Source organism: Pongo abelii, chromosome 15 (genome assembly GCF_028885655.2).
Source record: "Pongo abelii isolate AG06213 chromosome 15, NHGRI_mPonAbe1-v2.0_pri, whole genome shotgun sequence".
Classification (NCBI taxonomy): Eukaryota; Metazoa; Chordata; class Mammalia; order Primates; family Hominidae; genus Pongo; species Pongo abelii.
This window is the reverse complement of record NC_072000.2, coordinates 58,599,293-58,867,144: the sequence shown is the minus strand read 5'-3', so window position 1 is coordinate 58,867,144 and position 267,852 is coordinate 58,599,293. Positions and strand designations below refer to the sequence as shown.

The following is a 267,852-nucleotide window of genomic DNA, read 5'->3' as shown; positions in this document are numbered from 1 at the left end:
ACACACCCCATTTTGTAGTGCCTTGCAAATCTTGTGTAGCTGTGAGCTATGATTTATTTCATGTAAGTGTATTGTGGTGCGTGGGTCCTAGTGGTTACTTTTCATATCATTATTTTTACCAAGTGTTTTCTCTCTTAAATTCAATCAAAAGCTGTATGACTTCTATCCCCTCTACCACTGTTTCCATTCAAGGAAGGAAATGCTGGCTAGATTTAGAGAGTGCCCATTTCATTTCCTTGGAGGGCCACCATTTGCTTGGTTTCATATGTGCTTTTCCTTGGTTGGTTCTTTTTAAATTTTTTTTAAAAATTTTTATTTTTTTAGCAATCTTCCTGCCTCACCCTCCCAAGTAGCTGGGACTGCAGTCACGCACCACCAAGCCTGGCTAATTTTTAAAATTTTTTGTAGAGACAAAGTCTCTCACTATGTTGCCCAGGCTGGTCTCCAACTCCTGGGCATAAGTAGTCCTTTTGCCTTGGATTCCCAAAGCATTGGGATTACAGGTGTGAACCACCATGCCTGGCTTAAAATTTTTTGTTAAAAACAAAGGCATAAACACACACACTAGCCCAGGCCTACATAGGGTTGGGATCATCCATATCACTGTCTTCCATCACCACATCTTGTTCTGCTGGAAGGTCTTCACGGGCAATAAAAAGCATGGAGCTGTTATCTCCTATGACAATAATACTGGAATGGACCCTGATGGACCAGCCTGAGGCTGTTTTACAGTTAACTTTTTTTTTAAGTATAAGTACACTCTAAAATAATGATGAAAAGGATAGTATTGTGTGTGTGTGTGCATATATATATGTATATATATATATAAGCTAGCAACGTAGTCATTTATTGTCAAGAATTCTGTACTGTACATGCTATACTTTTATACAACTGGGAACATAAGCTTTTTTTTTTTTTTAATGGGATCATACAATTTTGTACCCTGCTTTTTCCACTTAACATCATATTATAAACATTTTCCCATGTCATTAAATTATTCTACATCATCACTTTCATTGCTTATAATTCATAGTATGGATGCATTCTAATTTATTTAACCAATCCTCTGTTACGTGGCAATTAGGTTAATTCCAATTTTTTTTTTGCCATTATAGTCATTGCTGTAATGAACATCCTTGAGGTTCCTCTTTGCAGCAACATTTTTTGAAGCGCATTTTTAAGTCTTTGATTGATATTGCTACATTCCTTCTGAAAGGCTGTACATATTTCTAACCAGCTGTGTATGGATTCCTCTTATTGAAATTTAAAATATATTTGTCAGTTCGATATGTGAAGAATGGGCATCTCGATGTTAATTTTAATATGTTGGATCATGGGAGGTTAAACATTCTCCTTGGGGGTAATTGCTAGAAGGGATATTTTGTGCTCTCCTGCTTCCAGATGGGGGAGGTTAAGTGTTGTTAGTGATCACTTAGGAAGATGAAATTGAAGCATGCTGCCAGGAAGCCGAGGGCAGTTCAAGTACTGGCTATTAGTCTTCAGAGCCCAAAGCCAATCTTCCTGAGCGTCAGTTTTCAATCTCCTTGAGTGGGCCTCCTAATCTGGAGGTATCTGGCTTGTGCAGGCCTGCAGCAGCCCAGACCTGGGAGGAGTATGCGGCGGGACCCAGGAGGCTTGGGGTGGCATCAGGAAGCAGGATAGGCCTGGCTACCTCGTACATTGATTTTCTACACCTCCAGGCTTTCCCCTTTGCTTTCCCCTCCGTCGTGAAGATAATCAGGTATCAGCAGCTTTCACTGGGTTCTGTGGCTTCTGCTACCTTCCATGAAAGTGCAGCTAGAGCAGTTGGTGTGGGTGGGAGATTTTGAGTGTGAGGTGTGTGGCAAATCCGTTGAGTGGATGGTTTAGGACTGTCAGTGCTGCCAGGCTCTCGTTTCTAGGTGGGGAGAGAGGTCAGAGCTGGGACCTTCCAGTGAGAGGTCCAGGGATGGATCTGATCCCAGGAGGACAATATCACAAAGTGTTTTGCCAGTTTCAATAACTGGATTTATGAGGAGAAAACGGCATGAGGACGGTCTGGGAAGTGGTGACGTCGGAAGTCAGGGAGGCAGCTGGCAGTGTGTGCTCCTCCCTGGACGGCCCCTTCGTCATCTAAATTGGCAGGTGCTCCCCAAAGAGCGGTCAGGCTGTGAGAGAAACCGCTTCATTCCCTGGAATGTGGGAAAGAGAGTGGAGGTTTAATGTGTAATTTGCAGTCCTTAGAATCAATTATGGGCATGAATAAGCCCAGAGAGGCTATAGGCAGGAGAATTAAACATGAATGCTCATCGAGACTGAGGCGCTGGAGACTGAGAAGAAGTTCAATTGTCAACATCTTTCACTTTGGGTATTGACTCTGAAGTCACTTGGCCAAAGCCACCTGAAGTCAGTTGATGAAAAGGGCCCTGGAAGGTAACGTAATGCCACAAAGATTTCTCACAATGGAAAAATCAGGTTTGGCACCGGTGAGCTCTGAATTCTTCTGAGGTGGTAAACCTGGGCTCTTCACAGCTCTTTGAGAGCTGGAGGCTAAGAAAATCCGAGAATGGGGTTTACGTCAGCCGTCCTTGCTGTGAAGGAACTCTGGGTCTTTTGGTGTTGAGTGCACAGTGGAGTCAGAGGAGAGGATGTGGTGGGGGCAGTGGCACACACAATTGGCTGCCATGGAGAGGAGAACTGCCTTTGGAAGCATCTGGAGGCATTTGGTTGAATTTAGTGGTGTGCCTGCATTTATTATTAATCATGGTGACTCTGCTTTGTGTTTTTCACAGTGCATTCTTGTAGATCTGACTTGATTTTCATAATATAAAATATTTTCCACGAGTTTATTGAATTTTAATTTTTGCCAGTGTTTGCCAGTGTTTGAACAACTGCTCAGCCTCATGGCAGGGGTGGTTTTATAAGCTTGTGGAGGAAGCTAAGTGTGTTTACAAGCTGTGGTAGCACATTTGAGGGGTCAGGCATGGACTCCCCCAGTCCTGACGGGGGCGCTGTGGGGAAATGATGGGCTGAATGTGGCCCAGTGAAAGTCCCACGTGAGACCACAGTAGACGCCATTGTGGAAGCTTAGCTCCCACTCCACCTTGGGGTGTCAAGGCCTTGTTTTCTGTTCCAGGATCTGTGTGTAATTAGAGCAGGAGGCCCTTTTACCTGAGAACTGTTGTCTTTGCTGTGTGATCTTTGGCAGGTTATTTAAGCTCTCCAGTCCTTAGTTCTCATTTGTGAGATGAGATAATAATAGCATCGATCTCAGGGAATTGTGTGAAGGTTAATTGAGTTAATACATTTTTAAAAAGAGAGAACACTCAATGGGTATTAACTATTATGATGACAAGAGTAGTAATGACCACGCATATTGGACTTCATAGGTGGAGGAAGCCCAGGCTGGTTGGACAGCTTCCCTGTCTCCCAGCAAGGTTTTAACAAATCTAACAAATCCCCATTCTCCACCTGGGTGGCCTTGCCAGGGATGTGGTGACAAGCATAAAGGGGAGGAGCTATGGTTCTTCAGGAAGGTGCTGATGGAAGGATAACCAGTACTGTGCTTTTATGAAATAGCAAGCCATAATGGGGAACTTGACCTAGAGAATTTGATTAACCTCTTCAACTACATCAAAGTCAGCAGTGAAGCAACTTCTCTCGTGGGATGCTAAGAACTGAAAGAGTGTGCTGTCCTCTAACTCTTGGCCCTGGCACTTACCAGCTATATAACCAGGGCCAGTTACTTAATCTCTCTGCGCCTTAGTTTCCTTGTCTGTCAATGGGAATGATACTATTTTGTAGGGTTGTTGTGGTTACTAAATCAGGTGATATCTGTAGAATGCCTAGCAAGTTGTTAAATTCTTGGAGCCAGGTGAAGGCTCAGTAAAAGCCAATCATTATGCTCATTATTATGTTTATTACAAATGCTCTTATTACGAGCTACCTTACAGCTTATGATTTACAACTGAGGAAGCAGGTTATTTCATGGCAGGACTTGTCCTATGATAGTTCTCTTCCTCGCCATGAAAGATGTCAACAGTACTCATCGGGATTCCCCCACCTTGGCTGGACCTATCTTCTGGCCTTGATGGTTGCCCATGTGAAGATTGGAAGAAGGTGATGCCCTCCTGGTTGCACAAGGGCTGGGTCTAAGTCATCCTGTCTCTGTGTGTATCTACAGCCCTAGGAATGGGGAATAGCTCCTGGCTCCTATTGCATGATCAGGGATTTTGAGGATATTTGAGGTGTCCAGACTCAAACCTTCCTTGTCATTACCTCCTTAATAGCTTTTTCCCTCTACCTAACAATTCTTCTTTCTCAGCTTCTCTTGAACATGTCCCTCTTTTCCACTGCCTCAGTTGCCTCTCACTCCCTGCCTGCAGCCTCCTCTGGCTTTGCCCTCTTCTGCACCCTCCCTGGAATTGTTTTTGCCTCTCCAGCCCCGGCTCCCCATTCCTCGGATATGGGGATGGATAAGCTAGGAATGCATTCAGCTGTAAATGATAAGAAAGCTGACGCAGAGTGGCTGCAACATAAGGATTTATTTCATTCACATAGCACTAATTCTGAAGGTAGGTGGTTGCCTGCTTTGATTCAGTGTTTCTCTCCTCATGCTTGCAGCTCTAGGCATCACATCTGCACTCAAGGCAGGATGAAGGAAGGGAAGGAGGAAGAATAATTTGCATTTGTTCTTATTCTTTTTTTTTTAATCAGAAAAGCCAAAGTTTTTCCAGTTGTCCCCACCATACTTCCATTTATATCTCATTAGCCGGAGCTGTGTTAAGATTCTCTCTAGCTGCAAAGGAGATGGGGAAGGCTAGCATTTCATTTTTCTAGCCTCCAAAATGGAGAAAAAGAGAAAAGGAGCTCGGGGGTGTGGGGTTATGCAGCCAATGCTGTCTGCTATAGAAAACTTCTCCCCAGTCTCAGCGCATGTGGTGGCGTTGACCCCCACTCCAGGCATGTCACTGATGACCAATCAGAGCATGGCATCACTCTGGCCACAGGGATTGTTTCATGAAAGGGCATGTGACTAAGCTAGGAAAATTAGAGATGATGAGACTCAATTTCAGGACTTCAGTTGAAACTACTGGGAAAGAGAAAATCTTTCATTTGGATTTAAGTATGGCATAAACTGCTGAGATCCTCAGGCTACCCCTTAAAGAAAGCTGACCTGAGATGGTCCCGACCCAGAGGAAAGGAGGGTTGACACACAGGGAGCAGTGCTGATGACATGGATGGAATACCTGGATCCAATTGTACCTGATGCCCCCATGAACTTTCATGTATGTGAGCCAGTAAATTTTCCTTTTTACTTAAGCCAGTTGGTGTTTGGTGTCTATCACTTCAAGTAAAAGAATCTTGGATAATACATGCCCTTGGAGGCTCTGCTTGAGGCACCAATACCATTTGGTTTTGTTTATGTGTTTACATATCAAGATCTCTCACCAGATGCATGCTCTGTTGACAGTGGTCATCTTTGTGTCCCAAGGCTCCCCACACTGGATGTGACACATAGCAGGTTTGCAGTAAAGGCTTAATTAATGAATGAGCCATGTTTCTCCTCTGCTCTCCATGCCTGCCTTGTAAATCCAGGCTCTGTCATATAGCACTCAAGGACTTCTGTCATCCGGCCTCCATAATGTCTTCCCATTACTCCCCTTGATGAAAACCACTGCTGCTGGATTTACCATTTTTCTTTTCTTTCTTTCTTTCTTTTTTTTTTTTTTTAACAGTGGCCCTTCTCCATCTGTACATCTCTTCATGCTGGCCTCTCCACCTGGAACATGGCTTGCTCCATCTTCATCTTTCAAAACTCTGTATACTCAAGACACAACTAAAATGTTGCTTCTTCCAAGGAGCCTTCTTTGATCATCTTGAGTCCTAACCCCTGCAGCTCTCACTGATATTCATGAGACACCTGTCTCGTCGCCCTGTGGCAGTTGGTGTGTCTCTTATCTCCCCAATTAAACCATTAGCTTTGTGCCTCTTCCAGCACCTAGCATGGTGCCGTTCATGTTGTGGGGCTCAGGAGACATAGATCACTGGAAAAAACCTGGTTTGGGATGAATTTCTGTCTCAGACCCTAGAGAGGGATTTTCTTTTCCTGACCACATTTTGTTAAAGCTATTTTTCCTATTAAATTTTTTTCCCCCACAAATTTGTTGAGGTATCATTGATGTAAACTGCATGTATTTAAGGTGTGCAATTGGAAGAATTTTGAAATATGTACATACCTGCAAAACTGTCCCCACAATCGAGATAGTAAACATGTTCTTCACCCCTGAGCAGTACCCACACCCCTTTGTAATCTCTACCTCCCTTTTCCCCCCAAACAGACTCCAAAACAGATCTGCTTCCTGTCACAACAGTTGAATGTGCATTTTCTAAAATCCTCTGTTAATGGAATCATATGGTTTGTATTTTTTTGTCCTACTTCTTTCACTCCGTAGAATTACTCTGAGATTGGTCTGCTGTGTGTATATCAACAGTTTGTTCTGTTTCACTGCTGAATAGTGTTCTCTTGCATGAATATACCACTGTGTATCAGTTCATCTGTGGACATTTGTGTTGTTTGGGTCGAGTTTGGGGATTTTACAAATAAAGTTGCTATGAACATTTGTGTATAAGTCATTATATGAACATACGCTTTCATTTATCCCGACAAATATCTAGGAGTGGAATGGCTGGATCAAAGGGTAGGAATATATTGAATTTTTAAACTCTTTTATGTGGCTGTACCATTTTACATTCCCACTGATTCTAGTTGTACATACTCCCTGGCCATATTTTCATTTCTTCTCCATGTATCAAAGTTAGTGCTTTTCAAACTTTAAAAAATTTGGGTTTGTTTTTGTTTTTGAGACAGGGTCTTGCTCTGTCATCCAGGCTGGAGTGCAGTGGCATGATCTCAGCTCACTGCAGCCTCCATCTTCCAAGCTCAAGTGATTTTTCCCACCTCAGTCTCCCAAGTAGCTGGGACTACAGGTGCATGCACCATCATGCCTGGCTAATTTTTGTATTTGTAGTAGAGATGGGGTTTTCTCATGTTTCCCAGGCTGGTCTTGAACTCCTGGCCTCAAGGGATTTGTCTGTCTTGGCCTCCCAATGTCCTGGGATTACAGGCACGAGCCACCTTGCCTGGCCTGTTTCGCTTTTTTGTTTGTTTGTTTTAGAAGCAGAAACCTTAAAAATAAAAAATAAAGGCCATACCTAGACCCCTCGTGAGTAAAGTGCATAAGGAGATAGATGCTTTGGCTGAAGGGTTGTAGGAGGCGTGTGGCGCCTGAGACCCTGGGCCACCTCTTCCAGCTCTGGGGCCCCAGGAACACATACTTGTAGAACACCCACTCTAGGTGACAAGCGTGAGTCAGATTGACTCTCACTTAAGTTCTGGGCTGCAGCACCTGCCAGCCATGCTGAGGACCTCGCCGGGGCCTCCAAACTGATGAGCCTTGGAGGCGGCCCGGACACAGCAGCATGGGCTATGGGGTGATATTTCTCGCTGGATGGAATAGGTTTTTCAGGATATAAATACTACCTTTCCACCACCATGGCATGTCAGTCAAACTTCCTCCATCTCCAAGACAAATATCAGAAACTGCGTGACTCCAGATACCAGGAACAAAGAAACAAATTGGGAACATTGTGCGCAAAAAAAAAGATTTTAATAAAGATTCAGCCAGCTCCGTGCGTAGATCCTGCCATGCTGCTTATTGTGATCTTGACAGTGATGCCGGGCGAGAATGAACAGACTGTGAGGCTGTTCATATTCCTGGCACTGACGAGCCCACTGCAGCCTAAATGATGGCTGACTATAGACAGGGACCCTTTACAGGGGCTGCTCCGGGGGACCTCTGGCCTCAGCCTCTTGGCCTCTGTGGGCTCTGGGACCCTGAAGCTGAGGTTTCTCACCAGCCTGCAGGGAGCCTGAGAAAAGCAGATTCCTGGGACCGCGACCTTCATTTGCACTCCTGGTCCGGGACCCTGAAGAGCTGCGTTTTTACCATGCTCTCTGTGTTTCTTTCTCCTCCTCATTCTGCTTTTTATTGTAGAAAACTTTAAACATACACAGAAGTAGACAGGATAGTATAATGAACCCTATGCATCCACAGCCCGGCTTCAACAGTTACCCATAGATGGCCAATCTTGTTGCATCTTTACTCCTACTCACTGTCCCCAGTATTATTTTGAATCAAATCCCAGACATTAAATTATTTCATCCATAGACAGGTCCCCCTGTCTAAAACATAAGGGGATCTTTTTAAAGACATAACCACAATATTATTATCCCACCTAAAAATGAGCACTAATTTCTTTCTGGTGCATAGTTGAGCGTGAGGACCATGGTCCTAAGCTGTCTCAGCCAATGGGGAGGTCACTTCCTCCTGTAGTGGGAGCCGCGCCTGCGTGCCTGACACGTGTTGCAAGAGGGTGTGCATTTTGAAAGGAAGCCGGCAGGAGCTCTACTTCTGGAAATCCATGCTCATAAGAGAAAAACAGCACCAACTGGGCTGACCACCTGTGTTGAAAAGGGTGGCCTTGGGTCCTAGGCAGGACCATTATCTAGAATCTTGCTGTCCACACCTTCTATTTATTTTTAAAGCCAACTTTGCATTTTAACCTAAGGGGTGCAGGGAAGCCACTGTCGAGTTCCCTATGGAGTAGTTCCTGGGGGCTTACCAGTATGATGTCACTCTGGGCAGACTTTGAATATCCAGTCAGACCCCCTGGGTTTGATGTGTGGCTCTGCAGTTTATGCACTGTGCATTAGGAAGCTAACACTTGCTGTAATCGGCTGGCAGGGGAGTATTTTGAGATAATGACAGTAGATGACATGCTGATAAACAGGCTGGATGCTGGGAGTGTTTGGTGACATAGGTCACCCATCTTCCCCTGTGTGCCCACTGCCTACCCAGGGGCCCATCCAGATGGTTTTTCAGGCCCTACTTTCATCCCAAGAGCTGGATTCATGGTTTTTTGCAGGTGCAAACAGGAACCAGCTGGGCTTCCCGGCACTCAGAGCCCCCAAGGCTGGTGGGCAGAGCAGGCCCTGCTGGAGCTGTTGCTCCAGCTGCCCGCCTTGGAGAATCCTCTGCAGTGTGCAGCGAGGCGATTCTGGGCTGATTGTCTTCCAGCCCTTGCTCCTGAAGGCACCATTTCCCACACATCCCAGGCCCCTCAGAATTGAGATGGCTGTGTCCTTGGCTGACCAGGTGTCCCTTGATTCCGGGGAGGAGCAGGGACATAGGAAAAGGAGCTTTGCTGGTGGAGGAGACTGCGCAGGGAACAGTGGGATGCCAAGCTCTCCTATTGCTGTCCATCCTCAGGGCTGAAGGCTGCTCAGTAGGAAGCAGCCAGGAAGGTGGGCTCATCGGGGCTGCACCCAGTGCAGTGGGGCCAAAGTCTTAAGGGCTCCCCCATAACGGGACCTCTTCCTCTAGCGGAGGCCAGAGTGTGTGCAGATTGCTGGACAGTGGACAAAGGATGGGTTGTATCTTTGAAGGCCTAGGAGTCAAAGCTACTCTGCCTCCTTTAGCTGCTGGGGGTTGGGGGGCTGAGGAGTGTTCCACAAGGGCCCAGTCTGTCCCGGAGCTGCTGCCTGCTGGCTGGATGGACACAGCTTGGCTCACTCATGCCCAGAGAGAGAGAAAGAAAGAGTTAAGCTGCTGACCCTAAAGGCAAAGGAGAGCTGGCCGTGCAGCTGTGTGTGGGAGCCGGACTAAGCAGCCAAGACAGGGCAGACAGTGTAAGAAAGCTGTTGATGAGAGCTGCTGCTGAGTAAAATCATATTTTACCCTGAGCATTCTTTCTGCTCATCCACCCACTCCTTTTGGACCTCAACATGACATTCGGCATAGTCATGAACCTGACAGGGGAAGACAGCCTTAGCTTTGGAGTTAGGAGGTCCTGGGTTCTACTCCTTGCAATGGGGGGCAGTTGGTACAACCATAATAGGGGGAAGTTTGATGGCAGCTTTTAAAATCACAAACACACCTGTGTATCCTTTGACCTAGCAATTTTGCCTGTGCAAAAGGGCAGGTGTACAAGGAGGTTCATTGCAGTATATTTGTAACCACAGAAGACTGGCAACATCTCAATGCCCATCTGTAATGGGCAAGTTTAATAACCTGTGGTTATTTCATACAATACCTCTTAAAAAGAATGAGGCATTTCCATGCATTCATTGCTACAAAAAGATTGTCAGTGATATTAGAGTGCAGTTCTACTTCTGGAAATCCATGCTCATAAGAGAAAAACAGCACTAACTTGGGCTGACCACTTGTGTTGCAATAGGGGGCTTGGGTCCTAAGTAGGGCCATTATCTAGAATCTTGTCATCCAGGCCTTTTTATGTATGTATGTATGTATGTATGTATGTATGTATGTATGTATGTATTTTGCGACGGAGTCTCCCTCTGTTGCCTAGGCTGGAGTGCAGTGTTGTAATATTGGCTCACTGCAATATCCACCTCCCAGGTTCAAGTGATTCTCCTGCCTCAGCCTCCCAAGTAGCTGAGATTACAAGCACCAGCCACCACGCCCAGCTGATTTTTGTATTCTCAGTAGAGATGTAGTTTCACCATGTTGGCCAGGCTGATCTTGAACTCCTGACCTCAAGTGATCCACCCCTCCTCGGCCTCCTAAAGTGCTGGGATTATAGGCATGAGCCACTGCCCAGGCCATATTTATTTTTAAAATCAACTTTGCATTTTAACCTAAGGGGCGCAGGGAAGGTGCGAGGCTGGGAACAGTGTATGGTATGCAGCCTGTGTGCTTTAAAAAAAACTCCCTTTATACCCGTGAGATATCGTTGAACAAGTTCACAAGAAACTAAAAACGAAGGTTGCAAACAGGGTGGCAACTTGGCAGAACAGTGGTTGGAGGGAGATGTTTTCATTATAGAATCCTTCAGAAAATTTGAGTTTTGTGTCATTTGTATGTATTTAAAATAAACTAAATTTAAATAAAATCTCTGGTATCAAATGGGCTGTGCGACTTTGGACAAGTCACCTAGTTGCTGGAGCCTCATCTGTAAAACCAGATAAGATGAAGGCACAGTGTTGTTGTAAAGGTGACAGCTAGTGGATACTAAGTGCCTTGCGCAGGACGTGGACTTAGCGGGGATTCAGCAGTCGGAGCTCCATGATCGCGACTTACTAACGTCATGATACCAGGGCGGGAGAACAATCCCAGGCTAGAAGACACAGTGATTTGAGAGACTATGAGCACCTCGAGGGCCAGGATGGCATCCTTCTCATCCTGGTTCCTTCCACCGCATGCGGCCCGGGGCATAGGGACTTCTGCTGATTTGAATAGGGCTGTTCTGGTGCCGCCTCCCCAGAGCAAGCGCTGAGTGGGAAGACACTGACCACCAGAGGGCGCCAGCTGCGCATGGCTTCCCCTCTCCCTTCCGGAACCTCCTGGGCTGCCAAAATGTGTCAGATTCGCCGGGGAAAATGTTTAAGGTGACCCTTTCCCTCCTTGCTAAGGCCACTAAATACATTGCTTAATTGGTTCCTCTTAGGGCTAGAGGGATTTGTAGTCACCAAAAGTGCTGCAGAACCGGCATAACCACCCTGGGGATGGGTGTGTGGTGTGCATGAGCCTGTGTGGGGCACATGTATGTACATATCAGGGTGTGTGGTGTAGCTAGAGGACATCTTCTCTCAGCAGCCCCTGTGTTGCTCATGGCTCCCGAGTCTTGGATCCAGCCTTCATTCTGGGTGCTACAGCAAGGGCTGTGGGTCCCAAGGGGAATGGAGAACAGTCTGTCTACAGGATGCCTGATTTTGTGGGTGCTTCCAGGCTGGGGAGAGTACTGGGAATGGCCTGAGTGAAGACTTTGTAGCTAATAACTCCTGTCATCGGCTGACGAGGTAGGGAATGGACAGTGCTTGAGGCTTGTAATCACCATGACAATACTCACTGCTAACACTCAAGAGCACAGCCTATGTATCAGGCTCTGTTCCAGGTGATGTGCATACATCAACTCTTAACCCTCCACAACGCGCCACTGGGTAGTACCCCTATTGCATAGATGGGGAAATGGAGGCACAGAGAGGCAAAGTAATGCACCCAAGGACACATCGCTGAGCTGGTAAGTGGCAGAGCTGGGAACTGAGTGGAGGAAATGCAGACTTGGGCTTCAGAGCCCCAGGGATTTGAAGCCGGAGCATTCAGGCTTGCAGCACATTTTCAAGGTACCCAGATGGGAGAGCTGCCTGTTTTAAACGTGAAGGAAGATAGATTTCAAAATGAGCCCTTGCTTCCAGTTTTGAGGTTCTTCCCCAGCTTCCTGGGCAAGGAATGCTCCGTTCAGTATAGATATTAAAAACGAAGGCTGCAGGAGTGGCAAAGCAGGATGTGGGGAGGGTCTTTTCTGCTGAGGAGCCAGGGCCCAACACCTTTCCATACAGGTGCAGTGAGACTGCGGAGGCAGGGTCAGGAGAGGGGAGTCCTCAGCCCATTCGGCTACGCTGGCCGCAGGGAGGGTGGGGCAGAAGCTGCTTCTCTGGCACTCCTGGCACATCGGGGGCGGGAGGCCGCTGCAGGCACTTCTGCTACTCTATCACCTATTTCTTTTTATTTTTTTGAGTCAGTCCCTCAGACAGTCCGGTTTGTTAGCTTCCTGCGGGCTCTCCACTGAACCCAGCCTTTGAATGGGAGACTGAGTCAGAGCAGCCTCAAACATCCCCTGAAGGCGAGAGCCGCTGTGCATGAAAGCACCTTTCAGAGCATTACATTTCCCTGCTTCTGAGTCTTTGAACCAGGAGTGATCTACAGGTTGCAGCCCAGCTGGAGGTGGATGATGAAAGAAATTGGCCTGCTTAGAGTCGGATGGGAGCTAACAGAGAAGGAGAGTTTGATGAAGGCGCGGCTGGGCCTGGCCCTGGGACCCTGGTGATCCTGCAGCACACTGGGAGCAGAACAGGAGGTCACCCAGCCACCCAGGACATGACCTCGTCTGATGACACCACTTTAAGCTCCTCCAGACTTTGAGGTCCTGAAGAGAAGCAGCAAACCCAGGTAAAGTGACCAGAGTTTGTCTTTGTAACAGGCTCACATTCCTCAAAAGTGGGGAGGGACATTGGCCGGATAGGGACCCCAAGACCTTAGCCGTCTTGAACATTCGTTTGTGCTCTGCTGGGAGGCAGCATGCGGTGACGGGGTGGGAGATATGAATGCTGTGGTCCAACCCTGTCTGTGAGTCCTTCATGGCGGGGTAAGATTGTGCTTCCTGGCTCCACTGAAGTTAGATGTGGGCATGTGACTGGCTTTGGCTGATGAAGTGTGAGCGGAAGTGACACATTTCACTTCTAGTGGAAGGCATGTCCTTTTTTTCCTCTGCTGTGGCAAATATCAGTACTACAGTAGGTGGCAGCTGTGCCAGAGGTTGGATTCCAGAGGAACCCGTATAGAGCAGATGTCCCTGATGACCTGTGATGGACATGCAGGCCAGTCTTTGTGGTTTTAAGGCATTGAAGTTTTGGGGAGTATCCGTTAATGGAGTGTAACCTAATCTGCATTAACAGATACCCCAAAACTATACTGGCAGATACCTGGATAATCAGGCTGATGAATTCTGGTTAATAGATCACTTAGCTGATAATGCTATGCAACTGTATGGTAGATGCACCTGTGCACAGCAGAGACATCTGACAGCGATAACTTAAGCATTTTCTGAGAATCACCCTCTATGGCAGACGCACCTGAATGTGTGTTCAGAGTTCCAGCGTGGCCAACCTGGAGACTCATTCCTTATCTGTGAGGCATATCTGAGCCCCTATCCTGCCCTGTCCCATAAAATATGGGTCATACAGAGTATTGAAGCCCTTTGTTTTGGGTTAAATGAAGATTGCCAGGTGATGGTTGCTAGGGGGAGGGTGTTAAGTGAGAACGCTGTATAAACTGCATGCTGTTATAAGTGGTGGTTCTCCTCTCCAGCCCCCACCACTGGGCTGCTCTGTAAGTTCCCCTCAATAAGCCCCACGTCTTGTTTGCTGGCTCTGGGTCTCTTCTTCAGCCTCTCGAGCCTGGTGCCATCCCGATTGGAGGTGATAGGTGTCTGGCATGACAGTATCCCAGGGAACAATTCATCAACCTAATTAAAGTACACATAGCTTACAAAATTGAGTCTTTGAGGTAGGCATTGCAAGCACCATTGAAGCCAAAGGGGAAGAAATCTGAGAGGTCACTGGGAGTGTGCTGAAACCCCACTGCTAATGCTGCCTGGCTTAGAGGATTCCCATAGGTAGGGCACCCAAGGAACAGGATGGGTCAGGTGCTTGCTCTTAGTTCTGTAATGAGTCCGTGGAAGCAGCTGCCTTTTACCCTCATCTACCAAGGCTGCAGATGCACTTAACCTCATAGACCAGTAAGCTAGGAGAAGCAGTTTCCCTTGATGTGCAGTTTTCCCACTTGGCTGCCCATTAGAATCACCTGGGAGCTTAATAACCTCATGCCCAGGCCATGCCCTAGAACAACTAAGTCAGAGACTCTCAGGATGGACCCCAGGCATCAGTAGTTGGTAAAGCTCCCCAGGTGACTCCCATATGGAGTCAGATTGAGAACCACAGCCATGTCGGCTCTTCTCTTTCAATTAGGGGCTATATTTAAACAAATATCTCAAGATGGTCATTTTGCAGAATTCTGCTGCCTACCAGTAACCTCGTGTCTCAGGCTGTAACAGATGTTGGAAAGGGAAGGACTGGAGGTTCATCACAGTCTCCTTACTGTGTGTGCTCATATGGGGTCTCCAGAGCCGAAGACAACCAGCCATTGTCATCTCCTAGCAATATTTAGAGTAGACACACCTGGATTTGAGTCTTATCGTGGAGCCTCATTCCATAACAATTCTGTGATCTTGGACAAGTTGCTTAACATCTCTGAGCCTCAGTTTTTCCATCTGCAAAGTGGGAGATAATCTAATAACAAATGTATCAGCTTAGCAAAACAGTGTTTTGTCTGGATGAGGAGGTGGGTTATGTAACATAACAAATTTCATGCCCTTACCCCTAGCCCAATTCTTCCCCGGCACCTCAGCTGGCCAAGCAAGACGCTTTGGGAGGCATCCTGGACTCATTAGTTTCTCCCCCACAGCCCATGTCCGATCCATCATCAAGCACAATGAGGCTACATCTTTTTTTTTCTCTCATTGATATCTGGCTTTATTATTTTTAAAATGTTTGATTTCCATGGGTTTTTGGGGAACAGGTGGTGTTTGGTTACATGAGTAAGTTCTTTAGTGGTGATTTGTGGGATTTTGGTGCACACATCATCCGAGCAGTATACACTGAATTTAATTTGTAGTCTTTTATCCCTCACCTCCCACCCACCCTTTCTCCTGAGTCCCCAAAGTCCATTGTGTGTTTTTTTTTATTATTATTATTAATATTATTATTATTATACTTTAGGCTCTATGGTACATGTGCGCAACGTGCAGGTAAGTTACATATGTATACATGTGCCATGCTGGTGCGCTGCACCCACCAACTCGTCATATAGCATTAGGTATATCTCCCAATGCTATCCCTCCCCCCTCCCCCCACCCCACAACAGTCCCCGAAGTGTGATGTTCCCCTTCCTGTGTCCATGTGTTCTCATTGTTCAATTCCCACCTATGAGTGACAATATGCGGTGTTTGGTTTTTTGTTCTTGCGATAGTTTACTGAGAATGATGATTTCCAATTTCATCCATGTCCCTACAAAGGACATGAACTCATCATTTTTTATGGCTGCATAGTATTCCATGGTGTATATGTGCCACATTTTCTTAATCCAGTCTATCATTGTTGGACATTTGGGTTGGTTCCAAGTCTTTGCTATTGTGAATAATGCCGCAATAAACATACGTGTGCATGTGTCTTTATAGCAGCATGATTTATAGTCCTTTGGGTATATACCCAGTAATGGGATGGCTGGGTCAAATGGAATTTCTAGTTCTAGATCCCTGAGGAATCGCCACACTGACTTCCACAAGGGTTGAACTAGTTTACAGTCCCACCAACAGTGTAAAAGTGTTCCTATTTCTCCACATCCTCTCCAGCACGTGTTGTTTCCTGACTTTTTAATGATTGCCATTCTAACTGGTGTGAGATGGTATCTCATTGTGGTTTTGATTTGCATTTCTCTGATGGCCAGTGATGGTGAGCATTTTTTCATGTGTTTTTTGGCTGCATAAATGTCTTCTTTTGAGAAGTGTCTGTTCATGTCCTTTGCCCACTTTTTGATGGGGTTGTTTTTTTCTTGTAAATTCCATTGTGCTTTTTAACTTTTAAGTTTAGGGGTACATGTGCAGGTTTATTACATAGGTAAATGTGTGTCATGGGGGTTTGTTGAACAGATTATTTCATTATCAAGTTATTAAGCCTAGTACCCATTAGTTATTTTTCCTGATCCTCTCCCTCCTCCTACCCTCCACCCTCTGACAGGCCCCAGTGTGTGTTGTTCCCCTCTATGTGTCCATGTGTTCTCATCATTTAGCTCCCACTTATAAGTGAGAACACGTGGTATTTGGTTTTCTGCTCATGTGTTAGTTTGCTAAGGTTAATGGCCTCCAGCCCCATGTTCCTGCAAAAGACATGATCTTGTTCTTTTTTATGGCTGCATAGTATTCCATGGTGTATATGTATTATTTTTTTCTTTTTTCAGTCTATCATTAATGGGCATTTAGGTTGATTCCATGTCTTTACTATTGTGAACAGTGTTGCAATGAACTTTCACGTGAATGTGTCTTTATGATAGAACAATTTATATTCCTTTGGGGATATACCCAGTAATGGGATTGCTGGGTTGAATGGTATTTCTGTCTTTAGGTCTTTGAGGAATTGCCACACTGTGTTCCACAATGGCTGAACTAATTTACACTCCCATTAACAGTGTGTAAGCACTCCTTTTTCTCCACAACCTCACCAGCATTTGTTTTTTTGACTTTTTAATAATAACCATTCTGACTGGTGTGAGATGGTATCTCACTGTGGTTTTGATCAGCATTTCTGTAATGATCAGTGATGTTGAGCTTTTTTTCATAAGTTTGTTGGTCACATAGTATGTCTTCTTTTGAGAAGTGTCTGTTCATGTCCTTTGCACACTTTTTAATGGTTTTTTTTCCTGTAAATTTGTTTTAAGTTCCTTACAGATGCTGGATATTAGACCTTTGTCAGATGCAGAATTTGCTGAAATTTTCTCCCATTCTGTAGGTTGTCTGTTTACTCTGATAGTTTCTTTTGCCATGCAGAAGTTCTTTAATTAGATCCCACTTGGCAATTTTTGCTTTTGTTGCAGTTACTTTTGGCATCTTCACCATGAAATCTTTGACTGTGCCTATGTCCTGAATGGCATTGCCTATGTTGTCTTCCAGGGTTTTTATAGTTTTGGATTTTACATTTAAGTCTTTAATCCATCCAGAGTTAATTTTGTATGTGGTATAAGGAAGGGGTCCAGTTTCAATCTGCATATGGCTAGCCAGTTATCTTAGCACCATTTATTGAATAGGGAATCCTTTCTCCATTGCTTGTTTTGTCACGTTTGTCAAAGATCAGATAGTTGTAGGTGTGTGGTCTTATTTCTGGGTTCTCTGTTCTGTTCCATTGGTCTATGTGTCTGTTCTTGTACCAGTACCATGCTGTTTTGGTTACTGTATCCCTGTAGTATAGTTTGAAGTTGGGTAATGTGATGTCTTCAGCTTTGTTCTTTTGCTTAGGATTGTCTTGGCTATTTTGGTTCCATACGTTTTAAAATAGTTTTCTATAGTTCTGTGAAGAATGTCAATGGTAGTTTAATGGGAATAACATTAAATCTATAAATCGCTTTGGGCAGTATGGCCATTTTACCAATATTGTTTCTTCCTACCTATGACTATGGAATGCTTTTGTTTGTGTCATCTCTGATTTCTTTGAGCGGTGGTTTATAGTTCTCCTTGTAGAGATCTTTCACCTCCCTAGTTATCTGTATTCCTAGGTGTTCTTTTTCTGGCAGTTGTGAATGGGAGTTCATCTGTGACTTGGCTCTCATCTTGACTGTTGTTGGTGTATAGGAATGCTAGTGGTTTTTGCACATTGACTTTTGTATCCCAAGACTTTGCTAAAGTTGCTTATCAGCTTAAGAAGCTTTTGGGCTGAGACAATGAGGTTTTGTAGATACAGGATCATATCATCTACAAACAGGGATAGTTTGATTTCCTCTCTTCCTATTTAAATGCCCTTTGTTTCTCTTGCCTGACTGTCCTGGCCAGAACCTCCAATACTATGTTGAATAGGAGAGGCTACATCTTATGAATCTCACAGATCTGTCCAGTTCTCTCTGTCCCTGCTGCCATACCCTTGAGCTTGTGAACTGTCTGGATCATCTGTCCCCTGGGGCATCCTCACTCCTCCACTTGGGCTCTCCTCTAATCCATTTCCCAAAATGCAGTCAGAGTGACCTTTCCAAAATATAAATCTCCCGGTTAGACATTAACCCAAAATTTAAAATTAATAATTAAAATAGTGGGAGTGTTAGTACATGAATAGACAAACGTACTGATGAAAAGAAAAATAGGAAGTGCAGAGAGAGATCTAAATACATAGAAGAAGTTGCTATGTTATAGGGGTGGCATATCAGATCAGTGGAGGAAAAATATATTAATAAATAGTGTAGACATAACTGGGTACCCACCTTTGCATAGAAATACAATTGGTTCCAAACCTCACATTTTATACTAAAAGTGGTTCAAATATATATAAATATAAAATGAATCCATGAAAGTACTAGTGGAAAATATAGCTATCTCAAAGTGGAAAGGGCCTTTTAAAATATGATTTGAAATCCAGAAGCCAGAAAAGATGAAGAAATTCAACCACATAAAAATAAAAAGTTCTTTATGACAAAAGACCAACTGGGAAAAATATTTGTAACTTATATCACAGACCAAAGGTCAATTTCTAGAATATACAAAGAGCGGCTACAAAAATAAGAAAAGGACCCACAACCCAATGATAAAATGGGCAAATATATGAACACTCAGTTCAAAGGAAAATATAAAAGACTATTAAGCATATAAAAATGCTCAAACTCAATCTCACTCGAGAAATAAATAAAAAGGGTGCTGATAGCATTTTTTTTCACATATTAGATAGAATATACAGAAGTTTGGTTTATGAATTGCTGAGAGTATAGGAAATAAAGCACTCTCATCCATTGCTGCTGCAAGTATAAATCTATGGAAGATGACTTGGCAATAACTAGCAGGATGACCAATGATACTTGTGATGGTTAGTTACATGCGTCAACTTGGCTAGGCTATAATACCGTTATTTAATCACACACTAATTGGTGTTGCTGTAAAGGTATTTTGTAGATCTGATTAACATCCACAACCATTTGACATTAAGGAGATTACCCTTGATAACCTAGGTGGGCCTCATCCAATCAGTTAAAGGCCTTAAGACCAAGAACTGACGTTTCTGAAAGAAGTTCTATCTCAAGGCTGAAATATCAACTCCTGGCTGAGTTTCCAGCCTGTTGTACAAATTTCAAACTCGCCAGCCCTCACAATTGAGTCTTTCCTTAAAATGAGTATATCTCCCCCTCCCTCCTCCCTCTCCCTTCCACACATCCCTGAGACTGGTTCTGTTTCTGCAGAGAACCCTGCCTGCTATAATCTCCTTTGATCCAGCAATCCCGCTTTCTCACAGTGGGAACCCTTGCATGACACACACATAATTTATTCATCAGAGCCTTGTCTGTAATAGGGTAAAGGAAACCTGAGTGTCCATCAGTAAAGAGCTGGTTAAAGGAGTTCTGTTCATCCACAGCATGGAACACTGTGTCGCTGTCAACTAATATAGAATGGTCTCCAAAACTGATTTAGTGAAAAAGGAAAAATGCCACACCATGATGAACAGTGTGTGTGGTATGCTTTTGTGTGTGTACAAAGGGGGAACAAAATATAGACCCATGTTTGCACATGGAGAGAATATCTCTTGGTGAGTACACAAGAAGCCTACACTGGGGGCCTCCAGTGAGGGGAACTGAGTGACTGGGACATGGGACAGAAGGGAGACTGTTCACTTATGCCTTTCTCTTCCACAAGACCACAAAAACCCTTCCAGCTGATGATGCCACTTGCCGGCAGCACAGTTACTGTCCTTCAAGGAGAGCCTACACTTTTTGCCATGGCCCTTTAGGACCGGCCCTGCCTCCATCCCCAGTCCCCACTCCTACCCACGCCACACCTCCAACTCTACATTCGCTGCATTCAGAATTCCAGCTGGTATTTACTTATTTCAGTTCTTCCAATTTACATGTTCTCTCTTGCCTCTAAATCTGGACTGTCCCTGAGGCCCTCTCCAGGAATTCCTGCTTTTAGTCCTTCTGGTGTTGCTTCCTTTCTTCCAAAGGACCCGGGTGGCTTGGGTGGTGTCTACCTTCCGGGCAGTGAGCCATGGGTGAGGAGGCTTCCCCAGGGAACCCGAGGACCAGGGCAGAGCTCTGCCCCCTGTGGGGGGTGTCTGCCTCCTGTCTGGGGAGCAGCGTAGCAGGCTTTATTCTCCCTCCCTCCCTCTTCTAGGCATGCTTACTCCTGGGCTCATATCATTCAGGCTAAGAGACTGAAAGGGCCCCAGGGGCCTGCGGAGGCATCTCATGCTTTCTCAAGTGGCCATAGGGAAGACGCCTCACTGTAACCCTGGACTTCACCTCCCATTTGTAGAAGGAAATTGGTGCTTGTGTCCTGCAAGGTATCTTCCATTTCCAGACATCCAGTTGGTTAGCACCCTGTCCTCATCAAGCCCTGTGTACAAGGAAGACAGCCTGTCCCCTTAAATCTTTGTTGTTTGGAGGATGGGTTGGATATAAACACTTAAGATGCACATCTGGCCAGGTGTGGTGGCTCACTCCTGTAATCCCAGCTACTCAGGAGGCTAAGCCAGGAGGATTGCTTGAGGCTGGGAGTTCAAGACCAGCCTGGGAACACAGACCTTCATCTCTTTTTTTCTCTTAAAAAGGCACACACTGGGTAAACTCAGTGAACTTCAGGTGAATGAGGGCTTGGATTCTGTGTCTTACAAGAGCAAAATGGGGTTGGCTAAAAGATGAAGTAGTCCAGACCCCAGAGCACAGGAACAAGAGAAAGTATGTAGAATGTGCTCGCTGCCCCGGAATTGGATTGGCACAACTGACAATGGATGGAGGGGAATGATTCATCATATATGCATTTTCTCTCATCCACAACTTGCTGTCTTTATACTCTTCCATCTTGGATGAGTAACAATCATAGGATATCAATGTTTAGCCTCTTCTCAGTGAAGAGATCTGGGATAAATATAACAGAAAGCAAATTATTGAGGTCCAGTTGGACAGATTTGATTTGGGTTTGTAGGTTCTCCTGACCTCATTTAGCTGAGGCTGTTTTATGGGGCTTGGTGTGGTGACTTACACCTGTAATCCCAGCACTTTGAAAAGCTGAGGTGGGGGGCTCTCTTGAGCTCAAGAGTTGGAGACCAACCTGGGCAACATGGCAAAACCTCGTCTCTACAAAAAATAAAAAAACTTACCCAGGTGTAATGGTGCGTGCTTGCAGTCCAAGCTACTCAGGAGGCTGAGGCGGAAGGATCACCTGAGCCTGGGGAGATTGAGGCTACTGTGAGCTGTGATTGTGCCACTGCACTCCAGCCTGGGTGACAGAGACCCTGTCAAAAACTTTTTCTGACATGGACAACCAGAAATATGTCCCAACACTGGAGAAAGCCAAGGGACACCCAGGCCTGGCTGTGGTTCCCACAGGAAGATTTAACTGGAGCCTTTTGGCAGTCCCGAGTAACAACAGCTCTGGTAGGACCATTTCACTCACCAAAGCTCCAATTTTGTTTCTCCTGGATTAGACTTAAAAAACAAAACCTCAAAAAACTGTGCAACACACTATTTAAAAACATGCACTCCAAGTCAAACGTAAACACAAAGGGATATTTTATAAAGCACATGCTTTATAAGGTTGCCAGACTGTTTCTCTATTGGTTTCAAAAATTGAAGTAGAAACCACTTAAGAGTGAAAAATATTCCATGGAGGAAACTCTTGGACATTGAATTCCCAGGTTTACGTCATAGAGAAGTCAGTGTCTGTGGACAAGAGCCCCATGGGCAAGGCAGGTTGTGGGAAGCCAGTGGCCTGGGTTGAAGTTTGGGAGGACACTGTGCACTGTGAATAATCATTTGCTCCAATGGGGCTCCAGGCTCCTCAATGATGACTGAGTTATAATGCTTAAGTTTTGCCAAAGTGTCCTGATTTCCCAATCATGTCTCCCAAATGTATAGACAGAAACACACACACACACACACACACACACACACGTGTCATTTTTTGTTCTTAATCTCTAGAGGCCAGAAACTGATAGTGAGAAGTCTAAAGGCCACAGTCTAAGGGTTGCTCTGGAAACAGTGCTCTGACGATTGACCCATTTCCAAAGACTTCCAGTTCAGGCTCTAACCTCCCACCACCAGTCCCGTTACCTCCTGGACCTTCCTCTTCCTTCCCCATGTCCCCTTTCCCAACTATTTTGCTTTCAGCTTTTAGAAATGATGAGTGAACAAATCAGTCACCATTCTTGGGCCAACTTTGAGGCACCCCTCTGAACTGATGCGTCCCTCTCTATTGTACTGAGGGCATTCTTGGCCTGGTTAGGGGTATGTTGGTATCAGGATTTCCATCATCTCATCCTGAGAGCAATCTCCCACACTGAATTTTGCAGGTTGACCTCAGAACTTAGGGAGCCAGAATAGACATACTTTATAGCAGTTGGATGGAATACTTTTGTCTGTTAAATAAGATATTGGGGGAGGGAGGTTGTGAGTTTATTTTTATTGTATTTTACAAAAGAATTGGACTATGTAAATCGGAAAAAACCAACCAGTATCACAACTGGAATTCACAGATGGTTTGAGACTCACTGGATAAGCTAGGAGGACCTAGAGCTACTGCTAAGGGTCCAGAGGCTGAAGGGCCCAGGGAAGGGGTGGCTTTCAAGTGTTAACAGGTATGGATGGAAAATAGCAAACATGGAAGTGCTTACAGAAGCCTGTGGAATGACATCTGTGAGACTGGTGCTGGGGTGCACTATGGGGGAAAATGGCAAAGTGTGGGCTGCCACAATGGTGCTCCTGGGTGGGCCAGAGCCACCCTAAAGGCTCCATGTTTTCCTAGAGAAGGATTAAGTGCTGGTTGTGGATGACATTTTCACTGATGAAGGTGCTGTCCCCCAACCTTCCCTACAACTACTGGGGACAGTAGGTCTTGGGCTGATTGTGAGTCAGGACCAGTGATAGATGTAGTGACTGTCCAAGGGAACAAGAAACTTCCATGAGAGTTTGAATTCCTGACTTGTGTTGCCTCTTCAGCTCCTGTCTGCATTAGCACATGGAGTATGCGTGGATAAGACCCACTTCTGGACTCCTGGCTCAAACCCCCTGCAGCCTCTTCCAAACCCTTGTGCTATATACACGTGTATTCCCCTCTAACAAGTGACATTAAATCTCATTTTGGAAGGGGGCTGTTGAGGGGCGTCCTAGCTGCTTTACTCTATGGGTAATGTTTTCTCCAGGAACGAACATTCTACAACAAAGATCACTGGCAAAGAGCTACAGCTTTGCTGATAAAAATCGCTAAGCAACTCCTCTTCAGACATCATGCTGAGCTCTTCATGGTCCCTCTCCTTTAAGCTCACAACTTAACATTTACCCTCATTGCACGCATTTCAAAGCGAGGCTCAAATTTTCTCTTGCACACTCCTCTCTCCTTCCTTTATAATACTGCAGTCATACTAGATATAGCTCATCTGGGTTACAAGGATTCAACTTTATGAGGAATTACATTTTACATCTCAGCCTGTGAGAAATTTTGCTTCCAGGGACCAATTTCGATTTTACATGTCAGTTGAGCAGCTGAGCCTAATGAAAAGGGAGTCACTGCATGGTCACTGTCATAATGTCAAGCTGTGGCTGCCTCTCAGAACTCTGGGGTTGCTAGGCTATGGTGGCAGGAACCTCTCTATCATATGTTTTCTTTTGTTTTCACCTTTTATTAGAGGTTTAATTATATAAACTTTGAATATCATAAGCCAAAAAACAAACCCAAGGCTCAGAGACATCAAGTAACTTGTCTAAGATCACACAGCTAGAGAATGCTTGAGCCAGAATTCAAAACCAGGTGCATCTCTCCACTCATATGCTTAACTGACACACTATTTAGAATATATATCACACAGGAATTAGAAATATTAGAATGAGATTCAAGCCATGGATAGGTAAGCTCCAAAGAGACTGCTGTTTCTTGATGCCATGATTAAGGCATGAAATATTTCAAAGACAATGAGGGGAACAAGCTATAAACAACAATGTCTGCAAAGTTAGAGTTTGTATTTAGAAATATGCCCCTAAGTCTGGTGACACATTTATTGGCTATTTTGGGCACAGATCAAACTGCATAAATTTCTAAAACCCTCCATATTTTTGTTAAAAAGCAGCTCATAGCTGAAGATGTGGCAGGTGCGGAATGGCCAGGTGGGAATAGTTAACAGAGATCCCATTCTGGTTTTTCCTTGAGGGGGTATTTGACTCAGTTCTTCTTTTCTTCTCCTTGTCTTTTTTTTTTTTTTTTTTTTTTTTGGAGACAGAATTTCCCTGTTGCCCAGGCTGGAGTACAGTGGTGCGCTCTTGGCTCACTGCAACCTCTGCCTTCTGGGTTCAAGTGATTCTCCTGCCTCAGCCTCCCAAGTAGCTGGGATTACAGGCATGCACCACCATGTCTGGCTAATTTTTTTATTTTTTTATTTTTTTATTTTTAGTAGAGACAGGGTTTCACCATGTTGGCCAAGCTGGTCTCGAACTCTAGACCTCAAGTGACCAACCTGCTTTGGCCTCCCAAAATGTTGGGATTACAGGTATAAGCCACCGCACCAGGCCTCAGTTCTTATTTTCTATTCAATCATGTATGTTGAAAAAAAGAAAAAGACACACCAGTGTTACAAAACCTTGTATTAATCATTTCCCTTCACTTTCAATATAACGTTGATATGAAATATAGCCATGATTCTTAGTTACATGGGAGGAAATGAATAATAAATACATTGTAGCAAGTTTAAACCACAAGGGTGTTTCACTGGTAACAACATTTGAAAACTGTACACTTGAAAAGAACAGCATCTCAAACATTAGTATATCTGTATATCAGTAAAGCTTTTACATGTAACAAACATGCTCTTTCCATATATGACAAATTTAAAAAATATGCATTGCTTGGCAACATGAACTAGGCAAAAATATTTCTTTGTTCACTAACTTTATACAGGAAAACAGGACGAAAGGCATGCATGTACAATACAGATGCCTGCACAGGGCATGCAACAAAAGAAAGCTTTTTAAAAGTCAGCTTACATTAGGCATAAATACATGAGGATTATATATTAATAAGGGAGGAAGTTTTCTGTTCGACATTATTAACATTCCTGTTTTCTTCCTATTCCTCCCAGAGGAATACACATTCACCTTTAAGTAAAGATAAAGGAATTACAAAAAAATAAAACTCACTTTGCAAACATCTCTGATGACTTGTAAAAAAAAAAAAAAAATCAACATTAGTGTTATCACAGCTCCATGTGCAAATTATCCTTCTGCAGGTTCTTCCTGTAACAGGCACGCCCGAGCGCCTTGGTCAGGCTGCTTTCCCAGGCCCAAGCTGGAGCTGACTGCTACAGACATCTCCAGGGGACCAATGAGACCAGGCCTGCTTTTCCTCCGCTTGCCCACCTTCTGGTTGCATGCTTTTGCATTCAGCCCAGCTCAGCCCCCCAGCCCAGGCTCCTGGGGAATACACATCTACAACCTTGCACCGGCAGTAGCTACAAGAGGTGCAGAAGAACAAAAGACCCGGAGAAGGCTCCCATCCCGTAAAAGGCAGCCAAGGACACCTCAAAAGAAACCCTTGTTTCCCTCAGTGTCTCTTCAAACGAATGGGAGACGGGGGCCCAGCTGTAGCTCCAATCCTGAGTACCAAAAAGGAACCCTCAATACACAGGATTTGAGAGCTTGGTGCAAAGAGCCGCCCGGACAGGCAGACCCAGCCACGTCTATTTTGCTTGCTGGCTCTCGTTTAAAAAATGAAAACTCAAAAGCATGTGAAAAAACAACATATCAGCAGCAATGTTTCATGTCTTGTACACAGTTCATGTGTTTCTTCCTACTGTTTCTGGTAAGAAGCCACTATGAATAAAAAGCACCAATAAAACATCATACATGATAACAATATTGTAGAACACCACTGTCCCTAGGACAATGTAGAGATGCCAAGTACACACTGCTTAAATCAGAACAAGGGGGAGAAACGTAGTGAAATAGATTTTACTCTGAGATTTTAAAATTGTTACTATTTTCTTCATATAAAACAGTTGCATTTGGTGGGGGTCAATGGGCAAATACAAAAAAAGGCACTGCTGCTTTTATTACTAAATATCTGACTTCACAGCCTTATGCATGCAACTGTTTGATTCTTTTATAAATAAAATTCTTTTGCTTTAGGATTTTTAAATTGAGCTGTATACCTGTAGTCAACACAGGACTCAAAACAAGGTGGGGACAGGGTCTTAAAATTTATCAAACACTCAACTTAAAAAAAAAAATTAAAACAGTAATAGCAAAACACAACTAAGTAGATAAATCTATACACTGTCAATGAAAAATAAGCTTTTCTTCTTTAAAAAAAGAATTATGTTGTTATTAATAACAGACTTTATCATGGTTACCAGCCATAGCAAGTTAATAAGTAACATATCCAAAATAATATCTCTAATAATCAGATAACCATTGTTTCTATATTCAGTGAAGGAATAAATAGAAATTCAGATTTGCAAATACTTTAAGGTCTTCTTCCTTTTAAAGGATTCATGCGAATGTGATTGTGTTCACAATCTGTTTTCTGAATAACATGAGTCTTTATGGATATATGTGTTTTTGCAGCAGATCCGAATGCTTTCCTTTCTCAGCAAGATGTGTAATACCATGGTTTTTTCTCCTCTTTATTCACTTTCTCAGTATCCTACAAACCCACATTCGCAAACCCTCTGGTCTTACATTTGGCCTTCAACCTTTGACCTATTCTTCCTGCCTTACATGTGATCATCCATCCCAACACATTCCCCAAGTAACACTAAGCTTGTTTAGAAAAGGGATGTGGGGGATGAATGTTAATGGCACTTGGTTAAAAATAATCAACTAAAAAATGCCATCTCTTTCTGCACATGGATTTGCATCTTTAGAACCTAGTCACCCAAGGAGAGGTCTGAACCTTTTTTTTTTTTTATTTTATGAATGAAATTGTGGATTCAAGCCTTCTCTGCTCACGAAAGGCTTTCTATGGTTACGTTGTTCTCACCTTCTTAGACTCAAAAGGACTACAAAAACCTGGTGGCGGCATCCAAGGCTGGGTTGGGTGTATGTTTTTGATCTTGAAAGTAAAAGAAAATTGTTCAGATTTCATTAAGGCCTTTTAGGTCTGTATGTAGTTCATTAGCTTTAAAAAAAAAAAAAAAAAGGGCAGTGATTTCCATAGTCTGATCTTCTAAATTTCAACTCTGACTTCACACACACACAAAAGGCACCCGACTCATCCATGTAACAAACAGGCCTTGTACCATCTCCCTGATCTTGACTCTGGCTGAGCATTCATACCTTCATTTACACAACCTGATTTTCCACACAACTCCTCTTTGATTTCCTCTAATACCCTCCACTGCGTCAAATTCTGAAATGTAGCCTTTCTTGCCCTTCATAAACAGAGCTATTACTTTGTGGTAGGTACCACAGTTTCTCAATCTCCCACCAAGTAACGAGTGTCTTTTTCCTCCCCTCTGCGTGGGAGCGGAGGAAATCAACCAACACAGCAAATCCCTAATTCACACTGTGCGGATAGCGCTGTCATTTCCATCGTGAAATCAACCTTTCCTACATCTTTCATCGCCCACTGGAGATGGCGGGGCTGTGCCATGTGGGCCAAACATCTCCCTGCATGCACTCTCTGGACTTGCTGACTGACCCTCTGTACACTGTTGCTGGGCCTTTCTCCCCTCCTCTCCCTCAGCAGTGACGGGAGAAGTAGATGCAGCCTCCAGGCTCGAGTTCCTACAAGCAACCCTAACGTAAAGGTTTTGAGCTCATTTTCTGGGTATCAAACCTCTCACAAGGGGAAAAAGTCCTCGCCTTTTCTCCTCCAGTGGAACTTGTACCCACCTGTGTGTGTGTGGAGCAAGGCTGGGAGTGACAGGATAATGCCCCATGGGTGGGGCGGAAAGGGAGGGAGGCCTCTCCGTGACAAGCAAATCCAGCACAGAAAGAGGCTGCAGGATTCTTTGAGAATCTCTGGGTGCCCTGCGAGCAAACCCATAACTGATCACATGATGTCCTCATCCTTGTGCGCTCACCCAATGCTGTGCTCATTCCGGCCACGTCCATGTCCTTCAAGTCCGCCCACACGCTCCTCCCGCCTAACGGTGAAAGACGGACAGCTCAGGCCTATGTGACTGCATCCATCTTCCCAAGAAGCAGAGCTCAGCAGCCGTTTTAAAAAGACAACTCTGCTGCTCTTATAAAAATAGAGGGAAAAAATGAATCCATAACAACAACAGATCCTTTACAAAAACCATAGTATGAAGAGAGGTTCTATCCAAGCTCTTTACACATTATGTACCCTTTAAAGTTATTATGTAAACAATACACAAATCAAAGTTTAGCTGAAGTTTTGTTGCAGGGAATTTCTTCCTTTCCCCCGTTGCCATGGGCCCTCTCCTATGGCTGTTTCCAGCAGGGGCCTCAGGGACATCCAATCAGGATTGGATTGGATATAAAAGGCAAGCCACTATCTTGCTTTGGGTGCACGTGCCTGCGATATCCTTCTGTGGCCTGCCTGTGAAGCCAGGCCTTCCGAGAAGCCTCCCCAGGGCCAGGGCTTCTGCCGTCCTCTTGTGTGTCTCCATCTCTTTCATGGCAGTACTCTTTCCCCTGCCCCTTTCCATCCAGAGAGCTACCTGCATTCCCTCCACCCCCCTCCCAGTCTCATAATTCCCTAGAGACCCCTCCCCACCCCACACACCAAACCATCCCATGACAGAAACAAATGACAAAATAACCAACCCCAGGTCTACTGATATGTTTACGAGGATGAGCTACGCTCTCACAAAATCAAAACGGGAGAGGGACCAGAGGAAAAAAAGGCTGCAAAGTATCTTGGAGGATTCTGTGCAACCCTGAAGATGGCTGACACTGGACCCGCAGCAGTCGATTTCACGGCCAGCGCGGTCACTCTCATCTTCGGCTTCTAGATGGTGGAGGTCCGGTCAACCCCATCTGGGAGAGAAAGCAGCAAACAATGGGCACAGGTGAGCAAAACAATCCTGTTCGTGCCCACCTATGCCAACGCCATGCATGGTGGGCCTCCCAGCCTCTGAGGGCAGAGAAGGGCTCCTATGTTCATGTGTTCACACATTTATATACCTACCCACACGATATCTGGGGAATAGCTATTTTTGCCAGGAGCCATATTGAACCTGAGAACCAAGATGAAAATATCTAATCTTCACCTCCCAAGTACTTATATTTGAGGGTAGACACAGACATGTAGACAGACAATAATGCTATATGTGATCATTGCTATAATGGAGTATGTACTAAGAGAGCAGGAACATGGAGGAAGGAATGATGGTTGGCCTGAGAAGTCAAGGACAGTTTCAGAGAGACACAAAGTGACTTTTGTAGCTGGTGCTGGCAGGAAGAGGAGGAGGAGGGTGGGGATGGCGTGTGGTGCACACATAGGCGGGATGATAGGTCATCTGGTGGTGGAGCTGACGGTGCGTTGGAGGTTTAGGATGAAGGATGGGGAATGGAGTAGAGGAGATGGGTTGGAAGAACCAGGCAGGGGATGCAACAGACACGCAGGTGGACCTGTCTAGCTCACATCCCTTTCTTTGGCAGCCTCTCCTTCTTACCCCACGTCCCTGATGAGACACTGGGGACAAGGTGGCTGTGACCCTGTCCACAGCTGAGCAGACCAGAGGGATGGACACATCTGATGCAAACAAATCCAGATTCTCTGTCTCGAGAATCTGATCAAAGGCAGAGATGTCTGAGGTAGGTATTGTGAGCACTTAGAACTGAACAGTCTTGTGGAGGTGGGAGAGTGTTGAGGCCACCCAGAATCTGCCACATCTACATTTTGGAGAAGTGGATAACCCAGGCTACAGAGAAGGCAGGGGATATGCCCATCAGAGGTGTGAGGCCTGCCCGGCCCCTTTTTGGCTGTCTGCTTACACATGGGTTCTAGAACGGTCCCCAGGAGCAGACCATAGGGTCTTGCATACCATGAACCAGAGCTTAGAGGTAGGTAGTTGGGGAATTATAAGCAGTAGATTAATGAGATTTAATTTTAGAATGGTTTCTCTGGCAGCTGCATCAGATAACCTGAGGAAGGATAAGGCTGGTGGCAGGTGGACCAGTTAAGAGGCCCCTATAACAGTCTGTGCCAGAACTGACAAGGGTTTTTTCCAGTGAGCAGAGAGAGGCATGGATTAGCCATCACAGGTGGTAGGAATAACTGCGTTCAGTGACCACTAAATGTGGGTGAGACAGGGCTGTGGGGCGCCTCCCTGGCTTTGCTGATGTCCCAGTCCAGGCCCCAATATTACAGAACTGGTCCACCAGACGCAGCATCTCTATTTGCTTGGCAGAACTCGGGTGTGAGAAGGGAGTGGCAGTGTGTTCCAGGGAAAGCTGGAGGACCCAAGTGACAGAGAGGCATGCTGAGGCCACCACAGGGGGTTCCTGGCTTCCTTGTGGGTGGAGCCAGGCTGGCAACTCTGCCAGTGGGGCCTTGGAGGAGAAGCACTTCTTCAGTTGAAACTTTTGAGATAACTGTAGGTTCACATGCTGTTGTAAGAAATAGTCCAAACAGACCCAGTGCACTTGTATGTAAGTTCTGTATGATTTTAGGGGAGATTTTAAAGAAAGGAAGCAATGGTCCCTGAGTGTGTCAGTGGTGTCAGATCACCAATCCTAGAGGCCAACAGATGTGAGCCTCTCTTCCTCCATCCCTGAGTCGCAAGCATAGGAACCTCTTTTACTGTGCTTTCCTCTCCCTGCCCATTCCTCTTCCCATAAAAGGACTTAATTCATTAGCATACTGTCTCCAGCAAGGCCATCTTTCCTGGCACCTGGAAGGGGTTGGCCAGCAGAGAAGCTCTGTCATATTGGGAGGGCACACTGCCACTGTGCCCAACTAGGCCACCCTGAACTTAATTTGCATTCTCTGCTCAGGAAACTGCTTACGAGGCTTCCCACCAGAGGGGATTATTGGGAAAAAACACAGCAATAAAAAGGCTTAGGAGATTAACAAGATGAAAACATTAGCAAAAAACCCATCGGTTCAGAGAGGTTTTCTGTAAAAATAGAACAGACTGAAAAAAATGAAGTCTTTTCAATGAAAACCTTCCCTTAATAAAGAGCATTTGGTATTCTTGCTGCTAATGATGATAATGTTAGTACTTAGCAGTTTGATATGAGCCTCCAAAATGCCAGTTGTCTGAGATGTATCAAGCCCTGGGGGAAAAGGTCAGTTCTCCTTTTTCTTCGGTCAAAAGCAGTGAAAGACTGAGTCAGTCCCCCACCCAGCTGGCCACTGTTGAGCAGGGGAGCACAGGGGCTTCCCTCCCCGTGTCAGAGCTCTGGCAGGTGTCAGCTCAGGGGACTCACTCACCAGCTGCCATCCTAACTCTGGCCCCAGGGAGACTGTCATTACTACTTTTAATTGAGATATTTGCATATCATAAATTTCACCCTTTGAAAGTATACAATTCAGTGGTTTTTAGTATATTTGCAAAGCTGTGCAACCCTCACCACTATCTAATTCCAGAATATTTTCATCCTCCTCCCTTCAGCCCCTGGCAACCACTCATCTACTTTCTGTCCCAGTAGATTAGTCTGTCCTGGACATTTCACATAAATGGAATCATACGCTCTGTGGTCCTTTGTGCCTGGCTTGTTTCACTCAGCATAATGTCAAGATTCATCCACTGCATCGCATAGGTTGGTACTTCTTTGCTTTTTAAAGGCTGAATGCTCTTTCACTGTTTGGATACACCACATTTTGTTGAGCCATATTCATCCTTTGGTGGACATTTGAGTTGTCTCCCATTTCTCATTAGGGGGCTGCTGACCCAGTCTCCTCTATGAGGTAAAGATAAGCTGGCAGCACCTCCTGCCAGAGGTACCAGGGATGGCCCAGTGATGTTCCTGAGATCTGAATGGCCAAGGCAGAGAGCAGTGGCTCACAAATGAGGCTCTTTATAGAGCTCTGGGGGAAGTCACAGAAGGGGCTGTGTCTTCCCACCATCTGTTTGGTGAAGCTCTGTGATGCCCTTGGAAGGCCTTCAGCTCGCCCTGATGCTAAGGTCAGGTGGGTGTGGTCCCGGCGCACCACTCTGTTCCATGCAGAGCATTGATCTATTTCATATTTGGTTTCAGGATAAGATTGTGTTTGCAGAGACTAAAAATCTAACAACCTTAGGTCTGGAGGACAAGGCTCTCTGAAGCGGCAGAGGATGGCAGTCTTTTCCGCACCACTGCCAGGTGGTGCACGTCTTGGCTCTAGGTGTGCAGACAGACCTTCTTGGGGTGGGTAAGTGTGTCTAGACTGGATAGGGCTATTGCTTCTCGGCCTTTTGGCTAAGAGCAAGTGTAGACTGGATAGGGCTATTGGAAAGGCTCATGGGAGGCCTCTCTGTGTCTCTGTGGCACAGAGCCTCCCAGGAAGCTGGCAGGAAATGGCAGACATCTCTTCTCTCCTCTGCCTGCCAAGCATCGTAAATATCCAGGCACAGAGAAAGGTGCCCGCTTAGTACCAGGAGGGAGCTGAAGGCCTCCCAGGGCTGCTGTGACCAAGCATGGCTTCCAGCCAAACACACGGGGGAGCACAGATGCTTCTGTGAGCTGCTTGTGGGGCCACAGCCCTGCACAGCACAGCCCCCATTCCGGGCTTGGGCAGTGGATGTGCAAGCGCCTCTAACTCAACCTGTCCCTGTCACACAGGAAAGGACACCTCAGCCTGCTTTGGGCTCCAGGTGTCAAGAAAGTTGTTTGCAACCGGGAGATACACAAACAAGCTGGGTTTTCTGTTTTTCAAAAATTCTATTTCTGAGGCAAGCTGGGCTATGCTTGGACCAGGCTGGGGGATCTAGTGCAGAGAAGGGAAGCATCCAGTGTTGTGCGGGATATTCCCAATAAAAGCCATGTCTCATGTTCCTGACTCCTCCAGGCCTGGCACTTGTATGGGACAACTGCTGTGGTGTGATTCCCATGTGCGCTGGGAGGTGGAGCTTCTGGGGACAGAAGGACAGCTTTGATCTCCAGGTCCCTGACTCACCTCCCAGAAAAGGAGGAGGAACAGGGCACTGGCCAGGTGGCATGGTGCTGCTGGAAAATGGTCCAATAGTACCCTAAGGCCACTCTTTCTCCCTGTCCCCTGCCTACCCCTCCTTGTCCTCCCCCCATTCTCCTGAGCTCCTGCCACGGTATAGACAGCAGATGGCCAGTCCTCCCAGGCACATGGTAACAGGGACATGGGGACATGCAGGAAGAACACACTCACCTCCCAGGGCGTGTTCGGTCATACTGAGGCACAACGACTCCAGCCTGTTGTTGATGTCAGGTTCGGTCACGGGAAGCTGGAATTCTGCAGGGGATAAAGGGTTATGTTGGTGACAAGGAGGAGATAAGCAGGGTGCCACCTGGTTCCACCTGCAGGAGAAAGGTTTGGTGTACCTCCCTGGGAGGACTTGGGGACTGTCAGCGCTGGCATGGAAGGGGCTCCACTCAGGCTCAACCAACCTCTAAGGTCTGTTAAACACAGTCCACCATGAACTTGGGAACCTGGAACAAAACGGAGACTAAAAATAGCTGGTCATGTCACAGTCTGTGCCTCCTCTGCTCAGAACCCTCCAGCGGCCTCCCATCAAAGTAACAGCCAAACTCCTGCCCTGGCCCGCAAGGCCCCGCACGATCCAAGCCCTTGTTATTTCTGTGCCCTCATGCAGCTCTCTCCTTCCTCTGCTCCGCCCCAGGCCCCCTCCTACCTCAGGGCCTTTGCACCGCTGTTCCCTAGAGTGGTTTCCATGGCTCTCCCTGCCTTCACATTTCTGGCTCTATCGTCTCCTTAGAAAGGACTTTGTTCCTCGTATGAGCCATGCCCCCACACTATCCCTTTCTCCTGCTTTATTTTTCTTCATAGCCTTCGCCCACAGCTGTCATATTTGATATTTGTATTCACTTTCTACTGTCCCCCTCCCCTGACCCCGCTGAGCGCTCACCTCATTGGAGCAGAACTTGGCTCTGCCCCCTCTGCCTAGAGCAGGGCCTGGCATGCATCTAGAGTGGGAGAGGAAAGCCAGGGCCCAGCACACACCTCTTAGTGTGAGACCACGAGGGGGGCTTTAGGTGTGTGGGCTCCTTAATCTGCCCAGCAAGCCCAAGTGGGGTTCAGAGAGGCGAAGTCACACATCAAAGTTAGCCAACTAACACAAAGCTGGGACAAGACCCTCTCTGACTTCAGAGCCGGGGCTCTGCCACCTGCCACAGCAACTGCAGGTGACTGTCAACACACTCAGCCTCAAGGGCCTCTAGAACCAAGGGCTGAGACACCTACTCTGCAGGCAGTAGGGGCTGGACTCCCACTGCCCGACAGTGCTGTGCACATTCTCACCACAATCTCCCCTCTACCACCTGGAACCCCTCTATCTCCCCAGATTCCAGTGTCGCCTCTCGTGAGCAGGAGGCAGCCTCTGGGAGCCACCTCCTCTCACCTGCTGGAGCCCTCACTGTCAGCACCTCCGCAGGCCTCATCCGGTGGCGACTTTAAATGTCCTCAACTACCTGGAAGTGCCTTGTGGACAGTGATGATGCTTCCCTATCTCTCTGAATCTCCCACAGCATCCAGCCCTGGCCTTCTGCCTCATACGTGTCTACTGAGCAAAGAAAAAGAGAAAGAAGTACAAGAAGTAGAAGGAAACTCTGACAGCTAAGAGTTGTGTAATCCTTTTTTTTTTTTTTTTTTTTTTTTGTAAAGTTTTGTGACACTGGTTTGAAAAGAATTGCAAAATCCTAAGGGGAGAGGCAGAAAAAAAGTCCCAGAGGGGGTGTCCACAGTGGAGTGTGTTCCAGGTGACCGAGAAGTCTCCGTGTTGCCACCACCTTCCTCTGTGAGCCTGGGAACCTGTTCCATGCTGAGGGCCTTAGCTCTTCTACTTGTCAAGTGGGCAAAGCATCCCAGGGTCCCCCTGCAGGCCATTTGCCTGCTCCTTCATGTCTCCACCAAGGGAGCACACGGGGCCAGAGAGAGAAGAAAGAGAAGTGAAACGAAGTTGGTGGCTTGGCGGGATAGGAAGCTGAAACCAATGGTTAAACCAAAGTTTTGTTTTCCTTGATTTGCTATACATTAAGATAATCTCTGCAATGTGTGTTTCCCATTGTCAGCTAATTCAGAGGCAGATGTTGCTTCCGTTATTTAAAAATCTCAGAAGGCCGGCAAAAAGGAACGCTATGGAAAGCACCAGAGAGCTGACCATGTTCTTCCTGACCGATGTTCCGGCATCGATGGGTTTGGAAGACAACCGTGCCAATTCGTGAGCAGACGGAGGCCGACTGAGCTTCCGGGGAAGTGGGGTGCCACAGAGAGTGGCAGGAGTCTCCACCACCCCCACCCACTAGTTGCTGTTAGAGGAGGGTCGGGGCAATTAGACAATTCCGGGGGGAAGAGATTTTAGTATTTTCATCCATTCATGTGAAAATCATATGCATGCAAAAATTAGCAGTCTTCAGGGTGTGAAATCTATAAAATAGAAACACAATTTTATATATAGCGAGTTAGCAAATATGAAAAAAAACAAACCTCAGCAATTATAGCCATCCATATGCTCATTGTAAGATTTAGTTTACTCTCCAGCGCTCCCCTTTAAACAAACACTGTGGAGAGCTTTGGATAAATAAAGATGCTCGACATTTGGAGAGAAGTGTTTCAGCTGCAGGATTTCTTGCCAACACGCAGCAAAGTGCCATTTTCCAAGCCTGGGACTGCGCGTTCCAAAAAGGGGGCTGAGAAACGCAGGGCTCTCCGCTCCAGAATCCCCAAACCTTCGTGGCTGCTCTTTTAGGTGGGAAGTGGGGGTGTTCGTTTCTTCTCCCCAGCTCTTTGCTTCCATGCGCTGGGGAGCCGTGACCCCCACCCACTCTGAGTGGCTCTGAAAAATTCTAAGTCTTGGGAGAAGCCCATATGTTCACACCGCAGAGTTTCCTAATAGTGTGACTTTTTAATTGTGTATTTGATAAAAACAGATCCATGCATCTCGCCACACGTATAAGACAGAAAGACCAGTTGGGTGGAAAACAGCTTCCATCTCAGGCTAGGAACCCTCAGCTGTATGGGGCTGGGTGCCCCAGAGGGGCATTCGGGCAGTTCTTGCCCCATAGACCAACGTAGACCACCAGGCCAACCCTTGCTGTGGCTCCTGCTTACCCTGAGGGCCCGTCTCATTTATCCCACGCCCCTGTCCCTAATGGCCACAGACCAGGCAGATGGAGATGTGAGTCCTCAGGAAGGCAAAAGGAAAGACCCCTCTTTAACTGAGCCTCCTCTGCTCTTTCCCAAAGGAGGCATGTTTCTTCAGCTCGGAGGGCATCTCTGAGGACCAGTATTCCAGTATTCAGTAAGGATCCCTAGTTTTGGAATCCCCAAGGTCTAGGCCGACTTGAGACATTAATTGTATCTTTTCAGAAGTCCCACATGTATGGAGTAGTCCTGTGCTCAGGCCCAGGGTCAAGAAGATTCCGGAAGAGAATGCTACCCATCCCTAATGAGGTGCTGCTGCAGCATCCACCTGAGGAGCCCACAGGGCTTGTCCTCAGCAGTAACCGTCCATCCCTGCTGGGTCTCACATGTGTGGCTCCCACAGTGCAATTCTGCAGTGCTCTTTCTCCAAGGCACTGAGGGTAAGGAGCCAATTTCTTTAGGACTTTAGAATAAGAAACAGGCTGGGGCATTCCAGGAAAAATCTATAGAATCCCATTTTGCCAGTGACAGCTGAGGCAACTCTGTTGGATAACTAGAAAGGTGTGGAGTCTGGTTCACTGAGGAGCAGGGTTGCTAGGAGGAGAAAAAGCAGGGAAGACAAAAAGGGACAGAGCAGTGGGACCTGGTCCGCTGTGATGAGATGAGTAAAGAAGAAAGGAAGACAAGAGAACTAAGAAGAAAGGGGGAGGATGGTAACAAAAGGGAAAGAAATGGCACAGGCAGGGAAACAGAGGGGTGGGGCAGCAGGCAAGCTGAGGATGGCAGAGACAGCTGTGGAGGGTGGCAGGAGTAATGAATAGCATCCCTGAGTTGAGCATGGGAATGCACCTTTTCTCTGGTGGCCTCCTAACATTCCTAAGCCTGCAGAAGGTCACTGCCTGTGGAGGTCCTCTGGGACCAATGCTTTCACAAAAAGTGATGGGTACAACATGGTATAAGATGATATTGTACCATCTTGCCCCAGGTTGATGCTCAGAGGCAGGAGGCTGTGGGCCCAGCTGGGTTCTTGGCTATGACAGAATTGATTTATTTATCAATCTCCCTACCCGTTGTCTGCCAGTCCTGAACAGGGATGTCTGCCTTGATTTATTAGAAGACATGGAGGAAATATTTATCCAGTACTGTACTTGGGTCCCTGTTCTGGTTTCTGCCTCTGCATGGCAGCTCCTTCCACTCCCTACTGGACCCAGTGCACCAATAACTCTCTCTCTATTCTTTCTAAAGGCAGTTCTCCGCAAGGAAATGAAAAATAACAGCCTGGAGCACTGTGCTCCCAGATATATGCAGCATGCTTATGGCAGAAGAATCCCAACTGTGAGCTGGTACTTAGAGGAGGTTTGCTGTGGTGAACAGGTAAGTCACACCATGAAATGCTGCCATGCGAGGCACCACTGGACCCAGCTCACACCCAGCTGGTTCACTACCAAGGGTAGTTTGCATGTGGCTTTGGGCAAGGGAAGAATGAGATTTCCAGAAGGCTGTGCAGCCACCCTTCTGAAGGTTTTCCTTTGAAGCCTGCTATGGGGTTCCCTGCCGTTTTCTGTTAGGCCCTCCAGGGGGTAAAGAACCTCCATGATCTCCTACTGTTGAGCCAGGGCCACTCCAAGATCCTCTCTGACTGGATCCCAAGGACAACTAAGCCTGGGTCAGTAGAAATTAGTTGCTTCCAAAATAAAGGATCCCTCTCCAAGCAATTTCCAAACCAGTTATCTAGTTGAGAAAACACCCTGCCTCCATGAGGAACGTGACCATTCACACAGGCACCACACTTGTTTTCTGGTGAGCGTATTACACCTCGTAGTGTTTCTTACTCATCACCGGCAATAGCCACCTGAAGGGTCTCCTGGCTGGTCCTAGGAAACAGCTAAAACTTGTCCATGTGAAGGTGGAGGTTGCAGTGAGCTGAGATCACGCCACTGTACTACAACCTGGGTGACAGAGTGATACTCCGTTTTGGAAAAAAATATATATATATAAAGCTTGTCCATGTGGGAATAACATGAAACACCACTCCTGAGGGGCCTCCAAGTGCCCGTGAATTGTGTAGAACCAGGAACGAGGGATGTGTCCTGTAAACCCGAGCAAGGTGACTGATGAATTGATCCGCAACTTGGTGGGTTCTAGCCCTCTGTCTTCTCCGTATGAGACGTTTAAAGTCTCCCATCAGTAGTTATTTTAGGTTTACAGAATCAAAGCATCCTTCAAATGCATTGTAGTCTTCAAGATTTGCCCAGTTTACAGTGGATTCTCTGAAGACATCTAACAGCCAGGAGGAAAACACTGTGTTGTATGATAACAGTTTTCCGAATATTTACTTTTGGGTTAGTTACACATCTCGATTTCATTTTGTGTTCACTATTACTCCTGTTCATGTACAGATGAAAGCCGCTTTCTGACTTCCTGATTTTTGCTGTCCTGACATGATATTTGTAGTCTAGTTTTAACGCCTGGCCACAAGCCCCAGGAAGTCTCCATAGCGAACCAGATTGCACTGCTTCGTGTGGAAAGGCCCATCTGCAGAAGAGGCTCTGAATCCAGGATGAGCAGAAGAGGCTCTGAATCCAGGATGAGGACACTGACTCTAGGATGAGCCTTCGTCTGGACCTGCTTGGAGGTCAGAGGTGTTGTCCCTGGGTAGGAGGCTGCCTCCTTGGGAGGAAGGAAAAGTCACTACAGTGACCTGTGGCCTTGACAATGATTGGCAAGGGCTGAGGAACCGCAACCCTGTGCCCTTAAGCAGGGGCCTTCTGCAGCCTCTTTCCCCTTCAGTGAGGGATCCTGGGTCCTGGCCAGGCCCTGCCCTATCGTACCCTTTATGCGTGTCCTGGAAGAGCCACCCAGCATGGTGCTGAGCGTGCTGGGCAGGACTTAGGAGTGGCTCCTGTCCAGCGCTCAATGGTTTATTTGCAATCAGGAAATTTAGAGCGGGCTTTTTCCTGTGCTTTGGCTGTTATTAAAAATGCTGTGTGAGGATCTTTAAGGCCTTGCTGGAAGTGGGTTTGTAATACTTGAGAGATTAAAAAAAAACACTCAAAGGGTTCCAGAGTTTTAAGTTCAGTATGCGAAGCATATATTTAGAGACTTGCAGGTAACTACAAACTGCTAAAAGGGGTTGTGCCTGTGGGCTAGGAAGGGGAGGGGAGAGAGACAGTCACTTTTGCTCACAGCACTTCTGTATTATTTGATTCTTTAACCACAGGAACAAGAGGCTTCGCATGAAGAGTGAAAATGATATTAGGTTCATAGTTGCCCTGAGCACAAGCCAGTCACTTGGCATTGCTGTGAGATAGTGGAGGGGAAACAAAGGTATAGATGGAAGATTCTATCAACAAACCCGAAGCGCTCCGGGACAACCCAGCTCTTAGAAAGGGGACTGTCTGGACCTAGTCTTCCCAGTTAAGATGGAGAAAGCTCAGGGAAGATTCAGTATGAACAAAGACGAAGGCTGAGAACTTGCAAAAGAGTGGCAGGAAGGGAAAAAATCAAGAAGGCCTTGAGAAGGTATAAAGAATTGAAGACAGTGGTCACTCTGCTGGTAAGACTCAGGCCAGGGTGAAAGACTCATTCAAGGTGACAGATCTCCCTGTGCGCAGGATCTCTTCAAATCTTGTCCGGATTCTCTTTTATTGGGAATGGATTATACATAATTCTGCGTGAAAACAGAGGATGGGATGAAAGGACCCCGGGATAAAGCCTTCACAACCCCCAAATTTTATCATCTTTCTTCCCAGGAAGAAAAATAGCTACACATATAGAAATATGTGTAGTTATATTTTTATATTTTGGTGCAGAGATATAGAGAAAAGGAGCTTTAAAACAGAAGTGCGCAAATAAGTTTTGGAAGTCAAGAAGCAATGTGAGCAGGCCTCTGCACTGGGTAGCTGTTGCTCCCCTCCCTGACATGCCGTTCCCAGCGGTGTGTCCTCTCCTTCAGCGTCCTCCTCCTCCCTGGCCTCCCAATTCCAGCCTACCCCACCCTCCATCCTGCACCCTCCTGCCTGACTTCTACTCGGAATCCCCCATGTGGAGGAATCCCCCCAGGGAGAGTGGCCAGAGTCCAAGCTCCTCAGCTTTGGATTCAAAGTCCCCCACCATGGGCCACAACATTTACAGCTCCCTGGGTCCACTTTCTGCTACCTCAGCCAGACCCTTTGGCCCAGCCACAGCTTTCGGGCCATGCTGTGGTATTCTGGACCTTTGCGGTCTTGCTCCTGGGTTCCTTCTGCCTGTAACTCTGCCTTCCCTCTCTCCACCCTCTGCTGTGCCCTGAAGCTCAGCTCCAACTCCAAGAAGCTTCCTTGCCTATTCCAGGCCACAGTGACACTTCTCTTCCTTAAACCCCTACAGATAGGACTTACTGGACAGAGCGTTTCTACTGTCCAGGGCATTTTCCTACAGGTACAACACATCTCTGGTTTGCCTGCCTTGGGGCAGTGGGGGTAGAGGGGGGGGTCCATCTAGATAGGTGCAGCGTAATTGCCTGTGTGGCTTGTTATTACTCTTGGCGTCTACAAAGTCTACAAGATCACTGCCTGCATAGAGAAAGGGTTCAGGTATTCATTAGCTGTGCATAATTCCAACCACTCTGTTTTAGGAAGCATAGTGAAAGCTGAAATTGATTTGAAGTGTGCTAAGTTGCTCTTTAACCAAGTAAAGGAAAGATGGCTGGTACAACAGTCATCACTTTGCAAGAAAAGCCCAAACCAGGAGGAAGGTCTCAGCATCAACAGTTTTCTCTTTCTGTCTCACTCTCACTTTCTCTTTCCACACACACACACACTACACATGGAGCCCTCCCACCTCCCCACCACCAAAGCCTTCTTGTGCTATCTCTGGTTTAATCAATCTAGAAATAAGACTAGTATCAAAAATATCCCCATCAGATTGCAACCAACTCTGGGGCTCCACATGCTGGCTCTCAGCCAAGCCGCCGCTATTCATGCTGGCAAGGCACAGTTTAAAAAAGGAAAGGCTTCTATAAGCTCCAAAGAATGCACGGTGACAGTCGAGGCTAAGCACTTTCCGGCTGGGTTTGCTAGGGCATCTATTTTGGCTTCCCCTCTGTGTCAAGGGGACATGAAGCGCTGGGCCCTACCTGGCTGCTGGAACATCAGCATGTTCTGTGGGGAAGTGTGCACGGGCAGCGAGCGGGTCCTCTGGACTGAGCTGTGGGTGCGGCTTGGCATGCTATTGCTGCCTCCGGGGTTGGCAAACCACAGGTTCTGGTGAGAAAAGCAAAAGGGGAACTTGTTAGTTCAGCCCCACTGGGGTGGAGAGCAGAGCCGCCAGCAAGAATTTGGGAGGCAAAGATCCCAGGAGAACTCTAACTTCTAGAAAAGGGGCTTGCAGGCCAGCGCTAGCATCTGCATATTTATAGAGAGAGGGTTTAGATTCCATTCACCGTAATTTCTCTTCACCTCCTCAGTGCTGGCCTTGCTGTAAGCCTCAGCTTCATCTGGACACCTCTCTCCCTATCTGCAAAACTCTTTTTATCCCATTTGTTGCTTTTGCTTTTTCCCTGCCACTTTTCTAGGAAATGGGGGAGTTCTATAAATGTATGCAATGAAGAGCACAAACTATTTCAGGGCTCTGATTTTTTTTTGTTTTTAGATTCTTACAATGTACTCCAAAGCGAGGGGGAGAGAAAAGAACCTCTCAGCTGGCAATGAGCTGGCACAACTCAGCTTGTGTGTCCCAGCAGTGACGTCTTCTTGAACTGATCTGGGGGCTGGGGACAATGGTCAGAAGATGGGGCTTTCTGGTACCCTGAGGAGTGAATCCTGCCCATCTTGTCTGAAGCCCTTCTCCTGTTTTTAAGCTGATCTGTCATCCCTTAATTTCTCCTGAGACCCCAGAACCTCAGACCTACTTGTGTCCCTCCGATCCTAATCCCCACCCACAGAGCTTCGAGAAGCTCTGGGCACACAGGCAGAAGGCACTGGGCAGGGGTGGGGCCTAGGGCTAGAGGAGTATGAGCGATAGGCCAGAGAAGTCAGCTCAAAATTGCACAGCAAGAACCTCTGGGCAGGCTGAGAATGTGTTAACGCTCCCCCTGGCACACTCTCTCAGACTTTGTCCTGTGGATGCTCCACCAGAGCTGGGACTGAGATAAGGGAGCTTTTTGCCACGGATAAAAAGGGAAAGAAACTTCTCTAAATGCCAGGCTCTCCTGGAACCCAGATTTGGGTGGTAGAAGGTCAAGCATGGGGCAAAGAAGAAATAGGTCTTGCATTTCTTTCTAAAGGTCCTCTTGTGCAGGGTCCCCAAGGTTAAAGTGGTCCTCTGGGCATCCTAAGCATTGTCTCCTAGAGAACAACGCAAACAATGCCGTTACCTCTGAGGAATGGTGGCAACTGCCCCCAGCATAGTCCCCCTTGGCCTCTTTCCCCACCCTGGGGTCACCTGGGGGGACATCTGCAGCCTCAGGCCTTGAGCTTGGCCATCCTCCTCCTTCCTTGGGGCAGAACAAACCTGTCTTCCTTGTTTCATGATGGTGGGGGCAGCTGTGGTGTTGCGCTGGTTGGAGCTGACAAATCCACTGGTGCCCAAGAGGCCCAGGCGGGCGGAAGGGACGTTCCGAGAGGGGATCTGGTACTGGCGCGGGTTCCGTCTGCCCATGCCGCCGCCCACAGAGCCAGCCGTTGGGAGGGAGTTGGACTGCCCAAAGCCTCGACTGCGAGAGCCAAGAGAGAAGAAAGAGAATATCAGTCATTATTCAGCCCTTTTGAAGCCACAGGCTTCCCAAGGGATGTCGCCTTGGAGGTCTCCTCACATTTTTTTTTTTTTCTTTTTTTTTTTGGAGACAGGGTCTCACTCTGTCACCCAGGCTGGAGTGCAGCAGTGAGATCTTGGCTCACTGCAGTCTTGACCTCCTGGGCTCAGGTGATCCTCCTATCTCAGTCTCTGGAGTAGCTGGGACTACAGGCATGTGCCACCATGCCCAGCTAACTTAAACTTTTTTTTTTTTTTTTTTTTTTGTAGAGATGGAGTCTCACTATGTTGCCCAGGCTGGTCCCAACTTTTCAGGCTCAAGCGATCTTCCTAACTCAGCCTCTTGAGTAGTTGGGACTACAGATTTTTATATTTTTGGTGGAGACAGGGTCTACCATGTTGCCCAGGCTGGTCTGGAACTCCTGAGCTCAAGTGATCCTCCTGCCTCGGCCTCTCAAAGTGCTGGGATTATAGGCGTGAGCCACTGCACCCCACCTCTGCTCACATTTTGACAGTTATGAGGCCTACAGGGAGCTGTGTGCCAGCAAATAACTATAATTAAAACAGTAGCTAACATCTGAGAAGCTATATCACATGCAACTTCCTGGGACTCCGACATTATTTTTCGATCCTTGCAACAACCCTATGAAGTAGGTGCTCTCTCCTTTCTAGCTGGAGAAGTAAAACAGTACATAATCCTTGTGCACAGGTCACACAGCCAGCAGGGGGCAGCGCTGGCACAGCAGGTTCACCAGCACTCTACTGCCTTGCGCCTCCCCATCGCATCTTCTCCAACCCATGTTGCTGCAGATGAGGACACAGGTCTTGAACACTCACATGCTTTCGAGAGGCCACATAACAAGAAAACAGCAGAGTCAGGGTCAGAACTGGTCTGACTCCTGTCCCAGTGCTCCCTTCTTTAATCCTATGTTTGTTTCTGCTCAGCCTGTCTGTGTGGCGGACTTGGAGAACCTGTGAGGCCCACCAGGATGTAAGCTCCATGTCCGTCCTCATCCATTCTGCATGTCCGGTGCCTGAATCAGTTTCTGCACAGTGAATTCAGTTGAATGAATGAGCCAATGAGTCTCTGCCATCATGATGCATCCTCAAATGGGAGAGCTGATGCCACCTGTGGGGCGAGGGACATAAGGTAGGAGATGATGTTTGCAAGTGTTCTGGACCTAGGACACAGACTGCCTTCACTTCACAGGCCCTCCCTGCAGAGTCGGCTGCATAAGGGCCAGGGCAGGTCCATGCTTCTCCTGGGTCCGCGCAGGGAGGCTGCCAGAGGCCCTAGCATCACATGCAGATGCCGGTGCTCCTGTTGGGTTGGGTGACCTCAGCACTGAAGAATGCATCCTCTCCGACACGCCTCAGGTCCGGGAGGTTACACAGCAGCCGGCAGGGTTTCAGGAACCAGCACATTCTTTCCAAGAAGAGTCAGCTTTAGTCATTCACTGATGTTGAAGTCGAAATGCTTTACCTCCAGTGGCCACAAGATGGAAGAGATCTGCTTTTCCAGCGACACAGGGGAGGTTAGTACCAAGCCTGTGGGGAGACTCCGGGAAGCAGGGCTGACGTAGTTTAACCAGTTGAGGGTGATAGGGGCCTGCAGAACAGTCATTTCCTGAGAAATAGAGCTGTGCCTGTATGTAGCGGGAGGGGCATCTGAGCCAGCAGTGCAGATCTCAGAAAATGTTTCTCTTCTCCCCAGAATTCCTAAATTTCCTAGGGGGAGAAGTGGCAGGAAGGAGAATTCTGGGCTTGTACCTTTCTACTTCCAGGCTTTGGTGGCCAAGGAAAGAGTTCTAGATTCTGGTCAGGAGCTCATCTAAATGTGGTGAGGAGGGCACTCACAGGTTCTTGGTATCTTTATCTTGGCCTTTCTTCATTTTTTTCTCCCATTTTCCCTTTTAAAAATTTCGTTTTTATTTTTATGAAGGCTTAAGATTTTTTGGTTTGAAAGAAGAACTCAGGGCCAGGAGAGGTAGAATAAATTTCACATGACGAGAAACCTCCTTTGGAGGAAGGACAATTTGACTACGTGAGGTAGAGACAAGGGCCGAGTGTTTTTTTTGTTTGTTTGTTTGTTTTTAATGACGAAAACTAGTCCTTTGAGTTCTGAAGTCGGAATTTTGGCCACCTGGTAGATGATTCAGTATTCTGCTATGATTTTTCCTTATTTAGTATGGACAGCGTTTTCTCACTTTCCTTTTTGGTTGGATTTTTAAAAAGTTATTTCATATGCAAAATACAGAGTCAATGAGTGATGCTAAAATGATTTGTGCTTCCAGGAAGGCAAGACTGAATTCTTAAGCAACATAATGTGGGAAGAGGACTCTGTTATGGGATACTTAGTCACTGGAGAAAGGAGGGATCCAGCGACTTTTAGGACTCAGCTGTATAGGGGAGGGGAGTAAAGCGTGAGAGTAGGACGTGATGAGAGGAGAGTTCGGCTAGGCCATCTTTCTCCTGATGGGACCCTTCGAGGGTTATTACAAAGCCAGCTTTGCAGAGGGTTGCCACTGCTGGCAACCAGAGTGAACGCTTGGGTTACTTAAGATTGCTGGGCTTAATGAAATCATCAATGCTTTCTGGGGAGAGAACAAAGTGACAAAAGCAAGTTTTCCTTTCTCATTCTCTTGCCTTACCTTTCTAAATCTGATTTCATTACACTGAAATGTTGAAATGCTTGAAAAGTCTTTGATAAAGTAACATTAATAAGAACCAATTAATTTGGGATTTGTGATAATTCAAGCAGGGGCTGGGTTGCAGTTACCTTTGTATTATTGGAGAAACAGGTCTTCAAAGCAAATTAATAGCACAAAAAGATCCCAGAGGAAATACTTATGAGTATAAAACATTTTCCAGCATTTTAGTAACATCCAATTGAACATCCACAAGCGATTCATTCTTATCTAATCAATAAAAGAGGTCCGTTAGGACTCCAACCTGGCAAACCCTGGGTTAGCCCAATCCAAGTGTTACTAATACCCTGGAGAGGTCAAGGTTCATGCCCCCTGCTCCACCTCCAGAAGGCTCTCGGATGTGGACCAATGACAACACAGGGCTGACAGAGGCCAGGGTGGGACTTTTGGAGGAGCAGCAAAGAGCTTAAAAGCCCCATCTTCATCTCCAACCTCCGAATGCCTTGTTCCTCTTGGAACTTGTCTCCCAAGGGCCTGGTGTTGCAAGAGGAGTCTGGAACCTTTTCTCTTCACCTGGGAAAAGTATTGCTGCTCTTAGAGAAAAGCCACTTGGGATGGGAGTAGGCCCCAGGGCAGGAGGCCAAGGAAGCAGACCTTGCCTTTCATCTGGGCCATCGGGAATCCTCAGGGCAAAGAGGTAATCTAGTCCAACCCACGAGGGTTGGCAACGCCGGAGGGCTTGGGGCTAGGGAACTGGTCCTGAAGAGTGTCGCTTTACCTGAACCATCTTTTCTGCTCATCAGCCTGAGACCATGAGAGTTGCCTGGCTTCCATAGGGTTAGAAGGATGGAGCTGGAGCTGGTGCCAGCCTGCCTGGTTCAAATCCCTGATGCTGCTGCCTACGAACTTGTCTGTAAACTGGGGTTAACAACAGCAGCTCTACCTCACATGGTTGTCATGAGGATTAAATGTGTTAATATTCTTAAAGTGCTTGGATGCCACTTGGCATATGTAAGTGCTAAATAAATGTTTGTTTAATAAATAAGTGTTATATATGCTGGAATGTGATCACACTTCAATTTTAAAATTAATCTTTCATGAAGTCTTTTCACAAACTTCAACTGGCCTTATCTCCCTTAAATACAAAATAGTGATGTTTTAAGGCACACTTATGCAAATAAATGCCCAAAATTTTAACACCACGGGCAGAGAGCTTCTATACTTGCACCGAGAAATGAAATGAATTCAGAACCTTTCAGGTGCAAGTGAAGAAATTATCTGCTCATGTTTTAAAAGTGTAAAATAGAATGTTAATTTTTCAGGATGTTTACATTCTCATTCCCTTATGTCCCAACAATTCCCTATCATTGTTTAAGGCTTAACCCTTCCTCTACCCTTAATTTCTCCCACAAATTGTCACTGCAGTTCACCTTTAATATGTAATTGGATTCCTCAATTTAAAACTATATTAAGGTAATGGGTTCTAAAGTACAACCAGGCTTATTTTTAACTGCGTGCAAGAAGCTGAAGTACTATGAAAAAATCAAGAATTGTACTGCTCCACTATGAGACTGCAGACCAAAATAGACTAGCACTGGGCTCATCACCCTGCCACCAACTATAATTAGCTTGTCTACAGCACGAAGGGGGAAAAAAATCACACTACCACTTAAGGTGCTGATAGAACAACCCATTTTTATCCTTTCAGATCCCCCTTTTGTGGGTAAGCCATCCTGTGTTTTGCCTGCATTTGTTAAATCATACCCACTCTCCCCTCTGATACCCATCCGGACTATTACCATCATTTTGACAATGCAAACTGTGTTACAAAAGCTCACATTCAGCTCTTCGCCTGGGAATGCTCACTCTCACAGCCTTTTCCCAGCCCCACCTGTTTAAGCAATGCAATTTGGAACACGCCACAGGGCATCTTCGTGAACAAGGAATGGTGCCCTGCCATATTCCCGCCCCAGGAACCAAGGCAGGCAACAAGGCGCCAGGGGAACCACTATGCATTACAAAGAATGAAATCCCAACATACTTTCTTTGCTGTCGATATCCTGATATGTCTAGAAGGGTTTTCCGAGGGAAAGACCGAAAGAGCTTCTGCACCTGCTGTTTCCATGACAACAATCTTTTTTTCTGTGTCTCTGTAAATGCCTGCAAAAACAAACAGGACTTTTAAATGGGTGACGCAGCCTGGCATTAGAGGGAGAAACATGCAATTAATAGGGGAAAACATTGGAGTCTCTGCAGTTGCCTTTTCTTCACCTGTTTCTAACCTGGTCCAAACGTAGTCAGTTTAATTTGGGAGCTGCCCTATTTTGAAAATTTAAGTCATCTGACATTGGAGGTGCTTGATAAGGTACATGCATCAAACTGCTGACAACCCTTATTTTTGGTTACATTTCTGGCACATCCATACCCACATTCCCCCTCCCTCCTGACTCCACTCCGGACTCTATTTATTAACCAAGAATGAATTGCAAAATTGATTGCTAAATACTCTGGCTTTTGCAGGCCCCCTGCATTTTCATAATCAATGAAAATTCTCAACCACTCCAAAAATCAATCTTCTTGATGGTGTGTGGTCACCCTAGAGTGGTCTGCAGGGTGTCAGAGAATGGACTATATTCTCTGTGTTTCAGGGCTCTGCTGAGAAATCTCCAGTTAATGGGTCTCTTGCCTTACAAAAATTCCAGTGTGCCAGTCCTGACTTAAACCTTCTCTAAAGTTTAGGAAAATATGTAGGTCTGATGCCTTCAGAACTCTTTTCTAGTAAAACTGGTGTGTGTGTTTTGCCTACTGCCTTGTAACAAACTCTTATCTACGTTATATTGCCTTTTGCGTTTAGCCTTTGTGCTTGCCATAGACTAGGAAAGGACTTTACGTGGGTGAGGAGTCTCCAAGGCAGGAACTCTCAGATTCATGATATATTAGAATCACCCAAGGAGACAGTCAAAATTCAGATACCTGAGCTCCCTTCCACATGCCCAGAGCCTGATTTAGTAGATCTGAAGGGGATGTCTAGAGAGTTTGTGTTTGTAGCAAGTGCCCTGGTAATTCTGCTGCAGGTAGAGCATGAAAATGGGGTCTTCTAGATGGTGAGGATCCCACGTCACATATGAATCCCCTGCCAAGTGACTAGAACTGTAACTTAGAACACGTGCTGTGGGAAATCCATGTGATCTGATTGATTCACAGTAACAAGGATGGAGAGAAGATTCCGAAGTAGTTTTGTCAATAGGGCATGAATTCCTTTAAGTAGTCATAAAATATTACTCAGTAACAGACTAAACGACTGGTTCCCATAAAGGAAACAGATTCCTTAAATGGAGAAAAAAAAAATGACAGCTTAATTGTCTCCCAATGATGCTTAATCTTTAAGGACCTAAATACCAGGAGAGCTCTGTGGACAAAAGCAGGAGGATGTTAATCATGTGGCAGAAACGTCATTGAGGACTTACAAACCCCTTCTTCCCGGGTGACCTTAGCCAGATGCCATTAAGAATATGCATCAAGGCGGGCTAGGGGGCGAGGGCGTGGCTCTCCTCCACAGTCCCTCTCATTGGTTGGTGATGCTCCCTGCATGTGCAGCTACACACGAGTACCTCGGAAACTGGGCAAAAGGCAAGCGTTTCTGCTGGACTAACAGTGAGAGGGGATCATTTCTGCTTTTGACTGGCTTATTCAGCCACATGTTTTGTGAGGACACATGTGGGCATGCTGGTCAGGGTGACCTGGGGAGGAGAGTTGTGGGTCAGAGGAAGGCTCAGGATGCAGATGGGCAGGGCTCGAATCCCTGCACGCCCCCTCTACCCAAGACTCAGTGCCTCCTAGAAACTGAGGATAATAATATCTCCCTCAAAAGGATGTTGTGAGAATGAAACAACACATGAACAACACTTAGAATACCTGGAATGTGCCTCACTCTTAATAATGGTTCAACAGATGCCACTCACAGGTGTCACACTGGGGTTTTGTTTTGGACTGCACAGACCGCCGTTTGTTGGTGGTATACGGCTGTTCATCGCGTTAGCTATTCAACGTGACCTTGAGCTCCAACAATAGCACACAGCAAATGACTTCAAGGTCTCTAAACTATAATACTGAGCTGGTCTGGTGCCAGCCTGAAGGACAACTGGCCTGAGTTTCCAAGTGACGAAGGAGTAAAGGGCTCATTTCATGGATGTGCTTCCTAAGACATCATTACAGACATGACATCTTCCCTGATGGCAAACAGCATCCAGGAAGGTGGGAATGTTGGCGCCTTCCCAGGGAGGTCAGCGCATTCCCTGAGAACCTCAGTGGGCGGCGGGCTCCTTTCCTTCAGGGCTGCAGATGGGAGCCAGCCCATTAGCAGTGCTGAGCCAGCCCATTAGCAGTGCTGAGTGAGAGTGGGGGCCAGTTCTCAGCTGGGGGTGTGGTGCTCGGTTGTGGCTGGCTCCAGGAGTTTCTGAACACTGGCTCCTGGCCTACAGGGGAGTGCTCAGTTATGGGGGATCTGCACTGGCTATGATGCCCAAAATCTCACTGCAGCCCCCTCCACTGGCAGCCCCAGGTTGGGCTGGGGAGCAGCTTCCCGAGGGGCCTGGAGGGGAAGGGCAGGCTTCATGCCCAGCAACTGCCCAGGCACCCCTAGTCACCACTCCAGAGTTCTGGCCCTCTCAGGCCTAGACCAATGCATCTGTCTGGAGGAAGATGGCTATGGTGTCCCAGCGTATGTGGCTGGATGAAAAGGCTCATAAAGAGGCAAGAGCTCATCTTCCCAGAGCCACCTCAAGACACAGTGAAGTGCCCAGAGGCCTGGGATTATAATTCAGGAGTCAAAGTGACTGGTCTCAGAAGTAAAATTCAGAACTTTCCTTTCATGACTCTGGGGACTCGGTCCCTCCATCCCGGGAAGGAAGGGAGGTGTCCTGGCCCACTCAATACCTTCCCTGCTCCCAGCCAGCTAAGGAACAGCGTGTCCGGGCTATGAAAGGGCGTCCTGTCTCTCTGCGCCCGGGTGAACCTTCTTCCAGGATGGAGGCTGTGCGCCTCCACGGGGCCTCACAGGCAGGGCGTGTTCTACCCACACAGAATAACCGGAGGCTGTGGAAAATTATTCAGACGCTTTTCCTCTCTCTCAAAGTAAAATCATAAAAAGCCCTGAACAACATTTTCCCTTCCAAAGCAGCACGCAGGCCCCTCCATCCTGACGTGAATTTAGCAAGCAGACACCTCACCAGCTCCTTCCTGCCCGGGGCCCCCAGCCACGAGAGGCCCCTCTGGGCAATCAGAGGAGATCACTTGGGGCTGCACGGAGGTAAAGGGGAAAAAACAAAACCAGAGCCAGGGTACCCAGGGAGGACACGCAGGATGGCAGGAAAGCAAGAAGCATCAGGCCAAAGTTTCAGGGCTGCCGAGGGACAATTAGGAAGCCTGTGGATTGTTTGGCATAGGCAGCTGGAGGACTCATTATTTCTGTCTCATGGGCTCAGCTGTCTTGAGGCAAGGTGGACAGTACCTTGTCCTCCAATATCAATGCTGAGAGCGGGCGTGGGAGAGGAAGCAGAGTTCCGGTTTGCTTTTATCACAGGCTGAAATCCTCCCCATTCCGTCTGCCCCAAGCCACCCACAAACGTCCTACTTCCCAACAAAACACGGAGCCCTGCAGACATCACTCTCTTTTGCCTCCTTACGAACTGAGTCTGTACCACCACGACTCTCGCTTGCCTTTCAGGTCTCAGCGTGGAGAGGGTTCCTCCACGGAAATGCCCTGTTCTGGCTCCAGGTTTGGTGCCTGCTGCTGCTCCTCCTCTGTGCTCCAGGGCACTCAGGGATGACCTTATCAGAGGCTTTCTCATCACGGCTCTGATGGCCTGTTTCTTTCTGTCTCACCCCTTCTCACTACTGTAACCTGCCTAATTCAGGACAGGGCCTAGGTGCTCAGTAAGTATGTATGGAATGAACGAGTTGTAACATTCTTCACTGTGTTCTTGCCTTCTCTTCCTTTGTCGCTTTTTCCTGGCCAAAACAAGTCCAGTGTCAGGATTGGAAATAGAATAGGATTAATCAAGGCTTGTGGGGAGAAGGCCTTGTCCCTGAAACAAAGTCACAAATAAGCCTTCAGTACAGGCTTTTGACTGTGCCTGGGTGGTCTAGGGAAGCCATTAAAGAGGGAAAAAAACTTTTTTTTTTTTTTTCAGTGAAAAGTCTAGTACTTTGGTATAGTTAAACATTTCAGAGGATGGCATGTCTGAGCCCCCAACCTAGGCGGATGGTCACTGTAGTCACCCTGACAGCTTTGGCCAGAGCCGCTTGGGCACATAAGAATCCATACGGCCAAGAGGAGAAACTGCAAAAATGAGGGTTTGGGGAAGTGGGGAAGGGGGAGCTGGGATGGAATCCCAGAGGGGGACTGTACCCTTGTATGTGAAGTGTGGGTAGTGGGTGAGGGCCCTGAGAACCGAGTGAGACCTTCAATAGCACAGGGCCCATGTGGCAGCTGGGAGGCTGAGAACATGAGAGGGAAGTGGAGAAGGGGCCTGGCCGCTGTGCTGGGCGTCTCCCTTCACCGGAGCCTACTGGACTCCTGGAGTACTGGCTGCCCATGCAGCAAGGGTGAGGAGGCCTGGGGCCTTTACTACTTTTTTTTTTCCCCGAGACAAGTCTCACTCTGTTGCTCTTGCTGGAGTGCAGTGATAGGGTCATAGCTCACTGTAGCCTTGGCCACCTGGGCTCAAGCCATCCAGCCCCCAACCTTGGCCTCCCGAGTAGCTGGGATTACAGGTGTGCGCCACCACACCTGGCTTTTTTTTTTTTTTTTGTAGTGACAGGGTCTTGATATGTTTCCCAGGCTGGTCTCAAGCTCCTGGCCTCGAGTGATCCTCCCACCTCGGCCTCCCAAAGTGTGGGGATTACAGGTGTGACCCACCGCCCCGGCCCCCTTACTATCTTATTCTCACATCAAAATCCTACAAAAAGACTTCGCCACCCTAGGTTTATCTGGTCCCAAGTTTTCTCTAGTCTAGGCCTTACCGCTGTAGCTCTTTGTGGGGAGGGAGGGGTGCCCGAGGAGCCACCGGAGTTTTAGGTCTGAGGTGCAACCCCCTCTCCCTACATGTCCCTGAGGGACAGCCACCAGTGCTGACGGCTGCCTAGCCGGGCCATGCCAAAGGGTCTGTCTCACTCTGTATATGAAGACTGTATCTGAGAGTCCGGTAGGCACACCTGCAGCCTGCCTCAGGCCTCCTCCAAAAGGATATATGGCAAGTACGATTCCTACAACAATCGCAAGCCCAAACACACACACACATATACACATTCATTATTTCTTTATGGGCTCTCTTTCTCCCTTCCTCTTTCCAGTTCCCTGAGCTAAAAGGCAAGAGTTCAACACAAGATTTTTAAAAGACCTGACAACACCCCGGGATAAGCAGCAGGGCTCATGTGTTATCCTCTGAGGCCTGGCCACCCGGGGCTGCTTCCCCAGCCAGAAGTCGTCGCAGGCGTTCGCTGCACATCAGAGCACTCGGTCTGGGCAAATCTTTGGACACCAAAGTAATGTTCAAGCTGTGTTTGGGTTTGAGGCTGTCATAGCCTAGTTCTGCCCAACCTATTATTAATAACTGTCCACGACTCAAAAACAAGTTGTTAGAGACTAAAACGATCACATCACAGAAACTCTGAGAACCATTTCTAAGCAACAACAAAAAAATGGTTTTGTAAAACCTGTCACTACTCACCTCATGAATTAGACACTTGTCTATGAGCTGTAAATAGGAACTTATATTTTCCTCATCAGGTCTGGAGACCAAGAGCTGTGTGCACACTGTAATTAAAAAGAAAAGATGAATTAGAAAAATGCACCCCTTTCTAATCTCTGGGACCTGACTCTCATTTCCCTGCAGGTCCAACACTCTGAGAGGTATGTGTGTCTGCGGCTTTATGTAAGGCTCACAAAAACGGCCAAGAGGCTCCTCATTCCACAGAAGTCAAAGGCTGGGTCACCATGGGAGCCCTTGTCTCGAGAAGCCCCTTGGGTTAATTCCAGTCATGCCATTCTATGTGAAGCCTTCTGCAATAAGACACTTCGTGAGAGGAAGAACACAGCAGTGAATAGTGGCGTTCTGAGCTCGGTCTTTGAAAGTGGCTCTGTGTGAGGGGCTTCAAAAGTATCCAAGACCCTGACACTGTCAGAAAGCAGCCTCCGTGATTTTATGAATGAGCGCACACCCCTCGCCAGGTGCAGAGGCAGTGGCGTTTGTGTTTGGAGGAACGAGCTGGCACCTCCTGGAGACGGGGAGGTGTGTGGGTGTGCACATGTGCAGGAGGCCTGCTACTCACTCCTCAGAGGGTTGCTTTCTCAGAGTGATATGCACATTTATGCACACACACAGGCGCAGGCTCACCTACACACTCAAGTCAGTGCTAAATAGGAGGGAACAGAGTTAGTCTGTGGGTAGAGTATACACACGCACTGGGTTTCTCACGGCCGTATTTACTGTGGCCCATTCTGGTCTCACTGTAGAGGTGACGATTCCCCGACTTTCTTAGTTGTGTTTACAGGGCCACGGTGGAGATGGGCAGACAAAAGGAGTCAGCCAGAGAGTAAAAATGTCTGACACTGAAGGAGACCAAGCTTGAAACCTGGCATCATACTTGATTCCTCCCCGTCCCTAACCCTGCATGGCTGATCGGTCACACAATCCCATTTATTTCTTGCCTTTGCACACAGACTTTCAGTATAACATTGTTTGTCATAACAAAACCTTGTAAACTACCTCACTGCCTATTAATTGGGACTTTGTTAAATACATTACGGTTTAGGCATACAGTGGAATAGTATGCCACCTTTAAAAAACTTTGAGATGGTGCTGGTTATATTGATAGAAATATTGTTAAGTATATATACTTTTTAAATTTTATTATTTTGTTTTTGGGAGACAGGGTCTCGCTATGTTGCTGAGGCTGGTCTTGAACTCCTGGGCTCAAGTGATTCACTTCAGCCTCCCAAAGTGCCAGGATTACAGGCATGAGCCACCGTGTCCAGCTATAGTATTTTTTTAAAACCCACCAGCCTGTAGAAAAGAATGTAAATAAGGCCTGCATGTGTATAAAAGTGAATATTCGGCTGGGCACAGTGGCTCATGCCTGTAATCTCAGTACTTTGGGAGGCCAAGGCGGGCAGATCATGAGGTCAGGAGGTCGAGACCATCCTAACTAACACGGTGAAACCCCATCTCTACTAAAAAATACAAAAAATTAGCCGGGCATGGTGGCGGGCGCCTGTAGTCCCAGCTACTCGGGAGGCTGAGGCAGGAGAATGGCGTGAGCCTGGGAGGCAGAGCTTGCAGTGAGCCTAGATTGCGCCACTGCACTCTAGCCTGGGTGACAGGGCGAGACTCCATCTCAAAAAAAAAAAAAGTGAATATTCATGTGCTTGTGTATGATGATGAAGTTTCTGAAAGGATATCCCAAAACTTAATAGTGACTATCCCTGGGAATGAGGATGGCAGGGTTTGGGGTTGGGGGAGGGTGGTTTTCCACTTTCCACCATGTTGTTAATTTGAATTGTGTATGCTGAGTGTTAACTGGGGTTACACCTTCCTTTAACGTAGGTAAAATATAAAGAAGCACGGCCATAGCACTGTGGGTCTCTCGGGAAGTAGGGCAATGTACCGTGTGTTCAGTAGCTGCTCCACTTGGGCTTGGCAGAGCTGTGTCTTCACCCATGGGGAAATCTGTTCTAATCCAACACAGCTAAGGGGTGGGTGGGGGAGAGCGAGGGCCCACCCTGGCCATCAAGCTCCAAGGGAAGCTGTGAGTCATCTCCTCCACCAGATTACTATGAATTTAAGTCTTTTTTTAGGACATGCCTTAAGATGGGTGGTGGAAGGGTGGGGGTTGTTCTTACTGCAAACTTGGTTTTTTAAAATGGTCTGAAATATTGGACAATAACAGAAAAAAAATTGTTTTCCCCTTCCAAAGGAAAAGTGCTGGCATTACCACATGTTAAAAAATAATCAAGATGTCTTGTAAGACACCCAATCAAGCATAAATTATTCTAATGGTGGACATTTTCAAGGATATGGAAATAAGGGTCTGCCCCAGAAAAGGCAGAGGGTAGCCCAGGTGGAAAGGGGCGCTCTTACCCAAAGGACCACGCTGTGGATTCTACCCTCCCCGACAGGCGTGCACCCAGCATGTATGCTTGGATGGTCTGTGGGAAGGCCTAACTTTAGATACTGGTGTCATCCCTCAATTTTTGCACCACCTACTTATGAGGCATCTACTGTAAGCACTGTGCTACAAGCAGCGTACTGAGTAGCTATTAAAAGTGGTCTGTGCTGCAGACTAATGAAGATACAGTCAAGCAAACAGGCAATTACAATCTAGTGTGAACTGGGCTAAGACAAGGAAAGTAAAGGGGGACGTGGGGCAGGTAAGAGGGGGTACCTCACCCAGCCCAGTGGATCAGCAGGCTTCCTGGAGCACGTGAGGACTTGGCTAAGACCTGGAGGAGGAGGCATGACTCAGGTGAAGGGAATGGGGTGAGGAAAAGAGTGTTATAGGCAAGGCTGTCCCATGTGGATGTGCAGGCTGTGCACTGCACAAGTGCATGCCAAGGTGAGTGCTAGCAGTGCTATGTCCACCCAGACAAAGCACCATCTTGTAATTCACATGAACGCTTTGTATAAACTAGTACGGGCCTAGGTTCTAGGCAGAGGGGAGGTATGCACAAAGGCTCAGAAGCCAGGAAAATACGCAAACTTTTGAGAACTCAAAGATACAAAGTCTGGAGTGTAGAATGGAGGCGGTAACGGCTGTGGAGGTAACAAGGAGGCGCCAGATGACATGTGACTCTTTAGGTTTGGATTTTGTCACCTAACAGCAGAGAGAACCACCACATGAAACTTAACCTTGTTCTATCTTGAGCTGATAAGGCACAGTGGTAACCATGTGCATGATGGAGAGACTGCAGGGTTCAAATTCCAGCCCTGCCATCAGCTGTGTAAGCTCAGGTGGGCTAATTAGCCTGTGTGCCTCAGCTTCCTCCTCCGTAAAATGGGATAACTTGGGGATTAAGTAAGCTCTATAGGTAAAGCATGGAGAACTGTGTCTGCTACAGAGAAAAAGCTAAATAAACGCAAGCTATTCGTACTAGAGCATTTCACACGGCAGGCCAGCCGTGAAGAGAGAATATAAACGCGGACACGGGAGAATGAGAACAAAACAGTTCCATGCCGGGAATTCTCCAAACCATGGCCACATCTGAGAACACTTTCAGTGGTGAGGAGATTGGCCACTGCCAAGGCTGGCATTTTTCTGCACAGGGAGATCTTTGGGCTCTGGCTAAAGGCATCTGTGCCCCTTCAGTTTGTCACTCATTTGCTGCCACTTTTGCTTTGGGGAGAGGGTGAGATGCTGAGTGAATGGTTTGTTCCCGGAATCATCTTTTTCAGAGTCCTTCCCACCTTCCTCCTGCAAGGGTCCACTGGCCCAATGAGCACTGTAATAAAAGGGCTGGCATCCCCTGGTCTGAGGGATTTGGGAGAGAAAGGAGCCGGGATTAAGGAGTAGGTCTCCTGGGGTCACAGTGATTACAGTTCAAACCCAAAAGGCTTAACCTCTCTGAGCTGCACTATCCCTATCTGTAAGATGGAGCTAATGATGTCTACTTGGACAGGGAATTTATCCAGCCCCCAGGGGAAGCCCCCAGGAGCCTGTCGCTCTGGTTAGTGGTATCCGAGAAGAAAAAAGAAATGGGCGAGTCGGGCTCTACCTTTCCCCATGACACGTGTGAACTGCCCGGGGAGGTCCCCCTCCGGCAGGGGGGCGACGGCCAGCTCCCCATCGCAGCTGCTCAGCTGGTGCGGCTGGAGCCCCCCGCTGGCCCCGGCCGAGGGGGTGGCCGTGGCGCCAGTGGCTGCGGCCCCATCTTTGCAGTCGGGGATCTGGCTCTCGGGGCCCATCAGTGAGGGCTGACGCGGGGCCTGGGGCTCCCGGCGGCGAGCCTCGGGGGTGGTGCTCGGGGAGCTGTAGGCCTTGATGGGAGTCAGGATCATCTGGTGCAGTTCCTGGAGCGGGATGCGCAGGCTGCCCCCCTCGATGATGTCCTGGACGGTGAGAGCAGGAAGACCTCCGTTAGGCTCAGGAATAAGGGTCGTCCACCCCCCGTACCTGCCCTCCCCTGCTCTGAGCTCTTACAGGATTTGTGGCTGCTGGTACCCTCATCAAGACGTTTTTGGGAACAGGGACCACTTTTGTTTCATCATTCTAATATTGGTCCAGGTAGAAAACTTGGAAAATACAGACAGGTATAGTGAGGAAAATACACAACACTGGAAAATCCCACTATCTAGAGATGACCACTAAAACAATTTGGCACTATTTTCTTTTCTGCCTTCCTCGGTGCATTTCTGTAAAATGCGGTTATACATATTACAGTCACACGCTTTAGAAGCTGTACAACAAAGTTGGGTGACATGATGGCTTTGTGTCCTGTGTATGTTCTGGATGAAATAGCCCATTCACACCATCACTCAGTCCATGGCACACGCAGAACAGGGTAGCGATTAAGAGCAGAGACTCTGGGTCAGAGGCTGGGGTTTGGATTCTTGCACTCCCATGTGAACCTGGGCAAATGGCTTAACCACTTTGTGTCTCAGTTTCCCTGTGTACAAAATGAGCCTATCGTAGCTGCCTCATTGCCTTTAGGGTTCCCCAAGGAGTTGACATCCAGCCACGAGATAACTATATCATGCCAGGGGCTGTGGTACGGGCCGGGGCTGCTGTGAGGGGAAGCTCCTGGAGAGGGTGACATGGGGCAGGGACCCAAATGAGCGTGGACATGAGGATCCTGGGGAGAAATGCTCCAGGTGGAGGGCACAGCAAGGGCAAAGGCTCTGAGGGGGGAGTCTGAGGAACAGCAAGGAGGCCTGCGATGGAGCAGGTGGGCAATGGTGTCCTGTCAGACACCTAGGCCTGAGCCTGGAGGCCTTGGGCCGGGGCAGGGATGCTGGAATCTAGTCCAAGATGGGAAACCAGGGAAGGTTTCGAGCAAGGCAGTGACAAGTTTTACAAGGATCATTCTGGAAAGGAATATGTATAGAACTGTAATATATATGTCTTTATGTGTTGTATAATAAAATTGAATCATTCTGCACATATAATTTGATATACTGGGCACTACTTATTAAAAAAAGAAATAAAAGTTGACTCTGATAGATATTTCTCTCTATGCCAGATGCTCATAGAGGCCCAAACACTTGTGGCTGGGAGTGTGGCTGGGGCTTGGGAGCCTGGGGCCCTCCCTGGCATGGTGGCTGGGGTGGGCCCTCTGCAACAAAGCTGTTCTCCCTGTGTTTGTGCACATCAAGGTCTTCCTAGGACCTGGAAAGGGCATTGACAATCAGGGTCCCAATTACTTACAAAGTATTTAATTTTTTTTTTTTTTTTTTTTTTTAGAGGCAGAGTCTTACTCTGTTGCCCAGGCCAGAGTGCAGTGGCATGATCTCGGCCCACTGCAGCCTCCGCCTCCTAGGTTCAAGCGATTCTCCTGCCTCAGCCTCCCGAATAGCTGGGATTATGGGCATGTGCCACCACGCCCAACTAATTTTTGTATTTTTAGCAGAGATGGGGTTTCACCATGTTGGCCAGGCTGGTCTTGAACTTCTGACCCCAGGTGGTCCGTCTGCCTCAGCCTCCCAAAGTGCTGACATTACAGGCGTGGGCCACTGCACTCGGCCCAAAGTATTTAATTTTCTGAGAGCTCAGAATAGCAAGGACATTTTAAAAAGCCTGATGCATGAGAATCCAATCCATTCCTGGGGTCCTCTCTTACACTTGCTTGATGGTGTCAGGGAATGCAAACATATGAAATGTGATCATTTCTGCACCCAAACATTTCCAATCAATCGATCAGAAAAAGGAAAGCTGAGGACGGCAGGCTTGGACGTGCCCGTTTCAACTGTGGGCAGCGAAGAACACCAACAGCCACACCCTGTTGTTGGCAGGAACCTGCTTTTTTTTGGCGGGGAGGGGTGAGAAGTGGAGCCTGGATTATGCCTTAGCCTAGTTGGCACGAAGGGTTTATGAAGGAAGTGAAATTTTAATTAGCCACCAGAATTGTCTCTCAAACCTGGCCAGGGCCTTGTTCAGCCTATTTTAGGGGAGAAAGTCCCTTTTTCTCTTAGGAGAGTTTCACGTCTGCCACCTTCCTTCTACATATGACAGATGTCTCTGCAGGAGTAACGCGTGCTCCTGATCACTCCTTCCCTGCTGCCCACCGTAGACTCGGCCCTTTCTCAGCATCTAGACACTATCATGTGATTGGCTTCCTTGACTTGACCTGGTGATGTGACCAGGGCAGGCACAGGGAGGTGAGCTAGCTGACCCGTGCCAGGATAGCACCTACCACCTTTTCTGATCAGACTCTGTGCTAACTAGGGGACCCCTGGATCCTACCTTGAGGTCCTGCCAACGGCCCAACCAGCCCCTGGGTTGTGGGGGACACTGACCTCCTCCTTGTCCGGCCCCTGACTAAGGAGGGGAAGGGAAAAGAGAGGGATGAAGCTTCCCTATGAAGAGGTGCTAGGAAAGCCACGCTGGGGTGATCACATGTATCCCTGCCATGCCATCCCATGCAGCTGCTGTCAATGGGATGAGCAAATGCATGCTTGGGACACTCTGTCAACTGCACCAAACCCCTGCCTGCTCTTGTCACATGGCAAGAAGGTTTCTCCAGCTAGTGGTGAGAGGAGATGTTGGTTATGTGAAGAGCCTTCAAACAGGAAACATATGCATGCCCCATTCAAATCTTATCTGATGCTTCTATTGGAGGCAACCACACCAAAAAAAACAAAAAACAAAAAACAAAAAACAAAACACACACACACACACAAATAAAGAAACCAAATACATAAGGAATAATGTTGGACACTTTCTATAAAATATAACTTCCCAGGAATCATGTAGAATTTTTTTCCCCTCATAGACATCAAGCCATTGTCTCAGAAAGATAACACTTGGCTTACAACCAGTTAGCTCATCCTGTGCTCAAGCTGGCATCAGTAGCATGGCACTGTGACCATCAGGTCATGTTCCTGACACTTAAAAATGAATTCCTGAACTCAAAACAGAGTGCCCAAATTGAGAAGGAAACAGGGAAATGGCCAGAATGGAAATCAATCTAGCACCTTTGACTGTAAGAATTAATTGTCCATGTTGACAAAAAAAATTGGGAATCCACCCAAGTCTTTACTGATCCTTCATACCGAAAATATAATCCCACAAGATAAACACAAAGAGACACAGTGAAGCTGTTCATTAACTAACGTGCTGTTACAAAGCTGAGAAGCTCCTTTGAGAGCAGACAGTGGGAAGTCTGGTCCACCATTGACCACAGCCATCACTCAGGAGACAAGCAGGAAGGAAATTACTTCCTGACTTATACCAGCCCTGATGTGGCTAACTTGGGTCTTGGAGGAAGGCTGGTTCAGTGCCTTTCCTGGGAATATGACAACGAGCTGCAAACCATCTGGAAAAGAGAGTCTTGAGCAGCCGAAGTGTCCCCAGCACTCATGTGATGTCTCTAGCTCCATCCTTCCCTTTGTGTAAGAATTGGGATTCTCACATAATAGACAGGACTCCTGTATCTAGCGCATCTATTCTTTCCTCCTCTCATGCACCCATCAGCTGCTGAGCCCTGTCATCAACCAGGCACTGTTACACACTGGGGATATGAAAACAAATTAAGTCATAATCTTTGCTCTAAGGTGCTTGCAGTTTCTGGGACCCACATGGTATGATGGGCATCAGGGCAGTGAGCTGTGGGAACATATAAGAGGGACCCCTGACCACCACTGCGTGTTTCAGGAAAGGATAAACAGCAGGAAAGGAACAAAGGATGACAGGACGCTGTACGTGGCCGAGCAGGGCTCAGGGTGGCCAGAGATGAAGCTGAAGAGCTTTTCCAAGTCCTTAGCAACCAACCTGCTAAGGAGTTTGGACTCACTCGAGTTTCTTTTTCTTAAAATCAGGATACCAGCAGCTCTCCTGATTACCTTAGGAAGTTTGCTGTAAGGGCCAAATCCACCGATAAGGGTGAAACATTTTTAAAAAGCATACAATGCACCTTACTGGTATAAGGCATTATTACTCGAGAATTATTTAGCATTTAATATTAAGTTTATCTGCTGTTTCTCTGCAGCACTTGATGGAATCGGGGGTCTCAGATCTGAACCCAAGAGGATAAGATCTGGATGTGTTTGAAGGAAAGGCACAGGCTTACAGAGAAGCATTTTCTCCTCCTGTAAGCAGCAATAAATGGAAATGAGGTGAATGCGTGAGTGTGTGTGTATATTTCCTTCCTCCATGCCAAGGACCCAGGCTCAGAACATGGCTTAGTTTCACAGTTTGAGAGTGAACTGAAAAGGCAGGATGGTGAATAAAAGCACATGGAAACATTTTCATTACTCAAGATAAATGTTGACAATTCTGCTCCAGTGACCATTCTAATTTTCCTTTTCCACCACATATCTTGAGAAGTCTGCAATTCTGTACCCCATGGCCCCTCACCCATTCACACCAACTGGTTCACAGGCTTCTGCTTCTGTTTCCTCCCATTGCCCTAAAAGTCCTATCATCATGGCACAGTGACCTGCTGAGGGCCAATTTCAGAGGACAGTGTTCCATCTCCATTGTACGTGACACTTCCATGGCACCTGGCGGGATTCCTTCCTTCAAACCCTCCCGACCCTCTGGGCGAGCATAGCCTGTATTATTGTTCAGCCCCTCCATATCTTACGGTGCTCCTCAGGGCCTGTTCACGCTCTTGACACTTGACACACACTTCCGGGGAGTACCTATTATCAGTTACACTCAGATGATGCACAACTGGTCCTTTCAAACCTTGTGGAGCTCCTGGACTCTAGACCTGCTCTTCTGGCCACTGACTTGCCATTTCCACTTGGGTGTCTCACAGGCACCTCAGACTCAACCCTTCCCATGGACCTACATTTCCCGCCCCCACTTCTCCTATCTTTTCTGTCCCCAAATACTATGACACCAAACCCAAGCCTCGTCACAATCACTAGACTCCCTCTAAATGATCTCTATCCTCCTCCTCCATCCTCACTGCCTCTATTTTGGTTCAAGGTCCCATCAAGACTTGCTATAGTTTCCTAATGAGTTTCCCGGCCAGCATCCGGCTCTTCTGAAGGCTTCCCACCTCATCACTGCACAGCGGTCTATTTCACCTCAGGAAGCTTCCCCCACCTGCTATGGTGATGACATCGATCAGACTGGGTTGTGAGATCATATGGTGCCATATCTAACTGTCCCAATGCACATCCCCAGCTCCCCATGGCAGGAACCATATGTGACTCACGGTTAATCTCCAATGGATGGGGCAAATTGAGTCCCAGGCAGCTGCTTGATAAGGGTTCAGTAACTGAACAAAAGAGCTCTGCACACAGAACTCAAGACAGCCACCGCCGATTATGAACTAACTATGGGCGGGGCCCCAGCTATCTCCTTAGAAATCTATGTGAGGTAAGAATATGGGAGGCAGGCAAGGGCAGATGACTTTTTTTCCAACAGCATCATCAGCCCAGTGGTGTCTGTGAATGCCTGAGAAATGGCTGATTTGAGTCTGCCACTGGTGCCGTCAGTGGTAACAGGTTACAAACAACTCACTCCCTTGCAAAGCAGGAGAGGTAGGGGTTCCAGAGAAGAGAGAGGAGGGCCAGGGGATGCGTCCTCAGTGGATGCCTGAGAGAGATTGCCTCCCGCCCCATCTCATCAGCTCATGCAGGGACGATACACGGGATGTCCAAACATTCGGGTATTCTGATGCAAGCTCAACCCAGTCATCTGACACACATAAGCTCTCTTCTCTCTCAAAGAAGTCAGACTCGACAAACTCACAATTTCTTTCCACTTGACCACTGGCTGCCATCACACTTTGCTCTGCATGTGGCATCTTTTTAGCTTTCCCATTCCAGTGAACAGGGGAGTCACTATTATTCTAGGTGCAAAATCTGGGACACGGAAAACATCACTGACTTATCAAAGGCTAGATGGAAAGTCAATGGCATGTCAGGGTCACCCTTGCTACCTGGCTGCCAGAGTGTTCCCCATGCTGACTTCTGCCAGGCTGCAGGGAATAAAGCTAACGGTAATTTGTCTCCCAGGTGGGTGCGCTGCCTCAGTGATGGAGGATATGAATGAATTCTCAAGGCTGCTCCAGAAAGAAGGGAAGAAATCACTCTTTTACCATAACACTTAGCAATCAAATCCTTATGCAAAATGTTTTCCGTACTTTCTAACAAAGAAAGAGTAAATTGGCCTTTTGAATGTTCCCCCAAAGAGAGTGGTTTCTCAATTTAAAAATGGCAATAGTCACTTAGAAAAGCTGCTTTCTAAAGTAGTATAAAATGAAAAACAACAACAAATAAACCTCAGGTTCAATTGGATAGCTCACTTGTAATTTGTAATTCACTTTAAGTAAGAAGAGGTCTTTAATCACGGATGTGCACGTGAGAAGCCTCTATCTGGCCAGAGGTTTAAAAAGAAACGTTTCTTACAAAGTTATATACGTATATTCTATAAATATATATAACATATATGCATTAAAAATAACTTTATATAGTCTATATGTGTAGGGAAAAGAAAGAGAGATCAGACTGTTGCTGTGTCTACGTAGAAAGGAAAGACATAAGAGACTCCATTTTGAAAAAGACCTGTACTTTAAACAATTGCTTTGCTGAGATGTTGTTAATTTGTAGCTTTGCTCCAGCCACTTTTCCCCAGCCACTTTGACCCAACCTGGAGCTCACAAAAACGTGTGTTGTATAAAATCAAGGTTTAAGGGATCTAGGGCTGTGCAGGATGTGCCTTGTTAACAAAATGTTTACAAGCAGTATACTTGGTAAAAGTCATTGCCATTCTCTAGTCTCAACAAACCAGGGGCACAATGCACTGCAGAAAGCCGCACGGACCTCTGCCCTTGAAAGCGGGGTATTGTCCAAGGTTTCTCCCCAGGTGATAGACTGAAATATGGCCTCGTGGGATGAGAAAGACCTGACCGTCCCCCAGCCCAACACCCATAAAGGGTCTGTGCTGAGGTGGATTAGTAGAAGAGGAAAGCCTCTTGCAGTTGAGATAGAGGAAGGCCACTGTCTCCTGCCTGCTCCTGGGAACTGAATGTCTCAGTATAAAACCCGATTGTACATTTGTTCAATTCTGAGATAGGAGAAAAACTGCCCTTTGATGGGAGGCGAGACATGTTTGCAGCAATGCTGCCTTGTTATTCTTTACTCCACTGAGATGTTTGGGTGGAGAGAAACATAAATCTGGCTTACGTGTATGTCCAGTCATAGTACCTTCCCTTGAACTTAATTATGACGTAGATTCTATTGCTCACATGTTTTTCTCCTTATTATCACCCTGCCCTCCTACTACATTCCTTTTTGCTGAAATAACGAAGATAATAACCAATAAAAACTGAGGGAACTCAGAGACCGGTGCTGGTGCAGGTCCTTGGTATGCTGAGTGCCAATCCCCTGGGCCCACTGTTGTTTCTCTATACTTTGTGTCTTATTTCTTTTCTTAGTCTCTCGTCCCACCTGAGTAGAAATACCCAGAGGTGTGGAGGGGGCAGGCCACCCCTTCATCTATGAAATTATACACACACACATCTTTGTGCACCTGCTGAAAAATTACCACTCCATTAAATGTTTATGTGCTCACAAAACTTGCTTTAGCGCTACCTCCCTCAATACTCTGTTCCCTTCCAAAATCCAAAAGCTCCCTGGGATTACTAGAAGAGGTTACCTCTAAAGCTCTGCAGGCTGCAAATACTCACAGAACTTCCCACCCACCACTCTTGCCTCCCAGTACCCATGAATAAGAATCCCAACCCTGAGGCAGAAGCAATGCTGGTTCACACTTGTGTGAGGCATGAGGCCTGCCCTCCTTTGGATCTTAGACGAAATCATGTCGTCATTAAGTCCTAAAAATGACATTGTTACCAGGGCAGCATCCAGACACAAAGGTAAGAAGAAGACCTGTCTAGGCAGCAAATAAAATGGGACAGTAGGCAGATGATCACCGCTTTTAACGTTGGAATAAACTTTTTTCAGCATTTAGCATTTTTGAGATGGTTCCTATCAGAGTCACAGGGACCCATTCTGTTAAGTTAAAGCCTGAAATTATTCTCTTGAGAGCCAACCATGTCTGCCTGCCAAATGCTTTTGAACCCCTCTATCTGCAGTGTACCTGTTGGTATTTACCACTCTGGGGGCAGCTTTTCTCAAAACAGACCCTCCCCTGGGAGGACAGTGAGACCAAAGCACACTGCATATTCCCTGCCCTGTTTTGCCAAGATTTCAGCCTCTGATTGTGAACTGGACACCTCACTGATCTCTACAAATGTATACGAGGCAGAGACACAAACGTATATAAAAAGGGTACATTTGACAGCACTTCATCAGGGCTCTAGGACGGCCAGGCAAGGCAGCCTGGGCCCAGGGAATAAGTACACTGAGGCATCAGCTTCCAAAGAAGCATGTACAACCAGGAAGTTTCACTTCAAAATCATTCCGTTTTCTCTGACTTTGGTAAGGAAACCGCATGGTATGCCCTAGAAGGTCTGTCGATGACACTTCCAGTGGAGAATTTTCCTTGGTCCATTTTCCCATAACGAAAGTGGAAATGTTCCCTCATCCGATAACTTACCCTTTCCAAAGACTTCAGGAGATTTTGTCTTTCTTTGAGCTTCTGAATACTGATGACAATTTTGTGTCTTGCACCTTTGGTAACATTCTGTAATTAAATAACAAGTTACATTTAAATGTATATTTAAAAACATATTTTTAAGAATCAGCTTACAGATTCTTGGAGGCTTTTACTGTCTTCTTTGTTTCTATATGTTCACGGGCTGATCAATATCCACTTATCTCTTGCATTAGTACCCATCGTCATAAACCTCTTCTTACTAAATATTATTATTATTTTTTGAGACAGGGTCTCACTCTAGTTGCTCAGGCTAGAGTACAGTGGCGCCATCTTGGCTCACTGCAGCCTTGACCTCCTGGGCTCAGGTGATTCTCTCACCTCAGTCTCCCAAGTAGCTGGGACTACAGGCCACCAAACCTGGCTAATTTTTGTATTTTTAGTAGAGACGGGGTTTTGCCATGTTGCCCAGGCTGGTCTCAAACTCCTGGGCTCAAGCAATCTTCCCACCTCAGCCTCCCAAAGTGCTGGAATTCTAGGCGTGAGCCACCGCGCCCAGCCATCTTCTTAATTCTAACTCCATCTGGCTACACATTTGCCCGTGTCTTTTGACTGTGCTTTTTATCTGTATTCGTATCTTTCTGTATCTTAGAGAGAGATGTGGAACAGCCAATTATTCTACCCAGCATGAAATTTCTTCATAGTCTTAGAAGATAATTTTTAAGTCATGCACTCTTCCTTTTCTCCAGGCTTTATAATTTCAGCCCCCCTCAGTTTCCCTGAAGGTCCCAACCCCATATAGATATTCATGGCTCTCTCAAACCCTCCCTGTGTTTTTACCCATCTTGAAAAGATGAGCAGCCCAGTACAGTCCACATGGAGTGTCATAAAACATGGGGAATTTCTGTTAGTTTGCAGCTTGTCTTCTGTTTCTCTAAGGAAAACTAGAATAGAAAATTACTTAAATTCATAATTCAGTCATCTCTTCAGGTAAATGATTAGGATTCACAGTAAGACTTGTGGATTTTATCTTCTTAACTGGGTAGTAATGGTGAGCCTAAGGATTTCGTTAAATAGTTGTTGATAAAAGATACTGCAAATTTCCTGATAGACAGCCCTTTCTCAAATAAGGTCTCTAACTCAAACGTCTTGCAACTATTCCATAGAATTCTTCTTAAAGAAGGAAAAGATAGGAATATCAATAACATCTTTACTAGAAAAATTAAGACTCAAATGACAAGTGAACCTAGTTTCTAAGATGAAACACTGGGGGTATATTTCTGTTTACCCTTAACTTTGGGTTCTAGTGAATTAAATCACTCTGAAAAGTTTGTGCTGGCCTCTGGCTTTGCCCTCAATTATTTCTTGTTTTTTTCCCCTCAAGTTGAACAACTGATGACTTAGATTTTTTTCCTCAACTCTGACCCAAACACAAAAATGCTCTTAGAAAAGTTCTCATCAACCCCTGGGATTTCAAGGAGGAATCAAGATCCAAAAAGAGGTGGGAGAAATGTTAGGAAGTTGAAATGAGTGCCTTTCATTCTCTGAGAATGTGCAGTGACTTTGGGCTTTGTGTTGTGTCTCCATATTGGGAGTCCGCCAGGCCTGCAGGGTTAAATGAGGGTACCGAATAAGCACTGGGGAACCGGTGATCTGCGGGGAGGTATGCGTCCAGACCAGCCATGCCCAAATGGTACAATCTCCTCTTCCTGCAAAGGAAATATTCTTAGCCTATTCAGACCATCGATTCTTTTAAATAATTGCTGAAAGGAAACTGAGGCCAATGTGAAACATGCAAATAGCATTTTAAACAAGAGAAACAAAGACATTGGTCAGATCCATTTACCCGAGCACAGCGTGGTAGGAAACATGCTTAGTTTCAGGGGTTCTGTTGACTGGCCTTGGGGAAAGATGCCTTAGAAGGAAGGGGAACCTTTGTCTTGTTATGGCATGCAGAAGGGAAATGAAATCTGAGACCTATGGAAATCTCATTCTCAATGATTGTCTCATGTTAGAAGAAAAAAATATTTTGTATAATTTACTCCAATCTCAACAAAGACTGGCCTGAACATGACTTTTTAAAAATGTTGGGGCGGGTCTGAGGCATGACCTGGTGCTTCTACTCAGCAGTCCAGTTAGAAGCAGGCTGATTTGTAACTGGACTAGACAACAGACAATGGATCTGTCACTTCCCAAACAAGCCAAGCCCTGCTCGGGCAGAGGGAGGGAGAGAGCAAGAAAAGCAAAGGCAGGGATGTAGATTCTTTGTGGCATGGTCAAATGTTACTTCTCCTAGGAAATTCCACCGATTCCTCCCTGGCACCTGGAACTTTCAAGTGTGCCAAGATTATGCCTTTTCACACCACTTGATCTCACCCTCACGACCCTGCAGTTATCTGCTTGTCTTCCATCTCCTATCGGACCCTGAAGGCAAGAATCCACCCAGTTTTACTCACCATGGAATGCTGGCCAGCACCCCACAGTTTCCAGCACAGGGCAAGCTATTGTGTGGGCATAGGTATGGGTCCAAACAAGGTTGTCCAGGCCTTGAACTTCAGGTCCTGCCTGGGGCACCCTCTCAGGGAACAGTCACCTCAAGTACATACCTGTGCCTCCAGCTGGCACTCGGTGAGGGCCATCATCTCCTCATAGGTCATCTGGGAGAAAAGCGCGGCATATTTGTGCAGGCGGAGGCTTTTTAGCCAGGCTGGAACATCTGTGGTGCAAGATGCGCAAGAGATGGGGAGAGAAATGAGAGGGAATGAGAAGAGATGACAAGAGATGTAGGAACAGAAAGGAAAAGAGGGTGATGGTCAAAGGAAAAAAAGAAAAAAAAATCTTTATGTTACTATGTATTTAATTTTAGCTGAGATGCAGAAGTCTCAGGCTAGCCCTGACATTCTTACTGGCGGGCTCCTTTATTGTACTTAGACCAGGAGTACTAACTTGGGGTCCATGAGCTTCAGGGAATTCAGAAATCCCCTAAAATTATATCCCAATTTGTGAGTAGATGGGGAGTTTTCTGGGCAGAGGGCCATCCATAGCTTCTATAAGATTCCCAAAGGGGTTCATGATCAAAAAGATGGCAGGGAACAACTGCATAGCTGGACCACTTCATCGAGCTGGAAAGAGCTGTCTTCGAATGTTAGAGCTACATGAGCAGAGTATGACCTCAAGATAATTTTTGTACATTCAATGCAGATTTTCACACACTGTTTCAGCCACTCCCACAGTGATAGGAAAATGGTGGAGTCACCCATTCCTAGGCTGATCTTTCCCCATGAAAAATGCCTCTCTATATATACCTGAATGGGAAAAAGGGCATCCTGATTCCCAAAACTGTTTCTGTCGTGGGGGTGTGTCCGCTGACCATTTCTCCAAGCTATGGAATGTATCCGGATGCATCTTTGACTTTTTACTTGATTGTCAACCAAAAATATATCAGGACTTGAAAGGCCCAAAGATTGGCTAGGCCGTAGGATAATGGAAGTTCTAAAGTGCATCTGAAATAACCCCCAAGTCTGAGATTCTAAAGTTAAGAAAAGTAAATGGTAACTGCATTGAAAATCCACAGGAGAACTATTACCTTGTTAAATAAAACCAAAACAAAGTATTTGCCCATATTCTTTTAGTCAGAGTTTGTGAGCTGATAGGATCTTTGGAAAGTTTCCAGAATCATCTTCCCTCATCCCTAGATCATTCTAAAGATGGTGAAATGAAGTCATTAATCCTAGATCACAGAGCAAGTGTGTGGTAAAATGGCAACCAGAACCCAGATCTCCTGATTCCTAGCTCATTCCTACAATGTACCAATTCTTATAAAATAAGGACCAAACAGCCTATCAGTGGCTGAAAAACAGTGGCTGTAAACTACTTTGAAATGCTAAAGCATTGGGTAAATGTTATTCCTGTTTTTTGTGAAGTATTATCTATTACCAATCATGTTGATTACAGGATTCTATCAATTGCTAAATGCTTTATTCTGAGGCACTGACCACACACATTCCAAAACAAGCGAGAACCTTCCAACTTTTCAATGTTTAGAGTAGATAAATGTTGAGATTGATGAAAGAGGCCTGGACTATTCTGAAATCAGGCCCTGCTTCCTGAGTGAACCAACTCTAGGTTTAGGGAATGTGGGTATGGGATAATCTCCTGAACTCAAAAGACTTAGGTGGGGATGATGGGCCTGGTGAGATTACTTGTTGATTTGCAGTAATGCAAAGGCCAATGAAGGGGAATTTCTGGAGAACTGAAATTGGACAGTCAATGGCATCTTAAGAACAGACTCAGTTATCTCAGGCTAGAAATCACTCCATTCTGTGCTTGAAAGCCCTTCACTCTACTATGACAAGCAAGAGTCCCTCTGTGACCATTATTAACAACAAACAGACAAGGCTTCCCCAACACATCATACTAACCCCTTACATCATCCTCACTCAAATTGCAGTTGGGTCAAGAGTCCAGGACATGGCAGCTCAGGAGTCTGGGACCTTCCATCCTGCAACATCCTGAAGCTATTTTACCAGACTTCATTTTCCACCATGCTTTTATTTCTGCTGAAATAATGCTAATGCTTCTGCAGAGTGAACGGCACTGATTTTAACTACAGCTTTGGCTTTCAGGCCAACGGCATGTTACCACTCTGTCACCAGGTTTCACATTTGCTATTTACATCTTGAAAGTCCCAAGCCACTGCTCAGAAAACTCAATGATCATGATTCAGAGAAGCCTGGGTAACCCAGTGGTGCTCTTGGGCACAATTCATCACAAAAGAGAAGGTAGCAGTCTCTTGGACCAAATTTTCACTGGGTGCCCTACAGCTGAACCATGCAAAATCCACTGATGATGAACAGAATCCTGAGCTATTGAATCGTGTTATAAACATAGTGCTTTATAAGCCAAGGTGATAACGTGGTGTTTTAAGAGTCAGAAAGTGTGGGGTGGAGTGCAAATCCCAGCTCAATCAGTGCTAGATCCTTTTCTATAAAACTATTTTGACAAGTTAGAATTGCCCTGGTTAGAGGAGTGGAAGAGCCGGCCTCACTCATTTAGTCAAAACACTGGGAGTAGTTTTCCTAAAAAAAGGCTCCTATCCAACTTCAAAACATGATGAATTAGGCCTTCCTGAAGAGTTACTTCTAGATGCATTCCTGGGCAATGTAAGCTCCTTTTGGCCCTGTGTTTCTTGAGGCAGGTACACACGGACACTGGTTTTAGAGCAAGCATTGTCCTATCTCAGTGCCATGTGCTCGAAGAGCACTCCCTCCTGTAAGGAGAACGGAAAAACAAAGAAGAGGAAATCCCAGTTCTTAAGAACATAGCCTACTAACCTTTCACCCTCTGGATTGTGGTGAAGTACCTTCCCTTGCCAAGAATTAGAACAAAACTGTTAAAAAAAAAAAAAAAAAAAAAAAAAAAACAGAGAAGCAAGAGCCTTGACCATTTCATTCTCCCGAAGTCAGGAATTCTAATGACTTGGATGCTGGATTCTGTAAGCTGTTGGCCAGGGATAGACTCAAACTAAAAGCTCAGGTCCTTTCCCGTGGTCCAAATGCCACATTGTTGGATGCAATGCTAAGAACCACCTACTGTAACTTCCCATCTACCTTTTACATTCTGTGAAGCTGTGGGCTGTGGCTAAGGTTGGAAAATGCAGGCAAACAGGGAGAAGCAGAACTGTTTCCTGCAGAAGCTGATATGTGATTGAAGGCATGCACGCCTCTGGTTGGCACACACCTGTTTGGCTTCCCTGGATGCTCCTGATGGACATGCCACTGGGGGTCTCAAACTAGAAAGTCACTCTCTTATGCAGTGTGAGAAAGATAAAGATGCTTTTGCTATATGCTGGGCTGACTTCTTTGCCAAGTGTGGGAATCCTGATATTTGCTCATTCAACATTTATTGCATGCCTATTATGGGAGCCAAGCTCTGTGAAGACATGACCCTTCCATTAAGGAACTTTTAATCTAGAGAGAATGGCTGACTTATACAAAAATTATAACAGCAATAGGACAAGCGCTGAGTATACATAGGGTTCTAGGGGAGCACAGAACGATGAGCCTTGTGGTTTGCCATGGGGAGTGAGGGGCAGCTTCAAAGTACAATAACTTGTTGTCTCCACTGGGATGGCCACAGTGAGGAAGCCATTTCAGGAAGCAGGAAGGAAACACAGAGTCAAGAGGGCATTCAGGGTAGAGCAGACACATGGGTGGATGGGGGGAATGGCTAGAGACAAGGCGGGTCAAATAGGCAGGGGGTCAAATGGCTGAGATATGCAATGCTGAACAAAGAGAGTAGACTTCTTCTTGTGGGTGGCAAGAAACTGCTGAAACCTGAGTAGCAGAACACAATCAGATCAGTGTGCTAGAAAGGCAACGGCTATCAATGTAAAGGCTGGCCTGGCGGATGGTGACAGTGGAGGGCAGGACATGAACTTAGGAAGATCCCGATGATGGCTTGGGATGCGTGACAGAGGAGAAAGGATGGAAATTGACAGTACTTGAAGATCAGGGAAGAGCAGGGAGTGACAGAGACAAAGTAGCTGGAGATGACTCCTTTGATTCAGGTTTGGTGAGACAGAGAAAACAGGTGAGCAGCAGGTTTGGGGTGAGAAGAGAGAGAGGGTAAACTCCATTTGAGATCAGCTGGCTGTCAATGTGTTTCGGTCATACAAGGGGAGAAGTCAACCAGTCAAGGTCTTGGAAGAAAAGTCTGAGCTGGAGAACAAGGTTCCTTGTCAGTAGTTCATGGTGGTTGCTTTAGCCACAGAAGTCGGTGAATCTCTCTGGCAAAGAGCATGGGGTGAGAGCCATGCTAGAGCTCTGGGAGTAGCAGACTTTCAGGGGGAAGTGCAAGGAGAGAATGCCAACAGGTAGGAGGTTTCTGGGACAAAGCACCACCATGCATGTGCACATCAGTGGATCTCATCCCACAGTCTTCATCCTTCAGAAAGCTCCTTCTAGACCTTGCTGCAAGTCCACACCGATTTATCTTCTCATGGTCATTCTTGATAATAGTGCTACACCCATCTTGTATATGTCCTATATTTGCCTGCTGGTCTTTACCAGTGTGATCCAGTTTTAAATCATGCTGATTTCTATTTCCTTTTTAGAATTTAGATAAATCAGCCACAGGGAGGCTGTGTGGTGTGTACAACAGTTCACACAGAAACGGGGCTCCAGTTAGAACTGGGAGTGCTTGTCTCTAATGCGTGCTGCAGAAATGGCCACAAATTTGAGTCAGATCAACAGACCATGCAGCACCTGACCCACAAACAAGGAAACCCCAGAAGACAGAAAGATGGGATCGATATTGCTGAAGAGCCCAATATCGAAAGCAGCACGAAGGGCAGGGAAAGGCATCTCTGGCAGACAGAAACATGAACAACCTTGTTCCCACGCAAGGGCTCACGTAGGGGTGGTCCTGGTATCTGCAGATGGAAGATCAACTCCCATTCACCACGGCAAGCCAGGCTGCTCTCAAAAGCTCTCTCCCTCTAAGATATGACTGCACCCTTGGTCTCTGAGGGGGAGAAGAGGAAAGGCAACTGAGGGGTAAGAAGGTACCCACTCTTCACTACTGAAGTGGGAAGGAAAATGTTCCTTTCAAAAATGAAGAGAAGTTTAGCAGCACCATCAAGGTTACAGAAGCTTGTCTTTGTTTCTGGCCAGAGCAGAACAAGCAGCCCAACTCTGTTCCAGCCTCTGTGCAAAAGACAGCAGGATTGGTCTTGGGCCTCATTGGAGCTGGATCCTCCTCAGTGTGCTCCTTGATGCTGGCAAGTGTCCATGGAGGCCTCTGAGGAGGCTCCAGGCTTGTGGGAAGCATATATGGGTCCCGGAACGTGAGAGGTGGCCTATTTTGGAGTAAAACACCACTTTGACATGTTAGATACAAAGAGGGCCTAACCTTCTCCCCGCAGTTTCCGTTAGAGATGACAGGCGAAAGTGCTGTTTTAAAGCAGCCTGCTTTGTGTCATTAAACAGTGGCTGTGTCCATATCAAAGGCTGCCTCTGTGTGCCTGCACAGTCCTTAAAGCTTCAGAGGAAAATATATGCTTGGTAAGGAGTGAAGGTTAAAAGTCTCATGACTTTTCAAATTTGCGGGAATCCGGAGGACTTGCTTTTCAAAGACATCAGGGCTCTCAGCCTATCTGAGAAGAGTTAGCACAACTCCTGGCCCAGGAGCACTCATCCCTGTGGGTCATGTCTTGGCATTTGGAAATTAAAAACAAAAATACAGCACATTTATTCAATACTGGCCTTCCTTTAAGTGAATTCAAGCAGGCAGCTAGAAAGTCAACATCAAGAAAATAATGACCAGTTTCAATGACAGCCATGCTGAAACATGTCCCAGCCACTCATGGAGCTGTGCCACTCCCACTCCATCTCAGACCTCTGTGACCCTCGGAACTGCTGTATCTGCAACCTTTCTTACAAAGGTTTCTGACAGGTTCCTTTTTCTTAAAGAGGATCTCACCTCTCCGTAATTTTTCCATTCTCATTCCGGAGAATCAGAGGTTCAAAGGTCTACATTTCAAAAACAACTGAAAACCCCAAACCAGCTATTTCAGAGTATTTCAGACAACATATTTCCTTTACTATAGAGAGAAAAAGTTTATCTAAGTTTCATCTAATGAAAATCTTCTTAGACAAGGCAAACAACATATTCTCACAGTCAATGCCCCCCACTCTTAATTGCTGTATTTCCATCAAGGTTCCCGGAGCCAATTGTTTCTTTTTCTACTTTTATCATGTCTATATACAAATAATACATCAGTTTCAATGGCTTCTATATTTGTGTGCTAACATAATGCCAAACATCATAAGCATACCCAGTTGGTGTTGATTCGTAACAGTGAGGCTGAAGCTCACAGCAAGAGAAACAGAGTGCCAATCTCTACCCCTCTTCACACAGGCAAGTACAACAAGAAAGTCATATAGCTCCTTGCTTCCTAGGAGCCCAAATCTATGGCTTTTTCTACCCAGCTATCTGGAATGAAGTCCCTCAGATGAACTTGGCTTCAGGTGAGTGTAATATCATGCTAAAACTGCAGGCGAGGAGAGGAAGTCGGGGCTGTTAGTGAGGCTGGGCCAGCCAACAGCATGGTGCACAAAGGGGGTTGCACACCTCCACTGGAATGTTCTACAGTTCCCACGCTCACCAGGCCCCATGCTGCCCCCCCATTCTATTTCTCCTCCTCTATGTCCTTTGCCTTAGATGACACCGTGGCTTATCCAGATGTCCCAGGCAGACACCTGGGCATCATCCTAAATTTCTCCTGCTCCATCCCTGTCTATTCAATTGGTTACCAAGCCCTCTCAGCTCTATCTCGTGAAGAACCCTGAATACTCCTTTGTCTCTGTTCTCACTGCTGCTTGCGTCGGTCCCACTTCCTTTTCCCCCTCAATTACTGAAACGTCCTCTACCTCTCTGCTGGCCTTCAAATCTGGAATCCTCTGTCCCTTCCGCACTTTGATGTATATTCCACTCTGCTTTGAAGGTCATATTTCTAATATGTAGACCTAAGCAGGTCATTCTGCTGCAGAAGTTCCTTCAATAGCTTTGGGATAAAAGAGAATGTCCTTTGCAAGGCCCAGGGTCTGGTTTTTCCCTCTCCAGACCTCTTTTTCCCATGTGCCCTTAACACTCAAACCATGGGATCCACTTGGTCAAGCACCCTTGTCACTGTGATTTCGTGAATGCTGTTCCCTCTGCATAGAATGCCCTTCCTTCACTTACTATTTGGCTGACCTGTAGTCATGCTCTGAGACTCAGCTCTAGGCCTCTCCTCCTCTAGGAGCTTTCTTTGACTTACCTCCACTTTGAATGAGGGTCGTTCATGGTGCCCGCCCTGACCCAGGGCAAGTCTTTAAGACAGCATATTTTCATAGCAGGGCACTTGCATTAAGTGCCTGTTTTTTGCTCATCTGACAGTGATTCGCTTCAGGCAGGAACAGTAGCTCTCACCCCTGTCTGCCCAGAAACTAGTTAGTCCAAAGTTTCTCTCAGCAGGTGCTCAAAAAAGTCAATTGACTTGAATGAGGACAAAAGTAACCTGTGAATCAGTCATTTCCCCTGCTCTTTCCTCCCATGTAATGCAGCCACATCATTCATCATAGCTGTGGCATTTTGTTAAGTCTTAGCGTGTTGGGTTTATGTACCATCTTTGAGAACATGGTGCTAATTTAAGTGGGAAATGTGCGTCTTCTGCCAACTGACTTCTATATTTTCTCTCCAGGAAATTAAGAGAATGTCTTTTCTCTCTTTTTCTTGGCCACCTGGAAGTCTTGTATGAGACAAGAGGCAACAGAGCACATTCCACTCATGAGTTGTCCAGGGAAAGAATGGTATTACTGTTGAGTACCAACTCACAATTGAGAATCTTTCCCGAGATGAGTCACAGTGAAGTTTTTGAAATGAACAAAGACAACTGGATGTAGAAACCAAACCAGCCTCCTTAGTCCAAACATGTATAACCAGTAGCCTCCACAGGGAAGGGTAAAGGGAAGAAAGTTCCTATTTCAGTTGTTTCCCACTTCTCTTGGGTTAGTTTCAAGCTAAATGGTGGATCTCATTTTTTCTTTAGCTTGAGATATTAGCGTGAGATCTTTACCTCAAGAGACACTTAATCTGTACTTCGAAGTCTACTTAAACCATAAGGATGGACATTTACTAAAGATGGAAAACCAAAGCACTGTGGGCAGATGTCATTAATCCTTTGAGAGTAGGAGCTGGTCTGCTTGGGAGAGAACTTAGTGACAGTCCCTGGCAGGGAGTGCTAACACCAAGACAAGAAGGGGGCTTGATCCATGCATGGGAAAAACACAAAGAGCAAGAATGCTGGACCATGAGATTTATTCCATACCCTTGACCCAAGAGGTACACTCCTAAGGGAGGATGTGTAGCCAGACCTGGCCAGTCTAGCTAGATGAAAGGAAGGAATGGATGATTACCACAGTGTTTCAGAGAGATATTCACAGCTGTTGGTCATAAAGAGGAATTCACACTAAATAAATTTCAACTATAGTAACTTTTTATTCTTTTCCCAAGGTGCAAGATGAGAGCAAGACACATTCCATCTGGAATTTGAGAACTCTCCCAAATTCTACTAAGCTTTCTTATTGTTCTTCTAAACTGGATGTTTAATGATTAGAATAATAGCATTAGATGATGGCACCCCAATGTGGACCAGCAAGTACTTTAAAACAGCTGACACACCTGCCAAAGGGCCTGGGTCATGGAAAAGAAAGATTGCAGAGCCAAGAGGAAGAGTCAGCTCTTTTTCAAAGCACTTCACTTCGTTTTATATCTCATTTCTTCATTTTTATTTTTTATTTTTTTATTTGAGATGGAGTCTCACTCACTCTGTTGCCCAGGCTGGAGTGCAGTGGCATGATCTTGGCTCACTGCAACCTCTATCTCCCGGGTTCAAGTGATTCTCCAGCTTCAGCCTCCAGAGTAGCTGAGATTACAGGTGCACGCCATCACACCTGACTAATTTTTGTATTTTTAGTAGAGACGGGGTTCTGCCATGTTGGCCAGGCTGGTCTTGAATTCCTGACCTCAAGCGATCTGCCTGCCTCAGCCTTCCAAAGTGTTGGGATTACAGGTGTGAGCCACCGCACCCAGCCATATCTCATTTCTTTAAAAGTGTGAATTATTTTGAAAATTAAACCAGCACCTGCTCTTAGACACGGAGATCAAATGACAAACCCTTGGGTTATGAGCAGGGCTGCTCCTTGGGTGCACTCATAGGAAGTCATTTTGAATAATATCTGGTTGCGGAAGAGTCCTCAGCAGTGGCATCTTGCAGCAAGGCTGGGGAGGGACATTTGTATTGAACAAATACTGGCCCGTGACACTTCAGAATGCTAGTGTATTTGGGTGTGGACATTTTTTCTGTCTGACCTGTCAGCTAAACTGCAAACATACTTTTCCCACAAATATAATCCTTCATCATCTATAATGTTTCTTCCTTCAAACTTTTTTTTTTTTTTTTTTTTTTTTGCCATTTAACTTGCTATTGACTTTATACTTGGAATTCCAATCCAGGGAAGTTCTTGGAAGAAGGGAAGTTCGATAGGTCAGAGAAGGTGGAAATACAGCAGGCCATCAAATAGCCTGTTTTCTGGCTGCACCCCTTGGACCTATAAAGAAAATCCTGGATATGAGATCTTGTCTGTGTCATTTTTTCTGACTGAATAGGCTCTGAGGAGATAGTTCTCACCAATTCTAACGAGAGGAATCGAATAGGCTTAGATATGGTATATTCCTTAACCTTTGCAATATTTTGGCTTTTGTCCTAAAATGGGGATAAGGCATTTATTCAACTTTTCTCTCATTTCTCTTTAAAAACCTGTTATCTTTATTTCTCACCTCAAAATGGCAGCACTCAATGAGCATACCTTGACCTACTTTGGGAGAATGTCGAAAGTGTGCATAAGGGCCTGAAAAAAAAAAAAAAAAGGAAAAAAGAAAAAAAGGAAGGAAAGAAAACAAAGTAAAAGGAAGAAGAATAAGTGTCCAAAAACCAGACAGTGGAATCAGCATTCGTCTTTGGGCGAGATCTTTCTCCTGGTGAATGGCCCTTCTATAGGATCCTCCTTGCCCTTCAAACACAAAGGCCAATGCTTCCTCCCCACAGTTACCAACTAGAACCGCAACACAGGCTTTCTTGGAAACCTGTCCAGACACTGAACTTCACCTGGAAAGAAGCTAGCTAAAAGTAACGGCTGTCTCAGCCTCCCTTGGTCTTTCAGCTATTTTGATGCCGATTGACAAATGCCAAGCCAGTCTACCTACAGCAGGGTTGAGCCTCACCTGCTACGCATCACCTGGGGCTCAGCTGCTTGAACACATAACCATGTAGCATAAACTCAGAAGTGGGTTTTGCTAGTGCTCCAAAATTGTGATACAGTCCCCTGAAAACTCTGAAGTAGAAAGAGGACACACATCTCCTTTGTACCCAAGTGACACATGGCTTTTGCTGCCTGTTATATACCTTTAAAGACCCATTTGTATCAGCATTAAGACACATCCCCTCACTCTGGGCACTCAGCACTGGAACCATCAATGAAATGGGGGTGGGATGGAGAGGGCAGAGGCCTAAGCAGGAGGAAGATTCAAGGAATGTGCCAGGGGAGCAGCTTCTTGTCAGTCTCATTCCCAGAGTTGACAAGCTTCATTTTTTCAGTCTGGTGCTCCCTTATAACCAGTGGTTGGGCAGTCATGGGCATGCTTTCTGTGCCAGGCTTCCATGAAGGGAGGGGAATCAGTACAGAGCTTCCTATGTCAACACTGATCATTTACAAGGGGAAGATCGGAAACAGCAAACCTCAGGACTATTAATGCCAGCAAACAGGGTGTTCTCAGAGCCTCCCCTCAGCATGCTAGTCCCCCAAGCATGAGTGGTTACTGTTTCACCATCTAAAATTGTTATTAGTGTGTCTCTGATGCGCATCTTTGCCTAAGGGCTTCCCAGCCCTTGTACAAGTGGAGTCTAAAAATATAGCATGCACGTATCCTCTTTGTACCTATCATAAGTAATTTGGAAATCTATCTCCTGAGGAATATCTTTAGAAGAGGGTAGATTCACAAGGCAACGGAGGAATTTATTTATGCTGTACAAAAGGCCTTTATCACCTGTATGCAAATCTGTTATCAGGATTAAAACACTGTTAGAGATTCTCAGTGGTATTTTCATGTCCCTTAAATAGATGTAGAGGAAAGGGTTTAAAGGTTTCTTTGGATATCAAAGAGAAGAGGAGAGAGAAAGGAAACACTACTGCAATTCTGCATTAACATAGACTTAAAAAGGAAAAAAAAAAATCCCATGGTTTGTTTTTCTGAATTACTGACAGGTCCCGGGCCACAGCAATGAGGTAGAAGATTGAAGCAGCTCAGTAGCTTTACAAACAGAAGATCCTATCACCATTAGCTGTGACTCATTTAATGGTCTGCAAGTCACTGCAATGCAAAAAAAAAAAAAAAAAGAGAGAGAGAGAGTGTGTTGACCTCTCTTACTCTGGTTCCTATTTCCCAGATTTTGGCAAGAAGCACTGGAAGGGGAATCTGAGCCCTTTCTGCCATGGTCAACCTGGAGTTTTGGAAGGGACAGATCAAATGCGTAAGCCTGGGGAAGGGGTTGGCTCCTTCTCTCTTGCTGACTACCTCGCTTTTTTTACCCTCTGGTCTCCAATAAAGGGAGGGGCTCTGTCCCCAGTGGTTTCTCGTTTAGTCACTCACCTTTCATCCCACTACCTTCTTCTTGGAATGTGTTACGAGCAGTGGTCTGATCTTCTAAGTGTTCACTCCCACCACTTCCTGAAGAGGCTACACTGCTTTGTGGAGACAGGGGGGCATGATCGGATGGGAGGCACTGGGGTCCTCTAGCTCGTAAGTCCTCATGAGACATCCATCCATGTCCTAGAGGCTGGTTTGGCACATTCATGGGTGGGGTAAGGGACACAGATCGTTTCAAAGGGCTGTGGTGTGCCTGGCCTGAGAGAACTGGAAAAAAAAATAAAATGAAATAGGTTATTCGCCCCCCTTTATCCTGGGACACCGAAGAACCCACAATACCTCTTAACCCTGAGAGATACCACTAACTGTCTTCCAACTCCATCCATGGTCACAGCAGGTTGAATACAGGCCTGGCATGGTCGTTTTCTTCAGGTGGTTTAAAAGGATGCAGTCTGTCCCTCTCAGTGGGTTAGGTTTCTCCAAGGAGGCCAAACCTATAGTGCCCACACATTGGTCCTTAGCCTTTGTGGGTCTGGATCTGATTTTGGTTCTAACTCTAGAAACCAGGATTCATAGGAGTGGGTCCATAAATCAGGCAAGGCTTGATAGCCATATCTGCCAAAAGCAAAAAGAACATGTACTGGACAAGTGTGTTGCTGCTGTTGTTTTTTAAACAGAAATTCTGACATTACCCATGTTGTTCAGGAGGACATCTTGAAGGGCAGCCAGGCTGGCCATTGTTTGGGATCTTTGCAGGGCTGAACCAGAAGAAGGTGGACTAATCTTTCCAACCAGGATTCAGGGAACTATGGCCTCTGAAGGGCGGTATGGCTCAGCAAGGGCCCCAGTACTAACATGACCTCAGGGTATGGGGCACTGCAGCTAGCTGTGGGTGAAAGGGCTGCTTCTTCTAGGGCCGATTCTTTCCCTTAGCCTCACAGGTTAATGCTAAACTTTGTACTGCAAACACTTCCAGGTAACAAGGCTTTCATTCAGGAAGCTGGGAATGAATGGTTTTTACCAGCATGTTCAGCCCTTCTGCACAGTGGGCAACATCTGCGCAGCCCCCATCTTTAATTTCTTTTCCAGAAAACTAGGAAAAAGCAACATAACTCATATAACTAGCCAAATTAAATTGAAGCCATTCAAGGGAGGGATTTAACAAAAACCAACACTGAGGGAGCCGATGTTACCCTTGGTTGGTTTTTCTGGGTGTGTAAAGTGACAACTTTACAAAACAAGTCTATTCATAACATTCTCTCAGTACCAGTTCCTGACAGGTCCAGTTTATTTTGACTGCTGCTGTACTAACATGGAATTGAGCCACATGCATTTTTAAACATTTTTCAGGGAAGCCATTAAATTCCATCTCAGGCTCTATCCCCATCAATGAGGCATTTGCTCTCCCAAATTTAGATGAGCACTTCTTTGTGGGTGTTAATCTGTGTTTTTCAGTAAGCAGACCAGGCATCTCAATGGTGAGAGGTCCTGCTTTTGGTTAAACTGCATTTCTGGTAGGGCAGTCCCAACATAAAGGCCTGGGCAGATTACTGTGTTCCCTACTTCAAAAGATAAAGACCAGAGTCAAAAGGCTGGATGTTTCCAGAAAGTGTGTTTGGGGCAGTAGTGGGCTGGGTAAGCTGCTGCCGGGCAGCTGGCAGTCACCAAGCCTGACAGCCACTGAGCTCAGGCCTCTGTGGTCAGTGTTTCCATTTGGCCTTGTGTGGCCAGAAGGGCAGCCTTGTATGTGAAGCGGGGACAATCGGAAGGGCTAGAAACTTCTTTATGAATGAAAAGGGAGGACACAAGAGAGCTACCGAGTTTGGTATTTGTAACCTGAGAAATTTCCAATTTTGGTAGATTCTATCAAAGGCAAGGAAATATCATCTAAATTAAAAATATGCAAAGGGAACATTGTTTAAAAAATATCGACCCTAACAGGCTTAAATGGCTTGCATTGCTGCTAAATAGACTAGGGAAGAAACTATTTAAAAAGGCTCCCTGGAAAATGCATTGCTACCAGGTTGGACCAGAATTAGCAAGAGGAAAAGGGGGGGAAAAGCAGAGAAAGAAAAAAAATAAAACGAAGCAGCAGCAAAAATGAAAAGAGAAGCCAATAGGAAGAAAAGCCAGACATCCAGAAAATCCATTTCATGCCTGTCTAAGTATTTATATAAAATTGGGCAGACTGTTTAGGGCTGCCCTGAGTGCTGGGACATTCCAGCTTAGACATCTTTGCTTTCTGGTACTTCTGCAACCATTTCAGAATATCTGGTGGATGCTTTGACTGGTCCCTGCCAGGTGTACCCCAAGTGGAAGTGGGGGTTCCTCCACGTAGCCAGGATTAGAGTCAGTCTGAAACCACACAAACAGGGCTTGCCAAAGAGGGACACACAGCTCAGAGACAGTGGAACCCTTAGTACCTGGGCTGGTTAGAGGCCATAACTGAATAGGTAACTAATCGCTAACCACAGGAGGTTACTGCTAGGATAGTCCTCATCTTCATATGGATGCTGAGAACAATACAATATGTACACTGTAGTTGAATTCCATTATTTCATGGAGCCCATTTGCTTCTTTCCATCTAATACGTTTTTAATCCATGCTATCTCCTCCACTGAGGGGCATCCTTGGGGAAGCTGTCAGTTATCCAAGGACTTCACTGGCTATTGAGATTGGAGCTAAATGTTTACCTAACTTAATGGACTTACAGGGATTTGTACATAGAAACCCACACCCATTTCTTCACACTTTTCTGAGCTTAACTGAAGTTATAAGGGATATGATATGAACTTGGCCTCTGCCTCTAAGGAAACATCAATTATACCTGAGGTGCCAGGGTCTTTTCCCGATGACTTTCTATAAAGGGCTCATACCCTCTATATCATAACAAACACTTCTTGGTTCCCACAGCTGCCACCAAATTCAGGAATATCTCCGTAGGGGCCAACGTGCTGTGGCAACCAAGCACAATGCCTCACACCAAGCTTCTGATTTGCAGACAGGGCCATGGGTTTAGAGCCAGGCTGAATGCCACACCTCAATCAAAAGTCGTGCTAGGTAAATGCCTCTGTTCTCCAAAAAGAACCGAGGCCTGGAGGCAGTACAGGCTTGTCTTCTTGTAGGAAGGAGACTAAAACAGGTGACAGGTGCCTTGGCAACAGTGCCACTTTGGGGTGAAGACAGATCTTCAGGTTTAGGCAATGGTGACCACAAAGTTGATTTTGGTGTTACCTCTTGCGCTGGAGCACTTTGTTTGGCATAAAGTGGCAGAGGAAATACTGTCATGGGCAGAAAGAGGCTACAAGAAAATAGGCCATGCAGTTGTGGAATTGATGAGGTGGCCAGTGGCAGAGTAGCAGTGGTTGTTTCAACCCCAGCCCCTACCCTTTTTTAACTAAGAGACCTCATTTGAAGTGATGACAAACAGAGGGTGATATGGACATTCGGGCAGAATTTTTTTTTTTTTTTTTTTCCTATGAGTAGACGGGAGGAGTGGTAAATACAGACTTCTGAGAAGCTTAGCAGTGTGGTGCTAGCTGCCCCAGCATGTCTCTAGCCAGAGGCTTCTAGATGTTCTTGCTTGTGGACTGCTGTGCAGTAGACAATGGCCAACGATTCATTCAGACCTCAGCTACCCAGAAGTCCTATTCAAATGCTGCCCAATTAAGTATACCTTTAAAAAAAAATCTCAACCTAGATTAGAAATTGGCAAGTCCAGCAGAACTGAGGTCCTCAATTTATACTGCATTTGCGACTTTCATAATAGTGCGGGTAGAGGGACAGCATATTTCAGGATGGATTCATTATATTGAAAAGCATACTGAAAATTACTCAGGGGAACAAAATTGTGCCTTTTTCCTCTTAAAACATGGAAACCAACATTTAATAATTGTATATAGTATGGATCCAAAATTGCTTGTATTTTTAAAAACCTCTATAAAAAATTTTAGGTCTGTATATACACATATATATGCCAGTATGCATGCATGCATATATCATTAGGACACTAATTTTTGGAACTTTTTCAATTCAAATGAATCAAAAGTAAATAATAACTATTAAGTAAGTCTAGTGGAAATATGGAAACAGCAGTTAAAAGTAATCTTGCTAAAGCAGTCGGGCAGTGTGATGGGAGTTCAGAGGTTCTTCTAATCTTGTTTTAAACTTAGTCATACTATCAGGACCAGTCAACTTTTCTGACCTCATCTAACCTTATGATTTTTTCATCTCCTAGCATCTTTAATGAGACCTCTTTCGGCACCTTTTAAGGGGAAAATATGATACCTGGCTCTGCATTCTGTTCACTTAAGTATTTTCTTTAAACCCTGGGATTCAGATTTCTTTCCCATTTCCTTTGACCAACTTTGACTCCATCTCGATTTTATTTATTGAAATAAGAGTCAGGAAAAGATGTTTCAGAATATTTAGTACTCTTTAAGGAAAATTAATAACTACATTTTTCTGCCTTCTAATATGAGAAATAAGGGGGTTTATGGATGGAAGAAAGTCTGGGATACTGGCCCACCTATCTCCTTGGTTCATTGTTAGGTTAAATACATACCTCACTGTCAAAGAGAAAAGTGATCCACATAAGCAAATAGTCCAGGTAACTGAAGCTTGGGTCTTACACCAAAACTTTATCCCAACAAACTTTAACAAAGATTTGTCAAAGATACATTGCGTATTTCTCTGCTCTCTTTAAATTTACACGCTGAATGCAGTTTATGCTTTAAAAATTATTTAAAGCATGCTTTAAAAATGTTATGAACATATATTCCTAACATTTTAGAACTGGAAGCCTTCTGAAAGAATATAATTCATTAATGCCTAATCTGGGAGCTGTGGGTCCCTGGGTAGTAGAAAGACCCCAAAATCCCTACGTACACCAAGCCTTGTTAGTGGATGAAATACTATGTCATGGATGACTTTTCTACATATAGACAGGATATTGGAATTAATACAACATAAATTAATATAATGTAAATTAAATCTATGCTGAGTACATAGACCTTTTGTCTTTTTAAAAAAAAATCAGCAGATTTGAAATACAATTGTGGTTTTAATGGGGACCCCGATTTTTAAATATTAGCTATTAACTTACACCGTTCATATGTACTCTTGGTCTAGCACACTCATTTGACAGAGATGATTTGTTGCTTTATGCCGTCTTTGTTGAGCGAGCCTTCAATGGGCAGTCTGGGTCGCCTCAGGAACTTGTGTGCTGTATACCTTCAATTGTTCAACTATCTCCTCAAATTCAAGCCAACCATTATTTCTTTTTGCTGTCACTATGTGTTTTGAACTATTTCCAGGCTTAGCATTTTGTTTTAGAGTCTAGAAGCTGAAGCTGCTGAAACTGTCAGAAATTTGACTTCCTTTTGAATAAGGGTATTAAATATTCCTACACTCCTAATATCATTCTCTATACTAAACCAAATTCCCTGGGTTCTCAACCCAAGGTTGGGTTCTGTGCTCTCATCGTGCCCTGTGAGTCCAGCCACATAGAGATGATTTGCAACTTTAATCTTTTTTCCTTCTAAGCTAGTCTCTCTTCATTTTTAATTCAAGAAGCTGCCTTTCTCATAGAAAAACATACGCTTTGTTAAATTTTCAAGTTTCAAGATGCTCACATGATATAATTCAATCCAAATAGCTAGCACAACTAAACCTTATAAAAATAAGTCATAGCAATTTAGGGGTTTTAAAAGGTAGAATGACGATGCCAAGTGTTTGCACATTATTTTAAAATATCTTGCAATATTCTTCTTGAATTAAGAGGTCCTGGCCAATTCCCTGTGACTCAGGTGATGTATGCTGTGTGTCCACATACTTAGGACAAAGCAGGGCAGAATTTTACTTCTATGTTGCTAATTTTACTCATCTGTTACTTTAACAATATTTTCTAGGCTCATTCCCAAAAGAAATTCAGAAGTATCAGTAGAACCTTTGCTGAAAACAAAAATTTGAGGCTTCACAGCATATAATTCTTAAGTTTTGCTGCAGGAGATAGTTTGATACTTATCAAGTCTAAAGAAGAAAAAGCTCAGCCCACTGCTAGCTACAAAAAGGTGATTGTTTCAAAGGAAATGGGAAGGGGTGGGTGTTTCTGTTCATTTTGTTAGGTTTCGGCCTGCTTCTCAGGGATATTCCAGTTTCCATCCCACAAATTTTTTCGATAACACCAGTTTCAGAGCATCTAAGAACCACTAAAGGCTTTCAATTTTCAAAGAATGTTCTGCTAACACCACTTGTATAAATAATTCCAGGCATTTGCTTAAAAAAAGCCAACATTTTAAGCAAGGCTCAATGGTGAAATGCCATTACACCCTGGATTCCTCTTCTTTAGTTGGTTTTGTGGTGTCACAACCAGTAATCTGAGGCCCTGTGGTGGGAATCTTTGGAGAAAAAAAGATTAATAGTACTTCAAGAATACATTTTGAAACATACAAAACCAGCGTATTTGATCTGTGACATCATGCAAACAAAAAAAATAAATAACACCAGATTTGTGTAAGTGGGGTAGAAGGGAGAGGAAGAGAGGGGAATATTAATCACTAAGGTTAAAAATAACATGCTCTGTCATCACTGCTTCAGGGAATAGATTAAAAGCCAATCTGAAAGGTTAAAAGCCTCAACTCTGCATGCTTGCTCTCTGCTTCTTGACCAAAGGCTTGAAAAACCAGTGCTTAGAACATCTGGACACCAGAAGACGATTCCCCTAAACAGACTTTGGACTCCACCTCATTCCAGGGGAAGAAGAGAGAACATGCTACAAAGCAAAGATGTGGTTGGTGAACGGGATGTTCCTGACAAGCCCAAGGAGGAAGCCACACACTTTCGGTGAAAAGAAAGTGTATACTTGCCTATGCAAATCAGAGCAAAAGGAGACTCTAGAAGAAAAAGCTGCAAAGAACATCACAACAGCGATGACAAATACACACAGCTAACTTCCTCTTTCCCCCATGACGTCTCGTTTTTATTCAGCACTGAAACGAACGCATTCTGATGCAGGGAAAATCACCTGGGGAGGCTTTCCTAGTACCGTGAGTCCTTGTCACTGGTGTCAGCTCTTACTACTCTACAGATGGCTCAGTTTTTGGGCAGAGCAAAGATGTGTGTTTCTGCCTTCACATTATCACTTAAACATTTGAGCTTTTAAGAAATAAATTAGAATGTTTCTGGCAGACTTTTATTATTGCATTAATCTTTGGTATATTTCATCTGTCCTCTTTTGTCAGCTTCTATAATGGCAAAACTGGGTGTCATCCAGTAGAAAATCTATTTTAGATAACGGCTGTTTGACTTTACATTGTCATTATTTATGAAATACCTAGACAAGAAGCCAATATGTATATACTTTAAATAGAAATCAGTAAATTTCACCCACACTTAACTTCAAATCAAGAAATCCTAAAAGGACTCTACCTCAATCCTCTCATTCCATCCTATCAAAACCAATGACAACTTCCATCAACTATGAAAGCAATTTTACACTTTTGAAGCAAATGTGTAGGCTAATTCAAGAAATGATGGGATCAACCCGGCTATTTTGAAGTCTCCTTCATACTGGGTTAACTTCCACTTTCCTGTACTGTTTCTTTTTGTATCTACCATTATACTAAACCCTTAAGTTTGTCCATGAATTTCTATCCACATAAAATGCAGATATTTCTAGAAATGAGTTTAGACAGAACCGTAGAATTTTATTATTTCACCAAGTAGGGAAAATAATGGAGTTAAGCAAGTGGCCAGGAGTGAATTTAAGCAGATATTTCTTTTTTAATGTTCCCATGTATCTGTAAAAATGCTCCAGTCACTGTGTGTAGAGAAGCGAGATAGTAGAGAAACTCAGGAAGCTAGATGACAAAAACTTGCCTCCTATCCCTTTCTTAAAAGATAACTCTCAAATTGTAAGTGCTGTTTCATCAGCTCACATGCCTATGCAGAAGGTGCTTCTGAGGTTTATGCAATACAGCATCCATCCCGTGCTTAACAGCACCACCTAGACTGCTACTGAGTGTGGGAACCAGCAAGACCATCCAAGTTTGGAACTTCAAATAGCCAGGATTTCATGATTGAGCCACCAAGACCCTCTCAGAGCATCAGTCCCAAGGAGATGGCCAGAGTCGCTGAACAAATCATCAGGGTGTCCTTTTACACCTTGTTACTACCAGCACTTGTCAAGAAGAGCATTGAGTCAATTGCTTGAATGGAGGTACCAAAGGATATTTTAAAACTGTGTCTACTAACTCCTGTCTTGAGCTGAACCACAGGCCAGGTCTTCCTTCACTGCCGCTGAAGCTTAAAGGTTCCCAGATAACATGGAACAGTGGCTCTCACTGATCAGGTAAGGACAGGCATCATCAGAGGATGCCTAAGTCCTACGGCCAGCAGACCTTGCAGCCACATGCATGACTAGGATTTCTCTGAGTATGAAACCCTAAACTCTGCCTTGATCAAACAGCATTTTTTTCTTTTCTTTCTAGTTTTAGGAGAAGGGCTGTAAATAATTAGAAATGTATTATGTAGCCCTGACTAATTCTTAACTTAGCTCCTTGATAAAAGGAGGAGAACAGCAGATTCTCAGCACGGCAGCCAGGAGGGCAATTTACTGATTAGGGAATTGGTTCTTGTTTTCATTAAAGCATTCAATCTACATGTCAAATGCAACAATACACATAAATGACCATTCAAAAAAATAAAACCACAATTTGAGTTTACACTACTAATTAGATGATTTTTTTGTTGTTAATTAGGAGAAATTGGATGGTTTAGGCTCTCCTGGCTCCTTAATTATATTTGATTGAATTGCCATGTGATTCAGACAAGCTCTGGAGGCTCCACAACACCCCAATTCCCACTTTCACTTCACCTTCAGCCTCTTACCAAATTCTAAACCATCACAACCTTACCCTGTGGGTGTTGGAACATGGTGAGATTGGTACTGTGTTTGTAAAATTGATTTACTGTGGTCTGTAATTACACATAACGATTTGAATTTTTGACTTGGCACTGCATTTTTCATTTAAACCGTACCGTTCTTCTCTACCCCAGAGAAACAGCATTTACGTAATTGCTCTCAACTCATCTACTTGGGTATTATAAATCAGTCGTGCAATAAAAGACTTCCAGAGACACAGCAAGCTCGAGGTTCCTGGCATAATTTAGCGCCCAGGACCGTTCCAGCTTAAGGACAGGAATTGAACAGCATTCATTTCTTATTGGATATGAAATGGAGAGGGTTGTCTGGCGCTATAGACCCCGGCAGCAAAAAGAACAGGCTGTGAGGGTGATCAGGAGGGCTGGGCTGAGCCCAGATGCCAGCTCAGATCCAGACGCTGGGCTCCCTTTGCTCCTGTTTACTGCTGGTTCCCCCTCACCTGTTATACAAACTAGGTAGTGTGTGTGTGTATGTGTGTGTTTGCGCGTGTTCATCTACATGTCTATATACCATTGACCCTCATTATTCATGGATTCTATATTTGTAAACTCACGTATTGCTAAAATTCATTTGGAACCTGAGTCAATACTCGTGGCCTTTTCATGGTCATACACAGACACAAATACAGTAGCCAAAAATTCGAGTCTCCCCATGCACTTTCTCCCAGCTGAGGTGGAGCAAAGTGAAGCGCTGCTTTCTTGTTTCAGCTCTCTACTATAAACAAGTGTCCTTTTTGTGGTCTATTTAGTGCCATATTTTTCATATTGTTGTGCTTTCCGTTGACAATTTCACCGTTTAAAATGGTCCCCAAGGCTGGGTGTGGTGGCTCACCCCTGTAATCCCAGCACTTTGGAAGGCCGAGGCGGGTGGATCACCTGAGGTCAGGAGTTGGAGACAGCCTCGCTAACATGGTGAAACCCTGTCTCTACTAAAAATACAAAAATTAGCCAGGCATGGTGTTGCATGCCTGTAATCCCAGCTACTTGGGGGGCTGAGGCAGGAGAATTGCTTGAGCCCAGGAGACAGAGGTTGCAGTAAGCCGAGATCGTGCCACTGCACTCCAGCCTGTGCAACAGAGTGAGACTCCACCTCAAAAAAAAAAAAAAAAAAAAAAAAAGGAAAAAAAGAAGGCTGTTGTGATAAGCTTCATTCAGGTATGAATTACAGTGTTCTTTGTTGTGAGTTCAACATTAATTAATCAATAATATACATTAAATAAACTATCTTTAAACAGAAACACACATAAAACATTATGTATTGGTAAGTTGACAAAAATGTTGTGACCAAAGACTTGAAGGAACCTAGCCCTGTATTTTCCCTAGAAGCAATCATTCAATATTCAATAATTCAGTGTTTACAACAACTTTATAGAATGCAATTACCCTGAATGAGTAATAGACTATCTGTACACATAAATACAAACTCTTCACTCCACCTTCCATCTTGTGACCTACCACAGTTTTCTCCTAGACCGGTGGTTCTCAATCTTGGCTGTACACTTAACTTCCTTTGAGCCTTTAAAAAAAAACCCCAATGCCCAGGCCCCATTCCAGAATAAGTCACTGAGAATCCCTGCAGCAGGGTCAGAGCACTTGTACTTTTAGATGCACCTTGGTGGCTGTAATGGATAGCCAGGGTCAAGAACCACTGCACTGGGCTGCCTTCATGCCTCAGTACTTTCCCCCAAACTTTGTCCCACATCTTGGACAGTCCAAACCTCCCTAGATTGGCTGTTGCTTCTGCCTGGTCTTAATAAGATGCCTCAAAAGAATGAGCATCTTGTTTTGTTTTCATGGGGCTTTTAAAAGATAAAATTCATATCCTCACTTTTCCCATCAATGATTATCTTATTTGCTTTGGATTCCCATGCAAAATTCTGCTCAGGTTCTTTAGCTCAGGGTTGATCACTCTTGCCCTGCTCTCTAGATAAAGTAAATGATATTTTGAACCAGGGTTCCAATCCAAATGATACCTGGGCAGGAATTCCTAAAGACTCCCTGGACAAATATTTTGACTCCTGAGCAATAGTGCTTGCCTCTTGTTGTGGTCATTTTCACCCTTGTAAGTAGGAAAGAGAGGGTCAGGGGTCAGCATCAGGCCCCATTTGAATGTGAATCAGCTGCAGAAAGCTCCAGGCACATTTTCTCTTAGTCTGGAAATTCAGCTGGTGAGAGCATAACCAACTCACAAATAGTAAAAAATTGCATTCTAGATCCATGGACAGGTAGCATTGGCATCACCTGGGATCTTATTAGAAGGGTTGACTCCTGGGCTTCACCCTAGACCTCCTGAACCAGGATCTGCATTTTAACAAGACCCTAGGAGATTTGTATGTACATTCAAGGTTAAGATGCACTAACTACATACGCAGCTCTTGCTGGCTGATACTTGTTCTGTTGACGTTGGGGTAGGCATCAACCAAAACAAAAACGGACTGCTGAAGGGAGAAGAATTTGGGATTTGAGTTGGAAGTCATGTGACCCTTCTGTACTTCCGTACCTAAAGTTTTCCCCATTAGTAGATAACAAAGGCTACATTATGTGATTATTGGAAAAAATCTAATCATTTAATGCACATTAAAATGTTTTGCATATTGTAAAGTGCTCTAGAAATATTAGTTGTTAGCTGTTAGAGTAACAATAATTTGGTATAAACCAACACTGCTAATGGAAAAATCATCTCAAAAGTACTAGCCAATCTAATGACATTCATGCAGCATTTTCAGCCTATTACATGTGGCATGAAAAAAATATCTCTGATTACTTGATAGTGTTTCACAGATTTACAAGAGGTAAATTTTCCATCATGGTCTGTCATACTGAAGAGAAAGTTCACCTTGCTCTTTCAAAATCTTTACCTATACTGACAAACTTCTGCTTTTCCTGGTAAGAATCTTTTTCCTTTGATTCAGATTCAACTTGGTTTTTCCTTTCCTCTCACACATTTTAAGTGTCTACATTTCATGTGTATTTTATGGAGGGTCAGGAGATGTGAATCACCTCCTTTTCCACTAAATTTCAGTGCCCAGAACTCTTCATGAGAGCTTGTCTTTGTCCTGACATTTGTAAGCAATACAGATTGACTGAAATCCTTATTAAAGATTCTAAGTACCTCCATTATTTTAAGAAATTCAGGCTGAGAACCTATTACGTGTCTGGGTGACATTGGGTTCCTCATATGCAAAGCAAGAGGTTGGAGCAGATGAATTCTTTCATTCATCAGATATTTGTGGAGTGCCCACCATGTGACATGCCCTAAAAGCTGAGGTCACAATGTTGAAAAAGGCATTACAGCCCAGTGTATGGTCTCTCAGCCCCTCCCAGAGCCAATCTCCCGTGATGCCGTTAGCCTATTTATGCAGTGCGGTTCTCTCTCACACCCCAGCTCATTTGGATGAGATATTATTGTCCCCACGTTATTTCTCCATATTTTAAAGTCTGCCTTATGATACCAATAGAACAGCCAGCTAGGGTGTCAGGGTAAAGAAGCCAGCTGTTCACAAGCGCTGGATTCTGGAGAAAGGAATGCACCAAATTATACCGTTCTTCCCTGTTCCCAGCTCTCCTAATGTCTGGTTTTTCCTGCATATTTAGGCTCTCATGGAAGGGTAACTGAATGAATGAACTCTCTTTTTGCTGTTTCCTCCTTACCTGCCCTGGGCTGGGGATATTGTACTGCTATTTTCCCAAATGCAACCCAAAGACCCACCCGTAAGGCCCACTGTTCCCAGTCCTTTGGCCTCCAAAGAAGAGGCCGCAGGAGAGTGCACACAATAGCATCAGCTACCATTTGACAATGCCGACTATGTGTCAGCTTCTTGGCTAAATGTGTATACATGTTGTTCCATTTAATCCTCATTTAATGCTCTCTGAAGCAGATTCTACCATTACCCTCTTCCCACCCCCATTTCACAGATAGCAAGCTGACAGATAGCAAGCTGAGGTGCAGAGGATAGCTGACTTGTCAAAGCTCAGACAGCGGAGCAGTGGAAAGAGCCAGAGTTCAAAATCCAAGGTTCTCTCACTTGCAAGCCTGTGTTGTTAGCCTGACACCGTGTTGCTTCTCATGGCAGAAAGAACTCTGGGCTTAGCTACTGACCCTGACTCTGAACAATCGATATTCAAAACCCTGAACAAGTCCACTAGCTTTTCAGGGCCTCAGTATGCTCAGCTGGAAAACAGTTACAATAATGGTAATACCTTCTTCCACCTACCTACCGGGGTTGCTGTGGGGGTCCTATGAATAGATGCGTCCTGCATTATTCCTTCCTTCCTTCCTTCCTTCCATCCATCCATCCATCCATCCATCCATCCATCCATCCATCCATCCATCCATCCAATATTTGCTGAGCATCTGCCTGGTGTTGGGCATATGCTAAGCACTAGGAAGGATGACAATGAAGGCCAACTAAGATGATGTATGGGAAGATGTTTTATGAAATGAAAAAATGCTAATTGTTATCTTCCCAGAGAGTTAAGCTAACCTCATTTATTCACTCATGCAATGAACGGTGAGCATCTCTCTGCATAGGTACTGTACTAGTCGCTAGGGATACTGATGCCAAAAAGAGTATTCATAAAAAACAAGACTGCACAGATGCAAACACTATTTTCTATCATTTATTAAGCCATCACCTTCTATCATTCAGAAACACGCAGCAGCTAGAAGCCGCAAGGCAGTGTCAATATTCTAAGTAACACTTTCCATGAAGGTGAAGAATTGCTGAAGGATGTAAAAATTTTAGGTGATTTCAATTTCAATTAATTTGCCACAGTATCTGTAGGACTAATGAGAGTTTTTGAGGAGGTGGTAATGCACCAGGACCAAGATGCCTCTCTGAATCCTCCATTTTAGAGGGACAGTATCAGGAGATCTATATGAAAGTCAAAAAAACTATTCTTGCTTCTGTGGTAAACATATTGTTTCCCTGTCTGCAAGTTGGCTATTCCATGCAATCATTTACAATTCATGGCTCTGAGTAGCATAAAGATTCCCTATAACTGAATCAGAAATCACCTGCCCAACCACATGGAAAGCATCTCTTTTTCATTTGGGCTTTCCCCAAATGGTGCACAAAGCTTACGGTTCTGCTGTTCTGTGGGTGTTCTGAGGGCAGGGTAGGCAAGCATCTACACAAAAAATCAAACCAGAATCTTTTTAATTCAAATTAAATGCTGGAGGAGCAGCAGACCTAAGAGAAACACCTAGATGGGTTTTTTCTTTTCTATTTAAAAATATGAGAAAGCCATAATGTCTCTCTGAACGAAAAGCTGTGCTTTAAGAATGGTTCTCCCAGAAATGAACATTGACTCACAAGGTACCAGATAGGGTCGGTATAGAGCTTTTCATTCCTGAGTGAGGCTCTCAAGGTAATTGGCAGAGAGCAATGCCAACATTTTATTGAAAGTAGAAGGTGTTGCTATTGTTTATGTGTCCAATAGAGTTGGTCCTGAGGGAATTTAAATGATGGTGCTACATTTCTTGATCCCTTCCTCCAAGAACATTACTTTCAGAAGACTGGAAGGTATAAGTAACACTGCAATTTGTCTACCTCATGTACTTACCCCCGAATTAACTCAAAATCCCAGAACTTTAAAACAGGAAGAAACATTAAATATATGATTAGATGAATATCATCTAATCCACTCCCCTTGCAATTTTATCAGTTAAGGCATCAAAGACCTAGAGAGATATGGCAATTGCCCAAGGTCACTTCACAAAGTTGATGTTGACGCTGATACTTAGAACCATAATGTTTTTGGTCTTCATCTTTCACAGCATATCAATGGTCATTAGTTTTCATATCAGTATCTTTTTGACAAAGAAGGGTAAAAAAATAAAGTCTGTGATCTAAAGTAGATAATTCCTCATTTAACACCAGAGCTATACATTGCAGGACCCAAATGTTGAGGCCTATAGATTTGTACAACAGCTTGAACAGCATAAACACAGCAGGAAGTAGGACATCAAATAAACAATTGTATGCCAGTGGGGTTGTTCCAGAACCAGAGCTGTCACATCTTCACTCTGGGCTGGGATTTTCCAGGTCTGGGCACTCTGAATACCTATCCTTCTCATATTAGCTGTCCACCACCTGAGACATATTATGGGACCTTCTCATTTTTGCCTAACTGGTCAGAGGGACTGCCACCATTGATGTAAAGTATTGTTTGTGGACTTGAAAAAGCAACATCTTCTTCAGCCAAAGCTGAAGTCACCATGGAAGACTTATTTCCCCATTAATACTTAATCTTTTTAATCAGTTTAGGTTGTATTTATTTGTATGATTTTTATTAAGAAAATACATTTATGCAGAGGTTTACAAATGGGATATTTATATGTAGACTGCCAGAAGCCATCATTTATCTACAAAATTCTATGATAAACTGTCCAATTTGTCATTTAAAAAGACTGGGCATTTTCACAAGGATGTCACTATTTCTAAGACCTAGGCCCTAGAGATAGTTATTTATTATTTGCTGGCACTTTAGAACTAAGCAGAACAGCAGAATCTCTTATTTTAGAGCCTGAAAAAAACTTTGGGGATCATTTAATTAATCTTTCCATTCTCTCCAGCCGAGTTTCTGGACAAGACAATGGAAACTGAGAGGAGGAAAGTGACAGGCTAAAGGTACCACTGCCAATGAGAAGAACTGAGCTCTAGTTCTAGTCTTCTTCCATGTGGCAACGTGATCTTCAGGCAGCCCCTGACCTTCCAAATGCAGCCCTCATTTTAACTATTAGAAATAGGCAACATCCTATTGATAATGAGAGTTATGGTGGGAAGATTACTATCAAGAAAAGTAAGAGCTTGAAGAGGAAGCTCTTGAGAGGTAAAAGCATTTCAGACACTCCCCGTTAAAGATTTCTATTTAAGAGAGACAGATTTATCCCCATTTAAAATCAATGGCTCTGAGTAGCATAAAGTTTGGTTTCATTATCTAACCCTCAAAATTGAAATAATTGTGGATAAGATAGTTATTATTTATTGGGGCGTAGGGACTACACAAAGACATCTAAATACATGCCATTCATGGATGTGCACATTCACTCATTTATTCATTCAACAAGCATTTATTGAACATCTACAATATGCCAGCCAGAGTTTTAGACAATGGAATGCTATGGTGAACAAGACCAGGTTCCTGACCTCTTAGAATTTATATTCTAGGGGAGGAGATAGATAATAAACAAGTAGACAATTAAAATAGACTGCCAATTTATGTGAATGTTATCTCTGTTCCTTCTGAAAACTCACAAAAATGACAGCAAAGGCATAAACTCACGAGGACAAAGAATGCAGGAGAGAAGATGATAGGAAATGATAAGGTTATCAGCAGACCACTTGAAGTCAACAAAATGTTGTAAGCTGGAAGACAGAAGGACATGAAAGAACTGACTCAGAAGACCTGAGAAAGGTGGTGTGTGTGCCCATAGCAAGGGAAAGCATGGCAGTTTTTGTGGTAGAACTTCCATGAAGCTCAGGACTTGGAGAGCAGGTACCTCTGAAGGCAGGGGTGCAGGGAGGGCCTGGAAATTGGTGGTTTGGGGAACCTGGTGCTAAGCCATTCATAGACAACCTGTTTTTGCATTGGGTTTCAGGTGCAGAAAAAAAAATAGGTTTGTTAGAATTTATGTTTAAGGTACAGAGAGATCCTCAGATTCTCCCTTCTACTCTGCTCAGCAAGGCAACTGTCATCTTAGCACCTTACTCCTAACAGGCCCTAGGACCCTCGCAGTAAGGCTTATATCCCTCAGGAGGAGGCTGGTAATGGGTTTCTTTAATGGTAATGGACTAGTCCATGAGAAAAGAATTGCAGATGGTGATATATGTGAGTCCCACAAAAACAGCCAGGTTAGGTTCCTATCTGATCTCTCTGTGGTGAAATCTACACACATAAGGTTCTAGGTCCCTTCCTCTTAAATAAAAGGAAAGCAAGAATCAACAGATAACTGAGGAATGCTTCTTACTTGAGACAGAGTCCAAAACAAACAGAAGAGAAAAAACTCCAAGAAACATAGGCAATATTAGGAGCAGAAGAGAACTCCAAAAATCAAATGTGATATCTTCAGAGACATTAGAAAAGATTTGGCAGCCATGAAACAAGAACAGAATGCAATACAAAAAGGAACCTTAAAAAGGCAAAAAAGAACTCTTGGAATTTGAAAATATGATAGCAGAGATCTAAAATTACATAGTATGTTTGAAAGATCAAGTTATATGAATCACCTAGAGAGCAGAACAGAAAGATTAAAAGTAAAACAAAATAGACAGGAGAAGAAACATTAAGGAGATTAGAAGATCAATACAGAAGAGCTATTATCTAATTTGAAATTCTTTAAAGAGCGAGGAAGAAAATTAATGAGAGGAAATTATTTTGAAAATTCAAGAAAATTTTCTAGAGCTGCAGAAGCAGATATTTTAGACTAGGAGAGCTAGACTGAGGGTAACTAACACAGATGGGAGTAGGAAAATAGAAGGATGTCTTCAAGAAAAAGATTGTATGTAGACTCAGAGAGGACTTTCACAACTGCTTATGGGTGGCACTTAGTACTCCTTTATAATTTGATGAAATCAAGGCCAAGAGAGGTTAAGGTTTTTCTCCAAGGCCACACAGGTAGTAATCAGTGGAACTGGGACTCAAACCCAGGTCAGTCTCACACCAACATGTGTGCTCTGAACCACAACTTGATATTGCCCAAGACCTTTCTGGACTCTGATTCTGCCATTCAGTATACTAGCAACCCTGCCAGATCTGTGCCATCAACACATGTTCTGGAATGAAACAGTGTGTCACAAAGAAGGGAATGTTGAGAAGTAAGGGGTCATTTGTCCTAATTCTCCCTTCAATCCTAGAAACCAGGCCACCTCCATTGCTAGATTTGGGAGTTGTGGATCAGAGCTGGAACAATTTGGGAAAGTCAGACTCAACTTTGAATGATAGGACTTGAAGAAAGCAAACTTCTCCAGCACCAAAGGAAGCTTTCAAGTCTACTCTGTCATGGGCTTGGGCTGTGATTCCCAATGGGACCCTCATGACCATCATGGACCCATTTTAGACTTGGCAGTGGGGTCTACACAATTGTGTAGACTTGGGTCTACTCCAATTGTGTAGACTTGGCAGTGGGGTTCTTTAAGTTGAAGATAAATCTGGGTGTCAAGCAGGTTGCCTTTCCTCTAGAGTTCTGACAGCCCAGCCAAAGCCCCATTCAAATCCTTGTCAGTCTGGAGGATTCCAAGAGGCTGAGTCTAAGCTGGCTGTTCTACAGAAGGAAGGGGAATGGGGAAAGGTGTTCCTTTGAACCCTCCTTCTTTCCCAAAGTCAGGATTGTTTTTTTTTTTTTTTTTTTGAGATGGAGTTTCACTCTGTCACCCAGGCTAGAGTGCAATGGTACGATCTCAGCTTACTGCGACCTCTGCCTCCTGGGTTCAAGCGATTCTCCTGCTTCAGCCTTCCAAGTAGCTGGGATTACAGGTGCCCGCCACACGCCCAGCTGATTTTTGTAGTTTTAGTACAGATGGGGTTTCACCATGTTGGCCAGGCTAGTCTCAAACTCCTGACCTCAGGTGATCTGCCTGCCTTGGCCTCCCAAAGTGCTGGGATTACAGGCATAAGCTACTGTGCCTGGCCCAAAGTCAGGATTCTTAAGGGAACTCTCCAGGACATGCTTCATTTCTCTCAGTCTGTGTCATTTAGGGTGGCAGAATGGTCTCACAGGGTTAACATCTCTGGAAGTAAACCATTTACCCAATATGATGTAGTGGAGTTAGAAAAAAAAAAACAAAAAGAAAAAACTAGCCTGCAGGCAAAAGCAATCTGGGTCAAAGAGTTTCAGCAGGGCTTTTACTAAGAGTCACACTATTTTGAGAGTCCAGCTCTTGAGTGTATAAAGCTTCTTGCTCCTAAGCCATTGCTGGAGTAGCCAAAAACACAAAGCCCTGGTTAAGGAGAGGAACATATCCTTTCTTTCTTGGCCACTTTGTGGCTATTCTTCCAGTAGTGAAGCCTCAAGAAATAAACATGAAATCCTTTCCTTGCTCTGTTCTTTAAGAAAAAGCATTCATTCCTTGTGTTGATCTTTCTAAAAAGTTTGTTTATGCAACTGCAAAAGAGTGGAAGGCAGCTCACACGCAGACATGCAGACGTGAATGGGGAGATGATCACGAGTGTGACCCCAGCTCTATCCCAGTTGAGTGCTTAAAGAGCTTTTCTCTGGGCAACTGCTTCTCTAGCACCCCATAATTAGCCTGGTCTCTGAATTGCATATAGATTGAGTGGCTGGGGGAAGAGGAGCAAGAGAATAGCTCTAGAAGCAAATAAAAATTATGCAGCTGTCTCTAGCAAGAAAAAGAGAGAATCACGAACAGAAAATTGGGAAAGAACTGTGACCATACACAGCTTTAAATTCTCTTTCACAAATCTCATAGATTGAGCCAAAAAAAAAAAAAAACCTTCAAGCAACATATTTGCTTGCAAGACATCTCCTTTTTCTGAGTATTGACAATACTCATTCCTGAACAATAGTGAGTTCTGCAAAGATGCTTACCTTGAATTTAGGATCTGTAGTTCAGATCCACTTTCAGGGACTGCGTAGCCTCAATCACGTTGTCAGTCTCATAACCAAAGTAGAGACACTCTTGGGCATCAAGGACTCTCAGATTTGAACTTTAGCCACAATATTTTGAGATTCCAGGTGAATTTAGAGCTACATTGCCAAAAGTAAACAAATCTATAAATGTGGTCATTTTTACCTAAAGATGCCATTATGGACTTTTAGATTAATACTTGTATGTAACATTGTGTTGGGGTATTAACATTATGCTGCTAAATCTAGCAGAATGAATAACAACATCATAGGCACAAAAAAAATTTCTTTTTTTTTTTTTTGAGACAAGGTCTTGCTCTGTAGCCCAGGCTGGAGTGCAGTGGTGCAATCATAGCTCACTGCAGCTCAAATTCCTGGGCTCAAGCGATCCTCCTACCTCAGCCTCCCAAGTAGCTGGGACCACAGGTGTAAGCCACCACACCTGGCTAATTTTTTATTTTTTTGTAGAGATAGGGGTCTAGCTATGTTGCCCAGGCTGGTCTTGAACTCCTGCACTCAGGCAATCCTCCCCGCTCGGCCTCCCAAAATGTTGGGATGACAGGTGTGAGCTATTGCCAAAATAATTTCTTGAATAATGATGAACATATGTGAACAACACCCTTCTCACAATGTAGCTCCCTAACGGCTCATGACTACACCCAAATTCTCCCAACTTTGCAAGCATGCTGCAGTCTTGAGCATTCTCCCAACACATGCATTGGATGCAGACCCAGGGCAATATTCTGGCCAAATCCTCATGTCAATGTCTCTCCTCAGCAAGTTCTCTAACTCCTGATGTATTTGGGAAGCCTACATCCTCTGTGTTTAGAAGCATCACTGAGAGGGGCATTGTAGCTGCCACCTGCCCTGCCCCACAACTTTATATAAATGTGGCTTGTTAAAAACAACAAAGCCACTTAAATAATCCAAACATACAATCAGAGAAGAAGAAAAAAACATGAATACTTAATACTTAAATAATCCCAACATACAATCAGAGAAGACTGTTAGACACATTGCCAAAAAAATCATCTACAGAAACCTTTTCAGTATTTATTGTTTTCAATACTTTACATTCACTTTGTTAGACACTCTCAGGAACTGAGGACCTTACCCCCATTTAAGAGTTCCTGCAAATGAAGATTAACGAGCAACTAAGAAAATTCATATCCTGAATCATAGTTTTACTCAATGGGAAAATAATTTGATTTAAAAAAAGGTTGTTTCAACAACTTTTTGGAAATATACCCACTGTGTAAAATGAGACACCTCTGTAATATGTGTTTTGTCTCCTATGTTTCACCTGGATACTAACAAGAGATATAGAGAGTATATTCAATTTCTTAATACTATGTACCCTCTCGTCAGCCCTCGTCTTCTGAGAAAGTTTAATTTCTAGGCTCTGTAGGACAGTGTTGGGTGCTCTACCTATCGATCGATGCTGGCCTCTCAAGAAACTGGAGCTGAGGAATACATGTCTGACTTTGTTTTGACTTGGGTATAGCAAAAGTTGTTTTTTAACCGAAAATGGGTAGTTTTTGAGACAGGGCAAAAGCTGAGTGTCCCTGCCTCCACTGTGAAAATATTTGACTTAGTGGTACTTGAATAAGACCAGTAACATGCTAAATATTTATCAGATCTCTTAAAACAAAGAGCCTTCAAATAGTCCACTTTTCTTCCAAAAGAATCTGTCTTGATGAAACCATAATCATCAAGCAAGAATGGCTTTCAAGTGGCCTGTGATTCAGCTGCCAAGCAACAGAACTTGGTGATCCTCTGTTTTTTTTCTTCTTTAGAATCCACATTTATAATTGTAGCATGCTCTGAAGTTTCATCATCACCATGACCTTAAACCAGTATTATTTTTGCCAATTTTCTTTTCTTTCTATATGGCAGAGACTAAGGAACTCATGATACTGTGTTTCCTATTAATAAACTCTAATACGTTTCTAAATTATCAGATCACTCCTTATTTAGCATTATTATTCCAGGCTGAATCATTCTGCTTTTTATTTTAGGCATCTTCTTTTTCCCCTCTTTTTTCACTAACATCTTCATGTATTTCTCATTTTATATATTTTTAATAGGTAATACATGACATTAACACGGTGCTTACTTCAAACAGTAGGATGATAAATAATTCCCCCACCCTGTCCACTAGACTTCCCTTCACACTCCAGGTAGCAGTTACTGATTTTTTCACATTCTTTTTTAAAATTAGAGGGACCAAAACCATATTAGATTTTTCACGTAGTATGTAGTTAATGCTGAATACAGCAGGAGGCTCTCTTCCTGGCTTTGACACATCCCACTTCTCCTAGACATTTCACCCTCCTCCCCCACCCACCCCAAAATGAGTGCTGTAGACTCATCAGCGGCACTCTCTGAGTTGAAGATTCTTCTACTTTGGAAGCAAAGAATAAAGGTGCTAAGAAGGATCCTTAGGGGTCATCCAACCCCACACTTTCATAAAGAAGTGAGAATCCCCGTGAGTTTAAGATCACACTCTGAGTTGGAAGTGAACTCACTATGGCAATTTTTTTTTTTCTTTCAAACACTCTGCCCTCTTGGGACTGGCCACACTTCCCTGGCCTGAATGTGTGTACACAGCCTCATTTATTCCTATTAAATCCTATTCTGTTACTTAAGGATAATTTTTAAAAGTGTGAATAATATTCTTATAATTATTACTAATTTAAAAAACTATTCCTATTCATAATGGATCCCAAAGAAGCAACATCAACACAATTTTACCTTACTCTTTATTATTTTAAAATCTGGTCTACTTTAAAGTATTTAGTAATATATATCACTAGAACAATCCTTAAGGGAATAATGGTATTTGTGGAAGGCTGACTCTTTGTGGAACTGATTCAAAGTATCTTGATTTCAATTTAGCATAATGGGATAGCTTTGTCATAGGGCTTCCCCAGAGATCCTATTCCATCACAGTTTACTGCAGAGGCTGGGCTGGCAGAAGAAGCACCCTTACAATTACCAGCAGTAATAACGACAACAATAAGGGCTATCCTACTGGCAAGTGCTTTACACACATTTCTCATTTAATCCTCACAACCACCCTTAAAGACTCTCTTAACTCATCTTCACTTAACCAACTTGCTGGACCAACCACTACTCTCCATTCCCTTTAAACTACTTACTGATGCTCATGGCTTACTGACTCCCCTAGCACTGTAATTTACTTGTGCCCTTCTGCTCCCACCAGCTGACTTGTAGGTGTACCAAGGGTCAAACAGGTTGTTCCCAAGCCTGTTTATGCCAGTTGTACTTATTGTAAATATGTAATTTTAAAACACATCACAGAAACAATGACACACAAGTTATAAAGTTAAATGCAAAAAAACTTAAATACTTTAGAAATATTCATTATTTTTGCTTAAAAATCTTCTGTTGAATTCAGTGTGAGTGAGAAAACTATAAGCTAAATTGTAAAAAGAAAAACTAGAATCTAGAGAGAGTCTATGCTCTGATGTTTTTACAAATGCCTTTAAATTCCTGCTCCATTTTAAAGAAATCAAAGACAGTAACGTATTAAGGGTATGATTTATGCAGGAAAGACATAGAGCAACCTGTCAGGTACCCTCTTCTCAGAGAAAAGGTTATCATGCTATACAAAAGACTGAAAATGGATATAGATATTTATGTTTTAAGATAAAATTATACATTTAAAGTCTTATTTGTTACGATTCCCTTCTTTAAACAGCTATTACAATGAATGCATCAACTACCTATCTGGATCAAGTCAATGAAGAAGCCTTCTACTGAAATTTATTCTCATTTTATAGATGAGGAAAGGAGGCTTAGAGGTCAAGTAACTTGTCCATAACCATACATCTAGTTATTGGAAAAACTGGAGTTTAAAACCAACTTGTCTGACTTCGAAGTTGTTCTTAATCAAGACTGCCTCATTGTTTATATACCAACTTGAATCTCTAAAACACCATTCACAGCCTTATAATTAATTCCCTTTATATAGCAATGTCTTACTGTGCAAAGCAGAAGACTAAAGCATAAAGTAATCCATTATAAATCTTTTAGCTCCATATGGGTTTTGCTGGGCTTTTCCAAAAGGATGCATCTCAGAAAGGCTGGCTGTGAAACAAATCTCTAAAGCAAACCCTGTACTCCCATTGGCTTCACTGTGTAGCTCTAGCCATGGAATTTGTCTGTGGAAATGCTCCAAAGTTTTAGCAAGGAATGACTACCCTGGAGTATGTTGGGAGTTTTAGCCTTCCTCCAACCCACAAAAATCCTTTATAGCATTTTCCAGATTTTGGAGCCCCCTACTCACCTGGCTTCCTCATCTCCACACCCTGCTCTTAACTGACTGATACCTGAGATTTCCTGAGAATGTATTTTACCTAATAGAATGTTGAGAGCTGGGGTGGGGATGGGGGATGGCTGGAATGAGATTTAGTGTTTAACAGTTAGAAAATATACCCTAGATTGACAATAGTTGATGTCACTAAGATTTACCCTCACCTCGGTACCTAAGGCTGTGAAATTCAAAGATTTTTTGAAATTAAAGGTATCAAAGATATGTGTAAGCTACAGTCATGAGACATCTTTCTTTAGTGTAGCCTGAGTTTACTCGGGAAATCTTAAAAGAAAAAAAATCAGTAAATGCAAATTTAAAAGTTTTCTTGTCTATTTGTTTGTAGAACAGCTATAGTTAGTCTATGACTCTAAATCTTTGGAAATAACAGAAATCATAAGACTACAGGGCTCAAAAAGGGTCTTACAGAAGCCATCCTGTTCATCTCCCCTTTTCTCCTCCCCTCTTCCAGGCTAGTCCAACTTAAGCCATTTATTCCAGCCAGAATCCATCCTATTTTTAAAGTCTGGTGGGGAATGAGAACACAACTGTCTTCCTCTGTAGCTCATCTAGTGTTTAATAACCCTCACTGTCATTGAAGTCTAAAAAAATCTTCCTCGATGGGGGATGGAGAGCACAGCCTCATGACCCAAGGTGCATGCAGCCCATGGAGGTCTCTGGCTTTTTCCAGGCAGAGGGATCTCTAACACATGATCAACTAGCAGGCTTCTCGCCTACTACAGCATTTTTCTGATCATTCTTCCCCAAGCCCTGGAAAACAGACACTAGGCATGACGAGGAAAAACACAGTCCTGTAAAAACCCTGGACTCTTGGAAACAGGAGAAGGATCAGCCGGTGGCAACATCAAGTCCTCTGAGATATCATTGAATCATGTTTACAATGTAGTATGTATTAGGAAGGCCAGTGCCATACTAAAAAAAGGTTCCCCCAAAGGGGAAGGAAGCTAATGCTAAAAATATATCATGCCAGCTGTTATAAATGCTTCTCAAAGAAAGCAAACCAACTCTTTCATTAGTTACCTCTTTGAAGAGCAAATGAGGGGTTAAGGAAATAATGGAATTTTTCAGTTACATGCCAGGTTGGCTAGATTTTTGGGAGGAAGAAATTTTCCACCGAGAAAGAAAGTCTGCTGGTAAAAGGCAAAATAATTCCGTGAAAATTTCAAAGGAACTCCAGACTACAACAGTGGCTCCAAAGGCTTTGGGTGGGGATGACCTGCAGCCTGCAAGACAGAATCAGGGTCCCCAGGCTTCACCCTTCCTTTTTAGGTTCCAAGAGGCCATTTGTAAAGGTCTCTTTCCTTGCCAGACCCGTCTAGAGCTGAGCTGCCTGGTGTCTCTCCCTCTCTTGAATATCTGTGTTCTGATGGTTCTCACAGGCTGACTGAAATGCACTTGAAGTGGTTTGTGGCCTTGTGAAAAAAGGTGAAGGGCAGAAGGAAGAGGAAGGACTTCATGAGCAAAACAAGTACCTTTGAAATTGCTGACTCTTGCTGCATTAGGGGCTGAGAGAAATGGAGGTTTTTTTCCAGTTGCAGATCAGGGGCTCCTAAGAGAGCCACTCTCCCTGAGATTCACTCCCACTCGTCCTCCACTTAGCTTGCAGAAGTTGTTTAGTTTCAGATGTTGGCTCTATGAGGCCTAGCAGCCATCCTTTCCATAAATGCAAGGACTTCCTCTACCCCTAAGGAAGACCAAGAACAAGGACCAAACCAATGTCCTCCCCCGACCTCCTCCAAAATCCAGGCACTGAATATCCCAAGTAATTTTTGTTTTTTAACTTTTAATTTTGAAGTAATTATAGATTTACAAGAAATTGCAGAAATACTACCCAGAGACGTCTCACGTACCCACCACCCAGCTTCCCCCAAAGTGACATCTTACGTATCAATAGTGCATTATCAAAATCAGAAGCTTGACATTAATGCAATACAACTAACTAGACTACAGGCCTTATTCAGATCTCAGCTGTTTTTATGATCACTAATTTTTGTGGGTATACATTTGTAACTATGGCAGTTCATCACATGTATAAATTCATGTAACTACCTCTATAATCAAGGTATATTTTTAAAACTCTGTTAGTACTGAAACTGAGTTGGTCAAATAAGTCAAAAAGGAGCAAGAATAACAATAAATGTCACTAAGATGATTATGACAGAAGGCTAAATGATCAATATTATCACCAAATATTTAGTGAATTCCTAGGGACATTTTCTTGTTTATTTTGGAAATTCATTATTTTCATGAACATCTGCCTAGTGAGCTCAGGAATTTATTAAGTCCCTACTGTTCAGCAAACATTTATGGCAGGGTGGGCAGACAAGCTTCAGCTCACATGCCATCTCTTATTGAATTATAGTGGTTGCCTAGAGGGGCATATTGAGGAGGATTCAGAGGCCACATCTGGGCTTAGCAAGAGACGGCCATCGTCCAACAAGGTGCTCTGCCACTGCAGCTGAATCTGTGCCAGGAATATGACATTTCCAATATTTCTGTGACTTTTTGAGCCACACATTATCCCAGGTGCTGGGAAATAGGGATAAAGAAGATACAACCCCTATCCCCAAGGAGCTCACAGTCGGGAAGGATAGGTGAACATGGCGACTAAAAACTAACACAAAATGCTAAGAGCTGACACCGAGGTGTGTGGGTTGGTGCAAAGACTGCTCCCTGCTTCAGAGAGTCACAGAGATGGGGCAATTCAGGCAGGGTCTTATACCTGTGGGCTGTGGCGACCATGGAAGCTGGAGGGTCTGTATGGGGCCAAATCCAGGGTCAGAGAAAAGCAAGAGTCTACTAGCTACTCATTCAAACTCTGAGGATAGGATTAGGAGGGAGAGGCAAGCAATAACATCGATTTCCAGGGGCCTCACTGCCTAGGTTCACATCCCAGCTGAACTACTTAGTAGGTCTGTGATGTTGGTCACATTACCTAACCTTTCTGTGCTCCAGTTCCCTTAGCTGCTAAATGGGGATAACAATAATACCCACCATCATGAGGTTATGAGGATTCAATGAGTTAATATTTATGTAAAGGGTTTTAAGCAGTACCCAATATATAGTAAACACTATGTAGGTGTGTGCTATCATTGTTAATTTACTTTTTATCTTCTATGGTACCAAACACATCATTTTTATCATCAGAAAAAAATCAAGATTAATAAAATAAATACTAAGATTCCACAATGTGCCATGAATCTGTAGAAGTGGACAGATTAAATGGAGCATTTTGGCATAATTTAGGTATCCAAAGTTTCTGAGTTCTTACCTCATGTTGGGCTAACAAAGGCCAGCATGCTTTCAAATCCAAATGTCAATAATGCAAAGAAAAGTCAAGTGTTGCAATTATTTGAATAAAAACTAGTTTCATTTGTAGCTGTAGCACAGAGATTTCTTCCAGGTCCAGGTCCACCAGTGAAGAACAGACAAGGGTCAGAAAGGCAGCCTGGGGCAACTGAGGTAGCACTGACCACCACACAGAGGAATTCTGTAGGCTCTTAAGAAAGCCAGGAAATACTTATTCTTTGCCTGAATGGTTTACTTTTCTTCTATAGCAGGCCTTAGACAGGAAACAAACCTAGAGATGCTAATCCGGGTTCTATGTGCCTATATTTGGAATTGCTCTTGATGGGTGAAACAAAGTTGACCAAGCCTTGTGTAAGGTTTGTCACAGCCAATACCTTGATCCTATCTGGTCCTACAGGCTCGTGGTGAAGAACATGCACATTCTTGCTCTTAGTCAGCATACCCTTGAGTGGCCTTACTAGAACAAGGTGCTAAAAAAAATACATTCTTCTCTTTCTTTTGAAGTGCTCTGATGCCATCCAAAAGGCTGCATAACAGATTTTTCAACCTATCCCAACCCACTCTTCCCTTATCTCATGGTAGAAAAGGTCCTTGAGATGTCACTTGATTTAACCTCTGCAACCAATAAAAGATACTCTTGCCTCTCGATGAATGAAAATAGGTAGATTCTCATTAGATTAGGACTTAGGTTTTGGCTCCTACTCATCCTTATCCTAATCCTGTCCTTCAAAACTCTGTGTAACTATAGCACCTATTTTTCTCTTTTCTTCTGTTTTTGTTTGTTTGTTTTGTTTGTTTTTTTTTGAGACAGAGGCTTATTCTGTCACCCAGACTGAAGTGCAGTGGTGTGACCTCGGGTCACTGCAACCTCCGCCTCCCAGGCTCAAGTGATCCTCCCTCCTCAGCTTCCTGAGTAGCTGGGACTATAGACCCACACCACCACACCCGACTAATTTTTGTATTTTTTTTAATCGAGGTGTGGTTTCACCATGTTGCCCAGGCTGGTCTGGAACTCCTGAGCTTATGCGATCCACCTGCCTCGGCCTCCGAAAGTGCTGGGATTATAGTGAGCCACTGCACCCGGCCTCTATCACCTATTTTTAATGCCTTCTAAACATCACTTTTCTCCATCTCAGTGCTCCAACATCTCAACATAAACATATATCCAAAATCTAGCATGTGGCCAGTTTGTCTCCCTCTTACTTCCAATCTCTTTGGAATCATTAACTTTTTTCATTCCTTGAATACCTACCATGTGCTAAGTGCTCTCAGTTTTACCTCTGTTATCCCTCTTTGATAAATCCAGTGGTCAATCCTTGGTCTTCATATCTCATTAGCCTATCTGTAACATTTTACTCAGTTGATCACTCTTCTCTCCTGGAAACATTTTCTTCATGTGCCTTGTAAGGCACACACACTTGAGTTTTCTCCAACCTCAAGGGTTTCTCCTTAGTTTCTTTTACTACTTCCCCTGCTTTTCTCCAGCTTTCAGGTTGAGGTGCCCAGGCCTGGGGGCCTTGGCCTTCTTTATCTACAGTCTCCGACTTTACTCTCTGCCAGTCTCTGGCAATTTCATTTAGTCCTAGCATTAAATACCACCCATGTGCTGCTAACTCCCAAATGTCTATTTTAGACCACTTCTCTCTCCCAAACTGCACACTCATATATCCCACGGCCTACTCAGTATCTCCAACAGACATGCCAAACTCATCATATATGACACTGAACTCCCAAGCTTACTCCAAATCCTACTCTACCTGATAAAGACTTTCCGTGTCTCAACTGATAGCAACACCCAGTTGCCTAGGCAAAAAGCACTGGAGTCCTCCTTCAATCCTCTCCTTCACACCCTTCATTTATTCTGTCAGGAAATCCTGTTGGCTCTATTTTCAAAATATATCTAGAGCCTGACTGCTTCTCACCCTTCTACCGTAGCCATCCTGGTTTGAGCCATCTTCTCTTGCCTGGATTACTGCAACAGCCTCTTAACTGGTTTTCCTGTTTCTGTCCTTGCCCTATCTATTCTTAAGACAGCAGCCAAAGAGAACCTTTTAAAATGTGAGTTGGATCATGTCACTTTTCTGCTGGAAATCCTCCAATAGCTTTCTGGTTTATTGAGAGCAAAAGTCCAAGTCCTTGCAATGACCTACAATGCCCATTCTGTCTCCAGCCTCTCCAACCACTGTCTACCTCGTTCAATCCCTTTCAGACACCAGCCTTCTTGCTTTTTCCCCTAGCAAGTCAGCCTTTCTGTTTTTCCCCTAGCAAGTCAGGCACTGTTTTGTCTTGGGATCCTTGCTCCAGCTTTCTTTCTGCTTGGAATACTCTTTGCTCCAGATGCCCACTTGGCTAACTCCCACTCCTTCAACTCTCTGCTCACACCCCACTTTCTCAATGGGGTCTACCCTGACCACCCTGTTTCATGGTCTAGTCACCTCACTACGTAGGCCTGATCCTACCCTTGTTCTTATTTCCACATCACCTATCATCTTCTACCACACATATACTGTATTTATATACTACAATTTGTACACACTAGACTGCCAGTGCCCCGAGGGAAGGCAGCTTTGTCTTATCCACTGATGCATCTCAAGTGCCTTCAGCAGGGAAGACACAACAGTAGGCACTCAATAAACATTTTCTAGGTGAATGAAAAAATAAGTAAATCAATAATGTATGTCAGGCTGGATGTGGTGGCTCATATCTATAATCCCAGCACTTTGGGAGGCTTATGCAGGAGGGTTATTTGAGCCCAGGAGTTTGAGACCAGCCTGGGCAACACAGGGAGACCCTGTCTCCACAAAAAATACAAAAATTATCTGGGTGTGGTGGTGCGTGCCTGTGGTCCCAGATACTCAAGAGGCTGAGGTGGGAGGATTGCTTGAGTCCAGGAGGTTGAGGCTGCTGTGAGCCATGATCAGACTACTGTACTCCAGCCTGGGCAACATAGCAAGATCCTGTCTCAAAAAAAAAAAAGTATGTCCATATCAATACTGAATCCTAATCCTAATAATTCCACCTAGGAACATTTCTAGTATCCATTCCTTCTGCTCCATACGTGCTCCTATCCTAATGATACTTTTATTACTTCAAAACTTTGAAACTTGCTGACTCTGCACTTGTCAGATGCCACTCATCTGGTTTGCTCACAATCCATCTCCCCATACAGCATGTCACTCCTATGCCTAGGGTGTCAATGCTTGGCCTCTTTGGGGCACTTCCCTCAGCCTACTTTTACCACCTGCCTTCACTACCTCTCCCTTCGTGAGCCTGTTCTTCCTCATCACTGTCCTCCATCTTGCCTGTACACTGTAACCCCCGTCCCTTTGCTCTCAGTGCGTATTCCTACCCAGGGGCCCCCTCCCCTCCAGACTCTCCTCCCTCTTTCCATCTTAGCTCACTTTCCATTTCCCCTGCAAAAGCTTGCTTTTTCTTTCCTGTTTTTTTTTTGTTTGTTTTTTTTTTTTTTGAGACAGAGTCTTGCTCTGTCACCCAGGCTGGAGTACAGTGGCACCATCTCGGCTCACTACAACCTCTGTCTCCCAGGTTCAAGCAATTCTCCTGCCTCAGCCTTCTGCGTAGCTGGGATTACAGGCATGCGCCGCCACGCCCAGCTAGTTTTTGTATGTTTAGTAGAGATAGGGTTTCACCATGTTGGCCAGGCTGGTCTTGAACTCCTGACCTCAAGTGATCTGCCCACCTCGGCCTCCCAAAGTGCTGGGATTACAGGTGTGAGCCACCAATACCCAGTCTTCTTTTTCTTTTTTGAGACCAAGTCTTGCTCTGTCACCCAGGCTGGAGTGCAGTGACATGATCACAGCTCACTGCAGCCACCTCATCAGACTAATATGTTTTTTTTTTTCTTTTTTTAAGAGATGGGGTCTAGCTATGTTGTTCAGACTGTTCTTGAATTTCTGGCCTCAAGCAATCCTCCCACGCTGGCCTCCCAAAGTGTTGGGATTACAGGTGTGAGCCACTGCGCCTGGCCCAAAGGCTTTCTTGACCCTCCAGTTCACAAGGATCTCTCCATTCTGTGCACTCACAGCACTTACAGGATAGGCCTACATCAACTGGCACTTCATCCTATATGCCTTGTGGCAGCTCTTAGAGTATTATTTTACTGCACTTTTACATAACTCATGAATTGTTATATGAAATTTCTATGGATGATAAGTCCAGCAAAAAGGAATATTTGATTTTTAATTGTGATACTGATTCATATATCATATCTCTCCAATTACAGGCTCCCTGGAAGTGTTAACAGGGTCTTCAGCTTCCTGGTATTTCCCATGGACTTACACGCAGTGCTAGGCACACAGAAGATGGACAGGAAGCATTTGCAGGGTAGTTGAATGATTGGGAATCCATACAGGGAGGAAGCCATGAATGCTAAGGCGTTCTGTTGAAGGCACAATGACTGAGGAATAAAATAGCAATGGAATAAACCAAGGTTAAAAACAAAAACTAAGGAGGTGGCCTTCTGGTTACCTTTCATTCACCATCATTAATGTGGCTGATAATTTGAAAATGTGTAGTACTAACTGATTTGTTTTTAACATCATATTGTCTTATGCAGATTGTTTTTCCACTTTGAAAGAGGTAAGAAGTGTAGCTCTTCAGTGCAGTAGAAGAAGCCTTAAGTCCAACCCAATTTCTATTGCAGTGGGATGGCCAAAAATCACAGCATATTCAAGGCCCCTTAGAATACTCCACATGGCTCTGGGCTCAGGGTAAGGTGCTTATGTCAGGCGCCCATCAGAACTGAAAATGAGGGCAAAGACTCTGCATATCAGTGTTAACACTTAGCTCCTCACTGTCTTTCCCAGTTTCTTTCATTTATTCATTTAACAGGTACCCCTGGAGTGCTTACTGTTGCTGCTCTAACCAGGCTGGGCATTTACATAATCTTATTTACCTTCACTACAGCCCTCAAAGGTAGATATTGTGAATGTTCCAGTTTTACAAGTGGGCACCTTGATCGGAGAGGTTAAATTACTTGGCCAAGCTGTAGTTAGCAAATTGCATGTCTGGGATTTCTACCTAGGAGGCGTTGATGCCAAAGTCCTTGTTCTTCCCTCTGTCAGGCTGCCTCCCAGGTGCTCAGGGTTTATTGATAGAGGCATGAGTGAACAAGTGACCCAAAGGCTTGGAGTTTTGACTCACACAATTGAACCACCATAGGCAATACAGAGGAGTACAGCAATGACATTCACATTTTCTTAAAGAGATATTATTGACATATAAGTGTTGATATGGTCATGAGTGTTTGAATGAAACTTTCTGGAGGGAGATCTGAACTCTTTGATCTTCTCTGATGCTCTGGAAGAGGGCTCCGATGCCTGCCTTCTTACAGAGGTATGTCGGCTAGTCATCTGGTTAAGCCTCCAAGTCCTTTTCACTCAAGTATTACATAGGGTTTCAGAGGTCAGTAAGGCCATGACAGTCATTTACAAATTTTCTACCCTCTATGGGGCTGGCTGGGTGGCCACAGCCAGAAATAAGTGCTTGATGACTACAACCTGATAACCATCTTAAATGTACTAAATGTCAAGACCTGATCCTGAATGTATAAATCAGTAGATAGAAATATATAATGAGCCAAGACTAATTTTCAGACAAATGACATAAAACTCAACCGTTTAAAATACAAAAGACCAAATTTTAAGACGGCAGGCAGCTTAGAGCTTGCATCTCTCCCAACTATTAAAGAGTTTTGTAACAATTACTAGATTCTGTTGCTGATGCAGGAAACTTAGACCAAGAGACTGTCATCTGCCTGCATGTCATCACTCCTTATCATACAGAGACGAGTAAACTGTTCCTGCTGGATTATAGTCTGAGAAAGACAGTGTCATCAGAAACTCTTATATAATAAATTAAGATGCAGTAATCACCTAATTCCCATAATGTGCAAGTTAACCATATCTAAATGGAAAAGCAGAAAAAAGAATTTAAAAAAATCCCATGTTGTAGCAATATCAATGCAGTATCTTCAGTGTTTACTTGGTTATTCCACTGAGGTACTGTTTCAGTTCATGTAGCTGTAACTCAACAATCCTACCTATTTGAGAAAACCATTTAAAGAGGCCTGGTAACCAAAGATCCAAGTAGGAACAGATGCCAAGAAGGCATCACTGCCAATTCTTTTTCTTTTTTTTTTTTCTTCTGAGACTCACTCTGTTGCCCAGGCTGAAGTGCAGTGGTACAATCTCATCTCACTGCAACCTCTGCCTCTTGGGTTCAAGTGATTCCTTAACCTCAGCCTCCCGAGTAGCTGGGATTACAGGCATACACCACCATGTCCGGCTAATTTTTGTATTTTTTGGTAGAGATAGGGTTTCACCATGTTGGCCAGGCTGGTCTTGAATTCCTGACCTCAAGTGATCTGCCCGCCTAGGCTTCCCAAAGTGGTGGGATCACAGGCCTCAGTCTCTGTGCCAGGGCCCCAATTATTAATCCTCTCATATCTTTTAACTGGGGGTTGCTGCATGAAGACAGGCACATCAGGTCTAATTGCAAAAGCATTCCTTGAAGAAAGTTATCTTGGCACTGCCACTGCATTCACAGACAGGTGCAAACTAGCATTAAGGAACACTGTTTGAAGACAGGGTGCACTTCCACACCGCTACTTTATATAGGCACCAATGGTGTGTTTGTCACTTTGCTCGGCCTCAGTGGGGAGACACAGAGAGGACTCCCAGCCCCAGTGCCCAGCCGAGGGTGCAATACTTTGCTTTAGTGGTCAAAAGAGCAGAGGGCTGTCCTCCGCTCTCCCCACCCACAAAGCAGTTCCTGACCCGCCTCTCCTAAGGTGTTGGACTGAGTGAGAGGAAGTCCACGGCATTCTCACCAGGCCACAGCACACAGCAGTATTCTCAGTTAGCAAACCTGCTCCCACTGGTCAGGAAAAAAGTGCCCCAACAATTGGGGATTAAAACCAGAAAATGCAAAGGGAGGAAACATTCCAGGGTGAAATTTAAGAAAAACAAACAAACAAACAAACAAAAAAAACCAGAAAGAAAGAAAGAGAAAGAAAGAGGAAAAAATAAAATAAAGAAAAAGCACAAAGCCCATGAGGCTGCCTGGTTAACCATGGGTTAGAATTAGGTTTAGAGAATCACACAGTAACTCAGTGTCTCGGCAAATCCAAAACCCCAGGGTGAAAGACATGGGTGAAATGCATTTCTGTTTGTGGAAACGGGAAGTTTCCTCCTTTCATTTATTCTCTATTTATTTTTGGTCTGTTTATAACCCAAATTTGGACTATCAGTCACTTTTACCTTCCCAGTATTTTCATCTTTGCAGAGTCAAAGGGCAACAAATATGGGGTCCAAAGGACCTTTCCCACAGCCAATTCCAATCAGTCCTTCTCTCCCAGGGTCACAGGGTGCATGGAGCAGACACTGTCAGCAGGACATGCCACATACACAGCAAATCGCCAAACCAGACTACGTTAAAGGGCTTCCGGGGAACTTACTTGTACTTGTGCTGGTTCCAATCGTATTGATTGTGGTGGGGACAGATGAGGAGGAGTAGAGGGGCACATGGCCATTCTCACACCCCATGCTTTTGTCCTGCCAGTTGGAGGCATTGATGCAAATCCCAGAATCCCGAGAGTTCTGCCATCCATTGAGCTTGTCATCGGAGTTCTGTCTTTGGTGATAGTAGTGTGTCTGTCCATAATCCACAGAGTCTGAGCGGCCTCGGTTCTGGCCACCAAAGCTGGTTGATGTGCGGTCCTCCAAGTGATTCAGCCACATGGCTAACGCACTACGGTCTTCTAATGAAGTGGCTGGATGTATCAAAGCATAGGACAGCAGCTGCCTGCTCTCCTCAATGTGCTGGTTGTGTTCAATAGAGTGAGCCAGGATTTTGGGCAGCAGTTTCATATATTCTACTTTTGCGTCGAGGTTTCCTGGCTTCAGCAAAGGCAGATGAGTTAACAGGAGGGAAATCACTTTATCCTTGGATTCCTGTTGCCATTGGTTAATGATTCCTGAAAAGGGAAATATACAGGGCAAATAAGCAAATACACCCACAATGACTCTAAACAGATACTCTAAAGAGAATTTTTATGGATTAGGGTCCCAATCTACATAGCCTGGCTATATTTTCTCAAAAGACCCTGTGCATCAGATTGGTTAACTGACCCCAGGTTTTCAAGGGCCAGAGGCTCCAATGAAACACAGATCAAACATTCTTAGATATTGAGTACTCAATCAAATTCTCATTCGTGTTTCCAAAAAAGCTACAACTACTTTGGTACAATCAAATACAACGTACAGCTCTGTTTTCTTTCTGAGAAAGGTCTAGCCTACCCCCTGATAGACAGGGGGCTAAGACTAAGAAGCTCTCCATAGAAAAGCAAGTATGAACAAAGGTCCCATTCCAGAGTCCTGGGGGTGAGGCTGCTTCACCTCCCCCAGACATCTCCCCCAGACATCTGTTGAAAGTGATTTAAATCCTGGCAAAGGCATTTGTGTGAAATTGGAAAAATTTCCTAGATGGAGAAATTTGTCAGGGAAAAAAAGAGCTCCCCTCATTTCTGTGCAGTAAGACTGCACCTTTCTCATGAGAAGCTAACTCAGAACGACTATGGGCTCAAAGCTAGAATATGCAATGGACCCAAGACTTGGCTCCTGAGACACCTCTAATCGCTGTTTTGCTTTATGTAGAGATCAGCTTGTTTTTATTGTGGTAAAATACGCATAACATTGACCATTTTAATCATATTTAAGTGGATGTTCAGTGGCATTAGGAACATTCACAGGCTGGGGGTGGTGGCTTACGCCTGTAATCCCAGCACTTTGGGAGGCTGAGCCAGGAGGATGGCTTGAGCCCAGGAGTTAGAGACCAACTTAGGCAACATAATGAGACCTCATCTCTACAAATAATTACAAAAGAAATAGCCACGTGCGATGGTATGTGCCTGTAGATCCAGCTACTCCAGACACTGAGGTGGGAGGACTGCTTGAGCTTCGGAGGTCGAGGCTGCAGTGAGCTGTGATTGCACCACTGTACCCTGGGGCTTGGGTGACAGAGGAGACCTGGTCTCAAAAAAAAAAAAAAAAAAAAATTCACCATTTCACAGTGGTGTTCAACTATCACTACCATCCATCTCTAGAACACTTTCATCTTCTCAAACTGAAACTCTAACTACTCTAGGTACCACAGAGAAGTAGAATCATACGGTGTTTGTCCTTTTGTGACTGCCTTACTTCACTGAGCATAATGTCCTCAAGTTTCATGCTCTGGGAAGACCTGTTTTTAACACACTCAGAAGGATCCTTTCTGTCCCCTCTCACTCAAAACATCAACAATGCACTTTGCCTTGATTAGCCTTTGAGAAATAGCCTGTCTTGGGATTGACAGTTATTCACAGGCTCTGGGCCAGAGGAAAGAAAGCTCATTTTCAGAGAAGTCATTCCTGACACCTGGAGATCTCAACACTGGCCCACTGATGACCCTACAAGGGCTAGGGCTGGACAGTCCTGCTGGTTTTTATGCCATATCTAGAGGGTTGGAAGGGGTTTCTGGAATTTAGCAGAAGGGCTTAGCAATTCTAGCTAGGTGCAAACATAACAAAACAAGCCCAGTTATCACTGTTGACCATAAGCTACAAATGCATCAGCCTGTACTGCAATGCCTCTCAAGACTACGGGAAAGAATATTTCAAGAAAAATACCAGCAAAAAAAGACGCATGGTATATAATGAAAGAGCATGAGCTTTGGAGTCAGGCAAAGCTGGGCACAAATCCCAGACATGCCATATAATTTGTGGTAGAACCTTGGTAAGTTACTTAACTTCTCTGAGCCCCAAACACCTTATCAAGAGTGGTACAAATAGCATCTGCCTCTCCACGTGCTGTGGGATTAAATAACGTAAAGTAGCAAAAGGGCCGGTCAAGTACTTGATGATGGAGGTAATTCCTTCAGCTTGTCTCTGCATAGTTGGACTCATGTTAGAGCAATGCGGGTGGTTTGGGATACCAAGTTTTAAAAAACAATATAGAGAAACCAGAGACGACCCAAGAGAAGTCATTAAAAATGATCAAGGAGGTAGAAAGTCAAAAGGTGAAAAGAAAATGGGTTTACTGTGCTTACAACAATATGAAGAGATGCTTGACTCACTTCAAGTGGGGATTTCATAAGGAGATGCCAAAGAGTCAACTATTTGAAGTAGAAGTCTCCAAATCGAAGCAGGAGAGATTAAGATAGGACACGGAGAAGAACAGAATGGCCAGAATAATGAAAGACGCAGAATTACCAAGGAAGGCTTTAGAATCTCTGCCCTGGGGGTCTGAATAACAGAGTGAGACGATCTTGAGGAGCACTGTCCAACAGTAATAAAACATAAGCCACATATGGTAGTCTAAACTTTCTAGTAGACATATTAAAGAAGAGACAAAGTAAACAGGTAATGTACATTTTAATGATATATTTTATTAAATAATCAAATTATCACTTCATTATCAATTATCATTAATTTCATAAAATTATTAATGAGCCATTTTTCCTTTTTTTGAATTAAGTCTTAAAAATCTTTTAAAAGTCTTAAAATGTCAATGTATTTGATCATGGACAGTACATCTCAACTTGGACCAGCCACAGCTGAAGAGCTTAGAAGCCTTATGTGGCTGGTGACTACTGAGCTGGTGAGCACAGGGCTGGAGACATTCAGATGGGGAAGGCTGGCAGGAGGGCACAGATGACCTCAGCAAGTCCCTCCCAGCTCCCTGACTCTATATTTAGCTAATTGCCACCTGACACAAGACAACTCTCACACATTCCACTAGGTATAGCCTCCCTTTTAAAGTAGCGCTGAGAGGCGAAGAAAATTCCAATTCTAACTTTCTCCTCAATTCATCTTCAGCAAATACCAGGCATGTTTTAAATGATGAATGTGCTTAGCATGAAGATAAAATCTATTCATTAAGCCCAAGAGGCACTGAAAAGAAGCAAAAGGGGCCAAGAAGCAAAAGAGGTTATGTTGTAAGCCTACTGTCATCAGAGGTGGCTAGCATACATCCTTGAAAATGTGCATTTAAAGATAAAAATTAGGAATGACTTCTAATAAAAAATTCATGAAGCTGAGGAACTCCCTAGCTTTCTGCTAGGTCATTTCCCTGTTTGGATATTCTACCCTTCCACAAAAAGTCAACCTAAAAAAAAAAAATCAGCAACAAAAACAAAACATAAATAGGAGTCATAGTACAAACGAAACATGTTATCTCCATGTAACTGCTCTCTGCTGCGGATTAACCTGGGATTCAGAGGAGGAACAAGCATAGCAAAGAGGAAGGAAAACGAGAGGCCGCTGGCCCCGGTCCCTTTATCCTCAGGACAGGGCTTGGATGGTAGGACCAGGAAGACAAGTATTGCTTTTGTTTACTACCACTGGGAACATAGAAATCAGATTGCTCTCTGAGGGCTAACTACACCTACTGGATCAAACTATTTCTGCTACCACTCCAGCTGCCACTGCTGAGAGCCAACAGTATTGAATGTTTTCGAAGTGCCAGGCACTCTTCTAAGCCCTGTGCATTTAATTACTCACTTAATCCTCCCAAGAAGCTTATGAGGTAGGTCCTATTACTAGCCTTCTTTTACAGATGAAGGCACGGGGCACAGATGGGCCAAGTTACTTGCCCCCGGCCCCCTGCTAGTGAAGTGGCAGAATGGAGGTAGGCAAATTCGATATTAGATACATAATGGCTGTCCTGCTACAATAGCATGGCCATAAGCCAAATATATTGATATTTATAACATAATTAGATGTTCTGTAGTTACATGATATAGAATCACATATAAATGCATACAAATATGTAATAGTTATAAACATTATATAAATGTATTAATAGAGTACATGGATCATCAGAGTTGGTGAGCAGCAGAAGTATAATAAAAAGGAGTTACAGAGACAATGTAAGTTATACCTATTGTGATTTAAAATATGTTAACTATTTATTTGACACACCTCTTTGAAAGGTACAGCCTAATTCCCTTCCTTCTGAGTGCAGGTTGGATTCAGTGAGTCACTTTCAGTAAATAGAATGTAGGGGAAATGGCGGCATGTGACTTTATGGATTAGGTTATAAAAGGCATCCATGGCCTCCCCTTGCTGCCTCCGAGTACTCACTCTGGGGAAAGCCAGCTGCCATGTTGTGACATCATGCAAGCAACCCAATGGGGAGGTCCTTGTAGTGAGGAACCGAGGCCTCGTGCCAATACCTAGCACCAAGTTGCCAGCCATATGAGGGAACCATCTTGGAAGCAGATCTCCTAGCCCAGGTAAGCCTTTGGACAACTGCAGCCCACATACCATTTTGAGGAATCCTAAGCCAGAATCTCTCATATTTCTGACCCACAGAAACTGTGTAACATGTTTATTGTTTTAAGCTGCTAAGTTAATTAATACACTATCCAACTGTCCCTCTAGGTAAAAGGAAGTTTTAGCCACTTGGTTTTGAATACATCAGTCTTTCTGGCAAAGCCATCCTCATTCTGGCATGGACCCATGAAGTTCCTGTTGCCACTAAACATTTCCCTTCCTCAGCGCCCCCGTCCTGATTATCCACTCACAAAACAACCTTTGGACCATGATTTAGCTCCCCAGCTACCCTCAGGGAGAGAATGAACTGATCATAGAGACTTGAGGTATTTCCAAAATCTGTGATAATGATTTTTCAGGGCAACTTAATACATAATTTCTGATTATGATTTGGCTTCCTGTGGAGGCCTGCCGACAAGGACAATGTGTGCTGATTATATGGACTTTGAGTACGTCTGGTCTCTCTGATGATGGCTCCTCGTGGCAAATTAACCAGCCAGCATTGCAGTGTCTACCTCCCCGCTTTCTAGTTAGCATGAGTCAGTCTTTCAGGAGAGTATCCCCAGGGTGCTGACAAGCGTGAACATCTCTACCTTCAAACAGAAGCCAGACCCTACATGCAGGGACTTGTTCACACTGGCTAGGTCCTGTCCAACTGCCCACTGGCCTTTGTGGCATCCACACTACCTTCCAGAGAGCAAAGAATCTTTGCTGAGATTTGTATTTAACAAATTCTCCTCCCTGGGGAAGATGCAGGAATCCTCAGAATTTTCAATTAATTGATCACTTCTGAGATCCAGGCTCTACCATTACTCACCCCAATATCACCTGATTCAGGGCACAGTGGAAAACTTAAGTGCAAGAACTTCAAGGTTTGATGATGTCAGCTCACCTCTGCTATGTTTTCTGAATATTTTCTTTGTTATTTCTCTGTATAAGGAGCAGAGATGTAACAGTTCTATTACATGGATGTTTAACGTGGATAAAAGTTAATGATTTAGAATTTGTAAACCGGTGACATAGGAGTAGTAAAAAAAAATTAGAAGAGCTACAATTAAAGACCGTGAGGATTAGGAAACTGTCCCAATGATTTTTGGAGTGACATAGAGTATGTTTAAATACCAAGTCTGGTATTATTACTACACAATGGTATGTCAATGCTTAAGGGCTCTAGTTGTTAGTAAATTACCCTTAAATTGCTATTTTATTATACCCTTGTTTTCAGTTTAATAACGTTTGCCATAAAAGGGTTTCTCACAAGCGCATTTAGGCAATTTGCTCATGCAAGAAATGGCTAGGAATTAAATGCACACACAGAAGAAGTACTGGTGAAATAAATGTGCTAAAAGGCAGGAATATTGATGGGTTTTACATGGTCAAAGGCTCCTTGGAAGAATGTTACAAAGTCAACCCTAGACACATCATGTACTAAAGGCTTCTAAATATAGTGCAACTCTGCACAACTGAAAAGTGGATAACCACACACACCATGTATTTATTTGGTAGAGATGTGAGCTGAGCCCAGGGCACCTGAAAAATCAGGGCAAAAATACCAACATGGCAAATGGTGGGATTCTTGTGTTGGCACCTGCACTTGAATTTGTCTCCCAAGGTACCCTCTTGAGCTAGAGTTGACCAGAGAAGAATCCCCATAATTTGGTGGGAGCCCTGCTAGTGGTATGGATTAGACCAGTTGTGATGGGGAAACCAGTCTGGAGTTATGAGCCCTTACAGCTGCAAGTGGTGCTTTGAAAAGGTACAAAGGATTGAAAAGATATAAACTCTCCCCCTCTTTTTTCTTTTTTTTTTTGAGATGGAGTCTCGCTCTGTCACCAGGCTGGAGTGCAGTGGCACGGTCTTGGCTCACTGCAACCTTCACCTTCTGGGTTCAAGCAATTCTCCTGCCTCAGCCTCCCAAGTAGCTGGGATTACAGACATGCGCCACCACACCCGGCTAATTTTTGTATTTTTAGTAGAGATGGGGTTTCACCATGTTGGCCAGGCTGGTCTTGAACTCCTGACCTCATGATCCGCCTGCCTCGGCCTCCCAAAGTGCTGGGATTACAGGCATGAGCCACCATGCCCAGCCCTAACCCTCCCCCTATTTTCAAGGAAGGTGATTGCGGGCTTCCAGGGTGGCCTCCATTGATCCTAGACTACTGGTATTCACCTATGTGCTTTTCTCCCACACTGAATGAGAGCTGGTCTATGTGACCAAGAGTGTGCAGTGGAGGCGTTCTGACCTGAGGTCATAAAACGCATTGCAGCTTCTACCTTGCTGTCTTGGTTCACTTGTTCTGGGGGAAGCCAGTCACACCAATTATGAAGATGCTCAGGCATCCCAGGGAGAGACCTGTATGGGGAGGAGTTCAGGCCTCCTGCCAACAGCCAGAATCAACTTGCCAGCCACGTGAGTGAGCTTGGAAGTGGCTCCTCCAGGTCTAGTTTATTTCTTGACTACAGCTTTGTTGGAGACCTTGAGCCAGAGCTTCCCAGCCAGGCTGTTCTAAATTGCTGACCCTCAGAAAACTGAGAGATAACTTGTTGTTATGTTAAGTTATTAAGTTTTAAGGTAGTTTGTTACACAGCAATAGTTAACGAATACAGAGAGCTTTTGGTTACTTGGCAAAAATCATTTCAAAATGCTACTGTCCCTTGGATTTACTAGAAAAGGCAGGGATCTATGTAGTGGACTCTATAGACCATTATGACCATTCCAGTCTTTTCTGACAGCAGGAAGGTCATCAGGTGCTGGTCATTCAAAGTCATCTGACCATCCTCAAAAGGCAAGAACCAGTACCTCTTGCCCTAGCAGATACTTCCAATGAGCCCTTTACCTCTCCAGAGTAGAGATCTGGTCATCTCTTCCATGGAGACTTTCCATCTGTAGTTACTTTTTCCCCAGGTACCGGCACAGCTGGGTGCTCCAGGACTGCTCCTTTACTCCTTGAGGACCCAGGCCAACTGGAAACTAGTCCTGAGATCTCAGCCAAGGACTCAAGTTAGGGTTAGGATTCACCTTCAGGTTTCTGACTTCCTTCAGCCATGACCAGTCAGGAGGTCTCAGGCTGGCCATTCCCAGAGGGCACAAAAACCAGGCCAGCTCCCCCAGCCACCTGCCTCGGTTCTGACCTCTGGCCCATGAGTATGCAGACAACTCCACGTTTGTATTTCCATCCCAGGTTTCTCCCCTGAGCCCCAGATTCACATTCCAACTGCACCCTCTCCATGCTCACTCAGATGATCTCAAAGTCAACATGTCCACGACCCAACTCTTGCTCTCACTCTCACCACATCTGCTTCTTTGCTCTTCTTTCCTATCTCAGCAGATGGCTTTCCATCTTTTCAATCGCTCAGGTCAAAACCTTGGAGTATCCTTGACTCCCTTCTCTCATATCCTGCATCTAACCTCTCCATAAATCCTATGGGCTGAATCTTCAAAATACATCTGGAATGTGACTACCTCTCACCATGTTTCTGCATATCCCCACCCTCTCCAGTAGTCTATTATCAACCATAACGATCATTTCTAAAAGAAGGATCTTTTAAAACTAGAAGGTAAGTCATGTCACTCCCCTGATCAAACATGTCAATGGCTTCCCATCTCAGAGTAAAAGCCAAAGTCCTTATGATGGCCTGTTAGTCCCTCTATGATCTAGCCTCCACCCTTACTACTGACCCTCTCCTGTTTCAGTCCATCCTGGCTGCTGTGATGTTCCTTCAACATATCAGCCGTGTGCCTGCCTCAGAACCTTCACACTTGCAGCTTCCTCTGCCTGGAACACTTTTCCCCCACACCCATGTTTAGCCTCTCTCAGCTCTGTCTTTGCTCAAATGTCACCTTCCTAATGAGACCTTATCTGTCCATACTATTTTAAACTGCCCACCCCACTCTCTCACCTTACACTCCCTTATTCCCAGGTCATGCTTTGTTTTTTCCATAGCACTTACCACCATGTGACCTGCTGTACAGTATGCTTATTTCTGGCCCCTCTCCATTAGAATGCAAGCTCCATGAGGGTAATGAGGGTGTCTCCATTTTTTCATGCATTAATAGTTCCTTATGAATTACAGTTTTTTTTTTTTGAGACAGGGTCTTGCTCTGTTGCCCAGGCTAGAGAGCAGTGGCACAATCACGGCTCACTGCAACCTCAAACTCTTAGCCTCAAGCCATCCTCCCACCTCAGCATCCTAAGTAGCTCGGACTACAGGCATCTACTACCACATCTGGCTAATTTTTGTATTTTCTGGAGAGATGGAGTCTTGCTTTCTTGCCCAGGTTAGTTTCAAATGATCCTCCTGCCTCAGCCTCCCAAAGTACTAGGATTACAGGCATGAGCCACTGCGCCCAGCTGATTATGACCTTTTGTTTGATAGTGTTTTAATAGTCTTTTGGATTTCTTCAAAATGTTAGGTATTTCCTAGAAGTTTCCTTTAAATGGAAGGCTTAAGATAGAATAGACAACCTATAAACAATAGTAGGTACCAACTGTCACACACTAACTGTTCAGTCCCCCCTTTCTCATTCAACTTTGTTGTATTCTTATTATTTTTAGCTTTAACATCAAATAAAAACAGGAACATGGAAAAGAAGAAAATAAAATGATTAGCTCAATTTTCAAAATCTTTACTACCTCCCCCTTTTCAATATTCTGTTTAAGATGGAAAGTTTCCCCATTGTTTTTTGCTAGAAAACAAAAGCAAAATGGGTGCTTTTTGTGATTGTAACTGACATCAATTAAAGTAATCTTCATGAAAAGGATTTGAGAGGCTGAGACAGCAGAACGAAATATATTTAATACAACTCTTGCAAACATCTGTTGAAGAAGGAAAGAAAAACAACGTCAATAGGGTTAAGACTGTTATATGTCTGATTTTTTTTGGTGGGGGGGCACTAAGTGATTGTTTTAATAAGGCCTCATAGGAATGGGTCTCCTAAGAGTTATATAAATTAGAGATGAAAAAAATGTTACCTCACTCGACAAACACAAGACACATTCTTGTAAACCACACTTGACTAGTTTTTTACACCAAAAACCCCTCAGAGGAGAGGCTGGAAGTGTTCTAAACACAGGAAGCTTTCCCACTCTCTAATCTTCAGCACCACCCTCACACTCCAGACCACCACTGCCAAAACCCCACACACCACAGAGTGACACTCCAATAGTATCATAAAATAATGAATTAGCAATCCTCATGCTGACCTTGCAAAGGAGAAAAGTGTGCTTTCTGCTTCCACACTTAGATTTAGGCCTTGTTGCACAAGAGGCTCTAGACATGAGGGTCCCAAAAGGAGCACAGCATTGTCCACGTAGCCTAACTGCAATAATATTTTACAAAGAACTCCAAGGCCAGCATCCTTGGCAATGTCTAGACAGTCAACAGAGGAGTATCTTGGGAGGAGTATAAACAGATTGAATCACAAAAGAATAGTTCATGCTTAATTCAGTGGAGCAAATGGAACAACAGCCATGCCACACAACAGGTTTATACACCTCAGGAAGTCTGGGAAGGGCTGGAGTGCACACATCCCACCCCTGACACCAGGGAGCCATTCTATATCTTCATATGACTGTGAACTGTGAAGTCACTGGGTCCCACGGTTTCTAAAATAACGAGGAAGTTGCTCAACAACTTATAGACAAAATTTCCCAACTCAAGAGATGGGATCCAAAGTGTAAGTGTGAATGTAAGAGCCCTGTGGTGTGGTGTGTAACCATGTAAATATTGTCACCAAGGAACAGCATGTAGATATTCCCAAAATATGCATGTTAGCAATGTTGATAGTAAAATGTATGTATCACTCATTTAGGTATGAAATATGAAATACTTACACGTACAAGTCATCCAATGGGGGAGAGAATGAAACATTTTGTGGAGGCAGGATATTCGAGTCCATAGTCACAAATTAACTGATACACTTTTTGGAAAGAAAGGCCTGGCTAACTGTACAAGGACAGAGTTGGGTGACCCTGGAACATATTCAGCCTGGCTCTCCTTTCCTCCTGGGGCATAGCCCTGTAGAGGGAGCTAGAGGCACACCTCCCTTCCTGCTTCCCCTCCAGCTGCCAGCCAATGCTGGGAATTTCCGCAACAGTAAGCAGTAAAAGGCAGTTGATTTTTACCTGTTACTTGTGCACCAAACTCGTTTTCAGGTTAGTAGGTCTACTGATGCAATCAGAATAAGATTTTTCAGTTTTTTTTTTTTTTTTTTTTTTTTGAGAAGGGAAGCTACTTTTTCATTGCTGAAGTCCTTGGGCAGTGGGTAAGAAGAAAAGGTAGGAAGGATGATGGTGAAGAATGCAGTTCTCTAAATAGGAATGAGAATGGCTGAGGCCATTTCCCTCCTTCTGGGCATCCTGCCATGAAATTGAGTAGATCCAGGGCTCAGTGGCTGGACCAGAATCAGGAGGACTGATCAGATGAGGGCCCTTGGCTTTGGCCACATTGGTGGGGATGCTACAGAAAGAGACAAAACCTCAGAGCTCATAGGGATAATGTCTCCAGACAAGGGTCTCATCCTTCCCAAGTTGCAAGCATGCCGCCATCTAGAATTCTACAACAAAGGCAGGCACAAAAACAGTGAGAGGGCTCAGGCAGGGAAAGGTAAGGGGGAGCAGAAAGGCCCAGTAGGACGGAGAAGAGCAGATGCAGAGGCAGAATTAAGGACTTTGTCTACAGACCCACACAGCCCGGTGCAGGCAGGCCTGTGGGCTGTGTTGTAAGCACCTTGCACTGCTGAGAAGCTGGAGAGAGGACAAACCTGGCAGGAAGGAGCTCCTTCCTGGAAACAAACCTTCTAAACTCTATGGAGGAAAGCAGGAGGCAGCAAGGGGCCCCCTATGTCCAGGGAGTTTGGAAACTAACCATTGTCTGCCCTCTCTCAACTCTACCCCAGGGTCTGAGACACATGGCCCAGTGAGGAGAAAGACAAAGCTAACTTCTAGCCACACTGGTTCTGAGCTGGGAGTGACAGCACTGGCCTACTGTGTTGTTTGAATCTAGCTTCATACCATCATCTTTGGAGGTGATTGTATTTATTAATCCATCAGATATCTATCTTTGGTTCCTACCAATGTATATGGCCTAGTGCTAGGATCTGTCCTTTTCAATGACATTTGTGGTATCAGAAATAGCCATAGGGAAAGTTTTGTACCCATAGAAATGTCTGTAACACAAATAACTTGGGGAGAATCAGACTAATGGGGTAGAGAAATACTAGGAGAAGGGCTCCATTTCTAGAACCAACAGGCAACACTGTAAGGAGTAGAATCCATCTTCTGAAGTACTCCTAGGCCCTCCAGCCAGCACTCAACACATTATTTGGCAGAAAAAAAAAAAAAAAGAGCTTAGTCTATTATCACTATACCAGTGGAGACTTAACCTCTGGCTGTTTGAATCTCAAAAGACATCACTAGTATTTATCATTAAATACTCTCTGCTGTAGATATGTCTTGGACACATCTGAACCCTCCCCTTCCTGCTCCTATCATCATCTGTGATGTAGTTTAAGAATCCACCTCTCTCCCCAAATGCCATTTGCCCACTTGGGCCCTCATTGCCTTTTCTCTACCACAATTGAGCTCAGTGACTTGCACATCTGTATGACACACCCCCCTCTTCACCCCTCCCTTGAGGGTGGGGACAGCCCATCCACTTCTGTGTCTCCTACTCCCTCACCCAGGTTAGTGCTGATCACACAGCCTTGCTAGACCAACCTGGTCAAAAAAAGATACATGTACTTTTTCTGTTATGGCTGATGACACGGCACATCTGTTCCTCCTCAGCTTTGTGTCTCTGATAAGTATCAACAGCAGAAATCTCTGGACCAGGACAGAATGGTGAGGGGACACTGAGGCTCCAGCAGAAGGGGAGGGCCGGCCTCTCTTCACAGATGATGTCTCCAGCGTCTTCACATCAACACCCCTCCCTTGGCCTTCACCAGGTCACATGTCCAATGTATTTCTGCTAAGAGCTCCCTCCTCTTGCCTCTACTCAGTCACAGACACAGGTAGGGTAGCCAAGTCACCCAGACACTCGGAGCCCAAGATGCTGGTTGTTAGTGCCTAAGATGGGTTCAGTTGTCTTGGCGGCTCCTTTCTGAGGTATTCACTCCCAAGAACTGTAGGAGTATCAGGTGCTCTAAGTGACTTGGGGAAAACAGAATGATAATATGGCATGGGGAATGAGCGCACAGATGCTAGCCATGTTGTCTGAGCTTCCATTGAATGAGCTGTGTGAACTTGGGCAATTCACTTAACCACTCTGTGCTTCTGTTCCTCTATCTGGAAAATGGGCTACCTACTAAGATTGGTGATGTTTGAGTTACTTAATCTTTGTAAAGCATGGGACCATCATCTGGCCCATAGTGAGTACTATGTAGTTGTTAGCTGCTCACCATCAATCTAAGGGACCAGGATCACGCTCCATGGGGCTCTCTCCTACAGGATGGGGACAGGAGGAGACCCAAAAGCCCTAAGGCACTGGTTCACAAAGTGTGGAGGAGGGGCATGCCTGGAAAATTGTTAGAAATACAACCTCTGGGCTGGGCGCGGTGGCTCACGCCTGTAATCCCAGCACTTTGGGAGGCCGAGGTGGGTGGATCACCTGTAAGTCAGGAGTTTGAGACCAGCCTGGCCAACATGGTGAAACCCTGTCTCTACTAAAAATACAAAACTTAGCCAGGCATGGTGGCGGGTGCCTTTAATCCCAGCTACTCAGGAGGTTGAGGCAGAAGAATTGCTTGAACTCAGGAGAAGGAGGTTGCAGTGGGCCAAGATCGTGCCATTGGACTCTAGCCTGGACAACAAGAACAAAACTCCGTCTCAAAAAAAAAAAAAAAGAATTACAACTTCTGGGACCCTCTCTATAGATCTACTGAATCAAAAACTGTGTTTAACCAGCCCCCAGATGATTCTGATCCAGGTTCACGTTTGAGAACCCAAGAAAATCATGGCCTCCCACTGATAGCATTTGGAGGATCGAGTAAGACTGATGTGAAACCAGGTGGAAAACATGATTTCTTACCAGGAGAAAGGCTAGGAGGAAGCGGTTGAAAGAGTGGCAAGGACCTATTTTTAAAGGAAGTTGTTGGATTTTTTTAAGTCAACAATAAATAAGCAAAATATCATAATATTTCTAAGACAGGGCTGATCTCTCAAGTTTTCTATTCATAGCAACCTACCCAGTTAAAAGCAGCAATCGCTGCATCTAAGGATAGACAGGGAAGCCACGATTTGGCCCGTTTGGGTTTGAAGAGTGCCATAAGAATAAACAAAGTCTGGCCAAGCCTGTGCTGGCTCATGAATCAAACGAAGGTGAGAATTTCAGTTTTAAAGCATCTTTACCACAGGCTCACACCCTCACAAACCACCCCCACACAATCCCCAGTTATGTGCTGCTCCAAGGAGGAGAGTTGAGATGAGTCTGCAGAAGCCCAGAGAAGCCTGGGCATGAGAGCCAGTACGTTACCTCTAAACGGTTGCTCCGGAGAGCCGTTTGGTGAAGTTTGGTATCAACTCACTGGTCTGACGATGAACCCACAAGACATGCAGTAACAGGAGCAAAATTCTCTTGATTAGAGGACCATAATAATTTGCTGAGTTTGGGGGTGAGGGCACAGCTGCTGTCCAGGTTATATGGAGCTGAGCACATTACAGTTGAACCAGGTGTTAGGTGAAAAATTTGTGAGTTGATGGAATGATCACATAAGAGATTGCTCCATCTCCTCCCTCTCCACTTTGTCCTTCTCCTTTTCTTCCCTCCTCTGGTGTCCACTGGGCACAGCTCATCATTACTGAGTGTCTGGCTGGGTATTATGATGTCAGAGGCATCAGCCACAGAGGGCAATGCCTGAGAAGGGACAGCAGCCTAGCCCCATTCAGGGGCTGATTTGAGCTCCTGTGACATCACGCTCCCTCCAGTTATCTTACATGTCACATCTCAAACATTTAACATCTTACATCTCAAACATTTCTTGAGGCCCTTACCCTCCCATTCCCCCAAATCAATATGGCACTTAGGGGACACCAAGGCACAGAGACACTTGCCCCAGATCACGCAGTAATGCCCTGGTGCTGCCGTGAACAGTGCTGGAGCTTCCTGACCCCTTGTCCAGGGGACCTGGCTGCCTTTTATAGAAAGTTTCCACACACCTTCTATTCCTAACCTCGATCACAAGCATCGCCGGCCCAGATGCTCTGTGTCACCGGCTTAGTAACATACCCCATTTAGGAGCATGAGCACAACTTGTTTGCAGTGGGAATGAATTAACTGAATTCTAGATATTGTTCTTTGGCTGCCTTTTTTTGTTTGTTTTTATTTCAAACACAGCTAACTAATCAGGGCTGTGGACACCGAGAACGCCAACTTTGATTCTTCAAGGAAAATCAGCAGCTGACCACACACCACCCTTCCTGGTCCTCACCAAGATGCCAAGAACATCCAAAGTCTGCAGTTTTGAGGTAAGAAGAAATACTTGGTTCATAACTGCCCATGGAGGGGCAGGATCCATCTTTTCTCATTCTTATTTTGCAAGATGACATTAAGAGGAACAGTGCTGAGAAAATGGAAGATAATCTAAAAAACAAAGGTCATCACTTCTTTATATAATGTTAGAAGTTTTCTGGATGTCTTGACCTTGAGGTCTAAAATGGGTAGAGCCTTTGGAGGAGAAGATATCAAGCCCCTTGGAGTCAGTCAGGTGAAGGGCAGATGTATAACCCCTATCACAGGGTCAGCTCCATGAATCACTGCACAGATCCCACTGCCAAAATCAAGCCCCGGAAAGCACAAAGATTGGAAGAACTGGCTTATTTATCAAACAACTGATGGGCCAGGGCAGGGAGCAACTCCCAGCCAATAAGATGACTTGGTTTCTCAAAATGACATAAATACATTTCAACTGTGTAGTAAATAAAATGAAATTTCATTGTAAAAGGGCCCCAACCGTCTCCCATGTGATCTGCCTCTGCTGCCTCCTCATGTGACTGGCCTCCCAATTTAGCGCGTAACCAACTCCCAATGACCTGTAATAACACTATTCCCAAATTAGAGCTCTCAATTTGACTTGGCTTCGGTCCCTCCCTCAAAGCAAAATAAAGCATCCGTTTTCTTTTTTTCACATTCATAATACTCTCCTTTTGAGTTGCCAACTCAAACCCTGTTTCAGTCAGATTGAGCCCTTCCTCTTTTTTTTTTTTTTTTTTCTGGTTAGCCAAAGAGCCCGATGGAAAAACACCAAGAGACAAAAACAAAAACAAAATCAGACAAAAATTCCAAGTAAGTGACATTCAGCTGGAAAAGCTATGATTCACATGCAAATAAAAATCTCCCCGAATTCACTGTTATATGACGCAAGCCCCTGGCTTCGACATAAAAAGGGCAGAATGAAATCACCCACAATTAAACTTGCTCTGGAATACTGGAATTCTCTGGCTAGGCCTTCCCGACTAATGATAAGAAAACCCCCAACTGTAGCAGAATGAAGCTAATTGTGTTGGGAGCCAGGGCATCCCCACCTCAGCTGACATTCACTCCTGAAACTTCCCAACCCAGCACTCCCCATCTTCACCCACTCCCTCACCCGCATTCAGAATAACCTGCATGGAGACAGGGCTCAGGCCCTCTAAAGGCATCCCTTCTTTCTAGGCAGACATGAGGGATTTGTGCTGAGAAAGCTGGACTCACCACCCTATCCCCCAGGAAGCTAGAGTACAAGAAAGCTTTCACTGGAGCTCTGGAAAGATCTCCCTGAGACTACATAGGACCTTTGTATGAGCTTCACAGGAGCATCACTTTCTGATCTCAAGTCCAGGCCAGAGATAGTTTAGCAAGTAACCTCTCCTGACTGGTAGATAATTTAACATCCCAATTCCCTCTTTTCTCCCTCAGGAAACTGAAGCTGATCTGACACCACTTCCTTTTTCTCCAGATGTTACCCTTCGGATGGATACCTCGATCTGCCTGAAAATCATGGAATTCTGGAGATGGAAGGGACCTCAGAGATTTTCTGGTTCTCTCTGTTCTGGTTGTAAGTGTTCTTACCACACACCACTCCCAACCATGGGGAGCCTTTCCACCACTGAAGAGAGCTGGGGTTACTAAAGCCACAATCAGCTTCTCTGCAACTTCTAACCATTTGGCTAAGATCAGTTTTTCTGAAACCACAAAGAAAAAAATCTATGAACAAGTACTAGCGTACCAATGTTCACAGTAGCATTATTCACAAGTCATAAGGTGGGAGCAACCCAAACGTCCATCAACAGATGAATAGGTAAACAACATGTGGAATATACATCCAATGGAATCCTCTTCAGCCTCAACAAGAAAGGAAATTCCAGCACATGCTATAAGATAGATGGACCTCAAGGACACTGTGCTAAGTTAATTAAGCTAGACACAAAAGGACAAATGCTGTATGATTCCACTTGTATGAGGTCTCTTAAGTAGTCAGAAAGCAGAATGGTGGCTGCCAGGAGCTGGGGAGCGGGGCAGGAAGAATGGGGAGTTATTGTTTAATAGGAACAGAGTTTCTGTTTGGGATGATGATAAAGTTCTAGAAATGGATAGCTGTGATGGTCACACAACATTGTGAATATAATTAATGCCACAGGACTGTATATTTAAAAATGATTAAAATGGCAGATTTTATGTTATGTATATTTTACCATGATAAAAAAAATACAAAAAGATAAATCTACTTTCCCTTTAGGGGAAGACAGCCATTCACCTAAATCTTTTTCAGGCTAACAGTCCCCAGTGTTTTCTAACAATCTTTAGGTGGTATGATTTCCAGGCCCCTGCAGCTTCCTGGCCACCCTCCTCTGGCTACACTTAATGCCTCTTTGAAAACCTGGTACCCAGAACTGAATGGTGGACTGCGCTCAGCTTCTCCTTCCAGGTCCCGTCCTGAGGCACCCGGCTTAACCCCCAAGTCAAACGCTGCACAGAGCAGGCCTGCTGCCTGCCCACTCTGGCTACCAGGCCAAAGGCCCAGGTCTGGAAGAATAAAAAGATGCCACCACCCTACTACCCTGCTGCTGCTCCATCCCCAGACAGCTGTGGGCAGCTGCAGCTGAGAAGTGAAACTAGCAACAGCATCTGGGGGAGGGGGTGGCACCCAACTGAGCACACTACGCCCTTTCCATAGATCTCCCGTTTCTCGGGGGGTGTCTGGCCAATGGAAACAGGGCAGGCCCTCAGGGATGCCTCTTATCAGCAACCCACCAGAAGTCTGTAATCCCCTTCATGGTATGGTGTGCAGGGCAGGGATGGGAGGCACAGCTAGATGTGTGCAGCCCCAGCCTAAGCCAGGCCTGTTGGGCACCACAATGGGCTCACCCGCCTCGGTCCATCTGGAAAAGGTTTGAAAGCTTGAGGCAGGAAAGTTCCCTTTTGCATTTTAAAGTGTGTTGAAACTGAGTAGCCTGGGTGTTGGTCTCATTCCACAAGTGAGTAATCCATTTCCTGAAAGTAAGCTGCTCCCCCTTTGGAAGTGGCCCAGCGATTTGGGGGTGCTGTTAGAGGTGTCACTAACTCGGTAAATATTTATTGGCACAAGCAGGGAGCTTTTCTAGGAATATCAGTTAATTTGCTAAATTAATGGCTTTAAGGTAGCATCCTTGAAAAAAGTTAATTCCTTTCTGATGGGTGAGCAATTTATGCCTGGGACAGGGCACCAGACAGGGAGTGTGTTTCACTTACTAGTTAGAATAACCACAAATAAATTAAAACCAGGCCTGGCTTTAAAATCTCTACCTTCTTCCTTTTCTTGACTCCTGATTTTCTATTAATATCTGAGCCAGTAATGGATTGACTTTGGAAAACTCTTTTCTATGGCAATATTTTGCTGGGAGTTTGAAATGATGGGGTTTGAAAACTCCCTTTCCTGTGAGTCTTTTGGCTTCTGGGATCCCATATAGATGATCTCATATAACTACCCCTCACTAAGACTGTGCCCACCTGGATCTATCTGGAGACGTGCTTCCTGTTCTTCTGTGTAGAGCAATTTAGACTTTCATCACCTGGCTTGAAAAAGCCTTTTGCCTCGAAGAATAAAATCTTGGTTTCTTTATGGCTCAAACGATCACCTTAAAATCCTTTTAAAAAGACTCCTGTGCCACCTTCTCCTCTTCCTTCATGAGACAGGCGGTCCTCAGGAAGGAATCTACATTTTCTGATCCAAACTATGGAGACAGAGGAGTATACTCAGAGCTCTGCCAGGAAGGGGATGAGTTTGTGTGGTACAGGTTCTGATGCAGGAATACATCAAGCTCAGGAGTGATTCTCCATGAAGTATCGTGGATGGTTATAGATCTGATAGAAAAAAACTCATTCTGGATTCCTGATCTCATGACCAGCATTTTTCCTCAACCTTTCTTGGAACTATCCCTTTTAGTCATGATCTTAGAAATCCTATGTGACTGCCTTGCGCTCCAGGCATCACGGCCATCCACTTGGGTCTTCTGGGACAGAAACGAGAGTCTTCATGACTCTCACTAATCTGGCACGGTCCTGTGCCTCAGACACTATTGCCTCACAACGGCTCGCACCTGTATTATCAGCCATCCCTACAAGGATCATCCTGAGATCCAGTGCCACTCCCTATTTCATCCCCTTCAGGGGTACCTGGAAAGGAGATGACTGAGAGATGATGGCCCTCCTTTGGTATCCTGCAGACGTGTATATAATGGAGTCCAAGCCCATGAAGCCGAGTGCCAGTACACACTCTGTCCCTCAAGAACCAGGCAGGGCACTGTTGGGGCACACAGCTTCCCAGGGAGGGCCCCCTCCAGCAGCATATGACGGAAGAACTGCACGGCAGCCAGCAATGGGAGAGAACAATATGCTGGCTGCAGGGAACACAGGGTTGGTTATTCAGGTACCAGCAATACCAAAACCCGTGTTTATCCTTGTTCATTCATTTCCTTTCTTTCAGCAGGCCTATTACATACAGCATTGCATAAGTCACTGAATGTCTGAAAAACAGGGCTGGCCTATGTTGATAGTGTAGGAATTTGGCCTCTATTTCCTTTTACGCTTTAATCTGGTACATGTTTATCTTCCATTGCATTATCTTTTTACTGTTTTGAGGACACAGCCATAGTCAGAGTGCAGATCCAGAGCGAACACCTTGGAGACTTGATTATGTGCTCAGAAACTCCCCTCTTAAATACTTTTTGGAACAAGCTGAGGTATGCATAAGTAAATGCTTCAAATACAGTATGGACAAGGATTAGCAACCATTATTATCAACAGGGTTATCAGGAACTGGGAAATGTCAGATTCACAAAATGAGCCTTCAATGGGATGTGTGCAAAGAGGGGCACTGGTTGAGAGTTTGGGACCCAGATGGGGTGGTATGTTTGTCACGTGGCTACCATTGGTACCGGTGTTCAACGGCCACAGGGAAACCTGCTTATTATTCTGTGACCGCCTCCTACATAGGCATGGCTCAGGGAAGATAGAAAAGCCTCAGAGGAGTGAAAATGGAATCAAACAGAAGAGACAGGAGGCCGACATGGAACTGAGCAAGTTCTGGCTACTTCTGTTGCTTTTTGAGTCAGGGGAATGTGACGTATGGACTCTTCCCCTATAAACTCATACCTCAAGATTCTTCTGTGCACACAGCAGACTCCCAACAATCCCACACATTAAAGGCCACAACCCCAAACATTGTGGGATAAGAACAGGGCTGCTTCTTTATCCGGAGATTCCTGAGTCACACACTAATGAAATACCTACCTCAGGCACATGTTCATAATGTTCATCCTTACACTCTGTAAGGCCAGTCCTAGACCCAGGTACTGCATGTTATGACAGCATAATTATTTTGTGGTCTGTCTTCAATGGCTCTGCATTTCCTCCTAAAGTGGGATATTGTGGCAGTCATAAATCTTTCCATCCTCCAGAGCAGTGGTCTGTCACAGCTTACTTATACCGCTTATCTTCTGGGAGCGTTCCAACTCTTACTTTGTTTAAACTTAAGCCCTGCTAAACTCATCTCCCTGCATATTTTTCATTTGGGGCTCCATCAGAAAACTAATTAAAATAAAAAAGTTTTCTAAAAGGCAGGGTGTGGTGGCTCACACCCGTAATCCCAGTACTTTAGGAGGCCAAAGTGGGAGGATCACTTAAACCCAGGAGTTTGAGACCAGCCTGGGTAACACAGGGAGATCCCATCTCTATAGAACATTTTTAAAAATCAGCTGGGCATAGTAGTGCGTGCCTGTAGTCCCAGTTACTCAGGAGGCCGAGGTGGTAGAACTGCTTGAGTCAGGGAGTTCAAGGCTGCTATGAGCCATGATCACGCCACTATACTCCAGCCTGGGTGACAGAGCGAGTCCCTATCTCCAAAAAGAAAAATAAATAGAGTAAAATAATCAGTGTCTCACGAGCATAATGATCAACACACACACATACAATCACATTTACCTACTTAATCTCTGCTTTCATGTCTGATTTATTAGTATCTATCATCTGTGGAGTACTTTTTTAAAAAGTGGGCAAAATCTCTTTCTAAACATTATCACATCTCAAATGCAAGACAAGTGGGACTGTGGTGAAGAAATTGAGGCTCATCGTGGTGAAGTGACACACGGTGGTTGGGGGGCTGGGGGGGGTCTTTCTGTAGCCTAACTCCTGGTTCCCAGCCCAACAGCTGGTCCCCCATTGGCTCACTGCTGAGGCTAAGCTGATGCTTGCTGGAAGAAAGGTCTGCACAGCGAAGCCTTACAGTTTCACTTATGTTCTTGGTTCTCTTACAAAGGAATCTAAACCTTGATGGACATTAGAAATTTAATAATAGTTTAAGAGCAAATCCCAGCATGTCTCCAAAGCAATACAGAATCAAATTCTGAAAGCAAATAAGATCCTGCTTTATTCTTCTCTCTCTGGCCCCGCTGGCAGGGTGGGAGTGAACTGGGTGTGTCGAGTGAGGAGAGGAGACTCCAGAATATACCATTATGATTATCTAACAATAGCAACACTCTTACTGGCAGTGTCCTCTGAAAAGATTAACAACATGAAGTTTCTTTTACTCTACATGGCAACAAGCTTCTGAAGAAAATAAAGTAAAAATATAAACCGCTTTATTAACTACCAGTGATGCTGGTTTCTTTAAACTTTCTTAAAACCTTAACATTATAAACTGAGGAATGTGCTGAAATATGTTGGAAGTTTCTTGATCTTGTTTCAACTAATAGTCACTTTTCAATTTCTCAGAAAAGGATATTTAACAAATATGGCCAAACTTAAGTAACTTCAATTTCATTAATTTTCTCTTAAAACAAACATATCAAAAAGTAATGACACAGGAAAAGAATAGCCCCAATACCCATATTGCAACCCTAAACATCATCTACTCACCGTCCAGAAACGTACTCAATCTGTCTTTCAGTAACAGACCTGAAAATTACACCACATTGGTAAGAAGCAACTCCACTGCAGATGCGTTAAAAAATGAGTGGCAATTCAGGCCCAATTCACCATGGGTTGTTTTAATAATTTTTATTTTCTGAGCAGTGACTTTTTTCAAATAGAAAATCTGGCAATTGTATTAAAACCAATACTGTTAATTTTCACTTATATAGTTCTTAGTCTACAACTACATGAAGCCTAAGAAAAGATTTCTGTATAAAGAAAAATGTAGTGACCTCAGGCAAGCCTGTGAGATTTTTTCCAACAGACACAACAAGGGAATAAATGGTGGGGGGAATTGGGCATGAGCCACCCATGATCTGAAGATAAGGCAGCGTGGCCCCGGTAGGACTGTGAGCACACGTGCTCCATCTTTTCTTGATGCACACACCTGTCCCACGATCATTTGGCTTCCAAATCCTCGAGGTCACTATCCCATCATGTCCTATCTTAGGCCCAGACAGAATCCTCTTGTCAAATCTTGAAGACTTTCAAACAGAAGTATTACTGTACACACATTCTGAAACGGATTTGATGAGCAGAGAGAAGGGTTACTGTGCAGAGACCAGGAATGCAAAAGCGGTCAGTTCAGAGTTGTCTCCCAACTGCAGACAGGACCTCAGGGACACAGCACTAGGTTCTAGCTCTGGGAATGTAATCTCTTATGCCTCAGTTTCCTCCTATTAAAAAATACACAAAATGGTCTTCCGTCACCCGCCACTTCCAAAGGATGACATGGAAAACAATGGTTTGTGCATCTAAAGACTTAGTACTGGTATAATGATAGGCATTCACTTTGGATGCCCTCGTTTAAAGACCTTCACTCCTATAAGCTAAGGCCTCCACTTCCATGCAGGCCTCAGGGTAGCCATGGAAATTTGGTCTTTGCCTGGCATCCCGCATCATCTGGAAAGGGGAGAACATGCTTACACGTTCTTGGTTGCAGATTGGTATTTTTAGCATTTTTAGAAAAGACTAGACTGTTTTTCATATAATTCATTTCTCATAATATTAGCACTTGTGTTTTAAGAGCACGTAACAAGGAGCTATTGTTAGAGAAGCCAGGATCAGAATCAAGTGGCTAAGTGATAAGGGATACTGCTCATGCTCTTCTCTTGCTTCTAAATGTCTGCTTTCTAGCAGCTCCAGAATATTCCTGGTCCAATGCATTGTAGACACATTAGAATCACCCAAAACAACTTTAAATATTTGACCTCCTGCTCCAATCTCCAAAAATGATAGAAAAACCCCAGCTTATCTGCGAGTTTCCCCAAAGTCCTACCAGTCTGTCATACACAAAATCCAAATCTGAGTCAATAAAACATAAACGTTCAAACTATCTGTCTTCCTTGTTTCCCCCACTTCTCCCTGCTGTCTCTTGGCTATTTACTATTTTTAAACCTTACATAGCACAGAGAAAGAGGAATGGCATTTGAATGAAGTTTGGAGACAAGATTGAGTCCAGAAGAAGGTAGCATAAAAGGCTGGGATTATGCAGGGTTTCAATTATCCATGCTTTCCCTAAAGATCAGGCCGGGCACGGTGGCTCACGCCTGTAATCCCAGCACTTTGGGAGGCCGAGGCGGGCGGATCACGAGGTCAGGAGATCGAGACCATCCTGGCTAACACGGTGAAACCCCATCTCTACTAAAAATGCAAAAAATTAGCCGGACGCGACGGCGGGCGCCTGTAGTCCCAGCTACTCAGGAGGCTGAGGCAGGAGAATGGCGTGAACCCGGGAGGTGGAGCTTGCAGTGAGCCGAGATAGCGCCACTGCACTCCGGCCTGGGCGACAGAGCGAGACTCCGTCTCAAAAAAAAAAAAAAAAAAAAAAAAAAAAAGATCATATATTCCATACCCCTCCCCACCTGACCTACACATACACACACACACACACACACAATGATAAATGGTGACTGCCCAAAATATGACACATGGGTATTAGAGAAAACAGCAGAATTAGGAAGGTCACTTTTAAATTCTCCTCCCTTCTCCCCTGAGGCAGGTCATAAAACCTTCATTCTAGAGGTACCCTCCCTATACCTGGAGGAAAGGAACATCCTTATTTTTAAAGACACAGAGATGCCAAGAAGAATCTGAACAAACAGGCCTTGCTAAATTCCCTTCAGTTTATTACCATTAGATCACATCCTTTTGTCCCCCAATCATACTTCTGCACAACTGTGCATTCTTTATCAAACCTAAGCATAAAATATGCAGATTTCTCTGTTTCTTTGGGTCTTCTTTTCTGAAGCCTCCCATGTCACGCAAAACTTATATTTAAATTAATTTGTATGCTTTTCTCTTGTTAAAATCTGTCTTTTGTTGTAGGAGTCTCAGCCACAAACCTAGTGTTGGGAAAGAAAGATATTTCTTTTCCTTTACGATTGATAGACAGACAGACAGAATGAATGAATGCAAATTGCTGAAGAACATTAGAAGCTATTTAGAAAGGATTCAGATACTAGTGTAAACCCCAAAAGACTAATTCAATAGAAAAAAATGCCCTTTTAAACCAAACAATTCCAACATAGGAGAGAATGTTCCTCTTTCTTCAAAGCCAAATATTTTACTATGTTTTATAAGACTAATTAAAACAATATTGTGGTATCCGAGAATGTGTGGGTTATGGAGAGGAACAGTCTGCCCCACAAAAATCTTCATTTCATCAAGCAAACACCGCATCTATGGTGAGAGTTATGCAGGATCCTCGGAGACTTTCGCTTTGTTTCATTAACATTCACATATCCACTTGGTAAGAACTGTAGCTTGGAACTATGATTTCCATTACAAAGCCTCTGAAATGCCAGGAATGAGTCATGGCATTGTGCAGCCTGGGCAGTGCACTGATTTTCTCCATTAACCAGGCGTACATTCTGACAACTTCCAGGAGAAAAGCTGAATGAGTCAGTTTCAGGAATAAACCACATTAGAATACTATGTGCGTGGAGGAGTTAGGGTAATAGGGATTGGTTTTTGCTGTTGTTTTGTTCTTTTAAAACAGAAATATTCATAAAATTCATTTCTCTGAAGATAGCAAAATAACATAGATACACCCAACTATGAGGATTCTAACACCATGACCAATTTGGTTACCAAACATTACAAAGTGTAGTGAAACTGCTAGGATCAAAAACAGCTTTTCAAGGACAGTTCCACAGCCCCCTTAACACACAGAACACTACCTCTGAACCACTTCCAAACACCTTCTCCTTTCCTGATTTTCTTCTTTGGGTGTCTTACACCACCTGACTTTCACAGAGAAATGGGAAGTCAGGAGATAACAAGTTAGATAACTAAACGAGGGAAACACATGGCCAGAATTCAGGCAGAGCATGTGCCGTGTTTCAGCAGGAACAACAAACCTGACTATAAAAATGGATCTCTGGCTTCAGTGGGAAGCAAAATGCATAATGCAAGGCTCTAGACTGCGAGGATCTCTTCTGCATCCTGTCATGTTCCCTGCTGCCATTTCGGTTTTGGAAACTGGAGTCCAAATCTCTTTAACCCTACACATTCTTGAGAATTGCTTACTGTGTTTATGAGATGAAGGCCTAAAGCACTGTCATCCTGGACTACCTACTAAATAAAGAAATCAGCAATATTAGAAGGCTAGCAATTTCCTGGCAAGGTGGAAAGATACTGAAAGAACTAAAAGCAGAATAGGCACAGTGGTTCACACCTGTAATCCCAGCACTCTGGGAGGCCGAGGTGGGCGGATCACCTGAGGTCAGGAGTTTGAGACCAGCCTTGCCAACATGGTGAAACCCTGTCTCTACTAGAAATAAAAAAAAAATTAGCTGGCTGTGGTGGCTCATGCCTGTAGCCCCAGCTACTCAGGAGACTGAGGAAGGAGAATCGTTTGAACTTGGGAGGCAGAGGTTACAGTGAGCCAAGCAAGACTGTGCCACTGTACTCCAGCCAGGGTGATAGAGCAAGACTCTGTCTCAAAAAAAAGAAAAGAAAAGAAAAGAAAGTACTAAAAGCATAAAATGGTTAACATCTTTTTAGAACTTCTGATCTTGTTTGAAACCAATACCATACGATGATTTGAAAACTGAGTACAACCATGAAAAATGGAGATATCTGAATATGCCAAAGGCACTTTTAATACCAAAATGAGAGGTGAAGTACTTAGGGTGACTGTCAGGAGCCAGTATATCTCAGATTGAACATGGAGCTGCTGTGGTATTCAGGGACTCCTTTGTACAGGATCATACTCAGTTGTTCTCCATCTTTCTTAGTATTGAGCTGTGGCCTTGCTTTTTCTTTTTTTGGATTTGGCCTCTAATGTTTAGGCACGAGTCAGCACACACAGATGAATAGATTAACTGAGCTAATTTAAGGGAGCCCTCCCATGGAAGGATTCTTTTTTAGCCTTCTATATTTAGGCTAAGGTTTGTGCCTGTGCAAGACACTGACTGAAGAACTGAGTTTTCCAAACCTCATGAGCAAGGACTCTCTACCATGAGATCTTCCTAACAAACCACTCACTTGTTCATGGGAGCTCTGATGTCCCCATAACCACAGAGTATTAAAACAGGCCAATTAAGGCAAGCTAATTTGTACTGCAGGGTGACTCTCGCCTCACTTTCAAAAATGTGGTAAGCACATACCGTGTTGGTATTCAGGCTGGTGAATATCCCTATCTGGTGAAACTTGATAAAACTTAATTGATATGACAACTCTATTGAATTCTACCAGAAGCAATCACTTCAACTAAATCACACAGTTCCTAAATCTCACATTTAGTAACGAATTAAAGACTTTGAAACTCTCCACTGCTGAAACACTGGTTCTCAAGTTCTTACACTATTGCTTAGTCAGACCTAAAGCATGGCTAAGGAATAAGTTTAAAGTTTGACTCTCAAGCAAAAATTTCAAAGGTTCTGTGACTTGTTGGTCATAAAATAAGCTGCTCTCCATGGTAGGGGATTCTCTGCCTTCTTTTTTTTTTTTTTTTTTTTTTGGAGACGGAGTTTCCCTCTTGTTGCCCAGGCTAGAGTGCAATGGCGCAATCTCGGCTCACTGCAACCTCCACCTCCTGGGTTCGAGCGATTCTCCTGCCTCAGTCTACTGAGTAGATGGGATTACAGGTGCCCGCCACCTCACTCGGCTAATTTTTATATTTTTAGTAGAGACGGGGTTTCACCAGTTTGGCCAAGCTGGTCTCGAACTCCTGACCTCAGGTGATCCACCCGCCTCAGCCTCCCAAAGTGCTTGGATTACAGGTGTGAGCCACCGTGCCTGGCCTTCTGTCTTCTTTTAAAATCTCTCCCTAATGGGCCAACCACAGTGGCTCACACCTGTAATCCAAGCACTTTGGGAGTCTGAGGTGGGATGATCGCTTGAACCTGGGAGTTTGAGAGCAGCCTGGGCAACACAGTGAGGCCTCATCTCTACAAAAAATAAATTTCAAAATTCGCTGGGCATCATGGCACGGGCCTAATAGTCCCAGAACTCAAGAGGCTGAGGTGGGAGGATCACTTGATTCCCGAGAGGTTGAGGCTGCTGTGAGCCATGATCATGCCACTGCATTACAGCCTAGGTGACAGAGTGAGACCCTGTCTCAAAAATAAAATCTTTCCCTAGCCCACTTATTTGAGTATCATTTAGGGCATAGGTAATGCTAAGGGATCTACTACATTGTCACAATGATAAGAATGTCAATAGATTCTCTTCTCATGTCTTTGACATTTAAAGACATCTGTAGAAAGGTAGACACCATCTGTGTCCTCCTGCTGGCAGAGACTAAACACCTGCATGGTAGAAACCACACCAGTATCTACTCAGTGTCAGAAGGGCCTTTAGAAAACAGAATCAATTATCCATTGCCTTCTCTTTTGTTTCACAAATTCTTGGGCGTGCTGAAGAGGTCAAGTTTTGAACAAGCTGCTTTTACAGTCTTACTTTTTTAGAGAACCTCATGCAAAAAATTTAAAAGCAAAAAGCAACTTAAAGGAGCAGCAAAACTCCTGCCCTTCTCTCCCTAAAAATGGAATAAACTTACTTGGCAGTATCTCTGCTGCCACTGAATATATTTACTTCTTAAATGAGACAAACCTCTTGCCAGGCTTCTTGCCGACTCTGCAGGGACCTAGGCCTCCTTTGCATAAACACTTCTTTCCAGAGAAAAGAATGAGAACGCCACACTTTAATATTTTGGCATTCCTTGTTGGATTCAAGTGGAATGCTAAAATGGATTTAGGTCCCAGAGGAGAGAAGTGAATGAATTTTCATCACTCCCCCGACTTAATTCTATGTGCCCCAAGCGTGGCGTCTGATGACTCAGAGTAGGTTCCACGCTCAGATAGAGGCATCAAACGCTTCAGAAAATAGGGAAGAGTGGCCTCCAGAGTTCAGCTCTCAAAAATAAACCAATCCAGATCCATGAGCTGAGGTATGAAGTTTAAGAGCGATAGCCATTTCTATTTACACAGACATTAGACTGAAATTTGATCTCCCTTCAGCTCAGCCAATAAGATGACCGGGAGAAGTGCTAGGCTATCTCTCCTTAGACTCAGCTGCCTAAGGCCCTGTAGATGGCCTGCTGGGGCTGGGCTGCTGCTCCCTCCTAAGGGCTGCAGAGCCCTCCCACCCCTGCCCACAGGACCCAGGGCCTCGGTAGATAGCTATGTCCCAGTGATGCCTGGGCATCCCGATAACAGGTGAGAATTCAGTGGACTTCCAGAGTGTTCCTTCTAAGCAGCTGAGAGGTTAAATGAAACCAGTCCAAATTTCCAGTGCTAAAAGCAGCAGGCAGCCCGCTATGCTGACGCTGCCGTCACAAAACCCATAGTTGAGTACAAGGCAGCCATTATTTATTCGTGATCCTGAGAATGTTTTTATTGCCTGTATTGTTTTCTAACTTTGGAAGCACCAAATAAGGATGACTTTTGGTGCAAGGTAGAAGCCAGGACTATTTATATGATCTCATTCTTTCTTACATAATATATTAAACAGGCCCTTTAGGCCTGAGCGTGAAAGAGCCAAATTCTAGCTCTGGACAAACATGTGCTGCTCCCATTGAAACTGGGGTGACTTGGCTGTCAGACAGCTGTGAGGCAAACTTTACTCTTCAGCAAGGATATGATGGATAAAGAATAGTTTCCAAGCATGGAATATAGTGCTCTGGAAAAGAGCCTTTGGAGGAATATGAAAATAAATTCCTTTAAAGCCCAAATCAGCAAATACTTCCCATCATTTACAAATATGCTTGTCTACCTTCCAAGCCTACAAGGTAACCTTCGAGAAAGGGCCCCAGGTACCTCTCTGGAGATCATTCAAGATCTCTTCCGGTGAGCCTCTAATGCTGGCAAAATGTATCTTGGGCCAGAAGATCACTCTCCTAACTGTTAGCACGGTGATATTTCACTCTTAGTCACTTTGTGGGAAGATGCATAGCTGGTTTCAGAACAACAAATTACTTTATAGTTGCACTTCATCATTTCATTGTTCCCATGTTACAGACAGACATTTTATGGTAATTGATCTTGATTTAGTACATATATAGACTTATTTATGTGCTACCTTGTTCCAAAAAGAATTTTAAATGACTTACATGTGGTCTTAGAAATTGCCCTACATCCTTATAACCCTTAAAAAATAATACTATTCTCGTCTAATAAGTTAGATTTTAAAAAAAATTCATGATAACCCTTATGCAGCTAAAGTTAAAAGCAGATCAAACCTAGTGTTCAAATCCTCCAATTTTTAATTTGGAAAACAAATCCCAGGATGACAGGGCACCCTCTCAGGGGCCCTGTGAGCCTTGGTCAGCCTTTTCTGAAGTCTTACAGAATTCCAGCTATAGATAGGTAGAAGAGGAGGCAGAGAGTGACAGATTCCACATCATGACAAAGTGAGACGTCTGCAGATGACTGAAAATAGTCTCCCACGGTTGGTTTTAATCTTCCCACCTTCCCTCCACCCTCATACACCCTCTGCACTTAGGAAGAGTAAAGATGACTGCATTTAAGTGACTGACAGGCATCCCAAGGCTCGAAAAAATTTAAAAGGGGGAAAAAAAACCCCAAAAAAACAGCTGGATGTGGTGGCATATGCCCGTAGTCCCAGCTACTCCAAAAGCTGAAGTGGGAGAATTGCTTGAACCTAAGGGTTCCAGTCCAGCCTGGGCAACAAGGCAAGACCCCATCTCTAAAAAAATAAATTTAAATTAAAAACAAAAACAAATTCCAAAGCAGAACAGCCGACTATACCATGAAGAAAAAAAAAAACACAAAACTATAATCAGAAAAGGAAGCAGTAGATGGGGGTAACGGTGTGACATTTTCCTTCTCCTCATCTCCCCCTAACACTACTCCCCATTCCTGCCCCCACCCCAATGCCTCTGCAGCACCGCCCCTTCTCTTGCCCCAAAGTTCAGCTTCTTGCTAGGGCCCTGTCGCACCTCTTCCCTGAGATGTCAGTTCAGGTCTATGCGTTGAGCTCCGATAATCCAAGCTTTGATTTCATGCCTGCTGGCAACTGGTTCATTGCCACATTCACTGGCACTGAGATGTAGAAACCTACTCTGAGACAGGTTCAGATTCAGGCTTCACACACACCCGCTACAGAATTCTAGAAGACTGAGTTCATTCCATGTGTTCAGTAAAGTCCAAGATTCTAGACCTGACACTCAAGACCCGCCACACTCTTGTCCCAAGCTGCCCTCTGCACCTCTCACCTTCTCTAACCCTGTGCCTCACTCAGCCCAGCCTCTGCCTTGGCTGTGCTTCCTCCTGGACAAACGCTACCCACCTCTCCTTGAAGGGCAAATCTATACCTGTCCTTTGACAAACTCATTTAACAACCACTCCCATTGCACTCACTAGGTGCTGTTCTAAGCACTTTCCATATCTCACTTAATCCTTACAACCCTAGGTACTATTATTATCCAAATTTCAAAGATGAGGAAGGAGAAGCATGGAGATGGGACCTAGCTTGCACAAGAAGCCACGACAAATAAGTAGTAAAGCCAAGGTTCAAACCTCAGAATCTGTGTCCCTAACAGTGATGCTGCTGGGCTGGGCTGCCTCTTCCATAAAACTCCCATGTCCCAACTCCGGCTAAAATTAATTTTTCCTTCCAAGTTCCAGAGCCCTTCAGTGATCCCTCTCACGAGCTAACCATTTTCTGCCTCACTTTCGCCACACTTATCTTTCATTTTTCATCCTTCCTGGCAGATGGTAAGCCTCTTGAAGACAGAATCCATGTTTGATTCAACTTGGGTCCCCTCAGCCACGCCTGAGCTCTGCACATGCTCGGTGGGTGCCTGTCAATATTTATCGGTGGAAGGAGGGGAAAAAGAATTCACTCAGCTAAGGGATCTCCTGCTGGAGTGAGGAACACTTCCTTCTTTGTGTTCATCTCTATGTGGTTGCAATGTTTATATTTACTTTTGTTGCTTTAGGAGCAATTTTAGCTGCTATTGGTAAGGAATGCAGGTAGTCTTGAAGGTCAAAGCTATGTCTTATGAGCATGGGAGGCAACAGCAGTCAAATTCTCCTCTGTTCCTTCCACATACGAGAGCTACTCATAGAGGTGGTAACAATGATATGAAGACAACAATTGCAGCAATAACAACAGCTACCATCAATCACATACCATGTGCTCGGCACTTTATATCCTATATTTGTAATTCTTTCAATAAGCCTACAAGCTAGGCTTTATTATCCTTATTTTACAGATGGGAATTGTGATTCAGAAAAGTTAAGTCATTTGGCCAAGGTCAAAAGCTGGTAAAACACAACGCTGAGGCTTGAACCCAGTTCTGCCTCCCCCAGGCTTGGTCTGACTCCATCCTCTACACAGCAATGCCTTTCTTAGCCCTGAAGGAGCTTAGCTTTCTGTAGGAGTTAAGAAAGGCAAGTCACCTGGGCCCATTCATTCTTGGCTTCCTGGATTTTGTGGTTTTGGTCTTTTATGTGAAAAGCTACCCTTACACATGCACATTTCTTCCAAGAAACCAGATGAACGGTAACCTACTTTCACAAAGCTCAGAGAGTCCTTAATGACTAGGAACAGACTGGACGGCGATCACAAAAATGTACTAAGAGATTTACAAGAGGGTGGTGCAGATGGGGGCGGGGAATGAGGGATGGGGCCAGACAGACTTGCTTGGAGTCAGACAGGCAGAGCGAGAACTAAATGTTCTGTTCAGAAGAAAGGATACATCACTCTTTATTAATCTATGAAGTTGTCTTAGTTGGGCCACAACAAACACTCAGTGCGTTCACAACGTGGCCACAAAAACATTTTACTGGTCTGGGTGTGAACGTTTTTTCTTTACAAAGGAAAAGCAGTGCTTTTCACCCCGGGGGGTTGGGGGGGCAGAAGGGAATCCCTCAAAACGCAGCATACACTTAAACATGATTCAGCTCTGATTCATAGAATCTGGAATATTATTCGATTCACTCCGGGATTCTTGGTGCAAAGTGTTCCCTGCATGCTGGCAACGTCATCTTTCCATGCTACTAAGCGATAGACAACTTTCTTTAACATGCTCTGAAGCTCACAATATGTTTAAGACAGACTTTTCTGTGTGTGAGAGAAAAGAGGTGCTAATTATAGGCAGGAACAGCAATACCTAGTGGGGGCCTAGTTAAAAACCAACACTAACAGTGGACTAAAGAAAGGAGTGCTAGCCAGGCGTAGTGGTGCACGCCTGTGGTCCTAGTTACTTGGGAGGCTGAGGCAGGAGGACTGCTTGAGCCTAGGAGTTCAGGGCTGCAGTGAGCGATGATCGCACCACTGCACTCCAGCCAGCCTGGGCAACAGAGTGCGATCCTGTCTCTCTCTTAAAAAAAAAAAAAAAGAAAGAAAGAAGTGGTGCTTCTAAAAATAAAGCTCTCCTTAAATATTCTTTATCAGCTTGTTTCAGCCAAACTTGACACATTCAGTACACATTTCAACCCTGTGACTTTTTTCTTTCCTGAGCATTCCGTGGAAAGCAGGTGCTCAGGGAGAGCCTCCAGGGAGGACAGCAGCAGCCTCCCCTTCTCTAACGGGCTCCAGACTGGGGCATGTGAACCACTGAACAGTACCTTAGCTATGTCTCCTCTAATGAGTAGGATTAAGGGAGAAAATGTGGGTCAAGTGTTCAGAGAGCTTCATGATGATCCAGGCTGTAGCTACTGACTCCACAGCCCTGTGGCTGTGCCTCCTTCTCCCATGAATGGCTTAATGATGGTATTTCTCCTCAATTTAAATTAAAGGAAGATAAAGCATGGTAGCCTAACCTAAATGTCCTCTGCTCTATGGCCTTGGGCACTGATTGGAGGTTCAGCCTTCTTTGTGAACATTTCAGAGTTCCCTGTCTGTCATTCCTTCTTGACCCTGCAGCGTGATATGGTGGAGAGAGAAGAGCATGGACTCAGGAGTCAGACTCCCTGGCTTCACACCCAACTGTGTCACTCACCAGCTTTGTGACTTTGGGCAAGTTACTTAACCTCTCTTGCCTCAGTATCCTCACCTGTAAAATGTAGATGATGAGAATAGTATCTATGTCATAAGGATGTTATAGGAAGAAAACCAGAAGGGGGATTAAATAAGAACAGTAAGTGCCACATAGGTGTTAACTAGTATTTTTTTTCCTTCCTATCTTCTTTCTTTTCCTTGGTTTCTACAAATGTTTATTGAATATCCACTAGATAATACAAATAAATACAGACAGGATGTAGTCTTTGCCCTCCAAGTAAGGACAGAGATAGAAAGCTGCAGTACAAAAAATCACCAGTCTGGCATTTGGGGAAACTGGACGCTGGTCCCAATACTGTCATTAACCCCTCTGTGGCTTTCTCACCTGTAAACTCCAAGATCCTTTTAGTGGATCTTGACAAATAGAAAATAAGTTTACTGCCAGGCCTCACATATCATGCTGTCTGAGCGATTCTACGATAAGCACCCCCTAAACTCCAAGGAGAAATGGCTTCGAGTTGGGCCAGTCCTGGAAGGCATCAGAGACCCAGAATTTGTGCTCGGCCCTCGAGGATGGGTTGGAGATTGGGAGACGGAGGTAAAGAGAGGCTGTTTCAAGTGGAGGAAAGGTACTGTGCAAAGGCACAAGTTGTACGTAGGAACTAGGCCACAGAACATGGGGCAGTATCTGAGAACTGGTTTTGGGAAAGCAGGAGAGACAAAAACCCACACGGTCAACTTGTAGAGGGCTGGTGTGTTATAAAACAATGGCAGTTTTCGAGGCGGAAATCCGATCAGAACGGCAGTGTGTGGAGATGCATCTGGTGGCAGCCTGAAGGAGGGCGGGGTGGAGAGAACAGTTGGAAGACAACTGTGCCAGGAAGGCATGAGAGAGGGTGAGGGCAGAGCCCTCAGGGCTCCCGAGGCAGGCGGGCCCACCACTGAACAGCTGTCCAGTCTGGGGCGCTCACGTAACCTCTCTTGTCCACAGTTCTCTCCATTTAGAAAGAAGACAACATAAGCAAAGGCTAAGCATGAATGCATGGTGTGTGGTAAAGACTCAGTAAGCAGGACCCAGAAAATAAAGTAATGGGTGTGAGATAAGCTGTGACTGAAAAATTACTATCCACCTGAGTTACTGGTGAAACAAATTGCACAGGACAGCAAGAGAGAGAAGGGTTCCACAGAGCCGTCCCCACAAGTCACTGGCCCTGGGTGACAGGGAGAAGGCAACAGAGAAGCTGGTGATCCCAGGTGAATAGCAGGATGTGGAAGAATGACATTTGCCTCTCCTTGGCTCTTCAATGAGATGACCCAGGGCAACTGGACACTGTGGCTGACTGTCCTGGTCACCGTGTGTAACAAAGGCACAGACACAGGACAGAGCAAAGCCAATGCCTTCCCTGTACCTGGAACTTTAACCTACAAACATGGAGACCCCTAGGGAAGAAAAGAGAAGTTCCACCCTCAAACTTTCAGCTCAAAGCCACCAATCATGGATACCATCACATCTCATAAAGACACAGTAAGCATTATTATTTCCATTTTCAAGATAAGGATATTGAGCTGAGGTCACTTGCAGAGTTGGTAACAGCTGAACCCTGAGCTAACGACTTTGTCTTGCACTTGAAAACCTGTTTCTCTCCCAGCTGTCTCTTAGGGCTGTTTTCCCCTCAACCAGCCCTCACAAGCTGACCTAAAATTGCTCTGCAAAATACAAGAGCGTGAAATTAAAAATTAAATAGGTGCTTCCACATCTATTTAAATCCCATTTATTTTTAATAACTACTGAGGTTAGGCCTTGCACAAAAGGTGAGAAGTTGGTTTAAATCTCGATTTCTTTCTTGGTGGACTAGTAAAATACTGTCATTCTGCCCAAGTGAAGAAAACGACCATCAAAAATGTTACACTTATTTAACTTTTCTTAAAACTAAGAGTCCATCTCCTGGGCACTTTTTTCCAGGGTCTTAAGCTCTCGTGATTTGATAGTGTTCAGTTTGCTAGCTTGTGCCATTCCTCCAACATTTGGGGGTACCTATGTGTCTATAGGCTTACGGTAATCAAAGGGTTAATGCTCCCCGTCAATTGCACAAAAATTCCCATCCTAAATGGGAATCATTTGTCTTCTCAGTTAAGTGTCTCTGACAATACATGCTATTTATAAGCTGATGGCATCTGGCTCAGAATGGGAGCTAATACAATTATAATCAAAATAATAATATAAATTGGTTAGCAGGAGAATGGCCAGGATAAGCAAAAACAATTACAGTTGACTCTTGAACAAGGGTTTGAAAGGCGCGGGGCCACTTATACTCGGATTTATTCAACCAAACACAGATTGAAAATACAGTGTTTGCAGGACGTGAAATCCACACATATGGAGGGCCGACTTTTCCTATAGGTGGGTTCTGCAGGGCCAACTAAAGCACTTCAGTATGTATGGATATGGGTATCCAGGGGGTCCCAGAGCCAATACTCTGGCGTATATGGAGGGGCAACTGTATGTCACTAAGCCTGCCCTAATATGGAAGTAATGAGGAATATCAGGCCACTAATCAAGACGCCCACACAGGCATTGTTTTAAATCCATGTAGCTTTGCTATATCCGGTACTTCCTGTGGGTCCCTCCTTCCACTGATCTTGGGGCCCTCTCTTCACCTCAGTGGCCTAGAACACTTCTGGGGTTTCCCCCCAATCATGTGCTTCTTCTTATGCCTCATTCCCATAGCGGGGTGACCCCCTGTCAGTCTTGCTTGGTCAAGGATGGCTTGGAGTCTCTTGCCAGACAATCTGAGAACCAAAAAGTCTCTCTTTTACTAGGTTTTACCTGAACAATGTAGAAGCAATTTGTCTCTTAAACACTCTCCCTGAGCTTTGGGGTTCACATCCTGCCCATTTTTGTCTCTTTATTATCAGACAGAAAATCCATGACTGTATTGCTAAACGTAAGGAAAATGGGGTTTCAGGTTGAGACAAGCCTCTTTCTTCCAAAAGCCTGAAACATCAGGCAGGTAGTTATTTTATCTGTTCTGAGTTTAAGTCAGCACATTTTTGTTATTCTAGACCCAGAAAATCCTCAGAAATCAGGGTTCATTAGGGATGGTTAGAGAAGATGGAGATGGATGACAATTAATGAGGATCGAGGAAATCCAACCAATTCTACCTGGAGATCTCTGTGGCCATTCATCTTTCCCACCATCTGCTCTGAATTTGGATCTATGCCCTGACAGGCAAAAGACAAATCTATCCTTCTTAAAAGTCCACTCAGGTAAAATGTCATTAAATTGTGGTATTGTCCAGAACTGCAGAGAGGAACATTTCTTTTCTAGTTAATCCAGTAGCCATCAGTTGCTCCCCATTAACTTGAGAGAAGCATCTAGTTTATGCTCTAGAATAAAACACCTCACATCTATCCAAATTAAACCCTGAAGAGCTATAACTGAAATGAAGGACAGTCTCTTGTTTATTGGAGGTGGGTGGATTCCTGTTTTCCCACAAAGTTCATGTTCCGGCATACTTATCTTTGGGATCTGCATTCCCTGGGTGAATAGGAATCCAATGATCATACCTGTTTTATGATTTTAAGCATTCCACGTTAGCCTTAATTATAGCAGATTCATATGGCTTTTATTGTTAAAGATAACAATCACCTCACTGTAAAATATTATTCTTCCTGAGGGTTCTCAAATACCTCTGTTAACATGTTCCAGTATCTACAGGCACTCTCACATTTTTTCCTGCAGTTGTTTGTGCTCCACTATAGAATCTAGACATGACACAGAGACAGAGGAAGGTCTTTGCAAAATGTTTTTGGACCAAAGAGAACAGAAAACAATTTAAAACACACTATATTCTAGGACACTTCAAATAAGATTTGTTTCACTACAACCTGATCTCACTTTAGGAGAAATAAGTATTTTCCTGAACTATCTCACGTTAAGTCACACTTTAAAAAATTAAAGCTTATTATTTTAAGTGTGTGTGTGTGTGTGTGTGTGTGTGTGTGTGTGTGTGTGTGTGTTGGATTCACATAATTAAACATATTTAGAACTTTTTAAAGCCAAAGATCAGATGTCCCATGGAACAAGTACTTTGAAATATACTCTGTTGGTCAACTCCAAATGGTTTCTCCCTGTTTATTTCAGAGTCACATCATAGGAGCATTAAGTTCTTTGAACTCAACTACATTGCTTAGGGAGTAAGAAGGAGAGAGAAGAAGAGAGGGGGTGGGGGAGAGGAGGAAGAGAAGGAAGTGGGGAGAGAGGGAGGAAGTGCATTTGTGAGAAAGTGTAAAGATGGTTCTACCCAGTTTCCCTCAATTGGTCTGTGTCCCGATGAGCATGTCAAGGGCGATGTGTGTCTGCGCTCTTCTCAGCCTGGTTCAGTTCTCTGGTAACCTGTTGAGTGAGAGCAACTTTATATGCTCAGTAGACAGGTATACTTTATACAATGCAGCCGGCTGCCGCCACTACAAAAGACATCCTTAATCCAAACTATAAGTGTATACTCATCTCAAACTTGGTAGACGTACGGGGCCATGCCTTATCTTTGAAGAAGGGTCCACTGTCTGGAATTCCCAATTATCTTTCCTGTATAAACCAGGAAATTTGCTATGATTTTCAGGTTCTCTTTCTTTAAAGAAGAGAAAAAAAAAACCAAAGGCAACTGAAAAGCCATCTGACCGCAGAATCTGCCTAGATTTTTGACTTTCTCCTCAATCTTTTAGAGTTACCTTGTTTGTATTTAATTTGGCCTCAATTTATTTTTTAGCAAATTCATCATTAACAAGTCTTTTCAAAGCAACAATGTAATTTTCGAGACAGCTCTCCTTTTCACACTCATATTTCATTTGTTTAAATACTACTTAGCTACATGTCTTAGAATAAGTACAACTGGCATACATAGGTTTGGGAGCACATACTCTCAACAGGCCCCCAATTGAGCTGATGGGATGGGTGGGATGGCTCACTGGAGAGCAGCCCATTAACTGACTGCCATAGATAGAGGTTGGTGGTGGGCTCATCCACAGGGGAGAGAGAGAACAGGTTAACTGGCAGATGGATTAAGTGAGCTCCCACAGTACCCCCCCTAGGTTCAACCAAAGAAAGAGCTAATTATCTATTCCGATACTGTAGGGGAAAGAATGACCACGTGAGATCTAACAGTCTCTAACCTGCTGCCTTTCTAGGGATTGGAAGAGTAATTTTGTTTGCTCAGTTTTTGTCTCACTGACTATTGGATAAATCCCCTCCTAAGGTGCAGTAACAATGCTACAAATAGGACAGAAAAAAAAGTAGTCAAGCTAAGTAGGGAAAAACTATAAGGCAGAATGTATACTTACCTGATGGAACTCATGCTTCATGTGGTGCGAAGGTTCCCGTTGTGTCTTAAGATCTTTTGATTAAAAAACTTTAATCCCTCAAGTTCAGGCTGGGTTGAAAAATCAGCTTAGTTGCCTTGGTTCAGTACTTTAGACCGCAGTCTATCATTTTACTCACTATTGCTACTCTATAGGGTTTGGATAAAAATACTTGGTGAAAAGTATCTGAGGTTGGATCCACTCTCAATGTCAAGCACAAGTTGGCTAATTCCACCCTGAAACATTTGCATCTGTGAGGGATGGTATATTTAATGGAACTTTATTTAGCTCTTACATTTTGTTTATTTATAATTTATTATTTACATCCTGTCAACTTCCATGAAGGATTTGAGGCAGCTTAGCTCTTCAGTTAAGCCCATTCTTAATCAGTTTCAGTCACTTCTCTCTCATCCTGCTATGTCCAACTTCAATGGAGTAGTTTCCCCAGTGTGATTAATTAACTTGGACTCCTGTGGTCTGGGACTTCCACTGTGCAACAAAGGCTGTGCGTCTGCAGAGTCTGTGACCTTTGGTTTACTGCCCAGTGCAGGGAGCGGCCCAGCAGCACAGGAAACCCTGGTAGAACTTCCCAGGGCATCCCCTTTGGTGTCCAAGACCTCTCTGGGGGTCAATGTGGGGTGTGCAGACCGTGTAGGCATCGCAGGGCCACAGCAGCCCCACACCCTGTGTTGAGGGAGCCAAAGGTGGCCACAAGGACCCTCCCTTGTGAGGGATGTAAGACATCAATAAGTGTCCCACCCAGGCTGGGTGCAGTGGCTCACACAGTAATCCCAGCACTTTGGGAGGCCGAGGCAAGTAGATCACTTGAGGTCAGGAGTTCAAGAATAGCTTGGTCAACATGGTGAAACCCTGTCTCTACTAAAAAAAAATACAAAAGTTACCCAGGTGTGGGGTATGCACCTGTAGTCCCAGTTACTTGGGAGGCTGAGGCATGAGAATTGCTTGAACCTGGGAGGTGGAGGTTGCAGTGAGCTGAGATCGTGCCACTGCACTCCAGCCTGGGCAACAAAGCAACACTCCGTCTCAGGAAATAAAAAAAAGAAGAAAATAAAAACAACAATAAGCGCCCCATCCAGTAGGAGTCTCTGCCAATAAGTACAATAATCATACACTCTTTCACGTGAAACAAGAGAAAGGCACAGCCTCAATCTCAGCACCCTGTGGACCTCTATCCCTTCAAGTCTCATCTAAATGGAGCAAAATATCTACAGGTGTTATTTCAATCTGCCATTGATCTCTGGGCTGACTAGGTCATCTACCTTAACTATGCTGGAGTTTTCCATCTGTAACTCAGTGATCAAAACCCCTTCCAGAGAGAGACATGTTTGAAGAACTTCAGGTGAGAGCTCCCACATGTAGCTGCAGTAAAAAAGCCCTGAGTGTCCCTGTGTCCGAGAGTCACTTCTACCTGCCAAATCTGATCACCTTCTCTGGCTCCCAGCCCCTTGCTCTTGGCTCTTCTTTGTGTGAATGGCAGCTGCCAATCTCAATACCTGCTCAACATATTTTTTTTTTCCAGATAGTGGATAAAGCACTGCTTTCAAGCATATATTCCTGTTACCTAGCCTGCACACCTGTGAGTTCTGCTCTCTCAGAGGATAAGCATTCAGCACCTGGTAAACAATTGTTAATGTAAAGGGCTGTCCTCAGAACAGAGATGCTTCAGGCCATGTAGAGGTGTTTCTCCAGTAGTGGAGACGGGTTTGGGGCAAGTCATCCACACCCTCCCACCAACCTTTTTGCAACCAACATCAGATATCTGGGAATAGTTGGCTGAATCTCTAGGTGTGATCTGTGACTGTGGAATAGTCACAAAGCCAACTTGCATGCACAAAGATGGAATCCATGACCCACACTAGAAGGTTCAATAAGGATTGAGGTTAATGCATAGACCACAGATCCAAATGCTGGCATTAACTAGGACGGGAACTATCTTCACAGAATAGACCCTGGAATAGCAGATTCCTTAAGGGTCTACTTTAGGGGCTTGCTTTAATCTGCTAATTAGCCCTCTATTCTAACTACCTGACTAACCAATCACAGACTTATAAATACAGCAGGCACACCAGCGGCACAGCTTTGAACTCTTTGGGAATAAAAAGGCATCAAAGAAATCTATAGAATCCACATTATGTATCTAAAATATAGGTATGAAAAAGAATTTTTGTTCTGTATTATTTTAATCTAATAGGTCAAGGTAAGTAAAGTTATATCATTGTCCTAGATATAAAAATGCATGTGGACCAAAAGATGAGATTTGAATCACACTTTTCTATTTATAAAGCACTTCCAAAATTCTTAAAGCTACATTATGATCTTGCTTGACAGATAAGGAAATTGAGGCTTGGATAAAACAAGTGATTTGCCCGAGGTCAAGAACTTCAGTGTTCTGACTCAAAGTCCGCAGTGCCTTTCACTCTATTATGTTCACACCATTCGTGAAACAGGACTTCACGGATCAAGTCCATAGGTGGAAAAACCCTCCAGAGAACTAAAAAGATGCCTGAATAGTGTATGATTAACTGGCTTCCCTGAGCTCTCAATGCAATGATTACACACAGAAATTCAGATGTTAACAGGCAAACAATTCTGTGGCTGACAGGACTGGAGGGATATGCTTGGATACCAAGTCTAATGGAAGCCATCCAAAGTTGGTGGTGTAAAATTATGCATGGATCTCACTTTGTAAAATAGCTGTGTAAATGTGGTTCAAGGGGGCTGCTGTTAAAACACATAATCAGGTTCTAAACAGTCTCTCCTTTTTTTTTAAACTTTCAAGTTGATGTCTTCTCCAGTCCTTCCATCCAGAGCACAGCAAATGTCAAAGTCACCCAAGCTGGAAAATGAGTTGTGATGACTGTATTCTTCACCACTGGTAGCATCAAGAAAGTCTGTCTCCAGTCTTTCCTGACCTGTCATCCTCCTGTTCTGGAAACTCAAAGCTCCTTGGACTCCTGCTCCCCACAAGGGGATAAGTGTCCCATCAGTATTAGGGGAAACTTTCTCTTTGCACACTGAAGTGACTTTGTGACAAAACTTTATGCTGGGGCAAATGGACCCCCAGAGAAGCGGATGGTTGAGTGGCAACTGCCTGGGCTGGCTTATGTCCCTGGCCCATTACTCTCTGGGACAAGCTATCCTACCTAGCTTCTCAGAGGACGCTTGGTTTCCTCAATTAAAATATGGAGAAAATAAAAATAATGCCTACTTCCCATGTTCCTATGATGATGAAAGGAAATAAGGCAAGTTGTGAACAACACAGCACCATAGAAAGAAGACTTTAGGTATCATTGATGTCTGGGAGCTTAGATACACCAAACCCCTGGAACAAGAGAATGATGATTGACAAACAAAAGACCCTTTTTCTGTTTTTTTGCTTTTTTTTTGAGACAGAGTCTCGTTCTGTTGCCAAGCTGGAGTGCAGTGGTGCGATCTCAGCTCACTGCAACCTCCGCCTCCCGGGTTCAAGCGATTCTCCTGCCTCAGCCTCCTGAGTAGCTGGGATTACAGGCATGCACCACCATGCTCGGCTAATCAAAAGGCCTGTTTGACTTCTCCCTCACCACCGAGCACCAAGCCCCCATGACTCACAGTGAGGACATCAGGCCACAGGCCACCAAAACTCTGTCTCTGGGTGTGCTATTGTACAGGGTTCTGAGGTTCGCCAGGTAGTGTTGCAGCACAAGTAGTTTCCAAACTAAATTTCCAGGGTTCAGGGTCACCCCACACTCCAACAGCTGGGCTCCTTGGCTTTTCCCCCTCATTTTTAGGTTTCACATTATACCTCATGACTATCAGCACCCGAAGTTGGCAAGGAGGCATATTCATCTACCTTTGTTCCCCCAAAGCACCAAGTAGAATAACCACAGTAAATATTTGCTGAAGAATGAGACACAGGATGAGGAGTCATTTGATGACTGATTATTCATGGTCCAGGTAAAAGAAGGTTATGTAAGGGCAACAAATAATCAAAATCCCTCAGAAATCAAAAAAGACGAAAAACCCACACTGTGAGGCCAAACAAACCAAAGAGAGAGACGGACATGTGTGTGCGTGTGCACACACACACACACACACACACACACAGAGACAGAGCTCTGATAAGAATGAATGGATACCACCAAGGGAAGATGGCATATCTCTCAGGAACTGTGAGACTGAGTCCCCAACTATGGCATACTTCAAATGCCTTGCACACCCATGGAGATTTTGATCTCATCAGTCCTCAAGCAGCCGAGCAAGACCCAGGATAGCTGGGTAACCCTAGTGTCTTGAAGAAATATTAGCCTGTGTCTGGGCACAAAAAAAGGCTGGGGAAACCTCTGTAAGGGACTAAGAAAACACATATCCTTTTAATATTACCAACAGTCAGAAACAGGTATAGTACTGGATTGCAGGAACTATATGGACTATTTCCTTTCTTGCCTGATTTCTTCCTTATGACATCAAGCCCTCAAGTGCCCTGTGAGCCAGGCATTCTTGATTTACAGGTGTGCAAACTGAGTCTCAGAGAGGCCAGGTGACTTGGCCAGGTTATCCTGCCTAAGCACAAGCCTGGCCCTGATTCCTCTGCCCGCCTCAAAGCATGGAGAAGGTGCCCAGCCACGGGCATGCTCGAATCCTCAGCCTGACTTCTAATGAGTGACAATAGTAATACGAGGCTATGCAAGAGCGTGAAGAGTAAGGTCGTTAGGATGGGAAATGAGTAGAGAGGCTTGGAGGAACACTGGGGAGATGGAATGACCCTCATTTGGAGACTCAGTGGACACGGTACTCGAAGTTCCAAGGTGTTCAGCCAGAGTGACTGTGGGAATATCCCAAGTGGCAGAGAGAAGTCAATGACAGTGGCTGGGTAAAGACGAGGCTCCTGTTGCACAGGTTGACTGTGATGAGGCCAGATGGCTACTTGGAGCAGGATGTCAGACAAGCTTTTGGACATATGGGTCCCATGCTTAGGATGGGGGCCTAGCTAGAGGTGGGACTCAGTGGTCATTTGTTCAGAAAAGAAGGTCAAAATTTTGAGGCTGGCTGAGGCCCTGCAGGATAATTAGCACAGCACCTGTCTCACAAGGGGGTCACTGAGCCAGTGTGAGGAGGTCTGGGTGGTCTGATACCTTGGCCTAACACAATTATTTGGAAAGCCAAATAGTTACATGCTCTTTTTATTTTTTGAGACACAGTTGTGCTCTGTCACCCAGGCTGGAGTGTAGTGGCACGATCTTGGCTCAATGCAACCTCCACCTCCTGGGTTCAAGCAATTCTCATGTCTCAGCCTCCCGAGTAGCTGGGATTATGGGCACCTGACACCACACCCCGCTAATTTTTATATTTTTTTGTGGAGACGGGGTTTCACCATGTTGGCCAGGCTGGTCTCAAACTCCTGATCTCAAGTGATCCGCCTGCCTTGACTTCTCAAAGTGCTGGAATTACAGGTGTCAGCCACCACGGCCGGCCACATTCTCTTTTAAAACTTCTCTAACATCTACTTCATGGAGTTCAATTCATGAACATTCTTGACTACAAGTTCCTAGAACCTAAAGTTGAGCTGCTCTGTGGCTGTTAAAGGTATTTTCACACCTACATAGCCTCAGATTCTGGGATGGATGGGATCTCACAAACAAGTAGTCTTTAGACTATCCAGGCCCAACAAATGCAAAGTAGAACCCAAAGAGGACAGTCTCACCTCCACAGGATTAGTGGAAGGGTGACTGGCTCTTCATTGGCTGATGTGGACAGTCCCTATATGAAAATCTTAATTTCCACTTACACAGCACAGCTGACCCCTAGAAAGGAGACGGCTGGTCATTTTACATGGACCACATCACTGCAGAAGACCACAGAGATGTCCATGCCTTAAGCAGAAAACCCAACACAGTCTTGACAACAGGCTGCAATACTCTTTAGTAGAAAACCTTGACTGCAAAGCTGGAAATAGTCAGTGCTTCTAGCCTACTACCTCTTCTCTTCTCAGAAACTTAGCATCTGGCGGGAGAACCCTCTGACTTCTCATCTGGCGATGAACAAAAAAAATAAGTAAACAGCCCAATTACATCGTTAATTCTAGCTGACCTGGAAAGTGATATAGGAGTCAAGGAATAAACACCTGTCCTTGAAGAGATGGGAAGGCAATAGAGCTTTAAGACAAAATTCTTCAACGTAGGAATTGACAGTGTTACTTACAGAAGGAAAGTTTCATCTGATTATCATTTTAAATTTCTCATTATGCCACAGATAGGTGGTAGGTGGATTAATTTGCTTCAGTGGCCAAGGTACCTGGAATATTTTACAGTAGGGTATTTTAATGGCCAATATTAACTGTAATTTATCACTGTAAGTTTAGTGAGGAAATTGAAAAATGATCATATTATAGGTGTTAGACATATCTACAGATAAAATGGAATGCATGCCTTCTACAAAAGGCATCCTGAATACCAGTCAATTTGCTATTGGCTTCCACTGTAAAATAGTTGTTAAGTTTCTCCGGCGGGGTGGGAGGGGAGAAATTAAAAAAAAAAATCATGTCAGTGGTTCCTTTGCCCTATTGGTTTGGCAAAATGTGAGAAATCACATAAAAAGCTAGTTTCGTGGCTCACACCTGTAATCCCAACACTTTGGGAGGCCAAGGCAGGTGGATCACGAGGTCAGCAGCTCGAGACCATCCTGTCTCCACTAAAAATACAAAAAATTAGCCGGGCGTGGTGGTGGGTGCCTGTAGTCCCAGCTACTTGGGAGGCTGAAGCAGGAGAATGGTGTGAACCCAGGAGACGGAACTTGCAGTGAGCCGAGATCGCGCCACTGCACTCCAGCCTGGGCGACACAGCAAGACTCCATCTCAAAAAACAAACAATCAAACAAACAAAAAAACTAGTTTCAGAATCAGCTTTACTATTATTTGTGCAGCGTATTATTTTAAAGAACACCCGTGTAAGTATCTTGGCATCTCTCAGTATCTGGCAGACAGGTTGGTACTTGGTATATCAAGAGCCATGGGGCTTCTCTTGCCACTACTAAATAAGTCAAAGTTCAAACTCAAGGGGTAAAGGCCAAAAAAGGTGGTGACCTAGAAAGAGAAGCTGACGTGGGTCCACATACCATGACCAGAAGCCTCTCCAAAGATGTGACATGGAGAGAGAAGCCTTTGATGGTTTCAGGTCAAAGCATCTCTCCATATGTCAACAAGCAATAGTCAACTGTAAATGTAATCATTAAAGAACAATCTAGACAGAGTGACACAGTTGGAAAATCCACTGAAAAAAATGAAGAATAACAAGTGGAAACCATAGGTTAGTGGAGAGTGAATTCTACAATAAGGAAAGTGAAAGGGTAAGACTCTAACCAATTTTGCCTGTCTGATTTGTGTTCGTTTTTCCACGTCCACCACAAAACTAGCTTCCTTGGTAATATGAGTAATAATATTAAGTATTATTTAACATTACATGTTAATATTTAATATTTATTGCCATTTATTATATGCCAAACACCTTTTAATCACTTTTCATGTATTAACTCCTTTCCTCACCAAAACAAACCTATGAGGCAAATATTATTACCCCCATTTACAGATGATAAAATGGAGGCACAGAGTGGCGAAATAAGTTGCCCAATACCACAAAACCAGTAAGAAGCAAGGCTTGAATTTGTACGCAAGGATTCTGACTCCTGGATCTATAGTCTTAACCACTATGTTTTAATGTCTCTCAACGAAGAGAAAACAATGTCAATGAAGTAGAATGGGCTCTTCCTTAACTTGACTGGAATAAACTCAGTCAACCAATTGCCATTGCACTGATTCTGTGTTCCTCAAGGAAAGTTTGCACCATAATCACCACCCTAGCATCCACTCTCTACCCTCAGCTGTGGGAAGGACATATGATTGGGAGGCAGACTGATCCATCAATGTGGTCTCTGAAAAAGCCTATCTTTCATCCGCAAAATAATGAGCTGATATTTTTGTTTATGGGGTAGCCTCCTGTGAGCTTGGACTTGTAAGTATTTCCAGGTCATCCATAAAATACATGATAAAAATCCAGCTTCAGATCTGCAAAGCTGAGGCTAAGATCCTAATCTCCGAAGAAAAAAGCCAAGGAAGAGTGGTGTCCCTTGAAATCCAACCTGAAATGGTCATCCAGCCTAGTTTATGTCTCTGCTATATGGACTATCTAAGAGAATAAAAATCAACTCAATTTCCTGAGCACTGATGACATATGAGCCAGGCACTGAAGTGCTGTCATTATGCCATCTTCCTCATGCACGCTGCTCCTGGAAACAGGGGCAGGGATGCACCAACCATGGAGTGAAGGCTGGTGGTTCCCAAGTATCACAGACCAACACTGCTTCTGTGATAGAATTTTTGCTGACCTGTGGCTAAATAGGAAAAATCTGGATAACACAGTACAAGTTTTTCCTGAAGCTACATGTGTACAGAATAGAGGACTAGCCTTCATTCTGAGATTTTATTCTTCCTACTTCTGATTCTGAAGTGCCTGTTCTTTCATGAAAGGACTGTAACATTACATGACAATCTCAACATTGCTGTTTTTAATATCCTTACTTCTCAAGATCAAAGCTAAACACTATGTTAAACCTCCTCAATTAAAAACAAAATTTTTTTGAATGGTTAGATTACAAAATCCTAGTGTGGGGTCACTAGCCCAGGGGGTTGCTATCCTAGGTTTTTCCTGACCTCAACCAGGGATGGAATTTCGCAAACAAAAAGACGATCCTAGCAGCCTGAATGTACCCTGTGCTGCTGCTGTCTTCCTTGCTAAGCTCCCATCTGACCTCCAGTGACTCCCTCAGTCCCCAGTGGCTACTACCAGTAGGAATTCCCTGTCCTTCCTGGCCAAGCTGACACGCTGGGCAGAATTCAGGACACAGCTTTAAATGTGGTTTCCTGATTAAAAGGGAGACTCCAGTTAGACAGGAAGGAACTCAAGCTTGGGTATTATATGTCATAGTCATCTACCAGTTCTGAGGAATGAATACGTCAACTGAAATGACTTGGAGCAAAACATAATTCCCGAGAAAATCCCTGAGAACCCAGCCAGAGACTCTTACCATTGCAGTCCATCGTTTGTGTCTTCTTTTGGCAATAAAGTGACACACTGAAGACTCAGTTACTCTAAAATACTTTCATACTGAACGGTATTTGCAAGGGCAAAGGGTGGTTGGAAGAAATGAACACTAGGAAGCACCAGATGCAACATCTGTAAGACTCCCCGGCTAAGACAGAGGGCAGTAAGAGGAGAACTGCACAGTGGGAAGGGGAAGATGGGGTGGCTGACTTGGTCCTGCCACTCCACTGCCTTAGAATCTTAGGGGAAATCATTCTCAGGTCTTCTCCTTCCTCGCCTACAAAATAAGATGGCTGGTCATGCAAAAATCCTAAAATTCTGATCCAATTGTTGCCTCAAGAGAAGCACAGCCTACTTTCATGTGTCAAGAAGGACTGAAAAATAATATTGAGAGGCCAGGAGCGGTGGCTCACGTGTGTAGTCCCAGCACTTTGGGAGGTCAAGGTGGGTGGATCACTTGAGGTCAGCAGTTCAAGACCAGCCTGGCCAACATTGTGAAATCCTGTCTCTACTAAAAATACAAAAATTATCTGGGCGTCAGGGCGTACACCTGTAATCCCAGCTACTCGGGATGCTGAGGCAGAAGAATTGCTTGAACCCGGGAGATGGAGGTTGCAGTGAGCAGAGATCATCACGCCACTGCACTCCACCCTGGGTGACAGGGCGAGACTCTGCCTCAAATAATAATAATAATAACAACATTAAGAGGAAGTCTTGAGGGCAAAGTTAAAAGTTCCTCAGGAGCCTCAAGGCCCTGCCTAGACACGAGTGAAAAACAGCTGAGCCCTGGAAACACCTCCGGGGGGTTCTTTGCAGGGTGAGCTTCCAACCAGAGTGCAGAAATGAAGAACTGGGCCTACACGGCTGAGAGCAAGGAAGAGAAGGTAAGAGGGAAAGAAGGAAACAGGAGAGAAAGAAATGTAGAAAAAGCAAAGGCCAAAAATAAGTGGGATCTTACAAGCAGCAGGGAGCACGTGAGAGGGCAGGAATGAAGACAGGGCTACGTGAGGTTCACAGCGGACGGCTGGAGAGGCGGGAAGTAAAGAGAAGGCTCACAGAGGGAACTAGCAGATGAACAGAGAAAGAGCAAAAATGGAAGAAGAAAAGAGAATCAGGATTCTCATTTCGAATAGAAATAGGATTACTTAACTCTCCCAATATCCATTCATCAAAACAGTTACCAAATGCAAGGTCTCATGGCATCTTGCCAGCTGTGTCTCCATGAAGAGTCCGAGATTAAGTAGAGAAAACCCACACTCTTAAAGAGAACTATATAGTACCATTTTCTGCTGTGTGAACACAGATGCAGCCCATCTGTACGCAGATACGAAAGGAAAAAACTGCACAAAGGGTCCGTAACCTTAAAAAAAAAAAAAGATTCTGGGTGAGGCTATCCAGAAATAGAACATTTTGATTACAAAATAAAAACTAGGTCAATAAGATAATGGACATGATTTAAATGAAAATCACAGTATTTGTAATGGGCTAAAAATGGTATCAATGTTACTGCAGAGAAGGAATATAATTAAATGTATTTTTAAACAGCAGCTCCCCGCCCCAGTCCTACAAGTCCCAGGCCAGCCACCAGTATTCCTCCACCTCATTGGAGAGGAATGTGCTGGCATGCCGCAAGTTGGTCTGAAGAATGTGGAGTTTCCGTACTACTTCAGAAGATCCCAAATGACACTGGTTAGCTACATTCTTTCACTTTTAGATCACTGTTATTCATTTATAAAGCAAAGGAATGGAAAGGCTAGGGATTTGACCATATAAATCTCTTTTACCATTTTTACTATATGGCCAGGAAACACATAAATGCAGATATAACTGCCATGATTCCCAGGCTACTGAAACAAAAGATTTTGGGAGAATTCTAGACAGTTATGTGAGGTGGATATAGATAGATCCTAAAAGGCTTAAGCACAGGCTAGGAATTAAAGGGTGGAAGTGCAAAGTTCTGGTGTGCTTTCTACAACTTGTGGTCTGATCTTCCGGAGAAACACTAACTCTTGAGTGTAATTCATCTTCTAAACCCTCCCTTGGAAAAGAGGGGCAAAGAGGAGCAAGATAAATTAAACCTAAATGATGCAGTCCTGCATGGTTTACAATGACCAAAGTAGATACAAGAAAGTTGCCACAGCATTTCCTCAGATGTCTATATAAGAGTCATGGCCAAGGAGTCTGTCTATGATGAAACATCAATGGCCCTTCCAAATTTGGGATGCTTTCGGGGGCAAATGGAAATCAGTGAGACATTATCTATGATGAATACATCACTACTTTGGCTCATATATATCATTCCTTTATTAAAGGAAATTGCATCGACATTTATACCCCGAAAATCTCAAATAAAATATGCACATGATTCCATATAAATATTAATCATTCAAAAGAGGTTATTCTAAAAATCTCTGGTGGGTGGTGCATATTTACTAGTAAGTTCTTGAAATGAATTAACTCTTTAATATGTTTAAATTCCAACATATGACCCATTAGTTGCAAAGCATTCATTCATCCTTAGAAAGTATAAGCTTACCTCCCATGAAGCAAATCTGTTAAATGACAACAGAACTTGTCAAACAAAAGAGAAGTAGGAGACTTACTCACTGTATGAAATCACTAATATGCTGAACTCCCTAAGTGCAATTAAGTGTGTTTGTGTAATATCATTTAGTGCCCACATCACCTCCTCTTTACTTGGTGCATTACAATAAAAGGTATTTCAATAAACAGCAGTTGACAGACACCATAACCATGGGTTCCTTCTGAGACTTAAGGAGCACCAAAGCCCTGGAATTCTGAGTCAAGTAAAAGAAGTCGCTACAATAGGTCTTGAGGAATTCTAAACCAAGAGAAAGACCAAAGAGTTCAGGACCATCTGAGCTCCTCCTAACACTTTCAGACCATGCTTATTTACAGTTCCTCACTATCACCAGGGCATCTAAACCATGAAGTGAAAATAGTGAAGAAATGTGTGGCAAGGGTCACTGCAGACTGGGGAACCTCTGCAAATATCCAGAAAGCGAGGTGCTCAGTTTTCTGAAGAAAAGCATTCAGTTGATATATATTTTTAAAACTCTGACCTTTCACGACCTCAGTTTGGAGACCTCGGTAGGGATGAAAGAAAATAACTGGAAGGTCAAGCAAGTAAAGAACACTGAAAGAATGCTCAGTGCAAGCATACAACGTGGGGCACGCCTCTGTTCCGTGAGCCTGGTGGGGAAAAATAGATTATTTATAGGGAAAGGGAAACAAGATGACAGAATAAGCTCTTGACAAAGAGGAGAAAAGCTTATGTTGGGAAAATCTGGGTGGGAGGGAAAGGCACTGGAGTCATTTGCACTGTCACGGGATGGAACTGGTCTAGCAGTGACTTTGGCATATTTTGGCTTCTCAGCAGGGAAGAACCAGTTGGGGGCTGGGGAAACCAGTGTTTTTTGGAGAAAGAGAAACAGCTGCTTAAGCACGAGTGTCTGAAGGAAGTCCTGTTCCCTACTGCTAACCCACGAGGCATGACCACAGTCCAGTTGCAGGAGCTACTATAACAAGACGACAAGGAGGCAAGACTGAGCCACTACTGATTAATGCCTGTTGATCTTCAATAATGGGCCATTCCAACAAATGCAAGAAAGGAAAAATCACTAGCCAATAAACATGGGGACCCTATCCTATAAACAGAAAGGAATCCCATGGAAAGAATTCTAATTTTATCTATCTAAGCAACTATTGGTTACTCATGCAGGTTCAGAAACAGAGGGGACTATGAGTCAATAAATGATGTAAAAGTTTATCAACAATATGTAAATCCTCTATCTCAAGTCTTTTATCAGAATTGCTAACAAGTTGTGAGTCTGACTGATTTAATTTCTTTTCATTCACTTCCTTTCTGTTGACTTTGGCAGGTAAGGATCAGTGAATTAGAGGAGGCAAGTGGAATTCAAGAGAATACGCTCTGGAATATGTATTCCCTTAGGGTTCTTCAAAAGCCCTTATCTTGCCCTAGTGGTATATCATAAGTCAGTAACAGTAACAGAAAATCTGCTTGTTTTTTTAAAAGTAAACATTCCAATGCCTAAAAGTCTAAGTAGACTAAGAACAAATGCCAAATAAACCAAGATGTGCCATTTTAATGGGAAAAATATGAACTATGACATGTAAATAGAAATCCCACATTTATAAAAGCAGGCAAGTGATTACGTGTGACAAATACTTACAGGCAAATGAGAAAAAGTAGAAAAAGTTCCTCCTTCTAAAATGATCTTTTTACAGCATACAATTCTCTTAAATTCTGACACTTATGCCTGCTTGAAAAAACAATTTCAGTCAACACTTCCCACTGTGTTATTCAACCCCAAGGAATGCAATTTTTATTAAACGGCCCCAAAATACATTCACACACAAGGAGCAGGCACCAATTGACTTGGAACACGACAAAGTCATCCTATAGCTTGACTTCTACCCAGTTGCTATGTCGTCAGGTACTAAACCTCAAATACTCTGTGGCCCACTCCTTCTCTCCTTCTTCTTCCCAAAGCCTCTAAGTGTGGGATTCTTTCCAGTGATCACCGCCCCACACTATGCACATCCCTTCGAAAGACAGCTTTGCAGCTTCAATGACAGTATAAGCAGAATGGCGTGTTTCTCTCCTGGGTCAACTACTCCATTTCACAACAGGATCCTGCAACTTGCCACTCCCTAAAACCTCTGTCTCACTCTTGAATACTTTTGTCATTTAGCTTCTCTTCCTCTTCTGGCTCCTTCCTTCCTTTAAAAATCTTAATAAGTCACAACTCACCAAATCATGAGACAACTCCAGGATCACATGTTCAAATCCTACTCGACAGCCTCACTAGGACATCTAACGGGCATGTCTAGCTTATGTCCAAAACTTTATCTTGTTTGGAAACCTGGTACTCATTCAGTGTTCCCATCTCAATCAATGATACCACTCAATTGCTCAGGACAAAACTTTGGAATCATCCTCAACTCCCCTCTTTCTCTCACACCACACCTCTCATTCAACAACAAATCCAGGTGACTCTACCTTCACAATTTATCCAGAATCCAACCACTTGTCTCCACAGCTGCCACTGCTATCCTGTCTGAGCCACCGCCTCTCCCACCTGGTGTAGTGAAACAACCTAAATGAACTCCTACCTCCTCTCTTACTCTTTCGTTACTCTCTGTGCCACATTCAGAGTGGTCATTTTCAAAGGTCAATGAAGCTCTTTCATTCTCCTTCTCAATTCTTCCAAAGACTTCCTATCACATCTAGAACATAACCCAAAGTTTTACATGACCCACACAGCTCCTGGTAGCCCCAGAGCCTACAAGGTTACCTCTCCAACTTCATTTCCTGCCACACTCTGCCTTGTTCAATCCATTCCAGTCACACTGACTCTACTATTTTTCAAACACACAACTCTGAATATCATCTGTGCACATGAATTAAATACTACCTCTCTGCAAACATTAAATTGATCCATCTACCAACCTGCTTCTCTGATACAGCCTCAGGATACACATTGTCTACAAGGCGTCTCAAGCTAGATGTTCCTATGCCAGCACAAATTAGACAATGCAAAAAGGAGCTGTTCCCCCATCACTAGGCTGGAAGCCTTGAAGTAGCTGCCAACCTTCACTGTACTTCAACCCACAATAAGTTGGCTGCCAAATCCTCCCGTGTTCTCCAGCACAGAAGTCTCAATCTGTCCTTTCCTCCTCCTTCCTCTATTCAGAGTCCTGTGCCGGTCCTGGTCATCTCCTCACTGAAACCCCGCACCTCTTCCAGCTGCCCTTAGTTTCCTCCTATTGCTATAACAAGTATCCTTCCAGAAGTCTCACAAAAGATTCTGTCTATATCCATGTACAGGTGCCAGGGAGTCAGCCTCCATCCCCCTCTGACTTAATCCCCCTATTGTCTTCCACTGTCTACATGTGGCTACTGCAATTAATTAAAAATCCAGTTCTTCCTCTGCACTAAGCACATCTTAAGTGCTCAAGGGCCACATGTGGCTGGTGGCCACCCTATTGAACAGTGCAGCTGTAGGGCATTCCACTTTTATGCATTTATCCCCCATACATTTATCAACTCAACATTTTATACATTTATCAACCCAACACTTTTATCAACAGCACAGCTGTAGGGCGCAGGAAGTTCTACTGGATAGTACAGAACCTATCCCCTCTGGCAAACCTATTCAATTCCCACAACAAAATCTATGAGAGTAAATTCCATACCCAATCAGCCCTTTGAACATGATTTTTTACTAAGACCTCATGTTTCAATTTTAAGGAGGTCCTAAAATATTCCTCCCTGAGATCCACCCCAATTTTAAGGAAAAGGTATATTACACACCCGTCTCCCTATCCCACATAAACATGACTTCCCTTTCATAAAACTTCTATGCAGAGTAAATATTTACATATCAATATTCAATGTATACCTTTTCCAATTCTGCTCAGCTGTTATGCATGAGCACATAGTAAATGTACTTAACATGTTGACTATTTTAGACTGAATGGTTTTGGGGGCAGAACCAATATTGAATGGTGCCAAGCACAGAAAGCTCTTTAAAAAGTGTGTTTTCATGAGCGTGATAACATAGTGGGGAAGCAGTTAGGCTTTGGAGTTACCCAGGCCTAGAACTGTTCTGCCACTTACTAGCCGGGGACCTTGGACAAGTTATTTAATCCCTTATCATCTTCAGTTTAAGTATTGGAAAAAGAGAGAAAATGGTAACTATCCTCCTTATAGAGAAGTGATGATTAAACGTGATCACACCTGCAAATCAATTAGCAATGGTTGGTTCATAATGACCACTCATTAATATTAGTTGATGATGATAATAATGTATCAATCATTTAAAATCATTATAAACAAGATAAACTTAAATAATACTTGTGGAAGTTAAAAGTAAGATGAAAAGATATCCCAAATGTAAAGTACTTGTCTTATAGAGTCAAATAAATGTCTTCAGATATAATGTAATAGATATTACTTAAATATCAAACCTTGGAAAATATGTATCAAAATAACATAAATTCAAACATTTCCATTCTGTTTCTTGTATAAAAGCTGCATTGAGTTTCCAGTCCTTTGGAAAATTTGTCTCAGGGATAGTGGAACCTTGCTTGGCAGGTTGAATAAGTTTCCATTAGTTAAATGCAAGCAGGATGATTTCATTTTAAAAGTGAAATGTGAAAGTGGTTAAAATGGGCAGGATACAACTAATCATACTAGTCTTTTAAAAAATCTGAAAAAAACAAGAAAAAGAGTTCTATTTCAAAGCACATGTGGGCATTATTTTGCATTAAGTGCTTAAAGGCCCATTCTCCCAGTGAACTGATAAAATAGGCACAAACAGTCCACACATTTGGAGCATGAGCTCTTTCTCCCTACCTCCAGTAGCTGAAATTCAGAGGTGGCTATATGGACTCAAAAGCCAAAGCCAGTACATTAATTCTGCCTAACTGGCCATCCGTTCTTCTCTTGCTACGGCTTCTAACTGTGCTAGGCCAGTGGTTCTTAATGTGTGCGACCTGGATCAATGGCAGCAGTATCACGTGGGAACTTGCAAATGCTTGGTTCTCCCAATCTACTGCATCACAAACTCTGAAGGTGGGGCCCACCAATATGTTTGAACAATCCCTACAGACGTTCTGGTGCCAGAGCACGGGAAGTACACCTGGGCTGCATTTATGCCCTCTGTTTGGGGGCAGCTTCCACAGAGAAGCCATTAGGCCTCTTCTTAGGTAGTATTGAGAAAGCTTCAACTGGCTTTCATTTGCACTGACACATAATATGGACTCAGCCTTCCTCACTATAACTCAGTTCTCTGATATGAAAATTAATGGAATCACATAATGTTCAGCAGCGCCTAGTAAGTAGGGCCTCTGTGACAAACCTGGGCCATGTGGAGAAAGCGAACCCTAATTATTCATTTTGTTGATCACAAAACTGGCCAAAGAAAACTCCTGGCCCAAAATCATATGGTTTAATTTACTTGGCCTCCATAGGAAGAGTTATTGATCTACAATGAGAGATGAAATAACCACATAAAAGATGGAGTATTGCAGTTAGTTTAGGAAAACCTCTAACACTTCCTTTTTTGAAAAAAAAATAATAATTTTGCAAAGCAAAAGAATCACAGAATTATATAACAAATTCCCACTGACTATATAAAAAATGGCAAGGAAAGATACAGGCAACCCTCTTCAGATGTTTTTCAAGAGATAACATTTCTTAACAGTCAAAACTCAGAGGGAAACAGAGAAGTATTCTGGATCTCAAAACGGGAATAATCACACGAAATGACTTATAAGCAACAACGCCTTAAATGACTTTTGTTGTCATGTTTTAAAAGATCCAAAACAAAATGAAAGCTTATTTTAATACTTTGATGCTTCCATAATGTTGACAGTTATATTTTCACAATTCAAATATATTCTCCAGCAGAGTGCCTTATTCATATTTTAGTGGAAGGAAATAAAATTCAATATGCATAAATTTAAGGTCTTATGCTTTTTTAAAAACAGGCTTTGAAGTATTTTTTAAACAAGAACCACAGTGTCACATATTTTTGTAATTAAGATAATTTAGAGAAACGAGTAGAGTCTTTCATAAATTAATGTAAAAGATATTGCATAGTTATATATGGCTCCAATTTCTGAAAGAAACCTTAACAGTAGTTATGTCTGAACAGTGGGATAGAGATAGGCATGGCAGAGAAGTAAGACTACTTTAAAAAAGTAGTTTTTTGTAGAGATAGGATCTTACCATGTTGCCCAGGCTGGTTTCAAACTCCTGGGCTCAAGCAGTCCTCCTGCCTCAACCTCCCAAAGTCCTGGGATTGTAGGTATGAGCCACTGTGCCTGTCCAAACTTTACCTTTTTCACTTTAAGTCCTTGGGTCCTATTCAAATTTATTTTTGTACATATTTTGTATAATTTTAAAAACTACACCAGTTAGAAATAAATTAACTTAAAAATAATAAATCCATATTATTACACCATCAACTTTTGGTACACATTACACTGAATGTCACTGAAAAACTTCAGGTCGCCATTTCAGATAACTTTTTTTTTTAACAGTTTGAGTACACTATCACCAGATACCAGTAGATTCTCAACTAGTAGTGGTAGAAGTTAGCCACATTGCAAATGAAGAAACGGAGGCCCAGAGAGATTAAGAGATTTTCCCACACCATCCAATTTACTGATAATGAAGGCGAGGCTTGCCCTCAGTCCTTTGACTTCTCAATTTATGCTTTTTAAAAAAATCATATCATGTTGCCTGTCACATGTCCTGCAACACCACTCATGTGTTTAAGATCTGAATCATACTAACTTACTACAGGTTTTACAAAAACATAACTCCATTAGAATTAAAGCTGAACGTTAGAATCAAACCCTTCCCTTACCAAGAGCCATGCAGAGGCTCCGCACAGAGGCAGTGATGGAAGGGTCTTGGACTTGAGACTTTCTACCTGAATCTGACTCCTCTAATTACTAACTGTGTGACTAATTGCATGTAGCCTCTTTATGTCTTCTTTTCTCACCTGCACTGTGGTGATTAAAAACATCTACCTACTTACTAGTGTTGTGAAGGTGAAATGAACTAATTTCTGTCAAGTACATAGCCAGGTGCCTGGTACATAACAAGTGCCCAATAAAAGTTAGCTATTACCCGTCAACATTTAAATTAATAAACTAGGTGCAATTTAGAACCTCTCTAATTTCTATTTTAAATCTACTAGAAGAATGGTATTTAACCCCCAAATTTGATTAGAAGTGCCCACCTTTGAGAAGATTTGCACTTACCGCAAGTTAGTAACCTTAGACAAGATACACCTCTCTGTCCCATTCTCCTTAGCAGTAAGGGCTGAGATGCTCAGATTCAAGAAATGTGTGTGAAAACACTGGAAAATGGCAAAGTTTCCTAAACAAAAGGTAGACTTTGTTTTTAGCTTACCCTGAATCACAGCCAGTAGTCAAGAGAGGCCTTCCCAGTGGTTTGCCCTGAAACTTCCAGATCACCCAAATGACCTTTGACTGCTTCTCCCAGCTGTCCGCAGTGAGCATTTGTTCTACCGAGTCCCTCCTGGACCTACAGTCTTCCCCGCCCAGTGTGAAGCCCTTCTCCCCCACCTGCCCTACATTAGAGCCCCTCTTTTCTTCTTTCTTTGGTGGAAAGGCATCTGTTCTCCAGGCTGAAAGCACACATAAAAAACCTGTGACTAATTTCTTTTCAAATCTGAAGGCAGTCTTCCACTATTCTCTTCAGTCAGGGAGAAGTAAGTCAAATCCCTGTGACTTCCTTAACAAAAACATTCTTTGAAGGCACAAACAGAATAAGCAATAACTGACAATTTAAACATACCTAGAATACTTTACCACACATATTTCTTGAGTGTCTTATAACACCGCAAAACTTCAAAGAGCATACCGATACCGACTTCTGCCTACCGGCTTAAATGGAAATATCTAGGTCCACTGTTGAGGCATTTCCGGGATATTTAAAAATGTTTACTGGAACTGATAACAACCACCTATTGAGAGCGGGCTGCTGAGGATCTCCGGGCCTAGGAGACCTCCTAGCTCAAGGCTGGTACTTCCACAAAAGGACTGACATTTGCCAATGTCTGGTTTAGTGACAAAGTCAAAAGAACAGCTTTGGATTTTTGAAACCTAAGCATCAAAGATGGGAGGTATGCATTTGCTGTCACCAACAACTGGGTGGAGGAGAAGCTTCACAGGCAGTTTGTTTGTATTGAGTTAGGCCCATCATGAGGCTACTCAGTGAGCTCCATATCAGGGAAGACCATTCGGAAAGGTGTATGCTTTTCTGTCCCCCTCAGAGTTCTTTTTCAAACCTAGATGTTTTAAAGAGAAGTAAATTGAGTAAACAGCAGATGGCGTGCTAGAAGCCAGGTTCTAACTCCCTGGCCCTTGCCTGTTGTCTTAAAGACTTTCCCCCTCCTTCCTTGTTGATTGAACTCTTTATTCTTATTGAGTATCTGCTTTTCTATCCAAATATTAGAGGAAGCAAAGACGGAGCTGAATCAGCAAGTTGCCTTGAGACCTTTGAGGAAAGGGAGTTTGTTTCCCTCACAGTCCAGGGCTTTCCAAGCACCATTACCCCACATATTGGGCTCACTGCTGAGCTCTCTGTCATCCAGAGGTTCTGGTGAACCAGTGACACTGTGTAACGCAGCTCTCAGTGTTTATGAATGTTCACAGGCTGATCACACCATGTTCACGCATGCAGGGTCTGCAGGTTGGGTTACAGCAGACTCGCTTCCTCTTGACTGAGAACGCTTTTCTCTTCCTCTGACTCTCCATCCCTTCTCCCAGTCCCCTCAACCTGATACCAGGAAGCTGGATCATCCACTCAACGGGATCTTTCATTCCTGTTATCTCAGTGATGAACACAGTACCAGGCACATAGCTGGTACTGAATGAATCTCCATAAATCAGTACATGAATGGATAGATGGACTCAGTGCCCATTGCTATCCAAACCACATTGAAAGGCAAGGATTTGCCTGGAGATTTGAGGGCAGGGTCAGGGACAACAAGTTACAGGGCAGGATGAGTTCAAAAGAATTCTATGGAGAGCTGATGCCAGACCAACTTGAGAGCAGCAGTTTATGTCGGGTTTGTAACACCAGCTTCCACTTCTGTGTCTCCTCTACCCACCACCAATTCCCAGAGTATACATTGTAACTCTTCATTGAACAAAGTCCCCTTCAGTCAACAAAGTAGTCCGTGCTCCCCTAGGACTACTTTCCCAGCCTAGAGAAAGCCTCCTCCACATTATCATGACCTTAGTCCCCTGCCCTTAGTGAGATGCCAGGAAAGAAATCCGTAAATCAGTTCAAGCCGTCATGCTGGTACATGACTAGATATAAGCATCTTAGTGAGAGACTTAGAACTAATATCTACTTTCCAAGAACTTAAAACTTACTGACTTCTGGCCGGGTGTAGTGGCTCATGCCTGTAATCCCAGCACCTTGGGAGGCTGAGACGGGTGGATCACTTGAGGTCAGGAGTTCAAGACCAGCCTGGCCAACATGGTGAAACCCTGTCTCTACTAAAAATACAAAAATTAGCTGGGCGTGGTGGTGTGCACCTGTAATCCCAGCTACTCAGGAGGCTAAGGTAGGAGAATTGCTTGAACCCGGGAGGAGGAGGTTGCAGTGACCCAAGATTGCACCACTGTACTCCAGCCTGGGTGACAGAGCGAGACTCTATCTCAAACAACAACAACAACAATAAACTTACTGACTTCTTGATAAAAGCCTATGTAGAAAATTAAAGGTCACTGATTCTCCACAGAAAAATTGTTCCACATAGAAAAAAACTATACTGGACTTGGAGTCAGAAGATTTGAGTGTGAATATTGGGTTTGCCTCTTAATGGTGGGTTGTCTTAAGCAAAATACATACTCTCTGGGTCTGAAATGCTATCATATGTAAAATGCTCCATGTATCATATGCCACTATGTGGACTAAATGCAACAAGATTTTTAATATTGCTTTGTAAAATCTAATGTAGTGAATGCATGAGTGTAGTGAAGCAGTAAAGAAAAAAAGAGACAAGGAGACTATTCTTTGAGAATCTAGAATTAAGATAGGACAGGAAATTGGCATCACATTAAATGAGTTTTAAAGAAGACTAGGTTGTCATCTGTAGGTCTAAACATATACTCATAACACCAAAAGTACAGGTGGTCCCTGCTTATAGACCCAGAGTATGCCTAGAGATGTTGGTGATGAAGAAGAAACTGATGATAATGCCTTTACTAAGTGATAACTATGTATCTGGCATTAATCTGAGCACTTTATATGTATTATCTTGTTTAACCTGACAATAGCCCTGAGAGGTGTGTAATACCATTATCCCCATTTTACAGATGAGAAAACAAGTTAAAGCCTAGAGAGTTCAAATCATCATTAAGTGGAATTCCCTCTGAGTGCACAGTTTTCAACATACTGCTGAATGAGAGGATAAAGGCATTAAGGAGGAACAGCCGAGCTTTTATTGAACAGGACTGAAAGGGTGAATTGGAGAGAGGTGAAGCTCAAGAGCAGGAGGTGGAATGAAGTTACAGACAATGAGAAGAAACCTGTGAGACTCCTAGTGTGAAAGACCAAAAGGAAACTCTTGATGATGGAAGACAAAATGCAGCCTGTGTGTAAGGGGAAGGCCAGTAGGAAGCAGGGAGAATGTAATTGTTGGGAAATCAGTGGAGATATACTATAGCATTCTCTCTCCCCACGGCCTGTCCAGTACACCAGGCACACTAATCAGCAATGTTCTCATTCTCAGAGGCAGGACCTGCTGCTGTGACAATTGAGGGCTGGGGTGAGGGCATGCTGATGAAGCTGTTGCCATCCCCAAAGCCTCGTGCCACCTCTGAGCATTCAGCGCCATTCCCGTGAGCAGTGACAGGAAGAAGCAGCTAAAGCTAGCTGTTACCACCAGACTGCTAATGAAAACCAGAAAGTCTGCAAACAAAACTGCCGGCTTCTCCAGAATCGAACCAGAATGGTATAAATTTGGAAAAGGAGCCCTTTCCACTGGGCACAGGTTTCCCCGCAGTGAGTCCCATCAACCAAAATGAGATCTATAAATCCTGACAATGTCTCTGCGATTCTGCATTTTTCTTCTTCTAAATCAATAAATAATTGATTCTGTGTCAATAGGGACCTCTTATATCCCAAACACAGACAAGAGATTTTAGAGATAAGCTACAGATCTTTACAGTCATGAAACAGATTTACAAACCCAGAGTAAAACATAAAAATCTCATAGCACGAAACTTCCAGGTACTGTTGAGAGAGAGACACGAGGGCGCTGGGAGATGAAGGAAGAGGGAAAATCATTTCTGGGGGAAGAGTAAAGGTCTGGTTGTAGGTTTGGTTTTGTTTCTTTTGGGGGAGGGCCAACAGAAGCTACTCTTCCCTGACTTGCTTGGAGTAACAGACTTGCAGATGGTGATTTGAGGGTACACTGCAAACAAAATCCCAAGGCTATTTTTTTTTTATCAAACATAGATATTTTTCTTTAATTAGCCAATTCAAGCAGACATTTTGGCCAGACATAGCCTATTGAAAATAAGCAGAATTACAAGGATTTGGCATTTTAAAAAGGAGTAGTTTGTCAATGGCAGAATGTTAGACTGCTTCTTTATATCCTTGTCTATGAGCCAGACATAGCAGAACTAGTAACTGGTGGTGTGTATGTGTGTGTGTGTGTGTTTCAAGCAATGCTGACTTGACATTCAGAACATCTGCTCGAGGTAGGCAAGCAGCAGGCATCCCTAGCATCCAGGAGAAATGAAGTACAGTGCTATGAGCTGCCATGTTTGAAATCCCAAAGCAAAGGAGAAACACCTTAAAACCCCAGGGTTGAACATGGAATGAAGGCTCCACATAAAAGTGCTGAGAGATTCCGAAGGAAGGTAAAGGGAAGTGCTGCCCGCCGTAACAGGCCACCTGGGCTGCCAATACTGTGTGTGGCCCAGCTGCTGGTGGCTGTGAGGAGTGGCCCCCACTTGTGAGGCTGGTTGCCTTCCTCCTCCCTCCTTTGCCCCCCTCACACCAACCCTGCTGCCTTAGTTGAGGAAGAATGCTGGGTTAGATGAGGGCAAGGCATTTTAGACAAGGGTGGGAGACACATACAAGAAACAGAGATGCTGAGAAACTTCACCAAGCTCAGCCACCATGTTTCTTACATCTCCACGACTGCAAGCTAGAGGAGATCGTAACAATAGCAGCAGCAGCAACAATAACAGCTGCCGGTTATTTTGTGCCCCCACGCAACAGGCACTGTGCTCAGAACTTTACATATAATATTTTATGGATTCTGACATAACTCTGTGATGCAAGTTATTTTCCCCACAATAGAGATGAAGAAATAGAAGCTTGGAGGGATTAAAGTAATTTGCTGGGGTCAATAAGTACCAAATGGCATGGTCCATGGATCTGCTAAACCATGTCCTTTCTCTCTAGCATGCCAACCTTGCTCAGGCATCTAGTGAGACAAATGAGTTTCTGTGCCCTAAGGTTAATAAACCTAAACTTAGTCACATTTCAAAAAAATTACAAATGCCAAGAAGCAAAACCAACCTGTTTAATTTAGGCAGTAAACTCTCTTCAACAACACCATTTAAAATAGCACTAACTGCCAAATGTCCACTCTCTTAGAACATCGGTATACACTGGATTCAGGTAATAAAATGAACTTTTCAATTTCTAGCTAGGCCAGAAATTACTGCAAACAGTTTCCATGATAAGATAAATTAGTTTGGGTATTACATTATAACTCAGAGTATACTCTTCCCTGAAACAACATGATAAACGACTGGCTTAATCTCCTACAGAAATGTCTCTTGTTGCTCAAAAAATAGCAACAGAAACGGTTTTACTTATAGACAAATCTTGTTCCTTGTTGATTCTTGTTTTTAAACCGAGGACTTATAGAGGAAGATGCTTTTAAATCAGGGAATTTAACAAACAGCCTCTTTGATAATTTATCATAACTTCTCTTTTTCTTTCATGTTTATTTTGTTTAAGATGACAATATCCATAATGCTAAAAGTTTACAATATCCATCACTATTCACCCTCAGAATGCCAATATTCTAGAATTCCTTTGCTCTGGCTCAAGGGAAAATATTAATGCACGCAGGGATTTGTATAGGATTGACAGAGCCAACTCAGCATGACAAATGGGGAAATTCCATGCGCAACGTTTACGGGAAACATCAGGTTAGTATGCTGCTAAGACCAGCTGCTCCGTGTGCTGCGGCTCCCCCGTGCAGTCCCCCATGAATCATGCAGACACACAGTTGCCCTAAGCCTGTGGCATCTACTGTGTGACTTGCTTAAGCAAAGACAAGACTTTTCTTCTGCTCCTGGAGAGTAAGGACTCCATATGTTGTACCATAATCTCCTTGTAGCAAAAATAGCCATAGAGATTTCTATCACTTCCAGGAAGGAAGGATGTACAGGATGGTGACCGTTTGGCAAAAAGCTGGCAAGGTTGGGACTCTGTGCAATAACTGACTCACTTTGATGCTGGAGACCTTCCTTATATACAAAAGCAATGTGTTAGCAGAGAGGCTATGGAGTCTGTGCACACGTTGTTTATTGGTGTATGAGGCTTTCTTAATAAAAATTTCACGAATTCAAGAGATCCTGAGTGGCACATGAAACAAAGGAGAAATAAATTTCATCAACTGGGGATTCCAAAAGGCCATTTAGGACTGATTTAATGTAACTAGTATCAAATATATTGTTGAACATCTATGTTCAAATGCCACCTTCTAGCTGAGGCTCACACCACACTATATAAAATCACAACCCTTGGCAAAACTCCAAGAAACCATAGCTTGCCTGACTTTTCATTTTTTCCACAGGACTTATCAGCTCTAACATACTCTGTGATTTACTTATTTTACGCTACGTATTGCTTCTCATTGTCTGTCTCCCCACATCCTCCTATTAGAATGTAAACTCCACGAGGGTAAGAATCTTTGTTTTGTTATTCAATGTATCGCAAGTGCCTAGACCTGTGTCTGGCACATAGCAGTTGCTTGATAACTATTTCTGGATTGAATAAATGAATGCTGGGCTGTGGTATGCAAAAATAGGATCACTGAAATTTCAAGTCCTGGTGGTTTAATTTGCAGTGCTGATGTTATTTTTCTCATTCATTGGCTAATTTTTTCTTTTTTCTTTTCTTTTTTTTTTTTTGAGACGGAGTCTTGCTCTGTCGCTGGAGTGCAGTGGTGCAATCTCGGCTCACTGAAAACTCCACCTCCTGGGTTCAAGTGATTCTCCTGCCTCAGCCTCCCAAGTAGCTGGGATTACAGGTGTGAGCCACCACACCCAGCTAATTTTTGTGTTTTTAGTAGAGACGGTTTCGTCATGTTGGCCAGGCTGGTCTCAAACCCCTGACCACAGATGATCTGCCCACCTCGGCCTCCCAAAGTGCCGGGATTACAGATGTGAGTGATCGCACCTGGCCTGTTGGATAATTTTTTATTTTATTATTATTATTTTTTGAGATGGAGTTTCACTCTTGTTGTCCAGGCTGGATTGCAATGGCGTGATCTCAGCTCACTGCAACCTCTGCCTCCTGGGTTTGAGTGATTCTCCTGCCTTAGCCTCCTGAGTAGCTGGGATTACAGGTGCCTGCCACCATGCCCAGCTAATTTTTTGTATTTTTAGTAGAGATGGTGTTTCACCATGTTAGCCAGGCTGGTCTCGAACTCCTGTCCTCAAGTGATCCACCCACCTCAGCCTCCCAAAGTGCTGGGATTACAAGTGTGAGCCACAGCGCCCGGCTGGATAAGTTTTGAGACTATGTCTTACAGGCACTGCTCTTAATTATAAAAGTGATTTGTGAACTATTAAGAAATGAGACTCACTTTTATCTACAAATGTTCTTGAAAAACAAGTTCCTGGGTTCAAAATGATGTAACTGATGTGCCCTGGATGCACAGCAGGATACAGGGACCAAGACCTGCAGATCCCCAAACTTTAGTTCTTGGCTTGTGGTTCTGGGAATCAGACCCAAAGACACATTTTAACTTAAAAGTCTTGCTGACACTGCTAAGTTTATTACTGCATTAGTAGATTTTTAGAATTTATTTTTAACTATATAAATAACGTGTCAGTATATTCACACTATTTCACAGATAGATGGATAGATAGATAGATAGATAGATAGATAGATAGATAGATAGATAGATAGATAGATAGAGGGTCCCCAATCCTTGGGCCACAGACCGGTACTGGTCCACAGCCTGTTAGGAACCAGGCTGCACAGCACGAGGTGAGCGGCGGGCGAGCATTACCACCTGAGTTCTGCCTCCTGTCAAAGCAGCAGTGGTATTAGATTCTCATAGAGGCACAGACACTATTGTGAACTGTGCATGTGAGGGATCTAGGTTGCGCACTCCTTATGACCATACCCGATCCCTGTCCCCACTACCCTGGCCCGTGGAAACTTTGTCTTTCATGAAACCAGTCCCTGGTGCCAAAAAGGTTGGGGACCGCTGATATAGATAACGTAAAGCTTTCCTTATCAATCACCCAATCCCATTCCCCTTCCAGTGGGTCCTATTTCTATTCATTCATTCATTTTATTCAACAATACTTCCCCCCACCCCCAACCCACCCCCCTGAGATGGAGTCTTGCTCTGTCATCCAGGCTGGAGTGCAGTGGCACGATCTGGGCTCACTGCAACCTCCGCCTCCCAGGTTCAAGCAATCTTCCTGCCTCAGCCTCCCAAGTAGCTGGGATTATAGGCATGCACCACCACCCCTGGCTGATTTTTGTATTTTTAGTACAGACAGTGTTTCACCATCTTGGCCAGGCTGGTCTTAAACTCCTGACCTCAGATGATCTGCCCACCTCGGCCTCCCAAATTGCTGGAATTACAGGCGTGAGCCACCACACCCAGCTGAATATACATAATTTTATTCAACAATATTTAGTGACTATTATGTGCCAAATACTGTTTCAAATGCTGAGGACACAGTAATAAGACAGACAAGAAGATCCCCCCTCCAACACCTCAGTCTTCCCCATCTCAATACCTAATAAAAGCTGATATTTGTTTAGCATGTACCAAGCATTTTACATATGTTAAGTGGTACATTCATAACCACCATATGAAAATGTGAAATTATTCTCCTCATTTTATAAAGGATAGTAAAGCAGAGAGAGGAGAGAGTATTGCCCAAGGTCATACCTCTAGTAAATGACAGAGTCAGGAGGGCACATAGTCCTTGAGTCCTAGCTCTCCCTGACTCCTCCCGCCCCCTCCCCATCCTTTATATCTGTCAGCAAAACCAGCAGGCTCCACCTCCTCCATCCCCACTACCCCCTAGGCACCAGGCACCCCACTTTCTGGCATGGCTCACTGGCATGGCATTAGCTCCTAACTAATCTCCCTGCCTCCCTCTACTTGTCCCCAACTACTCACTACCCCACATCCAGAGTGATCTTACAATGTTCAGATCCCCTAATGGCTTCCATTGCACCTAGAACACAATCCTAAATCGGGTCTATATGAATCCTGCCTTCCTGTCTACTCACAGCCCTGCAGTCTCCTCCGTACCCACCAGTCTCCAGCCAAACTGGCCTGCTTTCCAGTCCTTGAACACAGCAGGGCCATTTCTGCTGTGGAGCATAGCCCCAGCTGTTGTGATCCCAGATCTTACGTGGCTGGCTCGGTTTCATCATCTAGGATTTAATCCCAATGTCACATCCTTGACCACCCAAACTAAAATAGCTCCCCTGCCTCCAGTCCGCATGCCCACCCTTATACATTATGGTTAGGACTGTAGGTTGGTACAACCTCTTCAGACAGCCAGCTGGCAGTTTCCATCAGAACCTAAATCACATACCTAGCTGTTTGATCCAGTTATTCTACTTCTAAGAATTTATTCTAAATATCAACTTGTACATGTGTGAAATGATATATATTATAGGACTATTCATTGCTGTGATGCTTCTAAAAGCAAAATGTTGACAAAAACTTCACTATCCTTCAGTAGGGCCTCCTTAAATAAATTACTATACATAGTGACAGATAAAATACATTAGGTACTTTCTATGTGCCTAACCACCACCTTATGAGTTAAGTACTGTTATAAGCCCTACTTTAGATAAGAAAGTTAAAACAGAGTGAGCTTAAGTAACTTACCCAAGATGCATAGCTAATAAGTGGTAAATTGAGGATTCAGACCACAGGTTCCTGGTCTCTATGCAATACTGCCTGCCAGTACACATTCCTGTGGTGGAATGCCATGCAGCCAGCAAAAGGAATGATGCATTATATACATACTGATATGGGCTGATCATCAAGACATGCTGTTAGGTGAAAAAAAAGTGAAGTGTAGAACAAATGGGTAGAGCTTAACCTCTTGGAGTTTTGGGGTGTTTTTAAGAACACAAATGTGTATATGTTTGCATACTTCTATGCAAAGACATATAAGGAACAGTGTGAAATTATGTAAAAACAGTGGCTACTCTGGAAAGGGAAACTATAGGTGGCCAGGGCAGGGGTAGGAGATTTACATTTTACTGTGTATTCTTTTGTGCCTTTTGGTTTTTGTTGTGTATTCACAAACATGCACATACTGACTATTCAAATTAATAATGAAAAACAAACAGATTACCAGATTGAGATTATTTCCAAAAGGAAAAAGGGTACAGCCAAATCATTACCATATAATCGTTTGTATTTTCTCTGTATATCTAATAGTAAGTGGTTTGTTTATTAGTGCATGTTCATCTTGACTCTAGTACAGTCATCCTCTAAAATGCTTTGGTTTTTCTTTGTAGTAGGGCTGTGGTAGTGTGGGGAAGGCAATGCATGTTTATTGTACTAGCTTTGTAAGCTCACTAGACCCCACTAGAATGTAAGCTCCATGAGGGCAGGGACACTGTGTGTACAGTTCAGTGCCATACCCCCAACATTTAGCACCCTACCTGGTGTATAGTAACTCTGAATGAATGAATGGTAGTGCCCAAAAATCTAGGGGTGGGACAGAGAGTAAAACTGTAGGAACTTTCTTTACCAAAAATGCACAAAAATTATTAATACTTTAGACCAACACTTAAGTTTCTTAGTATAAAGAAGCTATCTATGTCCCAAGGGATTTCACTTAGGCTTATACAGGGTCAGAAAAATGCTGATAATGGGCAAGAAGCAGTGAGGTTATGAAAGAAAAAGAAAACACCTCAACCCTTAAAAAGCAGGAGAGATTTAGAAAAGCTACATGGACATGTACAAAGTTTCAGTTATTATTTAAGTAATTTGAGATTATAAAAACTATTATTGATTCAGTAAAAGGAAAACTCCTTCTTTGAGGCTACATCATTCTAAGGGAAACATCTGCCCTAGAAATGACCACGTGGAGCCCTCCAAAGTTGCTTTGTCTTGTTATACCTTCACACGAAAAGGAATGAGCTCAATAACAGACTTGAGCCACAAAACCTATAGGAAAATGATGACCCTGAGAATGTTCTTCATCTTCAAACTAATTAGCAGAGGCAGAGGAGGAGAGCATCATTTGTTAGTGCTGCATGATTGTTAGTTTTATGTGTCAACTTCACTGGGCTACGAGGTGCCCAGATATTTGGCCAAATGTTATTCTGAACGTTTCTATATGGGTGTTTTGGGATGAGATTAACATTTATATCAGTGGCCTGAGTAAAGCAGGGTACCATCCATAATGTGGATGGGCCTTACCCAATCGGCTGAAGGCTTGAACAGAACAAAAAGGCTGATCCTCCCTTGAGTAAGGGAGAATTCCTCCTGCTTGGCTGCCCTTGAACTGGGACATTAGTCTTTTCCTGCTTTGGACTCAGATGGAAACATCAGCTTTTCCCATGTTTTGAGCCCATCAGCCCTTGGACTGGAACTACACCATCAGCTCTCCTGGACCTCCAGCCTGCTGGCTCTGCCTGCAGCTCTTGTCAGCCTTCATACACATGTGAGCCAATTTCTCATTTTTTATATATATTTATATATATATATATATAAAATACAAGATTTATTATATGTGTAATAAATATAGCTATGTAATTATAAATATGTAGTTACATTATATTTATTATAAAATATACACATATATGCACACACACATCCTATTGGCTCTTTTTCTCTGGAGAACCCTGACTAATACATGTTGCTTCCTCTGTTAGAAAACTCACCATAGTGAAATACCCCTTGATACAACCTATCACTAGAAGCCTGATAATGAGAATACAATAACCCCATGACCACCACCACCAAAGCATTCTCAGCTGGTGCAGAGAGAAACAACAGCTTAAAAGCTAAAGACTTATACGTGTATCTGATAAGGGGTTAATACTCAGAATATATAAAGAACTCCTATAATGCAACAACAAAATACAATCTGATTTTAAAAATTGGGAAAGGACCTGAATGAACATTTCTCCAAAAAAGATATACAAATGGCTAATAAGCACACGGGACGATGCCCAACATCACCCATCATTTGGGAAATGCAAATTAAAACCACAATGCAATATCATCTCATATTCATTGGGATGGCTACTATTAAAAAACAAGACAGAAAATAACAAGGGTTGGCAAGGATATGGAGAAATTGGAACCCTTGTGCATTGCTAGTGGGAATGTAAAATGATGCAGCTGCTATGGAAAACAGTATGGCAGTTCCTCAAAATATTAAAAATAGAATCACCATATGATCCAGCAATTCCACTTCTCAATATATACCCAAAATAATTGAAAGTAGGATTTCAAAGAGATCTTTGTAAACCCCTGTTCATAGCAGCATTATTCACAATAGCCAAAGGGTGGAAGCAACCCAAGTGTCCACTGATAGATGAGTGGGTAAACAAAATGACATATATACATACAATGGAATATTATTCAGCCTCCAAAAGGAAGAAGATTCTGACACATGTTACAACATGATGACGCTTGAGGACATTATGTTAATGAAATAAACCAGACACAAAGGGATAAGTCCCGTATGATTCCACTTATATGAGGTATCTAGAAGAGTCGAATTCATACAGACAGAAAATAGAACAGTGGATGCCAAGGGAAGGAAGTAATGGGGCGTGATTGTTTAATATACACACACAGTTTCATTTTTGCAAGATTAAAAGAGTTCTAAAGATGGATGGTGGTAATGGCTGCATAACAATGTGAATGCACTTCATACCACTGAACTGTACACTTAAAAATAGCTAAGTTGATAAACTGTATTTTACCACAATTGGAAAAAAAAATTTTAAGCCAAATACTTAGAGATCTCCAGAATATACCAGTAAGCTTTAAAGAAAAAAAATAGCAGAAAATGCATATAATATAGGTTCATTATATAAAAACTAACATAAATATACATGCATAGAAAGGAGATAAACTGTCATTAGCAGTTACCAATAAGATGGGAAGGGACAGATAAAATGAAATGTTCATGTATCACTCTGTATGCCATATCGAGGCTTATTGATTGAATCTTGTACAATAAAAACATATTTGTATTAGCTTCCTAGGATGACTGTAAAATACCACAAACTGGATAACTTAGAACAACAGAAATTTATTCTCACAGTTCTGAAAACAAATCAGGTTGTTTGAAATCAAGATGTGTCAGCAGGGCCATGCTCTCCCTGAGACAATGAGTAGAATCCGTCCTTGCCTCTTCCAAGCTTCTGGTGGTGGCCGTCAATCCTGGGCATTGCTTGGCTTGCAGCTGCCTCACTCTAATCTCTGCCTCTGTGATTATTAATACCTGGCGCTCTTCCTGTGTGTCTCTCTTCATATGGCATTGTTGGCTTCTTATAGGGATACCAGTCACGTTGGATTAGGGCCCACCATCATGTCATAACTTCATTTTAACTTGTCTACATCTGCAAAGACCCTATTTCCAAAGAAGGTCACATTCATAACTACTGGAGGTTAGAACTTTGACATTCTGGGGGAGGCAGGACACAATTCAACCTGTAACAATATTTGTGTTTAAAAAAAAAAACAAAGCTACAGTTAAGGTTCCTTGAACACCCTATTTATGAGCCCACAAAGATCCATTAGATACAATACTGTGAGAATGAAGAACCTGGATTAAGGAGCCACACTGTAGAGGTTCAAATCCCAGCTCAGCCACTTACAAGCTACATAACTTTGAGGCAGTTCATTAACGTCCCAGTGCCTCAGTTTCCTCATCTGTAAAACAGCAGCACATAGGTCAAAGGGTTGTTAGGAGGATTAAATGAGTTATCGAGTGCTTAGCACAATGCCTGGTACACAGTAAGTGCTCAATCAACATGAGCAATTGTTGATATGATTATCACCGTTTTCAGCATCCCGAAGACTCCCCTAGGAAGCATTCTTGGGGACAGCGCACGCTTTATTTTTATAGCACCTACTGAAGGCCTATTTCCATAGCTGCTTCCCCAATAGTCTCATGCTTGACTTTCAGAGCATCAGCAATTGCATCTGATGCAGAGTTACACTGCTGCAGTAAATATTCTTCATCCATGCCGTTATTCAATTCCCTTCCTTGGTGCAGCCCCCTCTGTGGCATGGCAGTGATGCTCATGAAGGCCGGCGGAGTCTCCGGGCAGCACCACCTAGACCATCCGGGCAAAGCGCCTGTCACTTCACATGCAGCCCCAGGAAGGGACACAGAGCAGTCTTCGGCCTCAGTCCTCCCACCTTCTGTGATCAGGGCCCTATATTTGGATTTTGATCTCGGCCTGACTTGCTGCTAAATCTGTAACCAGTTACTCTTACAGGGTTGTGGGGGAGGAGTCATGTTGCTATGGCAATCCAACAACTCTGGGAGAAGGAGAGGAGAGGAAATGGAATTTCAGGGCCCGAGACCACCAAGACTCAGAAATACCCATTTCTGCGTGTGTGCCACAGAAATGAATCTTGATATGCTAAAATAAACAGATCTCTCTTCTCTTTTTCCCAAATTTCCAACCATTGACAAAAATAAAAGCCTGCTTATACAAGAACTCTATTCACATGCCATTTCCTAACAGGACAGAAACTAAAACTCACACTTCATTCAGCAAGTCAGGAAGTCAGCTGATTTCCTTTAAAACCCTCTCTCTGCATGAAACGAGCAATTGTCTAGTCTGGATTTTATACATAATATTACTTTTTGACCTGCAGTTTACAAATAAACTAACAGAAAGACACAGATAAAGCTTCGGCTTTCTCATCTCCCACTGGTTTAAAGGAGCAGGAGGAAGGCAAGGAAGGATGTAAAAAACTGCCTGGTAACCGAAAGACCTCATCTTCAACAATGACTTCTACCCTGCCCATGCAGTAACAGCCGCTGACACAAAGCTGAGCTGACTTGTTAGGGTCTCACACCACTGTTTTCCTGTCCACGTTCTGGTAGAGCTTCTAAGGAATCTATCTGAAAGGCAAATCAAACACATACACAAACACAAATCAGGGATTAAGACTGTCTGTGTGCTAGATATTCAGGAGCTAGATCATCTAATGAATGGGCTAAAGAACGTTCTGGTAGGCTAGTCCAGGACAGGATCAGCCACAGAGCAGCAAATGTAACGGACAAGCTGCATCTTTGAAAAACTACTCTGGTTAACCTTAGAACTCACATCTTAGGGGAGTTGTATGACAAAATTTCTTTAAAAAAAGTCAGAAGCACCCCTCAACCTGATTCTCTTTACTTTCTGTCCTTTTTACCTCTTTTTCCAAGACAGTTTTTCTGAACTTGAGCTAGGGTAGGGTAAGTACTGAAGGAAAATTTAATTCCAGAGTCTGGGGGTTGGATGTAAAAGGTAATGAGTTAGTGAAGTTATAGTTAAGTATTTTTTCCGATTTTTTAAGGAAATAGCAATTGCTTAGAATTACAGAATAAGATTATATGGATGAACAGGTCAGAGAAATAAGATGTAATCAGGAGAAAAACCCTGAAGCAAGAGTCAGAAGATTCCAGTCCTTGGCTTGGCTCTCCCACTTACCCAGTCAAATAATCACAGACAAGCTATTTAACTTCCCTGAACTTCTGTTTCTTCAGCTCTAAAATGGGTATAATAATGACTGCCCTGACTTCAATTATGAGATCAAATGAAGTCACATATGTGCAAGTCTTCCGTAAACTATTAAGAACTTTTCAGTGAATGTATTGCTATTCTACCAGAATCTAGATGTGTTGAACAGAGAATTGCTGTTCTCTTGCTTTGTATATCCCTCAGCCTCTATAGGAATTCCTTATATCTAGTAGGAAAAACAAACGCAACTGGAAACAAACATGCGCTAACTAAATATGCATATAGGAAGGGTTTTTAGAAAAAGTTTCCAAAAGCAGGTTTAAGGGAGACCTGTTCAACTTGGAAAGTCAAAGTTGGCCATCACCTAGCAATCAGCAATGTATCCACAAGGTACAGAACACCTGTGGGCAAAGCCACTCTCCCTTCCTGAATGGCACCTTTATAATGAGAACACTCACTGTTGTGCAAGAGATAAGAAGTTTTAGTTCATAAAATTCTAGTTGGTAGCATGCCATGTCAATTAGCTTCTTACTCCATGTTCACAGCATTATCACTAAATTAGAACTAATTACCATCTCAATTGACAATTTAGAAGCCATTAAAATATAGATTAGCCTGAAAGAAATACAGTGTCCTGTGGAAAGTGAAATTCTGATGGAGAAGAGATAAAGTCTAACATCTAACATTTAGTGTGGTAATGACCCTGTAACTGGTGCTAAAATAGGATGTTAATTAAAGTAGAGCCACTATTTTTCCTGACCTCCTGGAAGCTGGAGTCTTAAAAAAAACAAGATCTCTCTTTCTGTCCCTCATGTGTATACATGCCACACACACACACACACACACACACACACACACACACACACACACACACACACACACACACACACACCCCTAGCAGTAGAGCTGCTATTCCGTAAGTATGTCCCACAGTCAATACCAAGCCTAAACACAGACTTTGCTTAGCATGCTTCAGAAACAACTAAAAGTTTGAAGCAGAAGTCAAGAGATACCAAATTAGAGTGGGACAATTTAAAGGTACAATGCATGGGGGAAATGAAGTAGGGAAGAAAATAGGCAAAGTCAAGTAAGAGTGACCATTAGTCATGAGCTGAACATGCCCCGTGAGCAAAGCTGCACAGGTGAGTTCAAAATTTTGATTAAAAAATTTATTATAAAGCTCTTTTCCTTAGGTATTTTCTAAGTACTTTACATTTCAAATCAGCAACTGCTTAACTATGTGGCCCTTTCTCCGAGAAACTTGCAAATACGGGGACACATTTTTAAAGAGGTATGGAGGGATTTAACATTTCATTTTGTAAACATCACCTGGTGATCCGAAGAATCACAGTTTGTCAATAAACAAGCCCCACCTGGGTTCACAAACAAATCAAAATGGCTTTGCCAGGTTCTGGAAGGAAACTTATTCTTGCTATTTTCACTGCTGAACTTTCGGGCAGCTAATCTCAGAATGACAATGTTTACATTCCATTCCCTACAACCTCACACCCTAGTGCAGGGAAGACTAATGACAGAATGTCACGAAGCACAAATGCAGAAACATAGGAGTAATTGCGCAGCAAGTCAGAGAGCTTTCGATCTGAATGCACGCAACAGCAGGAAAGCCCATTACTCCAACTGCTGAAATTATGTCTCACTGGAGTCAGGTCTACAGAAATATTTATAGAATTAGCAAAATACTATCATTGGCAGTTTTGGGGGTTGCCTAATCTCCTGAAAACTTTTTATGGGATGTGGGGAGAGAGCTGGGGGGAGGGGGACATAGGAAGCCATCCACCAAAAAAATGGCTAGGTGTTAAAAAAAAGAAACGATAATTTTGCCATAGTAGTATAGTGTTAAAGAAAGCATGGGAAACCAAATTCAGGTTATGAATTCATCCTAAAGCACAAACTGACTGACTATTGCTGTCATTCCAGATATGTATTTCAAAGACTTCTATTAGTGACAAAATCCCTACATTTGCAAAGCATCCTGAAAGGTTGTATTTATTTTTCTGATACTTAAAAACAACAACAACAACAACAACAACAAAAACTGTATATCCATGCTGTATCCTTTCTGATTTAGTTATTTATGGCCACTTCCCTCCAAAAAAAATCTCTTCTCCCCAAGTTGCCCTTTATATTACAAAGTAATTATGGTGCTCACCAACTGAATTTAGTAATTGAGGATAATTGTATAGCCATATAGGTAAAACTATTTGCTTTCTTGCCAATTTGGTCAGTTTTCAGTCTCTTAACAATCACAAGCAACTCAGAGAGAAGACAGCATTTACTTTTGAGTCTCAACTACATGCTTTTTACCAAACCTCAGTCAGCACATCATTTGTGCTCAGTTAAACTGGTTGTTGCTGAAATTCCCTGCTAGCGTTGAAATAGCTGTCAGGGCAGGTGGTCCTCGAAAGTTCTTAGATCAGCACTGTTTGGGCTCCTTGGCTCAGTCAGGGTTTGTGTAATAAGGGTCAATGTAGGTGGTTCCGAAAGAGAAATACAGAGCCCTTCCGTGATGTCTGATGCCTTCTTTTTCTTTCCCACATCGCACGCTGACATGTAAGTCATCCCGTGACCGGAGAGGGCATAATAGAAATTAAATAAGAGTGGGCCGGGCGCGGTGGCTTGCGCCTGTAATCCCAGCACTTTGGGAGGCCAAGGTGGGTGGATCACGAGGTCAGGAATTCGAGACCAGCCTGGCCAGCATGGTGAAACCCTGTCTCTACTAAAAATACAAAAATTAGACGGGCGCGGTGGCAGGCGCCTGTGCTCCCAGCTACTGGGGAGGCTGAGACAGGTGAATTGCTTGAACCCAGGAGGCGGAGTTTGCAGTGAGCCAAGATCGCGCCACTGCACTCCAGCCTGAGCAACAGAGCGAGACTCCGTCTCAAAAAGAAAAAAAAAAAGGAATTAAATAACAGGGGATGAAATCGAACCAGTTCCTCTCAGATACTGTCTGTTAGATTGTCCCCTCACACTAACTAATGAAAACAGAACCATTCTTCTCTTTTCTTCCTGGTTAAGTTAGAGAAGAAGGGGCCCTGAGTAGCCATAGTCCATTTCCTTCTAATGTTTCAGGAAGAATGGAAAGAATGAGAACATTCTAGGTCAAGAGACTCTAAAAGAGGTTTTGCAGTAATAACTGGGACCTCCCATGTTGTTATCCCCCAGCTATGTTCAGAACATTTCTACATGGATACCTGTCCTTCCCTCGAATTCAGCAAGTGCAAATTAGGCACATCCTTGTCCCCACCCTCCCTGCTCTCCCCAGCTGATCCCTACCTTGGCTTCTTTATTTCTACCAACAGAATTAGCCATCATTTTTCCAGTGGCCAAGAATTCATACTTTGGAATAATCTTTTATACCTTTCCTCCCTTTTTTTTTTTTTTTTTTTTGCTGATGTCCAAGTTATTTATTAACAGAGGGGTCATCACAGTTGTTGGTTATATTCACAGACTTAGCTGTGACTATAAATGCTCTCCAACCTGCTCAGGGTCTTTAATAAATGGAAGTGGGCTTTGTGAGGCTAAAAACAATTTGGAAAGTTCATGAAGATTACACTGAGGCCCTACTGAGAAGCTGGAAGTGGGAGCAATAAGATGGCCCTCTGAGAGCAAAAACATAGGAGCAATACCAGGTATAGATGGGCGGACCAGCAGAGATGCCTCATGGGACCACAGAGCAGCAAGGCCGTCAGGGTCTCAGAAGAAAGAGAGCTGGCCCGATATGGGAACAGGGCAAGGAGAGTCCCTGGGGGATACATTGGCAGAACCCACACAAGCCCCAGCAGGGCTGGTGCCCTCATGGGAGCTGGGAGAAGAGTGTTAAACCAAACAGGTCCTGCCCTCACAGGGCTGACAGTCTAGTGGGGGTGATGGAAAACAACCAATCCTAAAACACTTTCATTTTCAGGTGACATTCAGACCGATCAGCCTAAGATGGCTGTAAAAAGTGCTTCTCAGACTTTAACGTGTATACCTGTGGTTCTTGTTGAAATGCAGGTTCTGATTCAGCAGGGCTAGGGTGGGGCCTGAGAATCTGTATATCTAACATCTCCCAGGTGATGCCACCAGTGCTGCTGATGCACAGACACCCTTTGAGGAGCAAAACTCCCCATGCCTACACTGCACAACAGACTAGTCAAATCAGAACCATGAGGGCTGAAACCAGAAATTAGTGATGTCAAAGCTCCAGGAGGATTCCTAGGGGAGCCACCGTTGTGACCCACAGGCTCAGATGCTTATCCAGGGGCAGGAGTCCTCTCTCAGCCCAAATCACTGCTCTTCACACTCAGGAACAAATCAACAAAGCTCTTTCTACGGAGGCCTGGGCTATTTCTATTTTTCCAAAGTTCTTCAGTGCCAAAGCAGAATTACCCAAATGTGACATATTTTAAATGTTCACATTTATCAAGTCAGTGCCTTTAATACAAAGCACAACTTTATGTATAAGCTCATTTGAAGATAACATCACACGCCTGCCTCTGAGGCCCATCATAATCCTACATCCTGCTTCCCTAGATAGGCCCTGAACAGTCCCTCCATTCGTTGCCTGGTTATCTGAGAAGAGTTTTCTCTAAGAATGACCACGTATTAAGAACACAAATGGAAGAGAGATATTTATAACCACTGCTTTCCAGTAAAACATCAAAATTGATGTAACAAAATAAACTCTAAATGATTAATTTCTAATTTATACAAAATATAACATTAATATAAAGAAAAATGCTTTTCTCCCCATTAACAAGACTTATCCTAGTGTCACTACCACAAAATACTCCCATTCAAGAAAATTCGTTTCTTGAGTGAAAATCATCAAGACTGGGCGTAGGTAGGACATTTTTATACATGAAAAATCAGCAAAATAGTTCCTTTGCTCTAGAGAAAAATGTTTATTATTCTAGTCCTAAATTTCATTTAATATGAGTAACACAAAATACACAATGAGTAAGGATATTTTTAAAAGATGAGTTGTTTCTCCCCAAAACACTCCCCCCTCCTGCTTTGCTGGCATAACAGAAATAAGTCTAGTTGAACTTGGACACACTTTCAAAACCAGAAAATTTTGCCTTTTATCCCTCAGATAATGCATAAAAAAGCATCAATGTCCTGTAAATATTAGGGGATAGATTTATTTTCTTTGGGTAAAGGAGACCAGGAAAGAAAGGATCTGGTCTAGAATATGGGAATGCTTATGTGCATCAAAAATGCATTTTGAGCTAGGCACAGTGGCTCACGCTATAATCCCAGCACTGTGAGAAGGTGAGGCGGGTGGATAGCTTGAGTGCAGAAGTTCGAGACTAGCCTGGGCAACATGGTGAGACCCTGTCTCTACTAAAAATACCAAAAAAAAAAAAAAAAAAAAAATTAGTTGGGCATGGTGGTGCCCACCTGTAGTCCCAGCTACGCAGGAAGCTGAGGTGGGAGAATCACTTCAGCCCAGCGGGTGGAGGTTGCAGTGAGCTGAGATCATGCCACTGCATTCCAGCCTGGGGGACACAGCGAGACCCTGTCTCAAAACACAAAACAAAACAAACAAAATACGTTCTGAGAACAAACACATACAGAGAGGTCTTCAGGCATTTTTAACCAAGGGGGTCTTGCTTTGTGACATCTGGGCTGTCTGTGGTGAGTGTCAGCAAGGGAAGACTACTCTGTGATTGTCATGTTTGAATTCAAGAGTTGCTATTTGAAAAGCTGAAAAGGAAATCAGGGAGACAAAATGCACAAAACCTTTGCCTTAAAGGCTGTGCCTACCAAACAGCCCTAAGATGTCAGCCCTTCCTTTCTCCTTTCTCCACCTGCTCAAAAGCAAATTTCAGTGGTTCTCATGCCTATAATCCCAGAACTTTGGGAGGTCAAGGAGGGAGGATCACTTGAGGCCAGGAGTTTGAGAGACCAGCCCGAGCAACACAGCAAGACAAAAAAATGTTTCATCTCTACAAAAGAATTTTAAAATCAGCCAGCATGGTGGTGTGTACCTGCAGTCCCAGCTATTTGGGAGGCTGAGGCAGGAGGATGGCTTGAACCCAGGAGTTCAAGTTTACAGTGAGCTATGATTGTGCTACTGCACTCCAACCTGGCAGACAAAGTGAGACTCTGTGTCTAAAATAAATAAATAAATGAATGGAGCAATGATTTTTTTCTAGGTTCAATTTTAAATTACAGATAAGTTTGCTCAGAAAACACCATAGTTTCAAACACATGTCCCTTACGACTTGTTTCCTGCCTGGTTTAATTTCAATTTTAAAATAAAGATCTCGGACCTAAAAACAGTCTAACACACTCTGCCCTATACCATGAGAAGCTGTTCTTAACCTGACAAGGCAGGGCCAGAGCCATATAAATCTGTGGCATTTATTATCATTTGCCTCATTTGGAGATCTTCTGGGTCTACAGCCATGTGAGCAGGAAGGAATGCCACAACTATTCTGTTCACTTAGCATTTTATGCAGGCCTTACCAGCCTTGCTGTGGGGATTATACTGACCTGGTTTTGTTGATGATGATGATGATGATGATGATGCTCCAACATGGTGCTTATTTTTGTTGGAGGCACTGTTCTGGATAGTTTCTGTTTACTTTTTCTTTTAATCCTCAAAACAACCCTATGAGGGGGTTACTGACACTAGGCCCCCTTTGCAGATGGGTTTTGGCTCAGAGGCTGCTAACTGTGATACCTGGGGCAAGTTAGTTAAACTCCCAAGCCTCTGTTTCAACACCTAAAAAATAAGGGTTATAATAATGCCAACCTCATGAAATAATGTATATAAGGCTCACACAGGCCTAGAATGTATGTAACACCTACCCAAGAGTAGCCATCAGTTTTAGTTGGATGCCTGGTAGAAGAAATGCTAAATTTAAGGTCATCTAGATGATAGAAGTTCCCCTGAGATCAATTAAAAAAAAGAAAAAAAAAGTCTTTCAAGTCCAAAGGAAAATAAACAATACTTTAAAAAATTAACTGACTTACCTGACCCTGTTTTTGTCTTTCAGTTAAAACAAAATAGGCTGAGTACATATACACCATGAAATACTATGCAGCCATAAAAAAGAACAAGATCATGTCCTTCGCAGGAACATGGATGGAGCTAGATGCCATCATCCTTAGCAAACGAACGCAGGAACAGAAACCAAATACTGCATGTTCTCACTTATAAGCGGGAGCTACATGATGAGAACACTTGGACACATAGAGGGGAACAACACACACTGGGACCTATCAGAGTGGAGAGGGTGGGAGGATCAGGAAAAATAACTAGTGAGCACTAGGCCTATATAACAAAACCTGCACATGTACCCCTGAACTTAAAAATTTTAAAAATTAAATTAAAAAAATGATTAAAACAAAAAAGGTTATCCCTAGCCAAGGCACAGTCCCCTCCCCAATTTCTTAACATGCCCTTGGTTAAACTTATTATAGTCATTGCCTCTAAGAATATGTTACATAGGGAAAAAACACCTGCTATGTGAAATGGACTGAGTACTAAGTTACAGCATATAGCCACAGTCAGAAAAGAAAAATGTAAATGAGAAGGCAAGAGCTCAAGATTACTCCTCCTACCCTGAGGGATTAAAGAATTTTAAATAGGAATTTTGGACAGGATGAAAAGAAAGTTATCATTTTCAAAGTCTTGATAACAATCATATCTGAATTAAGAAACTGATTTTGATTAATTAACATTTTGACTTAAAATAATTACCTATTAGTTGTATCAGGAGATTATCATCCTTAGCAATTTTCCCACTTACAGTTCATTCTATTTTAAGTCATTGTTAAGAATGCATTTGATGGCAGTTGTCTACACATTGAAAATGATTCTATAAATCTACCCTCAAAACATTTTTAGAGGGACATATATTTGATTAATAAAGGGGCTTTTGTTTTCTTTCTACACAAAAAATCAAATTTTTGGCATTTTTAAAGACATTACTTTTTTATGATGCTAGTCCTATTATATAGTTAGCCTTAGGAGAAATCATATTGCTTTATAGAGATCCAATAAATAACTGAAGTAAAACATTTTTCTTTCCTGCCCAAGATATCTTTGAGTAAATAATTTTTCCAAAATACAAGTGCTAGCTTAAAAATAAAACAAACAACAGGAAAAGGGGGAAAAGAAATGCATTTTGTCAGTGATTGGCCAACTTCTCTGAGAACAAGCAAGAAGCAGCCCTGAGGAAATACACCTTAGTAACTTAGTAACTCTCCAAACTCTAGAAAGACCTGTCCCCAGAAGGATCTACTAAATCAAACAGACATTGTAAAATATACTCAAAGACATATTTATCTATTCTAAACTTGACTTAAATTCTCTGGTTGATTTTCAAATTTAAAGAGAAGTTTGATAAATGCTTACATGGAGATGGTTTGGCTAAACCTGTGATTTCTTAAAGTCAAAGACCTTACTTGATATTTCCTTTGTGATTGCTTCTCAGTAGATACCGCTGAAAAATCTAAAAACTGTCAATTTATTATCTCTTGGTTTTTAAGCAGTAGTAAATATTTTAACAACTGGTTCTCATGGGGCAGAGGGATGGATTTGTAGCATACGCTAATTTCCTTGGTGTAAATATTCCTAACATGGCTGATTTCAGACTACCAAGGTGAAAGCATAGTTGGAAAAAGCTGTGCATGATCAGCTCACGGGAGCTGGTGGGAGGTGGCTCCAGCACACCACTGGAAATAAAGTACATCAGCAATACCATATAGCTCTATGCCAGTTTTAATCTGAGTTGCACCAGAAGCCATCTTACTCAAGTTGAGAGTATTTAATATTTTATTCTTACAAAGTTTGTCACCAAAATATCGATAATTTCGGGCACAATCAATTGCAAACTCCTTTGGGAAAAAACATGGTAATAAATAGAATGGCTTCTTAAAGAACAAATTATATCATACTAATCTTCTCCAATAACTCAGGGCCAGGCCTAAAAGGCATCATCTATTTTGATGTCAGGAAGGCTTTGAGTTTTTTTCCAACCAGTGTAGTTATCAATAAAGTTGTGAAAAAAATTTATATCATGGCTAAAATAAGGCACCCAACTTTCAAGAAATTCACAAGCTAGGCATGGTTATGAGTGCAGAGAAATGAATTGTTGTGGGAACACCTGTTAAATGGTGATCCAGGTGCACTTTAAAGTTGTCATCAGTAGGGCCTGAGTACTAATTCTGTAGTGAGTAGTGGCAGTGAGAACTCCAAAGGAGGAAGAGGTCGAAAGATTTCTTAGAATTAATCATGAAATCTAATGACTCATCAAACTGACTGCATGCAGTATCAGTACATGGAATACAAGACATTTGTTCATTTTCTTAATTTCAAAGAAGACAAAAATGTGAAGCCACTAGGGACCTGGCCAACTTAAAATATCTTCCTTGCTCTGCCACTTTTCTCTGAAAAAAAAGGGAAAGATTCTCTCCTCCTTACAGATTCTTTCTTACAGAATTCTAGCAAACCTACCCTGAACTTTCAGTGAAGAAAATGGTTCAGTGCTTTCAATATTAATAGGAATTCACATATGCATGTTCTTGTAATATAGTTTGTTCATCATTTGTATGTTTTAATGCACAGTTATATTTACTTTTGTTGAAAGAGTCCAGTGTATTTGGGGAATCACGATCCTTCCATATACAGTTAAGAAAGAAATACCATATTTTATCCTATGGAATACATTATTTCAAGAAAATGAATGAGCCTTCCATCTTCCCTCCTTTATTTTCATAGAATTGTAAAGAATATTACTATATTTAAACATAACCACACTAATTAAATATTTAATTTTGAAGCCTTTAAAAATCCCATGGTTTTTAAATATATATTTGTAATTCATTGGGGTTTGAATAAATTGTTTGATACGTAAGTAAAACAAGAATAAATTTTACCCTCAAAGGTAAATTGGCTAGAAATAATTTGAGGTCTGGGCTTCTTCAGGTTTCACTAGTTCATATTCAAAATTCTTATTTTGTAATTAAAGGACAGTATTTCTTCATTACTACCTCATAAAATAGAATTGTCCACGTCTTTAAATTCAGAATTCCTGTTATGTACATTGCTACTTCAGAAAATTGGAGTGAAAATAAAAACTACAAGGTTGGTGACCAGATAGGCATTAAAAGACTTTAAATTGTCCAAACAAAATAATTATTAATAAATCAATAAGTTTAATTCTATAGAAACATAGCTTAACCAAAGGAATTCACAACCATTAGGTTCCCATATTATTAAGTAATGGAGTGAGCCAATAATGGTAATTATGACTATATCTGCTTATCTAAAGATAGAACAATTTGTTTGGGATTATGTGGGATACCACCTTGTCAGCTTGGGGCCTCAACCAGGAGGGAGCCTTCCCACATTCCCGTGCTTTAAAGAGTACTGATGGACACAACCATCAAGACACACACAGCTACATACAATGACACAAAGTCCTCACTGGCAGAATAGGCTTCTAACGCAATGAAAAAGGCAAATAAGAGTAGTGTATTAGTATGTGATCTTTTCTGCAGATGTGCCTGTTTTTGAAAGTTTTAAGAACTTCTAAAGAATCAAAAAGAAAAAAAACAGGCATTGTCCCATAATTCAATAGTTATGGAAAGATATTTCCCCCAGAATATAAGAAAGTGTGGGGTTAACGCTGAATAGTTTTAAAGAGAACAATAAAGACAGGTATAAAGTGTGCATGAGCAGAGGGAGCAAGGCAATTTATAATCTTTCCTATGGGAAGGTTTATGTTTCCATTCTTGAGATGAAACTTAAATAGAGGAAGCTATTTGCCTGTAGTTGTCTTCTCTAGAAATAGTGTGTGATTTTATAGTCACATGGGATACACCACATATTAGATAACTACTTATAAATACAAGTAAATTTTACCTGAAAGGGGATGGAATACAGCAAAATTTTATTTTTACGTAGGAAATTTCTGATAAGAGAATTTTTCCCACTCACTTCTATTTTATAATTAAATCTGTCCTCTATCGGGGGGGAGGGGAGGCTCCCTACACATAATAAAATAATGGAGTAAAGCATTTTTAAATATTATGTTTTTAAAGCCCGTGCTCTCACTTTACTATTTTAATGCTTAAAATATTAGTAATACCATCTATTTCAAGAAAGTCACAAAATAAAAATGGCAAACATTAAAATAGAGTACATTGAGTAAATGCAGTTCATTTAACAAAATAAAAAGAATAAACGCAACAACAGAATGATTTGTGTTCTAAAAGTTCATTTATAAATAGGTTGTGTGGAACCTGGAACACCCTTTTAAGAAATCATGCTATAAGAGGTGATCAGGGACCTATGTCAACCCACAAACATCTACTTAGCCCAGGATGTTCCTGAAACATAGTACTCACAGTGTCATCAATTCTAAAGGACCACAGGTATTTCCATGTGAAATAATTCAGAGTTGCAACTTGAGGAGTCAAATACATCTCCTGTGCTCTGAACATGTATTTTTCGTGGACCAAGAGACTGTGGTTCATGTAAACATTGGTAGAGGTTTTGTATTGTTAGGAAAAGGAATAGAATTAAGTGTCATCACTTACTGATCACATAATCTCAGGTATTTCCTCAACTGCAAAATGGAAGTAATGACAACTGCCCTACTTACTTCAAGAGGTTTGCTGTGTGAGAATTAAATGAGGTAAAGCAGCCAAAAATTGCCATGTAAATTATAAAGCTGCATCCCACCTCTCCAGGTGGGTCAGTCTTCATTGACAGATGACCAAGAGTACCAGGGAGGCTGGGCAACTTTCCAAGGTTCCAAGTGAACTTGTGAGAAGCCAAGAGAAGGTGCCAGGACTCAACTTCTCAGCCATCTCCTCTTCACTAGATACATGGCATCTGACCACCCTTTCGTTAGTTAATCTTAATTAAACACACACTGGGCATACTACCAAAGAAAGATGGTGCAGTAAGAATGGCACATTTTGGGATGATTGAGCTGAATTCAAAAGAACCAGGTCCCATCCTGGTCTCCCCTCTGACTTCAGGACTTCATTAGACAATCACAGAGCCACTTCCCATGTCACAGGTCTCTCTTTAAATCGGGAGAAAATAGTGGGCTTCTCCAGTCTTCCTCTCAGGAAGTGGGTACTTTGGCCTTTATTTTATAAATAACTGAGAATCAATGAAATTTTTGTTGTAAAGCTTTGCATTCCTGAGGCAAAAAAGGGCAAACCACTTGCTTTTATTAAACTATTATAGGCAACCTGAAACATTTTATGAAAACAAAATAGATAGTATTTAAATGTTTCTCACGTTTATAGAAAGAGGAGGGAAAGGTGCCGACTAGTGGCACAGAAGAAAGAAGAGGCCTAGATAAGTGCTCTTAAAAGTCCCTTTTATTATTAATACCCAAGTTTATGGTATGCATTTGTGTCATTAAACAAATAGAATTTTTCCAGTATCCAAACAAATGCTTACTTTAAAGCCATGGTCCTCAAACTTTTTAGTCTTTAGACCCATTTACACTCTTAAAAATTACTGATAACACCAAAGAGTTTTGTTTACGTGGGTTAAAACTGAGATTAACCATATTACAAGTTAAAACCAAGAAACTTAAAAAATATGTATTCATTAATTTATTTTAAAATAACAATAACCCCATTATATATTAACATAAATTACATGTTTTATGAAAAATATCTTTTCCAGAAAAACACTTTGTGAGAAGAGCCACAGTTTTTAAATTTTTACAAAACTCTTTCATGTATCTGTTAATTGCAGTCAGCTAGATTCTCATATCTCCTTCTGCATTCAATCTGTTATGATATGCTCTTTAAAGTATATAAAGAAAATCCAGGCTCACAGAAATGTAGTTGGAAAAGGAAGCAGTATTTCGATCGCCTTCTTAGACAATTGTTGCTGTTCTTTGACGGACACTAAAACTTGACAACTGGTCGTTTCTTAAAGGTTACTTGCGACATGGAATCTAAAATCTTACGGGTGAATTTGTACTCTGTACACTCGTGAGATAACACGAGCAAAAAAGAGCAAACAATGTCTTAGCGTTATTGTGAAAATGGGTTTGACCTTGCAGATCCTCTGAAAGGACCTTAGGGACCTTTGAGTCCACACCACACTTTGAGAACCTCACTTTAAAGATACAAATTGTCTTATGATGTGTAATCGATGGAGTAAAAGCAATACCATGTGAAACTTAAGAAACAAGGTGAAATAACCTTGCAAAGAAGGGATAGAAGAAAGATCAAATGCAAACAAAGCATTCATCCCATCATCTATCTTCACATCCTGGGAACTGGAAGACAGACACTATGAGTCAGGAGTGCAGAGAAATGGCCTTAGCTGGAGTTTTGGAATAGAGGTTGCACCATAATGGCTCAAACATCTCAGAGAAGGTAACTTTTTCAACAATAGGTGAGAACCCTTGGGTGAATTGTAAAGATATTTTTATTACAGAACCCTTGGGTGAATTGTAAAGATTTTTTTTTACATCAGGACTGTTCATAACCAGCCCTAGCCCTTTAAACCAGCCTGGCATATCACACACAATGAACCTACTTACCAATAGAGGTGATGCCTGCTACCTGCTTCATTTCACCCTAACCTGCTCCCACCTCCCTCTGGTCTCCACCCGGCCCCTGCGCCAAGCCTTCTGATCCTGCATGCATTTCTATTCTTGTCAGAATCAGTGAGCATCTCTGCTCTCCTTGGCTTCACTTTCTTTTCTTTCCTTTCCTTCCCTTCCCTTCCTTCTCTTCCTTCCTTTTCCCTTTCCCTCTTCCTTCCTTCCTTCCTTCCTTTCTCTCTCTCTCTCTCTTCTTCTTTCTTGATGGAGTCTCACTCTGTCACCAGGCTGGAGTGCAGTGGTGGCGTGATCTCAACTCACTGCAACCTCCGCCTCCCAGGTTCAAGTGATTCTGCTGCCTCAGCCTCCCGAGTAGCTGGGACTACAGGTGCACGCCACCACGCCCAGCTAATTTTTGTATTTTTAGTAGAGACAAGGTTTCACCATGTTGGCCAGGATGGTCTTGATCTCTTGACCTCGTAATCCACCCGCCTCAGCCTCCCAAAGTGTTGGGATTACAGGCGTGAGCCACCACGCCCAGCCGGCTTTCACTTTCTCTGAGGAACGTGGCTCTTTCTGCTACTGACTGCCTCGGGTAGTCTTCCCACCCCATCTTCTATGCCAGTTTTAGCCCCTTACACCCAAGCCCTAGCATGCAGATGGATGAGGGTAGGTGCAACTGCCTTGAATGGGTCATTTGAAAAAAACAGATGTTTTTCAGTCTTCTTGTACAAATTTTTCTTTTTGCCTGTTTCTCAGCATAGCACAACAGAGAACATGGAAATAAGTCATTTTCATGCTATTAGCACATTTAGGAAACAGGCTTCTACAGTAATTAAACTAATGAAGATGACCCTAGATTCAAGAAACAGCAATTAGAGTTGACTGAATAGGCATTAGGGGAAATGAAGACATTCACATTCAAAAAAAGATGAGATTTTAAAATAAGAAATCAAATTAATAATAGCCCAAACTCTATCAAGCAGGAAAGAGCTTATAATGACTCAAAGAAGACTTGGAGACATATGTAGATTAGTCTATCATATTCAAATGAATACAAAAATGATGGGATCCTATCATAAAAATAAGGACATTAAGGGACAGACTGAAGGAAAGCAAAAAAGTAGAAGAAACTAGCTAATTATATACAACCTAAACCAAAATGGAAAGGCTTTTCTTTGAAAAAAAAAACTTTTTCCCCATGTAAATTTTTAGTTGTTATTTTCTAAACATCAACAACCAGCTTTTAAAGTAGCAACTCAAATCCACTGCAATAAATAAATGCAATTCAGAAACAAACAGAAGCTCCATTCCAGTGGTGCAAGGTCCCCATCACTGCCCATCTGGCTCCCTTCAGCAAAGAACTGTGCGGCTCTGGTGTCAATCAGGGTGATGGCATGATCAGAGGGTTTCTAGCTGCAGTTTGAGTAGATCTATCTATGCTAATCATTAGCAATGACAACAGTTATTACTGGCTTCTTTTCTTTTCTTTTTTTTTTTTAGACGGAGTCTCACTCTGTCACCCAGGCTGAAATGCAGTGGCGCAATCTCATCTCACTGCAACCTCCACCTCCTGGGTTCAAGTGATTCTCATGCCTCAGCCTCCTGAGTAGCTGGGATTACAGGCATTTGCCACCAAGCCCAGCTTATTTTTGTATTTTTAGTAGAGATGGGGTTTCACCATGTTAGCCAGGCTGGTCTCGAACTCTTGACCTCAAGTCATCCACCTGCCTTGGCCTCCCAAAGTGCTGGGGTTACAAGCATGAGCCACACTGCGCCCGGCCCCAACTGGCTTATTTTCTATCAAACTCAGTGTTTGATAGAAACAGTCTAGTATGTCAGGTTCTCTTTTTAACCTTACTGATTCCAGAGGCCACAATGGAGGGAAAAGGCTAGCATAAGGAAGAGTTTCCTCAAATGCCTTCTCTAGGCTACAATTTTTATGTAAAGGCTGATTAAGTGGTTTGCTGGCATCTGGAGCTGCCAGAGGAATTTCTGCCCACTCGGAAGGCCACTGGTGTCCTGAGTGTTGCTCATTCACCAGAATGAAGCGCTCTGTCAAGCTGTGAAGGCCACTGGTGGGGGAAAGAAGGAATATGCTCATTTTTGTTATTGCTATTGCTATTAATAAACAGGGCTTTATGGATTAAAAGGGGAGAGAGCTATGACATTATTAACATTAATTCTTCTTCATTAACTAATCTTTGAATTTTTTAGGTTTTTTGTCTCTTTAGGACATATAAGCCCAGCCAAGATTCAAAGGCTTCCTTTTATAAACTAAAGTACAATATTTCTGTGTCATTATTATATACAGCCTTGAGTAATCACAATTAATGTGATTTTTAAAGCACAAATTAAACATGCTATAAACTCTAATGATGACCATGCAGGATTTTGATTATCATTATCATTAGGTGAAACCTTAGAAAAAAATTTAAGCCTATCATGGGTCCTAACAGGTTTTTATTTTAATTCTATGGATTTGGGCATATTGGCTGTTCAGAGAGAGAAAACCAAAACCTTCTCTTTTTCCATCTGGCTATGAGTGCTTTTCATAGCTTATTTTTTCCACACTCACCCCTAAAAAATGCACTGGAGCTGAGCTATTGTAAGAATGTGTCAGATTCAAATGATTATATCATTAACTATCTGCTATTTCACAGGAGAACTGAACTGTCTGACTTTTTAAAAAACTCAGCATGGACTTTATAGTAGCAAGACTTTACTAACAGTGAGTTAGTGTTACAGGCGACTTGGCTCATAAAAAATTAAAAGCGTCAGAAATTAACTTTGTCACAGAAAACATTTAGTCATAAGCAACCCCCAGCTGTAGAGGCAGAGAACCAAAGATCAGAGAGATGTGCCAAAAAATACTTTTCAGACCCCGAGCAGAGAGAATAGTAAGAGCTGGTGTCAGCCCATTGCGGTGCCAGGCCGAGCTAGCTGGTAAGGTCTCTGGTAAAGAAAACGCTTTTCTGGGATGACTATAATGGGCACTCTGTGAGCTCCGGGGCCTGGAGTTGCTTTTCGACAGATGACTTTGTTCCTTCTTTACATTGTAAAGTTCAGTTTATATTTTTGTAGAAATACATTCTTGACATTTCCAATGAAAATGCTGACTTGGTCGTATTTTAGTTTCATTCTAATTGGAAGAAATGAGCCCTCGCTTGTTTGGAAGACAAAAGGCTACGAAAACTCATGTTCATTTTGGAAACTTTTATTAAATATTCAAAACAGAACGAAAGTGATCTAGTTCTGGAAAAGCGGGGTCATATCTAAAATTAAAAACAAAAACCAGGTTGCTGAGAGAGATCAAAAGACAAAAGGAATTCACTAACCAGATGAAAGTTAAAAACATGCCATTTATAACCTCATCACCTGAAGTACGCTGACTTAATATCAGCAGCGCCAACAAAAAAAGTAAAATCATAATGCGCTCCCATCTCTCCAAAAGCAAATCAGTGCCTCATTGTGAAAAGAAACCCACAAAGAGATGGTGATTTTACTTTTATTTCAAAGACCAAATAAAGTCTTTGGTCCTGTAAGCAAGTTTTAATACTGTAACAAGATTGCTAACTTTTGCTGTCAGTCTGACTCATAAAGGACTTAATTACTTTCTTCGACAGTCAAGAAGGGTCCACTCAGAGAAATTGTGTGGCAGAGAAAAAAGGGCAGTGTGGCCAAGAGGAACCTGTAATGATGCACTCGTCAATTACAGCTATTTCTTTCAAACTTGTCTTGTTAAATTTACCTTCCTTTCCAGATGTCATAAATTAGCCCTCCATTAAGGCATCTGAATGCCAAACAGTACATTATTCTTCACAAGGTGACCATCAGGAGCAGGCTATGCTGGAATTGTATTCTTTTCCAAGTGTCTGCTGTAACAGATTACCACAAATCTAGTGGCTTAAAATAACACACTTTTATTATCTTACAGTTCTGAACGTCAGAAGTCTGAAATGGGTCTCACTGGACTAAGATCAAAGTGTCAGCAGGGCTTCACATCTTCGGGAGGCTCTAGGGGAGAATCTCTTTCCTTGCCTCTTCCAACCTCTTCAGGCTGCCTGCACTCCTTGGCTCATAGCCCCTTTCTCCATCTTTGAAGTCAGCAGTGGCTGGCTGAGTATTTCTCACATCACATCTCTCTCATTGACTCTTCCTCCTCCAACTTCCACTTATAAAGGCGCTGTGATTACATTGAGCCCACTAAGATAATCTGGGATAATCTTCCTATTTTAAACTCAACCAAGAACCTTAATTTCATCTGCAACCTAAATCCCCCTACTCCATGTAACATAACAGTTTCACAGGTTCTGGAGATTAGGACATACACATCTCTGAGAGGCTGTTAGTTACCGAGAATAAAGTGAACATTTGCCTTCAATAATTTTCAAGAAAAAACATTCTGACATGTGAAAAGCGCCTTTTACTTATTCTTGTTAAGTGACTTCAACATCATCTCTAAAGGTCTGGACTCATAGCTCTCTTCCGTTGCTAACTGTCCAGCTATGGTTTCTCCACGCCCTCACCTTTAAAGTGGGATTAGTATGGAGACCATGCCCTTGCTTCTTCTGTCCCTTCCACCTCTATATCTATGATTCTTTTTATATTCTTACCTAAGAAAGTCAGAGCCTTCTTCTCCCACTAAAAATACACAGCTGGGCTGCTCTGAATGTAACTCCCTTTCTCCAGCTAGTGTAAATGCGAAATCCATTGCTCAGAGAATTTGGCAAGACCTTCATTCACTCAAATATTAACTCAATACCTACTATGTGCCAGCACAGCATGTCCAGTATTAAACAAAAGTGGCATACTCCCTGCTGTTATTGGGCTTAGCATGGCATTTTCCAATATTTCCTGGGGGGATACAGAGGCAAGCTATTTTCTATTATTTATGCCCCATTTCCTTTCAATACATATGTGAGAGCATACGATTAAGAACATATATGCAACAGGAATCTTTCCAATTAGGCAGTATATAACAAAAAGTAATTGTTATTATGACAGGTGAGGACCTGGACTGAGACAGAGACTGGAGGCAGATTTTCTATGTTTTGTATGGGACAACACAGAGCACCAAGTGCTTTCCAATATACCATCTCCCTGATCCACTTACAACTGGGCCAGGAATGGAAAATATTATGATGATCCCCAACATGCAGGTGTGAAATTCAAGTCCAAAAAGCTTCAGTAACTCACCTAAGGCCATAAAGTAGGTGGCAAAGCCCAGGACTCAAATTCAGGTCTTCTTAGTCTAAATGGTTTGCTCTCTGCTTCTGTCCTCTTGACACTAGTGGCTGAGGGTCCTCCTTTCCTGGTTCCTGGCATGGCATGTTACTTTTCCAATTTTTTTTTTTTTTTTTTTTTTTTTTTTAGATGAAGTCTTGCTCTGTCACCCAGGCCAGACTGTACTGGTGTGACCTTGGCTCACTGCAACCTCTGCCTCCCGGGTTCAAGTGATTTTCCTGCCTCAGCCTCCCGAGCAGCGGGGATTAGAGGTTTGCACCACCACGCCTGGCTAATTTTTCTATTTTTAGTAGAGATGGGGTTTCACCATGTTGCCCATATATAATAGTCAAATACCAAACAATGCAGCAATACAGAAATTATTATAGCCATTAAAATGAGACCTTGAACTCCTGACCTCAAGTGATCCACCTGCTTCGGCCTCTCAAATTGCCACTTTTCCTGATTTTTGACTCCCCTTCCATCCTGTATACTTCTTACTATCTCCTGACTAGAGGCATTTTCCAATACATTCCTGTCTTCTCACAGCCTTAATTAACTCCCATTTTAAAATGAAAACCAAAAATCTACCTGCCATGATCTCATACATGAAGAACTTCATTCCTCAGAGGGCTACGTTCCCATCTCTCCCCAGCAACGTATCAGGAACGCCCCCACCCTCCACAGGAATGACACAGCCCATGCTCTTCTGCTCTGTTCTCTGACCTCAGCTGTATTCCCTATTTCCCTCCCTGCCACTGCTTTCCAACCTGATAACCTTGAAAGCACTGAACTCCTGTCTCTCCTTTATGCCACGTTCGGCCAAGGCCTCATGTTCCGAGTCCAGTGGTAATCCCAGCTCTGGTGAGTCCACTCCCTGAGAATCTCCACTGGCAGGCTGCACCCTGCTCTCCAAACTCCACCTCCTCACCAACCAAGAGCCATGACACAGTCCAGTGAAGAGCTTCCCTCCAAAGGGAGCACCGAAGACCATGTTGGCAAATAACTGAATATGTGTTGACCACAAAATTTCCACAGTGAATAAGACAGGCAATCTGTAGATTCTTTTCAGCCACCAAACTAAAGGAGGGGGGTACAAAATACTTTTAACTGCCACATACCATGTAGCTTGCTCAATTAAGAACTCTCTGACTCACTAAATCTCATTGGACTTTGAAAACTAAATCTTTGAAATGGACAGTATATAGAGTTATTTCCTAGAAAACCCCAAAGAAAGGTGCTGAATGAACATGGTGAGACCTGGTGATGATTTCTAGAACATGGAGACCAAACAGGGCCCCTGTGCCCTTCATCTTCCCGAGGTTACTGTGCCTGCCTCAGACAAGTGGCCTGCAGCCTCAAGTGCAGCCTGACAGTGCAGGGGCAAACTCCTCCCCCCGCCACCCAATCTCAGCTCTGCCTCCCACAAAGGACGCATCGGAAGCAGGCACATGCCACAGATTAGACAGCACCAAGCAACACTTTGCAAACAGCTTGTAAACATCAATGCCATACGAATCTGTGATGGCCAATCAGGATGGCAGGGTGCTCCCCAATCTGGAACTCTTGTTATTGGAAACCAGATGAGGCAGGCCCATGGCAAGGAAGTAGCATTGCAGAAATGAGCGCTCGCGTGCACGTGCGTGCACGCGCGCACACACACACACACACACACACTAACACACACACAGCCCAGAAGTAAGACATAGAGGAATGGGCTCTTCTCCTTATAACAGAAATGACATGCTTCATATTTTCTAAAAGGTGGGGCTGCCCATTAAGCTTCTTTTTGCAACTTCCTCACTTTCCTAGTACTTAGAACAACCTGAAGGTAAAAATGGGCACCTAATAAACACCTGTTGAAATAGGTTGATTATTGTTTTATTCTAAGTTAGGCTCCAGTCTGTCTCTACCAGGGCAGTCAGAGGAATAAGGATAAATGTTTACTATTTAGCAAGGATGTTGTAAATATATGAGTTCCTCAAAATGTCTGTAATGGAAAGTGATCATTCTGTAAAATAATTTTTTAAGTCATATATAGGTGGGCATGTTTATATATACACATATATATATGTAGGCATGTTTAATGCCCCAATGTTTTAAGAAAATACAGTTTTACACATAAATATGTTTATGACAACATTAATTATACTAGTTACATACCAAACAATGGAGCAATACAGAAATTATTATAGCCATTAAAATTATATTTATAAAAAACAATGCCTTTGGCCATAAACTCAAACCTTTAGCAGGATGGGCATTTGACAGGGCCTCCTGAGAATTGTCAGTTTAGGTATTCTCATCCCTGTGAGGTTTCCCTGCTCATTTTAAAATAATGCAATTTGATGGCTACTGAAAGTTTTCTACCCTTTCAAAACTTTGCTTTTCACCAAAGCACATATTTTTAAAAATATGTACATCCCATCTCGGCTCTTTGAAACTTCAGATGGCAACAAATAATTCATATCAGAAATGAAAATGTAGTATGTCAACGCCCCAATCATGCACCCAGGAAATACTGCTACCTCAACCAGATTTAATGTTGATGATTTAAAGATAGTTTCCATTAGTTATGCTCTGCTGGTTTTTTTGCTTTCTCCAGGGCCTGAGTAGATTTTTGGTGCACAGGGAGCCTGCCTTCTGTACAGCAGATACTCAAGCTGACTGATCCTCATCCTGTGCTCAGGGAAGCTACCACTGCTGTAATTGTCAAGTGAAACAGGGAAATTAACATCACGAACAACACTATTATTTTAAAGCAGGAAAACTAGCTTGTTAAAGATCAGTTTCCAAGCAGTAAGATTTAACTGTTCTTAAATCCGATATCAGACAGATTGGAAATCTGAAAGGAGTTTGAGCATAAGGTAAAAATGGCTGAGCCACTCTCACTTGGTATTCACTGGTATAACTGCTCACAAATAAAACGCTGCAATGCACAAATCCAATAAGTTAAAGCAGTCTAGAAATGCACATTAACAGAGACAGCTTCAAAGACACTGGTAATGTTCTGTTTTTTAGGCTGGGTGGTAGGCACAGGGGCATTCATCTTATTAATCTTTAACAATACATATTAATAAGTGTTATATACTCTTTTGTATGTATGATAGGTTTTATAATTTTAAAAAGATCAGAAGTGCAATAGAAACTCAAACTTTAAAAGTGCATATTAGATAGAACATAAATTTAAGACAGGGAGCCCTTTTTTCTTCATTTAGGATTTATAAGCAACATGTATAAGCGTTCATAAATTTTCAGAACTACAAAAGATTGAAGATCATCTAATATAATGGTTTTCCAACGACGTCCCAGGAATAAAATTGTACCTTGCATAGACATGCCATCAACTCCTTATTCAGGGCTGTGAGTTTTCTTAGCACAGGAAGCTCATTTTGTATTGCAGAAGAGTGATCCTAAATCTCCCCATACCTAATATCACCACTCCTAGTTCTTCCTTTCTTTCTTGATTCAAGAGCCTCTTCCCCTCACCTGAATTGCTTCAATAAAGACATGGACTTAATTTGTGTTTCTTCAATAAATTCAAAGAGAAAGTTACAATGTGCATTGAAGAGACACGTTCTTGTTAAAAGGCATTGTGGGAAGCCACCATTCTTGGTGGTGGATTCCAGCACCTTGAAACACCAAAAACTGGAAGAGCAAGCAAGGAGCCAATGGCTAATTCTACCACAGACAACTATGCTCAGCAAGGGTGAGCTAAGGGAATTAAGGATACAATAAAATAACGGGGCCAAGCATGGTGGCTCATGCCTGTAATCCCAGCACTTTGGGAGGCCGAGGTGGGTGGATCATGAGGTCAAGAGATCAAGACCATCCTGGCCAACATGGAGAAACCCCGTCTCTACTAAAAATACAAAAATTAGCCGGGCATGGTGGTGCACACCTGTAGTCCCAGCTACTCGGGAGGCTGAGGCAGGAAAATCGCTTGAACCTGGGAGGCAGAGGTTGCAGTCAGCCAAGATCATGCCACTGCACTCTAGCCTGGAGACACAGCGAGGACTCCATCTCAAAAATAAATAAATAAATAAATAAACAAACAAATAAATAAAATAATGGAAATACAAAAGTTCTTCTTTTTTTATTTTTTTTTTAAAAGGCCTTCTAGGATGCTGAATGCACCAAATGTAAAAGAACTATAAGTGCCCCTGGGAATGAATGACTCACGTACAGCAGTCTTGAATGGTCTAACTACTTATTCATAGAGCAGTACAGAAACAAGACTCATTTGCTCAATCATTTCTTTGGCTATAGGCCAAATGCCTGTACAACCATTTAAAAAAATCAATTTCACAGGCTAATGGGCATGGTGGGAGCCAGAGCTATGCACACTGGACTCAGAACAGAACTGGGCACCATCAGCTTTATAAGCTGATCAGTTCCTACTATCCTGAAGCAAGTGGTAGCTATTGTTAAGTCACTAGACAGCTCATTTAGGTCAGAGTTAAAATCCATATTCATAAAACTGCCTAAATTATACAGAGTCTACAGTATTTTTGGGTTTAATTATCTTTGGGCTAATAAAAAGTAAGATATAAATAAAATGGGGACATATTAAAATAGTTTTGTTTTTAAATAAATCATGAGATTCTCTATTCACTTTGTCTCAGCAACTGGAGACTACCAATACCCTTGATGCAAATGCTATGAGCTAAAGGAAAACCCAACAGTCTTAGATTATGTATAAGATGTGCATCTTGTGGCCCCAGTGTGTTCATGCTAAGTCACATGGTCTGGCCTGCTCCCCCATCCACCACTGGGGTGGGCATCTGAGTAAGGGGAACAACTCTATGAGTAACCAGAAACCTACACCAGTGTTCTTCAAACTCTAACGTGCAAACAAATCACCAGGGGGTTCTGTTAAAAGGTAGGCTGGGATTCAGTAGGTCTGCAGTGTGACCTGAGAAGCTGCAATTTCCAACAAGATTTCAGGTGATGTCCTTGATGCTCGTCCCCAGTGTGCACTTGAAGTAACGAGGATCCAGACATTTAGCCTGACAGGCATCAACTGAGAGAGAATATAAGAAGGCGAATGTCTTTTTTTTTTTTTATTTTACTTTAAGTTCTAGGGTACATGTGCACAACGTGCAGGTTTGTTACATATGTATACATGTGCCGTGTTGGTGTGCTGCACCCATTAACTCGTCATTTACATTAGGTATATCTCCTAATGCTATCCCTCCCCGCTCCCCCCACCCCACAACAGGCCCTGGTGTGTGATGTCCCGAAGGTGAATGTCTTAAGTCTCCAAAGCTTCCCAATTCTAGCCCCAACACGGCTGAGAAGGTTTCTGTCCATGGGGCTACTCATGTCATTCCCACAAGAACATTTTATATTCTTGCAATAAAGCTCCATCTCCTTAAGCTAGCTTGTACTAGTTTCCATTCCACGCAACCAGAAGAGACTAGAACAGACAGGAAAGGAAGTATCTTCATCCCTGACAGCCACTGTCTGTGCTATCCTGGTGTTTCGCGTGTGTGTGTGTGTGTGTGTGTGTGTGTGTGTGTGTGTGTGTATTTTAAAGCAGTCCTCTAGCAATGGGAAAATACATTATTCTGGATTGAAAATAAGGAAGCAGTCTATTGATATGCTTCTTCTTTGTACAGTGATTTCCCAGTTAATCCTAAGGAAATAATCCAGACTTGGAAAGATGTCCCAAGTAAAAGGGCATTGATTCCACGGTTATCTAATCCATGGCCAGCCAGTCCCACATTCCTCTTCTAAACCAGAAGCCCTGTCTCTGGGTCTAGCCCAAGTGAGAGAAAAAAAGAAGTCTCTGGTACCAGGCGGATCCCAGGACCCTGCTGTTTCTGTCCTGCTTTCTCCTTTGTTTCTACGTTGCTTCCCTCAATTTTCTCTCCACCATGGTTGCCAGATGCCTTTGGAGTTTTCTTCTTTCTCTAGTGACTTAGCACCATCAACTTACCCCAAAGTCTTTAAGTCATTCTAGCCAGACTGTAGTTTTACAACTCTAATACCCATTATTAGTTCTTAGGATAGTGATGTAAGAGTGTCTGAGGGGTTAGAGTATTCTCTCCAAGTCATCAGCCTTGGTTTCTGCCTAAAATAACAATTCTTTACACACAGACACAAGATTCAATTAAAACACGCTTTATAAATTCCAACACTGGAGCCTCCAGGGGAGGCCCTGGCTATGGAGTCCACTGTTTAACCACAACAAATTCCACTAATTACTCTAATCCTACCATTCCTAAGCCAGGTGATGGCCCTTTGATTTACATGAAGATAAAAATATCTGTACAATAGGCATCAAAACTTTAGGCTTTAAAATGTCACTGGGTTTCTATTGAGACTCATTCCTGTTTTTCATCCCCACCCAATATGAATGAATCAAAAAGGATAAAGGAAAAGTCCAGAAGGAAGCAGGAGACTAACACCAAAGATGAACCAATAATGTGACTGTGACAATAATATAAGTGTTACCATTTTATTTATAATCTGGACTCTACCTACTTCCATAATGGATTTAAAATGGCTCAAAATAATCACAAGAGCAGGATAGTTGAAATAAAGAAAAAAAGAGCTAATCCACATGGAAGAAAAGGGAGACAACTACCAGGAAATAGAGATGAGAGTTATTGTAATGAAGCACTAATTTTGGCTTCAAGCTTTAGGAAACCAAAGCTAAAAAGGAAACAGGATAGGTTATGAATTCTCAATTTCATAAATGAAATTGAAATGTGGAAGCAGATGGATTCGTCAGGAGGGACCGTCCATTTTCTACTGCTGAGCTCGAAGAGGAATTTATGGCATAGTCCCCTCCATGAAATACTCTAAGAAACAAGGAATGGCAATTTCAGCTGAAGCCAGATGGCCATTTCTCCCTTTAATTGTTGGTAGAAGCCAAAACCCAGATACTGAAATGCAGCTCAGTAAAGGCATAGCTATGCATAGCTGAGTTGATGTAGTCTAAGCATGCTGTTTGCTGGTGCTAATACGATAAAATGCTAGCTCTTGGAGAACCTGGAGTAATTCATGACTAACCCACCCTGAAGATTATCTTCCCCAAGAAAGGATTAAGGTTGTTGGTGAGCATTTCAAGTGTACTGTGTCAGTACTGTTGGCCAATGTTCTGTCAGAAAATCAAAGGATCCAGCCTCCCAGTAAAGGGGCTTTCACCTTCAACAATGGATCCTACCAACAAGACCCATATTATTTTTCAATAGCAAGTTCTCAATACGTTTTCCATCCTAAACAGTTACTTGGGAGATGGCAACTCAAAGTTCTGGACAACAAAGAAAACAATTTTAGTCTAGAAAATTGAGGGCAAAGGTTATCTGGTGGCTAACTCAATCACAAAGACACTGCAGTGTAGTTCCAGGAGAATAACAAATTCTGAAAGAAATTATATTCTGTTGACAGTTCACTGAATTCCAAGCAGCTGGGTCAATGGAAGCACTGGATGAACTTAATAAAGATTTGTTTTAGGAATAAACAGAAAAACAAAAACAGTAACAACAACAAAACCTTGGATAATGCCTTCCAAAGATGCTAATTTCAGGGGTGGGGCAGTTAATGGTGGAATATTATTTCTTAAGCAGCTGCCTCACCAGACTGCCTGGGTTTATGGCAGTGACGTGCTCAGGAGAAGGTGCCTGGTTTTCATTTGCTCTGGCAGAACCAGGCATCTAACTTGCCCCCAAACAGAAAAGGACATTTAGCTATAATTTAAAAAGAAGAAAGAAAGGCCAGGACACAGCTTTGCTTCCTGAATTCTAAAACTGAAATTTGATCTGCCAAAAGGTTGTCATTACTCACTCCAGCCTGGCAGTAGGAAATGATTTGGAGTAGAATTAAAAGTAGGATTAATGATCTGGGTGTATACAGGAATACACGTCTCTTCTCTCCAGGATCCAAGAGTACAAATCTATAAACTCTCCCGAAATTTTTATTTCAGATGAAGAGATCTCAGTGTTTTAAGAAGAAAAGAGGAACATAGGTTTAAGAGGATGTCTACCCAATTGATTAACCTGTAATATGAAGAATAATCAGAAGGAACTACACCACAAAAACTTTGGAATAGTGTTGCTCTTGCTACCAATGATATCAGCTTATCTGTGTAACATTTTAGTTTACAAAGTACTTTACATTTTCACCTATGGTATTGTCTCATAATTCTGACAATAGTCCTGTGAATAGTGGTGCTGTCCCCACTAAATGGATGAGAAGATTAAGACAAGTCAATTGACCTGTCCAAGATCACAGAGCTAGACGAACAGCCATGCCAAAATTGAAACTCAGGTCTTCTAACTCCAAATCCTTCATCATAGATATTAGGGTCCATTTCTTTTGATGCAATTGAAGCAGTATAATATTTTTAAAAATCTTCTCATAGGGCAGAGAAAAAAATATTTCTCATGAAAAATTTGTGGACCTCAGGTATCCTACCTAGAATTTAAAAAGAAAAAATAAGGTGCTCAGGTTACTTATAATGGATCGCACCCACAGATAAAAAGTTGTCAGTTTCTGTCAACACCTAATAGGTTGCCTTTATGTTGGGTTATATATAATCTTTTTTTAGTCCTCATTTCTTTAAATTGTGTTTATTACTCCATATATAGGGCAATTTGACAACAGGAATTAAAGGTCTTAAAAACAGGTATAACATTTGGGAATGTCTATCAAAAATTTAAATGTGCATTATCCCAGCAATTCTTCTCTTGGGAAATTTTTGCTAAAGAAATAAGGACAAGGCCAGGTGCACTGGCTCATGCCTGTAATCCTAGCACTTTGGGAGGCCGAGATGGGAGGATCGCTTGAGCCCAGGAGTTCAAGACCAGCCTGGGCAACATGGTGAGACCACGTCTCTACAAAAATACAAAAATTAGTTGGGTGTGGTAGTACATGCCTGTAATCCCAGCTACTTAGGAAACTGAGGTGGTAGGATCACTTGAACCTGGTAGGTTGAGGCTGCAGTGAGCTGAAATCGCACCACTGTACTCCAGCCTGGGCAACAGAGTGAGACCCTGTACAAGAGAGGGGATGGGAGGGGAGGGGAGAGGGAACAGAAATGTAAATAACACACGTTCCCGATAGTGGTGTTTATACCACTAAATAACAGATTGTCTATTTTGTTTTCTTTGTCTTTATTTTCTGACTTTTGTTTTTTGCTGTGAGCCTATGTTTCCTTTAAAACCAGAAAAATAAAGCAATTTTTAAAAGAGGTGAGAGAGAGGAATAGTAACTTTTGACACAGCAAATCTACTTTTTCCTAAGGAAGAGAGTCCAATGAGTGTTTTAAAATATGTGTACAAAAGAAGTGCATTACAATATTTTATAATAGTGAAAAGTGGGGACAAAACTAAATTCTTTAATCATAATAATATCTACCAAGTATGATGTGTCCATAGGATTAGCTATTACATAGTTATTAAAAATGTGATGCTTGCTTTTATTATTGAGATAAAGACAGCCAATTATAAAGTAGGATGCATACAGTATTACCTCATTGTGTATTTGCATGTAACTACATGTATACATTTGTAGAGGAAAACGGTTTCGAAGGCTATGGCAATATGGGATTAGCTTGGTGGACAGTGTAACATAATAGCTATGTTACGCAAGGACCCACAAACACACTGCCTAAGTTTGAACCCTGACTGTGTCATTTTCTAGGTATTTAGTCAGAACCATGTTAATCGTGTTTGTGTCTCAGTTTTCACATTATTTATCTATGAAAAACCTTCTAGTTAGTCTAACAAATGCTCAGACTGTGTCCCCAACAAGATTAGTCTCCCTGTCTCTTTCTTCCCTTTGTAGAGAAGTGCATCTTCCAAGACAGAACTCACTCTCTTTCTAAATTAGCATGACTCATCTGTCCTTCCTTCTCTAAACTGCTTTATGGAGACCAAGGATCATAAACTCAGATGTCTTATCAGGACCAGCCAGAAGCAATGTGTGCTTAAGACCACAACAGGGGGCCAGTGTGACGGCTCAGGCCTGTAATCCTAGCATTTTGGAAGACTGAGGCGGGCAGTTTGCTTGAGCCCAGGAGTTTGAGACCTGGGCAACATGGCAAAATCCTGTCTCTATTAAAAAAAATACAAAAATTAGCCGGGCATGGTGGCATGTGCCTATAGTCCCAGCTACTCTGGAGGCTGAAATGGGAGGATTGCTTGAGCCTGGGAGGTCGAGGCTGCAGTGAGCCATGATCATGCCACTGCACTCCAACCTGGGCAACAGGGTGAAACTCTGTCTCAAAAAAAAAAAAAAAAAAAAAAAAAAGATAGAAAGAAAGGCCGGGCGCAGTGGCTCACACCTGTAATCCCAGCACTTTGGAAGGCCAAGGTGGGCGGATCACCTGAGATCAGGAGTTCAAGACAAGCCTGACCAACATGGAGAAACCCTGTCTCTACTAAAAATACAAAATCAGCCAAGTGTGGTGGCGCATGCCTTTAATCCCAGTTACTCAGGAGGCTAAGGCAAGAGAATCACTTGAACCCGGGAGGCAGAGGTTGTGGTGAGCCAAAATCATGCCACTGCACTCCAGCTTAGGCAATAAGAACAAAACTCCGTCTCAAAAAAAAGAAAAAAGAAAAAGAAAAAGACCACAACAGAGAGATAGAGAGATGTGGGGATTGAGGCAAACTGAAGCATGCCTACCTGTCTAACAGGACAGCTCCTACATGCTAAGCAGATTGTACCCACATAGGAATGCATATTTGGTGCTGACAAATCTTCCATTTTTCAAAAAAAAAAAAAATGAAACTCAGATTTTGAGGTGTCACTCCCCAAAGCTAATACAGATATATGGTGTTTTGTTTGTTTTCTTTTTCAATAAAATGCAATGGGCATGAAACAAAACACTTCTGCATGGGGCTCCCTTTCATACGATCTGATTCAGAGGTCTGGCTACAAGCAACAGAATCCTCAGGAAGGCTATCAACAGAGAAGGCTACTTTTCAGAACCTGAAGCTTTTCTCTCCCAGCTGGATATTCTGCATTGACCCCCTCCCCCACCAAGAACCACTCTCCACCCTTCTCACCCTGATGTGTGCCCTGGGAGGCTGCCCCCTCAGACTACATTTCGTGGTTCCTTGGGGTTCATTTGGGTCCTCCAATGGGATGGCCAGCAGGACCCTGAGTAGAGAAAGGCTGGGGCATCTCCCCTTCGACTCCCTCCCTGGCAGAGTGCTTTGTCAGTGGCTGTGATCTTCTGCCTAAGGCCTCAGCTCCTAGGAAAGAAGGCCCTTCCTACAGTTCTTTCCTTGTTTTCTTTTTTTTGAGACGAAGTCTCACTATATCACCCAGGCTAGAGTGCAGTGGCATGATCTCGTCTCACTGTAACCTACGCCTCCCAGGTTCAAGTGATTCTCCTGCCTCAGCTTCCCGAGTAGCTGGGATTACAGGCACGCACCACCATGCCTGGCTAATTCTTGTATTTTTAGTAGAGACAGGGTTTTACCATGTTGGGCAGGCTGGTCTCAAACTCCTGACCTCAGGTGATCCACCTGCTTCGGCCTCTCAAAGTGCTGGGATTACAGGCATGAGCCACTGTGCCCGGCCCTTTTCCTTGTTTCTTCAGGACCAGGAGTGGTGATGGCGTTCTGTTATTGTTATTTCTGGTATGCTTTGCCAACTCGTGTTGATTTCCCTGAATCCTGCCTACATCTTTGTTAGTAGCTCCTTTATTTAAGTCTCCTCAATTACCTCCTTTGAGGATACCACCTCTTTCCTGCCAGGAACTGACCGATACTCTTCCCATGCCACAAACCATGATCTAGTTACCACACTAAATAGACAAGACCAAGATCCTTCTCTACCAGACCTGGGAGTCTAATTCCACAGAGGAAGAGATCCACTAGTGAGACCACTTCAATTCTATTTTTTCTAGGTTGAAAAGATACTATTTCTTCAATCTTTCATGAACTCTAATTTCCAAATCACAGTTCTGAATTACTAAGATCCTTAGACTATCGGTCCCACTCTGGAACAGTTAAAATGAAAGGCAAAAAACTAGTATCATCCCATTAAAAATACAATTTGGAAATCACGTGTGCTCCATGCGACAAAGATCTTTTTCTTACACTTTCCTAAAATGCCCACATAAGAATGTTAATAATTTTTCACAATTTTTGAATGAGAAATGCCACTTAAATATGTTATATTGAAGCTTTTCCTCTCAGTTAACCCCATTCAACACTTTTAGTACCCCGCTTAATCCAAGTATCTAAATATCTAAGTGTCGTAAACTAAAAATCTGCATTAAGAGGGACACTAGAGTGAACCTCTTCCCCTCTGAAGGATGTTCCTTGGTTACTTGTATTGTAGTTAGGAGTGTAAGGACATTAGTCTGCCTTACTAGATTTTTTAGTTCATTTAATCATTTATTCAACATATATATACATACAAGTATATATTATATATTTTATATATTATAATAATATATATAAATAAACACATATATACATATATATATATGGCACCAGCCCTGTACCCATTTTGACTCTGCAGCTATGAAGAGGACTCTGACCTCCAGGAATTCAACATGTATGTGATTGTATACTTATAAGATAGTAAGATAAAACTCTAGTGAAGATGTGTTCAAATGTAAGAAGAATATCAATGAGATTTCCTAAGACAGTCTGTAGAGAGAGCTAAAATGGCTATACCTGAGAAGTGACCTTTGTGTTGGGAAATGAAAGCTGAGAGAGATGTTGTCAGATGGAAGAGAGGAAGGTATTCCAGATGAATGGAAAAGCATTTGCGAAACACCAAAGAATGACAGGGGCAAGTTTTATAAGTTTGTACTCTTAATATTCATGGCACAGAGTAGGTATTTTTTCAATGAATGAATAAAATGGGATTTCACATGCAAAAATGTCACTGTCTTCATTATTTAAAGTCCTGTTAGGGTAGCAATATAATTAATCATTCATGGTTGGCCCTAAACTGGAAATAGGCCTTGTAAGATGTATTATTTGAAGTGGTTCCAAAATCAAAAGAAAAAAGTGTTAATGTCAGCCATGCATATTTCCGTCACTTAAATTCCAATGCAAAAATTATGCACCAATAATTTGCTGATATGTTAGTATGGCTGAGACTAGTTTAATATTTTAAATTCATTCATGATTTAGTCATCTTGTAGTAGTGACTGTTTTAATGTGTTCCCAAGGGAAAAAGTACAACCACCAATTAAATCTGATTCAGTGATAAAAATTTAACCTCTGAATACTAATAAAAATTGGGGCTTTTACACCTCCCTTTTCTTAAGCTTTCCCTTCCACTACAATTTCCATACCCAACAAGTTCTGTCCTGCTGTTTGTACTTATCATCTTACTTCTAGCCAGGAGAAACTGCATGTGGTCTGTATACTTCAAAGGTCTGAACATGCACTGATTATCTAATTAACACTTGCAATTTTAAAAGTAGCTTTTTTTTTTTGAGACAGTCTCATGCTGTCACCCAGACTGGAATGTAGTGGCATGATCATGGCTCACTGCAGCCTTGATCTCCTGGGCTCAAGCAATCCTCCTACCTTGACCTCCCAAAGTGCTGCAATTACAGGCATAAGCTACCACACTCAGCCAAAGAGTGGCATTTTCGTTCTGTACCTTATGCAGATAATATACACTTAATAGGCAGAAAGAAAACCAAGAAGAGCCTAAACAGAGCTGTTAACAGTGTTCATTTAGTGGGCAGGCTGTGGTTATGGAAGACTTTTACTTTCTATGTTATCTACCTCTATTATAAATTTATGAAAATCTACTTTTTTAATAGCAATCATGTTTTACTTCTGCAATAGAAGAAACAAAGACATTTTCTTAGAGTAGGTAGGTAGGCACATGAGTCATCTTCCTGTATATGATCTGGTCTGCAAATTTCAACAAATACTGCAGAAGAAATCCCATCAGAACTAGGACAACAGCAATCCTTCCTTCCTTTTCACAAGGCACCAGTAATACCACTGCTCTGATTCTCCCCCACTTGGCTCATCCTCCCATACCTCTCTCCCGGCCAGACCTAAGAAGACCATCTCTCCCCACTGCCTGAGAATGCACCTCCTTAAAAGAGGAGCTGCTGGGTGTTTTTAATACCAAATGTACTTATCAAAATACACATTTAAATCAGCTCGAGGAAAACACTCATACATACTGGTTTCAAGTGCACTTTTAGCTTAGTGACTGACTATTCCAGCCTTTAGAGGGGGGCCATTTTTCAATCAAAATTAAGCGAAACTAAGCATTTGTAAAATCATTTTCCATAGGGCAAAGATGATAATTTACAGGATTTCATTTCTCCTGAAATCATTTCCTCTTTCCTTCTTGTACTTGCCCCTAAATCACCTAGAAAGTAAATATCATCTTCTTTTTTTTTTTTCTTTTTTATTATTATTATTATTATTATTATTATACTTTAGGTTTTATGGTACATGTGCGCAATGTGCAGGTAAGTTACATATGTATACATGTGCCATGCTGGTGCGCTGCACTCACCAACTTGTCATCTAGCATTAGGTATATCTCCCAATGCTATCCCTCCCCCCTCCCCCCACCCCACAACAGTACATTGCCAATTTTCAGTTTTATCTAAAAAATGAATAGAAAAACCTGTTGTTGTAATTCACTGAGACCCATTCTGGCTAACACAAGAAATAGTTGATGGATGGAGAAAAGAAAATGACAAAGAAACCAGCCACAGATATGAAATACAATAAAAACCCCAGAATATGAAACTAATAGTAATCAAGAATTACTTAATGATGAAGAAATTAATTAGGTTCTCCAGGAAGCAAGAATAGTAATTATGACCAGAAGAACAAAAACATAAGCATCTGTAATTATAGAAAACTAGAAATCATCTAAATTTTCAGTAACAGACAAATGGTTAAATAACATATATATTATCCAAACAATGAATGGCATGCATCCATTACAAATAGCATATTCAGAATGGCAGAATGCTGATAATTACTGAAGCTGAATGTTGGGTATTTAGGGGTTTATTATATCATTCTATTTTTTCTATGTCTAAAATTTTCCATAAAACATGTTTTCTAAGACTATTTAGTGACATTGGAAAATGCTCATAATATAATATTAAATGAAATGTGAAGGAAAAGCAAAATACAAACTGTATAAAGTACTTGATTCCTACGTTGTTAAAAACACACATAAACATAAAGATGACGGCCTAGAAGGAAATGCTCTAAAATAAGAGGCAATGCGTGGCTCTGGGTGGCAGGATCAATGATGATGATTTTCTTCTTTTACTTCTCTGTATTTAAAAATGTGTTAACAATGGCCAGGCGCGGTGGCTCACGCCTGTAATCCCAGCACTTTGGGAGGCCAAGACGGGTGGATCACGAGGTCAGGAGATCGAGACCATCCTGGCTAACATGGTGAAACCCCATCTCTACTAAAAATACAAAAAATTAGCCAGGCGTGGTAGCGGCCACCTGTAGTCCCAGCTACTTTGGAGGCTGAGGCAGGAGAATGGTGTGAACCCGGGAGGCGGAGCTTGCAGTGAGCCGAGATTGCACCACTGCACTCCAGCCTGGGCAACAGAGCGAGACTCGGTCTCAAAAAACAAAAAAAAGAAAAAAAATGTGTTAACAATGCAAATGTTTCACTTCGGTAATAAGCAAAATGATAGACAGGAAAGGATACATATTTGGGGAAGGAAAGAAGAGAAGAAAGTGCAGACCATGTGTGTGAGCTTGCCAGATGCAAAGTGTTTGTAGACACTGCATGGGATGAAAAGAAGACTAAGACAAGTTTACCACAGGAAAGGAGCTTACAAACCATTTGAGGAGACAACTTAAACATAAGGTACTCAATGCTACCAGGCTGTAGATAAGTGTTGAAGGAGTTCTTACAATTGCTAGGGTAGTTCAAAAAAGTAGAAAGTCACAGAGCTACGGTGGTCAAGGAACAATGAACGATGACCTCGCTCAGCTGCCAGGGAACAGGGCTCTGATGGATGGGTGGGAGGCACATGGGGAGGGGGAAGAAGCGGGGAGTTTTGAGGAGGAAAGGCAGTTTAAGCTTAAGGCACGCACACATGGAGGAAAAGGGAAAACGGCACACAAAGCAAGTCACTTTGACTGAAACAGGGCTCATGGAGAAGAGTGGTGAGACATATGGCTGCAAAACTAGGTTGGAGCAAAGGCTTTCAACCCCATCAGACTCCAGGCCCCCTCTGCAACCCTGAAATGAGAAATCACAGACGATATAACCTAATCTGCATATAATTTTAATAAATCAATGCTATGACCTAGTTGCAATATAAAGGAGAAATAAAAGGGAAAGAACTTATAATGATACAATATACACTACACTATGTAAATGTTCAGGCACAGGAGCTGTAGAAAACACAGTGAGGTGGTCAGCTTCTTGCCCCTAGGCTACAATCACCATGAATGGGGCAGCTACACATGCTGACTGATACGCCAATTTCAAAACCACAAGTAACGATGCCAACAGGGGAAACAACTTGTAAAGTCTCAAAAAAAACAAAATACAGGATTCCCTCCATTTAAATTGTGCAAAAAATACCTTTTGCTTATAGAGATCATTTAGGCTCTGATGACTACCAATAGATTTTTCATTTCTCTGTTGCCTGGCAGGCATTTGAAAGTCAAATGGGATGTGGAGCAATTGCCCTGTACATTGCCTGATTTCTAGCACCCTTGGCACCACCCACTAAATGCCAATGGCAAACCACCCCTTAATACTGTGAAAACTATGAATACATCCACAAAGTTCTAAAGTACCCCTAGAGGCTAGGAATACCCTTGCTGAGAACCCCAGGGATAGAGCTAGAGTCAGCATTTCTCACCAGGGGCACCACTATCATTCTGGGCAGGACAGCTTCTCTTGCGGACAACTATCTCATGTATCGCATGATGTATCCCTATCATTCTGTGCTAAAAGCCAATCATGGTGACAGCCAGAAAAATAGCCCCTCATTCATCCTCTTTGCATGCTACCTCTGAGAGACGGTGACCAACATCTTGGAAGGCTTGAGTGACAAGCTGCTTCAGCAATTGAGGGGAAAAGTCTGAGATAAGAAACTCTGATTTTAAAAACTTTTAAATCCCTCTATGATGCAGCTCTCAGAGAACTAAGCTTCGGTATTATGTGATTATTAAAGCAGAAAAAGAAAACTATAATAAAAGCAACCTTGAACATTTACTAACATTTGACTATTTCTCAAACCCTAAGGTGGCCTTTGGCTACTTCTGAAAAAAGCTAGGTGCTGGAAAGCATGCTACCTGGTAGTCTGGGGAATACACAGCTCATGTGTGGAGCACATTTGGGTTTTTATGCCACTCATGGGAAGGTCATGAAAAGAATGCAATGTCACTCCCTAGAAGGACTCAGCACAGCTGACAGAGAGACTACCACCAGCTAGGAGAGGAGAGGAGAGGGAGGGATTCAAAGACACTCAGGAAAGAGAAAAGGGAAGATAAAGCTGCCTACACAGCATCTTCCCACCTTTTATAACCTAGGCTCTTCTTAAATATTCTGTTTATTTTTTGAGACAGGGCCTCACTCTGTCATCCAGGCTGGAGTTCAGTGGCACAATCTTGGCTCACTGCAGCCTTGACCTCCTGGGCTCAGGCGATCCTCCCACCTCAGCCTCTCAAGTAGCTGCGACTATAGGTGCACACCACCATGCCCAGCAAATTTTGTTTTGTTTTCCGTTAGAGATGAAGTCTCACAATTTTGCCCAGGCTGGTCTTGAACTCCAGGGCTCAAGCAATCCTCCTATGTTGGCCTCCCAAAATGCTGGGGTTACAGATGTGAACCATGAGAACTTTCTGTCCTTTCCCCTGCTTTATTTTTCTTACAGCACTTTTCACCATCGACAGTGCCAGACATATCACAAGCATGCAAATATTCAGTGAATTAACTCATTCAACAAATATTTATTGTGTGCCTGCTATATCCCACAAACTATTTTTTTATGCTAGAGGAAAAGCAGTCAACAAAATCGACTGCACCCTTATCTCATGGACTTTACATTCTAGCATACGGTTTGGATGATAAACAGATATGTAATGTAATGTGCCAAGTGATGATAAACAGCATGAATAAAATAATTCAGGGCAAGAGGTTTATGGGAAGGCTTTTCTGAGAAGGAGACATATAAGCAGAGACCTGAAGGATGTGAAGTAAACCATGCAGACATTGAGGCAGTCGATCAGAGGGAACTCCTGCCTTATATGAAAATTAAAGATATCATGATTAACAAATCATGCAAGATAAATCAGGGCAATGGACTTTGCTTTCAAACTAGGGAAGGGACTGTGTCTTGTATACAGCTGGACTCTCAACTTCTAACACAATATATGTTCTTTTGAAAAACATAGTTCCGAATAGGCACAAAATAAAAATTAGTGAATGAATGAATGAGTGAGTAACACAAGCCACCTTTTTCCCTCCCCAAAAGACATATGTGCTTCCCACACAGAGAATCACTGGCTCTAGTGGATGTTAATATCACTAGGCTTATTACATAATTTTGCTCATAGTTGAGTCTTGCTACTTATATTGCTAACATAAACTTGAGGCAGAATGGTCCAAAAAAAATCAACATGGAAAATCCAACCAAAATATCTATACCACACATGGCCATAAAATTTACACTCATGGGAGTAAAAACATGAGGCTTTTTGACCCAGTAGGTGTCTGTGAATCGGAGAACTATCAGCTTTGAATAACCCATAGCAGTCACTGTTTCCTTCCTCATCTCTAGGCATTCCTGATAGATGAGCATGTAAATTACTCCATCTTCAGAAAATTTCACCCACAACGAATCGTTTATCCATTGTAACTCTTGTCCCACCTCTAATGTCCCAATTCTAATTGAAATAAAATAGACCAAAATCCAAATGTAAAACTTTCTAAGATAAGGGTGCTAATTTGAGCTCTTTGATATACTATTTAAACAGACAATGCAAGTACGAAAATGTTATAATTCTTAATATATATGTTGTATACATTTTAATAACTTAAAACTCTTCTGAGAGGATTAAACTAAAATTGAGCAGTTCCTCTTCCTTCCTTCTGTTAAACTTAACAATACCATCCAAGGGAAGAAAATACACTTTTAATAGAAACATCATTTGCTCTTAAAAATCCTTTTCCTGTCAATAGACTGCATAAAAATGTAAACTTCCAAACATCAAATATACAAAATGGGGGGAAATCCATATATATGACAAAGAGTGCTAATAAATTAATAAGAAAAAACAAATGTTCTCATGGAAAAGGAGACAGAAGAAAAAATAAAAACTACTAGACCATAAATATATGAAAAAGTATCACCAAAGAAATGCATCTGAAAATAATGAGAGCCTCTTCAATCAACAAGGGTTTCTTTTGTTTGTTTTTAACAATATCCATTGTAGAAAAGAGTGTACAAAAAAATACTTAAATGTTCACAGGAGCACTCATTGGCCCAATCTTTCAGAAGGATGTCATGGTTAGCATTAAATGCCTACATCAAAAAGTCTGAAAGAGCACAAATGGACAATCTAATGGCACACCTCATGGAACTGGAGAAACAAGAACAATCCAAACCCAAACCCAGCAGAAGAAAAGAAATAACGAAGATCAGAGCAGAACTAAATAAAATTAAAACAACAACAACAAAAAAATACAAAAGATAAATAAAACAAAAAGCTGGTTCTTTGAAAAGAAAAATAAAATTGATAGACCATTAGCGAGATTAACCAAGAAGAGAGAGGATCCAAATAAGCTCAATTAGAAATGAAACAGGAGATAATACAACTGATATCACAGAAATAACAAAAGATTATTCAAGGTTATGAACACCTTTACAGGCTTAAACTAGAAAACCTAGAGGAGACAGATAAATTCCTGGAAACATACAACCCTCCTAAATTAAACCAGGAAGACACAGAATCTCCGAACAGACCAATAACAAGCAGTGAGACTGAAATGGTAATTTTAAAAATTGCCAACAAAAAAAAAAGTCCAGGACGAGACAGTTTCACAGCTGAATTCTATCAGGCATTCAAAGAATTGGTACCAATCCTATTGACACCATCCCAAAAGATAGAGAAAGAGGGAATCCTCCCTAATCATTCTATGAAGCCAGTATCACCCTTATACTAAAACCAGGGAAGGGCATAACAAAAAAAGAAAACTACAGACTAATATCCCTGATGAACATAGATGCAAAAATCCTCAACAAAATACTAGCGAACCAAATCCAACAGCATATCAAAAAGATAATCTACCATAATCAAGCGGGTTTCATATCAGGGATGCAGGGATGATTTAACATATGTAAGTCAATAAATGTGATACACCACATAAGCAGAATTAAAAACAAAAATCACATGATCATCTCAATAGATGCAGAAAAAGCATTTGACAAAATCCAGCATCCCTTTATGATTAAAACCCTCAGCAAAATTGGCACAGAAGCCACAGCCAACATTATACTGAATGGAGAAAAGTTGAAGCATTCCCCCTGAGAACTGGAACATGACAAGGATACCCACTTTCACCACTTCTATTCAATATAGTACTGGAAGTCCCAGCTGGAGCAATCAAACAAGAGAAAGACATCAGGACATCTAAATCAGTAAAGAGGTAGTCAAACTGTCACTGTTTGCTGATGATATGATTGCATACCTAGAAAACCCTAAAGACTCATCCAAAAAGCTCCTAGAACTGGTAAATGAATTCAGCAAAGTTTCAAGATACAAAATTAATGTACACAAATCAGTAGTTCTGCTATACACCAACAGCAATCAAGCTGAGAATCAAATCAAGAACTCAACCCCTTTCACAATAGCTGCAAACAAAATAAAATGCTTAGGAATATACCTAACCAAGGACATGAAAGATCCCTACAAGGAAAACTACAAAACACTGCTGAAAGAAATCATAGATGATGCAAACAAATGGAAACACATCCCATTCTCATGGATAGGAATCAATATTATGAAAACGACCATACTACCAAAAGCAATCTCTAAATTCAATGCAATTCCCATCAAAATACCACCATCGTTCTTCACAGAATCAGAAAAAACAATCCTAAAATTCATATGGAACCAAAAAAGAGCCCACATAGCCAAAGCAAGACTAAGCAAAAAGAATCACAAATCTGGAGGAATCACATTACCTGACTTCAAACTATACTACAAGGCCATAGTCACAAAAACAGCATGGTACTGGTATAAAAATAGGCACTAGACCAATGGAACAAAACAGAGAACCCAGAAATAAAGCCAAATACTTACAGCCAACTGATCTTTGACAAAGCAAACAAAAACATAAAGTGGGGAAAGGACACCCTGTTCAACAAATGGTGCTGGGATAATTGGCAAGCCACATGTAGAAGAATGAAACTGGATCCTCATCTCTCACCTTATACAAAAATCAACTCAAGATGGATCAAAGACAAATATAAGACATGAAACCATGAAAATTCTAGAAGATAACATTGGAAAAACCCTTCTAGATATTGGCTTAGGTAAAGACGTCATGACCCAAAGGCAAATGCAACAAAAACAAAGATAAATAGATGGGACTTAATTAAACTAAAAAGCTTCTGCACAGCAAAAGAAATAATCAGCAGAGCAAACAGATAACCCACAGAGTGGGAGAAAATTTTCACAATCTATGCATCCGACAAAGGACTAATTTGCAGAATCTATAAAGAATTCAAACAACTCAGCAAGAAGAAAACAAACAATCCCATCAAAAAGTGGGCTAAGGACATGAACTCTCAAAAGAAGATATATAAATGGCCAACAAGCATATGGAAAAATTCTCAACTCACTAGTTACCAGGGAAGTGCAAAGCAAAACCACAATGCAATACCATCTCACTCCTGCAAGAATGGCCATAATAAAAAAATAAAAACAGATGTTGGCGGGGATGTGGTGAAAAGGGAACACTTTTACACTGTCGGTGGGAATGTAAACTAGTACAACCACTATGAAAAACAGTGTGTAGGTGCCTTAAAGAACTAAAAGTAGATCTACCATTTGATCTGGCAATCTCTGGGTAGGTATCTACCCAGAGAAAAAGAAGTCATTATAGGAAAAAGATACTTGCACACGAATGTTTGTAGCAGCAAAATTTGCGATGGCAAAAATATGGAACGAGCCCAAATGCTCATCTATCAATGAGTGAATGAAGAAAATATGATATATACGTCATGAAATACTACTTAGCCATGAAAACGAACTAAATAATGGCATTTGTAGCAACCTGGATGGAATTGGAGACTATTATACTAAGTGAAGTAATGAAGGAATGGAAAATCAAACATCCTATGCTCTCACTCATATGTGGGAGTTAAGCTATGAGAATGCAAAGACATAAGAATGATATAATGGACTTTGGGGACTCAGGGGAAGGAGTGGGGGTGGTGAGGGATAAAAGAGTACTCATTGGGTAAAGTGTGCACTGCTCAGGTGATGGGTACACCAAAATCTCAGAAATCACCACTAAAGAACTTATTCATGTAACCAAATACCACTTGTTCCCCAAAAACCTATTGAAATAAAAAAATTTAAAAATTTTTAAAAAGAATGATGTCATGGTTAACATATTATATATGCTAACTTTTAAAGAAGCATGATCCAGAAACTATACTTACAGGCATATAACCTGAGGTCAAAACTGTGCTTTAAAGGATGTTTACCATGGCATTGTAAGAAACTGGAAATAACCTAAATGTCCAAGTGTAAGGGTTTGGTTTAATAAATTATGGCACAGCCATACTGTAGAATGCTACATGGTCATTTAAAATACTGTTATAAAAGAATTTATGATGGTGCATTAAAATATTAATGACACATTAAGTTTAAAAGGCAGTTTAGATTTTTTTTCACCAAATGGCATATATATATAGATATATACCACTGTACAATATGTTCAAATGGACCTAATTTTGTGTATTTGTGTAAAAAAAAACTTGTGTATGGTAGAAGACACTAAATATATCCAACAAAATGAAAAATAGGATTATAGGTGTTATTTGTGTAACTTTTTCTTTTTTAAATCTTTCTACAATAGAAATATAATTCTTCTAAGAACATTGTCTTTTTAAAAACTCTTCTACCTGCTTTGCTAGAACCTGATTTGGACAATTTGATAAATTTTTTCAGGCACAAGAGAAAGTATACTTAATAAAATAGACTTCTCAGAAATAGCCTATGTGTCAAATTCTATTTCATCCATTTAATGCTTCTAAATCTTTATGCCATAATCTAGCATAAACTTAGGTAAGAACATTTATTTTAATCAGAAAACATGTTAACAATTGTGTTGCCAAGCAATTCAGTAAAGGGCAGGAACTGAAAGATCGTCTATTTCAAGTAGTTAAATCATATTTAATATTAAATAATAACCCAAACATAATTGTCTAGTTTATTCCATTGAACAAATTTTATTTTGTGTGCCTACTGTGTGTTAAGCACTGTACTGATGGTTAACTTGACAGAGTCTTCTTTAATGCTTTGGATTTGAGATCAAAGAAAATTCAAGTCTAAGGGGTTAATCTGAACAGTTGTCCCTAAATCTAAAGCCTAGTAGAACAGCAACTCCTCCGATAGAAATTCCTCTGATGCATAAAAAAGACGCTGATGTTTTATGCCTCAGCTGCTATGTCTTATCTGCAAAGCTCTCCTACTCCTGCACATGCAAGACACTCCATCCTCAACCCAAACCTCAACACTGAAATGCAATGTGCCAAAAATGAAGTCAGTCTAGCACATAATTATAATTCCAAAGGTAAAATAATGCAATGCTTTATTTGAATCAAATTTCAGTGAAAGCAACCCAACTAAAGCCACCTGTTACATGTATAGAACCATCTTTTAGCAGTTCAGCAACAAAAAACTAGAAATATTCATTCTTTATGAAATTGCTCAAAGGTCATTTTTAAAGAGAAGGTTATCTATGGGACAGCTGGCAATAGACTAGCTGTATTTAAAGACTCTACACCTGCATTTTAGAAGGCACTGGTAATTGAGAACATTGTAATGTACTATTACTGCACTGGTGGAGAAAATTAATGAAAAATATTACTAGGTGTATAACTCTTAAGAGCATTACATTTGATAATTTAACTGTGAAAACCAAAATCATTTAAATTCTAAAAAATACTATTTGCCTGAACAGTCTGCACACCTTTTCAAAAGGTTCATTAAATAATCCCAGTTACAAATAACCTCCTTAACCTCCTGTAACAACAGAATAGATTTTCAACAGCTGTCAAAATAGATTCCAGTATCCATTCTATTCAAGTGCGTTAGAAGAAGATCTTAAAACTGTCAAGGAGTGTCAGAATGTGGGTAACTTAGTAAAAAATGTAACCGAGCTGATTCTGCCAACTACAGAGAAAAGAAGAAAGCTCAAATCAGCTCAAAGAAAAAGATCAATCAAAGCGAGAAGGATAAGGAGAAGATCATATCCAACTACAGGTAATGTCCCAACTCCATGCTCAGATACAAAGGGTTTTCTCTAATAGAAGACTGCACAACAGAATTCTGAAGAGGCACCATTCATTCCACATAACAGATAAACACCTCCTACAGGCCACCCTGCTGCTTCTCGGGGCACTGCTAATTCGGGACAAGGTTGCCAGACTCAGCAAATACAACTATAGGACCCCTAGTTACATTTGAATTGCAAATACACCATGAATAATTTTCTAGTATACGTGGTATAAATATGCCCCATTCGCAGTTCAAATTTAGCTGGGGTTCCTGTAATTGGCAACCCTACAGGAGGGAGATAAAGCACAGCCCCTTCCTCCTGGAGCCAATGTTCCAGTGCAGGACTTCTTAAAAGGTAAAAAATTTATCTTTTTATCCCGTCTCTACTAAAATACAAAAAATTAGCCAGGCGTGGTAGCACACGCCTGTAGTCCCAGCTACTCGGGAGGCTGAGGCAGGGGAATCACTTGAACCCGGGAGGCGGAGGTTGCAGTGGGCCGAGATTGCGCCACTGCACTCCAGCCTGGTGACAAAGAGAGACTCCGTCTCAAAAAAAAAAAAAAAAAAATCTTTTAAGCTATACAAAAGTTAAATTAGCAGCACACTTTACCCTCATAAACTTTTCACCAAGATTCACCAATTCTTAATTTTTGTCACCTCATATATAAACATTTGAGAATAAGCTGCAGTAAGTCCTCATCCCTAAAGACTTCTGCATGCGTCTCCTAATAAGGACATTTCCTGGTGTGACTAAGGTACAATTATAACAGAAGGAAATGTATAATTGATGCAGCATTATCCCCTAATACATAGACTACATTTAAATTTCACCAATTGTCCCAATACTGCCCTTTAGAGCAATGTTTTTTCCCAATCCAGGATCCAATCCAGAACTTCATGTGGCATTTAGCTATCATATTGCTGTAGATTCCTTCACTCTGGGGCATGTCCTCACCTCACCTAACATGGCAGTGTCAATCCAGTGTGCTAAGTGCTGAGCTGGTGATATGCAGATGCCATATGGGAGCTCAGGGGACGATGAGGCATCTTCTTCTTTGTCTTCGAGGCATCTTCTTTGTCCTCGCACAAACATATCTGCTCTGTTCAAGGACTGAATAACAGCTGATGGACACCATTCGCCAGTTTAACTTGTGAAGTTCAACAAAATACCCAAGCACCTCCTATTTTAACTCTGGGCATCTTTCTCTCTCTCAATGAGAAGGTAGGAAAGTCTTTAAAAATAAAAAATAAAATTAAAAAAAAAAAGCAGCAGCAATTCTTGTCCAAATTATTCCTATCTAAAATGTTGTGAACTAAACATACATACGCCACAATTATTTCCATATAACCCACCAGCAGCTTAATATCAGAATCACACATGAGGCTCAAGTTTGACCTTATAGCTCAGAATTTCAATATTTTAACTGTGCTCAGATCATCTGCAAATACCACAATAATCTGCAAAATGTGCTAACACAGCTCATTCTGCCACAAAAAGAAAATGTGAAAATAGGGAGGTTTTGTTAAAATAATAACAACAAAGAACAATGACAAGAAAGCCTTCTCTTTTTCCAATGAACGCTTGTTCAGTGAAAGGTAAAAGTGGAAATAATATTATAGAACGAAAAGCAAAACAATTATTTTCTTGTTTAGCTGAGGTACACAGAAACACTCAAAGGTTTTGCACTGAATGGGTTTAAGTTTAATAATAATTTTTATCTAGGTTTACCTCCTTAAAAACAGAATTTTAAAAAATTATCAGAAATTTTTAAAGAATCCATACTATCAAAATAGGTATAGAATCCCTGTGGCATGCTTTGAATGGTTCCATGACCACTCATACTGGAATCTTTACAGGCAGGGATACAGAGGTCACAATACAACATTTTATGTGACTTTCTCCAAAAGAAATTCTTTAGCATGGACACCTGAGTCCTTCATACTTGAAGAGAGTACATTTAATGATCTAATCAATTAAAAGGATGAAAGTGAACACAAACTTAACTTTGATGTTATAGACAGTCCAGCCTGTGGAAATCAGGGCCACAAGGCTTAAACTCCCAATTGAATTGGATCATTGGATGCAGGCCTTCGTTCAGGCCCAGAGGGGCCTGGTGTTCGCCAAGAGAACCATGTGTTTATTTCAGCTCTTGCTAACAGTGCAAAAGCTCTGAAAAAGAAACCATGGTCATCTTTTCCCGGACCTTTTAAAACCCACATTCCTGAATTTGTATCCCATTGTTTCAACTGGTACTTTGAGAATAATGTCACTCTGCTTTTGTATAATATGATACAGTTTACAAAGTACTTTTAAACATCCATAATCCTGGTAATAGCCTTGTGATTTCTGTAGTGGTAACTCCATTTCACAGATGAGGAACCTGAGGCTCAGAGAGCTTAAATAATTTTTACAAGGTAACACACTTGTACATGATGACACCAAGACCCTAACCCAGGTCTTCTGTAAGGGTCTGAGGGGAAACCAGCATCTATTTCCTCTGGCCTTTATCATATATATCTTGGTAACAGCGTGAGGATTCTCATCTTGACCTGCTTTGTTAATCAATCTGTAGGCACTTAGATTTACCTCACAATCTAGATGGTAAACCCCTTGTGGATTACGGACGTCAGTTAAATTTTTTTAAATTCATTCATCCGCTCTTTCAACAAAAACGTTCTGAGATCACCTATGAGCTAGACACACTATTAGGCACTGGAGGATAAAAGTGACTAAGGCACAGGGTAATCAGATAGTGAATAACACCAGTACCTTGAGACTAGTGCTATACAAAGGTATCAGCAGGGCACCAGCAAGCCCTGAGAGACTGGGGAAGACCCTCAGGAAGAGCTGTCGTAGACAAGGAGACTCCTGGTTGGTCCACACCACCATACACATTAACACCCAGTAAGGAACTGTTTAACCAACGAATGAATGAAATTTCTCCCTACAGGCAGTGGGCAGTCATGAAGGACACCCAGTGCTCCACTAGGGTTTAGGGCAACTCCAGAGTAGCCGAGTCAGATTCTGCATAAACCAAGAGGACATTGCTGGAACAGTGATTATAACATACTTCCTACACTGTAACACTTTGCAATTTCAAAATATGAGGGCTAATCACTTTCCAATTCAAACAAAAATGTGCTTTATTGTGAGTAAAGAAACAGAAAGGGGTGGGGAAGTCTGGAAATGACTTTGAGGGGACCATTTTAATGAATGTAGTCTTTGAAATTCAGGTATATAGAGGCTCTCTCATTTCCAGCACAAAAAGTCATTCACTGTGGCAGCCAAGTCGGCCATGAGAAAGTTGCGATATCAAAGTCTAGGTCAAAGTCAGGAAGCGACTGGATGTAACACCAGCTCTTCCCCTACTAACAGGTGCCCTTAGTGGACCCCAGTACACCTCAGTCTTCTCAGGTCTTCAACAAAGGGGCTGCAGTATGTAAGGTCTCTTCTACTTCCTTAATTGCATGTTGCTAGTAAATGAAATAAATACAACTCACTCTTAAACCAACTGTAACATGTTTTCCTAAACTAATGTTCTGAAAATTTCCACCACTTACAAACAACAGGAGAGCTCATTTTAATTTACAGCCCTCAGATTGGTGCTTTGCCCAATTCCAGATCCTATGGAGATCCTGATCCGGCACATCAATTCCTAGTTTGTCAAAGTCAAGGACGTCATGAGCAATTACGTAACACATTCCTTAGGCTTTCCTTTCTGCAGCGTGCAGGGCCTGTTTCCCTCCCCAAGCCCAGCCCATTCATGCAGAGGCCACAGAAGCAACCATTCCATGAGTCTTCCTTGAAGGAAGAGAGATGTTTAAATCAATGCCTTTCACTTAATTTTTTTAAAGCCAGTGGAAAACCAAAGCTAAGCCATACCAAGCTATGGAGAGTTAAAATGTAATAAGTAAGAGGAATATTTAAATGGACAAGCTGAAAAGAATTTTTCTAAGATGAAACATATACAATGTTACTGTGAATTATTAAAACTATCATTAAAAATACATGTTTTTCATTCAATTGCCAACATTTTCATTTACCTAAGAACTGGAATCTATCTTCAGCATTCATGCAATAGCAAGGATTCAACATAGGTTTTGGGATCAGAAAGATGCTGGTGACCTTAGGCACATTTCCAATCACTCTAAACCTAAGTTTCCTCATCTGGAAAATGGAGATAGTATCTACTTTGTGAGATTCATATAACTTAGAAACCAGTGATTAAGCACTGACAGTGTGCTTGACTCTGAGAGGTCAGCCCATTATCTAATTATTGAAATATACTGCATTTAATTTTCACAACCACTCGGTCTACTTCTTTGTATCATTCATCCATTCAATAACAGGAGATAGTGTTTATGTATGTATGCTGCTGTCTGCACAGTGTGTGACACACAGAACATGCTAAGAAAAAAGAATAGACGCTCTTACCATTCAAAGAATATCATATGGTCATTTTTAGAACTACACGGAGAGAACAAAAAAGATATGGAGGTTTAGACAGCAATTCTGAGTTACTTTTGTTAATAAGTGCCTAACACACTCAGCACTTATCACTGCTTTTGGGTGACCCAAAAGAAGCAAGATTCAATTCACTCCATTACAGCTTTTTCTTAAATGTGGAAGCCCTACTCATCACAGTGATCTAGCCTTTGACTGTCTACTACCATAAAAAAACTGAAAATCTACAGGTGTATTTCATAAAAAGCCACAAATCTGTGGTCCAAACAGGCCAAAAAGTGCAGGAGGAATACACTGGAAATCAAGAAGACTTTTATTTTTATTTTTTATTTTTTTAAGATGGAGTCTCACTCTGTCACCCAGGCTGGAGTGCAGTGGTGCGATTTCGGCTTACTGCAACCTCTGCCTCCTGGGTTCAAGCAATTCTCCTGCCTCAGCCTCCCGAGTAGTTGGGACTACAGGCGCACACCACCACGCCCAGCTAATTTTTTGTATTTTTGGTAGAGATGGGGTTTCGCCATGTTGGCCAAGCTGGTCTTGAACTCCTGACCTCAAGTGATCCGCCCACTTCAGCCTACCAAAGTGCTGGGATTACAGGCATGAGCCAGTGCGCCCACCAAGAAAACTTTTAAAACCACCCTTATTTATTCACTCATTCATTCATTTACTCATCTTGTCTCTCTCTCTCTCTCTTTCTCCTCTGCTCTCAATAGTTTTGTGTTCCTATCTTCATTCCTGATTTATAGAAATCATAGAATCTAATCTTAAGGTCAGAAGGGACTTTGGAAGTCATCCAAGAAATCAGAGCTTCTTTTCTAAGCAAATAGACACTAAATCCCTACAGTAGAGAGGCACGTGGGGTGGTTCCGAAGCCAGAGTGCTTGTTTCCTCCCTGACAAAAGGAATAATGGCAGTTCCTACCTCATCTCATAGGGTTATCGGGAAAAATAAATGAGGTCATGTTATGCAAACAACTGGCACAGAGCAGGTGCTCAATAAACAGGAGTCAGTCTTATTCGCAAGGATTATTCTGCTCGATGCTAAAGGCTCGTCCAACTCTGATGAAGCCCAGGCCACTGCATTGTTTGGGCAGCCCTAATCATCAAAAAGTTTTTCTCTACTCTGAGCTAAACGAACAGCAGCTTCCACCCACTGCCCTCTACATGGACAGAGAATTTAACCCTTCAACTCCAAGCCAGCTTTCTGAGTAAGCAGTGACAGCTCTCTGCTCATCTTCTTCTCAGTTCGCCCTGGCTTTTGAGCGCCCCCCGCCATCCTGTCTTGTCTGGCCACATCCTGATTTGTCCATCTCCCTCCGAGTGTGTACCCAGAACTGCCTCCTGGACTCCAGGGAGAGTGCGGCTCGTAGCACAGACTTGTTCTGAGTACAATGACTGTATCACAGAGTTTAGTGGCTTTGGGGGCAACCACATTGTGACATTATTCATATGAAGTTGTAAGTCTGCTAAAAGCCAGAGTCCCTTTTCATGCATGCTATTGAAGCACTATGCCTTCTCTAGCTTAGGTTTAGGGGATGCCAATGTAGGGGCTACACTTTAATGCTTTATATGTCATCTTGTTACATTCAAGTATTTTGATCATGATTCTGTCATCAAGCCATGAGCTATCCTTCTAGGTTCATCCATAGATTTGACAAACACCTTCTCACTTTGGATAACACTGCAGCCCTTGCTGTGGACCCCAGCTTCACACAGGTACAACCTGACAGCACCCTGCCTTGGCTGTACCATGTCTTTCCAGCATTCTGCCTTGGGGCATCTTTGAGACACCTGCAGAAACATGTACAAACCTGACAGTACAGGGACTCAGTACCCCGGGGCAACCCTTGGCCAAGGGAGAGGGGAATAATGGATACATGCCTACCTCATCTGTCCTTCAGCCACTTCCCAAGCACATTCTATGTGGCTCCTCAGAGGATCCCTGTGGGATTAAGCCCCCACTGCCCACAGCAGTGACCAGCTTGATAATGCAGGCTTGTGTTGGCTCTTCCTCCTTCCTTGTTTCTCTCTTTGTAGCCCCTTTTCCTGTTGCCTGGGATCAGTGCCCAAAATAAGCCACCCACACACCAGCCCTTGCCTCAGGCTCTGCCTTCTTGGGGACCCCAGGCTAAGTCACACTCCATCAACACTAGTGATAATGTCCAACATGTGAGCTTCAATGTACAGCACCAGAGATCTCCCTTTAGGCAGACAGTGGCTGGAGACAGGCCTGTAACAGTCACTGAAACCACTCTAAAGCCACACAACTAGATTCTCACCTGCTGCTATTTCTCCATTAATTCATCAGGAAATAAGAGGTTTTGTCAAAGGCTACGCTGAAACTTAGATATGGGATTCCCTGTGATCTGCCTGGAACACAGAAGTCTCTCAGCAAATGCTATCTCCCCTCCTTTCCCACTGCCCCATCAGATAGGAAATGGCATTAGTTCTCCACGGTCCACCCTCCCACTCATAGCAAAACCATGATGGTTCCTATTTCTTCATCCATACACTCACAGATTATGTTTTAAATATTCTTCTGGTATCTTGCACAGGCCCAATATTAACCTCTCAGATGCCTACAATGTACAAAACCTGGTTTCTCCCTCCTTTTTCCTTTTTCAAATGGAGACAAGGTTATTTATCTTGAGGCACATGGAGTGGTTCTAAAGTCAGACGGTTTGTTTCTCCCATTCATTTACCACTCTTCAAAATTTCAAAACTGGTTCAGCATTGACATTTTAGTCACGCATTTTAACTGTGTTTAAATCACATGTTTGGTGCACATACACAGATAGAAATGTATACAATGAAAGTCAATGTTGTGTATGTATTTATGCTGCATACACAGACGCCTGGATTCTATGACAGATCAGGATAAACTGCTTCAGAAATTCCAGTGATTGAACTTTATGGGAGTGCTCTAGGGAAGTAGGGGGAAGAGAACTCTCCCATCCAGTCTCTGGAATGAACATTCCTGCTCTTTGCAGCTGAACTTTACAGCCCATAGCATCGGCAAAAAAAAAAAAAAAAAGAAAAAAAAAAGAAAGAAAGAAAGAAAGAAAGAAATCTTTCCTGGAGCCTCATTTTCCCTAAGACACTGATCACTAGAGTGCCTGGAAATTTCAGCATATCCAAAAAGCTCAGGGAAATTCTCCAGCCTTCTTCAAACCCAAACTCAGTGCAGGCTGTGAGAGGTAGTTCAAAGAACCAGTGAGAGAATTATTGCTGAAAGCAGTATATAAAATGCTCAAATAATTTAATGAGTGACCACACTACCAAACTAAAAAGCACCAGTATTTCAGTGCTTACATACATAAGTAAAACTTGAAAAGATTTTTAAATCAATAATTCCATCATATGAAACACACCTGCACCACTAGGATACTCTCTGACTAAAGCAATCCATGGGGATTTTCCAGGGCAAAGTGACCTCAAAGTGCCCGTAGACACTTAGCATGCACTTTTGTACATTACTAGTTAGGACTGACCACAGTGTCCACCTTGTCCTGTCTGTCTCCTCCCCCTGCCTTCCAAAGAGGTCCCACCACCAGAGCTAAGAAAGATTTGTTTTGCTCTGCATGTGAAGCCAACAGAAAACTGTAGAGAGACTCAGAAAATGACCTTCCTCATAGCAGCAAGTTCAGTGGGCAAAAGATAAGTGCTCCCCATCTTATTATAGGAAACCACCTGGGCCAGTTTAAAACCCAGCCCTAAGCAAGGGCTCTAACAGGTTACTGCCATTTGATAGGGGCTGAGACAGGAAAAAGAGCATCGGACTGAGGAGAGTCAGATTCTGATCCCAGATCTGCTGGCCATAGCTTTGTCAACCAATGTCTTGTCTCAGAGCCTGAGAAAGACCACTGCCCTTGGTCACAGATTTCCAAACTGCTCTCCTAGGACAGTCAGGTTTGGGGAGTAGGGGGTTGGGGGGACATTCACTTCCCATAAGCCTTCATCTAAGTTCTCATTTGCAAACGAAAATCTTCTGACACATAGCGGTAAAACTTGAAAGCTACTGCACCAAATTGCCTCTAAATTACCTTTCATTTCTAATAGTCCACCCTCAAAGTATGGTCTGCAGATACGCAGCATCAACATCACCTGGGAGCCTATTACAACCCCAGGAGTTCAGCTCCACCTCCACAGGCCTCTTCAATCAGAGTTTTCAGTACAAGATCCCAAAGTGATCTGCATGCAACTAATTTTGAGAACTGGTCTACGACACTTTATCTTTTCCTCTAACTGTTTCAGATGTTATTGCTCAATGCTAGTTAGAGTCAAAGCATCCTACAAAAATATCCTACTAGGAGGAGCCAAGAGAACTATTACTAAGTCTTACAATGTTATGCATACTTAAGCGGGATGAAAATACTAGGTGACCAGATGTTCCATTTTCCTATCTTTAAATATACTGGAAATCATAGAGTGTTGGGATTGATTCTCCATTCACTAAGCAATCACTTATGACGGTGAATATCCCTCATGCTCCCCTCTCTCTACTCTATTCACACTCATCCTTCAAAGGCCCAGGAAGCCTGCCCCTTCCATGGCACATGCACAGAGTTCCCTGCATGTGTGGTTTTCTTGATGAAACTGGCATTTGAGGTACTACAACAGCAAGAATCTTATAAGCCCTAAAAGCACTTACTTCATGTGACACAGTCAAGATTACTTCTTCCATTCAGCTTCTCAGACTGCCCAATCCACCCTGTTCTCTCCTTTCACTCAATTTCAGTTTTGTTCTCTAATCAGAACCACAGCACTTAGCAACTGTGTATGATCGAATTATTACATATTTTCCTATGTTTGTTTCAGCTCTGCAACTCGAGTGTAAGCTACTTGAGAGGAGTAATGTGTATTTCAGCTTTTGACAGGGCCCTGGGCTCTCTGCTGGGGTATTTGGTAAATTTATATGTGCCAAGGAACTCAGTCCCACTTTCTTACCAGATACACTTTGTCAGGTACCATTATAATGGCACTGTATTATCTACTGTGTAAAAGAAACCACTGAATCATTTGATTGCTTTTTCCTAGTAAACTAAGACAAGAAAGCTGTTTTAAAATGTTGATATGTGGAATGGGAACAAAATACTAGAATGAGCTTCCGGGTTCCAGGGAATCCCATGTTCCTACATAAAAGCAGGCAGGTCCTCTGAATTCCAAGCTGGCTGTTGGGACGTAGGCAGCAGAGCAAGGCCCAAGCCTTGACTCTCGGCTCCCGTTCTAAAAGTTCTGCTTTCTTTGGGAAAATCCTGCCTCAGGCAGCTTCAATGGAAGCAAAAATAGCTCAGAAGAGATGTCTGCTTCTGCATCTTAATCTATGTGAATTGGATGAGCTCAGTGAGGCCTTGGAAGGAATGATCAGGAGAGATGAAAAGGAAGGAACATACTAAAATTTCAAAGTAGTGATTGTATATTTTAAAAAGGAAAAGAAAAGATTTCTATGAGCACCATACCTTTCCTAGCAAATGAGTTACACAAAGCACTTCACCCACAGATGAAAACCTCCAAATTTCTCCTTGGGTCAAGGAGAAGCAATATTTTCCCTCTTCTCTGGTGTTGTCAATTTTCTTTAGAATTAGACTTCTGTAGGACTGTCTGGGAAGTTTTCAGTTACTTTCAGCCCTTCAACCCTCATCTTGTGTCCTCGTTTGTTTATTTAAACAAAAACAAGCCAATTTGACTGTTGTGAAGTTTCTCTGCCTTTTACTTGCTTTGATGGGGCCTGTTTATAGCATATACTCAATTGTTGAAAGCCGTGAGCGCCCAGACAATACAACCAAATCCAAATTATTCACAACAAAGAGTACAAATATGTATGACCTGCTACAACTTACAAGCAGCAGTAACCTGCAGGGTCATCCCAGACCGACCCAAAGAAAATTACAAAACCCTAAGTAAAAAGTGCTTCACATATAAAGCCCCTATATATTTCATTCAGCAAAACGATTTCTTCTTTTCACATTCACCAACTGAAGGAAAAAGTGTTGATAAGTTATTTGGGAAAACTGGGTCAGGGCTGCATATTTTTAGGAGACAGAGTGAAAAAACAAAGCTAAAACATAGAAGGTGGGTCCCAGTAGACTTATATCTTTTTAGGGTTCCAAGTCATCCTCAATCTCTTCTTCATAATCCTTTAAATGAGAAGATTTCTGATCATTTAGAAAAATATTATTTATATCAATTCTATATTAATTAAAGGCAAATTTAAACCTGAGGGATAGAATAGATCCTTGCTGGATCATTAACAAGTAACTTCCGGACAATAACAAGGTTTTATAATCATCATTTCTCAGATAAGAAAACTGAGGCTTAGAAATTATTTAACTAGCCCGGGCTGATTTAAAAATCTATACTCTAAAAATCTTCTACAACTTATGCCCTCCTATGACTATAAATAAATGGCCACCTGGAGAATACTTTTTTCTCCATTTCCATCCTTCCTTCTCCTGCATATGCCAATGCAGACAGCAACCAAGCTGCCCCCAGAAGATAATGCCACCATGTGGCCAAAATGGAAACTGTCTGAACTAAACTGGCTCTTCCACTCATGCCTCTCAGAGGATCATGCATGTAGGCCCATACACTAAAGGGGATAACACTATCTTCTGCATGGGAGATACCTTCTTGAGCCCTCTTTACAATCCTTTTTATATTAATATATTGAACCAACTCCTATTCGCCCCTCAGGACTCAGCTCAAATGTATCTCCTCCTCAGGGAAGTCTTCCCTGATTCACCAGGCAATAAGTGGCTAGGTTCACAATGCTCCCAGTAGGCCTCTCCTCATACTTTTTATCCCCATATCTATGCTTCAGCACCTATGATATTATATTAGTCATTTACCCCACACTAAGAGTATCTATCTGTACTAGGCACTGGACTAGAGTTAAGTTACCTTTACATTTCCATTGCATAACACTGGGTCAGGAAAATAGCAGGCAGTCAGAAAATGTTTGTGGAATGAATAAATGAATGAAAAAATGACAAACAAGATCTTATCCATATCATCAGGAAAACCTCTTCTGCTGCTTTCTTTTTATTCCATTTGTAACCTTAAAAAGTAACGCAGGGTGGAGGATGGCATACTTGTACTACGGAAACCAAAACCATAAAAATCATGGAACCAACATACCTACCCTCTAATGACAGCAAGTTTACACAAATATGGGGTGAGGGTGACAGCCCCTCATCCCATTCTAAATGTGTTACCTCCAATACACTATGGATTATCAATTTTTTTTAAAAAGTTAGAATTGTGTCTAGAATAAGAGTATACATTCTGAGAGAGAGTCTTCAATCTCCACAATTATTTTTTGTCTCAAACATCACCATTTTGGATACTCTTTTCTCTTGTATTTAACTATAAGTATTTAATTTATTGTCATTTACTTACCACAAACATACACAAATAGTGTATATTTTGTGGGTTACGTTTTTGTGGATTAACTTATAAATCTCTATGAAAAATATATTTCAAGTCCAAGTGACAAAAGCCATAAATAAACAATGCCACAAAATCTATTTTTCTTTTAAAAACTTCAGGTAAAGTCAGTGGGTTGCATTTTTGCTACTTGTAGGTATCAAATGACCTGCTAGTCCCGGAATTGAGACTGGCCAGAAGTCTCAATGTTCAACTGGGGCAGTAGCTGAAGAGACTTATCTAAGGTTATAAGGATCCTGGGAACAAGACTGTACTAGAGAACTGATCATGACCATATCTGTTAAAAGAAAAACACATACAAATAAATCCATAGAGATTGATTCAATCATTTTCTTGGAATCTCCAATGACCATGAGCCTGAGGCAAAGGATGAACCAGTGAATCACTAGATTCTCAGTAAATTTAAGAGAATGAAAGCACCAAATTACATCCCACAAATCTCAAATAAATCATGTTTAATGCGCAGGATATCTCACTATTTAAAATCAATCCTGCATAAAACAAGAGATACATTCATACTATTACTAGTAATTTTTCCTTTATTATACTGAGATTGAGTCCCAGATATGAATTTGTTTCCCATTTACCAAGTATTAAAATCTCTAAACACTAGACGAAATGTGAGGGTTTTTTAAATTGATGATTACAAAATAAAGTGATACAAGATGACTTCAGTACAGGAAATCTCGGCAATCCAATGAATGAGTCATTCTGCACAGCCTAGTTTTCTGAATTGGTAAGAGCCTTACACATCAAAACAGCTCAGAGGTTAATTATTCTGGGTGTAAATATTTCCAAAGTATATTGAACATTTCCTTCTCTTTTTAAAGAGTGTATCTAAAAATGTATTATTTCCGTAGTTCACCGTTAACAACAGTAAATAGCAATTATTTGTTTATGTTATTATAGAGTGGGGCCTGCAAGGTCAATTGAGGGTTCCCACCCTAATATTCCCGAGCCTTCAAAGTTTCTGCCCCAATTCTTGTCTAAAGTTACAGTTTCTCTGTCTCTTCCCTAGTTGTCAGGCTGTCAGGGGTCACTTTTTACTACTGATTACAGCAGTCCCTCACCCCATTCTAAATGTGTTACCCCCAATACACTACGGATTATTTGTCAAATTTTTTAAATGTTAGGATTGTGTCTAGAGTAAGAGCAAGTACATTCTGAGAGAGGGCCTGAAATACTCTCTTGGACTTTCATGCTATCTACTCTGGTTGCGAAGTGGACTTTTGGCCCCCTTCCTGGTTCTTGGCTAGTTTCCGGATATGCAGAGAGCCACACTACAGACTCAGGTATGCTATGACAACTCCTGATGCTCTTTATGATCCCCACACTCCAAAAGTAAACCAAATCATCACATGACCTCCTAAGAAATTTCTGTCCTGGCCACACAACAAAACAAGTGTAAAGATTTCCATGCAGGCAAAATGTCTACGTGAAGGATTAATCCAGAAACTGGAGACTAGTTCCTATCTTACATAATGGTTCTGTATTTTGTATATCTACATCATTTAGCAGCATGAACAGGTGGGTATCTTCTACAAATAAGTATGGCCAAACATTTCTTAAGGGAAAAAAATTGCCAAGTGACTTCAAAAAATTCACAGTTCAATTTTTTTAATTATGAGATTTTTAAAATTGGGCCACCTTATTTTAACATTTAACTGTTTTACTTACTAACCTGGTGGCTGCTCTATTGGGAAAAGTCATTTCCATTACTCAAAGGGAAAAAGTGCTGCTTCAACATTTGAATAACCTAAAGATGAGTTTTAACAGTCCCTACCAGCACTGAAATCAAGCATTCAACCTAAATAACTCTGCGTAAATCCTCTGCAATCTATAAAATGCAAAAGTTTATATAACCCTGTTTGTCAAACCTGAGAAAGTAAAGCCGAGCAGGTAAACCAGGCTTCCCGCTGAAATTAAGGAAGGAAGCAAAGAGGGTGGATCATCAGTTACCCTAGTTATGCTTCCACACCCCAGTGAAGGAGGCTGGCCCTCCAGCTATTTATAAACGTGGAGCTCAACCAAAGGGGGCCCTGTCATCGCCACCCCAGTGAGTCCTGGTGTGAGCTGGGAGGCTCGGGCTCAATGGAATCTCCTTCAATGTGGCCCTCCATACTTGGCCATGCAGGATCTTTCGGGTGCAGTCCTGTCTGGTCAGGAAAAGAACTGTGAAGATTTCCAGCGGTCACTTCCACCCTATGATTCTATATATGGAAGCATCCCATTCTAGTGTTTTCACCATCATGCACACCATACTAGGGAGGAGGAATGAGTAGGCCGGCTCGCTTCTTGCTGTTCTGAAGGCACACTCACTTTAGTGTCTCCCAGGCCCCACTGCCCTGGACTAGACCTTGTCATCAAATGGCAGCCCAGACCTCTGCTGAGCTTTGCAGGCTCGCAGCTCCAACATGGAACAGCTGGAAGAGGACCCTGCATTCTTTTCTCTGCATAAACACTGGGGGCTCTGTTCACCCTCCTGCAGCAGCATGAACTAAAGAATTTCCCCCTATCCAAAATCACAACCATCAGACTTTCCCCCCATCCCCCAGCCTCCTCCTACCCTCCAGGATATAATTTCAGTCTGTCACCACCCACGCTAGCAAATAGGAAACTGCTGGACCTTTTGACTATATTCACTTTCCATACTAGTTGAGGTGTCTGTAAATACTAGCAGGGTAATATGAAACGATTCTGTTCTATTCAGTAAAGTTTCCTAACGAAAAGCATTAAGTAACCCACTTCATGCCTGTCCTTTCTCCAAGACCCTTTCTACAAGATCCGTATCAATATGGATAATGTCACGAGCGGTAAGCTTAACCGCATAATACATATATATACTGCAAATGTCATTTTACTAGTCTGTAGCGTCACCTGCATATTATTCTGAAGACGGAGCTCTAAAACCAGAATATCTGTGGGGAAAAATGAATAATAAAATTGGATTTTCATGTACTCCTCACACAGCCTTATCCAAGCTTGGCTTCTGAAGGGCAGTCCCGGGCGTCTATCATGTGTTGCTGAAATCCAGCGAGCCACGTTGCCCAAAAGAAGAAGGAGAAAGGAAAAAACACACACACCCAGAAAATCCAGACTCTACGTGACCTGACTTACTTATTTCCCAGGAAACTGCATGAGAGAAAAATCAATCATTCATGCTACCGTAGCTACCACACGGAAGGGGCTGACGGAGTTCACAGTAGGCAAAATCCCAAAGCGGCCGGCGGAGGTAAGTAGGTGGGGGGCGGTCGGGGTAGGGGGGAACCGGAGGGGGTGGATTCCGAGGGCCTCGGGGCCGCGCCGTCCAGGTCCCGGCGCGGGTGGCTGAGACTGGCTTCGGCCTGGCCCGAGGCAGGGAAGCGGAGGGAGGGAGGGAGGGGTGGAGGGGTGGGGGAGTGGACAGGCGGGACGGCGGCGGCGGCCGCACACTTACCAGGGCTGTTGGCCTCGCGTTCGAGGACGTGCAGCTCGGCGCAGTCGGCCAGCGAGTGCTCCAGGCAGAGCTGGAGGAAGCGGGCCTGGGTCTGGCTCACGCGCTTGAGCAGCGACAGCAGCGCAACAGTCTGCTCGCACTCGTTCCAGCCCTTAAACCAGCCCGCCAGCACCCCGACCTGGTCGCGAAACATCATGGTTAGGGGGCCGCCCTCGGTCTACAGAGCCCCCTGGGCGCCCCAACCCGCCCCACCCGCCCCAAAGTTTGGCGGAGCCGCAGCCCCGCGGCCGGAGACGCGTTCCCGTTCCAAGGTGGCTCTGGTGCCTGGACGCTGCAGGTACTGCCTGGGCTCCTGCCTCTCTTGTCTGGTTTCAGTTACGTTCCGGTGGTTCTGGCTGATTTCCCCAGAGACGATGACAGACAGTAGCACGGAAATGTTTCTTTAAAAAAAAAATAACGACTTTTTAAAAATCCCCCACAAGGCACACAACTGAATGAAGAATGCTTTCTCCCCCCTTCTTGCAGCTTCGGGATGGTGATTTCCGGCGTCCTGGGGTCTCCTCCCCGCTGGGCCGCAACTCGGACCCTTCACGCCCGCATTCCTGAGCGGCGATCACCACTGGAAGGAGAGAAAGAGCTGCAGTGAGACCTCGGCTAGCGGAGGAGCGCGCCCTGGGGGACGAGGGCATCAGAGGGTGCTGGGGCCGGGGGAGGGGGCGTCCCGCGGAAGATTGGGTTCCCCGAAATCCAGCCGCCCCCTCCGCACCCGATGCGGGAGATGGGCTATTCCCCACCGGGTAACAGCGAGAAGCCTGCTTCCCAGGTGCGGGAGGAGACCCCGCGGCTTCCTGTTGCTGCCGCTGCCAACGGCTGGTGCTCCCCTCACGCCCCGCCTGGGGTGGCCTCGGGCGCCGTGCCTAAGAACGCCAGCACCAGCAACAGATCTTCCCCGCGCAGAAAACTTGCAATGCGGCTGCGAAGGGGCGCGGGGGTGGGGGTGGGAGCTAATGCAAAGCAGAGGCGGAGGCAGCGGCAGCCCGAGTTCCTTCCTCCTCCTCTTACTCCTCCTCCTCCTCCTCCCAGAGAAGCAGCCGAGCGGCAGCAGCTCCATCTACAGCAACAGCCAGCATCTCCACCGCCAGGCGCCCCTCTGGATTTAGGCCGTGAGCAGCCGCGGCAGCAGCTCGAGACAAAAATAAACTCTCCCCACCCAAAGCTCCGCGCCCAGCGGGCGGCGGCGCAACCCAGAGCCCCGGCTCCCCCGCGCCGCGCCGCGCCGCGCCAGCCCACCCGGGAGGTCTCCCTGGGCCTGCTCCGGCCGGAGCGGTCACTGTGCGCGCGCGTGTGCGTGTGTGTGCGCGCGTGTGTAGCAGGCATCCTGCCGCCGCCGCCTACGGGCGGGTCTGTCCGGCCCGGAGCCTCGCCCGCGCGTCGCAGGCCGAGGGCGGCACAGCCCTGGGCACACGCCCCGCACGGGGACGGCGGGGTCCGCAGCGCTGCTCCCTTTGGCCGGCGGGGCAGCCCCGCGGGGAATCCGGATCGGCGCCGCAGGCACACGCCCCCCAACGACAGCAAAGAAAGTTCGGCTGCGGGGGTTCCCCCAGTCCCATCCCGGTTCTGGTAGCCGCCGCCGGCGGGGAGGAAAGCCCAGCGACTCAGCCTTCAAGGAGCCGCTAGCTTCCAACAACACGCTGCTTCCGGCTCCCAGAACTTCTCGGGCGGAGGGGGAAGCCCCCGGGGAGGGGACCCCAGTGACCCGCGGGTCCCCCGCCGAGGGCCGTAGGAAGGGAGCGCTCACCTCGGTGCGGCTCATCCCGGCGGCTCGGGGGCCCTTGCGCGGGTCCGGGGCCGCGGCGGCCCTCAGCGGGGTTGGTGGCGCCCGGAGCGCCGGCCGCGGGCCATGCCGTCGGGGCGGGCGGCGCGGGGAGAGTGCGGCGCTTCGAGTCGGGGCCGCTGCAGCCGCCGCTGCTGCTGCCTCCAGTGTCGGCTCGCGGAGGACTGAGCCGCCCGAGCCGGAGCTCCCCACATGCTACTGATTAACATACACCATTACATCATGGGCTTGGCAGGGAGCGCCCGAGCGGGGGGAGAGGAACCCGGGCGGCGGCGACGGCACGCGGGGGGAGCCGGGGGGAAGGAACCCCGGACCCGGCGCAGGGCGGGGGGACGGATTCCTAAGTGGGGACCAGAAAAAGGGGAGGGGAGCGGAGTGGGAGGAGCTGGTGGCGCAGAGGGGTCGGGTAGAAGGAACCTCCGAGAGGAACGAAGAAGTTCGGGGAAGAGGACGGGTGCGGGTGAATTTCTTCCTGCGGCCGCCTGCGTGTTCTGGAGGGGCCGGGACACTCAAGCCACTGGAGCCCCGGCAGAAAGGGACCCGAGGGCGCTCGGGCGGGGGCGGTGCTGCCACCCGCTGCTTGTCCTTGGGAATGTGGTTCGTCCGCTTGGCTGACCCTCGGCCCTTCTGGGGGCCCGGGGTGGCCGAGCTGTGTGGCCCGCGGGCGGTGAGACCCGAGGTCACTGCCGCACTTGCTGGGATGGGTTCTGGGGATCGTGGAGGCAAAGGGCTCACGAGGCTGAGAGGCAGTGCGCAGGGTTGGACGTGCCCAGGCGCTAGGCTCCGTGCCGCCCTAGTCCAAGGGCCTGGCCCGGGTCGGGTGCCGGATGCCCTTTGCTCTGGCGCAGGCTCCTAGAGGCCGGCCCGGCGCCTGGCTGAGTCCCGCTCTTCCCCGGGGAGGCGGCCGAACTCCTGAGACCGGTCGGGGGAGCTGTGCCTAGCGCGCGGACTGCGGCTTCTGGCCTGGAGCGGAGGCGAGCGCCGCCCTGGGCGACAAAGAGGCGGGGCGAGGCCACCTGTCGGCGCTCAGGCGTCACCAGGCCTCGCAACCTTCACCTGGATCTGGAGAGTGCGCAGGGCCGCGGCCACACGGGGGCTTCAGGTCCTTGCCGCACAAGAGGCGAGGAGGGCGCAGCGCAGAGGCTGAGTGGCGCAGGGTGGGCTGCGAAAGTGCCTCTGCTAGTCTTGAAAGTAAAGGTTTGGTTAAAAATACCCTAAACCGTAAAAACCTCTGTGCCTCCTGATATGGGTTGAATATTCGCAAGGAGGACTGGATGACTAAATCTGGGCTATCTCCGTGATTTCAGAGGAAACACTGCTCCCTCCAGCAACTTGAGGCTTTGTTTATACGGGAGTAATTCTGAGAAGGCAGTGAAACGCGTGTTTCAGACCCAGCCTTTCTTACTCCTGCTAATCCACTGTTTTGAAGAGAAAGTATCTGAGATATTATTCTACTAATTAACACTTTTGTTTTCCAACTCCAGCATATGTCCCTGGAATTTCAATGCTTTCTTCCCTTCCTCCTCAAATTTAGTTTCTGCAGCGTATAGTTCGTTTCAGACACGTGATAGCACCTAACCATCTGTTAGGGTTTTTGAAAGGTCTTGTCGAGGTCGAGCTGCAAAAATGTGGATTTTTTTTAAAAGTTAATTATTAACCAGACAGGTAAGGTATCCGCTTAATTTAATGAGTATTTTGCCCTATTTAGAAAACAGGAAACCTGGAGTCAGTGTTTTATTTCTGTTTTGTTACTGTAGAGGCAGAAAGGCATGATAGATTTTCTCCAAGAGATTACTATCAATTAGCTAATTCTTAATAATAACATATCAGGAAATAGGGAAGATTAGAGAGTATGGTCTACTTCGGTATATACCTTGCTATAAATTGTAGGCAAAGCAGATGTTGTTCTAGGGCTTTTGGAAGCTCCCAAGAGTGAATTTTTTTTAAAAGAAAGTGAAAAAACAAGAAATTTCATTAACATGTATTTTCACCTCCAGCTTACTAAAGGTATAGTAAAACTAAAAACAAAACAAACCAAAAAAAGAAAAAAAAACAAAACAAAAAAACAAAAAACAAAAAAACAAAACTTAGGCTGGTGAATGAAAATACTGCCATCTACTGGAAGAGTGTAGTTCTTACACCAGCCTTTGACCTAGGAAAAGACATTGATTTATCTAATTTTTGAATTCTTACTGTTCAGGACACTCTAAGACATATAAAGTTGAGCATGACATGAGCTGTCAGTACTCTTGTATTTGTGTGTTAACAATTCCTTTCCTCTGGGCAAAGGAAAGGGAGTATAAATAAAACCCAGGGATGTGGCCTCACTCTTCCCCAGAGTGAAGTCATCACTCTAAAGGAAAAAAAAATACATTCATTAAATATAAGGTATTGTATTAAGTGTGGATTTTTCCTATGTCAACCTGGACCCAGTATTATTGATAAATAAGAAGTGCCTAACACTTACTATATATTCACATCACTTGAAAAATGAATGAAATTATCCTTTCATTAGAAGAGATATTACTATGTCTATGTTCACTGTATTCCCAGTTATTCATTTGAAAAATACTTATTGTGCCACCTTGTGCCACGCACTGGGTTAGGCAATAAGTACCCTGAGTATTCTGAATACCAAGTACAGGCACTGAATACACAATGGGGTACTAACCAAGAGATACTCTATATGAATAAAACACAGATCAGATTATCATGAATTAACATTCCCAACATTATTTTGCTTTTCTCCTCCTTGGAATCTGGGAAGGGAAGAAATTGTTTTCTGAGTGAATAATACTTTTGATCAAATAATTAAAATGTTCAGATGTTCCAAAGATTACTAATTCTAGATAAATCATTGACATATTTATAAATCACTGTTTAAGAGGATGTCTGGGTATTATTTGCATAAATAAGAAATCCCAAAGATTTCATATTTATTTTAAATTTATATTTCTTCTAGAATAATCTAAAACAAAAGAAATGCATTAGATATAAAAACATTAGAGCTGTAAGCTTTAATTATTTGCTTCATAAATGAGCAAAAGTATTAAAATCTCTACATAAAGGTAAATGACAATGGATAATTGCCATTCATTTAATCATTTGATAAATATATATTGAATACTTGTTCTGGGCCAAGTCCTCAAGATAAAATGTTAAGACATTTGGTATTTTTTATCTAACACAAAAGCCCAGATAGCAAACATATATATTATTATATTATATAGCAAGAAAATATATAAATAAAATTTCATATATTCGTTACACATTTTAAATGCATATATATGCCATAGGAAAATGTGTGAAAAGATTTACACCAAAATGGTAACTAATGGCGATCTTCTCTGCATGGTAGGATTTCTGAGTATTGTTGTCTTGTTTCTCCATATTTTCTAACTTTTCTACTGTGAGTAAGAAAACTAAAACCAAAACACTATGTGAGTTCAGGCCTACTGTCTAAAACTTAATTTTAAAAGAAACTAAAGAAACTCTACTATAAAATTTAGGTCTATAACTCCCAAGAATTCTTTGAGCCTGTATCACTTCCTACCTAGGTCTTGTCCTAGACTCAGTAGTGGGTCTCCCTTCCTCACTTCTGATCTCTCCACTCTCTAGCTCAGACATTTTCTGTGGTTTCTGAATAGACACTGAATACATTCCAGACTATTTGGGCTGGCATACAAAGACTCCAGGATTCTTTATAAATCCACTATCTGCCCTTCTGCACATCTCTTCTACATGTCATTCACTGATTCATTCACAGAAAGTATTTGTTGAGTATAAATCACTGTGCTAGGCAATTAGAAGAGACAAAGATAGAAGAACCATGCTCTCTTCAACCTCCAGTGGGTAGCATAAAGTATGTTCTTGGCATGTGCGTGCACACACCCACACTTCACAAAAACGTACAATGTGAAGTAGGTCTGAGGGGAGGCAACACACAGTGTTGAGAGAGATAAGAAGAGGCAGCAATTCTGCTAGAAAATTAAGGAAGACACTGTGGCTCTGTTGCCTTTTGAGCTGCTGTTCATTGGATAAATAGTTTCAACACAGGCAAAATTTTAAACATTTAGGACACCCTATGGGGACCAGGATATCCAGATACTGTTTGCATCAAGAAAGCATCCTGAGGACTCCATGTTTGTGTATTTTAAGTTCATATTTCTTCTAGCAGTTATAAGTAAAACAAGGGAAGGAAATGCAGGTCTTCCCAGACTTTGCTGTATGCTAGTGGAAAGTGATCCTCCAGTAACCGCATCTACTAAATGAGCTATTACGTATCCTTTTTCAGATTACCTGAGAATGCAATTTTTAGGATTCTACCCCACTGAAGTAAAAGCACCATTGCTATAAGATAAAGTATACTAAAATATAAGTATAAATACAAAAATGTTAATTTTAGCAATTTGTAATGGCAAAATGCTAGAATATTTGCAGGGCAATGAGCAAATAAAGTATTAAACCGCCATATTGTGAACTTTATGCCCTTTTTAAAATATATATATTTGTTAGAGACAGGGTTCACTGTGTTGCTCAGGCTGGTCTCAAAACTCCTGGGCTCAAGCGATCCTCCCAAAGTGCTGAGATTATAAGCGTGACCTCACCCAGCCTTATGCACTTATTTTTTAAAATAAGTTATACTTCACCTGTAATCCCAGCACTTTGGGAGGTCAAAGTGGGTGGATCATGAGGTCAGGAGTTTGAGACCAGCCTGGCCAACATGGTGAAACCCTGTCTCTACTAAAAATACAAAAATTAGCCGGGCGTGGTGGCGAGCGCCTGTAATCCCAGCTACTAGGGAGGCTGAGGCAGGAGAATCGCTTGAACCCGGGAGGCAGAGGTTGCAGTGAGCCAAGATTGCGAGATTGCGTCACTGCACTTCAGCCTGGGCAACAGAGCAAGACTCCATGTCAAAAAAAAAAAAAAAGTTATACTTGAGTAAAATGCATCAAAATATAATAGATTGATGGATAGATAGAGAAATAGATAACGTGATAAAAAACAAATACAGCAAAATGTTAATTGTAGTATATACGTGGTGAGGATATAGGTGCTCACCATTTAATTCTTCCAAATTTTCTGTATGTTTGAAAATGTTAATAATAAATGATTGGAGATAAAAAGGAGTGATTCGAGTTTACATGTATTGGTCTAGAAAGATACGTTTTAAAAGTGTCTTTAGTATAATTGTATTTTTGTGGTTTAAGAAGGCTGGCTCTAGAGCAAGAGTCCTGAGTCTTCAAGTCTAGTGCTCCATCATTTACCAGCCCTGTGACCTTTCTCATGCCACTCCCACTCTATGGTTTAGTGTTACTGGTAACAAACCTGCCTCGTTGTTATTATGAGGAGTAAATAAATAATACACTAGATTTCTTAAAACAGTACCAGGCATGTAGCAAGTATTCAATAAATACTATTGTTAGCTGTGATTGAGAGGAAAAAAGAGGGCATGTGGGGTGGGAAGGAGCAAACCTGTCTCTCTCTCTCTCTCTCTGTGTATATATATATATATAAACTTTGTATATATGTTATATATATATATACATACACACATACACACACATATATATTTGTATGGAATGGGAGGAGGACACACAAACACACACACACAGCATTATGTTTTTTTGTTTGTTTTAAAGTGTAATGCAACCCCATAAGGAAACAATCAGACAAATCCAGAAAGAGAGACATTCTCTAAGATAACTGGCCTGGAAAAAAATGGCAGGACTGCTCCAGATTAAAAGAGACATAGGGCACAGGACAGTCATAAGCAATGTATGACCCTTCATCCATTGAGGTTTGAAAAAATAGCTATAAAAGACATTTGGGGGACAATTGGGGAAATATTGAACATAAGCTGGAAATTAGCTGATATTAGGGAATTATTATTAGTTTTATTAGGTGTGACCATGGTATTGTGGTTATGAAGCAGAGTACCTTTTCATTTCATTTTTAAAAAGATGATCATGCTGAGGTGTCTGGGTAAGTGGTCAAGATGTTTGCAACTTACTTAGAAATAATTCAGCAAAAAACACATACATAAACACATAGATAAATGTGGCAAATGTTGCATCAGGTGGTGAGTATAATAGGTCTACATTGAACTATTATTTTTTTGTTTTGGTTTGGTTTTTTGAGACAGAGTCTCACTCTGTCACCCAGGCTAGAGTGCAATGGTGCAATCTCGGCTCACTGCAGCTTCCACCTCCTGGGTTCAAGCGATTCTCCTGCCTCAGCTTCCCAAGTAGCTGGGATTACAGGTGCCTGCCACCATGCCTGGCTCATTTTTGTATTTTTAGTAGAGACAGGGTTTCGCCATGTTGGCCAGGCTGGTCTCGAACTCCTGACCTCCAGTGATCATCCCACCTCAGCCTCCCAAAGTGCTGGGATTACAGGCATGAGCCACCACACCTGCCCTGAACTATTATGTTTAATTTTCTGTGTGTTTGAGATTTTTCTTAATAGAAAGTTAAAAAACAGAGTTAAGTAGAAAGTTTTAAAACAGACGCAGAGGGTTGTGAACAACATTTGCAAACACAAGGAGATGTGCAAGTTCTTAGTAAATACTGTCAGTGCTTTGGCATTAAGAACAAAGACATGAATTGTAGCAACATCAGAGTTTAATTCAGTGTTTCTCAAAGGGGTTCACGAACCTTGAGCATCACAATCACCTGGGCTCTTATTAAAAATGCAGATCCCTGCTGGGCATGGTGGCTCACACCTGCAATCCCAGCACTTTGGGAGGTGGAGGAGGGAGGATTGCTTGAGCTCAGGAGTTCAAGACCAGCCTGGGCAACAGTGAGCTCTCATCTCTATTAAAATTCAAAAAAATTTAGCTGGGCATGGTGGTGCATGCCTGTAGTCCCAGCTACTTTGGGGGCTGAGGCAGAAGAATGGCTTGAGCCTGGGAAGTCAAGGCTGCAGTGAACCCTGAACATACCACTGCATTCCAGCCTGGGTGACAGAGCGAGACTCTGACTCAAAAAAAAAAAAAAGCAGATCCCTGAGTTCCTCTGCAGTTACAGTGAATGGGTATTTCTAAAGGTTCCGGGTGAGTCTCAATTACAGTGTTTACCAAACCTCCTTGTTACAAGATGCACCTTGAGCATTCACTAAACATACAGATTCCCAGGCCCCTGGCTTGGTAATTTTGATTCACTTGGGCTGGGGCTGAGCATCTGCATATGCAGCAAATGTTCTAGGCAATTGTATGATTCAGCAAGTTTAGAAAACACTGTTTAAAAACTGAATGCAGGCCGAGTGCGGTGGCTCACGCCTGTAATCCCAACACTTTGGGAGGCCAAAGTGGGCAGATCACTTGAGGCCAGGAGTCCAAGACCAGCCTGGCCAACATAGCAAAACCTTGTCTCCACTAAAAATACAAAAATTAGCTGGGCATGGTGGCACATGCCTGTAATCCCAGCTACTTGGGAGGCTTAGGTGCCCCGCATGAACCCGCGGGGCAGAGGTTGCAGTGAGCCGAGATCGCACCATCGCACTCCAGCCTGGGCGACAGAGCCAGACTCTGCCTCAAAAAATAAAATAATTAAATAAATAAATGAAATTTAAAAATGAAAACTGAATGCAGAGTTTCCTAAACACACTTGATGAGAATCACCTGGGCTGCTCATGGAAGTCACCCATATTTGCGGACCTCACAAAATCCTTCTAAACAGAATCTTCTGGGAGTGGGCATGGAAGTCTGTATTTTTATCAAGAGACCCTGGTGATTCTTGACATCAGACAACTTGGGAAACATCAGAGCACAATTATGCAAAGCCGTCTGAAAGAATGGCCCAGAGAAGCAACAGGGGCAGCTACAAACAGATGGAGTGAAAAGGGAATGCCCATGCAGTGTCCACACAAGCCCTCTCTAGATGAAAGACAGCATCCCAGTCATCTCGGTGCCACTCGGGCCCATCTTTTTTTTGTTTTGTTTTTTGAGATGGAGTCTCGCTTTGTCGCCCAGCCTAGAGTGCGGTGGCGTGATCTCAGCTCACTACAACCTCTGCCTCTTGGGTTCAAGCAATTCTCTGCCTCAGCCTCCAGAGTAGCTGGGATTACAGGCGCCAGCCACCAAGTTGGGCCCATCTTTAAGGCATCCTAGTCCCCATATTCCAATCCCAAAAGTCTGATTAGAAGATGTCATCCCATATGGAGTACTTACAGGAAGAAAATGTGCTGGCAGGCGTGTGCAAGATTTGGGTGCCCTCAGTAGTAGAATTCTCACTGTAAATTAATTCTCTGTCATGTCGGATGCATGCAACAATCTCATAAGCTTGCTGAATGTATGTCAGCTCCTGAAAGATGGCCTAATTGGCCTGATCCTTTTTTTCCCCCCCTGCACAAAGGAGGACCCTGGCGAATTTGCTAAGGTAAATGTGTCCCTTTGGAGATTTCTGGGAAAATACCCAGACATCCCTTTCTTTCCAAGCAATTTCACACTCTACTATGCTTTGGACTTCTACAGCATATTTAGACGAAGAGAAGTGTCTGTCAGCAAAGTCAGGTTTTTGGAGCAGTAGAGTGGGTTCTCAGCTGGGCACTCTAGAAACACGCCTTGCCTCCCTAGCCGGCTACAGGGCCCCCGGCCCCCACCCTGGCCTGCATTCAGTTCCTCAGGCACATCCAGCTCATTCCTTTCTCCAGGCTTTCCACTGATATTCCTGGAGAATTGTGTCTCACCTACTCCTCACCCAGAGCCTCAAAAAGCTGACTCCCTCAGGTTTTAGCTCAAATGCCACCTGCTTAGAGAAGACTTTTTAGACCACACTGTCTAAAGTGGTGGCCCCTTCCTTATGGGAGCACTTACCACAAACAGAAATGATGTTGCTTATTCATTCACTTATCTCTTTATTATCTTTCTCCCCTTACCAGATTTTACGCCCTTATTACAAGCACCTTATTTATTCCTAGGATCCTCAATATGTTCATAGGACCTGTCATGTAGTAGTACACAGTATATACTTGTGAATTGAATGAATGAGCCTCAGGGCTGGAAAATATCTTAGAAGAGCCCAGGTCTATCCCCATCCTATAATTAAATGCCCTCGAACAGTTTTGAGACCCAGTCCATGGACTGGTACCCAGCTCATGAGGGTGTTTTTAGCTAAACTGCAGCAAAACAAGACTAGTAAGAACAATGCTTTTTCATTGTTCTAAATCTATTCAACTTAAAGGACTTTATGCTGAGATTATGCTCTTCCTGTTTTGGGAGGTATTAAAGTATCTTCTGTTGCATTGTGGTGATAATAAGTTGTATTTAACTGTTTAATGTCCTTACTTGGAAAAATAAAAATAAAACCTTGGTGACTTTAACTGGTCTTCTGGTCTTTCTGACTTGTGACATTCAGAATACTGAAAGCCACTGGTCTCACATCCATCTGTGTGACTATTTAGATGATGCTGAAGCCACCGTTCTCACCTCCTCTGTGTGACTATTTAGATGATACTGAAGTGGCCATTGCCTCCCCGGTTGCCTTTGATTATTAAAGCATGCTTTTTTTTTTTTTTTTTGAGAAGACAGAGTCTTGCTGTCACTCAGGTTGGGATGCAGTGGTGCAATCACAGCTCACTGTTGCCTCAACCTCCCAGGCTCAGTGCTATCTTCCCACCTCAGCTGCCATAGTAGCTGGAACCACAGGCACATACACCACCATGCCTGTCTAAATTTTTTTGTTTTTTTTTGTAGAGAAGGGTTTTGCCATGTTGTCCAGCTGGTCTCAAACTGCTGAGCTCAAGCGATCCACCCACCTTGGCTTCCCAAAGTGCTAGGATTATGGGCATGAGCCACTGTGCCCAGCCTATGCTTTCTTTAAATTTTTGTTCTCTCTGTGACATGGAGGTGCACTGCTCAGCTCTCCTCCCAGAGTACCTGCCACTGGGTGGTAGCCAGCTCCAGCTGCTGCCCTTTGGGTTAACCATAGTTTTCATGTCAAGGACATGCCTCCTTTGGGCTGCCTCTAGCCAGTGACAGAGCACAGCATGGGTACTAGGGCTGGGCCATCCCTGACCAACGTGAGATTCCTCCAAGAGCATCAAAGGAGGGACACCCCATCCACTTAGCAGAGACTTTCTCAGAATGGTGCTGTAGTGCTACCCAATCGTTCTCCCCCTCTCTCCTTTTACATGTACCATACCTGTGTCCTTGTCTGATGGCCCTCCCAACCTGTTTTTGCTCTGTCTTGTTCAACGTATTTCCCCCAATAAATGGCTTGCATGTCTATCTCTTCTTGGCATCTGCTAGTTTGAGAACCTTCCTGAACTAACTTATCCCTTGGCTTACAGTGACTCTAGGAACTAGACAAGGTATTTCAAATGTGATCTGACCAGCCGTGCAACTATGGACAGTTACTTAATCTATTTCACCATCTGTAAGATGGGGATATTACTACTCACCTATAGGGTTGCTGGGATACTTGAAGGGAAGAACATGTGAAGTGCCTAACAGTGCCTGGTGCTCTTTAAATGGTAAAGGCCTGTCCCCCGCTGGCTGCCATTATGAGAAAACCACACTGTTTAAAGGCTGTTCTGAGCTACAAAGTGCATTTTATATGTTCAAATAAAAAGTGACCAAAAGTGTAGATTTTATTTTTAATTGCATATTTTAAAGGATCTGGAGGAGTCTTAGGGTTACCAGGTGTGATATCAGACAGTCTAAAGTAAAATTAATTTTAATGCAAAGTCTGCCTTCCAAAGAGCAGATGACTAGGCAGTAATCTGGGAGGAATGGGATTCAGGGGAACAAGAAACATGGCCAGCAGGCAGGGAGACCATTTCTTTCTTAGAAGGAGACCAGCACAGGTGATTCTCTGGATTCGATTCAGGACAGGTACAGAACCGTTGACAAGTGAGAGTTTGCAAGTGAGCACAGGTTATTCGGATCTGGATGTGGAGAAGGAATTGACTAGTAAAAGGTTGGACTTGGGTGACTGAACAGAAGTGCCCAGAATTAAGGAAATAAGAAGACCAATTGGAAGCAGGCCCAGGTGGCATCTGCATCAGCTAGATCTCTGCCTCTATATTTGCCGCTAAGATCTAGCGTGCTTCCCGAAAAGTGGGCCCAGCTGTGGGAAAGTAGTGTCTATATTAAAAATATTAAATAATTGGTGGGTCGCAGTGTCTCACGCCTGTAATCCCAGCACTTTGGGAGGCCGAGGCGGGTGGATCACGAGGTCAGGAGATGGAGACCATCCTGGCTAACACGGTGAAACCCCGTCTCTACTAAAAATACAAGAAAAATTAGCTGGGCGTGGTGGTGGGCACCTGTTGTCCCAGCTGCTAGGGAGGCTGAGGCAGGAGAATGGCGTGAACCTGGGAGGCGGAGCTTGCAGTGAGCTGAGATCACGCCACAGCACTCCAGCCCGGGCAACAAAGTGAAACCCTGTCTAAAAAATAAATAAATAAATACATACATACATACATACATACATACATACATAATTGTAATGCCTGCCCTCTTAAGCTTGTTAAGAGGTTTGAAAATAACTGACACATTACTTGGGACATAGTAGGTACTTAATAAGCATTAATTTTCCTTTTTGTTCAACACAAATTTGAGTGTGTTGATTTGGCTAATGTGCAGTGTGGCTCTGCCTCACACAGAGAGATGCTTTATTCACTCTTCGAAGACATGGTCTCTCAAAGCCATGTCATAAGGCCTATGAGAGGATTGCCAGGGCTCGAATCAGGATTCGAGGGGATGAAGAGAGAGAGGGGAGGAAGGAACTGCAGAACTGGTGACAGATGGCATGTGGGAAGGCTAAATCAGGAGTCAGGTCTGCTAAGATAGCAACAGTGAAAGGCAAGCTGGGAAGGCCTAGGAGCTGTGGCTTAGGGAGACTAAACTTGAGTTCAGATCTCATCATAAGGAGCTCAGAAATATCTTGGCGTTGGCAGGGGCACACATTCAAACAGAAAGTCAGCATTCTGTTAGCCCGGGGCAGAGTAGTAATTGCCTGCACGAATTTTCTGATTCTCTAGCACCTTTTTACACTAGTGGGGTCATGGCCTGATAATCCAAACCCAAATCACAGCTGCTGGCCGGCACAGGAGAAGCCAGGCCAGAGTGAGCCTCAGGTGAAACTTTGGGACCCTTGGAGAATCTGTTTTCATTTTTCACTAAAGTTCTTACTATTTTGAGGATAGTTTTCAAATTGTCTTCAGTCTCTCAATTTAGAGAATTTTTCCAGAAAAAAAGACTCCTTGAACCCGATTTTAAGTAAATAGAATGCCAGTACCCAAAGGCCATGAACAATTGTGATTTTTTTTTTTTTTTAGATGGAGTTTCACTCTTTTTGCCCAGACTGGAGTGCAATGGCACGATCTCAGCTCACTGCACCCTCCACCTCCCAGATTCAAGTGATTCTCCTGCCTCAGCCTCCCGTGTAGCTGGGATTACAGATGTGTGCCCCCAGGCCCAGCTAATTTTGTATTTTTAGTAGAGACGGGGTTTCACTGTGTTGGTCAGTCTGGTCTTGAACTCCTGACCTCAGGTGATCCATCTGCCTTGGCCTCCCAAAGTGCTGGGATTACAAGCATGAGCTACCCTGCCCAGCCCCGAGCAATTGTGATTCTTATTCTTTAGGAGTCACATTGGAATGTGAATTGGAGAAGCATGCTGAATCCATGAAGAAAAATACATGTTTCATTGTGCTCAAATACACATAACATGAAAGTTACCCTTTTTGCCATTCTTAAATATACATTCCAGTGGCATTAAGTATATTCACAGTGTTGTACAATCATCACTGCAATTCACTTCCAGAACTTTTTCATCATCCCAAACTGAAACTGTATATCTGTTAAGCAGTAACTCCCCATTCTCCCTCCTCCCAGCCCCTGACAACCATCATTCTACTTTCTGTCTCTATTAATTTGAATGCTCTAGGTACCTCATGTAAGTGAAATATAATACTTGTTATTTTGTGACTGGCTTCTTATTTCACTTCTCATAAAGTCTTCAAGGTTCATCTATCTTGTAACATGTATCAGTACCTCATTTCTTTTTCTCGTTTTTTGAGACAAGGTCTTGCTCTGTCACCCAGACCGGAGTGCAGTGGTACAATCATGGTTCACTGAAGCCTCGACCTCCCTGGCTCATGCAATCCTCCCACCTCAGTCTCCCAAGTAACTGGGACTACAGGTGCATACTACTACACTCAGCTAATTTTTTTATTTTTATTTTTTGTAGAGACGGGGTCTCACTGTGTTGCCCAGGCTGTCTCAAACTCCTGGCCTCAAGAAATCCTCCCACTTTAGCCTCCCAAAGTTCTGGGATGACAGGTGTAAGCCACTGTGCCAGGCCATCTTTTTTTTTTTTTTTTCTCCTTTTTTAAAGAGATGGATTCTCACTGTGTTGACCAGGCTGGAATCAACTCCCGGACTCAAGTAATTCTCCCACCTCAGCATCCTAAGTAGCTGGGATTACAGGTGTGAGCCACCACACCTGGCTCCTTTTGTTGTTGTTACTGTTGTTGTCTCTAGCACTTGGCCCAGTGAGTGGCACATAGAAGACACTCAATAAACTCAATTAAGTAAATGAAGACATGTTCACCTCCATGCAGTAATAAGCAGTGTCTGGCTGCAGGGAGTACTTCAGTCCTTTTTAAAGCAGAGTAATATTCCATGAAGAAAACTTTTGAGGCAGCTTTCTCTGGAATGGAGTCAGATGACAGGGGTTAACTAACTTTTTGGACTTACTTTAGTCAGGGACCCTGTATTTTTGACTGATTTTTAAATCAAAATTTAAATAATCAAAATAACTCAAACCAATTAACTGACACAGTTATTCAAATACAATGTAAACATAAAATCAACCACAATTTCAAACAGAAATGCAGATGGGTTCTCACTTTTTAAAAATAAGCAAATGTGTGAAGTATTAATTATAGGGTGTTTTTTACAGTAGAAAGTCTTATAAAGTATCATAGATAAATTTTCAAGTAAATACATTCAGAAAGTTAAATATAAGCATTGCAAAACCACTCCTATTTAGAGGATTTATACAGGTCAGGATTACAAAAGTGGGACTTCAGATCTTGTGCAGAGATAACCTGCTCCCAGGCTGACATGAGAGAAACAAAATAAAAGTTGCTTATACTGGAAGTCATCAAATACCTATTCTTACCTTGGTTATTGATCCCAGAATTGCTTATATCTTTTTCAACTGAAGGTGAAATGGAAATGTATCCACAGGTTGAAATAGTTCAAATGCAAACAAGTACCAATCTGAGATCATGTTTTTATAACCTAAACAAAGACCAGAATCCCCTTCCCCGAGATTTTTTTAAAAGCAACTTCTGTATGATGAGAGCATCCCACAATAGCTGGCACCATCAGGTTTCTCCTAACCAGGCACTACTGTTGCAAGGGACACATGAGATTTGATATTGTTTAACTCCCCATTTCCACATCCTTGGGATGTTCCCAGTCAGGACATTTATAAGAAACTGACTGAATGCAAATTTAAATTTTATTCCAGGATTTCTCGGAGCCTTTCTTATGCTAATGTTTGTCGTGACTCTTCCGAAGAGTACACTGTGTGACCGTTCTTAAGCTGACTTGAGTACAGAATCTACATTTCACAGGTCTTCTTGCAGTACTGTTGTCACTTGGGATATATTTTGGGAAATGCTGAGTCTGATAATAGGTTATAGCAAAGCAATAAAAATGATGAAAGAATTTGGAAATTGTACCTACAGTTTGATGTTTAAAAACCATGTATTTTTCAGGCAATGTAGGAAAGTGACTAGTTTTTAGAGCACAAGCTTCAGGCAAAACAAAACTGGATTCAAATCCCAACTCTGCCACTTTGTAGCTTTGTAATATGAGCTAATTATTTAACCTTATTTGGTTTCAATTTTCTGTCTACTTTAGGAAATTGTGCCAGAATTATAGGAGATAATATCTAATTATAGCGATTGAAATCCAGCCAGGAGACAAAAAACACACCAATTATTTTATCAGAGATTAACACAAAGAGTTGTTAACTGAAAAATCAAAAGGAAAACACTAAGGTATAACGCTAGTAGCAATTGCAGGAAACGGCTACCATCCACAGAGCTAGGGAAACAGAGTGAAGTTGGAATTACAAAAATGTAGAAGTTTGGAGGAGCCCGACAGATCTGAAACACTGAAACCTCTGAGAAGGGGGTGCTGCTGGGCCTGGGGCTGGGTCCTGGGTGGGGGTGAGGAGGCAGGTTTGGAAAATGTTGGAAAAACTGCAACCTGGATTCAACTGCTGCTCCTGGAATCAACCACTACTGTCAAGGTACAGAAGTGAGGCTGGGGTGATGCTCACAGGAATGAGAAGCAAACAGGAAGCTCATGGGAAACAAACAGGAAAGAGCAAATCCCTTCTTCCTCCTATCTATCTTCCAGTCTCCCTCCATTGCTGTGATTTGCAAAGCCTCATGGGGGCAGCTGGGAAAGCATACATGTGGTTTGCAGAGGCCTAGTCCCAGCATCACTAAGCAAAGTATAGAAGGGTGGGTTTGGGGCTGACAGGTGGGTTTGGAGCCGCACTACTGGCACAAATACAAAGAGCTCAGAGCAGAGAAAACATATGATGGCTGTTCCCCCTCCTCCTCCTAATCTGACTCGTTAACTCAGTCTTATGCCTGGTACATATCTGCAGAATTCTAGAGGACCTAGCTGTGATAAACACAGAAGAAATTAAATGCCTGGAGGTTCAACTAGTTAAATAAACAAAGTAGGCTTAACATTGCATCTCACATTTAAAATGTCTGAAACTGAACACTTGATTCCTCCAAATACGTTTCTTCCTCAGTCTTTTAAAAGTGCAACTCAGAAAAGGTCACTTCCCAGCTTCAACTCTGATGTCTTCCTACTGCATAGAAGACAATGTCGACTCCCACCCACAGCCAGTAAGGCCTGTACTCTCTCCAACTCCATCCGTGTTGCTCCTCTTTGTTTATTCAGTTCCAGTCACACAGGCCTCTTTTCTGTTCCTCTAACACCTCAAGTTCTTTTCCACTTTGGGCCACTGTACTTCATGTTCCTTCCACCCAAAATGCTACAGACAGGCTCTCGACAAAGCTGGGTTTCTGTTAACCCTGAGGGCTGAGCTCAACTGAAGGCTTTCCGGAGATACCTTCCCTGACACTGTCCTATCTACAACTACTCCCTAACTTGTCTGTTTCCTTCATGGTACCTTCATGATATTTTTTGCTTTTTGTTTATTGTTAGTCTCCCCTCACCCTTACCCATCCATGTGAGTTGCTCGAGGGCCAGGACCTCTAGTATCTTGTTCATCCTCTCTCTAGCACCAAGGACAGCAGCTCATTCAAAGTAGACCTCCTAAGTATTTTCTGAATGAACTAATGAGTGCTTGAATGAATGAATGGTGTTCTCAGGAGAGAGGCACAAACATGACTAAGACAGTCTTGCCTCCAGGGAGCAACACTCCAACAGAAAAAGTGTACATGTGCTCCAAGATTCACCGACTGTTATTATTCACCTTACCCAAGTCAGAAGCATAAGAATTATCCTAAGCCACTCCTCTCCATTATCAAAAATCAAGTCCTTCGGCCCTTACTGTTCCTCAACTGTATTACTATAGTGGCATCTTAATCCTAATTTTCCTACCTCTAGTATCCCCCAATTCAAACGCTAAATTATCCTCCAAATTTGTATATTTATTTCTAAGTATTCCCCCAATTCAAACACTAAACTATCCTCCAAATTTGTACATTTATTGATAAGTGATTGACATGTCCTAATGCTAATCGAATATTAGTAAAATTTAATTTTCTACGTAGCTAAAAATAAATATGAGTTCTAATACTTTTCCCACACATCACTTTGTAGACTGTTACACTTCAAACCACTTCCCATACTGATATTTTAAAAATACAAATCTGATCATATTGCTATATTTAAAATTACTGCAGTGATTCCTCAATACTTTTAAGATACATTCATTCATTTCACAAGTATTTGTTAAACGGTAAACTCTGTACAAAGCAATGGGAATACATGGAGAAACAAGTCAGCTCCTGTCCTAAGTAGTTTCTAGTCTACTGAGAGACAGAGAGAAGTAAACAAGCAAATAACACACAATGTGGTAAATGCTAAGATGGGCTTAAGCCTGTTATGTTGGCCAGGCACAGTGGCTCACGCCTATAATCCCAGCACTTAGGGAGGCCAAGGCAGGAGGATCACTTGAGGCCGGGAGTCTAAGACCATCCTGGGCAGCACAGCGAGACTCTCTCTCTACTGAAAAAAAAAAAAAAATTAAAATAGCCAGGTGGCCGGGCGTGGTAGCTCACATCTGTAATCCCAGAACTTTGGGAGGCCAAGGCATGTGGATCACCTGAGGTCAGGAGTTCAAGACCAACCTGGCCAACATGGTGAAACCCCATCTCTACTAAAAATACAAAAATTAGCCGGGCATGGTAGTACGTGCCTGTAATTCCAGCTACTCGGGAGGCCGAGGCAGGAAAATCGCTTGAACCCGGGAGGTGGAGCTTGCAGTGAACCAAGATTGCGCCATTGCACTCCAGCCTAGGCAACAAAGTGAGACTCTGTCACAAAAAAAAAAAAAAAAAAAAAGCCAAGCATGGTAGCACATGCATGTAGTCCTAGCTACTCAAGAGGCTGAGGCCGAATGATCACTTGAGCCCAGGAATTCGAGGCTGCAGTGAACCATGACCACGACACTGCACTCCAGCCTCAGTGACAGAGCAAGACCTTGTCTCTAAAAAAAGAAAAAAAACAAATAAAAACCATGGTATGTTATGGGACATGGAAATGGTGCAGGCTAGCTGGAGTGGGGAGTGTGAAAGGGGAAAACAGAGGTAACAAGGCTGCAAACGTTAAACAGAGGCAAAATCAGGAAGGGGCTTGATAAGATTTCAACTTTTCTCCTGACAGTAAATGGGAGTCATTGAAGGGTTTTAATCAGAAGTAACTTGATTAGTTTTTTATAAAGAGCTACCTGGTTGGATGTGGAGAATGAATGGGTAAGATGGGAGGACTCAAACAGGAAGCCAAGAGACTGTTAGGAGATGGCTACAAAGTCATCTAATGGTGGTAGTGAGAAGCCTAGCATGGAGGTGGGAAGAGAGGCAGGGGTAAAGACAAGATTTG

General features: G+C 43.2%; 2 protein-coding genes across 16 annotated transcripts; one reads left to right on the top strand and one right to left on the bottom strand.

Annotated features, from left to right (window-relative positions):
• Positions 1-24,974: 24,974 nt before the first annotated feature.
• On the bottom strand, positions 24,975-249,910 carry SAMD4A (sterile alpha motif domain containing 4A). Of its 5 annotated transcripts, XM_009249089.4 has the most exons (14): positions 249,703-249,910; positions 247,905-248,523; positions 115,617-116,135; positions 80,946-81,209; positions 69,302-69,411; positions 66,699-66,785; positions 57,742-58,075; positions 53,702-53,787; positions 48,013-48,131; positions 43,084-43,285; positions 41,708-41,834; positions 33,813-33,920; positions 33,640-33,723; positions 24,975-29,348 (listed from the first exon to the last, which is right to left on the bottom strand). In XM_009249089.4, exons 2-14 carry the CDS (start codon positions 248,098-248,100, stop codon positions 29,320-29,322), a joined length of 2,265 nt encoding a protein of 754 aa, XP_009247364.2. In that variant the 5' UTR covers positions 248,101-248,523; positions 249,703-249,910; the 3' UTR covers positions 24,975-29,319. The 5 variants fall into 5 exon arrangements, with proteins under 5 accessions (XP_009247364.2, XP_063571921.1, XP_054386080.1 ...); XM_063715851.1 differs by lacking the exon at positions 33,813-33,920; XM_054530105.2 differs by lacking the exon at positions 80,946-81,209.
• Positions 130,307-177,462, top strand: LOC134760146 (uncharacterized). Of its 11 annotated transcripts, XR_010137050.1 has the most exons (8): positions 130,316-130,933; positions 131,686-131,750; positions 132,363-132,501; positions 147,074-147,154; positions 150,298-150,831; positions 152,370-152,574; positions 156,206-156,302; positions 157,466-157,879. XR_010137050.1 is itself a non-coding variant. In XM_063715852.1 (3 exons), the coding sequence occupies exons 1-3, from the start codon at positions 130,901-130,903 to the stop codon at positions 133,547-133,549; spliced, it is 471 nt and encodes a 156-aa protein (XP_063571922.1). In that variant the 5' UTR covers positions 130,307-130,900; the 3' UTR covers positions 133,550-137,071. The 11 variants fall into 11 exon arrangements, 1 of the variants encoding a protein (XP_063571922.1); XR_010137045.1 differs by lacking the exon at positions 131,686-131,750 and having other exon boundaries at positions 157,466-157,901; XR_010137046.1 differs by lacking the exons at positions 131,686-131,750; positions 152,370-152,574 and having other exon boundaries at positions 130,307-130,933.
• Positions 249,911-267,852: the final 17,942 nt, after the last annotated feature.

What these genes read in the sequence shown, in the direction of transcription:
- LOC134760146 (XM_063715852.1), top strand. Translation starts at nt 130,901, where the DNA reads ATGCCAAGAACATCCAAAGTCTGCAGTTTTGAG. An exon ending in CCAAAGTCTGCAGTTTTGAG is followed by an intron (nt 130,934 to 132,362) that starts GTAAGAAGAAAT and finishes TTTCTCCCTCAG; the next exon opens with GAAACTGAAGCTGATCTGAC. An exon ending in TGGTTCTCTCTGTTCTGGTT is followed by an intron (nt 132,502 to 133,250) that starts GTAAGTGTTCTT and finishes AACAATCTTTAG; the next exon opens with GTGGTATGATTTCCAGGCCC.
- SAMD4A (XM_009249089.4), bottom strand. Translation starts at nt 248,100, where the DNA reads ATGATGTTTCGCGACCAGGTCGGGGTGCTGGCGGGCTGGTTTAAGGGC. An exon ending in AGAAGGTAGTGGGATGAAAG is followed by an intron (nt 69,412 to 80,945) that starts GTGAGTGACTAA and finishes CTTGCACCACAG; the next exon opens with ATGTTCCAGCCTGGCTAAAA. An exon ending in GACCGAACACGCCCTGGGAG is followed by an intron (nt 29,349 to 33,639) that starts GTGAGTGTGTTC and finishes TTTCTCTCCCAG; the next exon opens with ATGGGGTTGACCGGACCTCC.